Consider the following 288,358-nt stretch of genomic DNA (forward strand, 5'->3'; position numbering starts at 1 on the left):
TGAAGAAAAAAAACACACGTAAAAGTAATATATAGGAAACTTTATTTTAATTATACATACAGTATAAAAATAAATAATAATGATTTCTATTTCAAATAAATGCTGTTCTTTTAAACTTTCTATTCATCAAAGAATTCTCATGGTTTACACAAAATCAGCATATTGTAATGATTTCTAAAGGATCATGTGACACTGAAGACTTGAGTAAAGACTGCTGAAAAATCAGCTTTGCCATTATAGGAATACATTACATTTTACATAATATTAAAATATTAAACTTTGTAATAATGCCACAATATTACAGTTTTTTTATCAAATAAATGTATCCTGAGCATTTTTTCTAAATCATTGAAAAATCATTTAATTTCATTTGTTAATATTAGTATATAATATATATAAGTGAGCTGTTATTGCGAAATAACCCAACATGACCTTGACTGTACGTTATCCAGTTTTAAACAATGGTATAAACCAAATAAACGGGAATTAAATATTGAGACTTTCATTTATTTTATAATGTGAGAAATAAGTGACTGTGGAATGAAACAAGAGACACAATTTACACGGTTACGTAGCAAATCAATTTAGTGGTCATTATTCAAGTACATTTAACCACAAAAGGCCAATTTTACACACTCTATTTACTTGGGGCAAGAATTATCTCCACACACATTTCTCGCTCACAGTCTGGTACTTAGTGGAACTAAAATATTCAGTTACATGTTTAAATTTTCCTTTCGACTTGGTACCGAAGTACCAGTACTTTTGACATCCCTACTGGAGACTGATTAAAAAAAAGGTTGAGAGACGTGAATGACACCGAATGAAGGGGAAAGAGACAATGAGTGGATTTATATTTCGACCAATGTGGGAGGACTGGAGTAGAAAACGAGGGTGTGTGAAATGACACCAGAGGCAGAGAAAGATTCCTGTCAGAACTCAAAGCTGAACAGACACTCCTGACGGGTTTATCCACGCACCGCTGGGCCTGAATACAGCTCAACCAGCATCAGAAGATCCCGTCCCCACAGACACGCTACACGCAAACACACAGCCAATCCCACAGAAACATCATCTTGCACCACATATCACATTCAGTCTATATGTGCACTAACACGCTATGACAGGCTGGAAGCTTCTTCCTTTCCAAACAGAAGCTCGTAGTCAGGATGGGAAGTGAAATTAGTTCCACAACAGAAGCTAAATTATTTCCACTGTCTTGTGGCACTGAGAGGGAAGACAGCTTTTGAAGGATGACCATCAAACCTTTGATGAGGAAAAGGTGGGCCTAAATGTTTAATAATGTGACTACCACATTTCCACACTCACTGTGGCAAAAAAATAAATAATTAGTTTTGGGGCTGCACGAGATTTTCAATCAGCATAACAAAAGAAATTTCTGGAACAAATCACCTACCTTGCCTTTAATCTAAATAAAACCTTGGCTTGGAGCGATTCATTTGAAAGACGGCAATTGTTTTTGATTTTTAATTAAATAAATACTGTATATGCACAGCGTGTTAGTGAAGAACAGCTCTGTGATCAGTAGTAAATGCTACTTCGGCTCTGAAAGCACTGCGAGTTTGAATCACTTATAACGTTCATTTGAAAAAGCAAACATCTTCCTAAACTTTTAATATGAAGCATTTATAAACCTGTTGTCTAACAAAAGGCATTTAATAACGTTTACTCCAAACTCACTTCATAACGTCAGTCGAGTGTTTGAAATGACTTCCTTTTGTGAGCTGAAAAAAGCTGTCTCCAAAATGTCTCCAAAAAAACATCTCATCGTCCATTTTTTGTCTCATTGTCTTTTTTTTTTTTGTCCATTCAATGAAAGTCAATGAGGTCAGGTGTTGCTTTTGAAAATATCTAATTTTGTGTTCCGCAGAAGAAGGTCATAGGGGTTTGGAATGACATAAAGGGGAATAAAAAAATGTATATTTTTAGGGGGAAATATCCCTCTAAGATGGAAATAAACATGAAGGCATATGTGAAAATCAGTGAACAAAAAGGCAAAACAAAACACTATGTGATCACCCAAAAGAAAACTGGAGGTAGAAACAAATGGCACAGAAGTGAGAGGACTTTGAAAAAGCAGAAGTCCAGTGTTTAGTCAGCAAGTGAAAGAGATAACAAGTAAATGATCGATGTGTAGAGAAAGAAGAAGAGAAACATAGACACTTAATACATTTCCACGCAGCTGTGTGATGAGTCTACACCTCACGTCAACTGTCTTTACACACAACCACTACTGAAAAAAGGACTGAAAATATACCATGTTTTTTCCACTAATCACATCTGACAGAAAACCCTACATTACAGGCAGAAGACAACACACATGTGTACATGTGTTTCGAAGTTGGAGTTAAAGCTTGACCTAAGAAAGTATGAGTCTTGTGCACAAGCCAATTCTAGAAACGTTCAAGTGAAAGCATACTGCTGTCTTACCCAATCGGGAGGATACAGGTGGATCTTGAGCAGGTAGAATGATCCGATGTTCAATCGGAGAGAAGGGTCCAGCTGAAAGCACTGTGATGGGGATGAGTAAATCTCTCCTCCTGCTGTCTGAGGGGACGGCTCGTGATTCCCACTCTGTCTGTCCACGTCTGGGTCTGTCTGGCTCCAACTACCCTCACCATTCCCTGCCACATGCAAAGACAAAGAGCTTTACACTTCAGCAACGAGCTCCAAGCAGCTGCTGTGCTATATTACATTATATTGTACTGCTTGTCTGTATATTTGATCATGATTGGGACAACTGTTTTGACCAATCAACATCTAGAACTGAAACTGTGTTTTATAAATTAGCTTTAATTTGATACTTAATTTTAGAATTATATTAAATATGTAGATATTCATTTATATCTATCATTTATTAAAATAAATGTGTTCTGAAATCCTCTTGCAATGCTACTGTCACTCCTCTTGAATATGTAACCAAGGTAACAAGAGACTAGTTGAGAATGTACTTTAAATAGTTTCAGCCATATGATCCAGTGAGACTTTAGGTTTGGGACTAAAACCAGATTAAAACCATCCATCGAAAATAAAAAAAGATTAACTAAGAATGGAAGGGATGGATGGATGGATGGATGCTTTATTAATCCTAAAAGTTATTCAAGGCATCCAGCAGCTTATTCAACAAAAAGACACTAATACACACAATATAACAAATTTAATTGATAATAACAATCCATATATTTAGGGTGAGTACGTTTTTTTTTTTTAAAGAAATTATTACTTTTTCAGCAAGGATGCATTAAATTGATCAAAAGTGGCAGTAGAGACATACAAAAGATTTCTATTTCACATAAATACCGGTTTACCTTCTTTTCATAAAAGTATACTGAAAAAAGTATTAAAGTCTCACAAAAAATATTAAGCAGTACAACTGTTCTCAACATTAATAATAATAATAATAAATGTGTCTTGAGCACTAAATCAGCATATTATTATTATTTCTGAAGGATCATGTGAGACTGGAGTAAAGACTGCTGAAAATTTTACGTTGCCATCACTGGAATAAATTACATTTAAAAAAAATACTTATTTTAAAATAATAATAAATAATTATTACAATTACTGAAGGAGAAAAAAAAATACCGACCCAAACATTGCATATAATACATTCTATTTATTAAAGGTTCTATGTCACGCGTTGTTTAGGCCAAAACATTCATCTCCTCACTATCCGCTAGCAGCCTGTCCCCTGAACACATCATAAAAAAACACGGTCTCTGCAGACACCCCAGGCTCCACAAACGGCAACAAAAACAAACTGGGCTAACCCGCACCACGAAACATAACAAACTGTTCCAGCCAATAACCGACAAGAAGGATTTGGGGGTGGGGATTAAGGGGTTAGTGTGCGGATGAGGAGGAGGGAGGGTCTAGCTAACCTCCGTTTTTTTTTTGACAATACTTTAAACGTCAACAAGCGTGACGTCAGTGACGATTAGAGCACCTTTAAATTACGATACATTTATCCGATTTCATTCCAATAATACAGTTGTTCATCAGTAAGTGTACATTCCTCTAAGTAAAGCCATTTTTTTAGCCATGTTTTTTTCTTTTTCTTAAACTGGCTGACCTCCCTGTCCAGTTTAATGGTTCATTCCAGGGCTGAGCGGTATGAGGAAAAGCTGTTTAATCAGAATCACTCTCCGGGTCTCTGAAGCTCCTAGGGGAGACCGCATTCACAAAACAAACATTGGACACTATTTATAGATGCCTGTCGACATGGCAACCACTCTTTGTTTGTTTAAATCAGAAACTATTTCTCCTTTTTTCCCCTCAAATGTTTCGCTTCTTGCTTCAAAGCAGGCGCTGAGACTTAAGACACTCAGTTGTCTCATTTTGCTCTGGTATGTTTCTCCAAAACAAGAGGCAGGGTGGAGGGTATGCTCTGGCAGGACGATACGAATCCTTTTGTGCGTTTGTGTACAAGCCTGTGCTCTTAAATATTGCTGTGTCAAATCTATTACAAGTAAACCACAAGTTAATCTTGTTTAGACGCCATCACCTATGGCAACAAGGGCGGCAGATACAGTATTTACGTGTGTAAAGGAGTCACAAGCTGTTTACATCAGTCTAAACCAGATTGGTTAAAATTGTATTTGAAAAACTGCAGGTTAGTTTCACATCTGATTGAAAGAGCAACCCATTGAGTAAAACAAACCCTAGTGCGAGTTTTTTTGTACAGTACATTAAGGTCACAGATCTGGCAGAACATTCATTTAAATTAATTTTCTCCATAGAAAAATTGATTTTTAACATACACAATGTAAACCTTTCAAGACTCTAAATGACTTCTCACTCCTATAAAAGCATTGCAACTGACACAACAGTACCTGTACAATCTCAAACAACTTATGTGTTTTGTAATTTGCAATAACCTTCAATTATATTATGCATAATTAGTAGTTCACTCCCTCAATGATGTGGTACATGGTTTAGAACTCGTTATTAAAGCTTAATTTGAAATTCCTATGGAGAAAATGAATGGGGAAAATCATTCTTGATAAGGTAGGCAACCTCTGTTTTGCGATTATGATAACAAGTTTTGCTCTTTTTGTTGAGATCTTTACTAGAACCTTGAGTTCTGCTGCTACAACACTGAATAAAGGCTACATGCAAATTTTATGAATCAGACATGCATACAAACAGATATACGTAGACACACAATTATACTCACATATAAACCATGCCCCTTCCTTGTCTTAGTCAGCAGCGCTGAGTTTTGCTGACTGTTCAAAAAGGCAGGAAAGAATATTAACGTCTGTCTGATGCCCTGCCCACTGTCATTCAGACACCTCCTACCTCTTTCTTCATAGGGATTACATACATTACATTACAGAATACCTTGGCTTTATTAAGTTGCTATTCAGAGAACTATTTTAGTTAGTCATAATAATAGTACTAGTCTAACAGTTAGTCATCTGATACGTCAAAACCTAATCACATCTCAGTCAAAATAAGATATAGGCTTACTGGCACACTGGTAGTTAGGAAGTGACCAATATATCTATACATATCTATATATCTATCTATCTATATAAACACACACAAACAAACACACACACACAAACATGCAATAATAACATTATTAGGTACAAGTTAACATTCGTTGTTAATAATTATGCAATTGTAATAATGTATTATGAACAAATATGAATTAACAATAAAAAAATATATTTTTATTAAAAAAGCTTTAACCTAGTTAAATGCTATCTAGGATATCTAAATGCTAACATTAATCTTATACATTGTAAAAGAAAGTTATTTATTATTAGTTCATGATGCCTAATGCTTTATCTAATGTTAATGGGCTGAACCGTATACTTTAAACTTATTAATCTGCTTAACTAGCCAAACTTTACAGATTACAATAAGACCACTTTTGTGATATTTAGAATTAAATCACTTTTTTAAAGAGTTAAATGCAGCTTAGAAACCGTATGGCCATAAGCCTTGTGACACTGTAATATTACCTTACCGTAAATTTTTCTCTTCTCGTCAATAACAGTTTGTATTATTTTACATGTCAAACTGCATTTCTGCCTCTCTAGTATCTAACACTAAAAAAAAAGAGCATCTCCTCCTGCTTTCACAAAGAGCTTTCCCAGAATTCAGCAGCTGAGAATAGAGGCAGGCTGCTGTTTCCAGTAGCACCTCAATGCAGTACATGAGATCCACGGGGAGGAGTCGGATCAAGATCCAAGGGGTGGAGATGGGTAGGATTAGGGTTGGGTTTAGGGATATGGGGTGTGTTTAGGGATCAGGGGGCCGAGTTGGCTAGGTTTTTTTGTATGTAAGGTGGATTTCATGTTCCGCAGTGAGAACCATCTCGCCGTTTCTCTCATCTATCTGCCAGTTACAGAAGTGTAATGGGTAAATGGCAGCTGACCACAAACAGTCAAATTTATATCACTTGTATTTGTTCCTTTATGAAACAAGTCAAGAGATATTATTCACATGCTGCTAACAATGCTAAGTGATATGTCTTGATAGTCGACTGTGTTTTTGTTGGACTAACTAAACCAAAACACAGTCTTATTCTTTTTTTTTTTTTTTTTTTTTTTTTACAAACCCTGTTTTTAATATATAGCCTGTCTATCTACTAGAATATGTATTTTCATCTGCTGCGGATTGACACTTAAGTATACAACAGCATAAACTGCACTTCTGTCTCTCACAGCCCCATTGTTCACCCCAAAAAAAAAAATGCTACTGGGTTATTCCACATTACTCTGAAGTAGGAGAACATAATAACACAAAAAAGACAGCCAGACAGGAACTTTAATCTCCCACTAACAAAATGACCTTCACCACTCATATTTCTACCGATATGGTGTGTGAGAGAGTGTGTTCCTGTGGGCTTTCAGTCTTTAAAAAATTCATAATGTCATGAGTTCATCTGCCCATTCACATTAGCAGCTGTTTAGATTACTAAAGAAAAGGTTAAAAATGTCTTAAACTGAACTTTCCCTCTCTTTCACACACACGTTTGTTCCACTATAATAGTGAGGACATCTCATTGACTTTGATTGGTTTTAAATCAGTATTTTACATTTTCTATGGACTAACCCGACCCCTACCCTTAAACAGAAACCTCACAGAAACCCTTGGCAGAACGCTAGATTTAAATAGAAACATGATTGGGCCAATTTAAAAGCCTTTTTAAAGAGGACCTATTATGCTTTTTTACATTTTCAACTTTCTTTAGTGTGTAATGTTTCATGCTGTTTGAGCATGAAAAAGGTCTGCAAAGTTACAAAGCACAAAGTCACTCCAAAGGGAGTTATTCTCTATATCAGTGCGCACTGTTTCTGAATTCCCTGAAACACCTCCATATTAGTCTTGAGTTTTCTTCAGCGAGTTAACATCACAATTATATGAGTTGCATTAGTAGTGTGTTAAAACTCGTGGTTATGGTAAGGGACGTGACATTTCTGAAACGCACTTGAAGAGGTTGACCAATCAAAACACACTGGTCCAGCCGGCCAATCAGATCACATTGCACTTTTCGGAAGGAGGTGCTTCATAGGGACCGGAACTAAACAGAGCACTACAAACAGACTGTGAAGAGTAAAATATGTGCAGTCTGGCCCAATCATTGGTATGAATCGGCCTTTACTTCTTGTACCCTTTAGCATTAGTATTACCAATTATTATTGGATGTCTCGGATGTCCGCAACCCTATCAGCAAAGAACTGTTTGTCACTCACATCGCTGCACATTTGCATAAATGTTTTCTATGTCATGGCAAGCACTCGTCTGAAATCACCAAGTCTCATTGAAAATGATAGACTTCGGCTTTCTCTGTCGCTGCGAATCGCTGTCAATGTGAACGACCCTTTAGAAACTACTGAATGAAGCTCCTGGCACACACACGCTGGGCACAGAGGCAGTTACATAACCGTGAACACACACCCCTATCGGTCAGCTCAAAGTTCTTCTGCTCACTGCAGATGGCTGACCTCTGACCTGTCAGTGCGCAGCAGCCAGTCACGCAGCACACTGCTGACATGGAGAATGAAAACACACACTAACACTCCACCCAGAACAAGCTCCATGACAATGACTTACTAGTGAACTGCCAATGGACTCTTGCTTCACAGTAATAACACTGCGGCCCAAAGGGAGTATCTACAATCGAATCCTTAAAGGGACAATTAGAATTAAAGTTCTGTCATCATTTATTCACCCTCATGTCACTCGTATCACGTACTTTCTCCAATGGAACAATTAGATATTAGAAATAATATGTAAAATATTAGAAATTAGATATTTTGAAGAATGTGCTATTACATAAAATTACAATTAGCATGTAAATTAATTTGTTTGTGTGACCTATACCTTTAAGTCCAGACATGAGACTGAGCCTCTAGTCACTTAATGACATGAATGTTGATAATCTGGCAGTTTAGTATTTGCTGTTCTGAACTTGCGCAATGTGTGTGTCCATGAAGTGTAAACGCCATGTAGTTTTATTCAAGAGAACTTGGACTTGGTGATTTTTTTTACACTCAACAAAAATGGTTGAGAATCTCTTTTTAAACCAATCCACATTTTGATGGAAACTACAGGTTACAGAGGCATCGGTGATGAGGCCAAGACTGCAGATCCAAATGCATTATGAGACAAAGGGCCTAGGATTGGCTAAACCATCCCCACTGTCATCATATAAAGCATTTACCCCAGTATTTATATTTAAACAACATATTTGCACTAGGGATAGACTAGTCTATTTTCTTTTCAAAAGCACATCACAGTTATTAATCCTTTCCTTTCTACTGTAAATTTATAGTGTAATCAAAGTTAATGCACTGAACATGTGCATATAAAGCGACCGAGTCTCTTCAGAAAATTTGGACTAAACCACTTAATTCATATGAATTAGTTTTACAATCCCTTTATTAACTTTTTGAAGCGCCAAAGTTTGTTGCGTAGCTGTCTATGGAAGGGACAGAAATCTCTCAGATTTCAATAAAAATATCTTTTTTTGTGTTCTGAAGATGTGGGTTTGGAACGATATGGAGGTGTGTAATTAATGAATTAATTTGTATTTTTGGGTGAACTAACCCTTTAAGTACAGCCATTTCTTTGTAAATCGAGTAGTATTGCAATTAAAAATTGCTATAGTAGAGACAGAAAGAAAAAAAAAACACTTGATCCTCCATGAGCTTACACACACTTTGCCAACATCAACCTCTCCCACATACACACAAGACCGCATGCTCACACACACCAGGCCTCCGCTTCTCTAATTCACTTGCTATGTTGCTGCTGGTTTGTTTCACAACACTGTCACATCCAATGAGATTCTCTCTCTCTGTCCTGGCTTTCTGCCACGCAGTAAGAACGACACAGTAGAGACCCTCTCGCTGTCATTCAGAACAAACCCTCCCCTACATCAGCATTACTTATCAGCGTCTGGCCACTGTCAGCCAACGCACGGCCCAGTCAAACACACTGAGCTCTTTACTACAGAGTAATTCCATGGGCAAATCCACAGAGGGTATAATGCAGGGATTAGAGCTGCAAGGCATTACAATCCAAAACACACTCTTCAAACGCATCTCTATTCACCTGCCTTCACACTCTCACTCTCACTCTCTCTCTCTCTCTCTACGCTCTTTCAAAAATCACACATACTGCCCTAACAAAAACATACTCTGGTGGTGTTACCAGATGGTAATATTTTGACATATTCCATGACACTGAATGATAACCATATTCATATACTATTGTATTTGCATGGCACACAAAGGTGCTTCAAATAATTACATGCCAATTCCATCGCACCATCAAGTCCAGTAAATCAAGATGGTTGATTTATTGTAGTGCCATGTCCAAAACGAAAAACGAATCCTGTCAAAATGACAATGGTAAATGGCTAAAAAACAAACAAACAGACTAGCAGCCTACTACCATGGTACAGGTCCAAAATCAATGGTGGTATAAAAAATTCAGTATCATGATGGTAAATGTCAAACAAATCATGGTAACACCATGATAAAACAGTGGTGGTACCATGTCTCTAAAAAAACAAGGTAATATCATGGTGCATGTAAGAACAAGGTAATAGCACGGTACACGCACACACACACACACACACACACACACACACACACACACACACACACACACACACACACACACACACACACACACACACACACACACATATATATATATATATATATATATATATATCCTATTGTACATGATTTAAAAATATGGTACATGGTATGTCTATAAACAAGGTAAAACCACAGTCCATGTCTAAAAACAAGGTAATACAATAATACATGTAAAAAAACAAGGTAATATCGTAGTGCATAATGTAAAAGGGTACTATCATGGCACTTATCTAAAAAACAAGGTAATACCATAATGCATGTAAAAACAAGGTTATATCATAGTACAGAACATATCTAAAAAATAAGGAAATGCCATTTACATGTATAAAAAAACAAGGTAATACCATTGTACATGACAAAAAAAACTAGCAATAACATGGTGCATGTCTAAAAAACAAGGTAATATCATGGTGCATTTGTAAAAATTCAAGGTAATACCATAGTGCATGTCTAAAAAACAAGCTAATACCATGGTACATCTAAAAAAACAACAAGGTAATACCATGTTACAGTACATGTCAAAAATAATTCATTTTAGTTTTAATCCATTTAGATAAAATAGCCTACTCACCTAATAATGATGTGGATAGGTAACAACAACAAAAATGACAAAGTGAACGACAATGAGGGTGCCGCTGATGTTCGTTGACTGTAACTAGGCCGTTAATATTTGAACCATCGAAGCGCGAACGCATTTAAACAAACTGTTAGGTACTAACTAAAAAAATAACCCAATGACCCAACAAATTTTAAGATAACCCAACATATTGACCCAATATGCATAAACCAAAGGTTTGGTTAAAAAATAGGCCAATGTGTTTTTACAGTGTAGTATAGCACCATAACATGAAAATAATTATAGGACAGATTTTTAATGTCAGTGCAGCGCATATAGCTAATAATATGGAAAATGCCCCCAAAAGGTCTACATATATCATGGAACAGTACATGTTTATAAATCTGACATCCTACTTTTTTGTAAGTGCAAGCTGTCTCTACATTTCTGCATCTCTCTTCTCTGCCCTCTTTCGCAGAACATAAAGGATGAACACAAGCATGTGCTTTACGAAAGTGGGGGCCTCCTCATAGAGATCCGTGAAAACAGCACAAACAGAGCTGGAGTGAGAATGAAACACCACGACGAGCTCACTGATCCAGCAACGACAGTCAATCGCGTGACACCCCCGCCGCGCCTGTATGTGCGCACATGCGCTAGGCCAGGCAGACAGTCAGCGGGGACCTGCGGATTCAATCCAAACCAACACAAGATTTCATGACTCTGACAGCACAACCTTTCAGCCTTCCCATGCTCTCCTACAAACGGTTTGTTAACATTACAGCCTTGGAATGGCCAGATAAAAGGTCGCAAAACCTTTCAGAAAAACTTTTTCTGTCACTTTCAATGAAGACTCTTACATAACAGCTCCACAGAAGTTAGCAACCTCTCAGTGAAACCGTAGGAAACAAACAGTTTACTGCATACTGAACTGACCCTCAAAATACTCATTGACGATGGGATGTCACTTACAACACACGATATGACTAATTATGAAAACAAAACCCGTTTTACAAAGCGAAGCTGTTTTTCCAAGGAGATACCCAGTGACCCTGAGCATGCCGGTCATGTGACCCACCTTGTGATTTTTATCAGGAAGAGTAGGCTATTTGAGACCTGCGCGCCTGAGGTGAAAATGTTTGTTTGTTGTAAGATAGTTATTTTTATTTGTCTATATCAGGGTATCTGCAGAGCTTTTAAAATAAATTGTAAGGCTTTTTATGATCTTTAAACCCATTTAAGAAAAGGGAGCGTTATAATGATCAGTATGAAGTGTTTTTTTGTTTTGTTTTTGCATAGGTCTGAACAAAAACAACAGACGGGCTGAATGAAAATGCAAACTCACTCCCTGAGTCCCTGCCAGTAGGTGGTGCTTATGGAACAGCAGTAATAGCGGTTACCCCGGTAACACCTGTAAACAAAGCAGCTGCACCTATTAGAATGAGGTGAAGAGTCTGCAGGTATGATAAAAGCAACATCACACACAAATCACAATACACTATATCGCGATTCCTGTTTTACAGTGCCCAAATGTAAGACCTCTTGAAATGATCATTTAGACTTCTCTTATAACATTCAAGATACTTAAATTATGTTTTATCACAGTTAAGGCTATAAAAAGTCTTAAGACTTGACCCGTGGGGACCCTGCTATATGATCACAATTCTGTAAAACTAGAAAACTAGAGACAAAAAGTGTGTGTGTTTGTGTGTACAGCAGACACATCAGGGTCCCTCATTTCTTGTCTCTGCGGGTCTCTGTTTGCGATGACCCTGCTTATGTAATGAAGGATGCAGAGACACACACACTTACTCTAGAGAGCTTCTTGCTGCTGTTATTTAGCCCACACATGGTCTAAGGATGTCTGCTAAGATCTGAAGCCTTCTGGTGCCCGGCCTATTATTATTGTTATTCATTACTAAATAAATAAATAGCCTACAGTAGTTCGTAACCTTGAGGTTGAAACGATTTTTTTTTATATTTTTGAAAGAAATCTCTTATCCTCAACACGGCTGCATTTATTTGATCAGTAAAAAAACTCTTTTTGTTTTAAAATACATTTTAAAATGTAATTTATTCCTTTGATGGCAAAGCTGAATTTTCAGCATCTTCAATGTCACGTGATCCTTCAGAAATTATTCTAATATCAACTCTTGCATTGTCAATACAAGATATTGACCAAAAATGTATGCACTTCTTGATGGAAATACATCATAACATGTATTTTCATCAAGAGGTGCATCAATTTTTGGGCAAGATATTGCATTGACAATGCAAGAGTCCAGCACTCTGTAAAGTCTCCTCCAGCACATCCCAAAGACTTTCAATGAATTTAAGGTCTGGACTCAGAGTTGCAATTTCATGTGTAAAAATAATTCTTCATGCTCCCTCACAACAATTTTTTCACAATTTGAGCCTGATGAATCTTGACATTGTTATCCTGGAATATGGCCATGATGTGTCTTAGATTAGAAACATAATAATCACTGCAATAATGAACCAATCATAGACTCTTAAGCATTTGCCTGTTTTTAAATCCAGACAGCGACTTTTTTATGGCCGGGCAGTGTAGCCACAGTAGAATAAATTCACAACTCTGATGTTTTATTGGGAGAAAAAAAAACATATCTATGACCAATAATATATTTTGTCAATACAATCATCATGCGCAGTGGTAAAAAGTTAATTTTAGACCTTGTACATAACTCAATGAACTTTAACCTCGTGGTAATAAGACTCCTGAGAGGTACCAAGGATCAGGGGATCCCCCAGTTGAAGTTTCACCAATGACCCCACTAGTTTCCACACACCATATCGATTGCAGGCAGCTCATAACGTTCAGTTTCCGACCCACGCAATACGCTTACAGATTCAAATACAAGAACACAAGAGGCCCGAAATAGCTCTTCCCTGCATACGCTCACCCTCTATAAACCGCAGAGTACACACCCATTTCACACACAACATTACATAAAAGCGTGTAAAGGCATCTTACTCACACGCACACAAAAACACAAGGTGACACGCGCCCACACAAACATACATCTCCTTGACAGTCCATTCTGAAGATGAAAGACTGAAAGTGGGGCAGATGATGACAAGAAAAAATGAAAACGACTGCAGTGGTAGAAATAAAAAGCTACCTCCTCCCCCCATAAGCATTAATACACCAACACAGCTTCACTTCATTATACAGTCCCATTCAAATCCGCATCACCAGGGGGAACGGGCCAGTCAGCCCTGCAGAACCACAGAGAAGCACCGGGATAATTGATAAGTAATTGAGGAAAAGATCTGGGGTCTTTTAATTAACCATAAGAGAAGCGCTGCACAATTTTAAGTAATGGTTACCGAGAAGCCCTTAAGAAGAATTCCCAGATTAGACTGCAGTGCTTCATGTCTTTTCAACTGACCTATTTAATGGAAAAACTTCTTATCAGAAACAGAAATACTACCATCTGACCCCTTGTGATTATTTAACATGATTAAACTGCAGTGAGAAAACGAAATAAACCAAGCGAGAGTGTAGAGCTGTCATCTATGGAAACACAGAAATTAGTTGACTTTGATACAATACAGATTATTTTATGTTTGTGTGTAATAACAAAAATACATTATTAGTTATTAATTATAGTTTTTTTCAGCTTTTTGACAATAATAAAAATTATTATAAAACAAAATAAAAATGTACTTAAATTTTTTTACCCTATTATATTTATTCTATCTAATCTACAACGATTAGTTATTAATTATTGTTTTTAGCTTTGACACAATAATACAGTTGTATTAAAAAAATATGGCGTGTATTATAAATAATAAAATGATAATTATTATTAATTTCTTTATTTTTATTCCATCATATTTATGCAGTCGTATTGTAAGGAGTCCCTTTTTGTGGGGGAACGCAAAGTTTCTCGTGGGAACGCCAAACATTTTTGAGAAAACATTAGAATTGACAAATATTTTTTCATCCATCTCATTTTTTTTTCTATAGCCATGTCCCTTTAGGGGCTCTGTAGTTTTGATTCATGTTATTGTTCTTTTTTTAATTTATATTTATGCAAAATTGTTTTTCAGACAAAAGTGTTCCAAATGCATTAACAGTTGCCCAAAATACTAATTGTTTTAAAGTTTAAAAAAAAAGCTACTTTATCACTGTTGTTTCCTATTGAATAGACAGTGATGTTGAGTGCTATTCTTTGGACAACTATGGATAAATATATAGATTGATGATGGTTATTGAGGATAGAGATCTAAAGTTATGTGTGCCATGCAATGAAATGTTTTTTTTATCACACAAACAGTAAAAAAAATCCTCTTTACACAAAAAAAAATGAATACAGAATGCTTACTGAAGGGTTGATTTATCCTGGAATTGGAGTAACTATGGAAAGTTGGTGTAACAATGTGTAATTCCTTTACAATGTATTACAAAATCTGCCCTCAGGCTTAAGAGATTAAACATCACCACCGACGACAACAACAACAGCAAGTACACTGCTTTCTAAGCTAGAACAGGCAGGATTGTGAAATATTACTATTGATGGAACGATCACGAGCTACACTTGGCAAACAAGACTGTCAGAATTCAATGAAACCTGCTAATCTAGCAACTTCTGAGCAGTTAGAGCGAACTCTACGGCACATCATCTGCCAACGTTTTTCACAGAGGAAACTATTTGGAAACTGTTACGTTCCCTTGTCTTTGGACTTGAAAGTTTGAAGGCTCGATGGAGAATGGGAAAGAATGTCTTTGTGCTCAAAGTAGACTATCCTTGAAATTGCGAGTCTACCATATAATGTTTCTCCAAGGGTGGGTTCCTGTCAGAGAATGCTCAAAAAAAAACACTGCCTCCTCTCTGAAGTTGTTCAAAGCCCAAAAAATACAGTGCTATTCTGTGTTCCACAACACACCCCATATTTTACCCCGCTGTCTCTCTGTCACCGGCTGAGAGAAAACGCCAAAGCTCGGCTTGTGCTCCAACGTTGAGCTAACTAGTATGAACGTTGCTGAGAACACAGGCGACGTGAATCAAATCATTTCCCCAACAGGAAAAAGAAGAAGCCTCCAGCCCCTTTCTGGTATGCTTTTCCAGATGTAATCTCCAGAACAACACAAGCACGCTCAGCGGGATGGCCTTTTTCCCAACAATGACCCCCGCCACAGCAAACACTGACCTCTGAGAGTCACCTCCAGTCATATCAAGTTCATGGACACTCAAGGTCACATCATCTCATTCAGCGTCAACTAGAAACCTTTAATTGAATCACCATTGCGATGAACGTGCCAGACCGGCTTGGTTTAGGAGCATTTACCATGACATGCATGGCTGGTGCTACTAGTAACACCAGACCATCTTCATGCATTTATCAATTGCACATGCTGAAGGTTGAACTAAAAGGTTGGTAACTGGCTAGTGATGCACCAAAATTTCAGTAAAGATGAATTTTCAGTTTTCCTGCAGTGACGTTTAATTAGCACATGTCTCATGTAATTGTTCCATCAGTGTTTCAATTGCATAAAAACGTCAATCAAACAGCTTGTAAACAATATGTTACACACGTTACCTCAGGAAAGCCATTCAATGACCATAAGCATGTTAGTTAGCTAGAGAAAAAGCGAGGAGCATTTTGCTATATTACACGTATAACAAACTATTTTTCAGTTTTATTTTATTTAAAGTAATAAAAGTTGTTTTATGGTTTTAGTTCTAGCTAACTATAATAATCTGGTGCTGATTCCTTGCAGGCTTTGAACATGCCCCTATGGAAGCTTGTTTCCGCCATAGAATAAAAAATAAAAAAGGTAATTGCAACTTTTTATCTCACAAATCTGACTTTTTATCTGACTTTAGAATTGCATGATATAAACTCGCAATTCCGAATTTTTTTTAACTTACAATTGGACTTTATAACTCGCAATTATGAGCTTATATCTCGCAATTCTGAATTCTTTCTCCAATATAAAGTTGCAATTGCATGTTATAAAGTCAGAATTGCAAGATATAAACCAAAAAAAAGTCAGATTTAGATCTTGCAATTCGACTTTTAAACACGCAATTGCGACATTATATCACGCAATTCTGAATTATTTTCTCAGAATTGCAGGATGTTAACACGCAATTGTGAGATAAAAAGTTCAATATGTCCCACCCACAACTGAAGAAGAGAGATTTATAAAGTTATCTAGGACATGTTTTCTGTTATTAGATGATCTTTTCTCATGAAATGAATATCTGTCTGCATTCAGCCAGCTGAAGGAGAGAACTCGCCCTGTGCCCTTCCCTTCTCACCTCCAACTGTGAAGGGTAAATAAATAGCAATTCCAGACGTGACATGAAATGTTTAACAGAACCAGTGCCAAGGCTGTAGCATCTATTTTGCATACCACACCTCTCTCCCTTCAGACACAAACAAAAAGCCTTTTTGTTGTGGATATAATGTGTTTTGTTTCATGTATGGAGAAATTCTCTTTTTCTCTAAACCCATTGACTTCATTTACTACGCTCAATATGGATTTCTATGATTCCCTTAAAATGCATGCTGGAAAGAGCAGACCTCTTAAAACCTGCATTAAGAATCAAGCGTAGATCTGCAGATGTCACAGACAGCTAACATTTCAGGAACAAGACTCATAGGAGAACATCCTCATGCCGTGTACTACAGTGACCCCTTTTCCATGTGGTTTCTGAGATGGCGGTTTCGGTTAGGTAACCATCACAAGAGAACAGTAAACAAACAGATATCTGGACTTCCTGTGCAGTAGCTTATGGTAAATATTCTCAGTCACTGCTGACACCTGGGATACCGCTTTACACGGTGGCCTTCAGATTAACCTCGTTCATCTGTGTCAGGCCTCATCAGTCCACTGCCTGCTCATTCAACCTGCAAACCTCCCCATCCCAAAGCTGCTTCAGCACGCTGACAGCTGTTGACTGTGCAAGAGACAGCCTATTTAGCAAGAACCTTCACCTTATCATTAACAGGCTTTTTAGCTATGATATAAGCAACTAGATGTTTACATTTTCTCATAAGAATACTTTTTGTGTGCAAAAGTTGCTAAGCTGTTATGATTGCTAGCTGGTTGCTAACTGTCAAAAGAGCCCACCCTCAAGTTTCAATTATATTTTGGTCTGTAGGGTTTGTGTCCCCCCTCCCTTTCTAGAGATTTTAAAGTATGTACGCCATATCAGTCGAGATTAGAGATATTTTAATACATATGCATATTGGATATTCATTGGCCAGAATTGGATATTAAATTGTTCATGCTCATTTCCTCTATTTTACATTTAGATTACTTTTGCCGTCATCTTTCGCTCACTTAAAATTAATCTTTAAAAACACGAATAATTTAATAAAGTTAAATGGAAACTTTAGAAAATTTGAATTTCAGCATATGCAACATTTATTATTATATATTAAGATTTATATATTTATATAAAATAAATTATGTATATATATAATATTAGAGCATAAATAGAATATTTATTATGGCAAAAAAACAACGATTTAGTAAATAAATATCCATTTTTCATTCAGTATATTATATTGTTGCAACGCCTAAATTCACTTGTAGCATTTAACAATTTTATTTAACAAATAACTATTTCATTTATTTAGACAAGATATTAAACGTTTTGCTCACTCAGAAAATGAGTAACAGACCTCTCATCAATAAACCACATGATTTGAGGATAGCTAAAGTTTAGTTACTTAATATTCAGGCCTCTAACCTTAAGCATGAGCAATAGTAATAATGCCTATACTGATAAAATAAAAAGTATCACCAACAAGAATGTTAGCCAATTGAGGAAACAGACAGATTATCCTTTTATGATACAGCTAACAGTCATTAAACAAGACTTATGAGATCTGTGATCTCCTCCAAATGATTTGAGGGCTGTATAATGTTAATGAACACACTCAATTGTTCTCAGTGTGCCCACGTTGAGAATTAATGTTTTAAGTACCTCTAGCTGACTCAGACACATATTGTTGGAGGGATTGATGGAGAAAAAAAACAAAGCGGTAGAGATGCGAGAGGGAGGAATGCTTGTCTGGCTGACTCCTCTGAGAGTCTCTCTGGAAAGACTTTACGGGATTTAAACAAGGGGAGTGTCTCTCCCTCCAAAGTTGGCGCGTCTCCACCGCTCCAATGACATCACTTAAGAGGGGAAATGGGACGGAACTGGGATGGCCGTATGCTTGTTTTATCTCAGCATGGAGTATTTTGCTTTGCGTCAGCCTGGTTTTTCTCTGGTGCGTCTCCCCTTTGTCAAAACCACACTTTGTCTATTCAAGGCCAACGTTAACTTCAGGAAATTCCTTCAACGTACTGTAACTGCACTAAGTACAGCTTGTAGTGAAGTCCCTGCACCCTGCCCAAAAACTCTGAATTCTTTCCACAAAATTCACCAAGGTGAGTAGTTGCTAGGGACTTCACGTCACCTGAATAATACAGCATGCATACTAAGGAAAGACTCATGCCAAACATAACAGTGGTAAGGGTGGATTTCGGTATTCCACGGATTGTTTGTATCCACGCAGTTTTCCTGTTATTGAATTCCTCTCTCGGTGCATATCCTCCTTTGTGCTGGAAGTATTCAATCCTGATACCCGCTGTGAGACCCATGATGCTTGGCAGGTCTCACTACATCCCCCTCACCTGGTAAGGTGGAGACATGTTCCGGTATATTCCCACCTCTGTGGGCCAATCCTTTGTGACAGTTGCGATAGTCTTTTCTTCCTTATTGTGATGTATATCTGAGTGTAATGGCTTCTCGGACAAGAAAAATGTAGGGCGGGACTTGATTTTGTCCATCAGGAACTGATTGGATGGTTGTGGTTTGCTATTGCTGTGTTCTCGTGTGAGTGGCCGGTTGCCCCGTCATCGCGCCAGTAAACGCATCATCAGAGAAGAGATGTCGTCACAAGTGGGAGGACTTGACAAGAGCACATGAATTTTAAGAAATAATGATGTGCACGGAATAATCATTCATAATAAATATTGCCATATTCCATAAAAAAATAAGAATCGTCTATTTTGATATTATGTACTGTAAAAAAAGTTGCCAAATTATATTTTTAAGTACAATCAACTTGGATGTTTAAGTCATTTCAACATTTAAAAAAAAAGTAAAGCAATGAATAAACACAGTATGTTGTCATAGCTTATTGATCATATATTGTTTTTACAGCGTGGTGACTCAGAAAATACTTAGAACTTTTCAAGAACCGCACCTAGGAAGATTCATGTGAATTTCTTATTATTTTTCTTAACAAATTTAATGACTTCTGATTTTCATGAATTCATTCTCTATGGAATCCTTACCTTGTCTCATTCACTTTCTCTTCTGACAATCAAGCTGCCACTCCAGGGAAGTTTAATTTGTAAACCCGCCCTGTACTGCATGATATGTGAGGGCAGACAGAAGTATGCTTTGCGGTTGAAGAACATTGGTGGTCCTATTTATCTGCCTAGTTGCATCAGGAAGGATGGCATCTTGGCTCCAGGAAAATTGGTCTTCATTTGTGTGTTCTCTGCTTCAGGGCTCATAACATGCTGGTCAAATGGTTCCAGCTGCCCTTTTTTTATGAACTATATGCAAAACAGTCCAAAACAAGCTAAATTTATTGCTGCTTCAAAATGTAATACATATCAGATGGAAAGGAAGAAGCAGAGATGAGATATTCAGCCACATAATGCTCTATTATTTAGTCATTTTCATACTAAAATAATTACTAGTGACATGAAACATGAGACTGACGGTATGGAGCCTAAAAATAGGTGGGCAATTTTTCCCTACCAAGTTCATCATTACAAATAAGGCAATTCTAGTTCCAAACTACATAGTGAACGCCATTAAAAATGAATGAAGGCCAACTGCTGGGATAAAAAGGTTGAGAGACATGAATGTACACTAACACTGCACAGAGGTCTAGCTTTGTGCAGAACCTCTATAACAGACTGATGTATAATTCTTTTGCAATATATGATGAGAATGAGGCTTTTAGACTCATTTTCCTGTTATACTAAGAACCATCATCCTCTTGCACATTGATGAACTGCTGTGCATGACAGACAACTGAGAAACATTAAAGAGATAGTTCACCCATAAATGAAAGTTTCATCATTGACATCTTCAAAATTTCTTTATCACTTATTCACCTTTGTGTTGTTCCAAACCAGTATGACTTTAACGAAACACAGAACAATATTTTTAGCATGATGCTAAAGCTGCTTTTCCCCCCACTCAATGAAAGTAATGGTGACTATAGTTTAAAGGAAGATTTTTGGTCAATAAGGACATAACTTTCAATCTGTTCACCACACTCAGACTCAGATGACTTGCAAAATAGTGGAAGAGTTATTAATGATGCTTTTATGGTCCCTTTTTGTTTTTTCTAGCCAGCTCTTTGAGAAGTCAAATGTATAGTGATTTTCACAATTTATAGAAAATCGAGATGTTAACATTTATGATATCTTAATATGATATATCTTCACACAGCCAAGATTTGCTTAAATACATATTGCTTTACATAGAGCAAATCTCGGCTGTGTGATACTTTTGTGATCCCCATTCACTTTCATTTTATGGAAAAGATTAGCATGAACATTCTGCTAAACATTTACTTTTCTGTTCCACTGAAGAAATTTTCATTTTGGACTAAGCCTATCCCTTTAAGGAGGCTCCAAAAAAGGGTTCTGCTTAAGGATTTCACAAACAGGCCTTTTCCATGACAAGCTTAAAGAGGATTTTCAACGTGTTCTAAACCAGCTGCACATGAGCGTGAAGCTTTGCTGTTCTTTGTTGCTTTCATGGTGAAAGAGTGGCATCAATAGTGGCTCTACTGTCTGGATATGCCCAGAGGGAGCACCAAGCATACAGATATCCACACCAGAGGAGAATACCGGCCCATAGAGGGGTCATCGATCCCAACACTGACATAGAGCCGCTACACTCACGCTCTGCCATTCAGAACTTCAGCTATCGATTCCTTCGGAGCCCATCTTCACTACAGTATCTCAGATCAGCTGATGCTGCCTTGAAGTGCCTTCACATGCACCTGGTAAGCTGATACTTCCAAAGTAGGCAGCCGATCACAGAATTTAAGATGGAAACAAAATACAGAAGTAGACAAAACCAAACAACTAAACAGACCTGATAAGCTTGTACAAGTGGACAAGCATTAGTGAATACACCCTGCATCACTTTCACTCAGCCTTTGGTTTAGTTATGCATTATTAATGAAAAATAATAGATTCATTTACATAAAGCACCCACAATGTGTGAATCCTAAGCTTTATATTTGTTGATTAGAAGCTTGTCATACAAAATACATTAATTTTACTGATACACAGCACTAGAAACAGCAAAATTCACTTCAATCTAGAGCTGCATGATATATTGAAACAAAATCAATTTCGCAATATAGCTTAATGTGATTATCAAACCGCAAAGGCTTTGATTTATGGTGTTTCAGCGTCTCAGAGTGACTTGATTCATTTACTGTGAATCGAGCCACACTGAGACACTCCGTATCATGAGCTGTACACGTGTGAAGTTGACATAATGCCACACTTCACTCTGAAACCATCGGAGTATATATTTGTTTGCTGGGCCAACCACAAAAATTAAAACTTGATGGTGATGCAGAAATTAGGATGTAAATATTAGTTAGAGAGTGTATTATGAAATACCTTTTATTATATAATATTTTATGTTATATCACAATAGTATTATTGCAATATATTTTTATATTTTGTTTAATATTTTTATTTAATAAAAATCATATTTTATAGTCATATTGAATGGGTCAAAACAGTGGGAATGTGGAAACTCAAGTGGAAATATTTTTTTCAAACTCTTTTGTGCAACGTATGGTTATTGAAAAAGGTGGATCTAATAAAGAGTACATCAAAAAAAATTAAGTTTTCAACCTATCCAAATTGTTCAACCAAAAGGAAAAACTCTCACTCACAAACAGTCAGAGTAAAAAGTAATTTCAGCTTTTTAAAATTATTTTATTTTGTATGCAACACAATACCCCAATTATTCTAGAATAATTAATTATGTCTAAATAGACCTATTCAAGTCATCTGGTGAAAAATCTGTATTTTTTTTATTTGGCAATATAGCCTATATTGCAGGGGACAAAATCTATATTTTCCAATATCATGCAGCCCTACTTGAATCTATACTGCAGCGTTGCCTTACACCAACTTTGATGTTTAACAACCCGGGTATCACTTCGCTTGCCTTGATCTTTCATGTGCTTTTAACTCAAAATAACAATATTTCTGACTCGTTAAGGCCACACAAGTCTATTAAATGGGACTTTAAAGACTTAAAAATGACTCTTGACCATCCAGAAACCACATACACATAAGTTAATCTCCAAGCAGTAGAGCCTGGATATGAATTCTGAAGGCTTGCATGTGATTTATTCATGCAAGTGCTTTATTTTTAACTATGCTTCTAGATGGATGAAAAGATTAATTGATGAACCTGAAGCGCCACACTTTGACAAAAAGAAATACGATTTTTTTTTGAATTACATAACATCCACTGAACAATGAACAGTTTCAAGCATGTTTACGTTTATCCCATTGTTCAGCTGAAAAAGAAAAAGCTTCAATTCAGGCTATACATAAAGCCATCACAGGGAGTCTAGAGGAAGACGAGCAGCCCGCACGCTGACATCCACTCATTGGAGAAAGGAATGTTTTTCATCTCGATATCAAAAAAAGCTCTAGAGCGCTGTGGTACAAAAGCAGGTTGGGGATGTGTACTGTGCCCATGGAGGGAGAGCAAATGAATAGAGCTGAGAGATGAAAGAAAAGGGCTATAAAGGTCTGGAAACAGAATTGCTCAATCGATCCCATTCCCCTCCCATTCCTCGCCTCCTTCTCCTCACCTCACCTCTCTCCCTGCTGTGAGACTTTGACACAGTGAAAGGCCATTGAACTCCTGTAGACTCCGTTTACACAGGGTACTAGCATCTAATCACAAGCCTACAGAGATAAATACAGGTGTAAATGGGGTCCAAAATGTTTTGTGATCAAATCTCTCACGTCACATTTAGAGGTAGTCGAAAACGCACGTAACTACATGCCATTTATAGTGTAAACTCTAATCCATTTTGAGACGTCCATGAAGGGAAGCAGTGAAGGACCGCCTACTCACCTGTCAATCAACCACTGCTCTAAAACAAGGATTTTAAAGTCAACATGAATGGAAAATTCACGTTTTTGATCTTATTGTGAACAACTTGTTCATGCATGTTGCATTTTGTAAATAATTTTTTACTTCGCTCGTAATTTTTAAATCAAAATGTCATAAAAGGATCATTGGGCGAAATTACAGACTTTTCTCTGGTGACGTATACAAGACTTAATTATTTGTATGTCCCTCTCTTACAATATGATGATATGTCAGTAACATCATACCTCTTCATGATGCTTTGATCAAGTTGTCATAACACAAGCTAGCACCACAGAGGTTTGATGTTAATAATGTTATACCATAATTGAATATGGGTTCTGTATACATGTGTTTATCAATGATTTAATTTTGAGTGAATCGCTCCTAAAATATTCGTTTCCATTTACAAAATAGAAAGACTTAAACTTAAATGAAACAACGGGACTCCTTTTAGCTTGAAACTTTTGGACCCCATTGACTTTCATTGTATGAAAAGCTGAAACATTATTTAAATAATGTCTCGTCCTTTAGACATTAAACCGAGATCCTGGCTCTCTGAGGTCATTAAAAACCCCAGGATGTCCTGGGTTTAAAAAGAGTAGGGCTTAAAAAAAAGAGAAGGGGTTTAACCCCGGCAAAATCTCCCCATTGGCCTCTGTCCAATCCATCATGGCCTCCTCCTAAATCATCTCCAAATATACTGCTTGGCTTCATCACTCTGTCTCCTCTACACCAGTAAGCTGGTTGTGGTGGGCATTCTGCCACAATATGGCTGCCGTCACATCATCCAGGTGGATGCTGCACATTGGTGGTGGTTGAGAAGATTCCCCCTTTAATCCACAAGCACTTGCTAAGAAAAGCGCTATATAAATGTAACGAATTATAATTATTATTATAAATATCATTTTGGGGTTCTGTAGAATAAAGATAATAAGAATGAGTAAATTATTCCTTTAAAATAATGCAAAGCATTCTGCACAAACATAACGTGTGTGGTGAGATTAAAACTCAAAAGTATATATGGAACATGCTGCCAGGTGTATACAGCGAAAGATGGCCAATTTGAGATCAAATAACCAAGACAGATTTTAATACCAGATTCCATTAAGTATTAGATTTAAAGGGCAAGACAGTAGACTGTCCTCCTTCACATTTCAATCACAGAAAAGCAGCTAATAGGCAAGAAGGTTAGAGCTAAGAGTTTGCCTTTTATGCTGCAGAACAATCCCACCCAAGTCTTGAGTTCATGCATGCATACCTGTGAGGGAGTGTACTTTAAAAGCTTGCCTGGATAGGTCTAACTTGAAACTAATTTTCCAGCAAACCTGGTTGACTTAGGCTCCACCCCTCCGATGTGTAAACAAATTTCTTGTCCAGTTGGCTCTACTCGCCATTTGGCTAAATCTTTCCCTGTCAATCACAGTGGAATTATGTAAGTAGTGTCTGCAGGTGGAGGTGTGTCCCTCCATAGTTCACTGGCACTCGACTGTGACAAGTTAACCTTGCATGCATCTGTCACAAGCTCAACTGGGTTCATCAAACTCAACTCCATTGACACCGTAGTAGTTTGAACAGCGCAGCTACTAAGGAGAAATAAAAATGGCCACTTCATAAGAGGCAGGTGTGTGTGTAAAAACGAACAAATGAGCAGACGCACTAGTGCAATTGTGATTAGGCCATACTCTTAATTACTGCTCATTAGCATTTAAAAGTAAGTGGTACTGGGGCCATCAAAAAGAGATTTGCTTACTGAGTTATAGCACTGAGAAATTCACCACCGCACAAATCCCTCTGAAAAAACAAGCATTCACTGCATAATCAGAGCAGACAGCTTAGTCCCCAGGTTGCAAAGGGCAGCCCATACCGTTTGAAATGTATTACAACCACACAAAAAAGGGGAAACACTAATCCGCTCGCTCTCCGAAACAATAGGATTTTTATTAAAAGCGCTAGGATTTTTTAATCATCCAAGAGCCATGGAAATGTACACTAATAATAAACCAAGCATGTGACGGCAATACTCTGCAGAACACGGTGAAACTGCAGCACGGTGACCTTGCAAACAATCCGCCTTATTTATTTGAACATGCTGGTCTTTCAACAATCAACGCGAGAATTTTTCGCTCTGTAAATTTCATTTGTCATTATGGCTGTCTTCTTTTTTATTGCCTGTTTATGGCATGCAAATTCTAAAAGTGAATTAAATCTCTTCAAAAAACTGAATCAAAAGGAAGATGTTTTCTTTCTATTTAAACAGCCCTTTGGAAGTAACAATGTTTCCACACGGAATTCTTTGCTTAAATCTATAAGCTGTAAATCTGCACACAACTAAATCCAAAAATGTAAGCTACTGTATATACATTGCATAGAACAGAATAGAATAGATTAGAATATGCTGCATTTGTCCTATCAACAATGAACCATTGCATAATTAAGTCCATTCAAAAGCAAAAGCTCTACAGTACACATTGCATCATGCTATAGTATAGTATAGTATAGTATAGTATAGTATATAGTATAGTATATAGTATAGTATGTGTATTAACTGCTGTAAACCTGTGCACAATTATGTACAAATTAAATAGTTTAAAAAATAAATAATTAAAAATGACATTTATACATTCCAGTATAGTAAACACTATAAAGCTGTGTGAGGGCTATGTCTAAGAGTGTGTTGTCGTGTCTTCATTTGCTAGGCTCGGTAAATGTTTTTATATACAGTATGTATCATGTTTTATTATTTTGGGTTATAACTGAAGCACTTTAGGCAACAACGTTGCTATTAAATGTGCTATATTTAAATACATAAAAGTTGAAGTATACTGTATAGTTTAGAATACACAGTTCAGTGCAATAGTACATAGTATAAGCAACTGTCCCATGAGCCATAAACCTATGAGCCACAATCAGCTCAACTCAAAAGTCAAAACAATGTGTTAAAAAGTAGGCCTATAGTGCGGCATATCATAGTATCCTGCAGTAAAATGTAACATAACTGTCATATGACATGTGCAATAAATCGTTGCAAAGTAAACCTAATTCAAAATGGTTAAGGCTATATAGTTTGGTACAGTGTACAGTATGGAACTGTTTGTAAAATGCACAAACTCAAGGCTACATGTCGCATAGTATATAAACAGAACACAAAGTACAGTATATTAGTATGTGACATGATACTGGCCCTAAAGACCTACTTAAGGCTGCCTTAACCAACTGTTTACATAATAAGCGCTAAATTGCACCGTTTATTTAGTAAAGCAACAAATCCCGGCAATGCATTTCGTTCACAATGCATCCAGCGCCCCATCAGCCCTGCCAACACATGAAATATACACAGCAACAGCTCATTATATAACCAGCCGGGATGAACCGAGTGACATCACGACGGGATACACTCAATGGCTGCGTCTCCAAAGCTAGTAGGCTGCCTACCTAGACAGCAGTATTGGAGTCAATTCAGAACGCGCCAAACAAATCACACTGCGTTTTAGGAATCATACATTATGATGGCCGAAAACGACGCCTACTGGGTATTAAAACACAGCCAGTTTATATTTCTTTTTAAATAAGTGACAGTAAAACGGAAACAAATGTTGTCGCCTAGCCTAATATTGAGGGATATTATCAATTAAAAAGACACTTTCATAAACCGCGCCGCCGAGGGTTAAACAGTGCACAAGGGTTGAAATTGCAACTCTTACTAAAACTTCCGCGATTGTGTTTTCACATCAAAAGCCTTCCAGCAACAGTGTTGACTCAGCAGAAGTGCGCACGGATACGATGAGTGACAGTGTCTTTAAAAAGTACAGCTGACTGATCATTAATCCACCGATAACTTGATGGTTATAAGTATATCAGGAGCGATGAAAGAAGGCGGGGTGGCGCAGTTACTCCAGCCCCGGCGAGAGCGCTCCCTGCTCGGGCTTACAGCTCGCAAGTAACCGCCCCGCTTCCCGTGCGCTACTTCAAAGTAGTTATATAATTTTTAATCGAGATGACAAACAGCACATCTTGTACGTCTCGCCCAGTCGATCGCAGACAGGATGACAAAATAATTAGTGCAAATGTCACAGTAAATATTTACAAGGGTTTCTAAATAAACGTCACACTCTGTTCCCCCTGCGTCTTTTAGTTCCCAGCCATTTTTCCCAAGCAAACCCAAAGACAGTTTTGTGCTGGTAACATAAATGCACGGACTTACTGTACGGTCTAACGGGCAGGGAAGCGCGAGGCTCTCCGTGTTGCCAGGGCTCCTTGCGTTCTGGCGCACTACCGGTGGAATCGTCTCCCCTCCGCACATACAATGATGTCTGCTGCAGCCCGAGCTAATAGCACTATCGCTCCGTGCCCCCACCTCCAGTGAGTGAGTGAGTGAGTGAGTGTGTTTGACGGAGGGAGTGAGTGTGTGGAGGCGTGCGTAAGAGTGTGTGCGAATGTGTAATCCAAATATGGAGCAGTTGGCCGGCCCAGTTAAAGAAGGGGTGGGATGTTGTTCCATTAAAAAGTATAAGAACGACATAATGACGTTTGTGGCTCCGTAAACAAATCGTATTTTAGAATTAAAAAAAGTTGAAGGCTATGTTATTTAGTTTCTCTAATCTAAATGACAGAGCGGCGTTCAGCTACTATTTAGTAGGCTACAACAACACTGGAAATTTGTAGTAAATGTTCAATTCGCTCAGGACATGGAACGGGATATTGAAACGGAGTGGAGCTGAAGACGAGTGATTACAGAACGCTATAAGCCATGAATCTGTCACTCCGCTCCACTCATTTAAAGCGATCCAGACCGGCTTTTAGCCTGTACTTTACTAGGCAAACTAAGCTTGACTGTGTGGATTCTTTTGGAACTTTGCCAACGATAGTTCTTTGAAGAAATGTAAAAAATGAACTATTTCTGAAATGTAAGTTTCTCGCTTTTAATTCTTCTTTATATTACTTTTTAATGAAAGCAATATAACAAAAATATCAAAAATAGCAGCATGTCAGTAGTTACCTGTGGCAGCTGTGGCCTTGTAACTGAATTATATCTGCATGATTCCCAAACCAGTTCATCCCAAACCTGCAGCCGAATTCATCAAGAAAAGTTCAGAATTGATGGATTCAGTTCAGCCTTCAGAAATATCATGGCTGGATCCGATCACAACAAACAGTAATATGCTATCAGAATGTGCTACAGCTAAAGCTATTTTAAAATTAAATTTGGCATGAAATGTAAGTTGTGATATCCTTTTCTTCCCTATTGTGACGTATATCCGAGTTAAACAAGAAAACAAGAACAAATGTAGGGCGGGACTTGATTTTGTCTATCAGGAATTGATTGGATCGTCGGATCACCAGTAAACGCATCATCAGAGATAAGATGTTGCTGCAAGTGGGAGGGGAAGTTATTTTGATTAAAGATTAGGAGGGCACATTAATAATAATAACAAAATGAAATGCATGGATATTTCATGGTGAATATAAGGTTAGGGTTAGGCTTTAGTTTTGGGTAGGCAATCGTCACTGTGATTGACATGACCAATGAAATCTTTACAATCTGCTGTGGGGTGGGGTTTGTGCTTAACCTCTTTTTTTTGGGGGGGGGGGTCTATTATCCACTTATTTGAAACACGGAAGTAAGCTATTTCCTGTGAATATGCAAGACTTCCGATTCAGCAGCTATAGGTAAATACTTAGAAGAATAAGGAAGTGCAGTAATAAATTAAAATAATATGATAACAAATACCAGTTTACAACATCAAGAGACTAAATAACAGCAAAAATAACTGGAAGCAGCTGACACTGGAAGCCTTGTGCATGTTCAATTTAAAATGGCCGAACCTGTACTCGTGTAAACAGCCATATTAAACTCATTTTCTTTTCTGCTTGAGTAGAACATTCTGTTTCAACATGACATGTAGGATTATTGTGCATAGACATACCCGTTTAAGTAACAATGGTAGTCTATAAAATTTTCTTTGACTATTTACTCTTGCAATTTAAATCCCATTATGGAGGTGAATAGAATTAGACTAAATGTTAAACGCATGCACTCACACACTGACACATTGTGGTCAGTGTTTGGGAAGGGACTTTCCAGAAGAGTTTGCGCCTGTGTTTCTACGGCGACTATAACATAACCATCCACCACCCTGGAATACATCAGCATATCACACTATTATTTAAGAGTTTCAGTGCAGCATTTGGTCAAGAAGTTTTACATGTTCAAAACCTATATACAACATTTGAGAACATTGCCAGAACAACCAGATCTTTAAGAATTACAACAGTCCTCAACACTCCAAAAATACTCACTCAACACTCAAAAAGATTGAGATAGATAACTCAGACATATTTGTAAAAAAAAAAAAAAATATATATATATATATATATATATATTCTTTATTCTGTGAAACACAAAAGGTACATTTCTGAAGAATACGATGACTGCTCTTTTCAGTATAATGAAAATGAACTGGGTTTATCGATTCCTAAAATGACCAAAAAAAACAGTATTACAATAGTACAAAAATAAGTTTGTAAGAGGAACAGACTGAAGTTTAAGTGGTTATTTACTGATAATCATCTCCACTGAAGCACTGAAATGGACTGGAAAAATGGTGCATTATCACAAAATGACATTGGTACTTATGCATCTCGTCACCAAACATTACTGATGTAGTGTCTAATGAGCTACAGAGAGGTGAATAACTTAAACTTACAGTAAATTTGTTTGTCACACAAATATCCTTCAGAATACTTGCAATATAGTGTGCACGAGTCATATGAAGTGCATTCTGGGAGCCCCTTGTCACTTTTATTAATGAGTAAATAATGACATCTTTATTTGATGAAAATCTAAGTGGCAGAAAACTGTTAGTAAGATACTGGTGATCTCAAAGGCCCTGTCTCAAATGAATCCCTAAGCCGTCCTCCGAGTTCGCACTTTCGTGACGTAATGGCACTTTGGGCCCTATTTTAACAATCTAAGCGCATGGTCTAAAAGCACACGGCGCAAGCGCACTTAGGGCATGTCCAAATCCACTTTTGCTCATTTAACAACGGAAAAAATGGTCGGCGTATGGTCTAAAAGGGCAGTCCCTATTTTAATGGGTGTGTTTTGGGCGTAACGTGCAATAAACCAATCAGAGTCTCATCTCCAATTCCCTTTAAAAGTCATTTGCACTCGCGCCATGGCGGATTCACTATTTACAAATTGCGAACCGAAAAACTGAACGCTTCTCTAGCAAGGAAACGGATCTGCTCATGCACGAGGTTAAAACTGCCTATAGGCGCATATTACTAACGCGCTCTTTAAATAACAAAAAAAACATTGCGCCATTAACTTTAGACAAGCTCGCGAGCACCTTTCTGAAACCAAAAATGACAAACGGGACACCCTACGGCCTTTTGGAGTTAACATACACGTGCACATGGTGCCCTATAAGTCCACAAGACCATAAGTGCATGAAGTGTGCCATTTGGGACAGGCCCATAGACTGTTGCAAAGGATAAAAGTGAGTGTGAATGTGTATGTGTGCATGAGTGAGTGACAAGACCGCTCTCTGTGGATGGGCTATTGATCTTCTGTGAGGAGGGTACGTTTAGGCCTTTCCCTGTGGGCCTGCTGCTGTTTACACTCAGTGCCCTAATGATCAGAACACACAATCATACACCGCCTGCTAAAAAAACACATGCAGCATTATTCAATATGAAAATGAGGGATGCTGCAGCAGCATTTTAGCATTTCACTTTCTCTAAATACCGACTGACTGAGTTGTCTGTACCTGTTTTTCGCACCACACCCAAGCACTGAGACTATATGCCTGTCAAATCCACAGCACTCCTCCTTCTTCCCCTGGCATGTCAGATGTTCTTCTGTATATCAGCCACACACTTTATGCCAGTCTTCATTCCGCCTGCAAGCACAGTCACGCTCGGTAGGCATCTTTTCAAGTTGTATTCACTATGATGGCAGGACGTGTTGATTCCCATACCTTATTTCTGCTGTATTATTGCAGCCACAGATGTCTTGAAGTTGAATAGAGTTTGGGTTGTCTGAGGAAGAATGTGTGCAGATTATGGGAAATGGAAGAGGGTTATTTGTGAATGGGTTTCATCAAGACGTCTGCCCTCTACTGGTCACAGAAAGAGGTGTATTGTCATGCAAGGTCTATGAGATGAATGATTTCCTAACTGAAGCATTTAAAATATATATTGTGAAATGTGAGGGGTGGGTCAATGAGAAATAAAAGTGTTTTAACAAAGAAAAGGAATAATCTATTTAGTAGAAATGCACTCTTTGTATTCATGAAATTGCATTTCAATTAAAAAATATATTAAGGTAAAAAAGATCATGCACTATTAATTCATAAATATTAGGTTTTTGGGGAGTTGCACCACATTACTTTTTTCAAGTATTTAAATATTCATATTTTCTAAGAAATAATAATACGAGATTATACCAAATAATTTCTTTTCAAGAATATAATTATTTTAATTAGACTTTTTTTTCTTTCTTAAGATATCAGTTGTATCACTTTATTTTAAAATATTCCCCCAAAACATCACAATAAATATTAATTTGTAAATAAAGGTGTATTCAAGGTAGTTTATGAATGAATTGCATTTTTAATTAAATTAATTTTGGACAAAACAACATTGACCCAAAAGTAATGGCACACATTAACATAAACATGTCTTTAACAAAAACGGTACAGAATAAGTTCTATATTTTAATAACAAGTTCAATACTAAGTTTTTTTTTTTTTTTTACTAAACCAAAGTATGAAAATAGCAATTTCTCATTCTTTAGCAAGCAACGCTTGCTTAGCAAACATCAGTTATTACACATGATAATATATAAAAACAGTGATTGATGTATTTTTCATGATAATCCCTGCAATAATTTTCTCTGATGTATATTGAGAGAACTTTATATTAGAAGACGTTCCGCTTGAGCTTTTAGCAAATAGAAACTGCCCACACAGGTCTCTCTAAATTAGATTCATCCGCTTTACAAACTTGACAGGGAAAATGTTCCCTTATCAGCCCTCACTCTCTCTCTCTCTCTCTGAGCTCCTTATGAGTTTCCACTGTAATAATAATTTATTGAATGTGAGATTGTCTTGTTGTGATAGTGGATAATGCATCACTAAATCAAACCTCTTCTACATTTTTCACAGTGCTGCGCATAAATGCTTCAATGCTGGACTTCAGAGAACGTCTGAGTGGATGATCTCTGTACTTGTAGCTGTAGACATGAGAACAAAATACATGTGGGGGTGTTTGCTATTGCACACTCTTCTCTAGATTTATTTTACACTTAAATGAACTCAACAAATAAAGAGTGCTAAGGGATTTATCTTGAGCAATAATCTTACATCTACAGCCAGAACACTTTCTGCTCTGATCTTTAATATAAATGTTTGGTCTGCCTATATAAACAACTGTTATTTAAATCATACTAAAAAAACGGCTTAAGAGTCTTTAATGTATTCTACATATTAGTGTGAGGATTTAGTTGTGTGTTTATAGCTATATTGATACTGTATTATGACATATGTTTATGTTTGTAATAAATTTTCAAGTTCATTTTCATGTCATATGAAGGGTGGTCTACTCTACACATGCAGTTGTTATCGTGCATCGCGTAAATGGAAAAGTGGGATGTATTAGGCCTACTGTTTAGAAGTGATGGAGAAGAGAACTGCTGCAGAACCATCTGTTTAAAGTCTTTATTTGGGATTTTTCCTTTTTTATACCTAAATGTTTTATATAGATACGTTTTTTTATATTATGTATTTATGTATATGTTTCAAAAGCTTTTCTTTTTTAAAGAGGTCATATTATGCCCTTTTACATAGTGTTAATGTTGTTTTTGGGGTCTACAAGAATTCGTTTCCGTGTTTGAAATTTCCAAAAACATAATTTTTTGACATATTTTACATTGTTGCAGCACCTCATTTCCCAGTCTGTCTGGGGGTTTTTTCTGTCTCTATGAAGCCCATCCTGTTGAAAAGCGTAATGTGCTCTGATTGGTCAGCTGGACCAGTGTGTTGTGATTGGTCAACCACTTCAAGCGTGTAGAAGAAATGTCAGGCAACTTTTCAACACACTACTAATGCCCTCATTCAGTCATTCATCAATGAGATCGTCCGAGATCTTCTGAACCAGTATGTAATAGTTTACATTGACGATATTTTAATCTACTCAAAATCTGAAGATGAACATATCAACCATGTCAAAACAGTCCTTTCTCGTCTACTCACAAAGCGACTATACGTCAAGGCAGAGAAGTGTGAATTTCACGTCAGAGAAACTGCATTCCTGGGTTACAACATCGTCACCAAGGAGTTAAAATGGATGAATCCAAAATCCAACTTTTATCGGCGCTTTATCAGAAATTACAGTATGATTGCTTCCCCCTTGACATCACTCTTAAAAGGAAAACCTTCGAAACTAAAATGGACTGAAGAGGCCAACCAGGCATACAATACCTTGAACGAAAGGTTTACAACAGCCCCCACCTTGAAAACATCCTGATCCTGATCCTGATCTCCCGTTTGTGGTGGAGGTAGACGCTTCAGACTGTGGAGTTGGAGCTGTACTCTACCAACGTCACAGCCAACCTGGTAAACTATATCCATGCGCATTCTTCTCAAGAAAGTTAAGTGCAGCAGAAAGGAATTATGATGTGGGGAACAAAGAACTTTTGGCCATGAAAGCAGCCATCGAAGAGTGGAGACACTGGCTCGAAGGAGCAATCCATCCCTTTCAAGTAATAACCGACCACAAGAATCTAGAATACATCAAGAGTGCCAAACGACTCAACTCACGCCAAGCTCGCTGGTCTCTGATTTTCACACGGTTTCAGTTTACAGTAAAATATCGACCAGGCAGTAAGAATGCCTAGGCAGATGCCTTATCTAGGCGATATGATCTTCACACAGAAAACATCACACCAGAATGTATTCTCCAACCTTCTATTGTCATCGCCCCAGTCACCTGGGACATAATGGAGGAAATACAAAGGGAACGACTTCAAGAGCCTGCGCCTAATAACTGCCCCCCTGACAAACAGTATGTACCACATGATCTACGTCACAGAGTAACGCAATGGGTCCATTCTTCTGTCAGCTCTGGCCATCCGGGTATATCTCGCACTCTTCGACTACTAAGGAACTCATTTTGGTGGCCTTCGATGACCAAGGATGTCGCTACTTTTGTCAAAGCCTGCCAAGTCTGTGCCCAATCTAAAACCCCCAAAGAGTTACCTTCTGGTCTCCTCCAACCACTACCTATCCCTCACCGTCCTTGGTCCCATCTGTCCATTGAGTCACCTTTATTTCCTGTTTGGATTGTATTTCAGAAGAGTTTGTGTGTTTGCACATTGCGAAGTATTGCCAGTTCATCTGCCTTACCAAGCGTTACCTTTGTTCTCTGCCTTCTGGCCTTGTGTATGATTCTGCCTGTTTATCTGATTCACGCCCTTTGGATTACCCTTCTGTTCTGGTTGCCTGTTTTTTGGACTGATGACTGTTTTTGCCTGTTTCCTCATCTCTGCCTTTTGGATTACCCTTGTGTATGTCGCTAGATCGGACTGCTATTGTGATTTTGACCTATTGCCTGGCTTAACATTCCTTTCACTACAACCTGCTGCTAATAAACACCTTCAAATGGATTCTAATGCTGCCTCAGCCTCGTCTTTACAATTGTATACCTTTTTCATGCGAAAGTTGAAAATGTAAAAAAAAAAGCATAATAGTTCCTCCATGTGTGTCTGAGCAAACAATAGCACTTTTTGTTAGGATCTCAGATAAAACACAGATACATAATAAAACAGTTCTGTAATTATTTTTCACATTATTGTTTACAAATAACTCCTAAACTTTTAGTTTTTTGTGTATAACGTCTTTAGATGTGCTAGGGGTTTCAACAAAAATATGCGTTGGTTGCAATGATTTAAAATTGTGTTATGAGAAATATATATATAGGGACCTCAAGTAACACTATGTAATTTTTCAACCTTCATAATATATTTCCAAGACCCTTGTGATGGTAAATCGACTTACAATAGGTTAAATGACACGTCTGCCATAGCCTGACGTGGTCTGTATCGCTTTTACTGGCACTATGTAACTTCGGGTTTCGGGTAGTAACAGGAGCACAAAAAGAACTACAAAATTCGACTGCTTTACGGCATACATCATTTTTCTTCGTTTGTGATGTCTTTCATAAAATCATGCATCACCTTGTCTGTGGCCATTGTTGATTCCATAGCCAGTGCTGGATAAACAGCGAGCGTGCGCGTGCGACAGTAGGCTGCGGTAGGCTAAATTATTTACGACAGCGGTAATGGACAATTCCGCTTCCAACCTGTAGGGCGACTGCAGAGGAAAAGTTCCTTAGTGTTGCTTTAAAGAAACCGTTTATATGTTCAAATATAATTTATTCCTGTAATGTTAACGCTTCATTTTCAGCAGCTCCAGTCTTCAGTGTCACATGATCCTTCAGAAATCATTAAATATCAATATGTAACATTCCTTAGAGTGTGTGTGTGTGTGTGTGTGTGCGCGCGTGTGTTTTTTATTTTATTTTAAAGTCATAATTAACAAAGCAAAATGAATGGTTGGGAATCACTGCTTACTACAACTGATGTACAAGGTATTCAGTCACTGGTGACACGAGCAGGCAGGCACAGACAAAGCCGGGAATTCTCCAGCGCATATTTATCAGATGACAGTGTAGTGTAAACCTCAGCATGGCATGCTGTTTCACATTAGCATTTCACATCCCTATCATTCTCAGCATTCCAGCGTAGATCTGCACGCTTTGTCGTGGAACATACATTCAGTTATCTGGTGCTTTTTGCATGCCATGAATTTGAAGCTACACATGCCTCTGAAGCAGCAACAAGAAATAGTTCTCAGATTAGACATAAAGAGTGCTTTTATCATGCTATTAACCACACAATTTAATCAACATGTATGATAAAGAACCATGCTAATCTTTGTATGCCTATTGCGATCTTCAGAAAATTTAGCGTTAATTAGTGGTTGGAAAATCCATGAGAACATGCAGAGTCAGGGAGAAATCTTGCCCCTCTCCGTCACAGAGCCAGATAGAGCAAGCAAGCGACAACATCTGAATTATGCATAACCCAACAGATCAAAGGTAACTCATCTAACACTTATCACGCCACATTCAGCAACACAACGCGGGAATCACAGAGAGAAACCCAAGAGCTACAGACTATAAAACCCCCTTTGGAGCTCTCTCTCTCTCTCTCTCTCTCTCTCTCGTGCTCTTCAAATGGACGGTTAATGCCTGCAAAAGCAAATGTACATGGAAATGAGGCTGGGTGAGGAACCTTGCCATTCCAACAGTTTAGTCATTAGAGAGAAAACACTGATGGATCTATAGTTCCTGAAGCAGAAGTGATGTGTAGTTTACTTCTGACTTTAGAGCTTGAAGTTCAGTTGGACCATTTCTCATTATGTTGATTTGTTTACAGTACAATGCTGTTGCAATTTGAGTTCAACCCTATAAAACGTAGTGTATCTTAAATTCTGAATTTGGTCCAACCCTGCTGTGAGTGGTCCATGGGCTGAGGGTGAGACCATGTCCCATTAGGGGCTGTTTATTGACACCGTTTTAATAATGTAAAACTTTTTGTCCGTTCATCTACAGGACAACAGCATTTTGGAGTAGTCTGTACGCAAAAAAAGCAAAGGAAAAACGTTCTCGTTTTTAGTGGATCATTGTCGTGTAAATGCACTCTTAGTTTGCACAGGGATCCAGAAATATCAGTTAACATTATCCATTATGATAATAGGGCTCGGTGGTGAAATCATCTGTAAAGGAAAATCATTATAGAGGCAAATGATGTTACTGCATTTTTTAATGATGAATCATGTATCAGGGATCAGTTCTGATTTTATGCTAACTTTAATCTCAGACAGCTCAGTTATATGCTTGTGTTTGGAACAAGTGAAAGAGGCAGAAAAAGTGAGTAAAAAGCCGAAGGAGTGACAGAGAAAGCCATTGATTAAATATTGACATACTGTATAGAGAGCAGCCCTGACAATACATTAACCCCCTGTCACTTACTAGCTCACACACAAACATGCAACACGCAGTGACATTAGCATGCTATACAGCATGCAGAGTGTGTTCCTGTGAAAGAGGGGTCGATCTAGGGGTGGCTGAATTATGGATGAGAGAAACAGCAGCAGGCGGTGAACAAAATGGGAATCAGCTTTCTCAGTGGCTGCTGTAGACTGTGGTGGACCAGAGGTGGATGTGAGCCAATGGGGTCTATGAGCTTAACTGAGAGGGAACTGGTGGGAATTTCAAGGTATAAGCTGTACATGCATCAAATGGCACAAATGAGTTATAAATTCAGACTTGATGTGTCTGTAGATCAGTGGTTCTGATAAAGAACACTTCCAAGGGGGCTGCAAGATGAACCAGGGTTAACATGAGCATAAGCAAGCATATTTATATATATATATTATCAGGTAGAAATGTAGAAAGGTAATTTTAATTAATTGTTAATTAAAAAGTGTAAACCATGAAGAACATTTAGCTATTGGGATTATGGAATTTAATTATTTATAATTATTTTATTTTATTCTTCAAATGTATTGCCACTCCCAGTTTCTTTAACCCTTAAATGCATGCATGTGTCACCAATCATTATTACATATTTGGGTCTTTAGTGACCCGGATCTATTTTTAACACGGAATAATTTCTACCAGTTTTGATAATAAAAGACTCTCCTGATATTAGAGTAACAAATACAAAAGAATAAAATACAGCATATTTTGTTACATTTTGGAGCTTGGAAGGGTTCCCAGTACATTCAGCATCATGGCTCATATTCGCGATCTCAAACATATTCACAAAACTATAATTTTTTTCTTCAGCAGATCCACCATCAAGTGACTGTGACACTAATATTTGATAGCGTTCAGTACTTGGTAAATCGCTGAGCCATTTCAAGTTTTGCTGATGGTACTTCCTATTCTTTTGTTTTCTACCTGTGGTAACTATGAGTGAAATGTCACTTAATCATTGTGTATTAGACATTGCCACCTTGTGGAATAAAGGTGAATGGCACTTATTTAGTCATCAAAAATTCTATTATTGTTGTGCAGAAAAAAGTGTATACTGACACTGTTACACACCGTGGGTCATTAGCAACCCTACACAATTGTTACAAAAAATAAATGGGTTTTATATATATATAAAAGAAGGTTGATGTCTAACTTTAAAAAAATGAATGAGGAGGAGGGCAGTGAATGACATCCCGGGTCACTAAAAACCTGAGGTATGCATTTAAGGGTTAAATACAAAGTTTAAAGCAGAAGTATCAGAGATTTCTTGGGGGGGCTTTCAAATATTGTGTTTGACAATGGAGCCTCAAAGTGTTGGACATTTATGACAATGGAGTCATAAATGGTTGAGAACCACTACTGTAGATTACTATTGTGTTAAAAAAAACATTATTTTTCACATACTGTACATTATCGTAGTACCTCAAGTCCAAAACCACACTTGACCCATTTGACTTTCAGTAAAAAAGACTAAACAAACAAAAAACACTGACACTCATAACTTCTTTTGTGATCAGCGGAAGAAGAAAAAAAGAATACAGGTTTGGAATGAACTATCCTTTTAATACAAAGTACAAGCATTCTATTCTATCACCAATCTTTAGTACTAAACATCACTGTGGACAGGCGATATGTTTCTAGTGTGTAACTGCACAAAATAAATGCCAGTCACATTGATTTATCATGTCAAGGAAGATCTCAGTCATTGCTAGAACAAAGACAGACAAGCATCATCAGAAACTTAGCGTCGTCTTTTCAGATTTCTCTTTTTTTTCATGAGCTGATTGCTCATTAGCAGCGGATCTGCAGAGAGATGACGCTCTTTCAACGCAGTATTTTGACTAACTGACTGAGAGAACAAACTGTGAAAACGCGGGAGTCTATCTATCGCAGCATCACATTTTTTCACCTTAATCTTTCATTCCTATTAGTGATGGAATGGCACCTGATGACCTCAATCCATCCATTGATGTTAACATCACCGAAGCATGTACAGGTATGAGTGCGTAACTCCCTCGTGACTGCTGTTAGGTTTCTGGTTGTAACAACGAGGATACAGGATTTCTGTGCAGCAGACTTTATTAACAATAAACTTAAAGAGCCGCTCGGGAGACTAGGAACCAGGACAAAACAACCAGCATAACATTAACAACGACAGACACTGAACAGGACAAAACACCGGGCTTAAATACACAGAGCAAATGAGGGATGAACAAATGAACTAATAATGACGGTAACCATGGAAACTGAACAAAGGCGGGAAACTGAACAAAGCGACAGGTGAAACTCAGACATGAACAAAACAGGGAAACAGACCAAAAACAAACATAACCCTGACAACTGCAGAGTTTGCTGTGGAAAACAAGCAGTTTCATAATGACACAGTACAATTCAACAGATAATGGTCTCAGAAGATCTGACAGAAGAAGAGACAAATAGCACTTTTCTCTCTTCATGAGTACTTTTGCTGTTTTTAATGACTGGAACAACTTGTTTATATACATTAAAAGGTACACTATGTCATTTATTTTGTTCAAAATTTTACATAAGACAAAACATCATCAATCCTTCTTCCAAAATGTGTAGGCCTATATTTCTTCCCTTGATTCACTACGGTAAGCTTATTAAAAATGTTTTCGACCTGGCAGGATGGTTTTTCGCTGGAAATTGTGTGCATACCAACCTCACTCGCCCGTGTGTGTCTCATCAAATCCGTAAATCCAGAAAAAGTTGTGGCTACTTTGAGGTGTGTGTGGTGTGGCAGTGGCGTAGGTTAATTGTCACAAGGAGCGAGAAAGGTTGACACGGAGCAGCTAAATCTCGAACATCCAGGGAATAATCTGTTGTTTTTTTTATTTAAAGGTGAACAGAGGAGAGTCTGCTGGCAAAGAGAACGTGCAGAGCTGTAATAAAATCAGAATCAACATTGACTTGGCTTCTCGTAGATGGCGAGAACTGAGGGATTTGAAATGTTGTAAAAGTGATGCAGATATGGTGTTTTTATTACTCAACAGGTGAGTATAAGGTATTTTATTGAACAGATAAATTGCCATATATAGCTCTCTAACAGCATTTATTGTAAAGAATCATTTATTGTGCAGGGTCATATTCATCCGAACAGTCATGCAGAGCCAAAGCACAACCAAAATAATGTTCTTCCGCAAAATGGATGCGGTTTTGTTTTTTAACCACTAGTTACAAAGTGCACCTTTAAATTAGAGTTTCAAAATATATTTGAAATTCTAATACAGATAGGACCAAGATTACAAAATGTTATGGCATCTAACTAAGAAAAATTAATAAATTAACTGCATATGTCTGCTCTTCATTCTGCTTGAGCAAAATAGATTATGAGAAAAACTGCTCAAGATGGAGTGCTTATTTATTATTATTTAGAATTTTTATTAATTGTATATAAAACAATTATATATTTATATTTTTTTCATAATTTATAATGTAGTTAATTATTTATAATTTGGTATAAATTTTATTATGGATACACACACACACACACACACACACACACAAACGTGTATATATTATTTAATTTGTATCCATATATATTCTTTAATTTGTATAGAGGTTGGGAGAAGTGGAGAAATGTCATTAAATATTTAATTAAATATGTCCGTGTTCTCAGTAGGTCTTTTAATTCAGATGTGTCCATGCACTACTACACTAAACAACATATTTCAAAAGAAGCCTGGGGCATGTGAAACCTAGTGAATCAACATTGTCCAGCACACAACATACTGTAAGAGCAGCGTCTGATAAACAGTACAGATCAAGTGTCCCAGAGCTTTGGTGCTTCTGACGAGTTATGGAGCATTTTTCATGGCTGTTACAGTGTTCACTTTTCTTTAACTTATTTTTTTTGTTCCCTAGTTTCTAGGTCAAGGGCTCCCCCTATGGCAGACTGCCAGTTGTAGCCAAGTCTCACATAATTCAGCACAATAAATCAAGCCTCCTCTGAGTTTCTGCAGCCCTGCCCTAGCGACCTGAACTTGACACATAGTGCACACACTTTATTACTTGCAACAGCTAATAGATAAAGAATGTGTTTGTGTGTCTTTGTGTGTATTTAAAATGAATGTCTTTCTCCCTGCCCTCTGGCGATATACATAATATGAATGCTCACAGTCTGGTTGAGTAACTGGTTTAACCTACGGCTGGATTCTCTTCAGGGAGTTTGTGAGTGCTTATGTGAGATGTTTGTTGCACAATAGGTAAATAAATAAGAGGCAGATTGAATGTAGTGAGATAACATGGGCTGTTTGAAAAGGTGATTTTGAAAGTGGTTTTAAACAAACAATTTTACGCATATACACGAGGGTCCGCGTATAGTGGTGTGTGGCACAAATTTCATCACCAGAATCAGGGCCTTAGCTGGGGTATCGGGGGCCCGTGCAGGTTGTTGCTGTGGGCTCTCTTGAAATCACGTTTTGGTCACGCTCGGTTGACCAGTAGCCTACTGTACATGCACCATCTGATTTATGTAATGCGCATTGAATTTGTTTTTAACTAATGGCAACACTGTAGCGGCCGGTTGTTTCACAGTAGAAAACTAAAGTTTACACAACAATGATGTACTAAAAATGGAAAAGTTTTTCCTTTGTTTTCAGCATACAGGTGACAACGTTGTCAAAGCGAACCCTGTTCACATGGATCCATGAAAACACTTGATCACTTTGTAAATAAACACTACATGCCTAGATTAAACAATACGCATGCAACCTTTTCACAAATGCGCAATTTTGTAGTTTACACCAAGACGATAACAGTATCGTTTTCAAAAACTTGAAACCCGTTCTGAAAAGTTTGCGTTTTCAGGCCCCTAAAACGCTGTGGTCATGTAAATGAACGACCATAAAAAAAATCTTGTAGTTGAAAATGGTGTCGTGTAAACGGCCCTTAAAGAGACACAACAACACCAACAACAAACATACCGGAGACTGCAACAACAATAGAATTGACAAGTGCTTGAGTGAGGAGGTTTATTTTATTTTAAGACATTTTTATCGGTCACAACTTCTGGAGAGAAAAAAGCACAGACACTGTACAAAGACCGCCTGCATTCAAGCACTATTAAATAGAGTAGGCCATACTTTGAAAGGCTATGCGTTCGACTGAATCCATTCGCTTAAAATATGTACGACCCCAAATCAGAAAAAGTTGGGACATTTTGTAAAATGCAATAAAATCAAGAATCTGGGATTTGTTCATTCTATTTAACCTTTTATTAGCTGACAAAAGTACCAAGAAACGTTTTCCAAAGTTTTCCCTGACCAACATAATTATATTTTGTAAATATGAACAAATTTTGATTTTGGTTGCAACACATGGCTGCAACACACTCCAAAAAAGTTGGAACAGAGACCAAATAAAAGTGAAAAGATTACCCAGATTAGATTATCCAACTATTTTGAAACAGTCCACAATGAGCAGGTGAATTGGTAATAGTTGAGGGTATCGTGTTTGGGTGTAAAAGTGCTTCTCAGTCTTTTTAAGCAAAAGATGGGTCATGGCTCATCATTTTGTGCCAAATATCATGAGAGAATTGTCAAAAAAATAAAAAATCAAGATGACCAAGAAATCTTAGTCTGTGTAGGGTAAGGCAGTAGACCTCTGTTGAATGTGCGTGACCATTGAGCCCTCAGATGGCATTACACAAGATACCATCATGCTAATATCCGTTAAATACAGCCACATGTGCTCAGGAGTAATTTGGAAAACCGTTTTTACTGAACACAGTCTGACGCTGCATCAAGAAATGCTACTTGAATCTCTGTTACGCAAGGAGAAAGCTTTACATCAGTTCTATGTGGAGATGCCGGCGAGTTCTCGGGGCCTGAGCTCATCTCAGATGGTCTAGAAGACAGTTGACACGTGCGCTGTGGTCAGATGAGTCCATGTTTCAGCTTGCTTTTGGGAGAAAATGGACATCGAGTTCTCAGTCCCAAAGACAAAAGGGACCAACCAGACTTTCACCAGCGACAGGTGCAAAAGCAAACATCTGTCCTGGTATTGAGGTGCATCATTGTAAACGGTATGGGTAACTTGCATTATTGTGAAGGTACCATTGACATGGAGGCATGTATTTGGATTGTACAGAGACATAAACTGCCATCAAGATGACATCTTTCCTGGGAAGCAAGACAATGCCTGGCCTCATTCTACACATGCTAAAACTGAGTGGTTTCTAGACACTCTGCACCAGAGAAGGGATGTGCCTGCCTACCTTACTGCAGTCCAGATATGTCTCTTATGGAAAATGTATGACCCATCATGAAAAGGAGAATCAGGCAATGATGACCACAGACTGTTGAGCGGCTGTCTTGTATCAGACAAGATTGGGCAAATATTCCACTAGCAAAACTCCAACAATTAGTATCCTCAACTCCCAAATGATTAAAAAGTGTAATTAAAAGGAAAGGTGAAGTGACACAGTGGTAAACATGTCTCTGTCCCAACTTTTTTGGGGTGTTGCAGCCATCAAAATCAAAATTTGTTCATATTTACAAAATACAATTATGTTGGTCAGTGAAAACATTGGAAAACATTTCTTTGTACTTTTGTCAGCTAATAAAAGATTAAATAGAATGAACAGATCCCAGATTCTTGATTTTATTGCATTTTACAAAATGTCCCAACTTTTTCTGATTTGGGGTTGTAGTATAATTTTTTACTTAACTTTTTTTATTTTATTTACTTTAATGTACTATCTACCATTTAAAAGTTTGATTTAAAAAATATAAATGAATAGTTTTATTCAGCAAGGATGAATTCAATTGATCAAACGGGACAATAAAGATTTTTATAATGTTCTATTACAAATGCATTCTGTTTTTTTTTTTTTTTTTACATTTTATTCATTAAAAAATCCTGAATTTTTTTTATATAACCTACTGTATCACGGTTTCCCAAAAATATTAAGTAGCACAACTATTTTTAACACTGATAATGATTTAGAAAATTGTTTACTTGAGCACCAAATCAGCATATCAGAAGGACGGATTTCTGAAGTATAATGTGACACTGAAGACTGTAATGACTGCCATCATAGGAATAAAGGAAATTGTAATAGTATTTCACAATAATGCATTGTTTACTGTATTTTACCGAGAACAGAGAATAAGCTTGGAACCTACACTGAGCACAATGAAGGGATGTGAACTGACAGTCCTTTCAGAGGTCACACACAGACGTGCTCGCTCACACACACACACACACACACACACACACACACACACACACACACACACACACACACACACACACACACACACACACACACACACACACACACACACACACACACACACACACACACACACACACACACACACACACACACATCACTACTGCTCCCCTGAGAAGTTCAGTTAATGTGTCCGCAAATGCCATCTGAACAACTACAGATTCTTTCAAGCCCCCATCAGGCCTGTTCTCACCAGTTGCTTTCCATTCTTCCCCAGAGACTTCTGACATTCTGTTGTATACTTGCACCCAGTCAGCCATTCACCTCACACTCACCTTACACTCTCTCTCAAAACCCCCTCCCTCATCTCACCCTTCACTCTCGGGGCGAATAACAGCGTCTGCTGAATGATGCTCTGTGAGGAAAACAGTCCTCATTAAGCAAACCAAGCTGCTATCATTCCTGTCGCTGGGCTTTAAGACAAAGTAGAGGCTACGGTCCAACAAGCCCTCCTGTGGCTCTGTTGTGTGCTTCAGTTCAGTGTGATTTTTAATGTTTTCTTGTAATTCAGTTCTAGTCCTACACATCTACAACACTGGCATGACAGTTTCAGCGATTTAATCTCCAAAGACGTGACTCAAAGTGATTTCAAAGCTATACTAATCTAAATATGCCGAATGTAAGCCGTAGCATTTGTCATTACCCTGAATGAGCTTTGGAGCTCGCGTTAGAAAACAACACTGCCATGACTATTTTTAGTGGTGTGTAATCACCTCTGCTGAGCTACAGTGTGACATCTAGTGATTCTTGACATACAACAACAACAAAAAAGCTGTTTAAAACTTGATATAGAGATAATATGACTGAAGACTGTAGTGGCTCTTGAAAATTCAGCTTTGCCATTAAGACAAATGTGTGTGTGTGTGTGTGTGTGTGTGTGTGTGTGTGTGTGTGTGTGTGTGTGTGTGTGTGTGTGTGTGTGTGTGTGTGTGTGTGTGTGTGTGTGTGTGTGTGTGTGTGTGTGTGTGTGCATATATGTGATATGATAATGACGCTAAAATAAAATGACAGCACATAGGGCAAAGAAATGTATTAGTTTAATAAAATTTCATTCATTACTATACTAAATTATATTAATTTAAAATAAATTGATATAAGATATGTGTTGGGTCTATTCCCTGTATGTCAGAGTCAGAACAGGCTGTCAGGTACTACAGCATTTATTAGTGAAATATCTCGTCTTTTCCTGGTCAAATGTCCCTTTAACAGCAATGTGCCCAATTCACAGCACCACCATAAGAAAAATCTGTGTTGTGTGCAGTGCTATTATTGGTAACTGAACACCATTAAGGTGCAGTTTCTCTCATTACAGCTGAGAGCCATGAGTTACAACTGCATCCTTCAAATGACTTCTGCTGCAAGTATCAGAGCCAGGTTTATAGAGACAAGACAACACACCCACACAAACGCATACAGCCACACACAGATGGCTGGCCTCTGCTGCAGTGTATTATTTGTGTGATCCCTCACTCCATCTTTGCCGGGCTATTTTTAAAAACCCTAGCAGCGCGTGGCCATTCTTAAATGCATGCTGTCAGTCAGCAGGTTCACAGATTAGGCTGTTTTTCTACCATCTGTGACCATATCTTGTTTCACGTATCACAGTATCGTCTTGTACTGAAGGCTCCAGGCGTCAGGAACACAAGTTCGTGTTGTTGGGAGCGCTGTGGGCATGTCAGTAAGGTCGTAAAGCTGTGGGTTATCAAGCTCAAAACATATGGGTATTGATCATGGCTGTTGCATGCAGAAATGATGCAGAAAAAATGGCTGGTTTATGCACTCATACACAGTGGCAGGCATAGCTTTAAAAAGCCATAAAAAGTATGAGACTACACTGAAAATCTGAGATTCAAAATCTTATTAAAGGCACACTATGTAACTATTGGCCCTCTAGCAGTTAAAAAACAAAACTGCATGCAGTGAAGAACACAGTTTTGGTTGTGCTTCGGCTTCGCATGACTGTGCGAATGAATATGACCATTCACAATTGATATTGAACTCTGTTAGAGAGCTTCATACTGTATTGTAATATATCAGTTCAATAAAATATATTACTCACCTGTTGAGTAATAAAAAGAACGCCATCTCCACGTAGCTTTTACATTTCAAATCCCTCAGTTCTCGCTAACTCCGTAAAGCCAATGTTGATTCTGGTTTTATTGCAAGCTCTGTTGCATTCTCTTTTTGCAAGCAGACTCTCCTCTGTTCTGTTTTTTAACGGGTGATTCCTTGCTGGAGGTTCAAGATTTAACACACTCCCCCACAATCTTTTTCACTCGAACTAACACTCCCACACTCGGCGCCGTCACTAGAGGGGCGAAAGGTGGTGGCGATTTCAGCCGAAGTAGACCCACTGCAACAGGCCGCACCAGGGCCCCGGATACCATTTTCTACGTTTCTAGATTTGCGGATATGACGAGACACACACGGGCAAGTGATGTATACGCAGTTTCCAGCAAAATCCATCCTGACAGGTCTAAAATATAAACACTCATAATAGGCTTGCTTACCATAATGAATCAGGCTACAAAAACACATTTTGGAAGAAGGATAGATGGTGTATTGACTCATTATATACATTTTGAACAAAAGTTACATCGTGTCCCTTTAAATCTACAAATAAAGAGAAAGTTTATTAGTTTAAAAAATAAGTAAAAATGAATATTTTTCAATTCGGCATCTCTAGGTCACTAGTCAAATAAGCACATTTGTGACAGGCTAATTTGTTACATTATTTTTTTCAATTAAACTTTTCACTCAAAATGTTATGCACTTCATATAATTTGTAATTAATAAAATTGTATATAATACGAAAAATGCAAAACCGAAGCATTTTTACCGGAGGTATCAGACTTTTAGCTTTTGGATCCCACTACACACACACATGTTGGGTTTTCATGTTTTATGGGCTCATTCCATACATAAGGATTTGTATACTGTACATGCTGTGTATTCTATCCCCTAACCCTAAACCTATAGCCACAGAACACATTTAAATAAAACATAACAGTGTGGTTTATAAGCTTTTTACTCATGGGGACCAAGGGACATGGATTTTGGATATTGCCATTTCTGGGGGACATTTACCAGGACCACACACACACACACACATACACATACAAACACACACACTAAACACATACAATGTGTGACCACCAGACGGAGGTACTGAAGGTCAGCTGCAATAGTGTTGTGTATCTGAAGTGTGTCTCTTTAACCCCTGCTCCTACTGCTCATGATTATTTTGGAGGTATGAGCCACAGGCCTCTCGGCATAGAGTACATACTTTGTCTGGGTGAACTAGGTGTACTGCCTGCTGAGGCCCCATTGTAGGCACTTTTCCTGGGGTATTGCAGGAGAATCTATCTCTCTGAGCCTGGGTCGCCAGGGGCACATGCTACACTATTCGCATTTGTACACGTCGCCTGCCTGTCTGGCCCTGTCAGCAGCAGAACTAGGCCATTAGAGGTAAGCACTAAGCAGGTGCCTGATCTCAGCTAAAACAAGTTTTACAAAGCAGCACGTGTATTTTATGAATATAGATATAATAACCTTGCTGGAAAATCACCTTAAGTTGGTAGCTGGTCATTAGCTGGTCCAAACTGGTTATTAACTGGTCCAAGTCCATGAGTAATTATACCGTAGTTTGGATTTTTAGTTTCATTTTCATTTCTATTTATTTTCCATTTGTATAAATTTCCCCCAAAGAATTTCAGTTTATTTCATTTCTATTTTAGTTTTAATATTTGAGGGCTGCCAAAGTTAATGTACTAACTGGTATCATTTAATATAGTTTGATGGCATTCAATTTCTTAGCCATATCCAGTGATATTTTAGTACCATTGTTAATATTTTTTAATTCATTTTAATTTTAGTTGTGTTTTTTGTCATTTTTGTTTTTTATGTCTTTTAAGTTTTTTATTACGTCAAGCTTTATAATGATCTTGTGTTTTAGCTATTGTGTGGCATTTTCATTTTTACCATGTATCAAAAACTAAAACTAAAATTACATTTTTTTAAATAGTATAATTCAATTATTTAAAGATTAGTTAAATTGACTAATTAAATTAGTGAAAATAATTAAATTCATTAAGACCATCTTGGACCATCTAGAAACCAGCTACCTTGTTCCAACCATTTTACCATCTTATGTTGGTTTTTCCCAAAAGGAAAGTTCAGCAAGTGTTACACAGGTGGGGAGATTTTGAACAGCCTCTGCTGTTTAGTAATTCCCAGGGTCACTAAAGCCTTATTGAGGGTGTTATGTGCCTGGAAACATGGCCTGTGAGTCACCAGCGCTTGTCTTTTCCCACACAGAGAGCGCTGTGTTTGCGCAGAGAGACACAACCACGAGAAGTTGGGCTGCAGCCCATACTTTTATAGGGAGTGAAGGAGAGGCCAGCCAAGCCAGCAGAGAGGCTTGAGTGAGGGGCTCTAATGGCTGTGTAAACAAGATTATCGGTAGCTGAGCTTGTTCCAGTAATATGATACCAGTTACCACACACCCGCACACACATACAGATACTCAATGCAAGAGCTCATAGAGAGACATACATGCACTGTTTCAAATACACACAAAAGGCAATAGCAACAGGTCATGCTTGGTCAGACAAATGTAAATACACACTGAAATATCAGTCTGTTTTCTGTCTTGCACATATGCGTTTGAACCCATGACACACACCTCTCAGAGTCAGGTCACTGTCTACCATCTACGTGTCTCATCTAGCCGGTCTAGAGCAACAGGTGCCCTTAATGCGCTACATAAATATCACTGATGGTGAAAAACATGACACTTACATAAAGCACTGCATACACAACTGGAAATTTTTCATTGACAACCACCAGCAAACAAGTAGGCTAAATACAACCACAACAAAACTAAACAGATAGATAGATAGATAGATAGATAGATAGATAGATAGATAGATAGATAGATAGATAGATAGATAGATAGATAGATAGATAGATAGAATTCTAACTGACTAATCCTTTGAGCATATGTACATATTGTATTGCCTGAGAAATAGTGCACAGCTACAGCCTTACTACATATATTGTAGTCCTGTCATCAAGTGTTTAGTCCTTCCCCTAACTCTTTTTTTCCCTCTCTCACTCCCACGCTCTGTCTCCTTCACCTCTCTATGCTCCCTCCAGCAAGCCCAAGAGCTTTTAGTACTACACTTTACAGCTGATAGCACATATTGAGGCAGCACATTCCACATTATTACTACTTTAGATACTTGTGGCCCAGAAGACCTCTGATTGGTGCAGGAGCCTCTGACACTGGAGACGCAGACAGCCAATGAGGTTCCTGCTCCAGAGTGCCGTGAGGAAGGTAGTAAATCAATGGCATCTGGTGTACGGGGCAGTACTGACACACACAGTCACTGCAGACTGCTGAAAACACACAGTCGGGTGCCTATTCAGCTCTGAACTCTTTGGATTTAGTGGAGACTGTTCTGTCACTTTACACATTACACAACATGAAACATTTTTGACTATCCTGCTGTTCTTTTGTCTGTTTTATACTAAACTCAGCCTGACATGTGAAAAAAAAACATCTGTGAAGGAATGAAAGAATGCCAGACAGCCCTCAGGCTTATTTCAGTGGGCACCTTATGGTTATTGCTATGGGGCCTGACAGCTGAAGCCTTGGTTGTTATGGGCATACGCTTACTTATTTATTCAGACTATGTCAAACCATGAAACATTAGTAAATAGTTTTAACAAAGATCCACTGAGCCTTCATTCTTCCGCAGCAAGCCCCCTAATGCCTCACATCTCCTCTCAAAGACATTTCAAAGACTCTGGATCAGATACAATGGAAGACATCCACTAAGCTGAGGGAAAATTGGATCTGGTACTTGTGAAAAACTGTTATCAGTATGCAAAGAGAATGAATTGACCAGTGTGAGGATGCTGACTGATTTAATATGTAATTAAACGTTGCTTTCCATGATGCCATTCTTTTTTTATGGAATATTGCAGTATTTATTAAATGATTTATCTGTCCACAACATTATTTTTTTTATCCATATGCCTTTAACAAGCAGAGGTGGAGACAGTGACAGAGTACATTTACTTCCGTACTGTACTTAAGTACACAGTTTTTGAGTCTCTGTACTTTACTTGAGTATTATTTTTTCTGGAAACTTTTTACTTTAACTTCACTACATTTGAAAGACAAATATCATACTTTTTACTCGACTACATTTATGTCAAGGTCCTTGAGTAGAAAGTTGTAACGTCAGTCAGGGGACGATTTTGGTTGCAGGGGTTGCATTTTTTGGTTGCAAATGAAAGTCAGGTTAACGTCAGAACCCGACTGATGTTGGTTTCTGATGTCAGAACCAGATTTTCATTTTCAGCCACAATACAATGTCTGTCCAACATTGGAGATTAACGTCAATCTGACGTTGGATTCTGACATCAACCTGATTTTCATTTTCAACGTTGGGTTTGGTCTTTTAAATGCGAATTTTATCATTGTTTTGGAGCACAATAGCTTATAGATAACAGTAAGGCTAACATATTCATACTAAAAGCCAAAAAACTTTAAATAGGGCACTGTTTGAGGGAACAGCCATTTGGGTGTCTGAAACCATTGTGGAAATTATTGAGTGCACTTATTCAATCTCACATTCAATCCCACTACTGGAACTGTGTTCTAGAAATAAATTTGATATTGATATGAGAGTAGGCAGGCATAGTAATAGGAGTAATATTTGACCAGTAGTATCTGTACTTTCACTCAAGTACGGAAGTTGTGTACTTTGTCCACCTCTGTTAACAAGATAACTTCCCCTTCCTCTTGAATTGATGATGTTACTGATCACTACCTTATAACATGCATACTGCATACTGCTAATATTTGCCATTCCACAGCACCTAACCCAGGTAGAACAATTAATATACAAATAAATGTGAATGTGTGTGAACAATTATCCTTACCACTAATGATAGATCCACAAATAACCTGCCTGTTCTGCCTCAGCGGCTGAGTGTACCCATAAACACAAATTAACTTGATGAAATGACTAGCAGTGTGGGCACTATCTGCTGTAGCACATTAGAAACTGTTGCACCCATCAGATCAAAAAAGGTTAGAAAGAAAACTACTGCACCATGGTACATCAGTAAAACCCGTAACCTTAAACGAGAATGGAAACAAACTATTTTAGAAGTCTTAAGAGTCACGTGGAAAGACAGTATGTCCTGCTATAAAGAGGCTCTAAAAGCTGCCAGGGCCGAACATCTCCGCAAACTCATAGGAAATAGCCAAAACATTCAAAGCTTTTTATTTAGTACAGTGTCTCTTTCTCTGGACATGGATGGAGATCTAGAAGGATAAAAGGAGGAGTGATGACTGAAGGATGAGAGAGGACCAGGCCTGGGACGTTACATAGTGTTTTGTCTGTCTGTGCGGCAGTCGTACTTTCATTTTGTGTTTATTGAACGTTCGGTCGGTTCCCGCCTCTTGCTTCCCTGAGCTTTAAGCCTTGCAACAATATTGAAATCATTATGAACATAACTTAAAATAATTGCTTTACTGAGCTCATTGTTTCTGCCTAAAATGAATACATTATTTTTGCTAACTGCATGATTTGTATTATCTTCGAACTGTACAGTTCTAACATATGGACATTATTTTGACAGTCGACTTAAAAGATTATACTCTAAATTGTATGATAGAAACATGCATTTTCTGTAAAACTGCTTTGAAACAATGTGAATTGTGAAAAGCATTTTACAAATAAATTTGATATGAATTGAATTGCAGTGACATCTCTACTCTTCTCTGATGACATGTTTACTGGCGTGAGGGCGAGACAACCTGTCACTCACACATGACATCACAACAATAGCAAACCACAATGATCCAACCATCCAATTGATTCCTGATGGACAAAATCAAGACTTTTAACACAAAACTTGACTGTGTTTAAAACTGATTTGAATGTAAAAAAAATTCAAGTTGTTTTAACACTACTTTTGTTTTTGTCTTTTAATGAGAAAAATAATTCTTAAATAATAAATAACAATATATAAATGCCATTAAAACAACAGATCTCCAGAAGCAATGTAACATAATAAGCAATATTACACAAGACTTTTACTACACAAGAATTAAGTTGACTTTTTTTACATAACTATAATTTTTTTAGCGTAAAACATAAATCTTAATTTTGTGTAAAACAACTTGACAGCAAGTTTAGTTTATGGTACAATTCTCACAATTAACTAACTACTAACTATACATTTTTACTCAAACTCCTAATTACTGCTTATTAATAGTTAGTAAAGTAGTTGTTAAGTTTAGGTATGGGGTATAATGGATTAGGGGATGTAGAATATGGTCATGCAGAATAAGACATCAATACGTGCTTTATAAGTACTACTAAACAGCCAATATCCTAGTAATATGCTAAAAAGCAACTAGTTAACAGTGAGAACTTTACTCCCTAAACTAAAGTGTTACGAAAACGTCTTTATACGTTCAACGTAGTAGTAAAATATCTGTAGCCTATTCTACAGTACCAAACCATCTGAAGGGCGCCACCTGTTGGTCTTTTGAAATTCAACAATTAGTTCTCAATGTTAAACATATTAAAAGCTTTCTGAGGTTATAGATCAGAAATAAAAAAAACAAAAAAAAAACAATATGTTTGCTTTGTGAGGCCATTACATTGATTGGCATGTTTGGCTTCTTTCCAGAACAAAAGGGTGATCCTTTTAAACAAACAGCAATGTCTATCATGTATGCATGAGCAGATAATATGTTCCCTGTATATCTGTCAAGTGAGCTGACCTTAGTTATTGTCAGGCAGACTGTGCTAGGGCTGCCTGGGAGCTACAAATCTACCTCCAGTCACCATCTGTTCTCTACTGGCTGATTAGCATTATACTGCAGGTTAGTAGAAAAAAGGACATATTTCTGAAGTTTTACAAGGTTCTTGCAGACCCAGCTCCACTGAGGGGCCTTATGAGCTTTGCTTATCCTTGCAGCCCCTACCAGAACTGGTCCAAACCATGAAAACCTTTATCTTTGTGCTGGAGTCATGTTAGGGTTTTTGTAACATCATGAGGAAGAAGATAATCTATACATTCGGACTACACCCTTTAGCCTATACTTCAGGGTATATTGTAGGCTTTCCACTCTATATAGAGTACTTCAAGCATCAATTAGGTGGGGACACCTTTTGTAATGTAAACATGCAAATGTCATAAATCTATCACGGGATAACAGGTCTGCAAGCAAGCACTCTCTGATCTGTATGGGCAAATATAACAATACCACATTAGCAAGAAGATTATGTTTTTTTCAACTGCTGTAGGTAAATATTCAGACAAAACAGTTGATACAATATATGATATTAAAGTTCAGTAACGTTAAACAAGAAATTAATGTTGAGTAACTTACATTTTAGACACAATACTGCCAGTTACAGTTGGTCTATTTTGTTCCACCAACGAAAATACTTCCAAACAAATTCACAGCAGAGCCGTGGCACATCCGAGTTCCTCTATGAATGAATTAGTGTTTTGAACGAATAGGTTGAGTGAATGATTCAATGACTCGACAGCCAATCTATTCCTGAATGAATCATTGTTTTGAACAAATCTTTTTGAGTAAATAATTCAATGACTCACTTGTAAACATAACATTGAAATAATCACTTGTCGCCACCCACTGGCACTGACATTATGATTGAACCTAGAAGAGTCACCAAAAAATTGGCACCAAACAGACTAGCAAGTGATACAAAGGTAATAAATCAGTGTTTTTGGACTGTTATATCCAGAAAAAGCTGTTATATAAATAAAATATAATATAATATAATATAATATAATATAATATAATATAATATAATATAATATAATATAATATAATATAATTGGCTACTACAAAAATAAAACCTTTCAGTATGCTACAAATTACATCAGGAACTTTGTGTCAACACTGGATTTATGACCCTTGTAGAGCAGATAGTGTTGAATAAGCATCTTATGTAACTTCAGGCATTGTTAGAATCTGAATCTTAATGGATTCCTGCAGGGAATTTTCACTTAGCAGACTCCATGTCTAAACATCAGACAGAATATACAATCACTGCACTTCTCATTCTCCTGTTCTCCATTCACTTTGCATTTGGCCCACTCGAGATGCAATTATAGCTAAAAATCTTTACCTATTTTATTGTGTGGAGGACAACAACTGACGAGCCTCATCTCCCGAAACTTCACAGAATTCTCTGGTTCTCAGCGGGACCTCAGCGAAGCCTGACCCGTGCGTGACTATCACAGTGGAGCGGAGCCTCTGAAATTCTGCTGAAAATACTCTGCATAAGATGCTTGATTAGAATGCGAGTGAATATCAAATTTTTGTAACCCTGTTTAGAGCACCACATGTGCTTTTCTTGTGTAGGCTATGAGGAAAATACTGACTTTTGCCTACCCGGAAATCCAGAGTCACACTAAACAAGGTCACTCGGGTCAGACTTCACCACAGTGGTATCAGCATAGAGCAGTAGTGGTTATTCGTGCGCAGCGTGACTCTTGTTTGAAAGGCACTAATTCTCCTTCTGTCCCACTGTAGGAAACCAGATTAGACCACATCTTAACAACTCTGCCTTTCAGTTTCGGAAGGGGAGTACGGATCTGCAAGATGGGCTGCTTGTAATATATGGCTTTGGCTTCATTGGTGATTTCAGCTCTTAGAGTGATAAAAATGGCAGAGAGCTAGTGATGATTATGAATGCATAAGGATTAATGGAGGCTATTTAAAGACCCTCTACACAGAGGAGAGAAGACAGAGACACATTTTTCCCTTCTGAAAGGAAGTGGAAAATCCATGGATTATCCCCAAAATGACTATGCTGTGTAGTTCAATCTTCAGACTTGCTGTTATGCCATAGTTCTGACACAGGATGAAGCTTTTTACGCCACTGTGTTTGTTGTATTGATCAGTCATTAGTTGGATGGCAGTAACCGGTGGTGGTGAACCAGAATGAACCAACATAGATGGCAACATAGTGTCGGCCCAGATCCGGGCCACATCTGGTACGTGGATTCAATGCGTTCCAAATGTGTGCCGGATCTGGGCAGATACTATGTTGCTGTCTAGAATCCTGAAGAAAATGTATCACTGCTATGATGACGTATCTGTGGCCAAATAAAAGTAAAATGTATGCAATTACATTGGCTTGTTATTCCAGTAAGATAGCTAAAAAAGAATTTTTCATAAGACAAAAGATTTAGACCCATGATGACTTGTGAAATATGTAGACCGCTTTATACTTTGAAGGTCTGGTGTGCACTTTGGTGTCAATAACATTGATATTTAAACCATTCCTGTACTTTTTGCATCAGAAAAATAAATAAAAAAATAGGTCAGCTAAATGTAACCTGTTGTAAACAGTATTACTCTCCAAACAGGCCTCATTAAGTCGAGGCATTAATACTGCGCTATGCTTTCAGTGATGTGGATCGCTGTGGGATCAGCTCAGGAGAGATCCTTCCTGTCGACGGGGCTTGTTATTGTCACAAGCATCCTCACCAGCTCCTCTCACTGTGAAGTTCCCTAATTAGTCACCTCGTCTCTCCCGATTCACAGTGAGCAGCACACAATACACAAAACATAAAAAGAGTCATTTTAATGAGGCCGTGTTTTCAGGTCTACTAGAGATAAAAGTGCAAAGTGAATTTTGTTTCACAGGTAGTGGGTCAAATGCAAAAAGACTGAAAGCAAAAATAACTGAATAATAACAGTTAATGTCGGAATTAATTTGGATTTCTCGTTTCAACATGTTCAGAGTCCTTCCCATTTGTTTGTGTCTCGTCTGCGTTTTCCTTTTTCTCACAAAATGCGTGCGCTCAATACAGACAGAACACAATCAGATACAAAAATTACATGTCAACGATTTGTTAGAAATATTGATTAATAGGTCAATACAGTAGTCATTTCTTCTAGTGTTACTAACAAGGCCTACTTATCATTATAAAGAAAATTATCTAAAAAATCTGTTCAACGTTTGGGGTCACTAAGAATCTTTTTTATTTTTTAGAAATAAATACTTTTAATCATGCATTAAATTGATCGAAAGATGACATTAATTACATTTAGAATATTAAGAAAGTTTTCAGTTTCAAATAAATGCTGTTCTTTTGAGCTCACACAAAGAGTCCTGAAAAAGGATGTTTCCCATTTTCCACAAAAAATATTAAGCAGCAAACCTGTTTTCAACAATGATAATAATAATATCAGCATGTTAGAATGATTTCTGAACTTGAACATTTGAATTGTAGTGTATAATAATAAAACTCACCAGAGCCTTTGATGTTTTATTAATCATTAGGATATAATTACAGCTGAAGAATCACGGAAAACCAAAACAGACCTATGATTAGTAGCATTGGCCCAAAAACAAACTATTTATAAGATTCCTATGATGATGTGACTAGATTATCACTGAGAAATCAGCTTTTTAACATGCCATATGTTACAGGCAAGATTCAAATACGCATGGGAAACACCACTGGTTAAAGTCCAACACTTTAACAACTCAGATGATGCTTCATATGGCACAATATTATTAAACATAATATCTGTTTTCACGTTGGAAATCAAGACTAATGCAACTAATAATTTCAGCATACCATCCGTTCCAGGTTGGGCTGCACTGCGGTTCAGTGGCAAACAAACCTACCATATCAAGTTGTCTTGAGCCTGCCAATCAGTCCTCTCAGCAGGGTGAAGTACTATCCATGGGGACGGCTTTACCAGAATCCCGGATGAAGAGGATGTGGGAAGAGCCAGCAGCTGTGAACCCAGTGGCCTTGCCAAGCACCGCTGGCCAGCCAAACCAGATGTGCAACCCAGTAAAAAAATCATATTAGACATGACGGGCAGACATTGGTGGGGCTGTGGGTGAGTAAAGATATGTTGTCTCTGAAGCAAACTGGCAGACCACACAAAAAGAGAGCAAGACTCTCTAAAATTAAAACACTGAACACTATGCTCTCAATGACATTTAAGTAGCTTGAAAGTAAGAATAAAACAATATTAAGTTTTTATTTTTAACTGGAAATGTATGTATGTTGTGTGTGCCTATGAGGCATAGTTTCTATGTTAAATAATGCACTTAGGTTACATCCGAAATCGCATACTTCCCTATAGTAGGTGAAAAACAGAATGTGACAATAGAAGTATGTCCGAATTCACAGTACTACGTTCAACAGTACCCGGTAGACATATACTTCAAGCGAGATTCTGAAGGGTGCATATGATGAACACTTTTGTGTCGCAACTGACACATGGTTGGTCAAATGATTATGACAACATGGCTAATTTAGTACGTCCAGATTACATTCACTATAAACATTCATACTATATACAACTTACTTGTTTAGCGTCCGTGAAGTACCTGTAGCCTAATTACTTATTCAAAATAAGAACCTACTAAAGAGAGTATGCGATTTCAGATGCAGACTTGACTTTTAGCTGTGATGTGAACTCTGCTATTCTTTAATATTGAGAACGATTTTTAGAACTATATCTTTATAGTTATCTTTGGACTAACAAGGGTTTGGATGCAGTAAAAACTAACCACAGCAAACGTTTGTGATTAGTGGGGCTATTGAAAAGTGCTATACGCAGTTAGCGTGATTCATTTATTCTGTGAGTGTCCAATAATAAGGGGGTTTCCAGGAAAAGGTTAGTATTCATCATGTGATCTCAAAATGGCTGCCTCTATGAGACGATCTTCTCCATGTGAAATTAAACAACTTTTATTGGGTGATATTATACAGACATCTCATGTGAATGTACTTTAAACATTTAGCATTTCTCTTTTAAGAGGAAAAAAATCACTGAGAAACTTTTAAATGCCGTTAGTGCTTATAAAAGAAACTCCTGCTGCACTAGACTAAAAATTCAATAGCCTTATGTATTATCAGATGAACTTGTATGACACAAGTTTATCTGATAATGCATATTGAACAAACATCACAAGATGTTATAACTTGTATCATCTTGTGATGTTTGTTCAAAACCTTGCTTTATTAGACTTTGTACCTGTTTGTTTGTGCATGTTGATGTGCACATTTGTTCTAGCTAAGACAACCCGTGTGTCTGTTTTCTTCATTTGGTCCACAAGGTTTGGATTATGACGAATTACCCCTGGAACTCCAAAACCTCCAGAGAGACCAGAATGGGCAAACAGAAAGAAAAATCAAAACAAAAAGGGTTTATAGTTATGGATGAGAAGTATTTCACAGATCTGAATCATCAGTGAGTTTTACCAGAACAATGCAAATTACAGTATTTTGCATGATTGGCACGTGATCATTAGGAAACATTTTCTGCTTGTGAGAATGTGGACTGCAACTATTTATGGAATGTGACTGTGTAATTGAACAATGCCAAAGGACATTTGCTTTGAATTTCGAGGACTCACCACTATGATTGTCGAATTAGGGTTCCAGCTTGTGTTTATGAACAAATATCACCACCTAGTGGTTATCAAGAAGCACTGTTTTAATTCTCTACACTAGTAATCAATATCATCTTCATTCCTTAACCTTGTACTTATATGGTTAACTAAAACTTAAACCATTAAAAACCTATCCGTAACTTGAAATAAAATAAATGTTACCTGAAATAAAAATATAAAAGCTTAAACTTACTTTACTTTAGCTAGTTGCCAATGCAGCATATCTCATTTTCATTTAATTTTTCATTTTTAACTTGATGTACTAAAATAACTAAAACTGAAGTAAAAATTAATAAAAACTATGGATTTATTTTAAAAAAAACTAATTAAAAATACAACAAAATTACTAAAACTTCAAATTTCAAATAAAAAGGAAATGTAAGGATAGAATATAAAACATATATATAAATAAAAAACTATATTAGTATCTCAATGATACTGACATGAGAAAGATAATGTATCCCATAGAATATCGTCTTCAAGGATTTTAATGCATTTTTATATATGAACCATGCACAATGATAAATCAAAACAGCTGATGTGTTTGGCATGCCGAATACTGTAGGACAGATAATGTGAATTTCAAAATGTAATACTTAATTCTTTACATATTAAAGATCATAACAGTAGATGTGTTTGGCATGCCAAATACTGTAGGGCAGATAATGTGAATTTCAAAATGTAATACTTAATTCTTTACATATAAAAGATCATAACTGAAACACATGACAAACAAAACAGGTTTTTAAGAAACCCTGAGAAAAGTTGTGAGGCATATCAGCCACCGACTGAATTTACAACAGGAATGGAAAATTCCGGACAGTTGCATGCATGTGTGGAAGGACACAAGCTCAATTCCTTTGGTAAGATTAATAACAGATTCGTCCGGGCCATAAAGCTCGAATCTGGGGAGAAGTTATGAAAACCTTGTGGATTAAGCTGGTGTTTAGAGTAAAACATTCCACTCGGATGAAATTTCCAAGCATGTCTACATAAAACATTTGTCTTGAGCTTAATATCACTCATCAATCTTCAACATGAAAAACTGTTTGTTGCAAGATCAGTAACTTCTCTAAGAAAGCAGACATTTCTCAGTGTTGTAAACAATAGCTATGTGATCAGACTTTGATACAGGGATCATTAGTGCAAATCTGCAGTACATACTATTATGATATATTCAACTAAAATACTGAGAACATCTGTAAGCATTTGATGTTTGACAGGGGCCATTTTCACGTGACTTTGACACAAACAGACCTGTCATCTGGCTCTTCTCCTCCGAACCACGATGGTTCCAGCCACAACGTCATAAACAGTTCTGTTGTGTTGGAAAAAGAGTAGCGTGATAAAGATAGGAAACAGGAAGGCGATGGAGAAGTTTTTGTTTAAGGCCCGTACTGTGGACCTGTAAGATGAAAAAAAAAGTTATTAATGTATATTATTAATACTTCTATTGTATCAGTGTAGTTTGTCCGCCCATGCATTATAAATACACGCATAACTCACGCAGATAAGCTGACATTGGATGCCGGTACTACCAAAACCCGATTAGGCTGCACTAGGACTGTCGTGTCACATGTGACAACTCGAAGACCCAGCAAGAACTTTCCTGGAGTGGCACCTCCCGCTCCCCAAATACAGATGATCTGCAGATAAAGACAGAACACAGACTGAAGGAATGTGTGAGCTGTCGAAAACCACAAACTCATTCAAATCATTTCTAGACTACAGAGGCTTTGCACCAGATATTGTAACTAAGCGACAAGATAATAAGGATGGAATTAATTTCCATTTAACTTTCTGGAAAAACAAAGAAAAATGTAAATTAAAAATAGACTGAGAGACAAGGCTTGTAAAATGTAAGACAAATGATGGCAGAAGCTTGCGGAGACTCACTCACTTCATAGACGCACACTAGGACTCTGTATGCTAAAGCCACAACCATCATCTTCTGCAGGTCCTCCAATGATGTGGTCTCATCAATCTCTTCCACAATAAACTGCATCATGAATTTGGAAATATCTCTGTACAGAAGATCAAAGACATACGAACTGTCATTATACAACATATGTTGTTGGTTATTAAAGATGTCTCTTATGCTCACCAAGGCAGCATTTATTTTCTCATAGATACAGTAAAACAGCAATACTGTGAAATGCTATTACAATTTAAAACAACCTTTTTTTCTATTTTAATATATTTGAAAATATAATTTATTCCTGTGATGGGTGATGGCAAATCTGCATTTTCAGCAGCCGTTACACATTCTAATCATTCTATTATACTGATTTGGTGCACAAGAAACTTTATATCACTGTTTAAACTTCGATAAAAATGAGCTTAAAACTCCTTATGGGATTCTTTGATGAACAGAAAGTTCAAAGAACAGCATTTCACGAGTTCACACGTACATGAAATCAGATCTAGTAATTTATGCGTATTTGGCTTGCTGTCCGGGAAAGGTTCTCCGAGCTCGGAATATGGCCGAACCCAGAATACTCCCTGGGATAGAAAATCAGCCAAGAGCGAGGTGATGGGCTGGTGGAGGGATGCTGTGAAACTGTCATGGGACAGAGGTGAGGGAAGGCTATATTTATACCAGCTCCCTCTTGTGCTGATTGGTTGATTACCTGAACGTGCTCCTCCCGAACTTTGATACATAAAGAATCATTTATTTGAATAGGATTTTTCTGTAATGATGTAAATCAAGGGACAGTAAAGACATTAAATGCATCCTTGCTGAATAGAAATATAAATTTTTCTTTAAGAAATCTTACTGACACCAAACTAAAAGTAGTGCATATATATATATATATATATATATATATATATACATACATACATATATATAGTTGATGTACTACTATTTTAGAAATATAACTTAAATCTATAACTGTCCAGTGATCCACAAGGAAATCATTCTGACAGTAGTTAGTATTTTGAACAACTTCTCAACTCACTTCATTCCACTGAGATGCATGATCCACAACACTATGGTTGCCTTTACACAGAAGAGAAGGAAGAAATCTACAGTTTCAGCCAGAAATCTACGTAGAGGGGAGGGGATGGTGTACTCTCTACCTGAAAAAGAGGACAGAGGTACCTTAGGCAGGCATAAATGTATCAAATAATATGATTTTCACATGAAATTCAATTCACCTCAGTGTGCATTCTCAAGGCAATTTATTTCATTCTTCCAGTAACAGATAATATGTGACATGTCATGTGCACTAAGGTTGGTTCTGTGCATTTATGTTTCATTTATATGTGGTGTTAAGACTTTTGTATCCCACGTCATACACCTTAGTGAAAAGGTGGCAGAGAAGCGTCTACTACACAGCGTCTACTGGCTTTTAAGTGTCTACTACACAGACTGTTTAATGCTGCTCAGAGGTGGCATAAATGCATTTACAAAGCGATTTCAACTGCATACTTGGTTACTAGGGGTTGAGGTAGATCAGAGCAGGCATCATTTTTTATACAGCATTATGTCTTTACACTGAATTTTGAGTATGTACAGTGCAGTCTAACAGGGTTAGTTCACCCAAAAATGAAAATGATTCCCATAATTTACTTAGCCTAAGCCATCCTAGGTGTATATAAATTTCTTCTTTCAGCCAAACACAATCAGAGTTATATTAAAACATGTCCTGGCTCTTCCAAGTTGTATAATGGTAGTGAATAAAGCCTGAGTTTATGAAGCTCCAAAAAGCACATCCATCCATCGATAAAGTAATCCACACGGCTCCAGGGGGTTAATAAAGGCCGTGTGAAGCAATGCATTCTTGTAAGAAAAATATCCATATGTATATAAACTATAATAACTGGCTTCCGGTGACGGCCGTATGCGAGTCTAGTTCTGGCAGAAGAGTGACCTCTGACCCGACGCATGACGTAGGATGTAGAAGTAGCGTAAGCTTAGGTGAGAGTAGACGCCTCTCGCGGTTCAAACAAATAGGACTGGGCAACAAAATCAAGCTCTTCCAACATTTCTCTTTAAAATTTCTCATTTTAGACTTAATTCGTGACCGGTGTTTTGTTTTGCTCTATCCTCTGCGCTTCCACCTTTGTGAATACTTCATGAGTCGGGTCAGAGGTCACTCTTCTGCCAGAAATAGACTTGTGTACGGCTGTTACGGGAAGCCAGTGATTATAGTTTATAAAGTTATAAATATGGACAAAAATGCATCGCTTTGGTTCAGAAAGCCTTTATTAACCCCCTGGAGCTAATGGATTACTTTTATGATGGATGGATGGAGGTATAAATGGAGGTACCATTCACTCCAGTTATAAAGCATGGAAGAGCCAGGATATTAAACTCTGATTGTGTTTGGCTGAAAGATGCAAGTCATATACACCTAGGATGGCTTGAGGGTGAGTAAATGATGGGATAATTTTCATTGCTTGACCGTGTAAAACACATTTAATGTACTTCAAATAATATGGAAATTGGATATATAATTCTAAAAGTACATAGAGCTGGGGATTATGGAGATATACTAAAGGTAAATAAAATGTAAATAGTTAAATTCATCATTAACGTTTTATAAACACTTGTTAACGTAAGTTAACATGTGTTTACTGATGCAACTGATAACTCCGTCTCCGAGCATTGGATTGACAGCTACTGTACCTGCGGGCTGTGCTGGTCCTCTCTCAGCAGTGCTGGATGTGGCAGTGGCTGCTGGACGGCTGGACGGTGGGCTCGTCTGGTTATACCAGGCGGCGATGTCACCGGGTGTCGCGGCATATGCAGATGTGGAGCTGCCGGGTGCCAGGCAACCGAACTGAGGCGGAGGAAACAGCGGCGCGGACATCAACACCCAGCTCTGCCAGCTCGCATAGCCACAGTAATAGCGCCACATCCAGTGCTGCAGCTGCGCGCAGTATTCAGTCGTTGTCATGTTGTCACTGTTATCGGATTTCTGACCGTTTTTGGCCATTTCTTCCGCAATATCCGCTGTCATGTTGACTCCTTTTGTTAATCTTATTAAGACTTCCACTCTCTAAAGAGGCTAATCTGCTCATGCAGCGGCCATGACAACTGCTAATTCGAGCCGGAATATACCACTATGCTAATACATTTGTAACGTTAGTTGGTGTTTTTCGCTTCAACTGCCTAAGACAGTTTATATAGTTATAGTTATCATAGCAAGAAGACATGTCTGCTACAAAAGACACAAACACTACAAGTAACTCCAAATTAAACTGCACCAACTGTTTGTGCACCCCTGTGATATCTAATAGTGGTGCAGGCTGCAAAGACCAGATGTAAAGAAAGACAGTCACAGTAAATCAGACAGTCATGATTAATTTGAAATGATCGACATATTAATACGGTGGTTATATAATTTTACTGATTATTAAAATATATTTTCTTATATTTATAGTAAAATAATTATTAAGGCCTACGTTTATGCATTTGGCTGACGCTTGTAATGTAAATCGACTTAGGCTACATTGCAGTGAGTGAGTAAAGTTATAGGCGACTACATTTTATTAGTTCATGTATTCCTTGGGAATCGAACCCATGACCTTTGCATTGCTAGCACCATACTTTACTATTTAAGCTTCTGGAATTATGGTAAAATAATTAGTATAATTACACAATTAAATAATTATTTCCATAATTATGCTTGACAATTACATCCACCCAATTGTGCAACTTCCTTTTTTCTTATCTAACTTATATAACTATTTATATTTGTAAGTTTGGTGTTTTTAACACTTGCTATACTCATAATCTCTTGTAAATAAATGTTGCTAATTATTTTACAATGATAATCCATGCAGTGTGTTCTCATATTCATCTAGAATATATCGGCTAATGTTTTTATTTTTTTAAAATAATTAGTCACACTTAATGACCATTTAAAATGAATTAGTAAATAAAAAAACAGAGAATTAAAATGACAATTTCGTTTAATCACCACTAGGTGGCGACAATGTCATTCATATGATTTTGCAGTAATGAAAGTGAACTGGTCAATTCTCAATACATCTAAATTGAGTTCTGTATTATCAAATAGAGACCAAAATACATGTAATGACACAGATTCTCAAACTTAAAAGGGGGAGCGAGAAAGACAGAGGGGATGAATTGTAAACTCTACTTGTGAGCATTCCTAAATTGAGTTTCTGCAGTTAGCAAGATGTACTGACTCAATGAGATTACTTGTGCTTGTGTAGACATCCACATCAATGACGTCAAAGGGTCAAATGTAGACGGCTTCAAAAACTGTCCGCCGGTTTTGTCTCTGGACGCTTGTTGTGGTGGCCAGCTGTTAAAAGACCGGGATGTATTTATGTCTGTGTGTTGCTCTCATTCTCTGTTGGTAGTGTATTTGCTGAGTGGGCTGCCCTGGGCCTGTGAGTAAGGTCTGGCCGGCCTAGTGACTGTGCTGGTCCCTGAATGGAGGCCCCCAGGCGGAACAGAATCAGTCCATGTGAGGATGATAACCCCTGACAGGATGTGAGGTGACTTGCACAGAAATAATCAGGGGCAAATAAAAGCTGTGTCCAGCAAACGCTGACCTGCATGGAACCAGCCACCGGCTGAGGATTACGAGTGAGGTGTGTGAGCGTGTCTGTCTGCTGTCCATACACAGATAATCATAGTACCTGCACGGTTTCAAGCGAAGAACCACGATGGGTTAAAATATTCAAAATAAAATCACACAGTAAATGCAGAGGAGGACATTTTACACTGGAATTTATTGTGTTATAGCCTACGTGAACTTTGTTACTTGTGTCTCAAGAGTTGTAAAGAGCTGTGCAATGTCTGAGGCAATAAGTGACTCAAAACCTTTGCTAAGCTCTCTGTGTCATATGTTAACAGATGATCTGCACAATTAAAGGACATTTAAATGTTAAACACCTGTTTTCCTTAATCATTTCATGGTATATTCAAAGCATTTCTTAAAGAGACTATTGTCTGTTCACACCAAGGATGATAGCTATATTGATAACGATAAGGATATTGTTCTAAAAATCATTTTGAAATATAAAAAGAATAGCAGAGTCCACACCACAACTATAACAATAAGGGCACAGAGAAAGGATATCTTGGAAATCACTCAAAAAAAATTTTTCAAGTTGATGAAAAATAAAAAAAGAATGATAGCCAATCAGAAACCGCTAGACTTTAAAGAGCTCGAGCATTTTAAAGCGGCAGACGAAAAAACTTCATCGCGCTTATAATAAACAAAATCGTGCGTTTCTCTGGGCACTAATATATGTATCGTTATAGTTATCGTACTTGGTGTGAGCGGGACTTGTTACAGCCTGTAGCTCATACAAGTTAAGAGCTTTGCTGTCCTCACTCTCACCCAAATCAACTGGGGAATCAACTTTTCTGCTGGCAAGAACAGCACAAACCCTTCCCATCTGCTGCAGATTCAAAACTCGCCTCTTTTGATTAATAATAGGGGTAAAGAGAAACTCTGTTGTAGGCCTGTAATGTTACTCAGCAGATCATGTTTGCATTTGACTTAAAAATGTATTTTGGTTTAAATGAATGGTTGCTATTTATTTTTTGTTTATGTTTGGCTTGACCTTGAAAATGTGAATGATTTCAAAATGATTGCAAGCTGTAGCCTACAATTCCTTCATGCAGTCAGTGATTCATCTTTTTTTTTGCTGACTTAGTTTCTTATAAACTTATATCTCTGCAAAGTCTCAATGCTTGTGATTTAAATGCCCTTATTTCAGCGCTAATGTTAAGGGAGTTTAATAAGAAATTGGTGACAGTGCAGAAAATCATGTGATGTCTGCAGCACCCACACCGAGATTTAACCTCAGAGACGTGCATATTGTATTGTTACTTAATTCAAAAAGTATACTTTTTAAAATATTGTATAACGTTTTAATAGAGTAAATGCAATATTATAGCCTGGTAAACACTTTATTGTTAAATCTAGGTATGGGTAATGGATGCATATAAGCCTTTACAAGGTTTTTATTTAAAACTGCATGATAAATAAGGAATCAAAAATAACACTGGTCATGACATTCTTTGATATTTTAAGCCTATTTAATTTTAAATAGTCTAGTAGTGTGACAAATTATTTATTTACTTATTTTAGCTTTGTTTCCATGTATTTATTAATTTATTTTCTTGTTGTTGTTTTTTGTTCTGTTCTTTTTGTTTAAAAGTACAAAAAAAATATGCTTTTTGTTTTGTTTTTGTTACAAAAATTCTATTTAAAAGTATATCATGACATCTATATATCAACCAAAAAAAAAAAAGGAAAACAAAGCAAGTTCATTTACTGCTTCCGTATACGTCGGCTGCTTACGTATTTTGTTCCTTAACTGAGAACTAAGAGCACGCAAATCCCTTTTCATATGATTTGTAGCCATTATTTGACACATAGACCCCATTAAGTTAATTATGTCACATTTCAGAGGTGAGCACTAATGTGAGGGGCTTGGCGTCATGCGGTCAGAGCTCATATACCTCCCACCACCTGCCTTTCTGTGGCCCATTCAGAGTATCTCAGCCCTATATGTGTCCCTGTCTGTCTGATCACATGAGCCACTTCCCCCTCGGCTTTTCTAGATCAAAAGTTAGCCGTGGGAAAAGCCATAAAGCATTCCAGAACATCTGACATTTGAAAATGTTTGTTTGCTATAGGCTACTTGCAGCTGTGTGCAGACAAAGCCGAAGACAAGCAGCCATCACTTCAAAGTTGCTTTGTATTCCACATTTAGAGCACTGAGCAACAACGTAATGGGTTAAATTTATCATTCTTGAAATAGCATTGATCTGAAGGTATGACTATAGTGAAATATTGGTGAACCGGAGCTAAATTACACCAAATCCTGTTTGGTGTTTCAAATAAATCTCAATTCGTGATAATTCAAGGGTTAAATTCAAGTACAACCGTAAGTGTTTTGTTTACAAGCAGTAAGAAGAAAGGTCAGCGAATGACTTATAGCTTCCTTTTCCGCTGAGCTATCACAGACCCACGTTATCTCCCCCCTACAGCGTGTGGAAGTACGTGTTTGAAAGTAATTAAAGGGTGTTCACCGAGCTATTGTTCTCTAGACTCATGCTCTTAAAAATAAAAACACATAGATATATCTCTTTTTATATAAACTATACAGGCAAAGTATTATGATGCTCAAACGTCAATTTCCCTTGCTCCTCGCAACAGGAAAAAAGTACTTTTTCATTGCTTGACACGTATTGAAATTAATCAGCGGAAAACAAGGAGTTGACGTAACTTTGTTCATTCAGAACATAACAGACATTTCATTGACAGGATCATAAGGGTAAGAGAACCTGAGTGGATTGATAGGGTACTGCCCACAAATTGGGTACAAATTCAAAGCATTAAAGGCACAAATCATATTTTTGTTTGTTTTGTTTTTTGAGAACTACTGGATTTGTTCGATCAATTATACCTAACTTGCAATTAACATGGCTCTATAAAAAGTATATTGTTAGTAACACATTAAAGTCCCTTTTGATTTTGGCCTCTCCATCCTGCATCATATGAAAAAAAAAAACGATTTAATGAGGTGGCAATTTTGCATGACTTTGTACAATGCGACAATTTATACAGAAACATTTACAATTTTCAGAAAAACATAAGCATTAAGGTCCAGCCTTAACCCCACCCCTAAATCTAACTGTCAGGGTCATAACAGATTGTATGATAACATATCAGTTCACCTAAAATAGTTATGATTTGCCATGAGAGGTGGGTCTGCCCCACCTCAGAGGACCTTCTTGACTATGGCATATTCTGCTTACTTTACATTTACATTTATTTTATTGTATTTAATGTCATAATTATTTATTATGTTTATTTATTATATATATAATACTATTATTCTCATTATATAATTCTTATTATTATATAATATCATTATTATTCCCACATCAATTCTTTTAAAAATCCATAGAATTGTGGCAACCAGAACATAAGATCTTTTGGATTTCAATTTCAATTTCTCAAATTGTACGCAAATTTTATTGCTGACTTCATTTGTCAAGCTCAACCATTAATTTTTGGAAAACTTATCAAACAACTATTGTTCTTTGATTTATGACAAATATAGGCTAGTGTGTGACAATGATATATTTTTATAGTTAATTTTTCCATTCACGAAAAAAATTAAAGAGCAAAAAGTAAACACTTCATAGAATTGATAGTTTGACATACCTGACACTGACAGTCAACATTTTCTAAGAAACCCCTCTTTTCACTGAAAAAAAACAGCATTTTTAATTCTAAAGATTTTCTAAGGCCCGTTTGTGTAACATGCCATATTCACCGCCTTAGGATGGGTTATGGGAATGAGATTTAACTCCCACTTGCACATTCTCTTATCTGAGATACTATGTTCCTCAAACTATATCTAACAGGAATTCTAAACAGAATTCCAAAGATCTTCCCTTCATTATTTATCTGGTCCCAAATGGGAAGATTCACCGAGTTCCAAAAAATCGGGTATCAAGAACATGTAGTCCTCAAGCTTCCACATAGCATTAAAGACAGCTGATTTACAAGTGAAAGTTTGCATGCTGGACTGAAATTGGGACGGGGAAGTCTAATGGTTACTTTGATTGTGGATTCAGCATTCAATAGTTAAAAGTTTCAAGTTCACAGTTGTGTTCTGTTACCATTGTGTCCTTGAGAAACTCCTCTACATCTGTGACTGTTTTGACTGGCCCCTTTTTTTGATGTTGTACTATAGAGGCTCCATACTGAGCAGTTCTCTATGGGATTACAGATCACATGTCCTCTGTGAATCCAAAGGATGAGGAAGGAAATCAGCTAAAACACTCATTCATGGCTCATCCCACCTGTTTAAAGGGAGAGTTTGGACAGATTGGAGTGTTCTTAAACAAAGCTGACCTCATGTTTAGCAGTCTTGAGTAATTAATACAAAACCAAGAAATATTTTGCTTCAAGTCAAAAAGCAAATGCAAAAAAGGAGACAGAGTGTGTGGTAATATACAAATGTGGTATATAAAATGATCTGTTCGATTTAAAATATTGAATAACAGTAATGCATTAAAAGAAAAGTGAACAATTGTTTTTTTAAAATCCAGTTTGTTTGTTTATTTGTTTAATTTTTTTAATTATTTGGTTTGTTGGTTGCACTTTATTTTACAGTATGTGTACTTACGTGTACTTACAGTGTACTTACCTAAGAAAGTACTGGGTAAAATAAGGTAACTAAATGGATTAATCTTAGGTTTCAGGGTTAGTAGTTATAACCCAGTTATTGCAATTACTATAAGTATATGTACATAGGGAACAAAGTATATAGTATGTACATAGTTAGTTAGTTAGTTAGTTAGTTAGTCTATTTACTGAAACATGTCATATTGCAAAACTGCATTTTTTCATGGAACACAAAAGCAGATTTCACAAAGTGAATAACCATTAATTTTTATTTTTTGGAAGCACATTTCAGACATTGTGCAAAACAAAATATCTCATTTTGTGTTGCACAAAAACGTGTCGGTTACATATGGTAGGTACAAACGTAGGTCGTGACCGACCAAAAGGAATCTCGCTAGAGAGGCAATCTACTTTGAGTGAAACTAAAACAAGCCAATACACATTGGCGTGCAATCATTTGCATCAGCTGCGCGCCCTCGTTAGCACGGGTATAAATGAGCAGCTGTTGGATTGCACTTCAGTTTTCACTGAGGAGCCAACCTGATAAGCTGGCCGTCCCGGCGGGAGACAGCAGATGTGGCGACAGGACCTACATCTCCGTTCCCTCCTTCAGGGAACGAGGGTTACCATATGTAGCCGAGACGTTCCCTATCAGTCGGTCACTACAACGTAGGTCGTGACCGACCAATAGGAATCCCTACCAAAGCACCACAGCTGCTGAACCCCAACCAGCGCCCTGAGCAAGCCTTCTACCCCTTCTTGCCTGGAAGGACGATAGGAGGAGGCTTACACAGAGTGTACCCAACAATGTTGTTCCGTGATAACCCATACAGTGAGACATTGGATAACACTGGGGAAGCGTGCCCTTTCTGTTTAGGAAGGAGAACGCTGCGGAAGCCACTTATTCAAAGAGTTATGTGGAAAATAAATATGGACTAACCCGAAGGTTGTACTGCATACGAAATAATGGGTGACTTAGCCCAAGGGAAAGACACGGGCTTCCGATAGGAGCATCCGTGGAGAATATACACATATGGGATCAATGTAGGGTCACACATATGGAACCCAGCCCAGATCCGGCTATCAAGGATTCAGCGAATAAAGGCCTGGCATCGGACGCTCTGCCATGTCCAGGCCGAGGGGTTTTGGAGGACTCGACAGGTTTTTCACTCTGGAGCAATAAGGGTGCACTGTAGCGTGCAGTAAGCTGACAGAGCTGGGCCACTTGGTGCTTCTACCCGTTTAGGGTGAGAAGACGGGAGGAGACCGGCTCTACACGTAGGCTATAAAATCTAGCGAACGTGTTAGGTGTCGCCCAGCCCACAGCTCTACAGATATCTGTTAGCGAGGCGCCACAAGCCAGCGCCCAGGAGGATTCAATGCCTCTCGTGGTGTGTGCATGCAACCTGCAACGGCCTATGTCGAGGAAGAATCGAGGAATGAAAGTACGGGTCCTTCAGGTCGTTCATCGCTGCAAACTAATCTCGGGGACGGATGCATTCGAAAATGCGCCCCTGCATGAGCATTCTGAACGGTAGCTTGTGGAGGCTCTGATTCAAAACTCGCAGGTCCAAGATTGGTCGTAACCCACCGCCTTTCTTGGGTTCAATGAAGTAGGGACTGTAGTGCCCTGACCTCATATCGGCTGGAGGGACCGGCTCTATCACGTCCTTCGCCAGTAGGACTGCAATCTCCGCACACAAAACATGGGCATCGGCTGCTCTCACCGTAGTGGAGTGGATGGCCCGAAACTTGGGGGGACGCAGGGCGTAATGAATCGCATAGCCGAGCCTGATGGTCAGAATGAGCCAGCAAGACGGACTGGGGAGCGCTAACCAGGCTCTCAGAGACCGTACAAGCGGGACCAAAGGGGCCGTAGGCGTACCCGGAGTGGGGCAGCGAAGTGGAACACAGGGACACGGCTCGGGAGGCTCTCACTGGGAGGTGGACCATAGCGGGGTCTGTATGCAGCACTTACCTGGTTTCACAGGGCAGGAGGTACAGGAGGTGCAGGAGGCGGCTCGGTGGCATTCTCGGACCGCACTCTGCTGCCTGCTGGCGATAGAAGAGGCGGATGAGAGTGGGGAAGATCCTGTCCTCCCACTGCTCTCCGTGCCCTCTTCGGACCCAGAGACGAAGGGAACCGCTCCACTATTATAAATTTGGGTACCGCTGGTTTTGAGGCCAGCGGTGGAACAGAACATTTCTCCACCCGGCCCTCTTTCTGGGGAAGGAGCGGTGGGGTCACCGTCTCCTGTAGAGCAGTTCCATCCATCTCCGGGTCGCCCGTCCTGGGGCCTGGGGCCATTTGAGGAGCCACTGATTGTAGTGACACGACTGATAGGGAATAAACAAACACATACAGTAGCAAACAGAAAAATTAGTGCACTAATTTTTTTAGATTATATGTCTCATAATTACCATATTTGTTCATTTATTTTCGGACTGTAAGAAAAAGATTCCTTAAATTTACAGCCATATCTCAAGATTGTTAAAGCATGAGGTCAGCTGTGCACTCAAATCTTTCAGCCGCGTTTCTTGCAAGTATGGGTTCTCTTTGGCCACAGACGTCCCTCCTTCAGTGACCATTGCAGCTCTTTGTGTTCTGAGCTAGATTTGGAGTCCAACAGGCTAGTTGCATAGCAACAAGCTTCCCAGAAACCCCTGCTGATATAAGCCCTGACTCAACTGACACATAGCAACCCTGATTCCCACCAGGCAACTGCAGTGAACTCAAAACCCTTGTCACCAGCTATGTCGACAGATTGATTTGCAAATCAAAGCATTTTACAACATATCAGTTGTGAAGGGCCGAATTGACCAATTAAAACACAGAGGTCATGGTAGGCCTCAGGAAGATTAACATTGAAAAACTAGGGAATGTTACAAACATGCTAGAAATGCTAAATTACTATTTCGGATAAGCCTGCAGGTCTCTATTGGTTTTATAACCTTCGTGGTCGGTAAAAGAGGCTCTGTTGATGTGTCAATAACAGAGGAAGCTGTTTTATGGCAGTGTGAAGGACTGTATCCTTGGCCGATATGATTGTCCGTTCCAATGTAATGAAAGTGAGCGGAAGGGTGCGATCTCTCTCCTGCGGTGCAGCTTTCCAGATGTTACTCAAAGGATATGATTTCATTCCTGTAGTGTTATCTGCACAAGCAAAACAGTCTGCAGGTCAACACACGAAGACAGGACCCCTGTGAATCCGACACACAATACTGAGACATCCCGCAAGCGGTGCACACACCCATAATGCAATACACAGACGCTCACAAGATCTGATCCATGTAGTCAATAATGACCAGCTTACTGTACATAACCTACCTTGTTACATGGAGATTCACCCAATTACTCAAAGTTTTTAAAGTTTAAAGTTTAAATATATATTTTTTATAACTATACCTGTATATTATTGTAATGCATCCAAAATTAAACAAAATAGTCTATTAAAGTCGCCATGAAATGGACATTGGGACATTGCTATAGTCTTTTCTTCCCCATTGTGACGTATCTGAGTGAAATGGCTTCTCAAGCCAGAGAAATTGAAGGGCAGGGATTGTTTTTGTCCATCGGGAATATGTTGGATCTTTGGATTGTTGTGGTTTGCTATTGTTGTGATGTCTGAGTGACAGGTTGTTCCACCCTCGCGCCAGTAAACACGTCATCATCAGAAAAGAGATGTTGCTGCAATAGTCCTTATATAAAAATAAGAATTGTCCATTCTGATTTCATGGTGACTTTAAGGTGCATATGGTGCCGTTGCTCGGCAAAATTTTGCGGGTGAAATCCAGTGGTTCTAATAATCCACCATTTCTGGAGTTTTACATAAGTGAGAAATAGTTTACCACACTGATTCCGTTCACGTTCAAGTTAGTCAAGCGAAATCGCCGCCCTGAAAATTCGAAAGCTTCTTGAAAGGCACTTGCTACATTACTGCCAAAAGACATACACCTTTATAATGTACAAAACAATCGGATGAACATTGTAAAAACATTATAGTAATTTTAATTATGGGGACATTTCATTTTATATTTAACAATATTATTACAACATTATTTTCCTGTTATCTCTATAAAGCTGCTATGAAACAATCTGTATTCTAAAAAGCTCTATATAAATAAAGGTGACTTGACTTTACTTTAACACTGAAGTTTTCCAACGTCATTTTAACTACAATCAATAACTGAGACGCAAAATGGCAGCAGTTGCGTTGGTAACACTTTACAATAATAGTACATGAATAATCATGTACTAATACCTGAATTAATAATTACTTTACTATGAACTAATGATGAGTTAAGACATGTACTAATGAGGAACTAACCTTAACTATGACATGAGTCATATGAATTCCTGCATGTGCTTGTTAATTAATGCATTAATTAACATTTCAGGGTAAACTAAATCAAACATGCTCTAGATCAGAAGAAAGATGTACTAAAAGGGCACAATGTAAATTGGTCATAAATTTGACACCAGCAACTGTCACAAACATCAGTGAATGACACTAGATGTTCTGCAATGTTTACATTTAACCTTACTCATTGAACACACAATGATGCATTCATCATTAAAAACAATTTAATCTCATTCTGTTTTAAGTGATTCCACAGCTGCCATCAAGAGTGAAATACCTACACTAACATATTCATTAACAGATGCAATTTGCTAAATTAAAATCAGTGTTAGCACAGATGATGGTTATTTATGTGGTTATTTTATGGATTGGTTAACTGTCTTTATATCATAATGCAGTTGGATGTTAGTCAGTTAGGGTTCTCTTCTTTTGGGTCACAAAATGTGTCCATTTTCTAGAGCAAGTTTGATTTAGTTTACCCTGAAATGTTAATTAATGCATTAGTAAACAAGCATGTACTAATGTGTAGTTAAGATGGTGTATTCATGCAGGAATTCATATGACTCATGTCGTAGTTAAGGTTAGTTCCTCATTAGTACATGTCTTAACTCATCATTAGTTCATAGTAAAGAAATTATTAATTCAGGTATTAGTACATGATTATTCATTTGAAACAAGAGCATGCAAGCAAAGCTGCTTGAAGGAGAGCCTGCAAGATTAGAAGAAAAAAAGCGTAATGTAAGGAAAGAGACCTTTTTTTTGGATGTCAATGGAGGAGAGGCTTACTACACTGAATAAACTGCTTTTGTGGGAAAACAGCTTATCATTTAATGAATCGGCAGCCTATATCGGCTGATCTTCAAAATGTTTGCCTACTATAGGGTTATGGTTAGGATTAGGTTTGTTGTAGGGTAATTTGCATGTAATTATGCATAACTAATAGTTATTACTTTAGTAACACATGTGACGTGTAACAAGGACACTAAAAAAAATGTTTACCCATTGTTGTCTTTCCATTAAAAAAATCAATATTGCATATATGTCTAAGATTATAACTCTAACATACAACATGGGCAACAGCACTTTCCCTTAATCCTGTAACAACAAACATGAAACCTATTGCTTGTAATCTAACTTCTCTGAGCCTGGGCTCAGTTATGACAACAAACATCTTTTTATGAAGTAAATCATTCCATATGCTCAGCTCTTCTGATCTCAGCATGGCGATGAGAGGTGCATCAGGCCAAACCCAAATCAAATGAGGTAGGAATCATGTTAAAATTAGAGCTTGATAAAGTGTCTGAACAAATTAAATCTTCATACATTCAAAACACATTTCCAGTACCTTCCACCTTTTAAACTTTGTACAGGTTGGGTAATAGGAAAATGCATTGTTTTGATTGAATAGGCTGTACAGAGAGAGCTGGCTCATAACCCACCTGTTTCAGCTGTTTTTGCAGTCAATTACAATCAGTGTATCTCTACACTTTCCTGTCCTGGGAAAGTAGCCACTGGTGGAACATTCTCTGCTCTTTGTGTAGGTCAAAAGGAATGACTCTGGGGACTCGCAGTGTTCCAGTTTCATTACGCATGCTAAAACTATGTTCAAAAAGGGAAATGTTCGACTAAAAGGAGGAAAGAAATACATATCCTCTCTACCCTTGGACACAGTCCACTGTTACAGTAACTCTCTTGTTGTCTTCATCCAACTGAGGTGAAGGGGCAAAAAAGACATGGGAACGCAAGAACCATCTGGATCTACATAAGAACACTGTGGATAGTTTTGAAGATAAATCACATCAGTCCATTAGGACGGTAACTTTCATTTTTAGTGAAGAATATCTCAGACAGAAGCTATAAAAAATAGTAAATGACTTTATCACAAAGATTTGTATGTGGAAATAGTGTACATTATGAACACTCATAGATGACAGCCAGAAGCATTTTTACTGGAGCATAAGATTATAAAAATTAAATAGGCGAAATTTCAAATCACTAGCCCTTTTTATTCAGAAGTACAGTACAGTTAAATATCACTACCTTGTTTATTAATATCCAGATTTTTCCATATATGGGCAGAAACATGAACATCATGTCATGAAGCAAGACTCAACTGTGTAAAGCTAAAAGAGTGTTAACTTGTAAATTTTATGATGTTTTAAAATTGCATTACTCAATTTAATTTTAAATGCTGTGAGAAAATACATTCTTTGTTGCTCTTTAAAGGGATAGTTTACCCCAAAATTTTAATTTTGTCATCACTTACTCACCCTCAAATTGTTCCAAACCCGTGAGTTTCTTTCTTCTGTTGAACACAAAAGAATATATTTTGAAGAAGATTGGTAACCAGACAATTGATGGCACCCATTGACTAATATAGTAGGGAAAAAAACTACTACGGACATCCATGGCTACCGTCAACTGTCTGGTTACCAACATTCTATAAAATATTTTCTTTTGTAAAGAAAGAAACTCATACAGGTTTGGAACAACTTAAGGCTGAGTAAATGATGACAACATTTTCATTTTTGGGTGAACTATCCTTTTAAGGAGGGTTTGTCAATTTTAGATATTGAATAATGAATAATTAACTATTAAACACTTTAACACATTTTCTGAGATGTTAACCTATATGTAAGGGTTTCAAAAGATGGAAGACTAGAACAATAGGGCAGTTAAAGTTAAAGTAGCTAATTTAGGGATTTTTTTTTTGGGATATATGGATGTGAAATAGATAGGTAGTATTTGACAGTTCAAAAAAACCTCACTATATAATTAGTGAGATAATCCTTATAATTATATTAGATGATCCTTACAATATAATTGCATAATCCTTGATTCTCATGAGAAACATCTCTCACGCCTTGTATTATGCGAAATCTTTCAAAGTATGCTCAAAGGAGAAGTTTATTCCTTACTGTGAGTCAACGCTAAATCTCTGGCCTAGATTTTTCGAAAACGTTGACACATGCATTTTGACTAAGCCTATGTTAAAACCGCAGGGATCAACAAACCACACCTCAGCTGAAGGCAAATAAAAACAACTTTATTCAAAGCACCATAAAGTATGATAATAAAGGCATTTTAAATGGGTCAGCACGCATTTGCTTTGGTGTCAAAAATAACATGAGATTTTGAGTAGAGAAATAACGTTTCACTTTGGCTTTTTGCTCATTGAACTGAGCCTGGCATCTTCAAATCCAGATTGGATAACTTCATGCCTCCTTCACATATGTCCTTACAGCCACCACATCACCCATAGTGCATTTCTGCCAAAAGAAGATATGGTTATACATTTCTCAAAAGATTCAACTGAGAAAGTAAATGGGACATATGTACTCAAAGTCTATCTGAAACTGTTCTGGGGTGCGTTTCCCAAAAGCATCGTTGGCCAACTATGATCGCAATTTCCATTGAACTCTATGTAACGACGGAACTTGCGACCATAGTTGGCTTTGGGAAACGCACCCATGTACAATAGTTGTTAGGCATTACTACGTTAGGCTATTCTAGACTATTTCCATTTATATTGCACAACCCTATCATCTTTAAATATTGAACATCTGAGAAGGGTTACATTTTAAAATAACTTAGCTGTTAAAATAACTAATAGCTGTGGTTACTGGATAAGGATTTTAATCATTTTATAAAGATTGCACTCACAAAGAGCAAACTATAGCAGAATAAAACATTTTAGAATATTACAAATTATAAAATGGTATATTCAATACAGCAGCTTCCATGACCCTTTTAAAATTTCCTGATAGTTCCAGTTTTCTATGGGAACCTGGAATATTTATACATATAAGTTGCATAAAAATAAAATTACTTTTTAAATAAAAGTGAAATCCATAATTTCTTCAGATTTATTTTCAAATTGCAAATACTATTCTTTAAGTTTACAAAATGTATATATAAAAAGTGTAACAACATTTTTAAATGCGAGTTAGCAATTATCTTATAAGCATTATATAATGTAATACCATTTGTTAATGTTATGACCTTTTCTGTGACGTGTTTATAATAAATAAAAGAGCATTCTTACAGCTATTAATTTCCCATCCGTAACCTCCCTCTCTATCGTCGACTCTTTGCCATCCCAGGTCTGTTTCTGCACAAGTTTGCCGTTCTCAAGAGTAACGACAGTCTGCAGATGAAGAGAGAGAGAGGAGCCCGTTAACTTTCACAAGATAATTAATGTGGTTTAGATAACACAATATTTTGAGTTTCTGTATATTAAATCAATCTTCTTTGTTGTATTAACTAAAGAATTATAATTTCAATGCACTCAAAATTTTAAGGCAACCAGTTAAACCAACAATACTTTTTTACAACGTAGATAGCTTCAAACCACTGAAAATATTCCGACTATTCCATTACAAACCGTAGTCTTTCTATCATCTGCGGTGGTCTCCTCGAATGACTCATTCAGTTTAAATTTGACCTCAGTAGTTTTGAAGGTGCTCTGCGACTTCATGCATATGAGCCCTTGATCGTCCACACACACGATCAGGTTGGGTTTGGTCCGGTTCCCCACCTGACGTGTAGCGAAACCGACACCTGAAAAAGAAAACGTACCTCTCTCATTCACGAGACACCTTGACCATCAACAGAAAATTAATAATGCACGTCAAATGCACTGACAAATTTGGCCAAACTTTTCTTTTTGCATTTACCAAAATGGAGAGATTTGCAAAATAACTATAATAATGATTGCTTAATAAATTATTAAATGATGAAGAATAATACCTATAGCCTTCATGTACTCGTCAAAGTTATCGCTGGTGGTCATCTTCCATGTTCCCACGAATTTGTCAACCATTTTTCTGGATGATGATGTTCCCTGTCACTCAAATAGCTCAAAGCTCAGATTGGATCTGATGTGATCGAATGACTGCAGGGTTTTTGAACAGCTCCTCCAGCACGTGCATTATCAAACTAGCCAATCAGATCATCCGGCGTCATTGAGCGGAGTTCCTCAACCTCCCACCCTCAAACGCAACTCAGAACTGGGGAAGGGTTCGCATTTTTTTGGGACCACAAAAACGGTCTAGTAACATTCACTGGGTCAGAGGATAACAATCACAAAGATCATTCACATGGAAAGCCTGAATAGTTTTACAATTACGTGTTTTACCAACCTTTCCTGACTGAAAATATGACGTTCCCTCACTGTGCCTGACAAGGTCTCATTTGTTAACATTATAGGCCTACATCAGTTTACATGAGCAAATGAAAAACACTTCTATAGCATTTATTAATCTTAGTGTTAACCTCAATATTTACTGTTAGCCTACATATTAAGTTCATGATAACAGCCTAGTTAATGCACCCTGATCTAACATGAACGTTTTTATTAACTAACATTAACCAAGGTTAATACATGTTGTAAAAACGTATTGCTAATTGTTATTTAAGAATTGTGCATTACATAATTAGACCTTATTGTATGAAAAATGTTACCATTGTACTCTAACAACTACGTAATAACCTGCTTATTACAATACAGTTTTACTTTCAAATTTTTCAAGGCAACATTCTTTTCTAAGCATTCAAGAATAATTATTTCACAGACAAAAGCAAATTATGTCCCTGACATTATTTTCACATAAATAATAATTCGGATATAGAACGAGAAAACCAGACTCTACCAAATGAATGGCTATGAGACCTTCTACTATTCATATTTGGCTATGTTCAGAAGGGAAAAATTGACATACTATTTACTGTGCAGAATACACTTTATACTGCATACCTTTCTCTAATAGGAATGGTATGTAATAACAAACCTGTAAATCTCCTTTCATGATTTTAAAGGTTTTAGTAAATTATACCACACCAGAAATTCTTCAACACTAAATGTTGTGCATTATTTACCTGGATGTGATGTAAAAAATAACACACACATTTGTTTGGTCAAATCAGATTAAAATTTCCACAAAATGTTTTTTCAGAGTGGAACATTAGATGAGTAGAGACAGTTGTGTGCTAGATAATAGAGTCCTGTTGATATACAAAACTGTACAGGATAAAGTGACTTCAACTCACAAAGACATGACAGATACCAATTTTATTACACATCTACGCACATATAAATACATAACCTAGAATACACTACTTCTTGTCTCCTGCTTTAGCCTGAGGATCTTTAGCACTGCAGCGTGTCTGTAAGGCTGAGAGCATTTCTTCAGTGGTAAGTTTGGATCCCTTCATCACCAGCCTCTCTCCATCCACTGCAAAAGACCACAACTATGTTAACTGAATGCATATTTACAATATTGGAGTAACTCAGATGCACACTGAGGTCACTCACAGAATGTGATGTCAATCGTAGGCTCTGATCGGTCATGCTTTACTTCTGTGATAACTTCACAGTTCATATTTGTGGCTCTGACTTTTTCGGACCCGACCATCATGAGAAACTCTCTGCGGGAAGGAAAGGGACATAAGATATGCATGAGATGTTATGGAATGAAGTGGTTTTTGGGACTTGACAGTTATGCAGTGTGACTGACTTGTGAATTTATGAGGGTATAATTAAAAACATATTTAATTTCTGTAACAAACACTTGAGGACTGTGGGATATACCTAAAGTGGCTCTTGAAGTAAACAGCTCACACTAAATATGTCATCTATACAGAGTGGGCATTTTGTCATCAAGAACAGATTCATTTAGGGTAGTTCGTTTTGCAAAGCTTTTCCCAGATTTTGAGAATAATTTCATAGCAGCTGATTCTATTAACATAAGGACATTTGTCTGTAGAATCAACTGCCATGAAAAAAAGAAACAGAAATTTGGTATGAGGCTGGAAAGTAATGTACAAAGCATACGGAAATGTTACGTTCCGTGCCAGTATCCATTGTAGGGGAAATAGTAGGAAAATACTAGTTCGTTCGAACATAGCAGTAGTTCTAATAGTTCAAGCTCAAAACAGTTTGACAGCCTGCTGTAATTACTGCGTTTAGGCTGAGAGGGGCGCCAGAGATTTCACTGAGAGATTTGAAATTTAACATAATATAACACAACTCAAGTTCATGATCTATTCTAAATTCGGTATCATAAGCATGTTCATGTAACGACGTTTAATAATAAATTCGCGTATTATCGCAGATAATCGGCATATACTAGTCCACTTTGGTCCTCTAAAGTGAAATGTCGGGTAAAGAGCTGTACAAAAGTGGCGTCTTAAGAACGCTGAAATCAACTGTATATAAACTGAGAAACATACGGTGACATCTAAATAAATATAATTTAAATATAATTGGTATCATATGTTCCGTCCCTTTGACCGGGATGACAAAAAACAGCAGAGCTCGAGATGTCATTCTCATACACAAGATTGTACTGTAATAGACAGACCTGTTCTTTAACCTCTTTAACTTTGGCCAAGCTGATTTAAGGAAAATCGAGGCACGTACAGTATACGTACCTTGTGGAGCGAACATTAGTTTCAAAGGGGCAAAACTGTACAATAACTTTCTTAACCGCCTTTAACACTACAGCTCCCCTGGACGCCGCCATCTTTCTTTACATGACCTTTCACCTGCTGATGATGACGTAAGTACCCGGGCTCGCCAACATAAAAAATGAAAGCATCACATATTCTAAGTGAAATGCAACCTAGACTTAAAAATGTCATCTGTTTTACTTCATAAAAAATATAAAAATATAAATTAGGTTATTGATGTGTTTTTGTTATTAGGAACTTTTTTATTCATCAGACTAAAAGGAGTAACTCGAAACTCAATTTTGCTCATTTTCAAACAGCCTTTAAATGTTTATTTAGAATATATAAAGCTTTTAAAAATTCAAAAAGCCCAAAGAACTGTGTCTCTGTTGAATTAATTTAATATATTTTCATTTCTATTTTATTTTATTTTACTCAGCTGTTTTTATTTGACCTCTGTTTCAAATTGTAGGCTACTTGCAAAATGTAAAAATTGTGAAATGTCTCGAGAATATACATTTTTTTATTTGTAAAGTTCAATTAAAAATGCATTCGATTATATATTAAAAATATACAAATAAAATGTGTCCTTCATTTATTATTTAATTTAATTAAATTCTTATATTAGAATATTGTTTATAAAAAACATTTTATTGATAAAATATAATTTTGCCGTCAATATAACAGCTTATATGATCGGTACTTTTCTTCTAAGCAGCGGTGTCCTTTCCGTCAAATACATTAAATTGATTTAAATAATTTATCTAAAATTCTGGGATTCATTGAGAGTCTATACTGTGTACTGAAATAAAACAGTTGCAAATAAATACCGCCTGCTACCTCGTTTGTATTAGTAAAAAATATCAAATGTTTACAAAAATATTAACGTTATGATGAGTTTTTTTTTTCAGTGCAAAGCATGTTATTGACAAAACAGGAAGCACATCCAGTAGATGGCGCAAGTGGATAGTGTATTATTCTTAACTACCCCACGGTTTACCTTACAGAGCCTAATTTTATGTTGTTTATTGAGTTCATTTTTTAATAGTTTAATTTTGCAGTATCTTCCTTACACACCCGTCCATAATCTGTTGGATAGCCCTCGTATTTATTTAGTTTAAAATGCACTTTCAACAAGAAATCATGTTGATCATGTCATATTGTACCAAATAACCAGCCAAAACACTTTCCTTCTAATAGTATCAAGATGACTTTCATAACTTTCTCCATCCGTTTGCAATGATGTGTCACCAATAACTGCTTTTTACAGACCATACTCCCATTGTGACATTTTATAGAGTTCCTAAATTTGAGATGTTATAACAGAATTATGCAAGAGTTGAAATGGAGAATATGCCCTGTCCTTTTGAAATGATTTATAGGCAGTTTGAATACTTAAACAACCAAGCACATCAAAATTCGTGAAGTTATTTCTAGCAGATGAGGGGTCAGATGACAGTGTGGCGGGTTTGGTCACAAGTCAGTCTTAGTCTTATACTTTAATTAAGAAGTGAATGAGTTATATCATGCTGAAGAACATTTGAACATATTTCAGAAGTATAGACAGACATATAAGCCCTCAAGACATATTAATATGCTCATATATGCATTCAATTTTAACAGTAGCAATATTGTAACAAATGCAGATATATTTATAAAACTCTTTAAACAGAGATCATTTTGATACATATATTAATCAAACTCTTGCACAGGCATAACTCAGTATTAGGCCAATATAAAATGTATAGATTGAGCAGTTTCATGAACAATATCAATATTTGTGCCTCTGCCTTATTGTGACACTTCTGCTGCTAAATAAATGTGCTAGTCAGAAATGTGCTATATAAAGTTAAAGTTCAGTTTTTCACATAACAAATAAATGTTGTTTTGTGGAACTAACAGGTTGACTATTTCTCATGACGCCAAAAACGTTTCCCCTTACATATACAGCACATAAGTGTTCTCCTAAGGCCCGCTCTCATGTTTCTGGTGACCAGAGGGTTACTTTCCTGCAACTAAGTGCAAAGTTTGGTTACACATTAGAACTATACTTAGACACAAGCTTGAAGGCTGAACTTCCTATCAAGCCCTTTCTAAAAACAAGTTTCTCTTTGCCTTACTAAAACAATGACAATGAGTGCTCCGGCCACCATTACATCCAAAATAAAGAAAGCTATAAGCACCAAAGGCTGAACCCCCGGGAGGGGTTAACCTTTTATAATGCATGTTAAAAGTTATTTTAGTAATTGCTGTCATTGCCTTTTGTTCTAATTATAATTTTGGATGCTCCCCAGGAAGTCAGATAGCAAGCACTGGGTACTGTAAAAGAAGCACTGTAGGGTGGGACCTGATACTGAATTTGATGTCTTTCCATTAGTGACATTCAAGGTTCTTCCATGCTGATGGTATTGTTATGAAGTAAATCACTGTAGGATATTGTCATTGTATATTATATTGTGTATTGTATAATTAAATATTTGTGCGCGCACACACACGTAAAAATGTTATGACAACATATGTCTTTACATTGCTTTAACTCATTAAAATAAGCAATTTTTCAACTTTTTTAATAAGTTGTACAAAATGCAAATTTTTTTTAACTCAGTTGAATGTGAATTAAGTTGAAATGACTTAAATATCCGAGTTGCATACATACTTGCACGCACGCACACACACACACACACACACACACGCACGCACGCACGCACACACACACACACACGCACGCACAAACACACACACACACACACACACACACACACACACACACACACACACACACACACACACACACACACACACACACACACACACACACACATCACTGGATAAACTGAAGATACATTTTCTACTATTATTAATATTTTTATGATAAAATTCCCCTTAGCAATCATGTAGCTTCATATTCGTATTGAATTGTTCCAATATGACTAAACTAACTTACAGCAATATATATATATATATATATATATACACTCACCTCAAGGATTATTAGGAACACCTGTTCAATTTCTCATTAATGCAATTATCTCATCAACCAATCACATGGCAGTTGCTTCAATGCATTTAGGGGTGTGGTCCTGGTCGAGACAATCTCCTGAACTCCAAACTGAATGTCAGAATGGGAAAGAAAGGTGATTTGAGCAATTTTGAGCGTGGCATGGTTGTTGGTGCCAGACGGGCTGGTCTGAGTATTTCACAATCTGCTCAGCTATTGGGATTTTCACGCACAACCATTTCTAGGGTTTACAAAGAATAGTGTGAAAAAGGAAAAACATCCAGTATGCGGCAGTCCTGTGGGCGAAAATGCCTTGTTGATGCTAGAGGTCAGAGGAGAATGGGCCGACTGATTCAAGCTGATAGAAGAGCAACTTTGACTGAAATAACCACTCGTTACAACCGAGGTATGCAGCAAAGCATTTGTGAAGCCACAACACGCACAACCTTGAGGGGGAATGGGCTACAACAGCAGAAGACCCCACCGGGTACCACTCATCTCCACTACAAATAGGAAAAAGAGGCTACAATTTGCAAGAGCTCACCAAAATTGGACAGTTGAAGACTGGAAAAATGTTGCCTGGTCCTGATGAGTCTTGATTTCTGTTGAGACATTCATAGAGTCAGAATTTGGCGTAAACATAATGTGAACATGGATCCATCATGCCTTGTTACCACTGTGCAGGCTTGTGTAGGTAATGGTGTGGGGGATGTTTTCTTGGCATACTTTAGGCCCCTTAGTGCCAATTGGGCATCGTTTAAATGTCACGGCCTACCTGAGCATTGTTTCTGACCATGTCCATCCCTTTATGGCCACCATGTTCCCATCCTCTGATGGCTACTTCCAGGAGGATAATGCACCATGTCACAAAGCTCGAATCATTTCAAATTGGTTTCTTGACAATGAGTTCACTGTACTAAAATGGCCCCCACAGTCACCAGATCTCAACCCAATAGAGCATCGTTGGGATGTGGTGGAACGGGAGCTTCGTGTCCTGGATGTGCATCCCACAAATCTCCATCAACTGCAAGATGCTATCCTATCAATATGGGCCAACATTTCTAAAGAATGCTTTCAGCACCTTGTTGAATCAATGCCACGTAGAATTAAGGCAGTTCTGAAAGCGAAAGGGGGTCAAACACAGTATTAGTATGGTGTTCCTAATAATCCTTTAGGTGAGTGTATATAAAAGATAAGATAAGAAAACCTTTATTTGTCCCACAGTGGGAAAATGACGGTTTGCAACAGCAGAGACAGAACAGAGAAAAATAAGTGTACAAGTAGCATATATATATATATATATATATATATATATATATATATATATATATATATACACACACACACACATACACACACAATAAAACATATTTTAAAAATAATACAATATTAAGTTCAGCTAAATGTTTCATTGTCCCACCTGCACTGACATATGTGAAGTTAAGATGAAATGTATAAGCTTGGAATAATTTGTATATCAATAAAAAATATTTGAATTGACTTAAATTGATATGGCTTTCCAAAACGTCATAATAAAATGAAAATACTTTCATATGGAACTACACACATTATTAAAGGCCTCGCTTAAAATGCAGCACTCAATTACTTTTCCTCATGAGTAAACTGTCGTTACTAAACATAAACTGTCGTTACTTCTTTATTTTTCATTTTCACATCATCCACACCACCAGCTGAAAGCAGCCACCTGAACACACCCGCTTTGTTGCAGTGGCCACATGAGTCAGAACTACACCTCCCATGACACATTGCGCGGCAGGGATCTGTCACTCCACCCCTCTGCATCTGTGAAGTATAGCGGAGGATCGCAGGCACAGTCACAGCAGCACCGGACCGGTAATGGTGTTTGTGTGTGTCGGTGGCACACACCTCAGTGCGCACTGCAGCTCTCCAGCCTCACTGGCACTTTCCTCTGTTATCATCTGTAAATACAGCATGTTGTTTGAGTGCTGTCCTGAGCTCGCGGAACCTGCGTTGATCATATAAACTCGAGAACGGAGAAACAGCTGATCCACGGATGGTCGTCTGGGGTAAGTGGTCCTTTAATATCAGCCCACCCGAACACTACATGACTGGAAAAGTTGCACGGAGGGAGAAATACCTGTAATGAGAATGAGCCCGTTAAGACTGTGACTAGCCTACACACTGAACTTCTGTCGTATATTTTGCATGGCGTGCGTGAGAGAGGACAGACGGATACTGTATCCCAGTGCTCTTTATTTATACGACAGAATTCCCTGCATACCGATTGAGGGAAAAGTGGAATGAGTAAATCTGGATGATTAGGTGTCAAAGATTCTACGCATAACCTATCGACGGGAGTCATCTGTTGATTTCTTAGTTCTGCTCCTCTAGGCTATGAGAGAAATGGGATGTTTAAATACACTTAGCCTACATGTGATTTGCCTTAAACAATAAGTATTCCAACGTGAAAACAATCATCTCAAGACAGTGAGTTCTACACATTTATTGGATATGAGCAGACTTTCCACAATTAGGATTGGGTCTAAAAATTTACCAGTGGTGTAATTATCCAGTAAAAAGTAGCCTACTAAATACTTAATACACTTTCAACAAATGAGCATAAAAAATAAAAATATAAATAAATAAATATATATATATATATATTTTTTTAAGGAAATTAAACAATTTTTGTAATCTTCGTTGCTCCATTTGATGCAATCAAAATGAGCAATTTCACAAAAGACCAAAATATGTAATAAATTTTTTTTATCTTGACACCGACTAAAGCAGTAATAATACACGATTAAACCAAACTGCTAAATATCAACATTTCTTTTTTCAAATATTTTAGCTTTTTAATGAGTGTTCGTTTTACAATCTCTGGACAGGTACATTATGTTTTACTTTAAGCCCCACAATATGCAAAAAAAATAATAATCGAACACGTTAATTTTTCATCAGAAGTATTGACGTAATTTTAGATCCGGGCAAAACAAATAAGCATCACGTCACATTTATGGTTTTATGATTTGATCAAAAGGCAAATGAAGATAAGATGAAAAATAAAGTAAAAATAAAACGTCATACACATAATGCTTTTGAAACACTATTGAACATTCTACAACTCCTACAGCTTTATCTTAAACAAATAGACAGAACTTTTTTCCGCATGCTCATTTTATGGAGCCGATCTTAAACCTTAACATTTCCTGGTCAGAATAGGGCTAAGGGTAATGCCATTGGTTAGTGCACAAGTTGCATGATAAAGGCTAAATGCATATCACCCACAACTCATCATTACATAGATCTGCCGGATGGTTATCTGCAAGTCAGCAAAGTGTGTAAATATCTGTTCACTGTAAATGTACCCTCTCAGCACAAAATAAAGCCTATTGCGACATAAAACCAGACAACATAGCAGGTTTTAAAGTGGGATCACGATATAGGCTATTGTCTTAAATCCATTGGTTTTCCCACATCTAAGAAGCATCAAAACAGTTGGATTGAGGTCAAACACTCGGGACAGAAGCCCTGCCTCACATGTTTATTAGGCAGATAGGGTTTTTCTGGTTGGCAGAGCAGAGATTCAGGCTCCATTCCACTGCTGGCACTCTCGACTCTGCAGCAGTGCAGGTTTTACTCTGTGTCTGCACCTGTCCTTTACACTTGAGTTTCCCCTGACTGATTCTAGTATAGCAGATTCCAGATTTCATGCTTTGGTACAACAAAGCATTGTCAGAAATGATTTTTATTGTTGGAACTTCGGACTCTGTTCTGGCCTTGGAGCTGTTTCTCAAAACTGATGCAAATGAGCACCAGTGGAAGAAGGCTTTTGAATTCAGTATATGTCGGTTAGCACAGCTCTGGTTCTTTCATGGAGTTTTACTCATAAATGTCAAAAGAAAGGGTTGGAGTGAAAGAAAGTGAAGTTTCCTTCAAAGGGTTTGAATCTTAAATGGAACAGAACTAGTTTGAACTGTGAAGTCTGAAGCTGTTTTTGCTTTCGAGAAACGTCTGATTGGATGCATGGATATTTCTGGAATCTGTTCTATAGGGGGTGTGCTGTGGGACATAATGGGGATACCGTAATCTGGTATATAATCCTCAATGCATAAATGGATATTCTCTACATTATCATTGAACTTAATTGTGTTGTTGTTCAGCGCTTGTTGCTAAGATACACAGCAGCAGATGAAATGTGATGTTCAATGTGAGTAAACTGAATAAAACCAGATGTTCTGCTAATGATCATTAAAGAACAAACAACCAGGATGCAAAAATCTGAGCTGTTTTGATTCAGTAGGTGTAGAGAAGCTTGCAGGTACAGTGGGTCAGTGACCCAGGTATATCTGTAGTCAAGATAACAGGAAGCACTAGAATTCAGCTTTTCACACATGAAAGACTCAAGAAAACATTTGTTGAATTTCTCTCAAAATGACTGATCTTTTGTTGATTTATTCCTCTTAACACTGTTGGTTGAACTTGAGGACAGTTTGTTTAATGTGTCTGAAGTTAGACCTTGGAGTGTTTAATATTTTCAAATATTTTAGACAGAAAATCTGTCAATAATCATTGCAAATGTTTCGTAATACTAATGTTACTTTGACTAAACTGTACAGTGTACACACGTCTAAGCAAATGATAAAGGCCAATGATGGAAACCACCATTAGTTGAGACAGCTTCCTGATGATGATAATGTTTCTGAGAACAGAATATTAACAAGAGATCTTCTTCTTCGAGTCCGTTGCAATCTCAAATGTCGTTCTGCCAATATCTGGCGCAGATCACAGCTGATGTGGTCGGTTCAGCCAGGTCCTGGGCGCTGCACTGAGGGGCGTTTTTAAACTCCAGTAGATGGGGCATTGTCTGTACTGCACCGCAGCTACAGGTGTCGTCTGTCTGGTGGTTCCATGTTTTCATAAGTGCATTGCTCCTCCCCTGTTCCACTCGTAATCTGTTGAGGGTCTTCCAGGTTAGCCATGGGAGGTCGTGCCCGCTGGCGAGACATTCAGTCGGGGTGATTCCTCTCTCCATCCAGTCCAGGGCTCGAAGGTTTAGCTGGTTCCATTCATCTTTCCAAATGTTGGTCCTTGCAATTAACAAGAGATGAATTTATTCCTCGAGTTTCAAGATGTCCTTGATGAAATGGTTTGATGAAACAGTTTTGCATTCTCGATTACCCCACAGTAATGGGGTAACGCGAAGGACGAGTGTTCAAACTCTAAATAAAGAGTAGTACATTCATTATGTACGTCCCAATTCACGGACTTGCACACTTCTTTGCTGTTTTGTAAAATAAAGAGTACGAAAATCCCAAAAAGAAAAAGTGCACTTTAAAGGGTTCACCCAAAAATGAAAATTTTGTCATCATTTACTCGTTACGTCATGTCGTTCCAAACCCACTTTTGTTTATCTTCTGAACACATATTACGCTTTTAATGAAATCTGACAGATTTCTGTCCCTCCATAGACTGCTATGCAACTACCACATTAACGCTTCAAAAAGTTAATATAGAGATCGTAAAACTAATCCCTATGAATTGAGTGGTTTAGTCAAACTTTTCTGAAGAGACAAGATCGCTTTATATGATGAACAGATTGAATTTAGGCTTTTATTCAGATATAAACATTCATCAACTCACACATCAGTTGTAAATGCTCAAGCATGTTCGCTTGACTTGCAAGAACCAATGAGGTTCATTCTCGTGTTACACAGCACGTTTGAGCTTCCGCAAGAGGTTTTTTCGCAAGAGGTTCGGTTAAAGGTATAGCGGAGGATTTTCTTTTTCCGGGTGGGTAGCCTATACTAATGGTCCACCTAAGTGTCAATCATTCTGGTGATATGTTTACGTAAGGCCGTCTTACATGCTCGTCCCTATGAAGTGGCTTTCTGCGCATGCAAACTTTCAGGTGTATTATGTGTGATGAGTTACGGTTTCAGCCATTCCTGGGAAAATGGCTAAGGGTCGAAAGAGAAAAAATTTATACGAAGTGTATGATAAGAAGAGAAAGGCCGCAGAATATAGAAACAAGACCAGAGTGATTTTGGGTGAATATTTCACACGCTGGCGTGCGCTAAAAGCACAGGTTGGGCTTCCCACTGATGCCGCAGTCGCGAAGATTCTACTAGACAGGTAAAGTTTGTCATGCTATTTGGAGAAATCCATTTAAAATCACTGCTAGTAAAAGTTAATGTAAGCTATGATTAGCGATGCTAGCCCTGGCACAGGTCATGCACCGCGTAGACACGGTAAAAATCTCAATTTGTCTAAAGTAGTTTTACTTAGTTTTACGGAGTTAATTATTTTTTTAATTTGAAGTCAAAACTTGAAAAATCACAAAAATCACCCAACTGCAGAAAACTGCACAGCAAACTAAAAAATGTATTGAACATGTTGTGAAATGAAGGCATTAATAATTGACCCAAGACACATGTGAGATAAGTTATTGAGTTACTTTTTGATAAAGTCCTCTAATTGTCATTATGATGCTGTCTAGATGTAATACTCATTTGTTGGTCATGCTGTGTTCAAGACAGTAGCAAAAGTGATTTATTATTTAAATGTAAGGCCATTGCGATTCTTTTATGTGTAATATATAGTGACTTTGTATGATTTGACATGAGAAGAACTACAATATCTGCATGACACACGAGCATAAAACTCATTAATGACACATAAAATGTTAAATGATGGGAAGCTGCTGCAGTCAGTTGTTTCACTCCTGAATCACAAAATGAATGTTGGCAATTTCTCTTGCATGTTGTGTCGACAAAATGTAACGCTGGAATGTCGAATCTCCACTTTGATCTGTTTTTCTTTACGTAAAACTGTCATCCGACATGTTTGGCCGGTCTCAGACACAATAGGGCTTGGCTAATCTTGTCGCACTCAGTTATCGAACGAGGGGCCAGTTGCAATTTTCTCTGGATAACAGGGAGGTATGTTTGATTGTTGTTTTGTTGACTGCAGTCACTCGCTCCACGCGGTTCATATAGAAATTGTTTCCTGCTGAGGAAGTGTGTGACTCCTTCACGTAAAAACAGAGCAAATTTAATTAAACCAAATTATCAGAGTGGTGCTGGGAAATCAAAGGCTTCTTGAGAGCGTACATAATGTGCCACATCAAGCTCACCCTGTGTGTCATTTGCTTCTGTCCTCTATGGGTGGTCATGCTGCAGATAACTGGACTATTAGAGTAATGTGACATCCTATCATGACTTCAGTGAGCTACTACAAAGCCACAGACAATCATGGATTATATTATTTTGTTATGCTTAACATTTCACAGAGACAGTATAAACAAACAGGAGCCATGCAAGAGGTATAATTTTATTTTAGAAATAATAAAGGCATCATAATGGCATCAATTTGTAAGCCAACCTGGTCATTTATTTGGACATAGTTCCCTTGGGGAATTTATAATGGATTTTTAGGATGGTGGTTTCGGATTTATGAGTGAAATAAGATCTGTGGTTATTGTTACTGGAGGAGACTTTGTTCTTGCTTTATAAATTACACACAGTCATACCTCGAAGATGGTTTTAAAACCAAGTTGCTGACAGTTCTAAGTAGAATTTCAATGGTTTTCTGATTTATCAAGTATAGGATTTCACATTCTTATAGTAGCTGTAGTCCTTATGTAGAAAATAACATTTACCGTATGTATGGTCTAGGGCACACAATGATATCAAATTTAACTTTGAGGTATGGCTGTAATTTCTGTTGTACAGCAAAACAGGAAATGCTAATTGTCTTGGGTTTTAGGACTACAAACTGAACAGTTGAATTCTAAAAATGAATAGATTAATCATAGTCCAGTGTTTCCTGCACTGGTGAATCTGTGCCGCTCCTTCTTACAGCTAAATAAATGATGTAGTCAATGTGAGTATGCAGTCTGAAGTGCATAAAAAGTACTTCAGTACTTAAAAAAGAATTGCAAAAAAGCATACAGTGCAACAAATGTCTGAATCAAAACTCTTGTTCCTTTATTGTATCATTCAAAAAGGCTCATAAAGGCTCTGGGTTCTGGTTTGAATTACTCAAAAAAAATCCCATATTTGACTTGCTCACTGAGCTGTAAACTATTACCGTATCTTTAAATGAAGCAAGTTTTGTGTACTTGAGGTTTGTGAGATCTATATTCGTGTCATTATTGACTAGTTGTTCATATGACATCATTTAGTTAAAGATACACATTTGCATGTAGCGAAGGACCTAACCACTGATGCTCATGTAGTACTAGTGTTTATGGATTGTCATTCAATTATGTTCTTGCAACAACTGCTGTGAAAGGTTTTAAACGGTGTGTCTACCTTCATGTTTATGATTGATTTCATTGAGAGAGTTTTCAACTGAATGTTGGGTCTGTGGGGATGTCTGAAGAGCTGTAGACCGGGGTTTGTTTGGCATGCTGCCCGGGGGTTTAGATGGCACACGGAGGGTTTTCAGCCTCTCTGCTTCTAACCATTCAGCCACACAGAGAGCCAAACACTGCCGTCCAGTGCTGCTGCTGCCTGTTTGAGAACAGACTTTAGAGTGAAGCTGATCTGTTTATGAGAAATGAAAAATGATGGTGTATGTTTTTTCCCTCTTCTGCTTATGTTTTCATTTTAGGTGAAATGTCATACCATGTAGACACTGTGATGCAAAGATTACAGCGTCTGTCCTGCGGGATGTGGCTCATGACCGAGCCGTACAAATGCTCTTCTGTTTAGTCGTCTTCAGAAGAAAATGAAGGGAGGCATATTTACTCACTGGCTGCATTCAGACAATGTTTGTGTTGTTAAACAGAAATGTGTGAAGTCAGGTTTCTGATATGCTGCTGAAATAGCAAGAATGGGAATTAAAGAAAACTGCAATGACAAGCGATTTAAGCTCATTTACCGAGCAAGGTTTGTGACTAGGGTTACCAGGATCAGCAGAGAAAAATCTCTTTAGGAAAAATTAATTTTTCTCAGTTTTTTTTATACAACATATATATGCCATTTGAGAATTAAGTAAAATGCCTCGCACATACTCAGTAACACTCCTTTAAAGCAACACTAAGTACGATTTTTTACCTTAAAATAATGTTTCCAAAATCGTTTCAGTGGTTCATCAAGTCGTGACATGGTGAAATGCACTTATGCCTCAGCTTTGCGGTCCTTTATCTGATATATCCACGCTATGTAAGATTGCCAGGTTGGGTCGCGTTTCTGTAGTTGTATGAGACATAAAAAAACTACTAATTTGACTTGCTTTACGGCAAGCATTACAATTGCTCGTTTGTGATGTCGCAATACATCATACTTTCATAAAATCATGCATCATACTCTACCTTGTCTGTGGCCATTGTTGATTCCAAAGCCGGTGCTGGATAAACAGAGAGCATGTGCGTGCGTAGAGCTGCACGATTATGACAAAAATCATAATTGCCGATTATTCCCTTGAAATTGTAATTGCGATTATTAATTACGATGATCACAATTTACATTGAATATATATAGGCATATTATAATACATGTTTACACAAAAATTGTTAACACACACAAGTACTGTTCCCCTTTACTTAACATACACATATATTGTAAGAATGACTCATAGTAAAGACTAGAAAAACATTAGGACTATGCTAAAGCAATTAAATAGCAGTCCCAAACTATTTTTTGTTAATACAATGTTGATATGAGCCACCACAGTCATTTAATAATATAAAAAATAACACAAAGTGAAAATAAATTGGCATTTTTGAAAGGACAGTTACCATGGTAAATACACAATACTAACAAGAACTGTTAATGAAACAGCTCCTGGTGAATAGAATGAAAATCATACCTGCATGCAAATCCTTCTCAGCTAACACGTGATTTATTGGTATTTTACTTATATTTCGTGACTTAATAATTTGCATTGTAACGACGTTGCATGCACGTAGTTTCTTTTGCACTTTATACCGTGAAGCGATACACAGCGCGCGCTGCCGCATTTGCGTGTGCAATTGAAGAGTGCGCGCTACGAGCACAGTATAACGGCTGACAGGACATTAAAGTCCGTTTTTCTGAGGTGAAAGACTTTTTATTTCAGCGTACACTTACGTCACTGCCTGGTATATCATATTGTGCTGGGTTTTCTGAAGTAGGCTGGTCGTGATTCGACTCTCATAACATAATTATGCTCTAAACATGCACACGCAGAGTGGACTTTCTTTTGTAATCGCGGCTTTGAACGATTACGTAATCGTGGCATCCGTAATCGTAATCGCGATTAGAAATTCGATTGATTGTGGAGCCCTATGTGCGCGTGGAACAGTAGGCTGCGGTAGGCTAAATTATTTACGACAGCGGTAATGGACAATTCCGCTTCCAACCTGTAGGGCGACCGCAGAGGAAAGGTTACTTGGTGTTGCTTTGTGACCCAACAACAATCATGTTTTTTGGATAATCTCTGTAAAATTGCACTTAAAACATTCAGATCCTTTATAGACTTGCATTGCAGAAGAGATGCTGAGGTGGAATTGTTCAGTAACATTTTAAGGCGGGGCTCACAGTTAATGCTGCAAATTTTTCTGTGGATAGATGATTACATAATTTCATAATTTTGTAATGAGATGTGTTTAGGGTTGCAAAGGGCTGAAAATTTCCAGTAAATTTCCAGAAACTTTCCATGGGAAGTTAAGCAGGGGAGTTTAATATTCAAGTTTTATTATTTGAAATGTATTATTTGAACTACTTAATTGAAAATTTGGGGTAATAGATAAAAACTGTATCATATACATATATTAACATTTTGTTTTGTAATTAGCAGACATGCATGCAAACTAATTATATTTAAAAATGATATTTTTTAATTTGATTTATTTTAAATCTGGTTGTTTTAACCAAGATTATGCTGCAATATTTTTGTTCAACTTCCCATCAATTCCCATTCATTCCCATGGAAAGTTTCCAATTTTGAAAGTGAATGGAATATTCCAACCCTAGATGTGTTTGTAAACCTGTTGTCACAAACTTAAAAGGTCTTCCTGCAGTTTTCCACCAAAATAAATTTCTGAGGGTTCAACTCTTCCAAGAGAAAATATTAAGCATTGTAATAAGTTTTGACATAAGTAATAATTCATATAATTATGAAATTTTTTATTTTATTTTGACAGTGCAGTTGTATTACAATAGTAATATATTGTGCTCTGTTAGAATAATTATTATTAATATTATTATTATATAATCTCCCTCAGAGCTATCAGGCCTGAAGAATCTCAAACAGCAGGAAGTTTCAGTTGATAAGAAAATACTTTGACTGTGGTTCAATTTTTATGATCTTAATGTTGTGGCATTTCTTTCTCATTGGTATCGAAAAGGGTATTAAATAGATCATTTTTCATTGGATTGAAGTTAGAAATTCCAGTATAGTGACATCACTAGATGAATGTAAAACCAATTCAAATGTGATCAATAGTCAAGCTCCCTCAGATGTTTGAGAACAAGTTGCCAAATTAAGGGACAAACTGTGTTATGTATGATTTTTATACGGCACACAATTGTGTTCCTACGGACAGTTCTGTGTGGACGGCTGGCTAACCTATTTGCATGATTTCCGCTCAATTAATTTCTTTGTCCCAGTGGATGTAAACTTCCTGGGGAGACCATATCTGAAATGTTATATTGAAAAAACCTACATGCAGACTAGACTTTTCTTATTAAGTAACCCTCCCTATTCCCTTCCTTTCGGAAATGTGTTGTTATCAACATAGGGCATACTGTATTAATAATAGGCATCGAAAAACAATGGCTAGCTAATAGAGAGCTGCCCTAGCCACATCTGGGCCCAAACAACTTCAAAGAACTCTGTGTGCGTGTGCGTGCATGTGTGTGTGTGTGTGACTGGGCACTTCGCTTGGACATAGGATCAACAGTATCTTCGAGAACAGGAAATGCATGAGAATTTGGCAGTAGTGCTGTCTGCTGGGTGAATACCTTTTTGCTGGAATTGATCTGTAAACGTTGCAGTAGTTGTTTTGCATCTCTGAAATGACTTGCAGAAGTGAAACTAAAAGTATTCTCCTGTGGTTAGTGACGCTGTGAGATGTTTGTGTACATGTGTGATCAGGACACAATGAAAAAAATTTATTAATGTTAATTTTGTCACCTATTTTTAATTTAGTCTTAGTCTTGTGCCAAATGTCCTTGTTAGTTTTAGTCATATTTAGTCATTAACATATCTTTTTTTGTTAGTCAAGTTTTAGTAGACTAAAAGTCTCGTAATTTTAGTCTAGTTTTAGTCAAAACAAAACTCAATATATCTTAGTCAAGTTTTAGTCAAAACATTTTAGTCTTTCTTTAAATAAGTTATTTCTGAGATTATTTCTGATAACCATTTCAGTCAAATAGTGTTTCACACTTCTCAAATATTGGTTAAATGTCATAATTACCTGACAAAATACACTTATTGAATGATTTTTGTTGAATGCAACTTTGTTAAACGTGTCTGCATGGTTTTCTGATTTAAGAGACGCACACATGCATGTATAGGCTACACACCAGAGCATATGAGCAAAACGGAGCGGTGTGACGCTTAAATAAAAACTAAAACATACGTTTCATATTTATGTTTAATAATATAATGTTTTTTTTAAAAAATTCATCTGTTGATTATATGAAAAGGAACCGCATGAGATGAGCAGGATCATCAGATGCCCTTCATTTTAATCAACGTTTCATCAACAAATTGCCTGGATTAATAAATAAGCAAACACAATATAACCAGGACACGAAGGCGCTGGCGCGTGAACTGGAGCGCGTCTCATAAATGAACTGAAACTCAGCGTATAAGATACTTGCCTCATAGACCTGAGAAAGTGTATATATAGAAAGCTTGAAATGTCTACTTTTAAACAAAACAATTCAAAACGAACAGAAAATGTGCTTCTCTCTGCTTATAGGCTAATTCGTATGTATAACGTCAACGGGTGGATGAAGGTACTAAACAGCAAAGGTTTATTAAAGACACGAAACAGTGAGCGTGTGCTTAAAACAATAACCAGCCATGAAAGGAGTGAGAGGGGAACTTAAATACACAGATAATGACTAAGACAACAGGTGACGGTGATGATGGTGACGAGGAGCAGATGCAGGTGATGATGACAGAGGATTCTGGGAAGTGTAGTGAAGACACAGACGAAGAAGGCGGTGAATGTGACATAACTCCCCCCTCCCGCGCGACCCGAGCCGTACAAGACAGAACACTGGAGGGGGGGGGGGGGGTGGGCGGGCGGGCATCCTGGAGTCCGTGACGGAAAGGCAGACAGGGTGTAGCTGAACGGACTCCAGGATGGTCCAGGCGGCCAGGGCGGAGCAGGACGTGCAGGCGGCCAGGGCGTTACAGGACGAGGAGGCGGCCGTGCCGGTGAAGACCCTTCGGGCGGCCGTGACGGTGAAGACCCTTCGGGCGGCCGTGGCGGTGAAGACCCTTCGGGCGGCCGTGGCGGTGAAGACCCTAGGGGTGGCCGTGGCGATGAGGACCCCTCGGGTGGCCGTGGCGGTGAGGACCCCTCGGGTGGCCGTGGCGGTGAGGACCTTTTGAGTGACCACGGCGAGGGCCTACTGCCCCCCCCCCCCCCCCAAAAAAAAATACTTGGGGTGAGTGAGCCTTAAGACAATGTTCTGGGCTGGACGGAACCAGCGGTGAATGGGTCTCTGGGCTGGACGGAACCAGCGGTGAAAGGGTCTCTGGGCTGGCTGGAACCAGCGATGAAGAAGAGTCTGGGCTGGACGGCGCCAGTGGTGAATAAGTGTCTGGGCTGGACGGCGCCATCGGCGAAGAGGGCTTTGAGCTGGGCAGGACCAGCGGCGAAGAGGGCTCTGAGCTGGACGGAACCAGCGGCGAAGAGGGCTCTGTGCTGGACGGGACCAGCGGTGAAGGCTCTGTGCTGGACGGGACCAGCGGTGAAGGCTCTGTGCTGGACGGGACCAGCGGTGAAGGCTCTGTGCTAGATGGGACCAGCGGCGAAGAGGGCTCTGTGCTGGACGGGACCAGCGGCGAAGAGGGCTCTGTGCTGGACGGGACCAGCGGCGAAGAGGGCTCTGTGCTGGACGGGACCAGCGGTGAAGGCTCTGTGCTGGACGGGACCAGCGGTGAAGGCTCTGTGCTGGACGGGACCAGCGGTGAAGGCTCTGTGCTGGACGGGACCAGCGGTGAAGGCTCTGTGCTGGACGGGACCAGCGGTGAAGGCTCTGTGCTGGACGGGGCCAGCGGTGAAGGCTCTGTGCTGAAGGTGGCAGTAAGACCTGGGACTGAGGACCGGAGAAGGAAAGCTGATTTTAGTGCTAATCGCACGGATTTGAGCGCCGGATCCGCCATTTTTGGCCCCAGGTCCCTACTGTCAGAAACCAGCTTCCGGGCTCGGGGCAACACGGGAGTCTCAGGCTGAACAGCGGGGAAGCGAGGAACCCCTGGGGCTGGCTCTGCAATTTCTGGGTCGGCTGGTGTTACTGTGAGGGAAGAACCAAAAACCCAAAGAGCTCTGTCCATAAACTCAGCAAAAGGTCGATTTAAATCTTCGAGCAGCAGTATCTGGGCTAGTGGATCATCCACTCCTCTCCAGAAGACTTTAAGAACTCTTCCTCCCAGTAAACGTCCTGATGCAGATGCAGGTAAACTTCAACAAATTCCTCCAGATAACTCCCATTCTGATCAAACAGAAAAGCATCCATTGCGTCGTCCTCCATTATTTTTGGCTGATTATTCTGTAACGTCAACGGGTGGATGAAGACGAAGATCAGGCGAAGGTACTGAACAGCAAAGGTTTATTAAAGACACGAAACAGTGAGCGTGTGCTCAAAATAATAACCAGCCATGAAAGGAGTGAGAAGGGAACTTAAATACACAGATAATGACAAAGACAACAGGTGACGGTGATGAGGGTGATGAGGAGCAGGTGCAGGTGAAGATGACAGAGGATTCTGGGAAGTGTAGTGAAGACACAGACAAAGGCGGCGGTGAATGTGACCGTATTAAGTGTGCATTTCTCTCTATTCGCGCGTTCACTACTGCGAACGAAGAAGGAGAGTCAGCATCGTCAACTTTATCTTTGCAGCCGACACTGCAACATTGACAATTTATAACGAAAACGCTCATTATGGAGTAGCATTATCTCCCATATATACATATTTAAGTAATTAAATCAATATAAGTATGTGATTAGACTAATGGCTAAATGAACTACTACTAGTTGACTAGAAAAAAAACTTTAGTCGTGCACGGGCAGCCCTACTTATTTCATATATTTTCTAACCAGCACGTCACTGCGGGCGTTCTGAGCGAGCGGCGCGTAATGTTCAGAAATGCGCTCTCGCTCTGGAGGAAATATTACCACTCCGCTCACATGCTCTGGTGAGAGACAATGTGTGTCTTCTTCTGTTCTCTGAGAGTTGATTGACAGCCTTTAGATGCATTATTGGCATCGCCACTCTCTGGTTACATGAACGTGTCACCGCATCAGAACCCGAAAACATGGGGATTTTTTATAGACAACAATCGCACAACGTATTCGATATTCTAAAATAAAATCAACTAATGGAACATTCGAAAATTGTGACTCATCCCAAGTAACCGCTGAATATTCTGTTTGTAGACGAAAATGACGATTGTAGATGAAAATGAAGAGAGATTTTATCTTAGTTTTTATTTTATGCAAAACATTTTAGTCTCCTCTTTTTTCGTCAACAATAATGCATGTTAATTTAGTCTAGTCAGCGTTCTTGGACATGGTGCATTCTCGTCATCGTCTCGTCTTAGTCATGGATAAAAAGGTTGTTGACGTACATATTTAGTCTCGCCTCGTCGGACGAAATTAACTATAGAATAGAAGCAAACAAATTTGTCATGGTTAATTGCAGAAGATAGAGGTCATAAGTGTGGGGTCTATATCTATTTTTTTCTTGTACTCTTGTCATATAAACAGAGATAGCTCTGTTCTAAAAACCCAGTGCCTCACTGCATACTCTAGACAGCCTCATAACTGAAATACAACCTCATATGGGACTGATTTGGAAAGCTCTACACAGACAGAAGTTTCTGAACCAGAAATCACAAACATTGCTCCTCAACTATAGTGCTCACAGTTCATTACATTAGAATTTGGTTTTAGCATGTTGCTAAGCTAAAAGTACCTGAGGGTGTATGAACAAAAACGCACAATACTCTAGATGTCTGAATGGAAGTTCCGCCTTTTAGGATAATTTTCTACAATTTGAGGAAGTAGGAAAATAATAAATACTAATTTGAAATATGTTATATTGACAAACAGATCAGGTGACTTTGGTCTTTCCTCATTCAAGCAAACTAGTGTTCAAAAGTTTGATGTCAGTCATATAAAAAAAAATCATACTTTTATTCAACAAGGACGGATTAAATTGATCAAATAAAGACATTTATTATGTTTGAAATTTAATTTTCTATTCATAAAAGAATCCTGAAAAAATGCATCACGATTTCCACAAAAATATTAAACAGCACTATTTTTTTTAGAGGGTTTTTACAACAGAGCTATCTCTGTTTATATGACAAGAGTACAAGAAAAAAATAGATATAGACCCCACACTTATGACCTCTATCTTCTGCAATTAACCATGACAAATTTGTTTGCTTCTATTCTAGTGTTAATTTCGTCCGACGAGGCGAGACTAAATATGTACGTCAACGACCTTTTTTTCCATGACTAAGACGAGACGATGACGAGAATGCACCATGTCCAAGAACGCTGAATAGACTAAATTAACATGCATTATTGTTGACGAAAAAAGAGGAGACTAAAATGTTTTGCATAAAATAAAAACTAAGATAAAATCTCTCTTCATTTTCGTCTACAATCGTCATTTTCGTCTACAAACAGAATATTCAGCGGTTACTAGGGATGAGTCACAATTTTCGAATATTCCATTACTTGATTTTATTTTAGAATATCGAATACGTTGTGCGATTGTTGTCTATAAAAAATCCCCATGTTTTCGGGTTCTGATGCGGTGACACGTTCACGTAACCAGAGAGTGGCGATGCCAATAATGCATCTAAAAGCTGTCAATCAACTCTATTCAGCACTATTCATAACAAAAATAAATGTCTCTTGAGCAGCAAATTAATCAGCATATTAGAATGATTTCTGAAGGATCATGTGACACTGAAAACTGGAGGAATGATGCTGAAAATTTAGCTTTGACATCACAGGAATACATTCTGTTTTAAAATATATAAAAATAGAAAACAATGATTTAAAATTGTAATAATATTTCACATTACTCCTGCACAATTTTTTTCTTTATCTTTGATCAAATAAATGTAGTCTTTGTGAGCACAAGAGAACCCAAACTTTTAACGGTATAGTGTAGAAAAGATGTATACCTTAACTACATAGAAAATATCTGCCTGATAAGATGGTCACAGAGTGAACTGACTTGCCTTAGTAGGATTTTTACAATACAACAGTGAGCACAAATAAATATTTACACAAAAGTATTGGGTGACATGGTCCATTTTTTTTATTAGATGAGGCTTTTTATCAATTTTTTCCAGTATTGAATAAAAAATCTCTACATTGTATCAGGCCACCATTGCAATGCATTCTGGGATTGTCTTCTCCTCAAAGGATACATGCAATGCTGCTTTAGAATTTAGACCAAATGAGGCATAATTATGCTGCTTATTGATTGGTAACATGCCAATCATGCCTAAAACTTCTTGTAAGTTAAGCAATAAGAGTTCTTGTGAGTTGCCTGAATCCTTACCAGGATGAAACCGGACAGCCCAATAAAGTAATTTGCTCAAATGCTCCAGTAATATGAATAGGCCACATCATTGAATTTCCCTCATCTCTTTGCTTTCAGCAGTGTATGTCAAAGCAAATCAGTAAATGGAGCACAACAGCTTGGTAAAATGATGTGATTAGGGCCATTACCCATGTTATTCCATTTTTTTTTTTGCCACTGTGCCCATCTCTGGGGCTGTTTTCCGACAAAGCAAGTATACATTAAGTCTATTCAAAGAAAACAGCGGCTGGTGGCTTGCCAGGCCAAGACAATATGGAAATGTCTTTCACTCCGTCCCGGACAATAGCTTGGGACTCCATTGTGAATCAGGCTTTGGCATAAGAGACCCCTCTGAAAAACCATGTGACTGAAAGCATGCTGTCGTGCATTGGTTTTGGTACGAACTGAAGGAATGCTTTCTTAAATCGCTGTATTATTACGTTGTATGTTCCCAGTCCCACTTTTCAGTCTTGAGGTTTCTAGGAATGTGCACGTTTTGTGAGTGGGGGGATTCCCTCCAGGGAAAAGGGTCTTTCATTGTCAGTTTTTTTTTGTGTGTGTGTGTATGAGCGCTGATTAGTGTGACAACCATTGGTCTACAGACATTATTACGATGATAATGGCCCCCGTTTTTGATGCCTTCATAGTATCCGCTCACCAAAATAATTACCGGTCATGCTAAAGGAATAGTGCTGGGGATTATGCTAATTCATACCAATGTGATTATGTGAATGAGCTCTTCAATTAATCTCTCTCTCTCTCTCTCTCTCTCTCTCTCTCTCTCTCTCTCTCTCTCTCTCTCTCTCTCTCTCTCTCTCTCTCTCTCTCTCTCTCTCTCTCTCTCTCTCTCTCTCTCTCTCTCTCTCTCTCTCTCTCTCTCTCTCTCTGTCTCTGTGGGTCCTGCATGCTTGTATGGCAGGATAATCTGTCCAAATGATACCAGTGTTTGTCAGCAATTGCCTAAATGGAGCAGCCCTTTCTCATAGACACATATGGTCTGAAAGAGCTGCAGTTGCCTCCTTTTGAATTAATGCTGCATATTTCAGCAGACCACACTAGTTTAAGGCTCATTTTTGTGGTCTGTCTCCCTGTTATCTTTAATCAATGTGTCAGAACTGCTAAAAAAATTCAGTTTTTAGAGTTTCACTGCAGGAAATCTCCAGCACTGGCTCCACAGCTATTGGAATTCTCTATTTTAAGCTTGGAGATGATCATTTAGAAGTGAGAAAGCTTAATAAAGCCAAAGATATATGGTTAGGTAAAATTTGATCAGCGGTCTTTCAAAATTCAGTATTTTTGTCTTGTTTTCTAGTAAAAATAATAATAATTGAAACCTCCTCAAAAAAATATAAATTTACTTATAATTAAAATTATGTCACTGTAAAATAAAAGTTGCTGCCTTTCTTTTTTTAAGTAATTAAATTGGTATTTAATTGTAAGTAAGTAATCGGGATTTGGGGGTTTGGCCCCTGTCCAAAAAAAAAACCACCTGGCATGCCCCTCGAAACGGTTCTCGTTCGCGCTTGTTTACACTATAAAAGCTGTCGAAATACAATACTCTTTTTTACAAGAATTATCATTTTTTTTAAAGTTTTTTTTAGGATGGACAGTTGAAGAAACCTAACCTCGTTATACTATCATGTTTTTTTGTGTGGAAATATAAAACAAATGTTTTTTAAATATTTAACTTTATTATATTATTTAAGTTACCAATACCATTAGTGATATTTATTGCAGTGCTTTACAGGCTTTAGTGTGTTTACTTTTTTCATTGACAGAAGTGCTCAAATAAACACCGTATGTCCGCATGTTTGAGCAAACAAATGTCCACATGTTTGAGCCTCGTTTATTTTTTGATTTTTTGATTTCCCTCCGAAGCTTCGAATATTAAGTGTTGATTATACCGAAGCTTCGAAGCTCAAAAAATGGTATTCGGACCAGCCCTATACTAAAAACGTATGTTGTCGTAACTTATTGATCATGTATTTTATTGGATAATTAATATCACTAGATTTTGTTGTTTATTGCTTAAAACAAGCATTAAAGTTGAGCAGTTGTGCCTAGAGGTTAAATTGTATTGCGTTTTCGTGGCTCAAGAGACTTCCTGGAGTTTTTCATTTTGATTTAACTTTCAAATGTGAATCAACTTTGTCTCATATATTTCTCTTAAAATTCCTTGGGTGAAATAAAAATGGACACAAATTAAACATTCAGTGCACTATAAATATATTATATCGAAACAGAAAGTCTTTTCCCAGTTAAAATATCTACAAATTCTTAAAACAAGATCATTTTTAACTGTCAGAAAATGTGAATTACTGCACTGGCAGATTTGGTTACTTGTTTTATGAATAAGTTAAAAACAATTAAAGAAATTGCCAAAGCAATAAGATTAAATACACTTATTTTAAAGATTTTTTTTGCAATATGAAATCAATGTGGATACAGGGCCGGCCCGAGGCATAAGCGAACTAAGCGGCTGCTTGGAATCGAGTTTAAATTTTTTTTTTTTTTTAGATGACTTAAACAAGTGACATAAATGAATGAATGAATATGAATGAATAATTCAAGACAAGAAAATTCTGATTTCATGATCAATATACCTGCCAACAACTGCTGCTGTGTCTGCCAGCGTTTAAGTCATGCGCATAATCTAGTCACCTCGCGAGTGCATAGACAATTCGTGCGCAACTGCGCATAGTCACGGTATCGGTTTAAGTTGGAGAAAATAGCCGCAGGGGAACTTAACCTTCTTGGTGTAAGGTTAGCAGTTTGAATAAATAATAAACATAGCAGTTTGAACTCTTCTCCACTTTATTATACCACACATCAGATCACTAACTCCAAAAACCCGCGACACTCCAGTACCAAGTGCGCACAACCCCCCATTCCTATCTATGGCAAGCCCCGAGGGGAAAAATAGATTGCATACACACATACAACGAGCGCCAGTACATCATTACCGGTATTATAGTAACAGACTTTGTTGGATTCTCTCATGTACAATCCAACAAAGTCTGTTACAATAATAATAATAAAAAAGATTTTTAGGACAGTTACACTGTATTGAGACAGTAGAGAAATAATAATAATATTTTTTACAGTTTTCAACAATAATTGTCATTGTTGAACCTTTGTTCTTATTATGTTTCTGATTTCTCAGTTTTGTCATTATTTTTTGCAAATATTTTATTTTATATACGTTTTGAGACATTTTGTTTTAAGAAGTTTCAAAGAGTTAGAAAAAGAGTAAAGTAAAAGTTTCAACTTTTTTATTTAAGTAGGAATCTATTTTTTATTTAGTATTTTTTATTAATACATAACCTCACTGTATTCATTTATAATGTATCATTATTGCGTGACATTTGTGTCAATAATTGTCAAGCACAGGTGACTTCACGTAGTGGGAGGGGGCCCCCAAATCAAATTCTGCTTAGGGCCCCCAAAAGGCTCGGGCCGGCTCTGTGTGGATAGCATATATAGATGTGTCTCATTATCTCATACCATGACCATGCTTCATGCAAGCCAGTCAAGATCTTCCACACCAGACTCAGAAAACCTTTTACTAATGGGATCCTATGAAAGCACCACTTTAAAAGCAACTGAGTCCCGCAGAGGACTGAGGACTTTAGCAAACACTCATGGAGAACAGAAGAAAAAGCAGAAGAAACCCTGAGAACTGTTTGTTTGTCCTAATCTAATGAGATCTTCAAATCAGGATGTCCTGGGCCTTCTTGTAATCCTCCCTATGGGAAGTTTGATATTTGACAGTTAATTTAAAAGAAACATATAGAGGCAGAGAAAGGAAGAACGAGGGGAGGAAGAGGCGTGTGACTCAGGGCTTCTTTTGAATTTGTGGCAGCAAATGGAGAACAAATGGTGGTGGCAGGAAGAAATCAAGGGCAAGTAAAAAAAAGGAGCGGACTCTTGTGCTGAGGGTGATTCAGGATGTATGAAGGGGAAATCCCAACGATAATCACACAGCAGGAGATGACTGAGAGCGACCCGAGGGTTATTTAGTAAGAGACATGTTGTGAAATGAATCTTTAATACAAGAGTATTTTATCTTACGGCATTGGTAAGTTTTAAGCATAAACCAGTGGAAAAAAAAAACATTCTTTGAAAACTGTTCTTAATATTTAAAGGAATAGTTGTTTCAGACCTGTATGAATTTCTTTCTTCTGCTGAACACAAAGGAAGATATTTTGAAGATTGTCAGTAACTAAACAGTTGATGGACCCCATTGACTTCCATAGTTGGACCAAAAAAAAAAAACACAAACACATGCTTTTTTTTTTCTTTGGAAGAACATGATGGATTGGATTGTGCATAGTAAGACTAGGAATGCGTTAATTTTGATTTCATGTTGAATACAAGCATCCCTCAAATTTCAACAGATTCCTGCTGATGGGGCTGAAAGTGTTTCTCTTTCATTTGCCCCTCATTTTCAATCTCATCCCTCCAAATATGTGACGGGTCATTTGAGAGTGTCTCTTTTCATCGCCCCAGCTCCTTCTAGGCTTGATTCCAGTACTATAAGAACTTGTGGTTTGTAAGTGAAGAAAATGTATTTAAAGAACACAGGCAAGTAAATCTTTAGCTAACCTGTCTGCCATGGTTTCTGTGAGACCTGTAGAAGTCGTAAATGTCATTTTTCCATCACGACCCTCATTTGTCATTGGTAGGGACTGTGAGCTAACAGGACCCTAAATCACATGTATACATACAATAAAACACACACTCCCCCAAGACATCAAACTTCCACCCCAGCTGTTGCTGCCGTTTAGCCACCACTGAGCAGAAATAATTGCTACAGAATGTTCCGGAGAGTGACTTTGCGACCGAATCTCAGTGAGAGCCGAGAGGCCAGAGAGAGGCACAGAGCATCAAAACAGATGCTTCATGTTCCCTCTAAAACTGTGAATGAGCTTTTATGGTTTGGACTGGTGCTAAGATCTCTCACATTACACTTGCTTTGTCTCTTCACTTCACACTGCAGTTTTCCATCAGAAATATACTAAAGCCATTTCCCACCACATACTCAAGCGGCGTGGAAGCAAAACACCTGAGAAACTAACAGCAGGAACGCCTTGAGGTTTCACACTAATGATGTTTTGGGTTGGTAACTGAACTGCATCTTCATACAGAAATGTAATTAAATTTATAGAAATTTAAATAAAATGTATTTATTCAAAATTGATTATTTCCTTTAATAATTGCCAGAAAATTATAAAATTGTTAATCAAAAGTGAAGTTTTGTTAATCATGTTAATCATGGTGAATTATTACAAACTTGATAATAGTGAAATCTAATTTACACATAGAGGAGAGGCCCATTTACACCCAATTAATATTTAATCTACCTAAAAAGGAACCCAAACCCCATGGTGTAGCAACAAACTGCTTAACTCATCTTAATTCTGTCAGATATACTGAATAGAAACTGCATGTTTAACTTCCATGAAGGCTGACTGACATATTTTTCCACATAATGGGTGAGTAGTTACCTCCAGTATTTGCCCGCCAGTAATGCCGTTGATTCAACTTCGCTTGCTAAACATTATGCTGACAAATAGTTTCATAGTACATTTTCACTATATACTCTAAATTCAACCCCAAAGCCCCTGTATGCTTCTTGTCCGCAACACTGTTTTGCTTGGGCGGACTGTGTGAATACTGTTACCTTTCAATATGAGCGGTAAAATAAATATGCGTCGCTTCAAGGTGGCTCAGATGCTATAAAGTTTTCTTTTGCATTCGTTTTGAGAATATTTTAGTGTGATTCGTCGTCTGCTAATGTCTCACACTAACATGCTTGGTCAATTGTCTGTTTATTTATAGCTTTTTCTTCTGATCTCTCTAATTACTTAGCCTGTCTGTGCTGGGATTTAGGGAGGATGCAGCATTTTTTGGTGCCATGACCCAGACTTTCTGTATTAATACTGAGCAGTGGAGTGGACAGAGAGGTGCCTGACGTCTGCCAGATGTGCACTTAGAGTCTTCATTGGCCTTCAATCCCACAGTTAGCATTCCCGACAGTACTCGTCTCCCAGAAAAAGTGCCAAAGTTAGGCGGGAGGGAAATTTTGGTAATTTTTTTCCTAAATAAACTGTCATTTGAAATGTTATGTTATTGTAGGCTGGAAATGTTACATATTTTAGAATATTTGGTAAGCACTGTAAAGCGATCTTCTCTTTTTTGTGGCTAGAGGATAATTCCATATCCACTTTCGCATTTAAATGAGAAGACAAGTTTACATTGACATGAAAAGGGAAATATTTGTAACTATGATGTACGCGGGAATGATCAGGCCGCATGTGTTGATTTGGTCTCTCTGAAGTTTTCTTTTCGCCATCACTTGGGATAATGCTGGCAGCTGTGACAAATGTAAAGCTAAGGATTATGGGAGAATAATAAGAAATGAGCAGAGTTGCCCACCCATAGTGTGCTACATGTTTGTCTGATGTTGTGATTGGACACAGATCTGGATTCTTGAAATGGACTGTGGCCATACAGTATTTGTACTTCCACATGCCAACCACAATTATTGGAAACGGTAATCACTATAGGTAACACTTTATATTAAGGTGACATAGTTACATGTTACTACATGTACTTACTATAGTAATAACATAAATTATGCATAATTACAAGTAACTAACCCTAAATCAAAACCTAACCCTAGATGTACATGTAGTTAATTAATATTACTCATCTACTTATCTGAGTAAGTACAATTTTACTACATCACTTTTAAATAAAGTGTAACCACCTACATATACTACTGTTCAAAAGTCTGGGGTTGGTAAGATTTTGTAATGTTTATAAAAGAAGTATCTTATGGTTACCTGGGATGCAGTTATTTGATAAAGAAATACAGTAAAAACAGTAAAAAGGTAAAATATGTGTCACATGACCCTTCAGAAATCATTCTAATATGCTGGTTTGCTGCTCAAGAAACATATCTTATTATTATCAACGTTGAAATCGGTTTATTGTAACATTTTAGTGGATTCTCACCCGTCCAATTCACAGAGGTATGTTGTGTTGCAACATCCATTCAAGGCTCAGTCAAACTGTTTTACTTGAAGGTTAATTTACCGTGTAGTGTATATGAGAGATAAAGTGGCTGTCATATGAAACAGCCCGTCCCCTCTGAGGACAGGACAGACGTGAGCGAGAATTACATCGGCAGCTGGAGTCCATCACTAGTGATTATAGTATCACGGGTTTGATGCCCTGTGTCGTAACTCCATTAAAGGTCCTTCGTGTGCTGTCATCTTTACAAACCAACCACTCACGAGAGAGAGAAAGAGATGGACTGTCTGAACAGATACAAGATTTTAAAAAGAAAGGAACACATTAAAAAGAAGCTGTTCTTGTGAGCAGTAATTATTATGCTTTAATTTTTCAGATTCAGTAATTCAAATAACTTGTTGCCTCACATGGCTAAAACATTTACTGAAAAGGCAAAAACAAAACAAAAACATACAAATGATATTACAAATTGACGATGATTTTACTAAATATTTATAATATGTGCTGTGTATTTTTATGCAGTTTAAGTGTTTGCTTAGCAACATTATGTTAGCTTAGCAACATGCTATCATCCATCAAACTCTGTTGGAAAATGTTGTGATTGTGGAATCAGGGTGTTTCAAAGGTTGATTTTAGTTAGGGTATTCATACTGCATGAGAAGACAGCTGTCTATGAATTCATTAAGACAGCAAGGCAGCTTGCTAGGTTTTAAAATAGAGTCTTAGACTCTGGAATGTGAATAGAATAGAATGGAATGCAAACTCAGAGATGACATAGCTTAAATATTTGGAACTGTAAGTGTGGGGTTTAAAGTTAGCTGTTTTTTAGTGGATTTAATGTCAACTATACTATGGTTATTGTGTGCATGGTTTCTTACAGTAGATGCTTTATAGAGTAATATTGAAAGTTGAATTTTCAGCATCATTCCTCCAGTCTTCAGTGTCACAAGATCCTTCAGAAATCATTCTAATATGCTGATTTTGGATCTCAAGAAACATTTCTTCTTATTATCAATGTTTAAAACAGTTGTGCTGCTTAACTCTTTCCTTTATTGACGGAATTTTCCGCCATATGCAACACAACCCTTCACTGCCATTGAAATCCCGTTATATGGTGGGGGGCGCTATTACACATCTTCTGAATGAGTATAGAATCTCAGGATCAAAACACAGGCAGAGAAAAAGCAGAAACAAGCGATAGAAGCATTGTTTATGCACATGTAAAATAATGCAATCATCAAACATTAAACAGCGTATAAATCCAAACTGTGTAATGTTACCGAATGAAATGTTGACCCCGGAAGAGGTATAGGACTGTGCAAGTATGTTTTGATCATCGTTCTAAATCCGATCCAATTTCTTTTGATTAATTGCTCAGATATTTATGCAAAATATCTATTTTTTTTTTTTTGCATAAAATATTCTGTGGGCCATGAATGTTTTGTGAAAATTATCACATAGGATGGCGCTGACTGGCAACTTTTTTTTTAAAAAACGCTGGAAGGGAAAGAGTTAATATTTCTGTGGAAACAGTGATTCTTTTATTTTATTTCTTTGATGAATAGAAAGTTCCAAAGAACAGTATTTATTTGAAATAGAAATCTTTGGTAACATTATAAATGCTGTTACATTTGATCAATTTGATGCATCCTTGCTTAATAAAAGTATTCAAAAAAAAAAAAATCTTACTGACCCCAAACTTTTGAACGGTATATCTTTCAGACTCAGATCAGGGTGTGACTCAGTCTCTCCCTGCAGGAAAAAAGTCAATTTTCCCGCTTCTCAGATTTTTCACTTGAGAAAACAAATCCCTCACACCTTTCATTCTGAGAGAGTTTCAGAAGATATCTCTGCACTCTTATGTCAGCAACTGTCTCATTGTGTCTATTTTTATTTCTCCTAAGGGCTTTTAGTCTCTTGAGCAAAGATAGCAACTTCTGAGAAATAGCATTTTCATTTTTGTCTTTAAACAAAAATGCTAGACCACTTCCGAAAGGTCTAAAGACGACTTGCTCAGCAGAAGGGACTTTCGCTCTACCTTCCTCATTCTCTCTTTCTTCTCTCTCTCTCATTCTTTCTTGTTGTATACTCTCTCTCATCTTAAAGGAGCCCACATCAAAGTGCTCATTTATTGCTGGTTGGCAGGTGTTGGGTTTTTAGGACTGCATAATGATTTTCTGTCAAAAACAAACCTCACATGGTTCTGATTTGTGTGCTCATAAAGCAGAGGGGTGTACCTTTGGGGTGTACCTTTTTGTTAAATTAAAAGTCCTACAAGAAAAGAAGGTTAATACATTATTTTTGAAGTAAAAAACTTGCTTTTAAAGACTTTGTTTGCACTAATTGCGAATCTATAAAAATGTATTCACGCATGTACACGTCACAAATGTATGTACACCCAAATGGCCTGTTTGGTTCCTCAAAAAGTTTGTTTCAGGGAATGAATCAGAACTGTGACACTCCACTTCATACAATAGAGCATTGCTATAATGGATGATGAGGATTTGCCTTGTTTACTGTAACAGGCTCATAATCTCTAGTGAAAACAGTGAAAAGAAGCACTTTGAAATCCCTGATGACCTTACCAAGATTTTTTGTGTAATAGATACAGTTTTCTTTTGTCCAAGCATACTTGTTCTTTTGCTTATGATTGCATGGGACAATGTGAGAAATTGAAACTTTTCAAATGATCCGCAAAACAGTTTTTAACCACATAAGAAAATGGGAAGTTGTAGTTCTTTCTGTCTAACTGCAGCTCATGTTCTCAACATACCAGGTCACTTTTGTTTCTTTTTTTTTGGTGACAGTGTCTATAAGAGTTTGACCCGTTTGAGACCTCATTCATTCCTGCTCTGAGACACTGTCCTAATCTCTTATTGACCTAGAAAATTCATTGTCCTAAGCAGAATGTCAAGTACAAGTACAATGATACCATTCGTTCTCACAATCCAGATGTTTAGTGGAAAGCGGAAGCAGCAGGCTTGTGTACTTTTTTTTACCTCACTTGTACTAGTACTTGTTTCTGTGTTCAAGCAGATGCAACAGCATGTTAATCCACTACAGATTTGTGTTTAGCTCACATACATACATCTGAGATCATAAACCTCCAGTTCATCTTCCGAGGTCTCCACAGGGCCACATTCCTTTAATGCCATTGAAAACATCGATCCATATTCCTTTGTTATTCCTCTTGCCGGTGTATTTTTAGAGCTGGGTTCCTTCTATGCCGCTGAACATGTTTCCTGTGGCCTTGTGCTCTGTCAGGTTTATTTAAGGCCCTCTAGGCTCCTAGGGCCAAGGCCTGGGCCTTGAAAGAGTCCCTAGAAATACCTCCTGGTGGTGTGGCATTAGGACTGGATTTGCTCTCTTTTTAATTATGAGGGGCTGTACTCTGTTTACTACAAAGGCTCAAAGAGGAACTAATCCATCATCCTGTTTGTCAACTCCAGCGGGAGTCTCAAACAGCCTGATATGTGGAGAGGGACTTTGAAGAAATACGGTCCTGAGTATGTGTGCACCAGGCAATGGCATAAAGTCCTCTGTCACAGGCAGAAATACTGCATTTGCTCACAGAGGATTACAAATATTTCTTTTCTAGCATTTCAGGCAGTGTAGGAAAGAAATGCGATCTCTTCCTAATTCTTGAGTGCATGCGCTCTCAAAAGGAGAATGTACCCAAAAAGTACAGAAATTCCCACCAATTACAAAATGGTTATGTTATGTTATGTTAGTGATGTTATTATATGTTAGTTGTATGTTATGTTATGTTATGTTATGTTAGTTATATGTTATGTTAGTTATATGTTATGTTATATGTTATGTTAGTTATATGTTATTATATGTTACTTGTATAGTTGTATGTTATGTTAGTTATGTTATGTTAGTTGTACAGTTGTATGTTATGTTATGGTAAATGGTAAATGGACTGCATTTATATAGCGCTTTCACAGACCGAATGGCCACCAAAGCGCTTTACATAGTTGCCTCACATTCACCCATTCATACACACATTCATACACCGACGGGGGTGTCAGCCATGCAAGGCGCCACCCAGCTCGTCGGGAGCAGTTGGGATTAGGTGTCTTGCTCATGGACACCTCGACACTTGGTCAGGTGAAACCGGGGATTGAACCACCAACCTTTCGGTTTGTAGATAACCTACATGAACCACTGAGCCACTGCCGCCCATGTTATGTTATGTTAGTTATGTTATGTTAGTTATATGTTATGTTATGTTATGTTAGTTACATGTTATGTTAGTTATTTGTTATGTTATTTTGTATATATTATGTTAATTATTATATATAATGTTGGATTATGTTTTAAATATAATATTTATAAAAGGAAAAATATATTCTGTCTCTGAAAAGTTTTGGGTGAACTATCCCTTTATTTAGACATTTTGCACCATTTAAATATTATATTTATTTTTATGTTTATTTAAATTTTATATTAATATTTATAAAAGGTAAAATATATAGACTGTCTCTCCATCTGAAAAATATAAAATATAAAATATTTAAAGGGTGGGAAATGTGTAAATAAAGGATATTTTTATACCCAAAAGTACATATTATTCCTTTTATAATATAATATAATATAATATAACGAGAGGAACGATAGCCCAGGATTCGGATGGTTATTGTTTATACAGGATTGAGGTCAGGGCCCCACAGTGGATATAAGGTTTTCCAGCTTGTGAGGGAAAAAAAACATAATAGCCATTATAGAACCATTTTAACAGAATTATTAATGACCACCGTAGGTTTGAGGGAAATATGAAAAGCGAGCTGCCGGACAGTGCGCTGGGACTCGGGTGCTTCATCATATTTCATGGTAACGACGTGGGCTTTGAACGGCTGCTCAAATTACATCCTGATAGAGTGATCAGGCAGAAAGCCAGACAGACATGATGGGCAATATGTCAGCACTGAAGAAGTGTGTGTGTGTGTGTGTGTGTGTGTGTGTGTGTGTGTGTGTGTGTGTGTGTGTGTGTGTGTGTGTGTGTGTGTGTGTGTGTGTGTGTGTGTGTGTGTGTGTGTGTGTGTGTGTGTGTGTGTGTGTGTGTGTGTGTGTGTGTGTGTGTGTGTGTGTGTGTTTGCGTGTGCTTTACTTCTTCGGCTTTAAGTATCTAGGGAATTAATGCTCTGATAGGAGAAATTAAGGCAGTCAATTGAGATGTAATTGTTGCTAATGGAAGGTGGTTTTTCAAAACCTTTTAAGCCAGGTTTCAGTACAAACACTAAGAGAGATTCAGAATTCAATAGCCTATTATGATGTCATTGTAGTCACTTCAATTTTTAATTAAAAATATTCTATCTTAACCTGAATTTAGCTACATGCACATCTTTTGTTTGAATGAAATCATTCCGATTGATGAATCCGAACATGCTTTTTTCTTGAACGCTAAATAAAGTGATCGGGTTGATGTTTATATGTCACAAGCTTCAAATCGGAATTGAGCTAATGACATGTGGCACACTCCACGAATATGTTCATCTTGTCGAAATGACTGTAATTAATAGATGGCAACTCTACTGAGATTCTACTGAGAGCTGTTCACATCCTTGCATTCTTTGTTTCTATGGCAATGAGGAAGTGCAGCTTTATTATTGATGACTGCAAAACACTTTTAAAAACTATAAATTCACCTTGATGCTATTGCTAAAATATAAGAACAGACTGTTAAAAAAATTACACTTTGTAGCACCAGAAACGACTGGTAAACCCTCCCCTTCAGACAGTCATGCTTTCTGCTATAATCGACTGCTTTCAAATCTGTGGTGTTGACTACAGCCAACTAAGCTCCAAGTGTAAAACACATCTGCAGATACAGCTTCACAGGTTGATAATGTATTCTCCTGCTCAGACTGAGCTCTGTTGGCCAGGCAGTCGCTTTAATTGGTTCATTTCTATTCTGTTAGCATTAGCAGACATCTCAATCGACTCCGAATCACTCCGTATTATGGATTCAAACCCTTTTTTGGGAAAAAATTACTATATGTGTTAATCAAAATGAAAAATTTAATGGAGCTAATTACATGATATGCTAATTAATCAGTATTTGCTGAGGAAATCCCCTTAACCCTTTCACACGTACGATCACACCGGTGTGATCAGTCTTGGCTGGTCCCTGGAGCGTACGATCACACCAGTGAAAACACATCCACTTGCACATATTTGACAATCGGAATATCAGTGTTTCATGCTATAGCTAATACATTTGTGAATATTTTTAATATAAAATGACATAAAAGCAGATCATCATTCATTTAGCGCTGTGTTGTGGTTGCGCTGTGTCACGTGACAAGCAATGACGTGTCACAATGGAAACATTAAAGTGTCAAGTTCTAAATAACGGTCGCCTTGAAAAACTCACACTGGGGGGTCAGTTAGAATATTTTAAACTTACGTGTGAAAGGGTTAATGAAAATAGTTATAATACATTGTATTGTTGTGGTAGACCAGAAGAGGGCCCTCAGAAAAAAGTTCTATATAGAATCTTTAAAGGGACATTGTGTAGGAATTTCTCCCATCTAGCAGTGAAATTGTATTTTGCATTTTGCATTGCTTTTTCAAATGCGTGTTGCATCTACGGTACCTGTTATGTACCAAAAAGCTATGACAGGATGTCTTCTAATAGCACTTTCGTCGAGTTTTCTTTCGGGTGAATAAGGTTGTTATTTCAAACAAACTGCAACTTGACACAATCAACAAACGAATGTTACAGTATGAATAATAACAGTGCAATGCAGCCTTTTAAACTTGCCGGGGCAGTGACAAGCGCCTCTCACTGCTCTGCTCCTCCGTTTCTGTGCTTTTAGATACAAACGAATCTGCTAGCTCTGAACGAAAACGTGTTGTGGAAACGCGTTGGCCTAGTACTTTTTGACCCTCTCTGCTATTATAGTTTTTCAAGATTGCGGAGCAACATGGAAGCCTCCGTGGACCTACCCGTCACATGTGTATAAAGATAATAAATTCTTCGTTTATGAGGATCAGTCTGATAATTGGCAGAGATATTTGTACACCATTGAGGACATATTTATGAATAAAAATATTGATTTTAGATAATAAAATACCTAAAAAACTACACATAGTCCCTTTAAGGCGCTTCATATAGAACCTTAGGGGTTCCGATCATGGAATCATCTTATGGATTTAATTTAAATACATTTTGTTTTAATTCATTTTTTATTTGGATTCAATTTCCTGTATTAAACAGCCTGTAAACATACTTTATCACTATATTTTTTTTTAAATAACCCATTAAACAGGTATTATGCAATCATTTAAGACATTTCTGCTTGTATAGAACCTTTTTGGCCTAGGGTTCTATATTGAAACCCAGTGAACCTTTTTTACCTTTTTGAGTGCACAGTTCCTAAAAAAAAAAAAAATTCTGTCATAATTTATTTTTCATGCCATTCCAGACCTTTCATTCTTCTGCAGAACACAAACACTATATAATGTTTAGATCCCCGCCCCGCCCCCCCAATAGTTTTGTCCATACAATGAAAGTTAATGGGGTACAAAAACAACAAAGACAAAAACAAAGTCATTCAGGTTTGTAACAATATGAGTAAATGATGATAGAGTTTAAATCTTTTGGTTAATTGTACTAAATTAATGTGTTATGATGACAGCCATACAAATAACACTTACTAAATACAAACTACAATTTCTTAAATCAGATGTTACGAAAAAAAATAGCATGTTTGATAAAGTCTTGTATATTGCATATACAGTATGATACCAACCAGGCTATGTTGGTGCATTTCCACCATTATAACCTTCATTGTCATTCAAATGACCCTTCATTTCACGCTGAGGTTGTACAGCTTCCATATTTCCCATCTTTAAAGGCTGATATTGCTTGATGACACATATTGTGTAAGCAGAGAATGTGATGAGATATAGAGAGAAAGAGACATCCTAACAAAAGCAATATGGATTCATACCCTGTGGTGGCTCTGCTGATAAATGGTGTGTTGGAAAGGTCAGTGTAATCGCCAGGAGAGCTATGTGCTAAACCTCCCGTCTACACACACACACACACATACATACACACACACAAACACGCAACAGACACACACTTGTTTGACCAGCACCCCCACTCCATGTGTACTAAATCAAATAAATCAGACGGAGGAGGGGTGATAGTGTTATGAGGAGCTTCCCATCCCCTACCTTCAAATAAATCACATGGAGGTGCAGCCCAATTCTGCAGACACCCGCTCTCCTCGCATTTCAACCACAAGGAAGGGTAGAGGGGCGAAAGCATTTTTTCAGTTACTTTGATGACTTGATGGTCAAATATTATTCATTATGAATCCTTGGTATGAAAAAATTTTGAACCTTTGATTTTAAGGACCTCCAAATAGGCCTACAACAATTTGTTGGCCTATTTAGTGTTGTAATAGTATAATGATATTATGAAGACAAATAATTTGTCTTTTTTATTTTAAATATTAATATGCTATCTGGAAAATATTTACTTTCTATTAAGTTAACATTTTCTTTTAAGCTAATAGTGGATTTCCCCCCAAAAAATATTATTATTATTTATTTTCAGTTCAAGTCAAAGGTCGAATATAGTGTCATACATCTAGTTAGCTCTGAATTACAGTGCCAAGAAAACCAACTCCCTAAAAAGATAAACAAGCATTTAGAACATGTGCATGTTGCAAGATTTAAGAGATAAACACTTATTTTAGAGTAAAGGTTTAAGAAAGGTGTACACACACACACACACACACACACACACACACACACACACACACACACACACACACACACACACACACACACACACACACACACACACACACACATACTGTATGTGTGTATATATATATATATACACACACCATGTATACGTGTGTGTGTATATATATATATATATATATATATATACACACACCATGTATACGTGTGTGTGTGTATATATATATATATATATATATATATATATATACAGTATCGATGTATATACTATTCAATGTATCTTTAGAATAATTGATCACTGAAAGAATTGTTATTAATTGTAAGCTACTCCTATAAGGGTAAGTTGTTGGACAGTTTCACATCTCACTTTCAACATGAAATTAGACAAGTCATCAGTTGTGGTGAATAAGTGCATGTTAAAAGGATGGGGTGGGGTTTCATTTAGGCGTTTTCATATAGCTTTTAATAAACCCATTTGCCGTTGCTGAACTTAAGAGCCCTTATTAAGAAATATGATACTCCCATGTCATGTGTCCAGTGCATTCCTTATTTCCTGCATTAAAAGCTCATTGCAAGAGCTTCTCTGAAAGGCTGAGATGTGTATAAACTGGACTGGTGATTGGGCGTGGTTGCGCTCGGTTCAGAGTTTTTAATATGTGACTAATATGATGATGATGGGATATTCACAGGGAGGAAGCTCTGATGCTCTGTATTGTGATTAATCCCTTGAAAGGTGGTACACTTGTACCTTCCCTGCAGACCAGACGGAGAGCAGGGCAGGAGTTATTCTCATACTGTGTGCTAATCCCTTTATCTGCACAGTGATGCCTCTCACCGAAGCTCCAGTGTCAGGCAGCAAAGTTATCGGCATCTCTATCAATCAAAGTTATATGGGTTCTCATTGAGAGGCATGTTCAGCCTGTTAATCTAATTCTAATGTCTCACCAAGACAACCCTTTCTCCTCCTCCCTCTTCTCTCTCTTTCTCTGTCTATTTCAATTTAGTGTGCTTTATTGGCATGAAAAAAAATTATTTGTATAGTTTTAGAAAATACAATTAAAAATAACATTTTAGAAATTATTTTCAAATATTTATTGTAAAAGTTGAACTTGAAAAGAAGTTGAAAAATAAGACCAAATCGGACAATATTCGTATAATATTTGCATAATAGAGACAGATCACTCTGTCTCTTCAAATTTGTTGCTCGCAACATCAGGATTCAATTCTTATGGAGAACATGTATACCAATATACTGTAAGTCGCTTTGGATCAGTTGTACCCCTCACAAAATTGAAGACCCCCTGTTTAATGCTGTTTATATGTCTATGTGGTGTTTTTAATGTGCTTTAAGACAAACCATGTGCAAATTCATCAATGCTGTGTATTTTCCTCTTAAAACTGCAGTGAACCAAAGACAGTCTTAAAAACGCGGTTTGAAATCGCCGTTGTTCTCGGTCACAAAAATGTTGTAACCAATCCCGTCAACGTGTGGGCAGGCTTTAGCATATCTTTAACTATGCTCTGAAGCAGGGGAGCCTCAAGAGAAGTCAGGCCATCCTGGTATGATTTTCATTTCTGGTATGAAAATTGTGTACATTTAGCAATATAGTATATTACAATGTTATGATGAACTATGTGTCTTTCTCTACTGACTAAGTTGTTCAAAGCTTTTTTTAAGGATATTGATTGAAGGCAGACTGATATGGTGAACGGGAACATGGTTTGTGTAACATTAGCAACACATTATTAGCTATTTGCTTAACGTAGTCAAACAAACAGCTAATCATATTAAATACTGTTATGTGTCTGACGTTGTAGAGAGCGATACATTGAACCCATTACCATTCTTACATCGACTTGTAGACGACCCTGTATAATTCACTCTTCCACTTTTTATGAATCAGTTTCTGGTTCAAACATATACTGTATGGCTGAATTAAACCAGTATTTTCACTTGACATTGTGCAGTGTTTACTACAGTAAAGTTGAGCAACGGTTATCAGGTAGTAGCTAGTAAATGAATATTTTGTAAATCTTGCTTTGATAAAGTGGTAGTTTGGCAGACATTTTGCAGGCATGTTTACTTGAAGTCTCACTACAAGTGTGGGGAAATACACTTGACTGAGTTCTGACAGTCAAACACACATTTACAGTAGGGTGGGCCTCTTTTTGGCTGCCGTTGTCAACACAGTTCAGTGGTTCTGATCTGGTCTAAATGTGTTAAGGAATGAGATAAAGGTCAAGAATAATCTGGGAGACTCCCTGTAACATGTCACTGTTCATCTGTCAGCGCAGAATGTGCTTAGCATTTTAAAATGATGCAGTCTCTCTGCCAAATCTTTGCATCTATCCACAGCACAGTGATCATTTTCTTGCTCAGCTTGATTAGCACCTGAGCATTATCTCCACCACAATGGCAGGGAAATTTGATTTCTCTTTGTTTGCGCTGAATACAGAGAAGATGAATTCAATAAGAATGAATTGCGCCCACTGATAGCGTCATTTATTTGCTCATGCTTTAGTGTCCAGTTCACTAAAGGAATTTGCAAATCGGGTAACGTGCAAACAAGCCTACAAAATCTGTACTGAACTCAATTTGTACGGACAGTTTGTGCAAAAATAGGACAATTTGCCCTAGAGTGCTTTGCTTTCAGCTGATTTCTCTCTCTCTCCTCTAAATAAGCAGTGTCAAATTCATTTACTTGAACTGGCACAGCCTACTTTTTTTCTCCAGTGTTTACTAAAGTGTGAGAGAGAAAGCGGAAAAGTGAGTGGAATAGGTTTACACAATCTGATTTGGACCGACAGACAAGTGAACCAAGGCTTTGCTCGTTTAATTTGTTCAAAAGAGGGGATACTGGGAAAAGAGGCTAGATCAGAGAGGAAAACAGAAAAAGAAAAGGGAGTCTGTACCTATTGGTCAAATACCCAATACCAAATCCCAAATACGTGATCACATGCACCCCTCACCCACCCTCACAAATACCTTGCCATCCTTTGCTGCATTTTTAACCACTTTCAGGTGGTTAAAACACTGTTTTTATTAGGTTTAGTCTTTTTTTTGCTGTGGTTGAACTTAAGGGTGTTTTGTGTTTAAATAATCTTCACAACTTCTAGTGGAACATTAACACTTAGTCTAAGTTGTTCATTACAAAATAAACGTCATGCCTGGTTTAATAGTTATACAGTTTAGCATTTAATTCTATTTAAAAAGATTCATAGGTTAATGTTAATCTAGGTAATGCATCTTGTTTTTCTTGCTTTAGCTTGTGCACTATTGCTTACACTTGACACTTGGCAATGTGTACTGTAAATATTGTGGCTCTTATGATAAATTGGCAACATCGTTCCTCATTTGTATTGTGCTAAACCCTTGTGTAAAAGAAGTATATTTAATTTGATTGAATGCACACTTGTAGTGTGATTTAAAATGTAAGTAATTTAATAAGCTGTACTTGTATATAATATGTAGCCTATATATTATGTAGCTAATATAATATTAATGAGATAAAAGGTCACTTAAGACTACTTAAGTCTACTTGTCTAACATCCCAAAAATGTACCAAACTGTAATGGGCAACATCGTGTCTATGACGAGAAAAAAACAGGTATGCTTGAGCATTCTGTCCTTTTTAGGCTCGCATCTTGTGACATCATGTCCTGTTTTTTTTTTTTTTACATGTCTTTGGTTTGTGTTGGGTTCATATTTCATCTGATCTGCAGAGTTTGTTTGGAAGCAGACCGAGACCCATCTTTTCAGTGGTTTCGATCCGCTTGTTTGGTTCGCACCAGGGTTCGGATGGTAGCGTTTACACTTATTCAAATGAACCGCACTAACAGAGCAATCACACCAGGGTTCGTTTTAATTGAACTAAACATGCCAAGTGTGAACCAAGCGATAACCTTCCAATCTCTCTCTTGAATCCAACACGGAAGTGACTTAAACTGTCAATAAAGAGTCAATCCCATAGAACCCCCTTGTTAAAATGCCCAACTTTACAGCGGAAAATAATATGTTTTCAGCCTGGTACAAAAAGTGGTTTTGGTCTATATTGCTAATTTTGTCCTTCATGACAACTGTTAGGGGGGGTGAATGTTTTTATAACTCATCCGTTATATTAAGCCTTAAAGTTCTGCATAATTAAGGGCGTGGCAACTTGAGTGACAGGTGGATTGCCGCTGCTGTAACTACTAGCTGTTTGTCAGCTATCTGTTAGCCGTCACGTCACCTAAGCTAATCCCGCCTCTTTGCCCATTTCGATTTTCCAGGAGTGACACGCTGCCAAAATGGCGACGGCCAGTTCCGCCCACTTTGGGCTTCAAAAATGCTCATCAGAAACCTAGGGGTGACGTTACGGACACTGCGTCCATGTTTTTTTACAGTCTATAGTGTGAACACACCCTAAATGTATTTTTCTATTTTGGTCCTAACCAAGAGACCCAAACTACAAGTGTGAACACACCCTTAAACCAGTTAAAACCAACAAACCTGCCAATGATGCATCTCTGTATGTGGTTACTGAGTTTAGATTTGAGGGAGGTCAAAGCAGGCTCATGGTACGTGCAGTAGGAAATGACAGTGTCTCTGGAGACGGGCTTTAATGGTACATCAGTCTTTCTGTGGGAGAACAGAGAGGCACAGCTGTTGCATACACACTCCAACACACTGCACGGGAAGCTGAAACTGTGGTTTCATAACTCATTGGCTTTTCGAGAGGAACGTGTCCTCTTTAAACATCTGTCACATTTCAGAGAAGGACGACAATCCAAACACACACTTTTAACCTATCTGTGAAATGTAATAGTGTTCAGCAAACAGTCACTTCCTCTGATCTGTGTTTTATAGTCTATCTGTGGTGATGGAGCAATTCTAGGCCGTCTGACCTTCGCGCAGATTGTTATTAGCCAGGTCATTAGTACATGCCATTGTAAGTTCTCTTTATATGCAGACCATCAGGGTATCGATTTCCATGCCAGCTGATTAACCCATGGGATGAGTGTGGTTGCCATAGAGACACAATGTCCGTTGATCAAATGTGGACATTTTAATTGGAAGGGCCCTCTGGCTCGCGCTCAACTACGAGCTCGCTGATTGGATAGTCGGTTGCTGTAAGGCACAGATGACAAACCATTGACCCAAGGAAATTGCTTCCTGTTCATCTGCCCCTAAGACTGGTCTTAATGAAACCTTACACAGTTCATTAGCTGTCTGTAAAGGGTATTATTTCATCATCCTTGACTCATAGGAATATGTGAATACAGTGAGGACCAGATTTATTCTTCAAAACAGCCTGTCCTCTTCGCTCATCCCTCTGTTTTTACCCAGAGACGTGGCCTTGTTGCATCCAGACTCAAGATGGCCAGTGTTCTCTCCTTCTCTCACTGTGAATTGGCCTCAGTCTGGTGATGAGGAGGGGGTTGGGCGAACAACTGTGTCCTGACTGTTGTCATATTAGTCATTTTGTGAAACTGAGGATGTTGCAGTATTGTTGCACATAAGCTGCAGTGTTGCGTATAAAAAAGAGCTGTGTTGGGTCTTAAAGGGTTAGCTAAGCCAAAATGTAACATAGTGTGATCATTTACTAACCCCTCATGCCATTCCAGACCTGTTTTATTTTTTATTTAAATTTTCTGTTCAGTTATAACGAATAGGTGACCGGAGCTTTCAAGCTTCAAAAAGGATACAAAAGTAGTCTAAAATACCGTTCAAAAGATTGGGGTCAAAATGCTCATAAAGATTGCATTTATTTGATAAAAAATACAATTGATATATTTTAAAATGTCATTTAAATTATGTTTTAAAGTAACACAATGTAGTTTTTTGCTCTCGGGGTCCCCCTACAGTTGTGAAACAGTATTGTCTTCTACTGCGGTCGTAAAATCTGTCATGGTTACACCAGGGGATACACGTGCATTTGTTGACAAGCCGATACCGTCTTGAGTTCTCGCGAGTTCTCACGTCTTGGGCAGACTGCCAGCGTTGTGTGTGAAATGTCTTCATCCCAGGTACATATATTTCAGCATGTCATATGAATATCATTTCATGGGTTTTATTTTTTTTCAAATGCCAAAACATCGCGTAGCTCACGTTTACAAGCCAGTGTCATTATAGTAGCCTATTGTCTACTGTTTTACATAATGGATATGATAATTCAATTCAATGTTTGTGTGGTAGGTAATAGCCATATATCGTCAAGATTATAATACCAAGCTACCGTAGATGAATCTGTAAATTTGAAAAATCGATTTGCATTATAGCCTGAGGCAAGACACTTTCACCAGAAAAAGAAATAAACAAACATGATTATCATGAAGATAAATGGAGGACCAGATAGATTCCGTAACATGGCCAGGCAGACAACAAATTCGAAAAAATAGAGATAGTATGCGAGCAATATATTTACTAGTCCAACAGCATGACGGCCAGGTCAGCATCGGTCGGGCACCCCTCCTTCTCCTCCAGCTCACGCCAGCGAACGAACTCTGGACCTGAATATTGATCCTCGTCCGGCCTTTTATTTTGTCACTCTCCCTTTTTCTCTTTCTAGTCTCCTCCGACAAAACCTTTGCCTTCTTCGTTTTAGTTGCTGCTTCGTCCATGACAACAACATACAGACGGCAAACAAACGCTAGTTGGGCTCTCACGTCAGAGTCTGAGGAAGTGGGGAAGTGAGGTATGCCGTAAAGCAGTCGAATTTTGTAGTTCTTTTTGCGCTCAGGTTACTACCTGAATCCCGAAGTTACGTAGTGCCAGTAAAAGCGGTACGGACACTGTCAGGCTATGACAGACGTGTCATTCAACCTATTGTAAGTCGATGTACCATCTCAAGGGTCTTGGAAATATATTATGAAGGTTCAAAAACTACATAGTGTTGCTTTAAATTACATTTATTGAATAGAAACAGTGTTTATTTGGAATATAAATCTTTTGTACCATATATGTCTTTACTGTCACTTTTGAGCAATTTAATGCGTCCTTGCTGAATAAAAGTGTTAATCTCAATGCATTCTTATTAAATAAAAGCGTTAATCATTGAGACTCGATTTGTGAACTGGATCATGCAATTCGTTGAAAAGATTTTATTCAAAAGAACTTGCGACTACTTTCATAAATTCATGATCTTGGGCAAATGTCAAGATTTTCAGTGAACAGTGCTGTTCCTTACGTAAAGCTATCGCATGACTTCAGATGAAAAACTTGGAATGTATTTCACGTTTTGGAGCATTTTGACAACTTCATTCCTCATTCACCTTTATTATATTGAAATAAAGGCTAGAATATAAAACAATTCACCTTATGTGTTCCAAAAAAAGCCATATGGGTCTGGAACGACATAAAGGTGAGTAAAGATGACACAATTCTTGATTTTGTATGAACTCTTCTTCCTTTAAATCACTTAAAAGTGCCCTGAAGCAGACTGAGCTTCCTGTCACAACGAATGCAATGTAACGACAGATGACATGCACCCCCGTGTCCAGCAGAGAGCCAGAATGCAACATATGTCGAATGTATCATTCTCCTCTAACATGGCCAGAGAGAAGCTGTGAAACCGTTGGTGCTTTATAAGCTAATAGCCTCTTGATCAACACCTATGGAAACTGTATTATTCCCACCACCTCCTGCTGCAAATATTTCGTCATTTTAGGCTACACAGAATGCAGACGATTTCCATTAGGGGTTACAAATGCTGCAATATTCTTTTTTTAGAGCGAGCTCCTTCCTCTGCTGGAGATGAGTTATTATCAAAGCTTCTGTCAGCAGAAAAACTTATAATAACAGAGCACCCACAAAATTCCTTATTGCATTACTCCTGCTCCAGTACAATTATTTATTCAAGAGCTGCCGCTGGCGTTCGCATGAGAATCTTTTACCGGATGCGTTCTCAGCAGCAATCCAGCTGTGCTTTTACACAAAATCCAGCCCTCTCTGTGACCCCTGGGGAGGAAAGTCTTTGCCGTATGGTTGTCTGTAACTATAAAGTAACTATATCTGAAGGCAGGGACAGTATGGTATTTGTCACACTTTTTTTCCTATTCTGACCCTTGGCGGCCAGATACTGCGTATTTATGGTCACAGATACACGGGATCTTATTTGATGATAATAAAGGCTCTAGAAAGAGGTAGTTCTTAAACATGATCTGGATCTTAAAGATACTTATTCCACCAATTCTTAAGTCTTAGACCACAGTTGCTCACCTCTATCTGGGACTACAGCCTTTCTAAACACATTCCCCCATTAAATGGCTTTTCCAGTACCTTATTTTAAATGGCATGAAACACACAATCCTAACATTGCATGCAAAGAACTTTTCAGTCTAACATTTCAGTGAGAATGGGCCCCGTGTTTCATAAGCTATAGTTGTTTATTACTGGTGCTTGATTTTGGTATTTTATTTAGAGGGTTATATATTTGAATGATCGATGATGGACAATGAAATGGGAACCAAAATACCATAGACAAATATTGTTAAGACTTTGGGATGGGTACTTTGGACTTGGGCTTGTAAGCAACAACCAAAAAGCAGCACAAAAATGACTTTTAAAATCTGAACAGATTTGAAAATACTAGGCATCATTCACTTGCCGAGTTTTTAAAGATACAGTGGAAAAACCGGGCATCATACACTAAATGACTGAGGATCACACATTAACAGATTTTCAAGTCATTACAACAGAACAAACTCATGTCTTGTTGCTTTTAGACTGTGTTCTATAATCGGCTCAAAATACCAAACATGATTGATAATCCTCCGACTGGATGGAATCAAACTTTGAAGCTAAAAACCATCATACGCATCACTATTTTCTGTGAAATCCGCTACTTTCGCCAAACTAGTGTTATGACTGTATATCAGGGGGAAATCTGGGCAACAGTCATGTAGTGCATTCCAGCCTTTACGACCACATAACATGCTAAAAACCACTCAGAACACTTTAGCAAGTGCATAGCAACATTAAGACAATCACAGTACTGTGGCAGTAGCAAAATCTTGTTTTATGGTTTCCATGTATCTTCATCTCAATGTTATACTCCCTGATATGGCATTAAATAGATTCATTAGAGCATATTATTGCAAACTATCTTCAGATCATGGTTGCTATAGTTACACTGGAGCGTGTTTATGAGGATCAAGAAAAGGTTCTTGGTGCATGTTCTTCATGTTCTCGCATGCATTTAAGCCGATGTGTGATATGTGCTCATGCTGTGAGACTCTTCGTACTCATGCTGTGAGACTCATAAGTGCTCAATGATCCATATACTTCAATAGACCCTTATTGCAGAATTTATCATTGCATACAAGAGTGACTTCGTCTTGCTATTTTTTTGTTCCATAATAAGATGCTTTATGTAGCAGATTGTGATTTATGGTCAGTCATTTCTAAGTTTGACTATGAGTATCTGATCATTCAGGATTTCACACGTAAAGATGTTCTGCACAATGTGTTCCCTAGTGAAAACAAACCTATACCAAAATGTATTTAAAAATATATATTAGTATTTATTTTTCACTAGGGTCTTCTGGTAATACAGTATATGCAAAGATCCCTTCCTGAATCTATTCGTCTTTTCTCTCTGTTTCCCTGCAGGCAACAATCACTGGAGCCAAACAAATATTCAGGTAGGACCCGTTTGCCTTTTTTTTTTTGGTAGTGAGAACTGTGCAAGGCTTGGTTTTTAATGTGATCATGTTTTTACAGCTTTTGGGGAAATGTTTTTTTTTTCTTCTCCAAATGTATTTTACGTATGCGAGGTTTTTGTGGTAATTTTATTTTAAAAAGATGTTACGAATGTTGTCTTCGGATATCCTCTTTTTTTGAGGATACAGCACAGACACACACAGAAGGCCTAGAGCAAGTATTGATTATTTCTTAAATAAATAAGAGAAAATTCATTATAAAACAATCAAATAATAAATAACATTTATTATTATTAATTTTATTATCACCACCAGGGATAAAGATCAAGGTTTCCCAAGCTGAGGTTCGCAGTATGTGAGTTGATGAAAAGCTTATAATTAATTAAATTAAATAAAAAAGTAAAATTAAAATAAATAGAAGCTCAATTTAAATAAACACAATTACAATTAAAAACACTTACTAAAAAGATTAAATATTTTAGTTGTTTACCTGAATGCAATGTGGCAATTAGCTAGCATCAGAGAACCATGAACATGGTCATGTGTTGTTATATTATTTAAATTTGAATATGTTATAGGTCATTTTTTTTAAATTATTATTATATTTCATTCAAATGAAACCTACACTACTGAAACTAATGCTCAGGAGATGTTGTGCACTGTTTAACAGTCATTATTTTCGAATTAGTTTAAGAATCAGTTACAATGTAAATGCCTACGCTTCAGTCACATTTGCATATTTTCTCGAGTTGCACAATTGGCTTTTTCATCTCATACAAACCTACAGTACTTTTTCTGGTATGCATTAACTATTCATTTTACGAGTAGGATGATTGTATTAGCGTTTTGTTTTTGAAAGTCAAAAGACTGAATAATTCCAACATTAAAAACTTTGCATCTGTTCAGAATGAATGCCAACTTTATGCTCTTCGTGAATATGGGTGGCTTTCCATTCTTCTGTTTCTAATCGGAGAGGTTGAGCGAGTGGAGAGGAAAGACTCACCCCTCGGAGAACCAGCTGAGCTGTCCATCTCCTCTCACACAAAAGATCAGAAACGCTGCCCGGGCCTCAGTGTCCGCTGGGATGCCAGCCATTTGATTGTTATCTGTCTATTCAGCTTGTGGAGGTGGGGCCCACCATCACACATCATCCTGGACCAGGGCTCTGTTTAATCTGGCTTGGCTTTTTGGACTACTGTCAAATAAAACTAGCCTTCATGTATAGGTTACTAAGTGAAAAATCCAAGAGGCGTTTGTTCTGGAGGAGCCGAGTTCACTGCAGTACCACATGACAGGATTGTGCATCTGCACTAGTCTGCCCCCTTGTGGATGTTGATTTGCAAAGCTCATGTAGACAAAGAGTTCTACCTCAGTGAGGGATGATGGCAAGTTTCTTCCATGACGTCATTTGAATCTGCGATTATCTATCAAGTTATTTCACTTATTTCACTTACATATATCAACCATCTTACTCAGGATCCGGAGCAAAAATGTTTCTGATTTATAATCAGGTTTCAGATTTTCTTATTAAGCTGATTTGGCCTGCTGATTCAATCAAGTGCAAAGGTCTTTTGGTAAACCTTGAAACTGTTTTTATTCTTCTCTCCTCCCCCATTCTTTCTCTCTGGCTCTATCCATTTTTTGTGTCCAGCCTCTGCAGTGAGGTGCATTTGGTCGATGAAGGCGACTCATCATTGTGATGTATAATGGCTCCTGCTCTGAGTGCTATGTTGGGGTCAGGGGCCGTGGGGTCAGAGGTCGCGGGGGCTGTGTGGCTGGCTAAAGGGGAGCTGGCACTTGTAGGCACACTCACGGGACTCACGGCTCTCCTGCTGCTCTCTGTCGTCCTGCTGCTGTGTGCGAGCTGCCAGGGGTGAGTAACATTCTTTGAATGTCTTTAAAAAAATGTTTTTTTCATGAATATTGTATTGTTGTTCTGAACCTATAGACCATTTGGGCGCAGATGTCACAGTTACATCCAGGGCCATCGCTAGCAGGTAGAAAGGCGGTGACGTAAACCACAGGGCCCACACAACCTACACAGGGGCCCCGGATACCTCAGCTATGGCCCTGGTTACGTCACTGCAGTTGCACGCACATTGCGGTGGCAGAAAAATTGGGGGAAAACAGGGAGATCCACGGAATAACAGGAAAAAACGACCTGTTGTTCCTTAGGATGTCAGAATCGGAATAAAAAAAAGATGGTCTTCATTTTTACAGAATACCGTTGTCGAAGACGCTCCCTTTAGCATGTTTAACACAAACGTTTATGGTTGCAAGCCATTAAATGAATAGACTGGACTGATGAAACCTGCATTGATTACCCTACTATTAAAGCATGAATTTGTTGTAAACAATAGATCTACGTAATATTCACATGTGCAGTTAATAGGGGGCATAATCTATTACAGTTAAATCATATTTAAACCTATAACATTTTAAATAGATTAAAAAAAATTAAACCTATAACATTTTTATCTCACAATTCTCAATTCGGACTTAATAACTTGCAATTGCGAGTTTATATAGCAATTCTGAGAAAAGAAGTCAGAATTGCAGGATATAAACTTGATATTCTGAGGGGAAAAAGGCAGAATATCGAGTTTAAATCTAACAATTCAGATTTTTCTTGAAATAACCTTTATTTATTATTTTGTTCCATGGCTTCCATAGACTGCTACTGCAGAACTGTAATTTTCTGCCACCAGGTAGGCTCTGCCCACAAAACACCCAAAGGGTCTATAGAACAGGCTGATATATGATACAATTTCGTGATAAATGAGCAAAATCACATGGAATCTGCCCCTTCAGAAAGTTCCAGAGTTCCAAAGAATTGGAATGCCATCAATCACAAAATTCAACACATCTCCTCACCCCTATAATACATATTTTGTCTAATGTAATTATGCTTTCTAATTTTATTTTTTTCAGCTACTAACATGAGAGTCATGCACTCATATCCACTGAACACATTTGAACTAATCTGACCATAAATTCATTCTGGAGGATTCCACTGATTCTGTTCCCCAAATCAGCATGGAAAATGTTAACACAAAGTGTATTTGGACCTGCAAATGAGTTGTGCAAAATTATGCAAATTAACTCTTATTTTACACAATATTTACTGAAAGTTCACTAAATCCTTTGAAAACAAAAGGTGCACTTTGAATACAAACTGTTACTGTTAAAAAGGTAGTAAAATTAGTCATAATTAATTATTAAAAAAAAAAAAAATATATATATATATATATATATATATATATATATATGTATGTATGTATGTATGTATATATGTGTGTGTGTGTGTGTGTGTGTGTGTGTGTTATAATTATTATAATATATACATTATAAAATATTAATAAAAATATTTTTGGATGTTTGGATTTGGATTTTAAGTATTATATCAAAAAAGTAAAATAAAAAAAGGGAAAATAAATAATAATAAAAAATTGTCCTGGCTCATAAAACAGTTTGTCACTAATATTTTGTAGCCCTATATGTCATGGATTTATGTTAAATCCATGCATTTCTTGACAAGATCAGTCTAAACGATGATGATATTATTTATTATTAATAAATATTTTAATATAATAATAAAATATTTTCCTATTAAATATTTTCCTATTTCATTTTAACATAAAACCAGCAGTAAACTCCCAGTGGTGGTTTCCCTTGCAACAGATAAAGCTTAATCCTTGATTCGGTACTATATTAAATGTGATTTTAAATGCTTTGTTGTCTAAAACAAGGCTTAGTTTGCTTGGAATATGATGTTGAAGGATTCAGAGTACATAGCCAAACCTACAGATTTAATCAAAATTTCTCAGTAATGCTCTCCATCTGACTCCACAGGCAGAAAAAAGGGGGGCCGCCAGGAGACCATGAAAACCTGATGAATGGGGTAAGCATGCGCTACCACCATCCTTTTCATCTAAGAGATTTCAGCCTGTGCTGCCTCACTGCGGCTCAAACAGAGCCATACAATGTCCCTGTTTTTAATTTCAAAAGGCGTTTGCAATTACACAGTCCCGAGATTACGTGAACCATCTTTAGAGTGTTTGAGTCATGAGAATGTGTGACCGCTGTGCTTGAGGGCCTGGTAAAGTCGGGAGAACGGAGAGGAGAATGGACGGTCATTGTGAGGCCCTGGTTTTGTGGGAGGAAAGCATGAAGCAGACAGATTAACATTTTTGTTTGACCGCAGGGAGATGAGAAACTTCATGCATGAGTCGCCTTTATCTCTGGCTCTGCTGCGTCTGACTGGGTGTCTTGTGTGAAATTATCATCTGAGGAAAGAGTTCAAGAGTTCAGGAGATGTTTAGCAATCAGAAGATTAGTGCGACCTACTGAGGGCATAACTGACTGCTAAAACACACACACACACACACACACACACACACACACACACACACACACACACACACACACACACACACACACACACACACACACACACACACACACACACACACACACACACACACACACACATAACACATAAACAGCTGTATAGGCAATATCTGTGGGATTGTGGTATGGCTTGTTGACTGACTGAAGGCTTCTGAAGCACACACTTGGATCATGGGGCCACTTCACAGCCAGATGTTGATTTTATGTTTATTATAATGTTCATCAGGTTGTGTTTACCTCAACTTTATCATTAACTGATACATTTGCATGCTGTGCACTAGAGTAACAGAACCATGAAAGCTGTAAAAATGTCAAAACTTTGTGGCCTTTATGCAAATGATTAATGACAGCCATTGGTTATGCACACAGTACAACAGAAACTAGTGTATATCAGGGGTTTGCAACTTTTTTTAGTCATTTTGAATTTCGCAGGTGCAATTAGATGATTTGAAAATTATGTTCTTAACCCTCCTGTTATGTGTATATTTCATCAATGTTTTTGTGTGGGATCAAAACTCCCCCAGGCATCACCGATTGGGTAAAACATTTTGCAGGCTCTGTAAAACTCTGTAGCAAGATGTGCATTTTTATGAATTCTTCTAATAAATGCAATTAGCATATTTTTCAGAGATGCCGAAGTTGCTTTGGGGCTTATTTGACCCAAGCCATTACAGGAGGAATAACAACACATTTTACTACTTAGTAGTCAGTTTAATTGTTGTTGACTCTGACAAGAACTTGAACAAATCATTTGGGCACTGGGTTGTAGTTGTGAAAAAGAGGTGGGCGAACTATAAAACTCAATGGGCATCCTGCCACGCATTGGAAAAGAGATAAACCAACACTTGCAGCAACCAAAGCATGTACTGTAGTCTTTTAGATACTTTGTATGTCAAAAGCTGAGTGCAAACAATTTTACAGCCTCAAACAGAAATTGCAAAAGAAATTACATTTTTGTTTTGTTTTAATCAAGACAGTTAAATAATGTTTTCGTTTTACAAATGTTCCAAGGATTAGAAATGGTAAATATAAACTGCCATTCAAAAGTTTGGGGTCAGTTTTTTTAAAAGATTAATTATTAATTTTACTTAGCAAGGGTAAATTTAATTGATCGAAAGTAACGGCAAAAACTTCTATATCGTTACAAAAGATTTCTGTTTCAAATAAATTATATTCTTTTTAATGATATTGGGGGGGAAAGTATCACAGTTTTCACAAAAATATTAAGGAGCACAATCAGTTGTCACCAGCTTTTCCATCACAGGAATAAATTACACACTCAAAAAAAGATGTATGCATTTCTATTAACAGTAAAATTCCATCAAATTGAATTGAAAAATCCTTAAATATTATTCATATTAAGAATTTTAAATGAGCAAAAAACAAAAACAAAAAAAAAACGGAGCTTAATAAAACATTTTGTATAAATCCTAATGGAACAAGGGAATGGACCATTTCGTATATGTGATTCGTATTCATAAAATTGAATGTATATATATATATATATATATATATATATATATATATATATATGAAAAAAAATTTAAACTTAAGTTTAAGATTCACACAAAATGTTTTATTAAGCTCTAGTTTTTTATTCAAAATTTTGAATTCGTAATATGAATCATATGTAAGGATTGGTGGAATTTTACTGTTAATTGAAATTCGTAAATTTTGAAAAAAGATTTAAAAATGTTTTTTAAAGAGCGTTTTTAAATACAGTATATTCAAATATAAAAGATTATTTTAAATTGTAATAATATTTCACAGTATTACTGTTTTTACTGTATTTTTGATCAGTTACATGCATCCCTGGTGAGCAAAAGAGACCGCTCTAAAGAACAACAAAGTCTTACTGCCCCTTAACCTTTAATCAAACAAATGCCATTGAATTATTTGTAATTAATTTATTTTAAGTTAAATCTGAGCAGTTCATAGTTTAATCTAAACTGTAAAAACTAAATTTTTAATAAACATTGCACCTAGTTCAACATTGAAGTTGAAATGATATTTTACTCTCAAGAGGGGCTACGGGTGGTCAGATATGATCGTCGTCAATAAATAACTTTTTTTTAAAATAAAAAAGTTAACTGCTTTGGAATCAACAAATGGGGTTGTGGCCTCAAGGTTGAGATCCTCTGTATAATATAAAGTGAGTATTAACGATTGTGAAATGCTTAAGCAATTGCCTGACATTATCTCTCAGTTAACACTGTAAACCTCTTTAGTTTTGATGGATATCCGAAGGCTAACCTTTGCATGATAATGTACGTCTTGCCTGTCGATATATTGAGGAAGGCTTCATTTAAATGGCGGTGTCTGTCACAGCCTGACAGGTTAAATGGGGTCTTTGTCTTGCTGTGACGATCTGAGTGGCTCTTAGCTTTAACCTTCTGTATCTGAAGGACTTCATTGCCCTGGCAACAGGCATTTTCAATAGGCTGCCACTAGGTGGTCCCACAGTGCTACTGCATGGTGTTTTTGCTATGGGTTAAAAGAAGAAAACAAAGAGCTCAATCCAAGTGTCTTTGTCTCTTTATAGCAGGGGTTTTCAAATTTTTTGGTCCATGACCCAATTTTACAATTTAAATCCTTGCACCCCTACCAGTTTCACAGAGTTAAGCTATGTACGTTGACGTTTCATACGCGACAAATTACGTTACACAGATATAACACATTTTACATTCAGGCAATAGCATTAGAAATGATTCTGTGACTACAACAAATAATTAAAATCTGAACCCATGTGCATCTGTGACAATCCTGATTTTGCATGCTGTCTGAATAGTGATTGCATCAGTGAATACTGTTTAGTTCACAAGTATTGCATGGTAACATTTATATCCTGTTTTTCTGCAGGTGTCAGAAAAGGAAACATGTAGTCAGTCAATAGAAAGTCAAGGAACTGACTTGGCAGTCAGCAGCTCTCATAATGGGCCTCTTACAAGTGGTACAGGTAACAGCTCTCAATGAACGTCTCACTGACTGTAACCAGGGTTCCTACACATTTTACATTTTGAAATTCCATACTTTTCCAGACTCAAATTTCCAGACCTCCTTCCAAACGATTCTTAGACCATATTTAACGTTTTTCATTGTTTTCTCAAAGTTACCTAAAAAAAGAAGAAACCTAAAAAGCTTTATAACCTGCATATTATGTACCTCTGACGCATGACTTTGATACTGCAAATGTGGTTTGATGTTGCACGATCACCAAATAGCAAAGAACAGTCTGATTTACAGTAGATGATCGTTTGCTTCTTTATCTGTTGCTTGTTTGAGTGGCACACGCACATTCGTTTAGTGAAGTTCAAAAGAGACTTGTTTACGGTAAAGAATTCATTCATTAAGTCAGTCATATTCGACAATAAAACAATCACTAAACCTTTACCATGAAAACACTCTACTTGTAGGGTTGTGTATTGACAACAATTTCACAATTTGATTTAGATTCTCAAGCATGCGATTCAATTCAACACCGATTTCAATCAAGTTCCATTCGACATCGATTAATTGCGCTATGTATCAGGTACAGTGCATGGCAAATTTTGTTTTCCAAAAAGTGGTTTGCCAAAGTTACTAGCCAAAGTTATAGCGTTTTCACCCCCCCAGTAGAAAACTACCATATAGATATTTTAAATATTATCTCATAATTTGGCATCAGATATATTAGGCTGCTGTCACTTTAAGACCTCACGCACGGATCCATTATACTGTTACATTTGCGTTTTCTTTCTCAACTGTTTATGTACACTTACAACATAACTGACTGTGTTTACTCACCAAGACCAGCATTTTGACATTTATTTTGAGTGTATTTGACTGTTTAAGCACAAAGAGCAGCAATAAAGAACTCAATTTAGTACTGAGAGGCGGCTTTATGTGTATTTGGGGTGTGTGAGCATAAAATCTGAGGGAACGAGTTAAAACACGCAATCCCGAGTTAAACGAGTTAAACACGCAATCCCACGCCGAAATTCAAGCTCTGTAACAACAACAATATTCATCTGGAGCAAATGAAGCGAGTAAGTGAGGAAGGCGGGGTTTGTGTGTAACTCCCTGTCAGAGAGAGAGAGAGAGAGAGAGAGAGAGAGAGAGAGAGAGAGAGAGAGAGAGAGAGAGAGAGAGAGAGAGAGAGAGAGAGAGAGAGAGAGAGAAATCTATATTTTTGACAACACTAGATTGCACTTAGTTTATTATTTCAGATTACTTTTTTAAAGACTGCAATTGAAAAATTTATATATATATATATTATATATAAAATTCAACCGGCCAAAGTGGCTAGTAGGAGTGACTGCGTTTCACACCACTGCTGAAATCCACCAGCATTTGGCGGGTTGGCGGATGTTAATGTCAAGCCCTGGTTATAATAACTTTTTAATGGCATAATTATGTTTCTACTCACTTTTTGAAATATAAACATTTAAATAGTGTCCGTCATAAAAAACAGATTTATTTAAACATACATTAAATATTAAATAACATGTTAAGTAAAAACACAATAAAAATGCAATATAGTGCATATATTCAGCAAAATGCTCCTCTCTAGAGTTAATTTTTCTAACTGCCTATCAAGTTTATGGTCATTGAATGGCTTTTCTGAGGTAAATATAACATTACGTGGCATATTATCTACAACAGGGGTGCCCAATCCCATTCCAGGAGATCCTACCTACATAAAGATTTCAGATCCAATCCAACACTTCTGTCTTTAATTATCAAGTTCTCCTGTCTGAAGATCTTAATTAGCTGCTTCAGTTGTGTCTGATCAGGATTAAAGCTGAACTTTGCAGGAAGGTAGATCTCCAGGAACCGGATTGGGCACCCCTGGTTCACAAGCTGTTTTATCCATACTTTTCCAGACCTGGAAATTACTCAAATCAAATTCCATACTTTTCCAAACTGCGTAGGAACCCTGTGTAACAGATATTCACACTCTTTCCCCTTACCTTTTTCCTCAGTACTCACGGACACTATGGACACAAGTCCCCAGCCTTCAGAAGACATGCTGTCCAGCCAATCAGAGATCAGATCCTCTAAGTATCACCAGGATCGTGAATTACCCAGCATTCCACCCACCGATAACCTCAAAGAAGCTGTGGTCAATGCTCAAGTTGCCTCAGGAGAGGGCACATATGAGGTGGTGAAGGACTGTGCCTCCCGTGATGTCAGTGTCGAGGACTGTCTGTACGAGACCGTGAAAGAGCTCAAGGACATTGGCCTACCCAATGGTACACAAAGCCCAGAGGAACCGCCTGCGCCTCTTCTCAACGGCCACTCAAGCCCTGCTACACCAGACCACACCATGCTGCCCAATGGTGTCGAGTACGCCTCCGTCAACCTCAGCAAGAAGAGCCGCTACAGCACTGACCTGGAGGCCAGGCGCTCTGCCACCATTGTGACGTACGCAGATCCTGAGGAAGAAAAACCACCTCCAATACCAAATAAAGTACTGGATGAGAATGACAACCAGCAGATTCCAAATGGACAGGTGAGACTATCAAACTGTTTTTCTTATAAAAGTACCATTGTTGTCCTGTAGAGTTCATTCTAACAAAAAAGTAACAAAAAGTTAAATGCATGCATCCACATTACTGCAATGCATAACGTACCTGCACCTGTTTTGCTTGGCAGAAACTGTACTGGTACTAGATTTACCGTTATTGAAACTGTGTACTACCAATAGTTCAAGAATGTTATCAACCAAGCGGCAACCTTCCGGTCTCTCTCTTGAAGACTAACACGGAAGTGACTTAAACTGCAATTTATCGACTGGCCGCTAGAGACATAGTTCCATACAGTTTTTTTACAGTCTATGGCATCAGTTACTCTCCTGCATTAATCACTTCCTTTAGCTGGAGATTTTCTTTCTCACTCAGGAATGATGCAACCCTTCACACGTATAACATGAGAACAAAGAAGAATATTCTCAGAAACAGACCAAAAAGGACTGCACTGACATTCTCTAGTGCAAGCTTAACTTAGAGACCACAAGAGAACAATAGAGAACAGGGTTTTTCAGTTTAATTACAATCTTTCAGGGTATGTGCTCTGGTTGACGGTGAAATGCGTCCATGCGCCTGTAGCATACAAATGAACCCATCTGTAGAGGCGAGCAGAGAGGCTGCTGTTGTGCCCGCAGTCAATGTCTGCACACGGCGTAAGCATCCACTACATCCACACGCTACTGTCGCCAGTCGAGGACGCTCCGCACCTCTTTTGTTCATCACTCCCTCATGCTCTCTGGCTCTGTCAGTCTCTCTCTTTTGCTCTCTCTCTCTCCTTTTGTTGTTCTCATTTCATGTTTTTTTTTGCCCTGTATTTCTGCTTCCTTTATACTTGCACAATATCAATTGTAAGTCTTTTCCACCAAAAATGGTGCTAGTTGGTGGTTCTCATGAGCTAATGGTGCTCATGCTTGGTCAGTGATCTGGAAAACTCTATGGTCAAAACTGGCCCTCGCTTCCACTGACTTGAGCTGAGCTACATTATTACTTCTTTTGTTTATGTATGCATTATGAGTCTTTGTTTGCAATATTTGAGAACATACTTTAGCATAAAAAATGCTTGGAGTCAGAATTTATAATGAATAAAACTCCAATCAAGCAATCAGTTCTCACATTTGATTTTTGTAAACAAAATAATTTTAGTCAGAATGTCGTATTGAGAAATAAAGTGTCAGATGCAACGTGGCTTATATAGGAACGGGAAGTTCACCAACTGAACCAGTCCTAACAGTGAGCAATCAAGTTTTGCTTTGCATCAGACTTGCCATAAGTGAGTTGTTCCTGATTCGAAATCAGCAGATTGAAGGGGCCAGGGCCAATGCAGAGCCAATTTTTCCCAACCTTTCTGCAGCAGAAATGTGTGTAATGGTTCCAGATTGGCCACTGGATCTGGCACTGGTACTCTGGCAGTGGAAACGGGCTTTAGTGAATCTGTAGATGTCAGATGGTGAGTCACTTACCTGAACCATTTGTGGTAGTGTCCTCTCCAGTACTCAGTAAAATAAGTGGTTTACTCTATTATCCTCTTGATCATTTCGAGAAACTGTTTGTACCCTTCTCCTACTACACTGTGGGTTTAAACTTGACCCCTTTCATTCCATATCCCATTCGCCGTGACTTGATGTAGACATGTAATGGGGCAGCAGTGATTTGTCTTATCGCTCGCATGTTTGTGCTAACATATGCGTATAGGGATCAGAGTGTTCCAGCTGTCCACTGCCTGACAGCTCACCCTCATGATGAATGAGACGGCAGAGCATGTGTTTACAGGTACATCAATCTGTGTTTGAAAAGAAAATCGGTCAGTTAAAGCTGGGATGCCCAAACTGACAAGTGCATGCTGTAACACATGTATGCACATCGGACACGTTGCCTCATTAGTTTACTGTGTGGACTGTATGCTTGGTTATTTGAGCGAGCACGCAAGCCTGGCTTGAGCGGAGCGCCATGTGTGGCATTATGCATTGGTGTCACAGTCACTATGCTAGCGTGATGGACTGAGAGCAGCTGTCTTTGATAAACTGTTATTTCAGCACATCAACACTCAGAAGTCTCCTGTTGAAGGGAAGGACTTTTATTGTTAGTGCTGTTGCCTGTCAAAGGATGTGTGGGCACATGCTGACATTTGCGTGAAAGAAAATAATAATGGACACCATTGAGTGCACATGCCGTTGCCTCATGCCTGGGCTGTACTGTCAGCATCCTGTCACACTCAGGGTATCTTTCAATGTGAACTTCACATGGTGTTCGGCCACATGGTGTTCATTCTCAAGGGCACTACAAACGGAGATCAATAGGGAAGTTACCCACAAGTCATTGCATATCACTTCGGTACAAAATGTTGCTGAGATTTGATCCACCTCAGGTGTCTACGCAGGTGTTTGTGGATATAGTCCCTTTCAAGGAAAGCCAGTTCACTCGGCAGCCATATTTGCAATGCCTCCAGGCAGCTATTTCGGTCAAGCAAGTCTAACTCCAATCTGCCTGAATAAGGAAGTACTGAAACTGCTTGCTAAACTTCAAATCGGCAACAAAATCTGACATGAACAGTCCCATAAATGTTTTCTTAAAAGCGAATATTTTATTATTATTATTTATTTTTATTTTTTTGTAAATACATCTTAATTTGATATTCATTCATGTGTGATGACGTTACAGTGCTTTTAAACGCTGCTGATGATTATTCATTTCTTATATGAGCAAATCAATGGAAGAGGCACTTTAATTAATATAGAGGGCTGGACAGAGACAAAGGCATGAGTGAATTAGCAAATAAGCTTTATTGTAAGAGACATTTGTTAGTTGTGATGAGGTCAGGGGGGTCTTTGCGGAGCTACTTGGATGGGCTATTAAATGAATTGCTTTGCTAATTATCAAAGCACATCTGGCTAGCTCCTGATGCTCATTTTGCATGATCATAATCAAAGCAAAACATACTTCAGGTTAACTGGGTGAGGTGGCTTCATCAAAACAGGCTTGAAATGTTGGTGCTAAAATTGCTTAGGATTAATCTTGGAGGGGTTATAGCAAAAATTCCCCACTTAACTGTTGTCTCTCTGTCAGTGAGGTGACTGAGACAGGGATTGATATTCTTCTCCAACAGCCAAGGTGTCCGTTATTGACCTACTGTAGGATTTACTTTGTTAATTAATGACTCAGTTATTGATTCCTTTTGTAAATATACAACCGCTCTTGATTGGAGAGGAACTGTACATTTGATTTCAATCAGTAACTCTTAAGTAATGAATGAGTGGCTTAGTTTTTGCATCAATCAGTCCTTGACACTAGCATGTGTCAGTTGAAGTGAGCTATTTGCTGTGCGTTTAAATTGAGTTAGTTATGTTTTTAACTAATGGTCTCGTTTCAATCATTGTCCTACAGTTACACTCTCCGGTGATGACTCCAGAGCTTCAAGACAATGTGTCTCCGGACAGTGAGGTAATGTCTATCAACATCTCAAAGCCTTGTAAAGATCAACTTGAAGCCTTTGTAGGTTTTACCAACAATTAATAATATTTGCATTTTAAAATCGCCCTGAACCTTTAAGAAGCCTGTGGAGTAAAGATGTCTCATTCGTGTTACATTTCAATTTTCAGTTATCAGACATGTACTCCAAGAATACTGTAAAGGAAACAGAGAATGACTACAGCTGCATCGGAGAGATCAAGGGAATGGTGCCGGAGTCGACTTCCAGTGATCTCTATGCCACAGTTGGGGATGATTACCCAATGGCTCTTGGCTCCCAGCCTCCGGAGGGGCTCACAGAGAATGCAGACCCTGCGTACGAGACCATCAAGATCTCCAAAGCGGCTGAAGAGGCTCATCAGGGCAATGGCATCAGGGAACCTGACTACGAGAGCGTGGGGGAACTGGGTCTGAACAGGGACATCTCCCGTCTCTGACCACGCATTTAAGGGACAGTGGGCAATGAGAACTCACTTCTCTGAGGTTTAGAAGTAGAATTTGGGGTGGTATAATGAGAATAATGCACTTAACCTTTCCGGATTTAATGTTTTTCAGTGTAGTCTTTTATTCCATTGTTTTTGAACATTATTAATGAAAGGGTTCATTCAGACCTGTGACCCAGCATAGGAAATGAAACACTCTAGAGTCGCTCAGAAGAGAGTTTGTTATGCTATTCATGTGAATAACTGGGTACCACAAACCCGAGATGCCCCTAGAAGCTGTGTTCATTGGCATCATGACATGACATACTTGTCATCACCACTTTTTGCCATGGCCAATTTTGTCCCCACCACTTTCTGAAATAGCTTGCAATAGGGAGTGTACAGAGGTGGCATCTCCAGTTGTTAAGCGGGAATTTTCAGTGCATTTGTGTGTTGTTATAATAATGTCCCTGAAAGCAAGGATAGCAATGTTCTCTCCAGCACACACGCCTGCTCAGAAATGAGTATATGTGCTCTAATCTATCATTTTTCCATTGCTCGTTCCTGTTCTAGTGAAATCACAAAACAAACTGCAAATAATTTTGTTCCCACTCCTGATATCCACTGATGTAAAGCTGTAATTATGGGTAGAGTTCCATTAGAGCGGATTAGAACCCCAAACCCCTCATATAGAAAGAAATAATTTTTGCTAGACCAAAGATTCAGGGTTCATATGTAGGAATATACAGTGAGAATGACTGCTGCATCAAGAACTTAGCAACAATGTGTGACAAATGTATTAGTTTAAATTATTTCAATGCACTTATAATGGTAATGACTTTTAAGATTTGACTCAAAAATACGCTACTACACACTTGATCAGTAAATTACAGACTACTTATTAGAACAGTAAATTATTTGCATATCCTAATTAATATTCAGAAGCTAAGCTTTCACTATTTTGTGACATAACGTCACATCTGTGTAACCCCCTTCCCACATGTCCCCACCACTTTTCAAAGCAAAGTCACACCAGTGGCTGTCTTATTAGAAATATTTTATTCATTGTGTAGTAGTAGTTTCCATGCTTTTAAACAGTGCTCCTGCTGTAAGCTGCACTCTGCCTGCCCGTTATCACGTGATACTAGTTGAGCAACTGAGGGGTTGTGTCCTTATATAACCCCAAAATGAGAACCAATCAGATACAGTCAACAGCAGACCTCTCAGCTCAGTCCATTAAGGAAGTACACTCATAATCATAAAAACGAAACGCTCCAGCCATTCTGAATAAGTAGTACGCAAGTGACGTTTACGTAACAAATATCAAAATATAAAAAAAGAACATTTAAATGTAGCCATCATTCTGAGCCACTTAACATGTTTTATAATTAATGTGTCAACTGACAGGCTCAGGTGAGGAAGTGATCTTCAAGGTACGCAAAGTTAAGCACTCATTTATGAGTGTACTAAAAGGGTATTAATAAAAAGTTGACCATTATCTATTGCTGGTTTTCAGTTGTTCACTAATTGCCATTTGTGATGTAATTGAGCTATGTTGCATCAATATGTATGTGTGATTATTTTTTTTATTGACGCAGCTGTATTGCTTAAGTATATCAGATACATTATATATTTCAGATATTGTTCGGTTTTTACATGTAATAGGTACGCAACATTTCAAAAGGCTGAAAAGCACAGCAGGAAAGAGACATCATGGTACTGCCACACTGCAGCTTTGCCTGGCAGCTTAGTGAATGTACTTTATGATCAGGTATGCATTTAGCTGCTTTTACATTCATGTAGCAGTATAATCAAAAAGCATAGCGTGTCCAGACACCGCATGGGACAACTTCCCACCAAGAGACACTTGTAAATATTCAAATGACTATTTTGATCTGTTAAATTATATCGGTTTAAGCATGCTTCTGTAATAATTGGCAACAGCTCTCAAATGACAGCATGAGGACATTTTATAGTTTGTTTGTATTGAGTCAGTGGAATACATGCTGTTAGATGCATTTTTAATTCAAGAAAATTTAAAGACTGTCAAGGTGTATTAACATTAAAAAGGCTAATAGCAGGAATATGTATTATCTTTGGAATTCTTATATTTTAATGTGAGGTTTAAATAAGGACTGGATTGAGTCCAATGTTGTCCGTGTTTGCTTGTAATGGTACGTTGTGTAGGTACAGGTTCCATATTGAGAAGATCTTTGTTATAGTTAATATCATGGTGAAACTTTGTATGTTTTGTTTCTCCCTCTAACCAAATTCTGTGTATTTAGTTGTAAATAAGAATGAATTTTGCATTTGTTTATTTCATCATAATCTTCTTAAACAATATAGTCATGCTGGACTAATATAATGTGTGTGCATGTGTTTGTTTATCCACATCAACTGATTTATATAAACATTAACATAATTTGTCCTTAATAGTGCTATATTTACATGCAATCCTAGTAAGACAAGGACATTTATATTGCATTAGAGTGCAAAAACACAGTATAATCTGTTGATATATAATCTGTTGATACATCCTACTAAATTCTCAAGTGTAGAAAAACAACCTGCAATAAGGCAGTTTTATTATCATGTCGATGCACTGGTATTAGGGGACTTTAAGAACATATTTCACTGCACAGCCTGCTATTGATTGAATCTGTAGTCAGAGCAACATTCATTTTCAATGCAAGTACTTATAAGGGAGCGGTGGCAAACAAGGGCAGTGAATAGATTTTTTATTTTCACTTCATAAGGATAAATTGTTCCTTAAAAGCTTAAATCTTTTCAGCCATTCCACTGTGGGTTATCATGCCCACAAGCACACAGTAATTATATACACTGAGAAATGATCAATGTCATACCATCAATTCAGAACTCACACTGACAAGCATGTACAATAATGTACATGTTTGTCTTTAACGGGCCACAAAGGTAAAAATGGCCAATTAAGGCAATATATTGCACAAAAGAGGGTGGATTACTTCTGAAATGTAATCGGTACAAATTGCACAACTAAATCTGTAATAATGTAAGAATATTTGAGATGGCATTGTATATTCCTTCTATTATTTCCTTAAACTACGCCGTTATCAAGAACGGTAAGAGACTTACATATAGTTTCTTACCCCATGTTTTAAATTAAAATATAAAAAATCTTTATTACTGCAAGTTTAAATTTTTTTGTCATGTTCTGATAATGTATAGTTTGAATGCTCTGTAAGTCACGTTGAATAAAAATGGCAAATGCATAAATGGCATAAAAGTAAAATGTAAACATTTAGAATAAACTATTCAATTATAGCCTTTTGAACTGCAAATAAAAGGATTGAGGCATAGTGGTAATCTCATGTGTCTGAAGGAAATTTATGTCAGTATATGTTCAAATGAGAACCGAGACAGGTCTCTCTTTATTGTAAGTAGTGCTAGTATAGTAGGCCTACCTGTTTGGGATATGCCATTAATTTCAGTGTAAACACATCGATTTAAGTTTGTGACAGATAGTATTACATTGATATTACATTTTAAGGGAGTATACTGAATTTAGTCTGGAAGTCATTCCCTGTTTCCGAATTTCCTCAAAAAACATTATAAAGATTAGTGTGTCACTTATCAAATGTCATTACATTTTATTTAGGAATGTATTAGGGGGAGATTATTAACATTCTGTGATCATCTATCCTTTACCAAGTGAATGGTGACAGAGGCTCTTATTCTGTCATCTAATTTTGTGTTCAATGGAAGAAAATAATTCATACAGATTTGTAACAACATGAGAATGACTAACTGACGATAATCCTCATTTTTGGGTGACCTATCCCTTTAAGACGTCAAAAATAGAAATATGTCCACAGCGTTTCCTTCCTCAGCATGACAAATCTTTTAAATATTTGCATTTTTGTTTTGGTATGTGGCAAGTGTGACTGAGTCTGCATTAACAGTCATTGTACTGTACTGACTACTGATGACAGGTCACAACATTGAGGACCCTCAGGAATCCTCACCGCCTGTCAATCATTCTCGCCGCGTCACACACCCTCACATTACACTCATAACCCGATTTTGACAGGTAATTATCATCATTATTATTAATGTTATGTACACTCACCAACCTACCTAAATAATTACTTCTCAGAAGCTCATAGTGAAGACAGGTCGCAAACAGAAAGATGGACTCTCATCTCTCCATCCCTGCGTTATTGTTGTAATTGCAGCCGTTGCTTGTATTTGGAGGGAAACTGCAGAAGAAAGCGAGCGCGAGCGAGTGGAGGCGTGTGTGCCGTGAGCCAATGAGAACGCACACTGGCTGCGCGAGCGCACATGTTTACAGGCGACATTCCGCCGGTACAGCCAGTGGCTCTTGAAAACCCGGATGGATTTTATGGAATGGAGTCTTTCTCACATGAAACCGGGTTTACGCTAATCTAGGGGGTACAAACTGGCTGTTAAAACAGCACAGTCGACACTGGTGACGTTTATTAATATTGTAATATTAATTAGATTTCTGTTCTGCCGCTCTTCGGCGATTTATGACATAAATGCTCGTGGTGTGTATTGTGAAAAATACATCGTGTTTGTCGAGTCAAAATGGGTGCTCCGCTCCATGTTTTACCACAACCCGCCAGCTTTAAGGGAACGGCAAGCAAAACAAACAGGTCGACAGAAGAAAGATATATCGGTTGCCGGTAGGTTGTTCGGTCGGTCGGACGGACGGACGGAGAGGTTATTTAGCGTAGCTCATTTGCATATTCTAACGGTTTATCGGTTCGTTGTCTCAAACATGCGCGCTCACGCCGGTGAAATATGTGGATGCGGTCCAGATCTGTGGTGATGTTGTCGTATTATTCGCACATACGGCCCATGATGACGGTCGGTCCGTTCATGTTTTGTCAACGTGACATTTCTTTTTTTTAAAGCGGCATCGCTGTGCAACGATCGAAGTACTTATATTTGCGCATTTCATTGATATATCAACTATGCATACGCGGCGGCTGGTGAAGCGCTCGGTCATTGGGAGCCGCGTGTACGCGCCGAGTTTAACGGGAGACGTGGCTCCGCTCACGGGAGTGATCCAGGCTGTCAAACAAGACAACAGAGATGCTTCAACCGGCCATCGGCGCAACGTGTACACGGTGCTCATGCAAGACGGGAGCTTGAAAGAATACTCAGAGGAAGAGATCGCACAGATGACTGCGAAAGCACCACTGAAGTCGAGCTTGAAGGTGTGTGTGTGTGTGTGTGGTCAGCTGGTCTTGTTGTTGTTGTTGTGCTGCTTGTCGCACACAGTATTCTCTACAGTGCATTGAGAGATTGCTTGATGATCCAAATAATGTGTGAGAGTGGATATTGCAGTAATCATGCTGAGGACGAAGCGACGTATTAAAATTACTAGGTCATTGGTCCCTCAAATTAAACATTTAGGGGCCAATTACGTTTTAGCTTACCAAATTATAGAATTGCTCGATAGATTCAGAAGCGCACGGTGTCCATGCTCACAATCCATTACATGAAACTTTTTTTTATTATGGAAAATTCTGGCCTCATTTTTAGATGGGAATAGTTGTAAATGACTAGGCTACATATTGAAGTAGAGTGAATTGAAAATGCAATTTCATATTGATATAGCTCGAGTTCATAACTTATAGCTTACTTTTTCACCTTTACTATGAATGAAACTACGCAATTGTTAGTTATTAAAACGGGACTAAACTATTTAAAACGATTTAAAACTAAAACGATGCTGTTAGTGATTTAGACTGTATTTGTGCAATATAAATATTTTGTGAGAATATTTGGAGAAAAATCTCTCATTTTACAGTCTTACCCAAGTTCTCCGTTCAGCACGAATCCATCTTACAAGAGGATCTCAGTCCACAATTAACTTGTTTTTGTTTTGTTTTTATTTCTTTATTAATCTAGTACAATATAACTCGACTGTGCAAACATATATTTCGATTCAGGATACATGTTGTCTGTCATATGAACAATCAGCTGAAGTCTAACGAACCTAAAACCTGAGTAGCCGTGATTGGTTTATTTTCAATCGAAAATAAACGAAAAAATGACTCGCAAGTTCAGTGAGGGAGTCATTTGTGAACTCAATGACGGCTCCGAATGATTCTCTGAATGATTCAAATCGAGTGAGCTCAGCGCATGTAAACGCTTGTTATTGAATCTTTTGGACGCATTTATCAAAGAACATTCATAAGAGTCATTTTGTTCGCGAACAGACATCTCGCGCTGTTGTGAATATACCGCAACAGATAGATGCAAAATAGCGGTGCTGGAAACACAGACTAAATATGTATGCCCAATGAATCACGAGATGAAATCTGACGAAATGAAAACCCCTGTGGTAAACAAACGCAAAGTTTTGCCGACTGACAATTTTCTAAATGATTGTCGTAAAATAGTGTTGTTTTGTTGCATTTGTGGTCGTTTTAGTCGCAGTCTGTGGCTGTATGGGGCCTGTGTAAGCCACTGATGATCTGACTTCAGTGGGTGGAGAACAGTGGCAAACAAACACGCTCTGCAGGATTCATTCATTCACGCGCCAGCAGAAGCATCTTTTGGCGCGCGCGTACATCTCTCCGCTGAAACCGCCTTAGTGATTCTTTTTGAGTGTTTTCGACATTAATTGCTTTAACAGTAATCGCGTTTTTGTAAATATGTCATTTGATATTTAGTTAATGCTTTAGATCATGTTCATTTTATTCACTGAACTCTTGTGTGATTGCACACAAGGCTGAGTCGCTTGCACGTAATTGCAAAATACAAAGGGTTTTTTATAATGACCTAATTGCAGTCATCAAGTTAAACAGCCCGAGGTGCCATATCAAAACAAAGAGGTTAGAAAGTTCTTCTATTTCATTCTCTTTTAATCAGAGCTGTAAGACTGTAAGGTTAATAACATCTGGAAAATAATTGAAGTAAATTAAAATAAATGTAATAACTGAAATATGCGTGCAATCAAATTTTATTTGGATGCTGCTGTATGTAATGGGTTGCATGTGTTTGTTTTTGGCAAGTAAGCTACACCAAATGTTTGTGTGACGTACATCTGCACTCCCAAACAGACATCCATTTAATTTGCAATCAGAGATAATAAAGTGCCACTTTTCAAATGTAACACAAGCAAGTATTATATACAAGACATGGTGACATTTTCTCTGGTGACGCATGATGGGGAAAATGTTAAGATGTAAGCAATGCAAGCAGGGAGGGATGTGAAACTATAAGGTGGGGGCTAATGGTCCCGGAGCAGCTGCTCCGTAACGGTGCAAAACGGAGCTCTACAGAGGTCATGCTCATAGAATCTGGGGCTTTGGCAAGGCGCCTGGATTCCCAAATGAGAGACATTTGGCTTGGGGGAATGCCACTTGTTGACTGGTATAGTAAGACACAAGGAGGGGCTTCACGTTAAGTGTGTAACAGTATGGCATTTCCAGACAAAGGCGGGCTGGATTGTTTTCGTTCCCTTGTTGTTTCCACTGCCTAATATCAAAATGTAATTAACCCACACAGGCTGTCTACCAGTCTTAACTCTTTAATGCACCAAGGCTTTGTTGCTGGTTTACACTTCATTCACATTAAAAGGGTTGAGGTTTTGGATGATGGAACCTTGTTACAGGGGCAGAAAAGCAGTAGATGTGTTTGTTATTGGTTTATAAAGAGCGGCATAGTTATTTTTGGCAGTAGATATTTCAAACCTTGAGTGCAGCATCTCGCACGTGAACGTAGTGTTTATTTTCCTCATGAATATTCAAATATAAATAAATAAAGAATTTGTAGATAATTAATTTCGAGTGCTCATCTGTGTGCATCCCGCTCTCAAATCTAATTAATTCTCTTATTAGATCAGGCGAGATCTGTTTAAATTGATTAAAACCCTTAACTCTTTAGCGAAAACAAGAACTTATTTGAATAGTTTGACTGGCATATGAATTGTGACCCATATTTGATCATTTTGGAGGCTGTGCTCCACATGATGTGAGAAAGCTGTGGCCATTAAAAGGCACAAAGCAAGGGTGTGTGTTTTGAGAGAGAAAGACAGAACTTAATAGTGTGTGAAATTTAAATTTGAACTTGTCAACTGTGCATTTTTGATTTGACGCTTGAAAGTCTTGCACACCATGATGCCACTTTAACAAATCTGTTCATCTCCTGAAAATACGGCAAAACCCGGCATTCATCTTCTACATGGAATAGCATTATGTTGTGTGTGTTTACTCCATCAGGGATGTGTTGTGGTATCGACCCTTCATTTGTTGTGTGTATTGTAACTGAATTTTTGACAAATCATGTAACAAAAATCTATTTTTTATAGTCTCCCATTGATGTCTATGGGTGAATTATTTTTTTGTGGTGGTGTGTGTGTGTGTGAGCTGCCAGTTCACTTTGATGTATTTGTGTTCTGTTTTTTGGCTGATTTAGTTTTTTTATATTTGACAAAATGCCTTAAATCCCCCCAACACTGTACAAATGTAGAGTAAAAACATTAATACAGTGAGTGACATTTCATTTGTTTAAAAAAAGTACATTATTTTGTTACAAAATCACATTGTATTGTCTGGGATCTCGGGAGACCCCGGACATGTATAACACATTTTTTTTTTCAGTTAATGTACAACCAGATATCATTCCAATTTATTTTATTGTTTGTATTGTTAGCAAGTGTCACAACATCTAGTCTCATGTCATTTAGATGAAGGGAATTTTTATTTTATTTCAGCAAACATCATTTGGGGTCAATAAGACCCCTAATAGCGCATAAGGGCTAGAATTATGGCTAATAGAGATAAGCTGATAATTATTTTCATGCTACAGCTGATAATAGAATTGTAATATCTGCCATTTATCAATAATTTAGTTTGTCTAAAATAAAAGAAAACAAAAATACATATTTAAATCCCAAATTGAAAATGAATTTACACAGCAGCATTACAGTTGGAATATTTTATATTTAATTTGAACTACATACTGTATTTAACATTGTTATTCAATTATTAGCATTTTTAATGATTAAGTGAGCATTAGATAACAGCACGATGTAAATCTAAGGGCTATTATATTCACAATTACCTAGCTAATTTTATATTCAATAATATCCAGTAAATAAATAATAAAATCTTGTTGTGCATCCCAAGTTTTTCTCCTAAAGCTATTATATGAAGATTTGGAATATTGTACCATAGTTCATGTTTGTGAACATTTTATGGTGCATCTGTATTCTTTTTTTGAAGCTTAAAAGCTCCAGTCCTAATTCACTGTTTTTGCATAGAATCGAGCAGCCAGCTAATTCTTCAAAGTTTCTCCCTTTGTGTTCTACAGAAGAAAGAAACCCATTTTGCTTTGGAACGACTATGACATGAGCGTGAGTAAATGATGACAAATGGTAAATAAATAAAATTGTTATTAATTCAATAGGGTTTATTAAGATAACCACACTTCACTAGTGATGAAATGGGTATTGACGCAGATAATCCATTTTATTTTTAACTCCCAGATGCTCAAAGCTCAGCATGATAGGCGTTTACCCTCTCTTCAGTCAACTAATCATGTTCCGGTGAGATAATGATCCGTATTGCACGCCGTTCACTGTTAGATCATTCTCTCCGCTGGTGCATGCGGTGATGTGCGTTGTCTTGGCCCCTGTTTGTCCTCTCTGTAGCTTGAGGTTTAGTCCCGCAGCTTTAGTCACAATAAATAGAAAAGTCTACGGCAGCTGAGCAGATGAGACGTGCAAGAAGAAAAGCTGCTCGTCTTTGCATTAGTGTGGTCACGGATGGTGGCTTGTTGTGCTAAGGGGGAAATGGTAGAGAGAGGGGGATTTCTTTTTCTTTTTTTCAGCAGCGCAAAGATCTTCTAAAACAAACAAGCCTGCAGATCAATGAATATGATTGGTGAGGTGTTTGTATGGACCGATGTATAAATTACAAACAGTTTAAATACAGCCTAATGCACTGTGATCGCAAGCAAACAAGCCTCACATTTGGGGTCTAGCCTAAAGCATTAACGGCCCCTTTAGGAGTAAATAGGGCTTCATTGACAGGAGGCTCGTGGAGAGACTGTTAAGACTGAAAAAAACTCGAATATTTTTCCCTCTGCAGAGCACCTGTAACGGTGGCCAACGGGACGGGCCCACGCAGGGCCAGAATGGAGGTGTGCCGAGAGGAGAGGCGCCCTCCCTCAGCCCGGAGAGCATAGAGGAGCCACGGGTGCTGGAGCACAAGCGAACAGGCCGGGCGCTGGAGCCGGAGAAGGATCACACCCGCTCCATTTCTCTGCTGGAACAGAAACGCAAGGTGGTTTCTTCCAGCATCGACGTACCACAAGCCAGGTAAGGCTGCAGGATGAGCACCCCCTACTGGCACTGATGAAAACTGAAGGAATTATGAATGGCATTGTTTACTCAATTTGTTGCTTAAGCGTTGTATGCACTGAATAACAAGAGCTGGGGTCTTACATAAACGTGGCGTATGCACAATACGGGGCTGGAAACGTGCTTACGCCACTTCCCAAGCAAAGCAAAGGTTGTGATCTATTAAAAACAAATTTGGCGGGGGAATGTGCGCACCTGTAAGTAAACTCTGATTCATGCGTACGCACATTTTGTAGACAAAGCATTTTGGCGACACCAGTGGTGAGCTGAGGGACTGAAGGCAGATGACGGAAAACCACTTTAAATCTTAATTCGAGTCCCATTCATAAATACAGTGCATGTTTACAATAAGGGTTTGAATAAATTTATGCCATTCTCATTAATCAAGGTAAGCACTTAAATTACATGAAATAATTTCCGAGAAGTTACAAAATTTTTATATTCTAATAAATCGAAATATTTGTAGTGGATGCGATGCTTTTGAACACTTTTTTTTACCTGTGGCATGCTGTGTTTTAATGTTTTAACTACAACGATTGCTTGGCGCATGGTAATAGCAGAACTCATGGTCTGAGAAAATATTTCTGCGCAAATAATGATCAATAATGCACAATAAGGGCTTTTTCCATTAAAAATATAAAGCAATTAAAAATACTATTTGGCCATTGGAAAAGATTGAGAAAAACTTTCTCTGAAATGTATTTGATTTATTTATTCAAAAACAAGGAAAGGATAGGCTACGAAATGATTTTTAGCAATATAATGTGACGGGAAATACTCATCTCTCAGATTTCCCGAATGTCTTGTAACGTTAAAGATGGTAATACGTGGATGAATATGCATATGCAAGTGATATGCAGATGAGGATATGCATTATAAAACTGATTCGGGGAGACGGGGTGAAGATGCATGTACGCACAATCTTCCGCTGACTGGGTTTTATTAATTGTTTATTAAACAAACACAGTTTGTTTTAGCATGGCAACACCATGGTATTCTTTGCAGTACTGGAAAATACTGTAGTAAATACACTATCATTCAGTAAGATTTTAATGTTTTTTTTGTTGTTTTTTTAGAAGTGTCTTTAACCAGTGGTGCATTTATTTGTTAAAAATACAGTACAAACCGGAATATTACAATAGTACAAAAGTTTAATATTTTAAAATATTTTCATATGTAATGTATTCCTATGATGCAAAGCTGAATTGTCAGCATCATTACTCCAGTCTTCAGTGTCACATGATCCTTCAGAAATCATTCTAATATTCTTATTTGCTGCTCAATAAACATTTCTGATTATCAGTGTTTTTCTTTTGTGATTTTGTTTTTGCAGGATTTTGTCATGAATGGAAAGTTCAAAAGTACAGCATTTATTTAAAACACAACTGTTGTAACATTATAAATGTCTTTACTTTCACTTTTGCTTAATTTAATGTGTTCTTGCTGAATAAAAGTATTCATTTCTCAAAGAAAAAGAAAATTACTGACTCCACTGACTGCTATTACTATAGTATGGTACCTTCACAGTATATGTCTTTGTCCTTTAAAGGAGTCATATCGAAAGAGCCTTTTTGGAGCTTGATCATATAAATGTTTTATTTATAAAGAGGTGGACATTTTAAGCTATGAAACTTGCAGGATGTTTTAATGGTACAAAGACCTCTTATATATCAAAAGATCAATGCAAATTAGTTTTCTCTTGTCATGACCCCTTTAATTTTATGATTTACTGTTATACATTCACTAAATAAAGTGAAGTGTGTATGATAGTTATATTTATTTAGCACTCTAAGTGAATTGCAGACCATCGCTATATTGATACAAGCTTGTTTGTGGTTTGTGAATCTTGTGGTCTGAATGCTTTACAGCATTTGTACTTTCTTTTCTGACACCTCTAGCATGCAGCAAGTTGTAGAACTACAAAAACATAGTTAACGGCTCTTGCCTTTTGTTTGTCACATGCAATTTGTAAATATCAAAAATCAATTCACTTACAACTTTGTGTGAATCACAACATAAAACATCTGCCGTCTGATAGCTCTATTACTACACTCAGACCTGATATTGACTTATTTGTTGATGAATTATTGATGATCTAGATCAATTTACGTTCTATTCATCCATTCAGAAAAAAAAAATATCTCTGAGCACTGAATTAATTTTATGGCAGACAAAAATGTTTATTATTTCTATCTGCGTTAATTGGCCTTGCATGTTTGATTCGCTATAGGTTGACTACTGATATCTCTGGGTGTTATATTGATCGCCTTTGTGGTGCTCCATTTATGAAGCTCATTATTTTTAATGCTTATAGAAAACTGCGATTACTCCTCCATGTGCAACATGGTGATGTAGTTTGTTTTGCTACGTCTCCATCCTGACAGATACTATTCAGTTGTGCTGTGGTCATATACAAATAGTTTTCTGAACAGATTATGTATAAAACATGAGATATTTACTATAATAAATTAGAAGTTAAAAATAGCTATTATTTCACTATCAGTATCGATAATAATGACATTTTCCCAGTTATCTGAAAATATTAAATTGGCCATGAATATAGCATGGGTTTCCCCATGCTGCCTTGCGCGCAGCACGATTTTATTTACACTGCTAGGCAGCCTGGATTCCATAGACCAGATTTTCACCTCAGCGAGGGGACCAATCACAGAACGGGGAGGGACCAGCAAGACGATGACGACGTCTATGCGACACACCGAAGCAGTTTGTTTATACCTATGGATCCAACATGGCAGCAGACGCGAAGTTACCTTTCAATGCAGCTTATAGTCAATAGACGCTGAACGTCATCGTGTAAGTTACTCATAAATCTCTGAGCCATCGTCTTCTTCCTCGTCTAATTTCTGTCGCTCTACATACGTCATCTGGTATAATTGCTACTTACAGGCGCATTTGATAGACATTTGTAGCACCCAATAAACGGCTCTGGGCATTCGTAAACCACGCCTCAAATACGAGAAAATGAACGTGGTTCCCAGACCCACGTCTCAATGAGACTAGGTCTGATGTTAGCCAGGCAACCATGAATATAGATTACTGTTAAAAAGTTTTGGGTCTGTAGCTTTTTCCCCCTTTTTTTTGTTGAAAGAAATGAACACTTATTAGATTTCTATTTAAAAAAAATGCTGTTCTTTTGAACTTTCTATTCGTCAAAGGATCCTGAAAAAATCACGGTTTCCACAAAAATATTAGGCAGCAAAACTGTTTTGAACATATATGATGATAATAAGAAATGTTTCTTGAGCAGCAAATCAGCATGTTAGAATGATTTCTGAAGGATCATGTAACACTATATGTAACGCAATATTAATGTTTTTACTGTTTTTTTTTTTTTTTATCAAATAAATGCAGCCTTGGTGAGCAGAGACTTCTTTCAAAAATATTAAAGAATCTTATTGAAGCTTCTGAATGATAGTGTCGCTATCATGGACCTCTAAACTGAGCAATTCATCATCACCATATCTTGGCTAAAATCGAACCAATTTTTAGATTTGCGTGCTTGAATTGATTCAGTCTTGCGTGTAACCATGTTTGCCCATATATTTTCGTTTCTTTTGGACAACAACAAACCTCAAAGCGTGTGTATGTTAAGCTCAGCGGTCTATAAGTCACGACTTTGGGCAAGAAGCAGCCACACTTTGAAATATCTCAAAATAATTGCCTTTTTGTTGGCAGGGCTGGTCAGTTTAGACAAACAGGAAAAGTTCTGGATAGATTTTTCATTTTTTTTCATTTCTTAGCCCCAAGATAGTTGATCGATCCCTTAAGCCAAAGTAACGTGAGGATTAGCTTCACTATGTTATTGTGTAAAGTGTCAAAATCAATATATAGAGCCTTGCAACAAATGATTTTATTGCGCGCTTTAGAAGATCATTAGATCCCATGGCCCAAGAGTGTATTGTATGAAATCATGTGAGCACCAAGCACTTAAGTTGATGAACACAGAAAGGGGCCCTTTGACAAAAGAAAAATATCAGATATTGGTTCACCAGCTTCCTTAAAATTCGGTAAGCCTAGTGGTTATGGTTGTGATTACTCTGAAATTGTGACTCATTGCTTTGAAACAGTCATTGGCTCTACCTAAATGGGAACGGGTGACATGGGAAGGGAATGGAGCATTTAAGACTAAATCGTTGTGAGGAAGGTGATCTGAGCACATACTGTATGTTATTAGAGACCAGGCTACACGCTCTTGAAGTTGTGATTGCAAATAGCAGTGACCTAGATGCAGTAACTCAGTTTAATATCACATGGGCTGGAATTCATAAGTAGCCACTTGGTTTCTTTTCAATCAGCGTTCAGTGGAGAGTGTGGTGGAGTTTGTTTGGTGAACTGCAGGTCTAGGGGGGGCGAATGGAGCCACACGTTTCCCATCTCACGTCAGCTGTTTTATGTTTGTTATTGGATACCGAATAGCTTAGTTCATCATATTTGTTTACAGAATTACAACACAAGCATTATGTCTTGTATTAGTTGATCGAACATGATTATTGACCTCCCTAACCTCCGCCCCAGCTGCTTTGCTAAAAGAGAGGTTTGTTAGAGGATTGAACGCTGGAATGTGGAAACCATTTTTGGTTTATTTTTTCACTAGTGTACAACAAGAATCTACAGCAGCTTTGTTGTTGTTTTTCTATAGCAGGAAATGACCTATTTGAACAAGAGCAGTCATACTGTAAAGTTGCAGGCCTGACAAATAGCCTTCACTAGACTAATTGCAAGCAGGAAATGAATGATGGTGTGTGTGTGTGTGTGTGTGTGTTCAGAATTGTGTAAAATCAACATTAGCCACTTTAAAAGAATAGTTAGACTTAAAAAAGTTTTTGTAGTCTAAAATTTGGGCATTATTTACTCACCCTTAAAATGATGAACCAAAACAATATGACTTTTTAACTTCTATGAAGAAGAAAATGAATTTTTAAAGAAGGTCCTGCCCACTCGTTTCTACTGGTAATTCTCCGAAATGAAAGTTCTGGACAAACTGGGCTGAAAAACCAAAACAGAAAATAATTATTTTAAATCAAACTTTGTTTGGATTTCAAATTAATTCAAAATAATTTTCCAAATTGATTACACAACATTTAAAATATTGATAATATTTTTAAAAATATTGCACAACTCTGTAGATGTTTTTCAGTGGCTGAAATTTTGGCGCATTCTTTAAAAAAAAAAAAAAGTAGGATCTACATTAAAAAAAAGAAAGAATGGGAATTGGTTCTGTCAAGAAAAATTATGGAAATTTAAGTTGTTAATTTGAGTTGCCCCCCCAGTACCCTCAACTCTCAACTGCCAAATTATGATCTTCAGTCAGAAGAGATCTGAGAACCCGAATGGCATCATTTGCAGCATTTGTGTAGTTTATATGACTTTTCGTTTAAGAGCATCAGCGGAGAGGAAGATTATTAGTGAATGCGACTTAAATTTTGCCTCACTTAGTTGTCTCTGCATAATAAACAAAGTTTAGAGTGTTATAACATATACATGCATCTTTAAACCATTAAAAGAAGAGATTTGTGATCCTGAATCATTATTTATGGGTCCTGAATTATAGCTCATTCACCTGTGGGAGACCGAGACTGTAGCAGAGACAGTGGTCAGAAAACTACATGGGAGGATTCTCCACATGAACTCATTGCTCTGAGAGCTCAGTCCCCTGAGTCCATCAAAATAAGCCTTTGCATTACAGTGGTAAACCTACGGAAATAGATGCAACCAAATTACTAGGTTCCCTACAAACTCTCATGCAGCCATATTGCTTGAAATATGGAACCTTTGTTGATGTTTTTTTCTTTGTTTTAACATCAAGCTTTTTCCTCCCCCCCCCCCCCCCCCCCCCCCCCCCTGTTGATGTTGATCCAGTGTCCGTATGTGCTGTGTCAAAGTGCTGGGTGAATAAACTGGGAATGGGACTGCTCTGGTTAAACAGTATGCTTTCTCAGAACAGCTTTAGTGGCTGCCAAGGAAAACAAGTTCCTTCAGTAAGCGGGTGGTGGTTGGGCTGCAACTTTAGAGAGCATGTGATTACCATCTGAAAAGCGCCTCTCTTTGCAAAAGCTGGAGTTCTACGATGCTGGATTCTTTCCAGCACTCTCACAGCAAACAACACAGTGCCTGGTGTTGATCCTGTGTCTTATCAGACTGGACACTGCATGTTTTTCCCTTTTTTCAGACTTCACGAGGATTGAAATAGTTTTGAAATAGTTCCTATATCTGATTGGCTCGACATGCAGCAAGATGACTACACAATCCAAATGCACATTTGGTTAAACTTAGTAGCTGTTGGTCAGTGACTAAGACACTTTTTAAGCTAAAAAAAAATTGTGCAAAAGTGGTGCAACTGTTTCCCCCTTAGTGATTTGCTTAAACCATTAAAAATACATTATTGTTGTGTTTTCTGTTTAGAAATGAAAGAGTTAGGTGGTAAATTAATGGTAAATTGCATGCAAAATATGATGGTTGAATGTAGATGACTATAAAATCAGTCATCTGGAAGTTGTGTTTAAAAAGGGCATCCGTGAATAGTTTCTCTTTCATTGCTAAATTGCAAGATCGCAATATTGCAAGCAATAAGGGTCTTTTCCATTAGAAGCTTGCATGTTGCGGCCACCTGTGATGGTTTGGAATGAAATGTGATGGAATTTTTATGCAAATTAGTGGTTTAATCAAAAAGCCCTTATTATCAGTGAGGGGGAGTGGCCAAGAATGGATTATGTATTTCTCAGTAATAATACAGGTTAGGTTGTCCTCACTAGCTGATTGAAGTTACCAACAAGAAGGGCTCATATATTTGCCGAAACTCGATACCAAACATACCAGATCAGAAATGGCTTCCCATTAACATCCAACCTCCCTAAAGATGCCTGTCTGAAGAGAGTCATTTGTTTAAAAGATCAAAGTATGATTCCATCAGCCTTTCTAGTTACGATAATGTGTGTGCAAGTGTAATACGCTGCGTTCAGTTCTGAAAAATGTGATGTGTTGAGAGCTTTAAAAGGACAGGTCTATTTACATTTATTAATGTTGTAAATAAGGAAGTATCGCCTCGTTTTATGCGTTAAACACTTCTATACTGCAGTCATGGGAGTAGGAACAAATGTTCCAGCTGTGTACTCTGACAGTCATGTCACTGTAAATCACAATGTAAATCATTCAGCGGTGGAGGGACTACTTTAAATGTAATTGCTGCATAGCTTTTCATTGCATGCCGCCAATTTGAAGGTGTGTTAAGAGTGCGTGTGGAATTCTCAGCAGTATGATCAAGAAAAAAATATTACATCAATACTGGGATTATATGCAGCGCTTTGTTTGAATCATTGTTGGAGGGTTGTTGGGTTGTCTCATTATTTTAAGAGGCTGCAACTTCGATGAGTGTGAAAGGATGATTTGATTGCATGTGTGAAATGATATGTTATGTGCTGTAGCAATAATCAATAGGACTAATATCACGGTTTTAATTTTTTTTGAAAGTCAAATGGACTGTAATTTAGTGTTCTCTGTCAGAGTTTCAGAAACAACGATTCATAATGACATTAGGGGGGTTTGTGAGATTTCAATAGAAATGTCGAAGAAGATCTAATAATGTTTTAGAATAAGGTCCCATTAGATAAATTATAAATGTTAAAAAAGTTAAATGTAAAAAATAAATGTAAATTGCATTAAGATTGAGCAATACATTTATTACAGTGATTATTAATCTTTCTAACATTAGTTAATAAAAATACAACTGTTCATGTTAGGTTTATTAAATGATATTAATACAACTTTTGATTTTAATAATAAATACATTTATTAAAATTAACATTAACTATTAATTAATAAATGCTTTAGAAGTATTTGTCATTGTTTGCCTAAAAAGTATTTATATAAAATAATATATCATTTTAGTTACAATTCTTATTATGAAATATTTAAACTAAACTAACAATAAACCCTAATGTATAAGTAATTAAATATAAAATCTGAAGTACATGTATTGAGAAAATATTTATACCATGAAGATATATATATATAATTAATTTTATTTATTAAAAGTTTAATATTAGATAAAATCACAGTTCATTCCAAATAAATAATTTAAGCCATAGGAGTTCACCTGACAAAAATGGTTGGTTACAGATTCAAGTCTGGATATAATTTTCTCTGTTGATCTGTTTCACAAAGGTAATTGTAGCCTATTTTATGTGTGTCTCCTCTTGTGGCTACTGAGAGGGACTAATCAGTTTGAGTTGTAGTTTGGGGCAAAGATTGTCTGGCATGGGGGCATCATGCTGTTGAGTTACTCAAGTGTGTCCTATTAAAATAAACCTGCGTAAAATTTTCTGCATTTCTAATTATACCTTTCAGTTTTGATAGTATAGTTAGTAACATAAATTATCGATCTCTGTCGAGCTGAAAGACTTTATTAATTAAAATGGAGATGTACTAATTAAGCTCTCAGCATGGGGGTGTCACTCACCAATTGTGGCTGAGAAATGAAAATGAAGGGAGACTGTAGGCTAGACATGTGACAGTAGGAAAGAGTAATGGGCAGGCGAACCACTATTAAAATGCATAACTGTCTGTATCCCAGTTCAATGTGTGGACATGGGGTGACTTCCTGGAAGAGCAGGAACATTGTGGCTCTGTGGTGTTTTCAAAACATTGCTCTGTTTAAGAGGTCTGACATTTCACTGTATGGCTCAATGGCATGAATTTGAGCCAGACGGGACTTCCTGTTTGTCTAAATAATGTGTGACAGGGCCACAACAGATCTTGGGGATCACCTTTAAATCTAAACATTTAGGCTAATAGGTTATTTAAGATTAAATTGACAAGATTTACTGTTATTGTTAATTAAAACTAAAACTATTAAAAATCATTTTCGTTAATTAAACTGAAGCAGAAATAAAATATAATATGACATAAAAATATAAATATAAATATTAGATTAAAAAACGTAAACCCTAAACTACAGTTAGAAATGTTGCCTTGGCAACTAACTGAAATAAGTTGAAGAACTGTAAGTACTAAAACCCTATAAGTTTAATAGAAATATATAAAACAAACACAAATAAAAAGGACAAAAGCACATAAAATTAAAACTTAATCGAAAATTGATATTAAATATTAATTTGAAAATGAATGTGACAAATGAATGTGTCATAATTTAAATTAAAAAAAAAAAAATATATATATATATATATGATTATATTGGCCTCTAAGATTTGATTTTAAAACTATCCAGTTATAAATGGTGTATATTGTACTATTCCTGCAATATATATATATATATGCACATATACACACACAGTATAAGGGATGGGAATGAATTGCTATTCCTCTGAGGGAGGAAACAAAAAAACAGTTTATGATTAATGTGATTATAAAGGTTTTTTGCTAAATCTATATCTCTCTCCCACAGGTTTAGGGCTTATAAAGCCAAGATTACTAGGCTTAAACCAAAACAACACTTTATAGATTAGATGTTATGATTTTATGACGCTGTAATACAGCTTCCTAATTCCCATACTTGCATTTTTTACTTGCATTTTTTATATGGAAGGTCTTTACTGACCACAGACATTTTAGTAGACTAACCACTTTAAAGTTCAAGTTGAGGTTAGCTCATACTATTTTTGGTCTCTTGCTGATCTTTCAGCAGTTCGGTACACTATGTTTAAAGAATGTCTTCTGAAACACCGTATGTATTACATGTTGCAGAGCCTTTACTCTGAGATTTTGTTATATTGCTCAAGGGATGGAGTATCATTGTGATCGCTAGCTCTCAGCTCCATCATTCAGACCCAGTAACCTCATATTATGCCTGTTGCACAGAGGCACTGCAACTTTCCCTTTGGTCTGTGAAACTAATATTACCTTTTTTTTTGTGTTGGTTAGTTTAGTTATCTGCATATGAATCTAGAGACGCAACTTCTCAGAGAACATGAATACAATAACTGTTGACTGTCAGAAGGCTAAAACTCTCTCCACAAAGCATCTCCAAATTCATCCTCTCCACCGCTACTGCAGTCATCGAAGCAGCACTTTTAAACAAATTATTCAGCTTCAACAATACATTTCAAGACAATTACTGTCAGACTCTTCCTGTTATATGCATAATTCAGGGTTCTCAAATTTTGAGGACTTTGATACTGCAGTTTTCACATTTAGATTTTTATCCACTGGTACTCTGATACTCTGAATCTGATTGTTTTTAAATATGAATGACAGTAGTTGATACCATTTCCAGTGAAATTTAGTCTGAATTCGTAATCAGTGTTGGGTAAGTTACTCTAAAACGTAATTGATCGCTAGCTACTAATTACATATTCAACAGTGTAATTAGACTACTGTACTAATTACTCTCTCTAAAAAGTATTGGATTACTTACACAAATTACTTTCTAAATCCCATCTCAACCTAGATCACTTGACCAATACGAGGATAGACATGAAACTGCTCTTTTAATTCTTTAATAATATAAAATTGCTTAAAGCTACAATATGTAATTTTTTTCGCCGCTAGGGGTCGCTAACCTCTTACAATAACAAAGGCGTAGGTTGATGACGCATAAGGGGAATTATGGAACTTGTCGTCATGCTGATGGATCTAATAATGTTTATGGATGAGTGAATGCATAGATGTTTTTAACATGACTGTGGTATGAAGCAGGGCGCGATTGCTAATGAGAGACAGATATCAGCGTCAAACGCGAGTCCCACGGATACAAAGGACTTTTCATTCTACCGAACTACCCGCAAGTATGGAATTAATACTCACACAGGTCAGTTTATTAGACGAATTAAACTTGTGAGGTAACGCACCGGTGTTTCACTATACACTATCACACTAAACTGCATTTGAGTGTGTTGAAATTGTCTGTATGAGACTAGCAATAAGCTAGATCAACATTAGAATAACATACTGATCATATTCCAACATTTCATCATGTTGAGCTATATACCATTGATTAGCTTTATGTACATTTGCTCACCTGTCTAATAAAGTACATGCAAGAGTCGTGTCTCTGTCAAGTCGAAGTTTGTCACGGACGCAGAGCTCTCGGCACCTCGAAAACGCCACGCTGATATTGATCCTCGTTTTGGTTCTCCTTTTGTCCCAAAGTCTGCTTGCCATGGTCCATAATGTTTGAACGAAACAACAACAGCGTAAGCATACGTCTATGTGCCGATAGACGTAACGCAGTTGTCCACGTCTGTCGCCATGGTTACTATGGCAGTACGGGCGGAAACAAGGGATAACGGAATTTCTCTGAAATTAAAATTCTTTGGGAACTTTTGGGATATTGTAAGTACACAACTGCAGGAAATATATCACACTGTGCAAGTGATTTTTGATATTTTATTACAAAAATCTGACATATTGTAGCTTTAAATTATTCCTGAACTGACCAAATTATTAAAAGGAATAGTTCACCCAAAAATGTAAATTGATTTGATCATTTACCCTCAAGCCATCCTAGGTGTATATGACTTTGTGTATATGAGTTGCATTCATTAATATTCAGACACTTCCCTGCTTTGTAATGGCTTTGAATAGCATTCAAGTTTTTGAAGTGCATACATCCTTCAAAAAGCGCATCCATCCATCATAAAAGTAAACCATACGACTCAGTGAATAAATGAATTCTGAAGCGAAGCGATGAGTCCATATTATCCATATTTTAAACTTTATAAACTATAACCACTGGCTTCCGGCAACAGCCGTACGAGAGGGATCGAGTCCTGGCGGAAGGGTGACCTCTGACCTGACGTATGAATCCACTCACATTTTTCTTAAAAACTTCCCGTTTTAGAAAACTTCTCGCTTCTCTCACCTAAGTTTACGCTACAACTACGTCCTACATCATACTTCAGGTCAGACGTCACCTGTAGCTTTCAGTTATCGAAGTGAATTAATCCACTCCAAGTTGTCATGTAATTATTCAAGTAAACAATTAGTAAAATGGAACAATGAAATAAATTTAGAACAATGAGTATCTCTTTTTCTTGACAAATTGTAGTTTAGTGAATGATATAATAGACAAAAGTGGGTTTATTAAGCTGTTTTTATCATATTTTTTATTATTATTTATCATTTTTTATACTTTATTTTTTAAATTTTAGCATTGACTTGGTGCCAAAGTACTTTTGATGTTATTAAAACAATGCTTAGCAAACAATACTTCAATACGAGCGAAATAATTTGATCCCAAGCTCTTCTGAAGAGCTGCTATTGCTGATCTTCACATCTTGTGCTCTGAGGAGCATGTGGAGAACGGCTCAGATCCTTTTTCATCTGAGTTCCTTTTTTTCTCCCCTCAACGCCTCCTTCGAGAAACACGTGGGTCGTGTTGTGTTTTTCTTCCCAGTCTCCTCTGAAAGCCTGTGTGCTGGAGTAAACAATAAGGCGGTCCTGTGAGGGGCAGCAGCAGCGGGTCTGCAGCATCTGTGGGAGCGACAGCGCTCCTCTTACGGGCGCTGAACTTTGCTCCGTTTGGAAGAACGCCGATCGGTCCTGCCAAACCTGAGAGGCTGCTCCTCTCTGCGCTCGGGGGCTTGTGTGCATTTTGAAGTCTCTTGTGTAACTCGAGGAACTGTGAAAGCGAGGGGCTAGAGCTTTGGCACTACCTCACAGCACGTAGTGACAGGAAACACTGCACTAATGACTCGGCAAACCCCCCCCTCTCCATTTTCATTCTTTGTCTTAGTCGTTCTTTACACATACACTGTTACTTGCTGCTTCACAGCTGTCTGCCTATTAGGAATCTGCAAAACAACATATAAAAAATCAACTTGTCGTGGAGTTGTACATCATATACGTGTGTGTGCAGTTGCTTTTTGGTTATCAGCTAAAAAAGCTATTCTCAAAAAATATATAATGTCTGTACAATGCCTTTCTAATATTTTATTAAAATTTTATTTTATTTTGAAATAATAAAATAATAGCTATTAAATAAAAAGAATAAAACAGTGCGAACAGCAAAGAAACATTTAAATTTTTTGTTATTTATATAAGAGTTATTTTTTGATTATCAGCACAATATGCAATTAAATATATAATAATATATACTGTATAATGGCTTAAAATGCCTGTATAATTCTAAAAAGACATTTTTAAAGGCAAATTTTATTTATAATTAATTAAAAAAAAAATGTCAGTGTGTTAGTAGTCATTTAACATATTATATATATATATATATATATTAGTTGTTTTTTGGTTATCAGCACAATATGCAATTAAATATATAATAATATATACTGTATAATGCCTTTCTAAAAAGACATTTTTAAAGACAAATTTATTTTATTTATAATTAATTAATAAGAATTTTAAAGAAAAATTTTCAGTGTGTTAATAGTCATTTAACTTATTATATATATATATATATATATATATATATTAGTTGTTTTTTGGTTATCAGCACAATATGCAATCTATAATATTATATACCGTGCAGTTGTTTTCTAAAAAGACAAGTTGATTTTCTTTCTAATTAACAAAATAATCAAATAAATAAATGTGTTTGTAGTGAAAAAACAGCAATATTTAATTTATGATGCTTATTTTGTAAATAATTGCAACATATTTTCATGGAGATGTCGTTATTGTTAGTTTTGTAACAAAAGTTCAGCACTATTTTACATTTGAGTGGGAAGTTTTTATTCTTATAATTGAATTTTTTGATAATCTATCATCTGATTAATTGGTTATTGACCAATTGCAACATTTTAGATATTGGTATTTGCAAAATCTACTATTGGTCGATCTAGCCTGAATGTTAACTCAGTAATCATTCAGAAAACCCAATCTCTATTTGGCTGAACTATTTCTTTAAAGTGCTGTAGCTACAAAAAATATCATGGAAAAAGAAACTAGATAAACTTTGACTCTCTTTCTTGTTGTATTTTCCAGATTTATGCTGAATATTTACACGAAAGCAAGCACTGGCGTGAAAATCCCCCGTAATGTGATTCACCGCTGATGAAATGAGGCTGAAGCCCTCTTGAGACCCCTGTGGCTAACTTAACCCCCCTTTCAGCAGCTTGCTGTCATTCCTTTCGAGGGTAGAGCGCTATGTGACGGTCATAAATACAGCAGTGGCCCTCCCACAGCCACTTAAAAACAACCAGAGCTCTGTCCCATTTCTCCCTCTTTTCTTCCTTCACTCTCAGGTGCTGACTGGCAGAGACCCCTCTCCATCTCACTATCACTATCTTTCTCTCTTACCTTCTCTTTTCCGTTTGTACCCTGGCTCTCTCGCTCCCTTGCTCTCCCCCTTTGTCTCTGTGGCTGGTGTTTTTCTGCGGCGTAAGAGAGCTGCTCGTCCACCACTGTGCAGGGGATTGAGCTACGCCTTCTCTGGCTTTCACATTTACATAAGGAACAGTAGCCTGGCGCCAGGTCTACCTTAAACAGGGCATCTGCAGCTGTTTATCAAGTGTGCGTGCACAGAATCAACATACCTCGACGGAAACAAAGGAAAAATTGTTTACATGCTGTAACTTACAGTATAACTTGTTTGCTGTTTAGGAGATGCACCTATTTCAATTATGTGCTAAATCACAATGTGACTGCATATGCATAAATAAAAAAATAAAAATGTGCATGTACAGAGCAAAATATTTTTACATTTTGTGAATGTAAATGAAGGTGTTCCTGTGCAGTTTCTAAGGTCTTCTGAATGTTTTTAGGGATGCACTATAATTTACAGTAAACTCAAAACATTTAACAACACTGTTAAATGGAATCTTTAAAAAAGTGCTCCCTTAATGACTGAAGCTGTCAATCACTTCAGTTGCATCGCGCAAACGCTGTGCTCAATGCTGTAAATCGCATTGTGATAAGAAACTTTTGACGTTGTTTGGACTACAGAACGTGAACACAAATAAGTGTTTTAAGTTTCTTAAAAGCATCAAAGCACAGATTAAGAGCCTGTTGCAGAATACGTTGTTGCAGTTAAAAACGCGACAAATGTCGGGGGGGGTTTGGGGGACGCAGGCTTTTGAGATGCGTTTTTTAAAAACGTTATACTTTTTAATTTGATTGCCACGTTTTTAGAACGCCATGTCCTGAACAGGTCAAACACGTCTAGTGCATTTACATAGAAAAACATTGCAACAGTAGCGCAATGGTAAAATGCATTCTGTGTGAACCGGCCCAAACGGTCTGCAAAATATTGCGTTAATCGGTTCCAACCAAGGCAGGAAAAGCAACAAACCTTTTTCATCACCTGAAAAGGCACCGTCCCAATGAAATCACAGAGATTACAAAAGTGCAAATCCCCGTGATTTGTTTTATTTTTTATTTATTTTTATATTTATTTTTTTAGACAAAATGGAATAGAATTATAATACCAGCCAATTATCGGTTATTGGATGAAAAAGTTGACTATTCTGGTCTTTCTATATTGCTCAAGACCCTCTCATTGCATGTCTGAGTTCTTTTTTTTTTAGTAATTGGAATAAAGCTGAAAAAAAATACATTAAAAAATACATATTAGATGTAAAAAAACAAAAATTAGAAATGTTGCCTTGGCAACTAACTGAAATAAGTCTAGAGGTAAATAAAATAAAGCTAAATAGAAATATCTTTCACAAAAACTAATAAAAATGCTAAAAGCATGTAACAGTTACTAAAAACAACAACTAAATAACACTACCACAAGGCGATATCATTCATGAGTTACATGAATTATGTAAAATTAACACTTATTGCTAGGGGTTTGTTCAAATCCCTAATCTTACTGTAAATATGAGCAATAGTAACATTGATGGTGCCTTAGCATTCACCACTTTATATACTTTAAAGGAGTAATTCACTTCAAAATGAAAATTCTGTCTTCATTTACTCACCCTCAAGTTCAAACCTGTATAAGTTTCTTTCTTTTTGCTGAACACAAAAGAAGATATTTTGAAGATTGTCGGTAACCAAACAGTTAATTGACCCCTTTGACTTCCATAGTATTTTTTTACTACTATGGAATTCAATGGGGTCCATCAACTATCTGGTTACCGACATTCTTCAAAATATCGTCCTTTGTTTTTCAGCAAAAGAAAGAAATGAATACAGATTTGAACTTGAGGGTGAGTAAATCATGACAGAATTTTCGTTTTGAAGTAAACTATTCCTTTAAGCACACCCTTCTATTGAATATGTTGTGTGTGTATTGTTGTTCTACAGCTTGTCCAGCTCTCTCCATGCATTATGTTGATAAACAGATCACACATTAATGGAAGCAGTGTTCCTTTGAGCTTCTTACCACAGTCAACTTCTCACTCTTAATTATGCACCTGGCATTTTTATTACACCCTTTAGGCAGCTCGTCGAGGAATTAAAGCGGTGGAAACCACAACAAATCCCCTAATAAGTGTCCATAACACGCTCGCAAGTGACAGGGTCTTTGTCCCGGCCTGAGGCAGTTAGGACATGATGTTCAGGGGAAGACGTCTACCCCCACCACACACGAGCTTTCTTACCCATCAGCCCCATCTCATGAAGTATGGAGTTTTATGAGGCACTCCAATACCCCCACACTGTGTAATTTGGAGCGTCTCAGTCGTAGTGATGGCTCCCTGGGGGAGATGGGTGATCCGGGTGATGCTGGCGGGGGGATGGAGGGGGTCACGTGTCTGCGTGAGGGATTGTGGGCATGGGAATCTATGAGAGAAAGGGACACTTTGGCTTTGACATTGAAGCATAGACTTTAAAAGGTACATCATTACCCATAAATCAAAGTTTTGTTGGCAGTCTGCTTCCGTTCTGTTGTTTAGTTAATGTGGAGGGAACAAGGAATGTCTCTCACGGGACGAAGCACAGGTGCTTTGTGGGCATGCACTCAATAAGAATCACATTGTCACTAGTGAATTCCAGTGTGACATTTGTACTATTGACCTCAGCTTTGTGCGTATCACTATTGTTACCACAGACAGATGCCTTCCTCTGGGGAAGTTCCTACTTATGAGTTTAGAAGTTGTTCAGATGATATGTTAGATATAAGTGATTTTGGTCATAACACAATTACACATTTTAGGCAATATAGATATATTTCTTTTTGATATTTCACAGTTTTTTTTGTTTTCTTTTGCTGGTCAGTAGATCTTAACTTGCCCTGACAACATTTTCACTGGCCCCAAAACAAAAGAATGATCCATATTTAATTTTATCAGCACTACCATTCAAAAGTTTGGGGTCAGTAAGATTTTTTTAAAAAAATTAATATATATTTTTTTATAAAAAGGATAGTTCCAGTCCCTTAGTTGTTCTAAATTCACTGAACACACAGCTTCTTTAGGCTTATTGCTTTAATTTAGCAAGGATGTGTTAAATTGATTAAAAGTGGCAGTAAAGACATATATAATAATACAAAAGATTTCGTAATTAAGTAATTAAGTAAGTAATTTTCTCACCAGGACACCCTAGGTCGCAGGTCGATGATCGACTTTGTGGTCGTTTCATCTGACCTGCGGCCGTATGTCTTGGACACTCGGGTGAAGAGAGGAGCGGAGCTGTCAACTGATCACCACCTGGTGGTGAGTTGGATACGATGGCGGGGTAGGAGGCTGGACAGACTCGGCAGACCCAAGCGTACTGTAAGGGTTTGCTGGGAACGTTTGACCGAGTCTCCTGTCAGAGAGATCTTCAACTCCCACCTCCGGCAGAGCCACGACCGGATCCTGAGGGAGGCTGGAGATATTGAGTCTGAGTGGACCATGTTCTCCGCCTCCATTGTCGAAGCGGCTGCTCGGAGCTGTGGCCGTAAGGTCTCCGGTGCCTGTCGAGGCGGCAATCCCCGAACCCGGTGGTGGACACCGGAAGTAAAGGATGCCGTCAAGCTGAAGAAGGAGTCCTATCGGGCCTGGTTGGCTTGTGGGACTCCTGAGGCAGCTGACAGGTACCGGCAGGCCAAGCGGACTGCAACCCGGGTGGTTGTGAAGGCAAAAACTCGGGCCTGGGAGGAGTTCGGTGAGGCCATGGAGAAGGACTATCGGCTGGCCTCGAAGAGATTCTGGCAAACTGTCCGGCGCCTCAGGAGAGGGAAACAATGCCCTACCAACGCTGTTTACAGTGGAGTTGGGCAGCTGTTGACCTCAACTGGGGATGTCGTCGGACGGTGGAAGGAATACTTCGAGGATCTCCTCAATCCCGCCGTCACGTCTTCTATTGAGGAAGCAGAGGCTGAGGGCTCAGAGGTGGACTCGTCCATCACCCTAGCTGAGGTCACCGAGGTAGTCAAGAAACTCCTCGGTGGCAAGGCACCGGGGGTGGATGAGATCCGCCCTGAGTACCTCAAGTCTCTGGATGTTGTGGGGCTGTCTTGGCTGACACGCCTCTGCAGCATCGCGTGGCGGTCGGGGACAGTGCCTCTGGGACAGACCGGGGTGGTGGTCCCTCTTTTTAAGAAGGGGGGCCGGAGGGTGTGTTCCAACTACAGGGGGATCACACTTCTCAGCCTCCCTGGGAAAGTCTATGCCAGGGTACTGGAGAGGAGAATACGGCCGATAGTGGAACCTCGGATTCAGGAGGAACAGTGCGGTTTTCGTCCAGGCCGTGGAACACTGGACCAGCTCTATACTCTCTACAGGGTGCTGGAGGGTTCATGGGAGTTTGCCCAACCAGTCCACATGTGCTTTGTGGATTTGGAGAAGGCATTCGACTGTGTCCCTCGCGGCGGCCTGTGGAGGGTGCTCCGTGAGTATGGGGTCCGGGGTCCTTTGCTAAGGGCTGTCCGATCCCTGTATGACCGAAGCAGGAGCTTGGTTCGCATTGCCGGTAGTAAGTCAGACTTCTTCCCGGTGCATGTTGGATTCCGGCAGGGATGCCCTTTGTCGCCGGTTCTGTTCATAGTTTTTATGGACAGAATTTCTAGGTGCAGCCAGGGGCCGGAGGGTGTCAGGTTTGGGGACCACACGATTTTGTCTCTGCTTTTTGCGGATGATGTTGTCGTGTTGGCCCCTTCACACCAGGACCTTCAGCATGCACTGGGACGGTTTGCAGCCGAGTGTGAAGCGGCTGGAATGAAAATCAGCACCTCCAAATCCGAGGCCATGGTCCTCAGTCGGAAAAGGGTGGCTTGCTCACTTCAGGTTGGTGGAGAGATCCTTCCTCAAGTGGAGGAGTTTAAGTATCTTGGGGTTTTGTTCACGAGTGAGGGAAGGATGGAACGGGAGATTGACAGACGGATCGGTGCAGCTTCTGCAGTAATGCGGTCGATGTACCGGTCGGTTGTGGTGAAGAAGGAGCTGAGCCGTAAGGCAAAGCTCTCGATTTACCGGTCAATCTACGTTCCTACTCTCACCTATGGTCATGAGCTTTGGGTCATGACCGAAAGGACAAGATCCCGGATACAGGCGGCCGAAATGAGCTTTCTCCGCAGGGTGGCTGGCCGATCCCTTAGAGATAGGGTGAGAAGCTCGTCCCTCGGGAGGAGCTCAGAGTAGAGCCGCTGCTCTTCCACATCGAGAGGGGTCAGCTGAGGTGGCTCGGGCATCTGTTCCGGATGCCTCCTGGACGCCTTCCCGGGAGGTGTTCCGGGCACGTCCCACTGGGAGGAGACCCCGGGGAAGACCTAGGACCCGTTGGAGAGACTATGTCTCCCGGTTGGCCTGGGAACGCCTCGGTGTCCCCCCGGAAGAGCTGGAGGAAGTGTCCAGGGAGAGGGAAGTCTGGGCTTCTCTGCTCAGACTGCTGCCCCCGCGACCCGACCCCGGATAAGCGGAGGAAGATGGATTGATGGATGGACAAAAGATTTCGAAAAAGAAATAAGTTTCCACATAAATATTAAGCAGTTATAAAAATATTAACTGTCTTTAATATTGATAATATTAACTGTCGAAATGTTTCTTGAGCAGAAAATCAGCATATTAGAATGATTTCTGAATGATCATGTGACACTGAAGGCTGGAGTAATGATGCTGAAAATTTCGGATTTGCTATCAGGAATAATTAACATTTGAAAATATATTAAAATAGAAAAGTAATTTTAGTTTGTAATAATAGTTCAAAATTTTACAGTTTTTACTGTATTTTTGATCAAATAAATGGAGCCTTTATAAGCATTTCTTTCAAACTAGTATTTTTATATTAGCTGTATAGATACTACTTTTATTTATTACTTACACTAACTTTTTTTTTACCACATTTGTTTTTTTGTTTTGTTTTTTCTTCACAAAAATAGCTTAAATGTAACTCGTACATTTATAAACATTCTTTTGCTTGAAACCGTTGACATGCGATGCAAATCTTTGCTGTCTGGTTTGTAGTTTTTAACACCTGATGCATCTAACACTGTAACAAGTACATTTCTACAAAACCTTATCTATGTTAGCCAGCTAGATAAGGTTATCTTAGTGGAAAATCAACAGAATTTGCACTATAGTGCTGTAACTGTTTAGTAAATTTGGTGAAAAAAATCTTGTTTTTTTTTGTAAATCTGCTTTAAAAATAATTCTGTATGCATTGTGAATGGTGCTATACATTACAAATAAAATGTACTTATTATTAAGAATTCCAATTAGCATTCCACAATGATTCAGAAAGTAACCTTAAAGGGAAAGTTCACCCAAAAATACAAATTCTGTCATTTACTCACCCTCATGTCAATCCAAACCACTATGACTTTTCTTTCTTGAAGAACAAAGATATATATTTTAAAGAATGTTTCATCTGTTTAAAACAACATTAAACCCCTTTGACTTCTATAACATGGTGTGGAAAGCGTAAGTTTCGAGTTGGTTGATGCGACATTGAAGTGTCCCATATCATTAATTTGATCATTCCGACATTACTTGAAGACAACATGTGAATCTGGCAGGTAGCCAGCAGGAACACACTGGCATTGATGTGAGTTCAGTATTCAGGGAATAGAACAGGACCAAGTGTGATCAGCAGTCATTGTTGCCGCTGTAGACTTTATAAAGACTCCTTTTCCACGTGGTTGCCTCTTCCTTTCACTATCACCTCGCTCTTTTTCCTGACAAAAGGGGCGGCTAAATGAATGGCTTGCAGCAGCAACAAGCTCTGTATTCCCATCGCTCATTAGGTCAGACAGAAACATCAATTCTCCGAGTCCATCAAAGCAGTTGCTATGCCCGCTGAACGGCCTGGCTCTTGAACATCCCAGCGCTGGCTTTGTGAATGCAGTTCAGGTACTCTATCATGGCACATCTCTGGGGGAGATGACGCAAAGTCTACGGTTGGTCTTTTGCCGGTTCATTTTGTGGGTCATATCTTTGTGTGAACTATACTGTGGGATGTAGACTGAAATGTAGGGCGCCAATGCCACATCTCATTGATGCACACTACCATATTTCACATTCGTGTCTCCTGAGGTGGGACAATGTTTGAGGTTTGAAGTATTTAGGTTAATATTCATCACTGATTCCCAACCTGGAATAACTAAGCTAGTTCCAGGGGGTACTTGGAACAATTTAGCTTTTGATTTGTTTAACCAATAAAACGGGAAAATTATTTGATTAATACAAGTAATCGTGAATTGTGACCCATATTTTTAATTATTACATTTGTACAAGGGAATATTATTAGGACTGATGCGATTACTACATAATCTCCTAATCACCATTATTTGATCTAACCTCTTTTATAATTGCATGATTAATGTGTGAACTCCTCTAGTGTGTGCAGTGGACCAGCACTCATTTAAAAGTTTTTGCTTTATTTTACTAATTTATATATCTATATAAATATATATGCTTTTTTTTTTTGCATAATAGCAAATATTTTTGGCCATTACAGGCTAGACCATCTTTAAATGACATATGAACATTTATTTATTTTAATTATCATTGCTTTCATTTATGATATTCTAATATTCATAATGAAACAATAATATTTGTAAATATTTATAAATAGTAGCTTTTTTGTAAATATTTTTGGACATTACAGGTCAGACCATCTTTAAATGATGTATGAAAATTGATTTATGACAAAGGGTTTTGTTGTTTTAATTATTTGTTGATAATAATGTTCATAATAAAAACAATAGTAACTCTAAATGTTTTGATAACATAGCATACTAGCAAATATTGATCATATTTGTCATCAATATATAATCATATTTTTTGATATATTGATATATTGAATATTTTCATATTTCAAATGTAATTCATGTCATTCTACCTCTATGCACTATTTGTTTACAAAGGAAATAAAACATTATTGGATTGAATTCTAGGTCTAAAGTGAAAAAAAGAGAAGTTTTAAAATGAACAAAACAGACAATTACATCATTCAAAAAAATTATTTAAATTACATTTTATCATCAGTCAAAGTTTCATGATTGTGACAGCCATAAATGATAATGCAAAATGATATTCAATAAAAACTGATATAAACGGTCCAGAACAAAGATTGCAATTGCACCTGCAATTGCAACCTGTCCATTTTTCTTCGACATGCTTGTGAGAAGCTTGTCATATCAAGCATACTTGTCATATTTTTTTACCCAACAGCATGAATGACTGGGATTTTTCTTCTTTCTTTCAAGTACTAGACTCTACAATGGCACTGTGTGACGGTGTCAGATAGAGCCTTGTTTTCTCTTTTTCTTTACAAACACGATCTGGTCCTACTAGTAAAAAAGAACACCTTCCTGGTGTCGATGTTAACCCTTAATACCACAGCTCTTACACAGCCCATGTTTAGCAGGAATGTGGAAACCTCCCTCTTTGTGAGTGTGTTTACCCTCCTCACATTGAGGAACGCTCATGAACACTGCGGAGAACTGTAAAAACCCGATGGGTGGGGGCAGGTATAAATGCCGTACGAGTGGCCAGTGTAGCCGAAACGCAGCACTGTATTTTGTCTGTTCTCTGTTTGCAGATTAGCAAGTAAACAAGGCTGTCCAGTATTAAGGGAAATCGTTGTTTGACTCCAGCTTTGCTTCTGGCCGTGGGCCAGGTTTCACAGGCACAATGTTTATCCATAATACAGGGAGCTGGGCCGTGTGTGTGTGAGGTAAGAGGAGGCTGGCTTTGGGCCGGTGCCAACCACTGTGATTTCTGGACCGCCTTGAGCATCCCTGTGTTGACCGATAGTACCCCCCTCGGGCTCCAGAGACCGGCGCAGCCCACACATTCAACGTATCCTGTGCGAGCGCTTAGCCTACGGGCGTGAGGAGAGCGCTTCTGGAGCCAGGGTGGAGGGGGCGAGATGAAACGAGCGTGGCATTGAGAACAAAGAACGTGCGTGTGTTTGTGCCCTGTGTCAACGACATGCTCGACCTTTAATGATACAAAGTAATAGATGATGAATGGATTAATCTTTTCTTTAATCAAATTAAAAAAGAGAGAATAAGTGTATTTATGTCAGGTTGCCAAGGTTAATGTCTCTCGCTCCAGGGCGCTTTGCAAGTTTTCCTTCCAAAGAGACAGAAAGGGGGGAGATTTCCAGAACGGTTGGGTGGTAGAGCGTGCAGTAGATTCAGTCATTATCAAAACTGAAAACAGTAAAAACGTAAAACTTTTTATGCGTTTTGGCCATTTATTTACATGACAACAGCATTTTGGGTGCCTGAAAACGCAAACTTTTGAAAACGGGTTTCAAAGTGCAAGTTTTTGAAAACGGTCTCCATGTAAACAACAAAAACGCGAATCTCTGAAGACAATGACGTCATGCACATGCGTATTATGTGCTTAGTCTATAGTGTTTCATCACAATCTAATGGCCTGGCAGCAGAATACAGCGTGTTTATTAGTTTTCGCGGATCCGTGTAATTGGGGATCGTTTTGACAATGGTGTCGTCTGTACACGGAAAACTCAAAGGAAAAACTTCAGTTTTTAGCATATCATTGTCGTGTAAACGTACCCTTAGAAAGACACTGTCTGAAGTGACCAACCATTTAGTTTTTTTTATGTGCTGTTTAGAAGCGGCATATCGGTAACGTAAATCCAGTGATTATTTCCGCATACAGAGGTCCATGGATGTTTCATCTAAAGCTGAGACTTTGCTTTGTTAGGGTCTGGACCATACCAGATTATAATTTAGAGATTTGACATTACTTTCAGTGTCATTCCAGGTCAAATCAACCAAATTTCAGAAACTACCCTGCTCAATTTTATTTGAACTGCCATACAATATATGCAGTACAGTCATACCAACCAGAGCTGCACTGTAATGATACTGCACAGGAAATTGATAGATATCAGCCCATATATGCCTCCGCTGTTTTATCTTTTAAAGGTATATGATGTTGATTGGATCTGCACACGGCCGTGGAAAAACGCGGAAGGCTCGGTCCATGACCGTATCTGATTAGTATCTAACAGTCAGAGGTCACAGTCACAATGCTACATGTTTATAGCAGGTTAAAGTTTTATAATGCCTCAATGTCTCTCATGCATATTTGTCCCATGTCGTATGCAGATTTTTACGTGGATGGCAGTGATAACAGAACATAGGAGCTTAGGCCGGGAGGCTTGAGGTGTCTGATTTATTGCCCGTTATTTAGAAGGAAATGAGCGTCATACACTAGTGACTGTAATAAACGATGGACGGCCCAGCTCGAACAACTTCAAAGGCATCTCTCTGCTCCCTCCTGTTCTAGCTCAAAACCGAACAGGAAGGGGATGGCTGCAGGGGAGGAGCTAAGTGCTCTGGTTTTTCGGGGAATTCCCCTGATTTCCCCAGTGCTATTTCAGAGTTATCAGTGTCTACTGACACTGAAATGCTCTCTGAATTCTGAAGGGAGTGCAATTTGTTTTCGATCATTTTGGTATGTTGAAGTAGCACTGTTATTTTGTCAAAGATTTTTTGTGCCACTGTTGCAAGGAAAAATGGCTTGAATGAGTCCAGAGTGATTAAATGCAGGAAGACTGATATTGGCTTAGGAAACTGACTGTAATCCAATCAGTTGTTATTATATCCTCCTAAACCACCGTTATTTTTGAAACTGGAAACATGTTTCCAGTTTTCTGCCACTGTCGGCATAGGCCTCCTCAATGGACTAATTAAACACAAAGGTCCAGATGTCTGAAGGTATGTTGGATAGCCTTTCTCCAGCCACCCACTCTATCATTTGTCTTACGAGTTTGGGCGGCTACAAAAGTTGGCACATCTGTCCATTGAATCGCAACAGATGTCTGCAGACTGCCTCCCCCTCCTGGCTGGTGGCCATCTCACACATTTACTCCCATGACCAAAAAAAGCCATTGTCGTTTGTCTTCCTGCAAATGATGAAAGCCACTGGAAGAAATACCGCATATTAATGACTCTTAAATCTGGGTAATTCATACCCAAGCTCATTTCTACAACATGGTAATTAATTTATATCTGCCTGATTGAAAATGAGCAGAAAGAGCATGAGGAAACCAAATACGTCAAAGTAAGCCAGTGAGAGTAAGTCAACATCAGATACAGCCAGGTAAAAGGTGCCTCATAAAGGTGAAAAACAGGAATTGACCCTTCGCTAAGCCCCTCGCTCCCTAGTTACTGTTGCTACGCCTGTCAAGCTTTCGCGCCTGGCACGTCTATTACAGTGTGTATGCATCGGTGTCAGACATTCCCAATGAGATAATTGGTAATTTTTGGCGAACATGTGAAATATCTGAGAGAGCAAGACAAATGGGACTGCAGTATGCGTTCAAGGGATATATCCACGACATAATATGCAACCGATTAGCAAATAATTTCATAAAAATGTAAGCTAAAGCCTATAGTCCCAGTGCAAGCAGCAGCCGTCTCATACGCTGACCATTCAAACGGCAAACACACAAATTGAGGAACAGCTATGTTCGTGCACAGCAGGGTAAGTGAAATGTGAAAATAATCTAATAATTATAAATCAAAGTTTATCCATAAATTTTGTGGAATAACACTAACGGGAGAGCCGCGATCGGATTGGGTTAAAGTTAGTCAGGGGTAGTAGGCCGTCGATTAACAAAATGCTGAAATATATTTTAAAGTATGTCAGTGAGCCTCCGTCTTGTCTTTAATTGTCTTATTATACGTTAAAATATATGCATTATGAACAAAGAACCGTCATTATTTCCAACTTCCAAGCAATAGGTGATTTTGTTAATCCTGTCAACATTTAGATTTGAATGGGGTCTCCCACACTGCTTGATCCACGCACATCCTTTCTCTACTTGGCTTTTAGATTTTCGGGAAGGAAAAAAATTCCACTCCCCCGTCCAACCTTTTAGGATACCGGGCATCAGATTTGCACAATCCATACGCACAACGCCTCGGCATGTTTCCCTCGCACGAAAGCTTGCCAGACCTCCCGCGCCTAGTTACGGTTGTTAAGACACGATTGGCCAGTGGCGGTATTCGGGCGTGGCTTAGCGAAGGGTCAATTGCACTCTTAGAATATATATTTTAAAATCTTTTTATTCATTGATTTCCAGTGTCACAGATAGTCATATACTGACTGCTGCTAATCTGAGTTCTAAATTAATATTATTATTACTGGTAAAGTTACCGGGTACCGGACATTTTCTCACCGGTTCCCAACTCCCAACATGCACACGCACACACATCTGTGCAACTCTCATTGTACTGTAGCCTATGTCAGCGTTGCATTATTTATATTTACTCGCACATCAAAACGTAGTCAGAGAAGGGCCTCGTCTTCTTTCCGAACGCATGAAAGTTCCGAAACAGCAGTTGCATCCTCTCAAACGGCGCTGCTTTCATGGACGTCAGTGCCTTGACCGCAGATCGTGTGTAGGTGGCTTTTTGATGACTCGTGGTCCTTAACTGCTTCTAATTTTAAGTTTTTAGTCCCTATTACAAAAGGATTTGACTTTGCTTTTTCTGAGCCATACACACGACAGTCACTGCAGTACATTTGTTCAGTACTACTGTCATAAATCAGCCACTCACAAACCTTGCCGTTGTTTGCCAACTGTCCACTTTGTATTAAAACGTCTTTTTTTTTACTTTTCTTTGACTAATCCTCATGTTTTTGTTGGTTGTTAGTTTCAGCTGGCAGCAAAATTTTTAGCTAAAATCCAACAAAATGGTGGACTTTGTTGAAATGTAAGAGAACAACAGTTGCAAAAAAAACCTAAAGAATCACTCAATTCTCATTGGCTACCTGCCAATGTGGCAGTAGATTGACAGTGTTACCCGTCATTTGCAAAATTCACCCGCATTTGACGTGTGGTCGGGTGTTAATTTCAGGCCCTGGATACAGCACAGGCTCAGTTCACAGCAGAGCGCCTGTTTGTCTGTTCTTTTTCTCTATTTGAGAACCGTAACTCCCATAATGTGTTTTTCCAGCTTCATGGTTGAAGATATTCTAGTGATAATGGGATGGGCTATGATTAGGGATGTGCAAAATTACATCTTTTCATAATCTACTTGTTGTGTCGATCACTCTGCTGTGCATAATAGCACCAAATTAGTGGAAAACACAATATATTGACCCGCACCCTGTTTTCTACCATGCACGTTTGTGGTGACGTAAGATAAACACCAGTGTTCGATAGAATCAAGTTGAGTCGGGAGCCGGGAACGATCGCGCTCGGATTTGGAACGCAGCGATGTGAAAGCTCCCTTAGTCTCCCAACATATACTGTATGTGTTTTACAGCTGAATGTGTTGCTCACCTTCTCTTTTAATTACTGTTCATAAATGTGTGGCTTGCTTCACTCCCATGGCTTGATAAGGACACTAATGACTCATGTGATTTGGGACTTCAGAGATCATTTTTTGTTCAAGTGTGGCAATATATCACATGCTAATTACACAGGATCTAATGCGTTTCTTTAAATTTACAATATTCCATTGGATGTGAGATATTAAAGCTCTTAATTAGCAGTCATCCAGGGCACCAGCGTGGCATTATCTGGAAAGCTCCATCACTCCCAGTGTGCTCTCCCAAGGTGACCAGGAAGTAGCCGTAATGGTGTGGTCCTGGGAAAAGCAGCATCGATGGCACCCTACCGTGATTTATCCGAAAGCCGTAATGACATCATTCTCGCCGCACGAGAAACATAAATTAGGCCTATCACTAATGGAGGTCCCGGGCTTCTTTGTCAGCCAGAGGTCTCTCTCTCTCTCTCTCTCTCTCTCTCTCTCATATGAGATTTCATGCTGTGCCTTTGGCAGGGCAGCTCAGGTTTTTCCCAAGAGAGAATGTGCTCCTGTGAGCTGACAGGTGAGAAGATTTATTACTCCATCCACACGTCAACGCATTCATTGTCCGTCCTTCAATCACAGGCATGAAATACTCATCTGAGATTTTACAGATGTCCTTTGCTATATAAAAACAAATGACGTCTTTCACGCAGCCCTTTTTTGTTGTTTGAAGACCTGTAAACGGCGCAAGATCAGCTGGTCTGTTCCCAAAGTAGAAACGGGGTGTTGTGTTGAGATATCATCATTCGCCATCATGCTATCGTAAAGAGACATGTTACACTGCATCTGTGAGTGATGAGAGTCATCTGTCAGGACAGATGTTCCTGTTCTGTGCATCATAGGAACGCTGTGCAGTGCAGCTTTGGAGATCCCAGATCAATGAACGCAGCAGCTGGCGTGGAAGCTCGGAGCAACATGTATGTACTAGCATTTTAGGGGGGTCTGTAATACCTAACTATTAAGGCCCGAATATACTCAAGGCAAAGTCCTTTTTATTCACATAAGAGGTAGCGGCCGGTATACTGTTGGTGAACATCCCAATGTTTAGAAGAATATGTAAATACATGCTGCACACATTCCTCTCAATATCAAAATGAACACTCAACAAAAAGGACAGCAGTGAGAAAACGGCAGTTATGAGAAGCATAATGATCAAAGCGATGTGGATTTGTTTGCACTAGCTCTCCAGTCAAGTCACGTCACATTTATTTATATAGCACTTGCACAATAGATCGCTTTAAAGCAAGTATTCACTGTCGCTTTCAATTATAATTACATCTCAAATAAATGTTGTTTAGGGCTGATTTTGTTCGAAATTATGTGACATAAGTTTGTTCTTCAATTTCTCTTGGAATATTGTCTCGCTTGTATTGTCCCACCCTCAAGAGTAGGGGTGGGATAAAATATCGATAGGGTGATATACATCGTTGTCCTTCTCCGTGCGAAATAAGAATCAATACGCTGGCGCCAAATATATATATATATATATTTTTATTAATAAAATAAGGCGCTCTAAATAAATTTCCCTGCTCCAAGCATCCCTAGTTCATGGCTCCTCGAGGTGGCACTCAACACACGAATGAGTGAAACGTGAACATAAGTTAACTAGCCTAAAAAAAAACGTTTTTAATGGGATGGCGGACAGCAGTGTGAGTAAAATAATAAGATGCCCCATGCCCCAAAGTCTGGACGCACTTCGGCTTTTATACCATTGATGGGACAAACATGGTGTGAATAGATATCTTTGACGCTCTTCACCAAGCACTTACACAGATACACACGGGAGCGTTTGAAAGCAGGAGTCTATCAGTGGATATATTAGGGATCCGCTGATAGACGCCTGCTTTCAAATGCTCACGTGTGCACCTGTGTAAGTACTCTGTGAAGAGCGTCAAAGATGTCTATTTACAACATGTTTTGGAAGCGTTGATCATTGTAGCCAATCAGAGAAAATTTTAAAATACCCAAGTCGGTACCATTGACAACACTATTCCCAGGTTTATTTTAAGGAAGCTGCTAAACTGGTTACCAGGTTTAAATAAAAGAGGTTGGTAGATTTTAAAATGTATCCAGGTTTATAAAACTAGTCGATAAGGAGTTATATGTGTCAGTTTACACACAAAGAAAAGTTAAAGCTTTTAAAAAGTATAAGCATTAATTGTTTAATTTACTTAAAATGTTCAATTTAATTTACAGACTGAAAAAAAATTTGTGCTGTTATCTAAACAGTTTGGACTTGAATAAAGAGAGAAAACCTGCACTTAACCTTTTCACCGGCATTTTGTTTTCATAGTTAGATATCGTGATGTATCATTATAGGATTGTCTAGTAATATATCTATTGTCTAGTGATATTCCCATAAGAGATGTTGATGCGAGAGGGAGGGGAAGTTAATGTTTTTGAATAAAGATTGCGAGGGCACATTTAAGAAAATACAGATGTACACAGATAAATAATTTATTATGAACAATGCAATATTCCTTAAAAATAAAAATCGGCGTTTTTGATTTCATCGTGAGTTTAAGTAATTTTTCTTGTTCTTACAGGAAATCCGAGGAGGAGGTGGACATGGACAAAGTGACGGCTGCCATGGTGTTGACCAGCCTGTCCACTAGTCCTCTGGTGCGGAGCCCTCCTGTAAAAGTTAGCGGTAAGTAACATTAGATCACAACTACACAGTGATCTCAGTCCTCATGAAGTCATTTTCACACTGCCTGCTATGAGCTGGAGAAACGACTTGCTTTTCACTCAGCTATTTCCTGTTTTCACTGTCACATGCTCATGAAAAAGTGTCACATGAGATGGTATTGCATAAGTTCAGCCATCATGAGACTAGCTTTTGCTGTCTTAAAGCTGTCATCTACTAATCACATAAAGAGGCCATATTCTACACTTCTGTAGCATTCATTTTATTCCCTGAAGTCCTATTTAATGTTAGTAAAGGTTTCTTGCACCAAAACTATCATAAATTAGTTATAATTCTATAAATTCTGATCTTTCACCTTTGATACGGTACCTTGAAGTGCTCTACATTTATTAGTTTATTGCTTGAAAATGTTTTGTTCTTGCAATGCAATGCAATGCAAACAAACAAAAAAATTATATATATATATATATATATATATATATATACGTGTATATATATATATATATATATATATATATATATATATACTTAATATACGTCTACATATCACCTTTTGTGCTGACATGCCATAACAAATTATGACTTCTATATGTAAATGACCTGTTATGATTGGCTAACCTCTTTGCATATGATATGCTGGGGTGGGTACAAAAAACAATAACAATATTTTATTTTAAGTTATTTTACCTCTCAATACTGTATCAATATTTTCACAAAATGTTTGTTTATTTTTCACATAAATATTATTTGGGGGAAAAAGAGACTTGGAATAAGCTAACAATATATTTACACAAAGAATGAAAAAGTGCTAGAAAAACAAGTAAAATATCACAAAAAATATATGACAGATCACAGTTTCAAAAATATTATACAGTAAATATAGCAATTTCCTGCTGATTCCCATTCGGAAACAGTGTTATTTTCATTTCTTTTTCTTTTCTTTACTGTACTATTATAGTATTTTATTTTTCAGTTTTCATTTAAATTTTAAAGTTTGATTTAATTTTATTTTCATTTGTTTTAGTTCATGTCGATTTTTAGTAATTTTAATACGTCAAAATATTTTTTTTCTGTTAGTTGTCAAGGCAACATTTCTAATTTTAAAGTTTTTAGTCTATTATTTTTATTTTATTTAAGTTAACAAAAACTATTTTAGCAACACTGCTCACAATGATAAGTTAATAAATCATGTGTTAATATGTAAACATGGCTGGTCATTTGCTATAGTGCTCAGTTCTGGAAAACAATCATGTTTTCTTTGCTTTACCCAGGGCAGAAAGTCATATGTTGACAGTAGACTTAAATTATATGGATTTCTAGTGAAATAACTGTTCATTTAGTTCACCACTAACAATGCGCTATCACTTTAATTCTGCACGTGCAGCAGAGCAAAAATAGACTGTGTAGAAACGATTACTGCATCTGCACCGCTGCTGCTCCTGGAACACATTGCTGGACTCCATTCATGTGCAGTGTGAATGCTCTAACCTGTTAACATGAGCACTGAAACAAATATGTACCTCGTGCTCACAGCAAACGGATCATGTGGGAAATGGGCATTAAAGTGGCTGCATGATGTAAAACGACATCTTACCTCACATTTAGAAAAACAAGGCAACATATTGGATCGCACTCATCTCATCGTGGAGGTGGGAAAACAAAGTTCTGTATGACCCGCAAGATTTAAATGCAAAATAAAAGTGTCAACCCGTAAATAGTGAGTTTTATTCAAAGTGCTCCTATTCTGCTATTTTAACGGTTCCTAATTTTGTTTTGGGGGTTTGTTCGAAGATTCTTCCGTCTCTCTAAACCCCTACTTTCCGCGAGCCTACTCTGCTCTGATTGGTCAGACGACCCAGTCTTTTGTGATCGGTCTACTTCTTACAGGGCGTGTTGGAATCAAATTGACTATTACCATATCTGAAATTCAGCTCTGTAGGCTTCCTTAGCACTTGATACACAGTGAAACAAACGGTAACAAAGGCGTCAGCTTTACCTCTGTAAATCCTGTTTAATCATCCGGATGTCCTTCTGCTGTCGCCTACGCTGTGGTCTTCTTGTAGCTCTTCTCCCCTTCTTCACATTAGCCTTCATTAGTTTCACCTCCGCTTGTGGTTTTAACACCTTACCTTCATCTCAGTGTACCCTCTCGTTAACCTTTGTGGTTGGTTACAAACATTAAAGGTGCTCTAAGCGATTTTGGGTGACGTCACTTCTCGTTGACGTTCAAAGTATTGTCAAGCAAAACGGAGGCTAGCTAGACCCTGCCTCCTCCTCATCCGCGCACTAACCCCCCAAACCCCACCCCACAAATCCTTCTTGTCGGTTATGTGATGGTACAGTTTGTTATGTTTCGTGGTGGGGGTTAGCCTAGTTTGTTTTTGTTGCCGTTTGTGGAGCCTGGGGTGTCTGCAGAGACCAGACCGTGTTTATTTACAGTGTGTTCAGGGCACAGGCAGCTAGCGGATAGTTAGGAGATGTTTGCTGTATGTGACAAAAAACGTTTGGCCTAATAAATGTGTGACATCGCTTAGAACTCCTTTAAGTTCAAGGAACTTAATTTTCACACCTTTTGCTCTACATGATAAACAAAGGAAGCCAAATGTATCTGTTTACACCCTACATATCACTGTTTTAGGTACTCAATAGCATTCAAGCATTTTTATATATTTAAGCATATATGGCATTACCTTAAAAGCAAGCAAAATAATATTTCTTGGAAACGGGTAAATAGCAATGTCAATATCCAACAGGAAGCAAGATTGGAATTTCTGACTACTCGTTTCGGCAGTTCAGAATAGTTCTTTCTTTTAGGAGACAATAACTTTGTTTGTTTTGCACTTTGATCTTTAAATCTTTGCAGACATTGTACATTTGCCAACAGCTACATTACATTACTCACTGCATTAAAGGTAAATTTCGAAAAAGCACAATAGGGACACTTTATATTGTGGGACACAATATAGACACTTGATAATGATATTACCTTTTAACGTAAGAGAGGTACCATATGTTTATTGTATGTGTATGTGCCATTTTGCCATATGTAAATCTATATGGTAAATATATAGTACCGGTCAAAAGTTTGGACACATTACTATTTTGAATGTTTTTGGAAGAGGTCTCCTATGCTAAAAAATAATTGTTTTATCAGCAATTACTCCAGTCACATTATCTTTCAGAAATCATTCTAATATGCTGTTTTGTTACTCAGTTATTATCAATGTTGGAAACAGTTGTGCTGCTTAATATTTTTCTGGAAAATGTGATACTTTGTTCTGGATTCATTGATGAATAAAAAGTAAAACAGAATAGCATTTACTCAAATAGAAATATTTTCTAACAAAATAAATCTTTACTATAACTTTTAATCAATTTAACCCATCCTTGCTAATAAAAGTATTAATTTCTTTCAAAAAAGAAAGAAAGAAAATGGTGACCCCAAACTTTTAAACTTATATTGTATATTGTTACAAAAGATTTATATTTGAAAGCACAATGACCTCATAAATACTGCAAATGGAATGAAAATGGGCGCAAGAGCTTTATGAAGATGTGTTCTAACTTTTGAAGGCCTTTAATGGAGTACTATAATTGTGGCTTTAATGTAATATAAACTTACATAAACTAGCATGACATTAATGTCTTTACACTCCTCATTACACTTAATTGAAAGTTTAGTGTATTTTAAAGCAGTATATATGTAGGGATGATGGTTATTATTACTTTACACAGACTTAATGTGTCTTTATAGCCCTCACTGAGTTCCATTCTTTCCATACAGAGGGTCTAAATGGCTCCTGGAAGGATGGAGGTTTCACTCCATCAAGCTACAGCAGCAGTGGATACTGGAGCTGGAGCGCGCCCAGTGACCAGTCCAACCCATCCACGCCATCCCCGCCCCTGTCCGCTGACAGCTTCAAACCCTTTCGGATGCCCAGCCACAACGGCCCGACAGACGACAACATCGATGAGCATGACGGCAACAGCTTGCTGTTCGACGAACCCATCCCCCGCAAACGCAAGGTGAGCCACTGTCATCTCACCTTCACTTATGGAGATCTGATCAGACGTAACTTAGTTAAACGCTACTATAGGAAGAATGGATAAAGGAAGATAATAGATTTACAATGAGCGGCACAAAAATCCGCAGCCACCCTGCCGCCCGTGTCCCTGGCACGGTTTGTGATCCTTGAAGTGAAAGTCAAATGCAATTTAGAATGAGACAAAGACCCTTATGTGAGTGCTGAATACTTCATGTTTATGCTAGAGATCGATTTGCATATTCATCGGCACCAAAAAAAATAAGTGCCAGTATTATAGTTTTATTTTTAATTATGGCTGGTGTAAATGGCGTTAAAATAAGGATAAAGAAAGTTAGCGGTGGTTACAGTGTATTCATTTAAACTGCTTTATTTATTTTTTTATGATTAACGCGAATAGGCAATTTTGGAGACTGGAAATTTTTTGACATGCAGCATATTGATTTTTTAAAAGTTATGGGTGTCTACAAAATCTAGCATCAGTCAACCACTAGTTAATGCCATTATGCCTTGTTTTTTTTAGGGATGTTAGTTAATGTATGTGATTCAAGTGGAATATAAATGGTTAGGGGAACATTCCAACATGGTAAATTACAAAAATATTAATAAAAAAAAAACTATCTGCCCAAAACATATTTCAAGACAATGATGAATGGAAAAAGCCCTGATCAAAGAACTAACGCAAAAAAACATGATTTCTACATTGTGTTCAGTGCATTTCCCTATGTATTTCAATGCAGATTCAGAAATATGCAATTTGACATGAATAAATAATGATTATATTATTTTATATGATTAACAGACCTTGTACTTTGTATTTTACTCCTGCATGTGACATGACTCCTGAATTTAGAGGAAGGCGTGTAAAAGGGATTTATATCTGGACTCAAACTAGCATTGCAGACAGATTATTTGAGAAGTCGTGGGTACATATTTATTTACTTTTAATAACACACTGTCCTCTCTGGGATGTGGCTCATTTGGAGGGGCCATTACTAGACATGATGATGCTGTGTAGAGAAGCAATTTACTTGTCTTTACGAAGATAAGTTACCAATGCACACAGGCACCAATATACTTTATCTTCCAGTTAAGCAGACTCATGTCAGGTGCATCACAGATCCTGTCAGTCTTCCCTCATTTGTGGGAATGAATGGACCTCCTTTATCTGAGTTATTGTCTCTCTAGCTCGGGATTCCAGGACAACAGCAATGCCAGTGTTTGTCAGTGCCTTGTTTTCATTATCACTACTATTATCTTTGCATTTCATGCCATGGACATAAATATATAACATTTTTGTTACATTTTGTATTATAAGAACTTTTATTTATTCATTTTATTTCAGCTACTTGCCAAAGAAACATTTGTCATTTTCATTAAGTTTAACTTTAGGTACTAAAATAACTCAAATTAAAACTAAAATAAAAATGAATTTAACTAAATCGACATATTACAAAAAAAAACTCAGAAATCTAATATTATATAAAATAAAATAAATTCTTAAACATATATACATGCATGTGTGTATTTATAAATGCAATATAATTCTCATATATTATGTAAACACAAACTTTTATTTTGGATGTGATTAATCGTTTCACAGCCCTACGAGAGAGGAGCTGTAATAATGTAAAATATGTACAAAATTAATTGTGCGTTTTTTGAACAATCAAGCTTGAAAACATATTCTAGTACAACCCAAAAAACAAAATCAAGACTTCGTAAAAGGCCATAGTAGGACCCCTTTAAAAAAACTGTGGTAGTACTATTATACAGAGTATACTAATATTTATCATATTCATGTACAGTGGTACTTACAACCTTTACAAAAATTACTTTGATCGTACTATGGTACATTAATGGTATCATGCGATAATATTATGGTACTCTTCATGATGTTTAGATACTTAAAAAAAAAAAGGAATACATTTTCAAAAAGTGCCATGGTACTGTTTGGCACTTTTTGTGTGCTGATATAGGTGGTGATTCTCCAAAGTATTTTAGTGAATATTATGTGCATAAAACATGGTAATACCGTAGAACTTTCATAAATACTGTGTTGCTGAGTGATTACCATATTTATGGCATTTTCACACTCAATGCTACCTAAAATAATACCCTGGAACTACCATGGTACATTACCTTGGTCCATGACCTATAAACCTTGGTAGTACCACCATGGTACATTTAAAGTAATGATTTCACACCAATTCCTAGGAATATATCTCATTAATAATGCTGTTGATGAAGAAGTTAAATTCCTTTTGGATTATTTTCTAGGAATTGCTGTTCTAGGAATCACGAGCTGCCTCCAAACACATCAATCAGTCATTTCTCAGTGTCCTTCCTGGCAGCAGCTTCTAAAGAGTCTTTCCTAAAAGAAGAAAAATGGCCAAGCTTTCTTCTTTGACCTTCAGCTGCCTTCTATAGAGTTGACTTCGACACGAGGACACCAGCCGGTTTCAACTGTTGTTAATTAGTGGCTGGTTTATAGCACTGGGAATTGCGGCGCTGTTGTCATCTAGGGACATGGTGAACCGATTATGTGGGAATGAGCTGCTTTGTTTGCCAGACCAACACAATGGCCATCTAGAGAAAATTAAATTAGCGTCATGACAATGGTAAACAAACTACCGCACGCCACCCGACGTAAAAGCATATGTCGAGAGATCGAAGTATTAAGACTTTCATTTTCACTTACGCTCACTTTTGCTTTCAACTCGGTTGCAGTTTTGACACAGGAGCCGCAGCTCTCAAATGACAATTGTGTAATTAGTGCAGACACATTGTGTGAAAAATGACATGAGCTTAGAAAGACTGCGCTATAATGTCACTCTCAATGCCGACCAATTACCAGCCTCGGAATAGAGCAAGCGAGACATCTAAGGTGGGCGTCCTGCTGAGGCTCTGGGTTCTGCTCTCACCCCTTGAATCCCCCCCCCCCCCCTGTGTCATTCTTTTGTGAGCATCTGAATGCTGGGTACAAGAGGTCTGTCAATTGATGTTGATTAGTGTACTCACTGTGCACCTGTGTCCTTGACAGAACTCCATGAAGGTGATGTTCAAGTGTCTGTGGAAGAACTGCGGAAAGGTCTTGAGCACAGCCGCCGGGATCCAGAGGCACATTCGAACAGTCCACCTAGGGTAAGCCACCTGTGGTATCACAAATTGTGTCGTATTCAATAACCACCCACAATACATTTTAAACAGGTGATAAATGTGCTGAAATAGCACTGCGTCATATTTAAATTAAGTCATTGTCATTTTTCTTCTGCGCAAACACGCCTCATTTTATGTCAGTTAGGCTTGTTATAGATTGTGCCTTTAACGGTAATACAAATTGTTAATGGGAGGTGTGTTTGGTACATTACCATTCTAAAGTTTGGGGTCAGTGAGATTTTTAATGTTAAGTTTTGATCAAAAGTGACAGTTGAAGACATTTACAATAATTTCAAATAATTTTTTCAAATAAGTGCTATTCGTCAAAGAATCCTGAACATATTTTTAAGTTTCCACAAAAATATGAATCAGCACAAGTGTTTTGAACATTGATAATATGAAATGTTTCTTGAACACCAAATCAGCATATTAGAATGATTTCTGAAGGATCATGTGCCTGAAGACTGGAGTAATGGCTGCTGAAAATTCATCTTTGCCATTACAGGAAGAAATTACATTTGAAAATATATTAAACTAGAAAACTTATTTTCAGTTGTAATAATATTTTACAATATTACGGTTTTTAATGTATTTTTAATCGAATATATGCAATCATCATTGAGCATAAGAGACTCTTTTTTTTTTTTTTTAAGTCTGAAATTTTCATTTGCGTTTTCTCGTGTTAGACATACTAAAAATTCGTCATGTACAGAAAACTTGCACACTGAGTCTGATGCGTATTAATTAATCCCTTGCGGAAAAAATGTGAAAAACAATACAAAATGGAGTCTTCAAGTTTTATTCTTTTTTGCACCCGTAGCAAGCATTTTGTGAGGTGTTTTGACAGTTGAGAGCCTCTGAATGACAAATACGTAAAAACATACGAGAATTTCGGACTCAAGGTTACTTAGATTTTCTGTGTTTTTCGCTGTTGCAAGCATTCAAGGATGATTTTTTTTGTCCTCTCTTTTCTTAAAAAGAGAAAAATAAAGAGGAAATATTGGGTCCATCCAATCCTGAGATTGCGTATGAAAGGAAGGAGAGTTCTAGGGCTGGTCCGAATACCATTTTTTGAGCTTCGAAGCTTCGGTAGTAATGAACATCGAATATTCGAAGCTTCGGCGAGAGGGGGCTGAACATATTCTTTTCACTAATAAAGGCAGGAATCTCTGTGTTGGTCTGTCTTTTTGCATTTTGATTATTTCGAGAACCGTTCATCCAACCGACTTCACAAGGGAGTGCAGTGTTGCATTTGGTGCAATATAGATGGACACGCGAGACGCGACACATTCAGAATTAATAAACTTTTAGTCAGCTACAGAACAGCGCGAGCGGGAAGCAGCGCACCTCACGCGGGCAGGGTTTATATGCTCCGAGAACGGACACTCCACTATGATATAAAACGCACACACACAGGTCTGTTAAATTAAGCAATACTTTTAAGGTAGTCTAATATTTTTCTGACTAACAAATTACTGACACAGTAAAGGGTAGATTTAAATAAAGAAAAACGAAATTTAAATAAAGAAAAAAATTAATTTAAATAAGGAAAAACGAAATTTAAATAAAGAAAAAAATAAATTTAAATAAAGAAAAACGAAACTTAAATAAAGAAAAACGAAACTTAAATAAAGAAAAACGAAATTTAAATAAAGAAAAATGAAACTTAAATAAAGAAAAAACGAAATTTAAATAAAGAAAAATGAAACTTAAATAAAGAAAAAACAAAATTTAAATAAAGAAAAAACGAAATTTAAATAAAGAAAAATGAAACTTAAATAAAGAAAAAACTAAATTTAAATAAAGAAAAACGAAATTAAGTTAAATTAAAAACGAGATTAATTTAGATTGATAATAACGGGTTAAAGGCTAATACATTTTGTTTCTATTATTCTATTTTCCACAATGTCAAAGCAACGCAGCTTAACCCACAACACAAGCTCAGGCATGCACTTCGGTCCATACAAACTCCGCTGTTCTGCGCTCTAGCCAGAGAATACTCCCGTTGCAGTTAGGCGTCGGTTCTATTTCTAGCATGCACGCATTTTCCGCGTGGCTCGAGCCGCGCCTGAGACGCGTGTTTCACACAGGCAGTGTGCAAACTCCAACCTGTTAACATGGGAGCTGAAATAAAAACGTACATGCCACACAGCTGAGACGCTCACGCCATGCAGCCAGTGTGTCGCCGGCCTTATTCAAGCGCGAGTGAGAACCGTTTCGCGGGGGATCCCAGGTGTGCAAAAAAAAATTTGATATTTTCGAAAAAATATTCGAATGTCAAATTTTCAAATCGAATACCAACCCACCGAACGAATATTCGAATATTCTGGTCCAGCCCTAGAGTGTTCCACCTCCTTAACAAGGAGCTGCGGAATTATCCCAAGCTATTCATAATTTACTTCAGGATGTCAGTGGCCCAGTTTGATGCATTGTTAGCGATACTGGAGCCACATACTAAAAACAAGACCACCAATTTATTTGAACCAATTGATCCTGAACAGTTCTAGATTTTGGCGTTCACATTTACGGTGGCTTTGAATTGTCAAAACACTTCTCAAAATGCTTGCTACAGATGCGTAAAACACAGAAAATCTAAATAACCTTGAGTCTGAAATTCTCGCATGTGTTTTTTCATATTCGTCATTCAGTGGCTCTCAATTGTCAAACTCAAAATGCTTTTTTAATGATTTATTTATGTCATATTTATTTTTTAACGTGCTAAATTTTCGGACGAGAATTTTGGTCTCAGTGTGCAAAGACCTTCACTGACCCCAGTCATTATAATGGTAGTGTACATGTGTAAAATAAGTCCAGCGCATTCCGTGCATTTCCCTGTGTATCCACCCTGATCATTTTATAATTAAGGAAAGAAACAAACCCAGTATATCATCAAAGCATACAAAAAAAATCTTTGAATGTCTAAGTTTTAACATTTTTTACTAAAAAACTTTTCATGTCATTTTTAAAATGTTTCATGTCGATTTAGGCAGAAACCCATTCACATTTTTATGCTGTTACACTTTCTCTTGGCTGATATTCATCACAGTGATCCCTGGATAGCATATAGTGAGAGATGAGAGACAACAGGCTGCTCCTGGTTCAATGTCAAAACACGAGACTAATTCCAGCAGGATTATCACCCACGCTTACACTATTACTGCGGGGCACAAAGTAATGACGGCAAGGGCCAGATGATTGTGAAGGAAGGTTTATGTTTCTCTCTGGTGAAGTCTGATTAAACCACACAAGCGTCAGTACTTCTGGGAGATAGCGTCAGTACTGCTGGGAGATATCGGGAGGATTTCTGAGAAAATCTCATTTTCAGAAGTATGGTTCAATGGAAGGACATGAGAAACGGACAGTCTTATGCATCAAGTAACTGTTGAAACGGTTGAAAGTATTGTACGATATACCATAGCATACTATACTATACTACATCATACCATACTGTAGAACACTACACTATAATATACTATATCATGCTGTAACACAGAAGGCTACACTATACCTTTACTATACTATCCTTTTTAAATAAATACTTTTAAAGATGTATTAATTAGAATTTTATTGTAACTGTATTGTCCTAGTATTGTAATTGCATTGTAACAAAATGTCTTTACTCTCACTTTAGATCAGTTTCAAATAAATGCTGTATTTTAACTTTCATCAAAAAATCTTGAAAAAAATGAAGTATCACAAGTTTCCACAACATTAATCACCACAACAGTTTTCAACGTTGATGATACTAAGGAATGTTTTTTAGGCACCAAATCAGCATATTAGAATTATTTCTGAAGGACCATGAGGCATTTTACTATTGATTTCATATTACAGATTGCATTACATTGTAATGTACAACACTACACAAAAAAATACCATACCATATAATACAATGTAATTGATCATAGTTTGTCTGTATGGACGGTTCGGCACGCATGGAATTCGTGGATTTAGTTGTGCAGTTTATCCATCTTAGAGTGAAGGTTTATAATTGACTTGTGTAAGTCTTGCCAATTTAAACATTTAATCGATTTTACCATTTAAGTACAAGAAGAGGTGAAAGAGAACTTAATTCGGTACTTGCGCACTGTTTTCTGTGCACACTCACTCTCAAAGCGCGCACAGAGAGCCACATTTCAGACAGCGTGCAAACACAGAATTTAGTCCTCTTTCGTGTCTCCTTGTGCTTGAACGGACAAATACACAGACGTAATGATCTCAAAATACCCGTCTCGGCATGTATACTTGTAAACACAGTCAGTTATTTCTTAAGTGAACATAAACAGTTGAGAAAGAAATCAGATGTAAATCATTATATTGGATTTGTGCATTAGGTCTTAAAGTGACCGCTGCCTATAAATACCCTCAGATGTCTGTCATTAATGTTAATCAAACAACAAAACGCAACTTTAAATATTATAATCTAAATTTAATTTGTACAGTGAACACTATGGAGTTACTTTACACTTAATTATTAAATTTCTGTACTGTTAGACCTTACTTTGGTAACATTTTATTTTAAGGTGACGTAGTTACACGTAACTACATGTACTTACTATAGTAATAACAGTAAATTATGCATAAAGTAACTAACCCTAAAGCAAACCATAACCCTGTCTCAGTTAAACTTAAAATAGGGGGACCTAGGAATGTTATACAGCCCCTTTCAAACATTTTAAATCTTTCACTTACCTTCTCCCTTTCTGAGGTTGAGGAAGGGTTACTAGAGAGGGGACTTTTTTATATCCCTACACCGTCTGGGGTGGACGGGAGGGAACTTCGCAGGGATCTCCACTTATACCATAGGAAGCTGAAACTCTTGGACCATTTTGCTTATGTCATGGACTTCTCTCATGAGCCGTTTGTCAATCCTTCTTCTTGGGAGCCTGAATGGGATTCGGTATCAGAACCCATTAAACAGCTAATCAGGCAAGATAGACGTGCTCTCGAGAGAATTTGTTTCCATGGGGAGAGGAGTAGTAATCTGTCAGTGGAGGAAAGAAAGGCCCTTAATCGTTTAAGATCCAACTATGATATCATAATAAAACCTGCGGATAAGGGTTCGAAAATTGTGATAATGGATAAAAGTCTATATATGATCGAAGCTCACAGACAATTAAGCAATACCACACATTACTTACTTTTGACTGGTTCTCTCCAGTTGGAGACCCAGAAGATGATTCGGGAAATTGTCAGCGATCTGTATGAAAAGAAGAGAATACAGCTAAACAGAAATATTATCTCTTCGGGGAAGATCCTCCACAGCCCAGGAAATTTTATCTTTTACCTAAGATCCATAAGTCTCCGGAAACTTGGACGATTCCGAACCAGGTCCCTCCGGGACGACCGATTGTATCAGACTGTGGTAGTGAATCATACAGAATTGCGGCTTTTATCGATTCTTTTCTGAACCCTTTATCGCAAAAACATGACAGTTATGTCAAGGACACCTTTGACTTTGTAGCTAAGATTAAACGGGTAATAGTGCCACCTGGCGGGATGCTTTTCACCATTGACATTGATTCGCTCTATACCAATATAGATACCTGTTTGGGCTTAGAGGCAGTCCGGGAGATCCTTGCGAAGTATCCCGACCCTTCCAGACCGGATGAGGCTCTCCTCACCTTATTGGAACTGGGTCTTACTAGAAATGACTTCCAATTCGATTCCAAACAGTATCTCCAAGTTTCTGGTACAGCAATGGGGAAGAAATTCGCCCCTGCGTATGCTAATATATATATGGCAAATTGGGAGACAACGGTCTTCTCTAAATGCCATAGATTATCCAGTGTGTATATACGATATTTGGACGATATTTTTGGTGTTTGGAACCATTCGGAGAGGGAATTTTTGGATTTTATCACGATTCTGAACCAACATCATGCCTCGATCTCAGTCAAATGTAATTTACAACGGGAGAAGATCGAGTTTCTGGATACCGAAGTGTATATGATTAGGGGAGACAGTGGGGAGGGCACTCTGGGAACGAGGGTCCATTTTAAACCTACCGACACCCACACACTGTTGCATAAGACCAGTTATCACCCCAAACACACCTACAAGGGAATTGTGAAATCACGATTAATGAGATACAATAGAATTTGCACAGTAGCGGAGGATGTTAGGTTAGCAACTCAGACCCTCTTCCAAGCCCTTAGACATCGGGGCTACAGTAGAACCTTCCTCAGAGCCATAAAGGTGGAAGTACAACAACTGTGCCAACAAGGTTTGAAATTTGGAGGAGAAAACCGTGAGGACCATCTGGTCCCCTTCATCTCGACCTTTTCCTCTGCCTCCCTAGCATTAAATGCTAAGTTAAAAACTAATTTCCAGAAAATACAGGATCGTTGGGAACCACTTACCTCTTTTAAAAGTATAGCAGCTTTCAGACGAAACAAAAATTTGAAAGATTTACTGGTACATTCCTCCTTGGGTGGTAGACCTATGAAAGACAAATACAGTGGGTTTTTTAAACGCACCAATTTTATTGAAAATAAATTTACTCACCTGAGTGCACCGCTCTTGCAGACTCTGGGGTTACAGTCATCCAACCTGGTCTACTGCATCGAGTGTAAAGCCTGTAACAGATTATATGTTGGTCAAACCAAAAATACTCTGTTGGAAAGACTAAAACAACATCTGCGCTCGATCAATGGGACCGGGAGGGGGACTCACCTGTATGAGCATTTTAGAACGCACGGGAGCACTAACTTGTCCATCATGGGGATGGAAGCGGGATCCTGGTGGTCTGATAAACAGAGATGGATGAGGGAGAGACAGTGGATCAAAAAACTCAATACGGTGTATCCCCACGGTCTCAATCAAGTATAGTAGGTTTGAACCTTAAGTGGGGCTAGTTATTCATTTATTGATTTTCCGGGTAGAGGGAGATACACCATCTTTGATTTAGTTGATGAGTGATAGAAACTTATATATATATATATTATATTTAGATTCGAAATGTTGATGGTGTATTCCCGCATGAATTAACCCAGGAATCAACTTCCCCATACTGGATATATACATTTGTGTATATATATATATATATTTTTTTTTTTTGTGTGCTATACTTGCCTTCTCCAACCTGGATCAGATAGGTTCTATCGTGAATCGCCAGATTCTGCGGTGACCATGAGAAACCTTTTTCCTTTTTTTTTTAAAAAAAACGAAAGATAGTGTTAAAATTAATACACATATAAAGGTGAAATGACATACAATTCTTACCCAAGATGAAAACCTGAAAGAAGGGAAAAAGGAAAAAGGGAAAATGAGCATTGAAGAGGGGACCGATAAAACCGTTCCATCGGTTTAACGGACAATTAGCGGTTAACTATCAAGGACAATGTGCGAGCCCGTGCTTTTCGGCTCTCTTAAGGGAGCTGGAGTTTCTTCTTTCCCCTAATCTATAGTAACATGTAGTTAATTAATATGACTCTGTACAATGAAGTGTAACCCTTACTTTTATTTGTAACTTTGATCTATTGTATTTGTGTATTTGTTCTTATTTTATTGGTATCAAAAAAGTACTTAAGTTACGTAAAGTATATAGTACAAATGTTTACTACTATAGTTTCAAAATGACAGGTTTTGCTTAACTACTATATGCTCAGATTCAGAGTAAAAATGTTTATATCAAATGTAAAAATGAATTGATATTAAATCAGGCAATTAAAAAACCTTAAAGCCATTTTTACAGCTTCAGTGTGGAAGTACTGTGATTTGCCTTTATAGGGCTTTACAGTATGACAATAAATTATAGTGCTGTATAGTATAGTATAGTACCTTTAAAGCAGTTATATTAGTGGTGCGCATTAGAAATGTTACATGAAAGCAAGTCATAGTGTTGATATAACTTTTAAATGATCTCAATGTCTCTCTTCAGGAGGAATTGTGACTCAGAGTGTAGTGACGGTGAGGAGGATTTCTACTACACTGAGATTAAGCTGAACACAGACTCTGTGGCGGACGGTTTGAGCAGTCTGTCTCCTGTGTCCCCGTCTGTTCTGTCTACCCCGCCGGGTTTGGACCAGAGACAGCCGGATGGCACTAACGGGGCGAAGAATGAGAACAGCACCACCACCCCTCTCAGTCGATCCGCTCCAAGCGCACTCTACCTAGTGCACACAGACCACGCCTACCAGGTACAGCCCATCCAATCACAAGCGGTTTACGCACATTTACATAACATTACATCACTTGAGAGATCCACTCTGATGCTCTCAGTACACAACCTCTAGACAGAAGTAATATGAATATGACCTTGTAGTTCTATGCAATTACAGAAAGAAAGAAAAACATTTATTTTCAGATGACAGCCTCGATATGATTGAAGTATTAACAGGCCAAGCTGTGCATAAAGACACCACTCAATTTAAATATGGAGGATGATAAGGTCACAACACATGAGGAGAATTATCATGAAGACACGTTTCTCTTGATCACATACACGGCTGTTCAAAAGTTTAGGGTCGGTAGCATTTTTTTATGTTTTTGAAAGAAGTCTCTTATGCTCACCAAGGCTTCATTTATTGGATAAAAAAATACAGTTTTGTTGTGAAATATATAGTGACATTGTTCTATTTTAATATATTCTATTATATAATTTATTCCTGTTATGGTGAAGCTGAAATTTCAGAAGCCATTACTCCAGTCTTCAGTGTCACATGATCCTTCATAATACGTGTCGACGTAATCGATTGCGCTCTGTTTATGTTCATACCTAATTCCTTGTCATGTTTCACACAAAACAAACTCTTGAGCAGATGTTAAGCGCTAATATGGCAGTGCCACTTAATACGGTAGATTTCATACAGCGTTTTGTTTTTTTAGGAGCTTGACAACCCCATCCTAGAACCTAACTGACACCAGCACATTTTCAGGACTCACAACTGCACTTTTGACAATCCAGGATGGGATTTGAGAAAAACTATACTAAACACTGAAACTGAAAACCAAAGCACAAAACAAAATAATAAAAAACGTTGTATAATGATAACATTGTTAAACAATGAATGTAATCATACATCTGCTGAACTTTTACATAGCTTAAATGACCAATAATAGGGTGACCAATAAAGGAAAGCCCACTGCTTGAATGCTAGATGTTATCACATTATATACATGCAGCCGAGTCATAATCCCGGGCCCGTAGAGACTCTATATCAGTGTGACTGTCACCCCACAGGCCACAGCCCCTGTTACCATCCCCTCCACCAGCTCCACTGGCTTCACCCCCTCCAGCAGCAGTTTCAGTATCTCCTGGCAGTCCCCACCTGTCACTTTCACTGGCACCTCTGTGAGTAAACACACACTCGCACACACACACACTCCTGTGCCCATCACACACATGCACACACTGAACTCCAGTGTGCCTTGCGTTAGACTGTCCCCTTATACACATCGATTGTCTCTCATAACCACCCACTGATCTACCACAGTTTGGCCCTTCATTTGATTGCACATTTGAATTACCTGACATCACTGTCAGACACATCTATGAGATGTGAGTCAGTCTGACAAAAATCTCATCACTGATAGATAACCAAATACCAAAACTCTCACTAAACAAGCTAAACAGACACCATTTTATGCTGAGTGTTTCTGTAATTACACTGAGGTTTTTATGACAGGAAATCGATGAATGATGCGTTTGGCCGTGTGAATGATTTGATCTCTCTCTCTCTCTCTATCTCTCTCTAACTCTCTCTCTCTCTCTCTCTCTCTCTCTCTCTCTCTCTCTCTCTCTCTCTCTCTCTCTCTCTCTCTCTCTCTCTAACTCTCTCTCTCTCTAACTCTCTCTCTCTCTCTCTCTCTCTCTCTCTAACTCTCTCTCTCTCTCTCTCTCTCTCTCTCTCTCTCTCTCTCTCTCTCTCTCTCCTCCCTCTCTCTCTCTCTCTCTCTCTCTCTCTCTCTCACTGCATGCAGGCCTCTCCCACTCACAGCCGGACGCAGGGCTTCGGGGAGCAGCGCTCTCAGACCATCGCAGTGCTCTCGTCTCCCCCGAGAGCTGCAGGCTCACTCAGGTACAGTCTTAAATAACCTTCTGTTCATTAAGAGCCTTACACCTGAAGATTTCATACAGCGTTTTGTTTTGACATTGAAAATCTGATTTATTCTGTATTATATATAATATAATATTATATTATTATATATACTATTTGACAGTTACTCAGGGTTTGAAAATTTAGGAGCACATTATAAAAACTTTAGGTAAGATATTCAAGGAGACATTCTCAAACAAGATTATATACAGTATATTAGACATGCCACAATCATTGCTGATTTAAAAAATGATTGAAAAACTTGTTGTCCCCCTAACAGGTTTAATAACTTTTCCTTAAAACAACAAAAAACTGAACATCTAAATACAATAAAACAATACACAAAAAATGTATAAGGTAAACAAATGTTTGAAACAGATTAAAGTGCAAAAGAATTATAAAGAACATAGGTTTGTAAATTGTTTTTAAAGTCCCCCTGTAGTCAATAACTTTATCCTTTAAAACGCATCTTTGATCACCAAAATGACATTTAAAAGTTTTTTCCTTGAAAATTTCCGATTCATGACTTAAGATGGCTTGAATGTAACTCTACCCCGTTGCCTCATTTAGCACACGCGGTTCTATGAATATGCAAATTAGCCCCGTCTCCACTCCCTCGCACCAGCTCAGAGATCCACTCGTTGATGATCACGCGTTGACATGTGTCACACCAGTAATTTTAAACCGCGCTTTTGAGACCGTCTTTGGTTCTCTGCAGTTTTAAGGAGAAAAAACTGTGCTTTGTTGTTTTTAAAGCATATTAAAACACCACATATAAACAACATTCAAATCTTGATTTTCACCAGAGGGGGACTTTAAAGTTGAAGTTTATATTGGAAGTTTAATAATCGCATTAGGATGTATCACTGTTTTCCATGCACAAATTGACCTCTTAAAATGATAATGAAGACGTTTGTTATACCATTTAAGACATTTTATTTGCACTCATGCTCCTAAATACGTTTTGCAGTTCACATGCATCTAATTTTAGTTAATAATCATAAGCTTAAGATGAACTTGCATGATTAAAATTTGGAGCTCAAGGCAGGGACACAATTTTTTTAAAAATTTGTTGACCAATTTTTGTGAAACTGTTTTTGTGTTTTGTTATGTGCTGTGCAGTAGGAAGTCACGAAGTGAGGGGAAGAAGTGTCGTAAGGTGTACGGCATGGAAAACAGAGACATGTGGTGCACAGCCTGCCGCTGGAAGAAAGCCTGCCAGAGATTTGTGGACTGAAACAGCTGATGGCTGAGACGGGAAAACAGGGTGGGCTTCCTTTTGCATGCATAGCATAATGAAAAACGTCCCTTCTCTTTGTTACTGACCACAGACCCACCCTGCCTCACCTTAAACCCATGTGGACTTCAGAGGTCAAACCCTTATGCATTTCCTCCAAAACCAACGGACGCACTCTCAATCGTGAAGATTCACTACTCTCCCTCAAGGCGAGCTGCTTTATACCGCAAAAAAAGAGAAAGAAAAAAAAAGACTTGTGATCCATCTCTTTTTGTTTGTGTTTGATAGACTCCTTAAAAACATTCTTGTCAGTTCTCAAAGGACCAGTTAAGGCAAGACCAGCCTCTGTCCAAGCTCTTTTTAAAAGAGAAGAAAGCTCTCTTTCAGAATGTGTGAGAGTGCTATAAAACAGAACCGGAGAAACTGTTTCTTTTTCCACAGATACTTTTTCGCATTTCTGCTGCCTGTTTTACTAAAGGTTGAGGGTTGGACAGCCAGAAAACCCTGTCTTCTTAAGAATGTACCACCACTGGGGTTAGTTTTGGGATGTTGACTGAACAACTATCTTGAATTCAATGCAAAACAAAGAAAAATAAAAAAGCGAGGACTTTCAGCTCCCCCTTTCAGCCGTGCTGTCACAAGCAATTGCACCTACAAAGGACGGATTTTATATCTCTGGTTTTATATTTGCGTTTACCAATAGGACATTTCTTTCAGGGATGCGATCAGTAAAAGCAAAACCAGCACTTAGATTTAACAGCAGAGAACTCAGTGCTTTTTCTCACAGGAATATCTTCTTGCTACCAAAAAGGGTTTTACGTGCCATTTTCTTTCTTTCTTTTTCCCTCTTGTGTAACTTCAACTGAATGAAGTACAAAGACTGCAATCATGAAAATCCGACAGCACAGACTTGCATCAAAGTTAGCAGTGGCAAGAACCAGCCATTCAGGCAACCTCTCCTTCCGACTCCAGACTCCATCAGCAGGAATGAACTGCATTCATATTAGAGCCATAAATGAGCTCGCGGTGGTTTTACACCACTGTCTTTTGCCTACATGACTGAGTAAAGAGGATGAAAACTCTGCAAAGTGGTTAATTTTACCTCTGAAAGGTGTAGAGCACTTTTCCTCTCACCTTTTTCCTGATCTCACAGGTTCAAGTAGGAAGTAATAAAAATTACAAATGCCACATCTACTCCAGCACAGGAGCTCATGCTGGAAGCACTCCGATGTGATGGTGTTATTCCTCTGTAATTGGTACAGTATCGTGTAACACGGCAGAATGCTGGTTGCAGGAGGACGGACGTCTTTTCACGATGGGCTTCTTTGCAAAAGATGACCAGGATAGAATGAAAGTTGTTTGTTGAGTTCCACATAATGTCGACACTTAGTTTGGCTTTCAAGGAATACGGTAATCTTAATCTGGCACTGTTTTGGGGGCTCTGATACAGTCTAACATGATATAATCTACATAACATCAACACAAGCTAGTTAACTCATCATATGCATGCAAACAGTATTTATTGTGTTCAGCACAATTGTCTGTTTATGTTTTGTTCATCACATGGTTACCCTCTTACTTACTGTCGATATGTGTGTAAAGATAAGGTATACAGTATTCAATTCTCCGAAACGAAATGTTTTACGCACAGAGTAATAGTTGGTTTTATTGGTACAACATGGAGTAAGGCTTTGTTCACACTGCACATAAATCCAATTTGGTTTCAAATCCAATTTCAAGTTGGCCCGATTTGTTAATTGGTTAATTTAGGAATGATCAGGAGGACGACAAGAGACTCACAAACATCTTAAAGTATGGTAGACTACTTGGAAAAGCTACTTGAAATCTGATTTGTTTGTTGAGATGCATTCAATCTGATTTCACACCTTTAGTTTCTACAAAACTAAAAATATTCAATGGATTTTTGCTGCTTATCTGAATAAAGCCATAGACTAGGCTAATAAAATAACATTTTGAATGTGAATCTATAATTAAAAACAATATGCATTTAAATATTTAAATGGCATCTCCAAAACAAAAACACTTTAAAACGGCCATTGGTTTAATGGGCTTTGAGTCTTGTTTATAGAGTTCATGTTTATCAAACAAGATATACGGTCTCTGATCTATAATTTTCCTATTTTTCCCCACGTTCCGTTGACACGATTCAACAGATCTTACATGAAAACGGTCTCAAGGTTCTTGCGTCTTTTTCCGTATGACTGGAGGCAACCTGTTTGTGAATCCACACACCAGCACCCAAAGGCTCTAGCACTTCAATTCGACTCCAATACCCATCAAAACACTTTGTGATCTTATGCCAGTGATGAAGACGAGTTTTAATAATTAATAGCTGCATATTTTGGCCCCTCGGCTGGTGTGAGGAACATCTCAAAAGGCTTCTGCTTGTCCCTCCATTCCCTTCCTGGTGCTATAATAGACCAAAGGGTCTGCGAGATCACATGGGTGTTTTACGTTAGAGGGCAAGTTGATTTCAACTGTTTACACTCATTATAAACTTGGGGAAACTCTTTTCATCACGTTTCCTACAAATGAGATTGAAGTCATTTTTAAGAGTAGGTTTTGGTAATATATTTCAAAATGCTCTTGCCTCGGATAAGCTGTTGTGTGAAGTTATTGTAGGTAACATCACGGTGCGTTTGATTTCTAATGATGTTTCACACACCTGTCACCATGGTGCTTCGGCTACGTTTTTGTTAGCTAGCAACGGCGCATTACTCGTGTTCAGCATGGGTGCTAGTTTTCTTCTGCATTGGCCTTTGTTTTGTTGTACAGCATGAAATTTAACAAAAAAAACGGTGCATATCAAGCTGTAACGAGTAGGTGGTGTTTTCACTATTTTCTTTCTGTTTTACGGCCAACTTTGTTCACAAGTTAAACAGTATATAATGTACCTACATTAATGCATATATAAGCTACCTGGTAAACAGTATTTAGGACACTGCTCATGAATACCTACTTGGGTCCATGTCTAATAGTAATGCAGTACCAAGCTTTTATTGTTCAGATCCAGCGGGACACCGAGGTGTTCGCTGTCTTTAACCTATAAGTAGTCTTTTCTGGTTCTGTGTTAACACACATTATAAGAAATAACCAAGGTAACTAATAATACTGTTATATTACTCAAAATGTGTAAATGTTCTGATGTTAAGCTACTTTAACACACCAGGGAACAGAACAAGATGCTTTCTGTTCTGAACTTTCACCAGGTCCAGAGTTTAACATGCTAGCTAGCCATTTCTAAAGAGTCTCGCCGTCTCTTTTCCCGCACATCAAAAATGGGATGTTAATCGGATACCCATATGGAGTTTGTTGGTATTAGTGTTGAATCTGTGCAGATGTTTAGGGTGGTTGTATCCTATGTCAGACTGACCCAATCTGACAGTCTTTGCGTAGACTGAATTGTTTGTGTAACTCCAAACCGCCACTCAGCTACAGCCAGATGGCAGATGGGCCACTCAGTAGTCTACTTACATAACTTGCATGTTTGTGTCGAACCACAAACAGCAAGAAAGAGTACAGGCTGTAGATAGTGCCGAGAAGGGAAATAAAAGGTAGTCGAACGGAACATTCCAGACTGCACATTTTTTTATTATGAAACGGTCATCAAGATAGAACTTGCTCTCTCTTTGAGGGCTTATAATCTTAGCTATCATTGGACATCATTTGCATTCTGCAGTGCATAGTACCGGTCAAATAGATGCTGGGTCCCCGTGGTGCATGATCAGGTCATGTCTATCCTAGTTCAGAGGGCCTGAGAGATTTTGTTTTTATTTTCTGTGAAGGGGGACAGTCTCTTTGACTGCTTTCAGGAATGTATTTGTATGAGGATATATAGGAGTCTGACTGTGCCTTGGTGAGGTCTGATATTGTGCGTGGAGATGCACAGAAAAGCAAAGGAATGTTTCTGGTGTCGGCTTGTCTGAGTTCATCATTTTGTCTGGATTTAAACTTGTGGGAGTTGAGGCCCCCTTTTTTTTTTTTTTTACTGATTTAAGGACTAGATCTTGCTTTTTTTCCCCCTGCTCAAAGTGTTTTTTGATGCATTTGAAGCTTGGGGTGGGGGTGTCTTTTCCTTGTTGTGCTTTGTAAAACGATTTTTGCTACAATATTGTAGTTGTTTCTGTCTTGTTGTTTTCATCTCCGGTTTAGGAAACGCAGCGGGAAACATTTAATCAACATTTCAAGCAGAGGTTTGTTGAATACGGCTGCGTTTTAAAAACCGGGGGGATGTTTTTCTTACAAGATGCTTAAACAGTGAGATCATCCATTATTGTCAGAGACTAAAACTCCAGTCTAACAGATAGGACCATGCCCAGAAGATCTTAGGGTTATGCATCACAAGTTTGGTCGGGTCTTTCCAAGTAGGCCTGCACTATTTGGGCAACATTTTGTAATTTATATATCAATATGACATGACTTCATTTAAATAAATAAAAAATCAAGTATTTAAGAAAAATTATATAATTATGTTATTTTACAGCCCAGACAGCAACATAGTGTCGGCTCAGATTATGCCCACATCTGGGCCGTGGGGAATCCATTACCCCTTTTCCACCAACAAGAACCGGGTGCTGGTTCAGAGCCAGAGCCAAAGCTGGTTCAGAGTGGGTTCGACTGACGAGCTTAATAAGAACCGATTTGCCTTTCCACCGGCTAGAGAGCCACAACAGAGCCAAATCTTACGTCACTGTATACGTCTCATGTTGCCCAGCAACGCTAGTGCGGTAGCGCCAAACAGTACGCCAGGCTTGTTCGAGATGCATCGGCTTCTCGCAGATCGATCTCCGCATGACATCAAAGCGCTGCGATAGCGATCTAAAAGCACAAGGAGTCGTATGTTCTCCAAACACTCCCGCAGCTCCGATCGGTCCGCGCCGCTCCGATGCATCTCGAACAAGCCATCAACAATAACGGACGTTGCAATACTATGGATGCTCATGGGTTTACAAAATACATCGGAGTCCAACGCGTTTGTGCAGCTCGCCGTAACTTACATAGACGGATATTTATAATCGAGCTGCTATTAGCTCGACTAGCTGCTATTTAAAAATGGCGGTCACAAGTTTCTATTCGTCTTGTTGGTCACGGTAACCCCGCCCCCAGCCCCTGACGCAAGTGGTTCTTACTTGGCTCTGTTCTAGACCAGCAATTATTTGGTGCTACTTAAGAACCACTTTTCCTGGTTCGGAGCTGGTGCTTTGCGTGTGGAAAACCAAAGAACCGAATTGAAACTAGGCTCTGGCTCCGAACCAGCACCAGCTCTGGCTTGGTGGAAAAGGGGTACATGTGTACCAGATGTGGGCCGGATCTGGGCCGACACTATGTTTCTGTCTGGGAGTACTATATTTCTTATTTCTTAATTTTAAAGTGTTAAACCATAAAGTTTTTATTTGAGCAGAAAGCTCTTTTGTAGACAACAGCCATTTTTGAGAAAACAATTGGCGCATGTTGCGGAGCTGCTTGCATGTAAACAAACACAGTGCAGCGCTTCCCTATGAAACACGCAGGACATTTATTTAGAAAGAAAAACAATAACCCATCCAAAAAAGGACTGCATGGGAAGTAGGCTAAGCACTCTGAATGGATTATCTCACTGCTGACCATTGTCAATCAAGAACCATGTTAACCTCAAGAACTCAAAGACTGTCGCACTGGATTTTTACACTTTTTCAAGTATTTACTTATCTAACTGTATTTTGTAATACTGCATGTGCATGCTGAAGAAAACAAACACAAAAATTATATGATCGGAATTTATGAATGTGTTGTTTGTGATGTTTTATCTGTAAAAACAGGCACAGGGCAGGCAGGCTGCTGCTACTATAGGAATTACTTGCAAAAACCACTTCCTGAAAATGTATTCATTTTCATCATGCGATTTCACCACTTTTTAAGAGTCACACGATTTCATGGTATGTTCTACCACAAAGGGCTTCTCCCATCCATATTCCTTAAAGGGACAGTTCCCTTCAAATGTCTCTTCAAATATGATTTTCTTTTTTCTGTGAAACACAAAGGAATGTTTTGAATGTTCAGTCTCATAACCAAATGCAACAGGTCATGTTTGAATAATTATGCAGATGTGTAATTAAGATTTTTATCCTTTTTTTTTTTTTTTTTTTTTACAAATTCATTTGACTTCAGAATACGTATACAGCTCAAAAGACGTTGGGTACTTTTGTTGTTGTTTTTGTAAGGGGAAAAAAGCCACGTGAACATTCTTCAAAACATCATCTTTTGTGCTCCACACGAGAAAATTAAACAGAACGATTTGGAACAACTTAAAAAAAATGTATATTGAGATTTTTTGGTGAACTATCCCTTTAAGAGAGAATGCTCCAAACTGATTGGCTGAAGCGATGATACAAACTGCCACATTCTTCAGTATTTCCACTGCGAAAGCCAAATATGTGTGGCTTCTTTTTAGACCTCTTCTATACTTAGTGCCATGTGCTCACATGCTCACACTAGTAAATGGACTGCCGTAAAAACCAACAGATGCTGACAATAAAATAACAAGCTTAGTAAAATAACCGCCATAGTAGAGCCTATAAAAACAAACGCCTGATGGATACTACAAAAGCACAGAAGACCAGTTCATCTCAAGGACCAATGTAGTCAGCCCAAACTGTGCTTTTTTATTTTTTATTCAAACATTCTGTCCCATTGTCTGTTCTTTTGACATTCCTGATTTTACTAGTATTGTTTGATGTTAAGGAGGGGCGTCTTACCCCCTATGCACATGATGGAAGTCTTCTGTGTAAAGAGAAAAAGGGAAAACTCAGGATGTCATCATCTTTGCATGCCACTGCTAGCAGGAAAAAAATATGCAGCAGTTGAGTTGTAAAGCCATAAAGGAAAAGAGGTGTGCTTGGGTGATCCATGCCATTTACCAAAATTATTGTTTTGACCAGTAAGCAATGTCTAGACTATATTCAATAACTGTGTATTATCCATTATTGCACATATATGTATATTGAAGCTGTTCATTGAAGAAGGTACTTGATGTCTCTATGCCAATGTGATTTATAAAGTAATTGATGGGGGACATATTTTATTGTAGATGCAATAGCTATGAATGTAGCTATGAATAAACGGATGGTTTATTTATATGCTTATAAAATAAAATTATGTTATCTAGGTGAGGGACACCCATGAAATTGGTGGGTTTTCAAAAAATGAATTCAACTTGATTTGTACTATATTATTCATATAACTTTGTGACATTAACACTAATGAACTGAGGATTACAGGTTGAAATTGTTACTAACGTTCAAAAATCAAGAAACCCAAAGATTATCTCTCAAATTTGACATGATATAACAGTTAAGAGCAAGTAAACTGTATAAATGTCACTTAAATTTTACGTAAAATTAAGAACCAATAAGGGCCGGGGTCCGTCTTGTGCATGACACGACAGCGGCGCTCAAGTTAAAATACGTTCAAATTTTAAAAACCTTGTTTTTTTATTTTACTTCACTGACCTGTGTTTCGTGTTTTCAACCGTAAATCTAACCGCGTTCTGTGTAAATGCCCCCTAATGTGTACAATTTAAGTTTTATTACTCCACCCTCATTGCCAGGTCACATGCAGAACGAGTTTTTCCATTCCACTGCACTACTTTTCCTTTTTTTTTCTTAACGTAAACATGCGCAAGACATGTTTTTTAAACATAGCCTTATGCTCTGCCTCTGACACAGCATTTTAAAAAGCGGTGCTCAAGTTAAAATAATTCAAACTTAAACCAACACAAATACGGCCCATTGACCTGTGTAGCTAGGCTACTATATTCGTAAATGGTAAAAAAAATAAAATAAAATAAAAAAATCGAGTGTTAAGGGACGGTTCACACAAAACGCATTTTTGCTGTTAAAAAAGCGCGAGACAAAAAAGCGGCACGGGCTAAAAATGCAGGGGTTTTCAAAGTTGAATTCATTTTAACTTGAGCGCCACCATTTAAGAATGCTGTGTCATGACACGCTGCAAAAGACGCGAACGCAACGGTTAAAGACTTCTGTCTAGCGCGTGTTTATTAAAAAACATAGGAAAAGTAGCACTGTGGAGTGGAAAAAACAGTTCTGTGTGAACGACCCCTTCAAATGTGAATCCGATGTGAAATCCGAGCAGGGAAATGTTGGTCTTATTCGAAATTACAGATTGCATTGATTGATTTAGATGACTGCATTTCACCAGAGAAATTTTGCCAAGGCCTACAGCACCTTTAAAGTCCATAAAACAATAAATGGGTTGTTGCGTTTAAAGGACCACGCCGGCTTTTTGGGACTTTAGCTTATTCATTGTATCCCCCGGAGTTAGATAAGTCCATACATACCCTTTTCATCTCCGTGCGTCGCATTACTTTTCATTACGCCAATATTTTCCAATTTATATGTTGGGATTTGTATAGTCACAGTGTGTACAAATAACAAGGTCATATGAGACACAGGCATCTTTTAACCGTATACATATTGGGAACTATATTCTCAGAAGGCGAAGCACTACTTGGGCGGAGTGATTAACGCAACACTCCGAGCGAACTCTGCTCCTCACCAACGGGCTTCTCAGGTGCTGCGAGCAAATCACTTTTGCCTCCTGAGAATATAGTTCCCAGTATGTATACGGTTAAAATATGCCTGTGTCTCATATGACCTTGTTATTTGTAGCTACACACTGTGACTATACAAATGACAACACATAAAAAGGAAAATTTTGGCGTTGTTTTGTCACTTATTGGGAGCAGTATGCTAGCTGAAGCCATTTACTTCCAGTCTTTGTGCTAAGCTAGGCTAGCGGTGGGTGTCAGACAGAGTTATGGGACGCACGGAGATGAAAAGGGTATGTATGGACTTATCTAACTATGGGAGATACGGTGAATAAGCTAAAGTCCCCAAAAGTCGGCGTGTTTCTTTAAGCGCAGCGGAAATAAAAACAATGCAGCGTCTTGGGACGTGGTGTAAAGGTCAATTAAAGGCGTAGCGAATATTTAAATCAAATGGAAAAAACAATTGAAAGGCATCGCCCTTCATCTTTTAAAAGCGTTATTCTATTGGCTATTCCTCAATGTTGCGTCTCGTGTTTTGGACTGCAAAACCGCATCCTGTGTGAACGTCCCTTATTATCTGACTTATTAGAGTGTGAAAACGTTGTTGGTGATGTAGATGTCGCCTGATGGGATGATACAAATGAGTGGCTCATCTCAACATTAATAATTACTGTCACTAGTGACAATAACACTTGGTCTGGGTTTAATGCAGACGTCATATTCCAGGTCAAGCGAGCGTCGCAGTGACGTTTCGCGCCGCCGCTTGTTCAGGCTTACGCGTAATTCCAGCGGGGGTTTGACATCACGGGCTCCTCTTTAACACACTCCCTAAAGCTTTTCATCTCTGTAAACACATAATGCAGTGCAGAAAAAATTGAGGCGTAGGTTCCAAAGGTTCAGAGGCTTTTCTTAATGATGACGATTGCTGCTGAAGGCTGTTAGGCAACAATTAATTCTAATGGAATGAAAAAAAAATGTAGCCCAATTTGTTAAACGGAGTCAAGTTTCAGCAGAAACGAGGGCCTTAATTAGAGGATATTTTTAAGGCTTCATGCCACTATTTTGTCATTGTGAGTCTCTAGTCTGTGTTCACTCGATACAATTATGCAATTTAATGCTTTAGTGCACAGGTTCGTGCAGCAAAACCTGACAAATATAACTCGTAAAAGACGGAAATAAATTATTTTTTATTCCGCTCGCATTTACGCGCACTAGTCTCCTCCGTGGTTACAAGACTATAGATGGAACTAATGATATTTAATTATCTGGAGTTGATCAAATATCGCAATACATTAACTGAAAGCACTTGCTATATGTAGGCCTACAATGTCTTACAATGTTTATCTAAATGCATCGTTTTGTTTTGTTTCCTTTCCCCAAAGTTGAATAGATTTTCATCTCCCTCCCGAGGGAGAAAACACTTGGTGACTGTTATTATCTCACTTGCTGGCTGTACTAGTTTTTACTCTGAGCTGTGTAAATAAACTGCCATTGTAATTGTGCTACGGTGACAATGTTCTGGTGCTCGTCAGTGCCGCTGTTGTTGTTTTCTTTTGTGTAAAGACCTTTCGAAGGTGCCTGTGTTCATATGAGCTCCTGGTTATTGGTCATGAAAAAATAAAAACGATGTTTTTTTCCGGCAGCTGTTTACTATACGATGTCTACTGGTGTGTATTTTATTAATCTAAATATAACATGGCCTAATGTGCTTATTTCAGAAACTGGGTTTGATTATAATAGGTTGCAGACTGAATTGTTACTTAATTAGCAGCCTTCGGTCAGAAAAAAATTGCACACAAAGCTTTCAAGTTTTTGAGTGTTTGCAGACCCCATTGTAGACGACTAATTAATATAGCCTCTAGGATATGTATGAATGAAATTAATATAACTATTTCGAAATACTGACTGGGAAAATGTTTGAGATTAATAGCCTATTAGATTTCTTCCATGTAATAATGCGGAAAGATGTCGATTTAGTTTGTGAATAGATAAAGACACGACCTGCGTGAGCTCAGTTGCATTCATGTGGACTGTAGACCAGGCCAGTGAAGGGCTTGAAAATAAAACATACTGTTTTAGAGACTTTTTACAGTGTATAGGCCTATTCAAAGATAAAATGACAAAAATGTAACATCTGAATTTTAATTTAGTTGCGAGCTGTCAATTATAAATGTTACATACAGTACAGCGTTAATTTATAGAAAATCTTAATCTTAAAAATTAATACATTTACCCGTTAAAAAATGCCGGATGGATGATCTTTTGACATCACCTTGAGAAAGTAAACATGATGGTGCCATCTAGTGTTCTGTAGCTGTAGTACAGCTGCATTGAGTTGCTGGCTTGCTGCAACATTTCAAAGAATGACTGCTGAACAAAGACAGTGTGTGATGTGCTTTATTATGCATCGGACATAAGGAACAAGGAACAAATGCTTATTCTAGTCTTTCAGGGTGCTAATTATAAATGAACAACAGCAAATTCAAATACAACTGTTACCCAAAACAAAAGCCAATTAGCGACATTCAGTGAAAAGCAACATTCATATTCAAAAGACGATGTGAGGAAAGAGGAAACATACAACACCTGAGCTACAGTATGACATCAGTGAGGCAGAAGGGGGATACAATCAAACATTTTTGGTCGCACTGGAGATTTCCACCCTCCATCTAGTAAGTCGCAACACAAAACACACAAACATTGTTTTAAACAGATTACTGTCGACTATTTTTCCTATTAGTGTTTTATATAAATATATATATATAGGATATCACCATCAGATCTAGACTGATAGATCAAAAACTTAAACCTCTGTATTCCTATATATATATATATCTATATATCTTGCAACAGCATAGCAGCAAGCATAAAACATTTGCTTGTCTCTATATCAAAGCAAAATGCAAGAAATATAAAAGTACACTCAAATTAAGAGCTAATGATATTAATGCATCTGCTTTGAACGCAACAACCAGTTAAGTACCACATGCAGAAGCCCCTGCACCTTACTATAATCATACATTTTACTAAATATCTACAAACAAACGATATCAATAAAAAATATACCTTTATTTAACCTATAACATCAACTTAATTTGTAGTTTAAGAATTTGACAGCAGGCATTAGTGTAAGTGGATCCATTAACTATACTAGAATAAATGCTTGGAAATATTATGTAGATGCGCTGGATCAAAAGCTAATCATTTTATATCGACACTGGTTTAAAACAACAGGGAAGAGGTGTCATATAGTCTAGGAGACTATGATATCTATCCCTCTCATAGTATGTCCTGTCCTCTGGGAAGAAAAAAAAAACTACAGCAATTGTCCAATTACAAAGCCATCCGAAACACCCTCAAAGTGAGATTAAAGGGATAGTATAACTAAAAAGGAAAATTCTGTCATTTACTCAACTTCAAGTTGTTCCAAACCTGTATGATATATAAGATATATTGTGATCAGCAGAAAGATATGGAACAACTTAAAGGGGGAGTAAATTATTTTAATTTCTATTCTAACTATCCCTTTAAATCAGCTCATCTTTAGCAACAAAAGGCACTGGGGTCTCAGTGGTGCGACCATCCTAACGCTACGAAAATAAAGTCAAAAAGCACGCAAGTATGATCATTTTATGACACCAACTCTCTAAAACTAGAATCCAAAGTAAAGAAAAATACTAATGATATATTGTAACGGCACTACCATTTGATCATATTTTGTATTAAAGTAATACACATACTTACTATGCAAAATCTTTTAAAGTACACACTTGGAGACGTAACTCATGTTCTGCATTTTTGGCATTTGTTTTAAAAAGGAAAAATAACTATACACACAGACAATGGAATTTGGTCAATTTGGTTGGTGATTTTAAGTAGTTGGATGTGTTACAGAAAATGTACACAAATAAGGAAAATCAAATTCAATTATATTTTTCAATTTTTTATGACGACTTCAGGAGATTTTCTTCAAAAGGGGACCTTTGAAGGACAGCCTGAACATACATCCCGACACATCCGCTCCAGTGTAGGACTACCACGTCCTGTCTGTAGATGAACCAGACTCCAGTAGACAAAAAAATGGCCACAACGCAAAGCTCACTGTAACTATGCTGTGAAGTAGCAGGAGGAGAACAGGAGGTAACAAGAGAGGAGCGTTTGAGGCTGGATCCTCAGTGCGGTTGTTGATCTGGTGGAAACGTTCCCTCTGGCTGTTTAACCACAGGCTCTCCGTCAAGTGTGGAGTCTGAAACCTCTTCAATATCGCCGGTTGATGGTGTCGGGCTCATCTTAGTCTGCAAAGTCAGAAATGAGACTGGGATTTTCCACATTTTCAACTCGCATACACAGTGTTGATATTATCCTTCACCTTTAAGGTTTCCACTTTCTCCTCTAATGACTTGAAGGTGGTTGTGTTCCTGCAGGAGACGGGATAATGATGTAAAACAGACTGAATCTTCACACTTTACAATCATAATGGAAAAGAAGTACATCAAATGTTTTGCAGCCTTTAATCCACTATGGCTGTGCTCTAAATCCTAAAGAGCTGCATTTGTAGGCAACAGTTTTATGTATCAGACACAATCCTGAGGTCTTTTCAAACAGTAGGAGACGAAATTATATTTTATAAGATTCAATCTGGCCACAATCTGAGCTAACAGCAAATACTTCATATAGGATAAGGAGTCCATTATTTTAGGTTAATATTAATATAACTAATTGGCATGTTCATGGTTCTAGTTGTTGGCTAATGGTCACATAACATGCAGGAGAACAGCTCAAATATTTCCTTTTTAAGTGCGTTTTTTTTTTTAATTATTCATTTACAATATAGGGCTGCATTAATACATAATATTGCTTTTATATTATTATTTTTTTAACTAATTATAAAACATGGATGGATAAAAATGAATGCTGAAATTAATTTGTAAGAATACAATTGTACTATAAAATAAAAAAGGGATATTTGTAACGCAAAATCATTTTATTTTACACTAGTTACAATCCTAATGTCTTTAATTCTTTACTTTCAAATGTTGAACCTTTGAGCTTTTATTTTGAAAAACTGAAGGGAGACCTTTAAATGTGGGTTTAGTTGACAACAGGTTTAGAAATGTTTCTTGTTACAAAGTTGGTTACATTTATGTCCACGAAAATGTTGGAAATTATGCATATGTAAAAAGGTAAAGTGGAAAATAAAAGCTTATGTGTAAACATGTAGAAATGGAATTTGTGTGTAGAAGCATTCACTGTGTAATAAAACATGCAGAATATCTGACTAAATTGCAGTCTTTTGCTATTTCAACTTTATTTCAATTTTGTGCCACTATTTAATTTATTTTAATTCAAGATTGAATTAATTGTTAGCTTTTCATCAACTCACAACCCTAGTTTGGAAATTGAAAACTATAATCCAAGATGGCAAACAGACAAATATTGATTATAAATGCATTTTATTCGGTACTGAAAAAATAGAAAATATTTCTATTAAACTAATAATGCTTTATTTTCTATGCCAAACTTATTTTAATAGAATTAGCTTAGCAACATGCTGAAAGTGAGATTATTACAATGAACCGTGGGTGTTTATGAATATCTTGTGTGGTTCAACAACCTACAAAATATTAAATAAACAAACATGAAATATTTTAGATGTATTCATTTTAAAATGTGAACAGAAAGAGAGCACAATGTGAAACGTTAGACACAAAACTAGCACAGTCATGAAGGAAATTCGGTTGCCAGGTCAATAGAATGCAACCGTCGTGTTCCGGAAGTAAAAACTCCATTCGATTTCTCTCTAGGGAAATGTATTTTTAATGATAACTTATAAACCTTCAAAGACCGCCTTACTGTGAGCTGCGAGGTTGATAATCAATAGTATTTGCTTCTCTTGAAGCCGTTAGCCTGCATTATTTCAACTAAGTTTTAAAATGATCTTCTTTAACAACTAAATTAATGCTGAAAAACTACATTACCCATAATGCTGTACAGAAAATTTCACCAGTGTAAAACAAGCAAAATGCACCAAATGATCTTGTTAGCTCCGCCCACTCCCATGAAGCACCACAAATTACGTAATCGAGTCGGTCTCTCTACGCTCTCTAAATAATTATATTTGAATATATGTGCATATTTTGCAATAAACTTAAAATATATTGCTTTTATACAAGTAGTTTTATATTTCTTCATTGTAGTTCTTTCTATCACTAGAGTCATTAAATACATTTTGTAACAACTTTGAAATACTTTTTTGCTTCAAATCAAAGTTTGTAGTGTTGTGATTCACCTTGTAGCTGGTTGGCTTGATTTATGGCTTATAACTCTTTAACAAAGACTTTTTAAAACATCTCTATCGGAGAAATGAATGAAAAAAATGACTTCCTGAATTAGCGCTGCTTAAAAAGTTGGCGGGCACTGTTGCACTCTGTTATATAATTAAACGTCATTATAAAACAATGTCTAACCACAGAATGCCACAACTAACCAATCAGAATCAGGTATTCCTGTGAAATACAGAGGATTATGTTGGTCTGTCAGAACTGTTCCTTACCTCATCACTGGCATGCTAGCCGAGTGCTGTATGGAGCGTATACTATCCGTCAGCAGCAAAGAAGAGCAAATAGGAGTTAGCTAAAGCTGGGAGTGTTAGACGCATTACAAGAAGGGAAATAAAGTCATGCACCTACACATGTCCATGAGTTCATAATCAGCATGAAAAAACACCTCAGCCCTTCATGCTGCATGAAATTGAGTAAGAGTGTAATGCTTTAATCCATGAGGGGTTTAAGGTTTATTATCGCTATCATTGACTCGGATTCACACCACAGCTGGGACGCCCAGTTTGGATGAACAGGGTGTGTGGGAGAATTAGCAGGGAATAAACAGGGTTTAAACATGTCTGCATCACTGTCAGGGGGGATGATTTGTTTAGCAGAGCGACAGCTAGAAGAGCGATAGGTTCGTGTGGGATATGAGCACATACACTAGGAAGAATGCTGAGAAACAATGAGAGATGATGCTGCCTTTTAGACAGAAAGCAGGAGAAGTCTTTGCATAAGACTGATGGGAAATTATCGTATTGACTTCTATTCATTCATTCTTTGATGTCAAGATCAATTTAAAAAGCATAATCCTTTCTTTTTTTAGTTACAGGAATAGTTCACTTAAAAGTGAAAATTGTCATTATTTACTCCAAACTTGACTGTTTTTCTTTTGCTGAACACAAAAGAAGATATTTTGAAAAAATGATCTTATGGACCTAGTGAATTTCATTGTATGGAGAAAAACAGTTCTTCAAAACGTATCCTTTTGTGTTCAGCGGAAGAAAAACAGTCATATGGGATGATGTAAATGATACATTTATACATTAAAGGGTTAGTTCACCCAAAAATGACAACCAAAAATTCTGTAATCATTTAGGCAAGGCAAGTTTATTTTATATAGCAAATTTTCATACACTATGGTAATTTACTCACCCTCATGTCGTTCCAAACCCATTACACTTATTTTTCCATCTTCAAAAACAAAGATATTTTTAAGAAATCTGAAAGATTTCTGTCCCTCCATTGACAGTCTAAGCAACTACCACTTTGATGCCACGAAAAGTTCATAAATAGATGATGAACAGAGTGGTTCAGTCCAAAGTTTCTGAAGAGACACGATCACTTTATATGATGAACAGACTGAAATTAGACTTTTTTTCACATATAAACATTCATTAACGCACACATCAGTTATGATAAACGGAAGCTCAAGCATGCTTGCTTGACGTGCGAGAACCAATGAGGTTCATTCTTGAATGTAATGCAGCACGTTTGAGCTTTCCGCAAGAACCAATGAGGTTTGTTTTTACGTATCGTGCAAGTACGGTTGAGGTTTATGTCCGCTGATCCGTTTATATGTGAATAAAAGCCTAAATTCAATCTGTTCATATAAAGCAATCATCCCTCTTTAGAACATTTAGGATAAACCACTTGATCCATATAGATTCAGTTTACGATCTCTTTATGTGTGGACTGTCAATCTCTCAGATTTAATTAAAAATATTTGTGTTTCGAAGATGAACCAAAGTCTAACAGGTTTGGAACGACATGAGGGTGAGTAATTGACGACAAGTTTTTTTATTTTTAGGTGAACTAACCCTTTGAAGTAAAGGTTTGAGAAGAAAAAGTATGCATGCAATGTTGAAACATGCCGGGGAATGAAATGGTAGACTAACACTACCTCCAAGTGCATGCCACACTATAAAACCATTCATCACACTACGGAGAGGTGTAGCAGCCAAAATAACCGGCTTTTGTTTGAAGCCTCTGTAAACAGTCTTACCCAAAAGAATTGGAAAATGACTGTAATCTGTAAATGGCAGAGGTGTCATTAGCGAAAACATTTAACAATGTTGCCAGCGTTGCAGCAAGAGTGTCGTAAGACGGTGAAATTGAGCCTATGTCAATTCCTTTGACTTCAGTGTATGATGTGGGTGTCTATGGTTAATGGTTTTATTCTACCTCAGGTTTGGTAATTCCACTGTATGTGGGTGCAAAATTCGGTCCTTTGCCATTTTGTCCAGTAGTGTTATGCTAAAGGCCCATGTATGTATAAGTGGTTATCACAATGGCTACGTTCACACAGAAGCAGACTGAATACTGTCTGTAAAATCCAATAATTGAATTCAAGTCTCAATTGTCTAATGCCTGTAAACCCACTGACAGATAAATAAAGCACATATTAAGATGTTCAATTGCGTCCTTAAAGAGAAAGGAAGCTCAGTTTACCATATTTGATGAGCTACATGTATGAGTATTGATCAATGTTTATATTTGAATAAAAGTATCAAGGTTTTGGTTACATGGACTTTCAATATATATTATTGGGGGGGGGCCTATCCCTTTAAAGATTTAATTTTGTGAAATTTTTGAAAACTCCTACAACTCATCCTCTGGTCAAAAACTCCACCCAGCTTTTAACAGGAGTTTTGTCTCATTCTCTGACCACATAACCTCCCCAAATTGCACTTGTGACTAGTCACCTTCCCTTTTTCTCATAAAATAACTCAGTGTGAACTTAGAACTCCAAACAGGAGTGATAAACATTATCTGATGCTGTGTGAACGTATCAAAAGTGATTTAGTACAGACATTATTAGTAGTTATTAGTGAGTATTCATTCATTTGTTACTAGGTCAAAAGGGTACAAGGGATAGTTAAATCAAAGGATCATAACTTGGACAAGGACTTCAATTTCCGTTCTCACCTTACGTCCTCCAGCTTTCTGGTAATGGCTGAGCCCACGCTGGAGAACGCTGTCGTTGCCTTATGACCCACTTGGGACAGGGTCTCTGAGGTCTTCTTATACCTGTCCAGCACAAATGGGGAGGGCAGATATGTAGAGAAAATGTTACCAACAGCACAAAATAACCGTAAAACACCAGATCATGTCATTCTAACAGCTGGAGCGAGCTAGTAAACTCATAATGTTCACAACTGTACTTCTTTAATGTAATTCAGTCAAATAGCAAGTGTGAATGCACAGCAGAAGCATTGACAGATGGAGCCGCTCCGCAGCAGCAGTACGAGAGGCGGCGGGCGGCACGCAGATGCCTGAGGCAAGTGAGGGCACGTACGCAGTGGAGGTGGTGACTTCCTGCCAGCCTTTGCTCAGGTTCTGCTTTAACTCATTGAGTGGAGTGATGCCTAGCTTCCGCTTGATCTCCGCCACCTGCTTCTCCTTGGCTGCCAGCACCTGAGAAAGAGTCTGGATCTCATCTTCCACCTGTAGGGAAACAGGACAGAAGAATTAATCTGACATGGAAAATATGGTTAAAATAAAAATACGGTAAAACTCCAAAAAATTCATATCACTGATATAGCTTATCTATTAGAGACTGGTCCAGCTACAAGATGTAACATGCAGCATATGTCAAAATAGTGAAGAGAGTGGGCATTGCATAATGAGTTTAGCCTTGAGAATCAACCGCACTTAATCTCAGGCAGTGAATGGCAGCAGAGATGTTGTTGAGACAGGCTCTCAACAACATCTGAATGTTTAATGATGTCGACCTTTGCTAGTTCACTGAAGAGATCGGCTTGCTCTTCCTCAGTTAGGGCTGTGCAGGGTGAACAGGGCACTGCATCCACTGCATCTTCGCCTACTTCTGGGATGAAGTCTGGCCTCTGGGTCCCTACAAAAATAAAAAAAACATGCACTATCAAATATTTAAAAATTGTTGGCCTTAGAAAAGGCTGCAGGTTTTAATCCCACAAAGGGCAATGGAGTGGTGACATTTATTCACACTGTAAATAAAAAAGTAAAAAGTTATAATTACCAAAATAAAGTTGCAGTTACAAGAAAGTCACACTGTGAGATAAAATTACAATTACAACCGTAGTCCCAATTATGAGAAATAAAAATCACACTGAGATATAGCTCCAATTGCATCACAATTACGAGAAAGTCATACTGTGATATTTAGTTACAATCATGAGAAAAAGTCACTTTACAAGAAATAAAACCACACTATGAGATTTAAAATTATATCTATGAGAAAAGTCGCATTTACAGGAAATAAAATTACACACTGAGGTATAGGTCCAATTATGTTGCAATTACGAGAAAGTCATAATGTGATATTTCGTTACAATAATGAGAAAGTCACAGTACAGGAAATAAAATGACACTGTGATATGTGAATTTACAATTCCGAGAAAAAAGTCAATTACAAGAAATAAAGTCTCATTGTATTTATTATTTTTTTCATTTATATTTTGAATTAAGTTACATTGTGATTGGCAAACACCTTTGTACTTTTGTATTCTAATGCACAAATGGGTTTTCTTATGGTAAAACAATTAGAGGTTCCGAAAACAATTCAACTGGTTCTCTGTGATATGAATTTTAGCATCAAGTAAGTTTCAGTTCACTTCAAGTTGAACTGTCTGAGTGTCCTGAAGTCCTGTTAGCTCAGTCGTGAGTGGTAGGAAGATTCTGGTTCTGAGTCAGACATCAGACCAGGAGGCGAAAGAAAAACATAAAGGAAGATGAGGAGGGCAGAGAGAAGTCAAGTGCCAAAGAACTTTAAAACTTTATAAGGTGCTTGTCACCCGATGGACACCCACCCAAGGGCTCACACATGTCTGGAAGATGTACTTTGATGCCTCCACTGACAGCCCATGCAATGGAAATACAAAATAAATAATAAAACTCCTGGATGACTCTATTCAGTGGGCTTATAACTAGAAAGAAAGGCCAAAAATTCAACACTGTCAATCAAACTGACAAAAATATGACAGCCCTGAATGAATAGATCTGTACTACACTGTATAGTACACTGTAATGTTATCAGCTGAAGTTCTTGTTCTCATTTAGTTAAATCAGTATTTTTGTACTTTGTTAAACACTGATCCCAGAGCTTTAAAAGAATCAGTATTTTCTGTGTTAGCCGACCAAAAAAACAACAACAATGCATTAAAAATGTAAATAATAATAATCAAAGTTTGCTCATGTCCATTTGATGGACCTAATTTTATTCCTAAAGGTCAAATCAGAGATTCAGGTCTCGGGTTGCAGTTGGGAGGTTTGAAATGTGTTTTGAGGAAGAAACTGCATTTAAAGTTGCATCACATGAGGAAGGTGTGCAACTCATTTGTAAGCAGCTTGTTCGGTATTTCTGGAAAAACTGGTAGGCTGACCTCCCACTTTAACTTACCAAAAGGTATAAAAAGAAGCGAGGAGCTTGTCTGACATAGAAATATACATACACACATATATACATATCTATACACACATATATATGCACACACACACACACACACACACACACACACACACACACACATATATATATATATATATATATATATATATATATATATATATATATGCGAGAATGTTTAAAGTGTCTTGACAAGATTTTTGCGACTTGATGTGAGCATGAAAGTATTCTTAACCATACTTTGATAATGCAAATAATATAATTCAATTATTAACAATGCAAAAGTTATTGAAATGCACTGAACTATGATTATATGAACGGGTTACTTTCTTACTAATATAAACAGGATGAATTAAATACAGATCATACAAGTTTTGGCATAGTGGGAGGGTGAACGTTCCTAAATTAGTAGCAGTAATTTTCAGTTTGAATAAATTAAAGTCTTTTCCCACCTCCTATGTTCACTTTCACAATGTCTATTAAATACACCATAATCTCTCAAAACACAATTCTTTTGAAACTACATCTGCTGACTGTTATAGTGTCATAGTACGCTCTGAGTTACACACTAGCGCACTGGCACTGGTGTCACGTTCATTCATCATGGGAAAGAAATATTGACACTGTCATCCAAGTTCAACGGTAGATTTGAAACAGTTGAGTGGTTTACAGGAGGACTCACATGACATCACTTGCACAGTAATTATGACTATAACCAATGGCTGAACTTCATACTGAACTTGAGCAGGGATGAGCACTGTCTGAAAGCATGTTTCATCATAGAGTTTTTTGCAGCATAAACATGTTTAATGCAAACAACAATTGTGGCTCATTCCTCCAAAGGAATTCTATGCAAAAAACCCAGAGACGAATGTACTACCCATTATACACACTTTCACACACACACTCTTTTTCATGCTAGATCATATCAGTTTAACGTTCTAGATCTTAACTTCTATTATCTTTATGGAATCTGTTTTTAAATGTTAGAAATAACTTTTGTAAAGACGTGACAACTTGGCTTAAAAAATTGCCTCATTACCTTGTAGTGGTGGGAAAAACTAGCCTAGATTTAAAAAAAAAAAATCACTGAGGACATTAAAAAGAAAAAAATTCAATTACTTACAATCCCCAAGACGAGCTGTAATGAAAGAGTTTCAGATTTGTTCAGAAATCCCTGATTTCATCACCAGCTTTACCGTCACAATTCCCGTTTAATACATTTGTGGTTCAACATTAACATCTGTCCTCAAGAATCGATTTCTCCACATGTGGATTTCCAGATATCAAATAACAAGATTACGAAAGGCTGGCGTCTAACGAATCACCATATAAAAGAAGTATGTCCAACGCTGATGTGCCATGATGGTTCACAGGCTTGATCAATGACCTCGGTATAATGAGATTGAGGGCCCTGTGTAAACACACTTGTAATTTGTTAACCAAGCTCACTGCTCTTCCATTTAGCGATTAAAATCTTAACTGCATTATAGGAACACTGTTGGCCACGGAATAATTTATAGATACAGTTTTACTGTACCGACCAGTTAAGCGTTTGTCATTTGAGTATGTGCCAGTCCTGTTAATTTAATCAATGTTTGTTAAAGGGCCCTGCACTGCGGTTCTGTTTCTTTAAAAGGGCCATATCATGTGGAAGGCAATTTTAATTTTTTAATAAAAGGGTTCGGTGTAATATGATTACATACAGGGACATTACCACAGTAACATCATTTACCAGTCCATAATTGCGTTTTTCTTTTATTTAATTGTGAATGCTATTTTCTAATTTACATTTAGATTACCTTTGCCGTCATTGAACAATCACTTAAAGTAAAACGTTAAATACACTAATAATTAAAAACTATTAAGTGTAATGTTAACTGTAACAAATCCCATAATGAATATCGATTTTTCACACTGTAACTGTACATTATAATGTTGTGATGCATAAATTCACTTTATATACATAAATGCATGCTCAAATAATTTAGTTTTTAGTGCTGAAACTCATTTAGACAAAACAGAATATAATTGTAATATTGGCCATTTATCTGTTATCTGCCCTAATATGAAAAAAATACAGATTTTGAATATCTGTGCATCACTAGAAAACATTATTTATTTTAAAAACTCAAAACTTCCTCCTTGGTGCAAAAAGAACATTTATTGAAACTAACCTGCAAAATCAAATCTGCACATGAATGTTCACATTTACACATCAGTGAAGCTTAATGAGTGATCAGAAACATGACACACCCAGTCTCGGTGAGGTAATAAGGAGAAAGATAGATACCATTAATCTTAAGGGTTATTTCACCCAAAAATGAAAATTCTGTCATTAATTACTCACCCTTCATGTCGTCCCAAACCTATAATACCTTTGTTTATATCTTCAGAACACAAATTAAGATATTTTTGATGAAATCCGAAAGCTTCAAATCAAACATTTGACGGATAGCCCCAAAAGACAGAAACACAATTACCACTTTCAAGGCCCAGAATGGTAGTAAAGAGTCCATTTGACTACAGTGATTTAACCTTAAATGTTATGAAGCGACGAGAATACTTTTTTGTGCGCAAAAAAATAATGACTATAATAAAAAATAACAGCTTTATTCAACAATTTCTTCTCTTCCGTGTCAGTCTCTGACGCTGCTCACGTGAGCACAACGCGTGTGATGCTGATTCAGGAGCCAGCCAATAGAGCTGGCATTCTGACGTAGAACCCAGAAATGCTTCACTGTGTTTACAACCTTAACACGTCAGAGACTGACACAAAAGAGAAGAAATTTTTGAATAAACTCACACAAAAAAATATTCTCATTGCCTCATAACCACTGAGCCACTGTAGTCACATGGACTATTTTAACTATATATTTATACATTTCTGGGCCTTGAAAGTGGTAATTGCATTTCTGTCTATGGGGGATCAGAAAGCGCTAGGATTTCATCAAAAATATCTTCCATTTGTGTCTTCAGGTGTCTTAAAGGTTTGGAACGACATGAGGATGAGTAATTAATGACAGAATTTTAAGTTTTGGGTGAACTAACCCTTTAAGCAACCAGAAAAACTGACTATTATGTCTAAGCAAGTTCGCCAGTCAAGTTCGACAGTGCCGTTCCTGGATGTGTGTAGCACCTACAGCTCTGCATATCCTCATACAGGACCCCAATGATAAAAAGGAGGAACTGGTTTTGGAACTTGGAAACAAGTTCCCTGACTTATTCAGTCTGATATTTCCTTATCTAAAGGGGATGTAAATAGCATATCAAAATTCAAAATTCAAACAAGTTTCTTTTTATTTTTTACTCTAACAACAGCCAAAGAGATATAAAATGGCATGAAAAACTAAATATGACTACAATGCGTTTCAAGCACAAACAAATTACAACCACTATCAGTGGATCTAAGGGAAGAAACAATAAATAATAAAAAATAATAGAGTGAATGGCTAGTATAGATGGCACTTCCTCAGACTGCAATGATAAACTCCCGGTGTTTGGGAGTTATTCTGCAACCGGACAGCCCACATGAACAGCATCTGCTTCTGATGGCTGAGCTTCTCCAAAACATCAGCAATTGACAGGAAGAGGGCTCTTACGTACTTTTAATAACATTCTTTGCCTTTTTCTCCGTAACACTGCTTGTCTCTCACTGTTCCACTGACAAACACCAGTCCACACCTAAACACACATCCACTCAGCACCTGAACAAACACAGTTACCTCTGAGCGATGGTATGGGTGAGCCAGGGGGAGTGAAACTCTCTTTGGGTGACAGGTAGAGGTAGCTAGTGTTCAATCCCTGCTCAAAGTTGAACGGAGACGTGTACTCCTCGACAGGTTCCTCCATGCTGCTCATGAACAGGAAGCTCCCTGGACACTAAGTGATTGCGTGTGACTGAGCGTGTTAGGATCACTGTGCCGATTGTCCAATTTAGTAGCAACGATTGCGAGTATAAGTGTGTGTTGTGGATCCTGCAGCGCTAGCAGGGAAGCCGCAGGCTCACATGATGTCCAGCACAAGACGACGACGGCAGCACGTTAATAAGTTACTTCTCCAGAGCAATCTATTTCCGTCACGAGCTGACACTCCCAGCTGTAATCTTAACTGTTTTACAGGGATTGTTGACAATCCTGTAAAAATGCCAGATTCTCAAGGTCTGAAAAAAGCAATCGCCATAGTCTTCAGCTTTCTCATGCTCAGCCCCCTCCATTTATCCACATCCACGTGAAATGAAGATCCATTTGTCCCCTGGTCACATGACACTGGGGCAAGCCCACGAAAGGAGGCTGTAATCTGTGGTGGCCCAGATTACAGCCCTAATCCATCACAAAGGGCCTCCGCACCGCTTCAGACACACACCAGCTGCACAAACCATTACACACTGAAATGGATTCAGCCAAGCGCAGTGGATTCAACCTTTATGGTTGTAACCTTGTGAGTCTATACTGCAAACATATTCCATCCATGCTGCATTATATTGAGGAATGCAGATTTTATAGGTCTTATGAAACTGTGGAAGATCATTATTAATATTATCAAAACATAACCGCAAAGCATGCATATATATATATATATATATATATATATATATATATATATATATATATATATATATATATATATATATATATATATATATATATATATATATATATATATATATATATATATGCGTGTGTGTGTGTGTGTCTTTAGCCCTATTCGGACAGGAGTAGTATAACATAGAGAGGTGGGGTAAAGTAATAATTACCAGAGCTTCTCTGTGATTTTAGTCCCGTCCGAATGTGCCATCTCAGTAATCATTACGGACAATGTCAGTAAAGATTACGGCAACTTTTACCTTAAGTAAAAAGGTCTGGAAAAATGACCTATACTTATCCCATGCGAATAGACCTGCTGTAAATATGTAAATAAATATTTCATCATTTCCTGTTTAAAAGTAGTTTTCCGCGTTTTTTCAAGTATGGAGACGCCTGATAAATATAGGTTATGTGTTTGCGCCATAGACTGTAAAAAATATGGACAAAGCATCTGTGACGTCACCCATAGACTTTCTGAAGAACAGTTTTGAGGCCGTTTATGGGGGGGATGGGCGGCGCCATCTTGGAAAATCTTTTCAGAAAGGATACAGAGGTGGTATGATGTGTTGTGTCAGATCATGGCCGAGACGTCAAATTTCAAGAATTCCACTCGGCGCAGCCCATTATCAGCTGTCAATCACGCTGTCAAACAAAGTTAACCACACCCTTATTTGTCATACATTTTATATCTAAATACGATCTAAACTAACGAGTTAGAAAAAAATTCACCCCCCTCACAGTTGTCAGGCACTCGGAACCTATCGAAAAATACAATAAAACTCCATGGGACCAACTTGTAAAAACATGAATTTATGTTGTGAAAACGGACATTTTAACATGGGGGTATATGGACATTTGCTCCCTTTTGGGACCTGCCCCTAGCGGATTTTCTATGTATTGCAGTTTTTCGTAATTCCAGGTAGGCTTCATTTTTCAGATTAGAATGTTGCCGCTTGGTTTGCGCACGTGATATCAGGAAGCAACGTAATAAGCACATGATGACAGGAGGGTGACGGCGAGTTGTAAAGCCCTGTTCACACCGCCAGCGACACGCGGCGACAAAGCGACACGATCCCATTCATTTCAATGTAGCGCTGGTGACTTCCGGCAACACGAGCGACAGTGACCGTTGGCGACAGAATGTGGGCATGTCAAGTGATGCGAGACACGCAAAAAAAGCTCAGAAATTTCAACTTTATGCAAATAAGAAGCGATTTTCTTGAGCGACAACCAACAGGTCTCAGTGAGTTTAATTCATACATTTATAGTTTGAGTGTTGTAATTTTATGATGGAAGTTTAGCACTGCTGCAGTTCATTTTACAGTTTCCCCTGCATTATGTTGACTATTAGGGACAAGAAAATTGATTATGTCAAATTCGAATGAAGTTTCATTAATTTATGACAGTATGAGTGAATTTACTTTGTTGATTGATCAATCGTTAATCTAGTAAATTTATTTAATCCACTGAACACTGCTTTGCTAGCAAACAACACTCTCCCAACAGCATACAGTAACTTTTAATTCTTTTAAGGCTAGTCAAATTAAAATGATGTAGTTGTATATCACTTGTGATGGTATTTTGTATAGATATAATATGGCCAGACGAGCAGTCTACCAATAACATTATAGCGACGACAGCACTACGAACGCACACAAGCGACTCGGGGTACAGAGACTAGCGACATACAGCGACAAAGTCGCTGGCGGTGTGAACGGGGCTTAAATCGAGTTACCCCTGTGTTACATCCTGTGATAAAATTACATTACTCCATCTACCCTTGTAAAGTTAATCCCGTCCGAATAGTGTTTTTGTGTAATGTCAGAGTGAATATATATAGATATGTATATTATATATATAAAAAATTGATGCAAAAATGTTTACTGTTGTTGTAAATATTGTAATATTTATTGGCATTGCCAGAATTTCACTATCAGCACATGCCTACAAAGAATGTAAACACTTTCTACATGGCCCTGTTTGTTTAAACAGCTTGATATAGCAACACCTCCTCAACCAATAATCCCAATCTGGGACAGGACCAAATCTAATGCTGATTTAGCTACTGAAGTTAAACTCAGATGTGGTTAAATGAACTCGCACAAAATCACAATACAAAATAGTAAAATAAAAAGCATGCTCAAATCATCGCAATATTCATAATATTGCCAACAAAATCATTGGAATTCCATTTGGTGCCACTGCCACTACTGGTGCGGAAACACCTGACACAAGCACAACGCTGTTTTCACTGAGGAGCTGGAATTACATAGATGCCAGACTGCAGTTGCTTTCTTACGTGAAACAGGTCTGCTCTCCCCAGTAGAGATCAGCAAGAACAGTCAAATACACAAAGAATCAGGTTATAAAAAGAGTCAACACACATGTGCACATGTCAATTAACACCCTAACTACATTCACCTCGCACGTCTAGGACAGCAGAACCTTGACGCCTCTGCACTACTTTGTGCAGGTTAGTACCCGGATATTTGCCTTTCACCAAAGTCTTTGTTGGCTTCCATCCAGACTAAATTGCACAACAAAAGCCTGCAGATGTTCAAATAGAGACTTGAATGCAATCTGCAACCATCGAAAAATTTTATTTAAGTTCCTTAGCATGCCAAATAATTTTCACACGAACCTAATACAATACATTTTCATTAACACTTCAGCACATGTTGGCAAGTTCAGACAAAGCCTTTTTTCATGTGCTTTACAGGGGCCTGGTGCATTGTGGGAGAGTTTCAGATCATGTGACAAACCCCAACCTTCATATTAGGAGGACCTGTCTATGACAGCGTAAAACAAACAGCGGAAATAGAACAGAGATATTCAATGAAAGAAGGTGCTTGACTTCCCATTTTTTTTAAAACGGACGAGAAGTATTGTTTAAAAGAGGAAATAAGCAATAATCACACTTTTGTTTTGACTAAACTCTGTTAAACAACACAAATTTAACTAGATACATGCCGACTTCTGCCTCTGGCCCAGTAACATATCCATAACCCCACATGGAGTGGCAGTGATCTGTACAATGGCAATAATAAGATGGACATGGAATCCCATGACTTCACATAAAGCTGGAAAATCCTATCAATGGGCTCGTGCCACTTCAACATCAGGAACCCTTCTGAACTGGCTCTCGTATGACTCGCATTTAAACTCAGAGAGCACAAGAATATAAACACCCCAGTGAAGAAACAAAGAAGACATTTGAAGCACCTAATAAACCGCAGCTTCTAATCAATTACTGGGTTATTCCAAGCACATTGCATCCCGTGATTGGGACAAACGAGAATCATGGGACAGACAGAGTGCGACTCTAGCAGCCTGGACAGACATAGGGGAATAAGAGGCGGGATATGGAAAAGGTTTAGCAGCCTATATGGTGGTAGAAAAGGGCAACTTTATTTCTTCAAAGGGTGTAAGAATTGTCAAAAGCATGACTAATGGGAAAATGGAGAAAATTTTCGATTAACACGCTACTGACATGGTATTTAAGAAGCATTGTTTTCTACCAACGCTACTGAAAACACACAATCTTAAGGTTGGCTGTTCAAAAGTGTCTGTTCACATGACTGAAAGAGGATCAGTTCAGATGGTTGGAGGGTCACAGCGAGGCCTTAACTTTCTCCCCTCAGTGCAATGTTAGTCCACACCTTTATTAGGCCAAAACTCTCAGTCATGTGAAAAATACAATAAATAAGACAAATGACATTTAAAATAAGGACAAAACTGTTATTCAGTTTGTCATGAAAAAAAAGATCTTGCTGATTTAATTATCTAAATCGGTTGGAAACGGTGAGAAAGCGGTTCTACTGCTACAATCAAACTATAAGTGAAAGGTGATAAAAGGGACCTGCGAGCCATTCACACAGACGCTTCAGAAAGATATTGCATAATCGGATAACAGTCTATCAGTGAAATAAATGTGTGTTATTTCAGTAAAGAATTGTATGATAAGTGAGTTTTTTTTGTAATATTACAACCACAACACAACACTTTTACAATTAATGTATATGATATAAATATATTCCATTGGTACGGCGGTCTTAAAGAGTAAGAGCCAATATTTAGGCCCACAGATGCTCAGAAAAACATAGGCCACTGTTCTGTGGGATTTTGAATAGAAGGTCCAAAGAGCAGCATCTATTTGAAATTGCATTGTTTAAAAAAAAAATCAATGTAAAAGTCTCTATTGTTACTTTTGATCAATCGAAAAAATAATCAATGTAAAAGTCTCTATTGTTATTTTTGATCAATTGAAAAAAAAAATCTTACTTTGAACAGTAGTGTAATGCATCTGTACACGCACAGACCAAGACAGAGAAAAGAATGACAAATATGTAGCTATAAGCCTTAGAGAACAATGAGAATATTTGGAGCAATATCTGAAATATCTTTCAAAACACGGAAATAATCCAACTCAAGCAATCACAAATCTAATATTCTGCAAGAGTTCTGATGTTTTCAGTGAACTGACATCAAAGAGATGGAGAGGTAACAGCGTAACTGTTTTAACATGCAGACTGGATGGAGTTAAAAACTGCAGCACACCAACAAACACCAGGATGGAAATTTCCACCAATGAGATCAAAGGAATTCTCTGCTAGCTTTTGGCAATCAAGTCAACTTTCAACCTTGAGTTGCTGAATACTCCACCGAACGGATTCAGGCAAAATCTGCAATTCATAACAGAACAAATGCAACAACACTGGCTATAGAATATTTCATTGCAGCTTCCTCATTCCTCCCTATAGTTCTGTTAGTCTTACATCTTTTTTATTTTCTTATGTTGCCATGACAGCAAAAGGAGAACAGTTTGCAGATCTACTAACTAGCAACTGGTGACTGCAGAGGCAAACTATGAATTAAAAACATATTCTGATTTTGACAGCGTTAGATCAATGTCCTAATCCACAGGATTACCCATAGCGTGGGTGAAAGGTCTTCCATTGATGACTCACTCTTTGATAAAACAATGCTAAATCACTCTGCAAATCATAGACACATTAACTAACTTGAGTTCTTGGCACTTGAAGATTCATAAGATGACATGGGTCTAGAGTAATCTCATAAGGTCAGTATACCTAAGGTAAACAAACAAACATCTCAGGCTTTGTCAAGCACTTTGCTTGTCACATTGCAAAACGGCCCATGGGCACCAGCTGCAAAAAAAGACATGGGCACGCAGAAAAAAGGAATGAGCAGATGGCTGCCCTGCGTGAGAGAGATGAGGGGAGGGGAACAGAAGATTCAGACAGGAAGGCTCTGGCTCCCGGGGAGGCAGCTCACCGACACACTGCAGTCCAGGAGGGATGAGAGAGAACAGGCTGAGTGGGGCGGAGACCAGGTGACCGGGATGAAGACAAGATGGTCAGGAGGTCAGAAAGGACTATGAAAACAAAGCACGATGTGACCTTTAGTGACGTCTATTATTCCAAATGTAAACGACTATCTGCAAGGCTGTTGTTAAACAAGGGCAATGTCTTGAATCTGTTTTTTGCCCAAGTTTATTGACTTGTGGTGATCCTCATATGAACAAGATTTGAGAAACATTTGGGTTTGTATTTAGCATTATATGGCCTGAGAAGCTCGGAAAGGCTCAGGCATCTCCACGACCCTACAGAGGAAAAGCTGTACAGAGATTAGATAGCTATATTATATTACATATTTTCAGAGTTATATATATTTAAGGTAAGGCAGCAAAAATGTTGCATTTATAATAATAAGTATCAATGCTGATCAAAAACAGGATCATAAATAGTTAAATTGGAAAAACACCGTCTTTCTCCAAAATTGTATGTACTTGCATATTTAGACTATATTTGTTTTACATTGTTTTCAGTAAAATATTACATCAAAACAGAGGTCATTCCGACATCTAGTCTAGGACTACACTAAATATCAAAGACTAGACTAAGCAAGTCTAAATCAAAAGAATGTAGGCCAATGCATTTCTTGCCAGATGATAACCTCAACACCAGGCAATTTAAGAACACTTTAAGTTGGAAAAATAGCACACGGCAAAAAAACAATGTCATCTTAGCCGACTATTTACGCAATGATGCAGTGGCCAAACAGGAACCCAAGTTAGCCAGCTCATATCAGAAGGAACAGACCACCACATTGCCAAAAAAAACGTACTTTATAATGATCAGGTATATGATGCACACACACAATATGATCCTGCTAATGATCTGACCTTAACCATCATAACATAAGTTCTCATTTCTACAGTAGCATATGAATGACATCACATAAAGGGAATAAGAAACATGAGATGACAAAGAAGAGGAAGAAAGCTATCAAAATAGTGATACCATAAAATGTATTGTATGTTTTTTTTTTTTACTTCCCTGGTAATATTGTTATAACTTAAAATAGAAAGATGGTTGATCTGCAAGACATTCACATACTAACTCAATTAACGGAATTGGCACGATAGAAGATTGGAAATAGGCTAATAATACAGAGATGAAAAGAAAAGAGAAGGTTCATCAGTAGCAGCTTATTTACAGCAGGTGTTTAAAGCTACCATATGTTTCAATGATGCTGCAAGCAAGTTAAGCCCACGCAAGTTAAATACATAGTCAAAAACAACCTCATTTACACAAATAAATCAAGTTTTGCAGTTGGAGGGTGGGAGACTATGGTTCTGGTAGTTCCATAATAAGTTTTAACAGTATTTATAAAAACACAGTTAATTATCAGAAACGAACTATTGAAAATGTGCACAAATGCTATAACCCGAGTAAATTCCTGGTAAATATGCATCCTGACTGACTGTCACATTACCCATAATCATCAAAATTAAACAACCACTATTCCATTACCAGCTGTTGGCTGTGCTAATAAACAAGCTAGCTAACTTCTGAAAGTTGAGTTTTGTGGCATTTCTAATCTGTGCCAACATGTCATGTCACGTTCTCAAAAGAATGAATCTACCTTGATCGGCTTCCTCCATCCTGTCTTTGCGGATTCTTTATGTTGTGAATTGGTCTGATCCTTGCGGTCCCGCTTTCACACTTCAATCTTGCAAATTTGAGCTCAAAGCTGCCACTGCATTCTAGGCTGCTGCTGCTGCGCGAGGTGGGGTGGGGTCGTGTGACGTCATGACGCACAGTACAGGACGTAGAGATGTAAACAGACAGAGACGGGCACGAGGCCCCACCTGGCGCGCCCACTGACGACCAAATATACGATCATTTATTCTAAATTATCTGTTATTATGTTAATTACATGACCTTAAATAAACTAGATATGACCTATATGTGAAATAACCATTTTTATATTTCATATTTATGGCAATTCACTATAAAATATTGCCTTATTTAGAAATTATACTTCTCCTCCATGCAGGTTAAAAGAAATATTGGTCTGTTGACATAAATAATAAATAATGTGATCTACGTATAATTACAATAATAACTAGAATTTATTACAAATAGTTTTAAATAAACAAATTTGCATAGTAAAATAAGAATAACTATAGGCATGGCAATTGCTATTACATTGTTTTATGTAGTCTTGTAGTGTAGTCTTTTATCTTTATGAAAAAGAGAAAGGAAGAGAAGAACATTTCATTTAAATTAACGGGGAAACCATTCGTTTTATTAACCAGGCCATATTAATTTTATATATTTTAGTTAGTGAATAACACGCATTTTAACCTTTCTAGTTTCGACATGATAGCGATTGTCAGCAGAGGAGATAAGTCCTTCATGTTCACAGGTGGGCTCTATCTGTTTTCCCTAGAAAAATACTTTCCCAATGAAACTATTTTCCCTTTAATCCAGAGGAAACAGTACGTGGCGTTATTGCTGGTTTATAAATCGTTTAATCATGCTGTAGGCTACTGTAGGAAATTACGCCACCCACTGGGTGACAGGATTTAATAGCCTAATCCTACAGTATATTTTTTACTATATGTTTGTTTGTTTGTTTGTTTGTTTTTTAATGTTTTTTGAACCCCCACATCATAATGCCCATACAAAATATACGACTACTAATGTATATTGCTTTAAAACTGTAATATATGTAATATACTGTAATAACCTATAATATTACATCATTAATTGTAAGAACATCTCCGTTTCTATCCATTTTGTCAAAATAATATTAATAGGCTAGTTTTTACTAAAACATGTGTTGCAACTCATATGTCCTTCATCAGTAGACTTAGGCTATAAATTTAAAGTGATTGAAAAAGTGCAATGAACTTCGCTAGATGTGTAGGCTACCTTGGATCACTTTGATTTATGCTACTTAAAAGGCACATTTTAATTAATGTAAGCAGCAGCGTAATGACGCTTTTTATTTAGCCAATAGGGTTGTTGTTGTTTTTTTTTACCGTGTAGAACTATAGTAAAAAAAATATTTATGTGAACGTGTTACAACAAATTAAATGCATTTCGATAAAACACCGTAATGGCCGTAAATCAATTGATTTAAAGAGATTGAACTATTTTCCTTTAAATCAAGCTCACTAAGATAATGTAGTATTTGACAAAACGGTGTTGTTAAAGTTTCATTAAAATGTATCAAAAGAATGTATCAAAAACTAAATTTACAACGATGTCTCAAGATATTGATATCGAAAACCCTATCAGTCCATCCCCGTCACCACCTGGAAAATACACCTATATGCACCCGCTCATAATAACGCCAACCAGCCCACCTGTCCCGATCATCACGACTCGTGCTACAAACATGGTGCGACTTCTTAAATGTCAAGCACAGCGGAGGGCGTTAAAAGGGATACAATGACTTATTGGTTCGAGGCTTGTAGCTCTATAGATGAAAAAGCATGCGGAAAATGGGTGCAGTCATTGACACAAAAGACCCCTGGCTGTTCGTCGTCACCCCCATCTTCCTTTAACACGAACCCCCCCTCCTCCTCCTCTCTCTGACCGAGATGCATTGTGGGGGAAGTCGTTGCCATTCGACCTCTGCGGGGCCTGCGCGGACGCAGACAGAACCCTGAAATTCATTATGCCTTTAAAACCCCTATTTATTTCCGCATAACCTACATACTCTCACCAGGAGGCCGGAGCGCAGGAAAACGGCTCATTTCATGCGGAATACTTTATTTAAGAGAGCTGCGATCGGAGTTTTGTTTTGTTGAGAAAGTGTAGATTGTAATTTATTTCAAGAAAATGTCCGGAGAGCGAAGCCGCAGGTCGCTGGCTTTCCGAGGAGGTGGATTAGCCGTCACCGGTGCCAGTGCCGTCGGAGGAGGCAGCAACGGTAACAGCTGTGAGGCCCCGGCTTGTCAAGACCGACATTTGAACGGGAATAGGCCGGATCAAGAGGACGACAGGGATTTAGGGGCGAAAGGACCATCGCTGGGGAAAGTCGAGGGCGGGGGGTCCGTCAGCGACAGCACGGAGCCGGAGGAGGACGAGGACCCGGAAGGGGGCAGTTGTACAGCGGGGAAAAATAATGACAAAGGCGCTTTAAACAGCGTAATGGTGAAAACCGAGGGCTGTAAGTGGGCGACCGGTAACGGCGTAAAACGGGAGGACGGTAGCACGGGAGAGGCGGAGGAAACGGCCACTAGAAAGCCGCTGCTGGAGATGAGACCCCAGACGCTGCTGTTGCAGAAACACTCGCTCTTCCAGGACTCCTGGCTGCAAGAGTTTCCCTGGCTCAAATTCAGCCAGGAAACAGGACTGATGTCTTGCTCCTGGTGCCATAACATCGCCACCAAAAACAGCGACGAGCTGGTAAAAGGCAGTCGGAATTACAAGCGGGCCTTGCTGCTGAGACATCACCTGTCCTCGGAGCACGGCAGGAATGACCCGACCAGACAGGTACGTCTACACTGCGATATAATGGGGACGGGGATACTCGGATAGGCGACGAAGCCGAGCTGGGCTGTGCTATTCGTTCTTTACTTAACGAATGCTAATGTTTTTCCGTGTCTTTTTGAAGCGGGAATGCTGCTTTCGAAGCTGTTTAGCGAGCTAACAGGTCTGTTAGCAGTAGACTCAGGTCGGAGGTAGCAGGTTAGCATGTACGAGCTAACTGGATCAGCGCTGTCAGTTAGTGAGATGAGCTGAAAGACTCACTACTAGGTGATTTAATTCGGTATTTGTACCGTCATTTGAAGCCTTATAGAAACTGGACCGATAATCCCACTTCTATATGCTCAAATTTTCTATTTAGATGATTGTGTGGAATGTAATGTCAGATATCCCTTATTAAATAGACTAAAAGAGATTGTGGTTCAAAATGTTGTCCTCGTTTGCTTCACCGTTTCCTGCATTGCACTGTAATTATCAACCCTGGTTGTCATGGTAACTAACCTGATTGCCACAGAGGTCACACAATGGAAAGGGCCTGACCCTGCTACCTTTGGGGAGCCGCACCCCTTCCCAGCCCCCTCGCTGTAAAAAGTGACCTCTGGCACATCTCACCCTCCCCTTTTAGTGCACCTAAATTAGAGGCATTGTGTTAGGTGACTCCCCAAGATCCATAGATAGTGTGTGTCACTTGCTACATTGGGCTGGAGTGAATTATGTCATCTGTAACGACATGCAGGCCACTGCAATGAACAGAATAAGATAAGGGTTGAATAAATCATATCAGCATCTGAGAACCACTTTTGTAAGTATAATGCACTGTAATAGTGAAATATAATTCGTATTTGATCTGGATGCATTGTATATTCCCAATCATGTCATTTACGATAAATTGGTATTGATCAATATTTTTTATGCATTTCATTTCCTGTCTATTATCAAGTCACAAAATGACTGTTGCCATCCAGAAAGATGCTGTGTTCTTGGTTTTGTAGTAGAATCCCTTAGGATTGTGCTGTATGATAATGTCCAGTCAGTCTAATCAGTGTGACACAAAGTGTTTCACTAACTCAATTTATACCCCCTACTAATTAGGAAGGAAAGGAGAGATTACTGCCGCCTCCCTAGCAACAGAGGGGTTAAGACTCTACAGCAGATCTGAACCCTGTTACGCTTTCCTGTTTGTTCACTTTCAAGTGACCCCTGACAGTCAACCTTTTTTACAATACTTTTTTTGTTGTTTCTGCGTAATATATGGAGTAAATGTGGTACTACATTTATTACACTGAAGTACAGTGTATACATAAAGCTGCAATTTTATATTTAGTTGTTTGTACATAGGCCTATTTAATTTAAAATTCTGGGACATTCTCAGACTTGCAACCTGTTTGCGTTTTGACCTCAATGTGCACTGGTACGATTTGCGACTCTAAACTATGCAAAAAGCTGGTAACACTTCTGTGTTTAATTGTGTTGCGTTCTGAACGCTACTCAAGCAAGACGCATTGGCGTAGCTTGCTAAAAAGCAAAAGAGGAAGAGTTTGCATAATAACTGAACTGCAAAAATATTTTACAACGCCCACATAACATCTGAGCTGCATCAGTGGTCCATTATCGTCTGTCAGCGCTCGTCAAAGTCAAAATGATTGAAATGGTCAATCAAATAAAAAAAGGCGGGGTTTAACGTTCAACAAAAGCCGAACGATGAAGTATTTATTAACAGTCAAAAAGTGTGTAAGAAGTAGCTGAACATTTAATATTTGACAACTGTTTCATGATATAGGAAAATGACCTATATATCCTTATCCAGGGATGTTTTGTCATTTTTAATTAAAAGTATATATGTGATTCATAATGCAATGACTGTTTGAGGTTGTGGGACAGTCATTTAGCCTATTAAAGTCAGAAAGTCAGCAAATTTCTACTCTATTGTGACGTATATCTGAGTGAAACGGCCCAAACAAGAAAGAATGAAGGACGGGACTTAATTTTGTCCATCGGGAATTGATCGTGTCATTGGATCGTTGTGGTTTGCTGTCGCTGTGATGTCATGTGAGTGACAGGTTGTCCCGCCTTGTGCGAGTAAACGCGTCATCAGAGAAGAGATGTCGCTGCAAAAGGGAGTGGGAGTTATTTTGATTAAAGAATAAAGATTATGAAGGCACATAAAATAAATAATTTTATTTTAATTTTCTGACTTGCACACATAAATCATTCATAATAAATACTCCAATATCCCATAAAAAACAAGAATTGCCCATATTGATATATATATGTATAGGCCTATATATTATTGATTTGCAGATAGTTCAAATGCATTTCTTTACCATACATTTTTTGTACTTTTATTGGGTGGGCTGTATGACGATATATCATAGTTTGCTATAAAGTATATTTTATATAGTATAAAAATATATCCGCCTAGCACAGGAATGCTTCCCTAAAAAGTTATTTTCAGGGCTCCAGGCAAAAATAAATAAATTAAGGAGCCATTGGCTCCAATAAAGTGAACAAATAGGCGCCAAATAATTTTTAGTGCCACAAAACAATAAACATGTTTTAATTATGTCATGTGTTGTGACGTCTGCCCTCCTTTTACAGCATCAGCATTTTCATCCATCTTGTGGAACTAAGATTCACTTGAAGTAGAAACTGAATTGCTTTTCCAACTTGAGAGCTACATATGGCGCTTTTCCACTGCATGGTACGGTTCGGTACGGCACGCTTTGGCGCTCTTCCACTGCATGGTACGGTACGGTTTGGTACGGCGCGCTTTGGCACTTTTCCACTGCATGGTACGGTACGGCTCGGCACGGCTCACTTGTGCCGCTTTTCCACTGCATGGTACGGTACGGCTCGCTTCGGCTCGCTTTAAATGGTACCACCTCTGTTGAGGTTCCAAGCGTACCGTACCGATACTAAAATGTGACTTGGAATCACTGTAGATCACTGATTGGTCTCCTTATAATGCATTCTATAAAGTTGTTGTATGTCTTACACACACCCCAATCTATTTTACAATATTTTTATGTTCATTCATTCATTGACACATCTCCGTCATTTTCTATCTCTCCTAGCTGGCACAGCCGTCAGTGTTGTTGCTCGATAGAGAAGCCTGATATTTTTCGCTTTTAAATGTTTCTGACGCTGAAAGCTGATCCTCGCTGTGCCCATGCATATGTTGGCGCTATAACTCTGAGGTTTTTTTCCACATGCAACTTTTCTGCACGTCCTCTCATTTTATTATATCAACACAACAAAAGATGTGATGGGCTGCTCTTCACAGAACATGCAGGTATAAAGGCACAAAATGTTTAATCGTACCCTGTACATTTATATTATCGCGAATGGCGATCTCAACAAAAATACTTGCAAATTAATATTTTTGGTCGCAAATGCGACTGTATTAGTCGCAGTCTGGAGCCCTGTATTTTACAGAGATTGATAAAGAAACATTTGATAATGTATACTAATATCTCAGATATACAGTAGTCAACATTTGAAGTGGATCAAAACCTTTCATCAAAGTTATTCATGAATTTTGAACAATACCTGTACTTATCTTAGGACAACTTTGATTAACTTTTTTGATCCACTTCAAATGCTGACTACTGTATATCTTAAATATTAGTATATATTATCAAATGTCTCTTCATCAATCTCTGTAAAATACACATATATATATATATATATATATACACACACACACTTGTGATTTTGTAATTGAAATCATAGGAAATAAAGAGTATGATAGCATACATGGAGGTCACAAGATTGTGGATGAATAGTATCTGTCTTAAAGTAGACTAATTGGGCAAAACATTAGGATGTCTGCTGTCCGGGGAAAGAAAGGCTGTTCTGATAGGCCACATCCTCCAATAGCCAATTTCATAATTGTGATCTATTATGTTCTTCAGTGCAGTGTCTGTCTGTCATAATGGGCTAAATTTCTTCACTGGTCCATATCAAACTCCCGTAATTCAATTACCTCTAAAGAAGGGTATCTGGGTTGCCTCACTCTTCAGTCTGGACTTCGCCCTCAAAGTAGTTGGCTCCTCTTCCCGTTATTAGTGAGCTCCAGTGAAGACGAGGGTCTCCGCCCCTGTACTGTCTGCCGCTGTGATATATGTGTGTATTGGGAGGCTTGTTGTGTTGTTGGTGCTTGTGGTTGTGCTGGTGGGGGAGAATTCCCAGGAATTTTGTATCGATGAGCCCTGCTCTTTGTTGGGAGGCCCAGATCCTGGCATTCCCCTCCCACACCTTGGGTCAAGCACACTGCTGTATTGTTCATGCATCTGGATGAGGGGACCAGGCGCTGGCCTCAGGGGCTGGGATGGCTCAGGAAGACTATGCGCAAGGAAAACAAAACCGCCGTCCCTGTTGTCTGAGGCACAATGTCCCCCTAACGTGCCACTTGTGTAGTGTATTCTCACTGTGGCCCTGGAAGGTGATAAAGGCACTGCTCGCTGTAGCTGAAGGCTATGTGTTTAAATTTTGGGGAGCTATTGTTGGTTTACGGTGAATGGAACATGTTGGAAGTGTACAATGGAATAATGGGTGTTGGCAACTCGTTGCCTGAAGAGCTTTAGACGGCTGTCTGTTCAACTGTAGCACAGGAGAACGACAGCGGTATTGGTAGTGGTTGTATAATGTTCCCGTTTCACATCAAAATGAAAGTCTGGGGTGGGAAACCAGAGAGAGAAACCACAGCGAGTTTCGTATTCGACATGTTTAATCAGAAAAGAACCAGTTTCCTTTTTTGTTTGTTTTTGATGTGTCTCATTCAGATTTATTTTCTTTGATATATATATATATATATATATATATATATATATATATATATATATATATATATATATATATATATACACACACACCATTTAGTAAGAGAGTTTAGGGTTGGTAAGAATTTTTTTAAATGTTTTTGAAAGAAGTCTCTTATCCTCACCAAGGCTGCATTTATTTGATTAAAAATATTGTGAAATATTATTACAAATAAAAACAACAGTTTTCTGTTTAAATATGTTTTAAAATTTGATGTATTCCTGTGAATGGTAAAGCTGAATTTTCAACAGCCACCGTGATACGTGATAGGATTCTTTAATAAATATAAAGTTCATAAGAACAACATTTGTGTGAAAGAAATCTTTTGTAACCTTATAAATGTATTATTGCTCTCACTTTTGATCAATTTAATGCATCCTTGCTGAATAAAAGTATTAATTTCTTTCAAAAAGAAAACATCTTACTGATCCTAGATTTTTTAACAGTAGTACTATGAAAGGCAAACATCTTAGGGTTTCTCGTAATATATCCAGGCAATTGTGAGCGTAAAAAAATAGTCTGAGAAACACAATTAGCATCAACTGTATGAGATCAGAATTTTGGTATTTATAGATATTGTAAAAGTAATGTGTTTTCCTTCATTGTACAGTTTGCTAAATTTAATGGCGTACAAAAGTGGAACGCAAACGACCCAGTAGCAAAACTGTAGACAATAACAATAACAAACATTCAATTAAGAAAAAGACCATGTCGAATTTCAAACTGTTACCACAGACTCATTTTGACTGATTTTAATGGGGGGAATCCTCAGAAAGCATCTGTTCTCTTGTAGTGCGTTTACACGTGGCACATCTGGAGAAAGGATGAACTGTGTGTGAGCGTATGAGAGAAAGAAATGGAGGTTAATTCTGGAGTAGTATGTCCTGACACCCACTCTTGACTGCCACCTCATCTGTCCTCTTACCATAGCTTGGCTTGGCGCACAGTCAGGCTCTCTCTGGATAGACAGAGGCGAACAATAGTGGGGACATTGTGACACCACAAACGAACGTTCATTCTCGTCTAGCACCCCCCTTCCTCCTCCTCATTCTTCAAACCTGCTTTCCACCAGACCCCTCTGAACTCAACAGTGCTGCCATTTAGACTATTTTCTTAATTTTAAAGAAATAGTTTACAGAAAAATGATAATTCTCTCATCATTCACTCATTAAAATCATTTACTTACCCTCATGTCCAAATTCCAAACCCATATTTGTCAGTGTAGCCCAAAAAGAGAAGAACTGAAGAATTGCCTTTTTGCATACAGTTCTCAATCAGGCCTGCCATGTCCCCTTTATCAAAAAAACACACAAAAAGCTGTTTTCAAACAGGTTTTCTAAATCTGCCATTGTTTGGTCTAACAGATATTACCGTCCCACACCATTGGTTGAGCCTGTGTTGCTGGTCAGGATTCTCAAACAAACAGAGATGTAATGAAATCAACTCTGAGATGCAGTATTTGCACAAAAAAACTACAAGCTTTAAATTTCAATCTGCTCCTCACACACAACTATAATATGACTTCAGAAGACTTGGAATACAGTGCAGTAATATGGACTACTTTTTATGATGGGGTTTTTTTTGTTGGCCTTTTGGCAGCTTGACCGCTCTTGATCACTAGACACTAATACAGTACAGAAGTTTGGTTCAGTAACAATTATAATAATTCAACCATTACACATTTATGTTACAAAAATGTCAATTTCAAATAAATGGACATTTCTATTTATGAGAGAATCCTTAAAAAAAATGCATCACAGATTCCACCGAGACATTAAGCAGCACAATTGTTTTCAAGGAATAAATAGCATTTTAATTGTGATATTTAACAGTATTGCTGTTTTTCTGTATTGGAACAAATACATGCAGCATTGGTATAAGACCATAAAAAAAAAGAAAACATTAAAAAAAAATCTTACCGACCACATTTCATTTAATTATATTGCAAAGAAAAGAGCAGTGTGAAAATACTTTGAAAAATGATATTTTGTGTTGAAATGAATCATACAGTAGAACATGAGAGGGAGTTAATGACAGAATTTTATTCCAGCTCTGATTTTGTAATTCCAGTTGTGTTTAGTTGTGTTCCAGTGTGCTAGGGAATTGTAAGTGTTTTCTTCACAAAGCTTCAGTGTAGCACTAAGCAGTAGTGAACAATGAGCCTGGAGGAAAAGACTGGCTTTGTGTGGAGAAATGGGGTTGCTCTCTCCCTCTCGCTCTCTGACTACTGGTTGGGCTTGCTGTTCCTGGATCAGGCTACAGTAATAACCCCATCTACCAGGACAAGCCCAGCCGTGTGGAGGAGGGGCTTGGAAGGCCTCCGCCCTGAGAAATAGATTTAATCTGAATTACTCCAGCAAAAAAAAAAAAAACAGCTGTGTTGTAGGAGGGGAAAATGTAGGGTGATATACATTTCAGCATGGATTAGGACATCTGGTTTGCAGTCCAGAAATATATTGTGTAGATTCACTCCTATTGGTAGGTACCAGCCGGTTCTCTCTCTTTCTTTCTCTCTCTCTTAATTGTGAGAGCAGATGATGGAGATTGATGGTGGGATGGGATGGTGGGATGGGATAATGGCCAAATATTTCTCATCTTAAAGCGCATTAACAAGGGCACAGAGCGTGCATCCTGTAAGCGGGGGTTTTACCAGTGCTATAGTTCCCACAGTATTGCAGCTTTCCAGCCTGTTAAACCAGTTTTATTGTCGGAGTTGTCATTGTACACCTGCCCTCCACCTTGTGTTTACACTGTAGACTAATGCTGATTGTCATTTTTGTTTGTTGTCTCTCCACTAGGAGATGGAAAGGCCTGAGGACGTGGAGAGCCCAGAGGTGGAGGACTACAGGAACAAGCCCAACGAGAACTCATACTGCTATCAGCTTCTGCAGGAGCTGGACAAGCAACGCAAGAGCGGCATCCTCTGTGACGTCAACATTATGGTGGGCGGCCAGATGTTCAGGGCACACAAGAACATCCTGGTCGCCGGGAGCCGCTACTTCAAGACCCTCTACTGCCTGACGAAGAGCGAGAGCTGTGACCAAACTACGATCACGAACCTGGATGTGGCGGCCGTGCAGGGCTTTTCCGTCATCCTGGACTTCCTGTACTCAGGCAACCTCTTTCTCACCAGCCAGAATGCCATCGAGGTGATGTCCGTGGCGAGTTACCTCCAGATGACCGAGGTGGTCCAGTCCTGTCGCGCCTTCATCAAAGATGCCCTCAACATAAGCATCAAGCAGGAAGCCCCTGACTCCGTGGTGGTCGACTACAACAAACGCCGGACGGTGGCGAAAGACTGCCAGGGTGGCGACAAGAAGCCCAGCAACTTCTGGGCCACCAGCATCCTGTCCAAGCTGTCCATCAAGGCCAGTGGACACGTGAAGGATGAACCCAGCGACGTGGAGGTGTCCGGGGGAGAAGGTTGCGCATTGGGAAGCTCCAGTTGGGGAGGAGAGAACTCGTCTGAGTCCACGGAGATGGAGCCACAGGTTCCGGGGCCGGTGTTCATCTGGAACGGTCCAGATCCAAGCACTGGGGTGACCATTAAGAGGGAGGAGCGTCCTGAGCCGGGCAGCAGAAAACGGAAAAAACAGGCCGCCAAGCGCTTTGTCTACAACATCCCACCTGAGCCGGAAGAGGGTTTCGACGAGGGTATGTTCATCCAACCATCTGCCTCCTACACCAGAGAGGACTTCTCTTACATCTCAGAGAATGCTGGTACGTTACCCATCACGCCTTTTTCTCCTGTTCAGGCACCTCAATGGCTCTTCAAGCCAAGTCAAATTCAAATCGTCAGTCACAACTAATTTATGTGTGATTAATAAAAACACACCCAGCAAGTTTACATGAAAAAAAATTTTGTTTCCTTGTTTGCTGGAAATGTCTAGGTCTTGAGGTCTTTCAGATCAAGGGAGTTTGGTTATTTGAATAATGTTGCCGCCCTATTGTGTAGACTCATCAGCACACTTCAGTGCTGTCATTAGGATTGTCATGTATGACAATAGTGTTTTTGACACCTCTCTCACACTCAGACAAAGGCCCGTATGCATTTCTGTAAAGCCTTTGGTAATGGTATAATCAGTGTTTATTAATGGCTGAATACACAGCCTTGAGGAAGAGCTCATGCCTTTTTCCAAATAGCATGTTATCATACTACTAGAATTTGATATGTAGAGTACATACTGTGCAAATCCTCAAAATGCAGATGGTTTATGATCTACTATTTCAACAACTTTCCAAACAAAGTTGATTAGTAAAATGGGTTGTATCTGGGGATGCGGTTAGATCTTAGGTGGTTTACATCAATTTGAATATGGTTTTGGTCTAACATTTTGTGTACTCCATTTAAAAAAGCATTTCATATACAGTATGCAATTTTGTAGTGGGCATTATACAAAAACTGTATACTACTAAGACAAAAAAAGTTAACTGGTATTGCTATGATTGGGAGAAAGTGTAACAAGCAGCACTATGGTGGAATAAGACCTGCCTATCGCCAATTGGTAAAGTTGTTTCATCGCTGCTGCCAAGCTCCGGTTCCCATAGAAACAGTCAGTGTCCTGAAACAGTGAAACAGTCAGAAACCCATGCTTAAGACTGGCCAATCAACCTGAAATGTACACACTTTTTATGCTATTTGAGCATAGTAAACTTTTATTGCTAATTTAAAATGTTATTTAAATGTGAGTTTGGCAAGCACTTTGTTTTTCAGTGTTTTCCATTCAAGTAGATGGTAGTTGGTCTTGAGTGATATCACTGTCAGGGACTTTGGCCTGATGCAGTAGATTACTAGTAGTAGAAACAGACCTTGAATCAACCTCTTTTGGTTTTACTGTGCATTATGTTAAATAATATTATTCATAATTTATCAAGAATGTACTGTCTCTGAAATGACTTTATTTCTTCTGAACTCAACAAGGCTGCTTACGTTTTAACCAATGGCTGTTGGCAATGTTTAAGACATTTACTTCATTTGACCTCAAACTCTGGTATAAAATTTCACGTTCCAAAAAATTCCCATCGTACATTTTTTTCTTGTTATATATCCTGTTTCAGCTCACTCACTATAGCTGTTGATTTTTTCTTGGTGTTGTAAGTAATTGTAAAGGGGTGTTTTAAGAATTCCTGCTAATTCCAGAGTTCCTTATGTTCAAAACATAAGCTTGATATATTGTCACATCGTTTCTTTTGAGTCAGGAATACCTCTTGTAATTCTAAAGCACATTCTTACACACTCCTCAACCTTCAGCTATGGCAGGCAGTCTGCCAAGGTCTCACATTATGTTTGCTTCTCCTCAGGCCCTGTGTAGCTCAGGGCCACAAGACCATCTTCCCTTTTTAATTAGAGTGGCCAGTTCGTTTTCTTCTGCCCTTATTAAGGGAGTCGACCCTCCCTCCACCTCATACCACAAAAACCTTCGTAATCTCCAGTCTGATGAGCTGTCATGCTTCAAACTCTCTGCCCCCATTAAGCAGAGCAGCGTGTGGTATAGTATCATGTCTTAAGTGACGCGGTTCTGAGGAGAGGCTTTCTCTCCCCGTCGTCGATTCCTCTAATGCAGGATAATGAAGTAAAGCGGAGGAAACGTTACCCTCAGGCTTCCTAAACACTCTCAAATGCACTTAGCTCGTATTCCTGAGCGCACTTTAATGTGCAGAGCGGACGGCTCACACCTGAAAGGCATGTGTGTGTGTGTGTGTCGGTGTGTTTGCCTACACATGCCTACGTATGCTTACGTACTCGACTGTGTACTTGCGTCCATGTTGACTACTCACTTCCTTTTTCACACATGTGTTTCACACATTTTTCTTGTGAGGGGTATGTTGCTTATTGCTTAATGCCTTTCAATATATATATATATATATATATATATATATATAGATTTAGCTATATATATTGGCTGTAGCTTTGTTATTTATTTACAATTATAGTATTAATTAATATTTTGAATTAGCTTTAATTATTATTATTATTATTATTATATAAAAAAAATTTTATTAGTTTTTTCAAAATCTAAATCGGTTAACTAAAAAACGAGTTTTAAAAGTTTTAGTTAACAATAATAACACTGGTATCATGTAGCATTTTCACTTTTGGTGTGGACAGGCAATTTACTGTTTTTGGAAAAAAAACCCGGTCTGTTCTCTCTCACACATCACACAACAGGATCAGTCACCATAAATGCTTGAGTCCTTTCCAAACAGGAAGGTTGAATTGTTGATTTGCGGTAGTGACAAACATACACACGCACTACCCCCGATTCCCTCTTCTGAGATGCAGCGCTGCCAGGGGCCGTCCCGCCCTAATCCTGCTAATGCAGCCCAACTATCTCTGCCATTCCAAATATTGACCCAGGCAGAATGAACCGACTGCAGAGGTACTTACAATGGGATCTGATGGCTTTGGCCCGCCAGCCTGCTAATCCACAGTGTGTAAGATGATCGACTGTTAGGGCTTCACAAATTTATTTACACATCATATCGCCTTCACACACCCACACAGACACACATTTACAGTTGCTGCCTTACGCAAAGTTGTGATCTTTACAAATAGCCACATATAGTGAACAGTTAAGGCTGGAAAGGACAGGAACATCAAAAAGCCTCTCCAAAATGTTGCAAGCCCAAACATCAGTACTCAAAGCGGGGTATTGTTTCTACAAATGTGGTTATTTAGTTAATGCTAATGCACTTGCGTACTTGCATTATATTTATATACTTTTCTGAAAACAACAATGTGTAGTTACTAGCTAGAAGCGTTTGCATTCATGTCATTGCGTAATTGAGTATATTTTGGGCCTTTTTGAGCCTGTTGGTGTTTCCTTAGGGGGTTGGGATCAGTCTTGGCAAATAAAGGGTGGGGTCGGTTGAAACCTTGAGCCCATTTACCACCAATCTCTAAGTTGTAGGTCTCATCCAGCATACTGTAAGATTCCCAGCAAGGAGAGTGGCCATTTTCACAATCTTTGAGCAGTCTCATGACTCAGGCCTGGCCATTGAGATTCCAGGTTAATCGTTAACCATTTTAAGTACCGACAAGCCCATAGTAACAGATTGAACTTTAATTTTGAGCCTGCCGACACAAATGAACAGCACAGCTGCTGCCGGGCCTCCTTCAGTCCGCAAGGTGGTGTTTAGAGCCTCGATTGAATTCCCAGGTGATCTGGCTCTTATCACCCCCTTGACAACCTGCTTGACGACCCTTTTGTTTTGCTCATTTTGGCTCAAACAAAGCTGGATCCCACCCCCCCAAATACCACGTTGTACAGACAGCTCTAGTCTAATTGTCACGAGGCAGCGCTCCCAAGAGAACTTGAGTGTTGGGATGAGTATTTTCAGCAGCAAAATGCAGAGATTGCTATTCCGACAGTCAGACTTTTTAGGCATGTTAGTTTTGAGGAAAGGAATGGTGACCAGAAGGAATGAGCTTTTGCTTGTTTATCAGTAGAAAATCGCATTAGACTAATATAGTTACGGCCTCTGGCATGAGGTTTCCATAGCAACTGGCACACTTTCACAGTGTGTTTTTATTCGTTTTTTTCTTTGCCAGGGTGACGCAGACACGCAGACACATCACTTACATGCACTAATTTTCTCTCTCAGTCACATAAAGCCACTTTTTCCATGTCGAAACTGACAATTAAGAGCTGAAAATGCGAACGAAGACAATTGTGTCTCTGACAAGACAACCTACATCCGCTGCCAAATCTCATGCTGAATTGTCTAGATCTCAGAAACCGGTGTTAAAAGTGCTGAGAATCTGTTTGTTTGTGTGGTTTCTCCTAGGTGAAGCGCCTGAAAATGCCCTTAATAAGCTGAAGTGTCCCCACTGTAACTACATTGCCAAGCACCGGCGAACACTAAAGAGGCACCTGATCATCCACTCGGGCGTGCGTTCTTTCAGCTGTGACATCTGCGGAAAGCTGTTCACTCGCAGAGAACACGTCAAGAGACATTCCCTGGTAAGACAGAAACATCAAGTCTTATATGTGGGTAAATCTCACGGAAACATTTCACCCTAACATCTAAAGAACGATTCTTTTGATGAAAAACAAAGCCTGTTTTTAAAACCACAACAAATTTGTGCATTGTGACTCAATTTTCTTGACAGTTGAGCATATTTTTCCGACACAGACAGTAATGATACCAACAAATTAGATACCAGTGAAAATTCACAGTTCTCTATTTCCATTTCAATACCACTGCTAAAACTACTAGCCTAACTAATATAAATTTAAAACATGATTAAATACAAGTAAACAGTCATAATCTGTTGAAGCAAATAATCAAATTAGAAGCAAAAGCTAAAATAATACAGTATAACAAAGATACAAATGAAATAAACAGTGCTTTTCATGTTTTTCTGTTAGGTCTGAGAGTAGTTTCCACATACAGAAATCTAATAAAATAACACTGCAGTCTTACTGTATAAATTAAACATCCTTTTTAATGAATCCTTATTAAAGTTACAAAAGTTATTCAGTCAAGAGTAGTGAGTGTTTTTTTTTCTTCTTCTTTGTTGTTTGATTAACATTAAAAACATAGACAGCAGGACTATTAGGCTGCTGTCACTTTAAGACCTAATGCACGGATGACGGATCCAATATATTGACACTGTACAGATGCGTTTACTATGTCACTTAAGACATAACTGACTGTTTACTTGGATACTCTCTATTTTTTTTTACATAATTTTGCGTGAATTTGTCCATGTGTGTGTGTGTGTGTATATATATACATACATATATATATATATATATATATATATATATATATATATATATATTAAATAATGATAAAAGAAATTATGAACACATGCAAAAACAAGAGAGAGCCAACTTAATATTAATAACTGATTGCGTTGTTGTCAGTATATGCTTTTTCCTGTGTGCTTTTTCCTTTTTTTCTGTTTTTGCATGGTAAAATAAAACCTGCAGCAGTAGTTTGCCCTTTTTTTTGCCAAAAAATGTTGTCAGATAAATGCCCTAATCAAGTTTAGAGTTTTTTCTTTTTTTTCTTCCCTCATATTGAAAATATTTTCGTCATATTTTGATGGTTTAATCGAACTTATATATGTGTGCGTGAATATGTGTATGTACTCTATATGTACACACACACACATTGGGGACTGGAAATGTTTAATTGTTATGTTAATGTCCCATGCAGAAAAAAATATTTGACATGACAGACATTTTGTGAAATCAGTTTGTCAGTTTGTGGGTGAATTTCACAAAAACTATCAAGTTTTTGTGAAATTCACCCACAAACGGATTTTACTCAGTCTCAAAATACTCAACAATAAAATATCTTGCTTCACTGACTAATATTCCTGTTCATGACATTCATTTGCAGGTCCACAAAAAGGATAAGAAATACAAGTGTATGGTATGCAAGAAGATCTTCATGCTGGCGGCCAGCGTGGGGATACGGCACGGTTCCCGCCGCTATGGCGTGTGTGTGGAGTGTGCAGACTCCCACCAAGGCACGCAGGAGGGTCTGGAGGGCATGCAGGACCTGGAATTCGCACGCGACGAAGACTTTGATGAGGCTGTGGAGGGAGACGAGGACATGGAGGCGGAAGAGGGGGAGTCCAATGAGATTGACCAATCCAACTGCGAGGGTGATGCGGGTGCCATCCCCGAGAAGGACTAATTTAGACATAACCTGGTAGAGAAACAAATCAAATGCAAAGAAAAAATAGCTGGGAAACAATCAACAATTCCAAAGTGCTATCTAACCTCTGTTGCACGTCAAGTTATGTCAAAGAGATATATAGCTTTGTTAGAGAGGGACTCCAATATTTAAAGATTGTCTATGTGTCAGAGTCTGGGCCGTGTGCCTGTCAGAGAAAGAGGTATAATGATATATAACGAAAAAAATCAGGTTTTTCTGTGATGTACTTTTTCTTTTGTAGGGGATGAGGGTGTACAGCGTTTTTGAGTTTTAACAGGCCAATCATATTAAAAGAAATATTAATTATTTAATTTATGAAGAAAGATATTATGGTCTTATGAAATTATAGAATTAGATTTTCTCTTTTTTTAATGTACATCTGCTTATTTTCTGTTCATAAATGCGCTTCCTGACAGACCTGATCATATATTGCTCAGAGGAGGATCTCGACATGGAGCATTATAGAAATTCCGCCTACAGGAAGATTTTTTTTGTGTGTGTGTGCGTGTATGTGCGTTTTCTTTCTAGTTAAATGTTGTCATGAAATTTTTATGAAATATATATATATATATATATAAATATATATATATTTTCCTTTTCCCTGCACAAATCTTGGAACCAAAAATCTGTTTTGTGACTCTAATTGACCACAGCCATATTTATGATTAAATTATATAGGGCTGTTAGATCGTGCCAAGCAGAACGCACACCAAGATTTTTTGCAGGACGCAAAAACTACTGAAAATGCTGAGAGAACGTAAAGCAGAGAAATATAAGAAAGAGAAGAAAGAAAAAAAAACAGAAAAAGAGAAATTTATAACCTATAAGGGGAATATATTATTGCTAGCTTTATTTGAATCACAGCATCACAGTAACACTTTATAAAGCATTTTGACATTCACTTAAAGCTTGAATTTTGCCAAATGATGGAAACGTTTGGTGCTGTAACGCTTTTGTTTTTATTCTTATTTTTAAATACTGGACCTACAAGCTGTATATGATGTTAATAATCGTAAAGCCTACTCAACTCAGTTATACTAATCAGCTTTGTATTTTACACTGTTGTGCTAAGGAGCCTATCAGGTATGCTTTTCTGTTTTTAACGTCTTTTCTATTAAATGCACATGCACATGCATACATACATACACACACATACATACCATTTGTTGTTGTTAAAACTACTGGCAGTACTTGTATAGATGGAACGACCTGATGTTCTTGAGTTGGTTAGTGGTACTGAGCTTACTTTAAATCACTTGAACGACCTGTGTACCGTTTTTGAAGAATGCAGATGGAAAGAGGTGGTTTGCAATAGACTCCCAAACTTTGTTTTGGTCCCCCTTAACATTTGCGATCATTTCGGTTTCGTTTTATTTGGACTTTGTCATGTGTCTGCTGAGTGGAAAACACTTTGCTTGTGCCGACGTAGAGCGGAAGGTCTATGAAAACGCATAGACGGGCACTTACTGTTCTACGTTCTATAATTTCTTATTTCCCCAAAGCCGGTCTGGATGGAAATAAATTGAAACTGTTGTGTTTTATTCCATGCAGAGCTTTTCTTTTTCTTTTTCTTTTGACATTTCATTATTTAATGCTATATGTGTATTGACTCCAAAATGCAATCAAGACTGTTAATTTTTATTGTCCTACCAAAATCGTTGTTTAATTGTTAAAGAAAATGTATAAGAAATCCAGGTAAATATTTAGTGTAGATCCTTGCTTGTGTATGTTGTCAAATTTAAATGTTTTTATTCTAAAATCAATCATTCACTTTACCCTTAGATGCATATATTGTTTTATTTGTCCTTTCTTTTGAGGTTATTTTGTTTTTGTTCATCCATTGTGTTTTTTTATTTCGCTTTATGCACATATTTTTTAAGAATTATTGTTTGTGGGTTAAATCCTAGGAGCAGGAGTTTCTGTTCATATGCAGTGGATATATTGAAGTGCTATACTGATACAGAAATCGTCTATCTTTCCCTTTACTCGAGATGAAAATTGTATTTTAAAAGCTGTATAGAAGATCCTGTTTGTATTACTTACCTTCAGATCACTGTGGGAGGGATATTATATAGATATTTAATTATTATTTGAATTAAATGATGGCAACACTGCTGCAGTTAACTGGTTTAAAACCTCAGCCTGGCTTTCACTGTTCTCACTGACCTTCTCTCTTTTTTCACATGCACGTTCACCATCATGTCAGTTTATACTTTTTCTTGTTTTGTCTGTGTATCTGTTCAAATCACATTAATATACTCCTTAGACTTTATGCTGTATATGGAGATAACAGACAAAAAAGGAAAAAAAAAACACTACAGATGAAGGTTTTTTTCAGCTGTATTTTATAAAAGCTGTTTCAAAGATGTATTTTTCAACTCTCTTACAGTGATGCAAATGGGGCCAATGCCTCACCTCAAACACAAATCAAATCAGGTTATTCTTTTTATGTTTTTTCAAGAGTTTAAATGAATACGTTTCCCTTCTCTTTCAATTGTACTACTGTTCCTCTATTATAAATTTTAAAATAAAACTTTGATATTTCTTTGTGCTGTACTGTCTTATTGCATCAATTAAAGGAAGTTGTGAGGGTGCCCAAGGGTCATATCTTGTCATTTTATTTTCTGTATTTATCAGCGTTGACAAATTTAACAGGATCAGGTGGATATGCGCATTTCTAATGCAGTTTTGTTGGATGTTATGCCGTTCAGCCTTGTTAAATGAACCGAAAACGCTCCTGAAATATTTTGAAATAAAAGCTCAAATCCACAATATTTAGTAGCCTACAGTGGCATTCCATGTTACATGTAGGTTACAGTACAAATCTTTGGATTTTTTTTTTTTTTTTTACATAAGCACAATTGTATGCCTATTACATTATTTGTATTTAATGTAATATGTATTTTTCCTGCACTTTGGCTCTCTAATCTCAACATCCTCTAAACGCACATGCACCAAACTTTCAAAGTTTCTCAATTATCTTATGAAAGACGTTGCGGAATGATTTGTTTATATTATATTTACTTCCTTATTTATTAAACAAATGTTATAACGGCATAACCCCCCAAATATTGAGTGTTTATGAAGGGCCCAGGATGTTCCTCTTTAGGATTGAACAGGGCTGATGAGACGTGTATGTGATTTCATACTCTCCTCGTGCTGTTATTACTTCTGTATCGCACTGCACTGCCACCTCGTGGCCATTCCCCGATATCGTACTTTACAGTAAATTTATTTTTCAGGGTTTGACGCTTTATTTATTAACTTACTTAGTTAATTTAGGATATTCGGTGGACAAAAAGCCCAGACAATATGAGCTGTGTAAAATTATAAGTGATCTATGAGCTTTATACGGCTTTTTACAGAGTATGCCATTGAACACACGGTAAGTCTATTCCTCACAGCCTCGCTTTCATACTATGGCGCTGCTCTGACCATAACTAATTACAGTTAGTTATGGTCCAGTAGAAGGGTAGTAGTGTCAGTTGTTACGGCAGTTTCACATTCAGTGTTTTTTCGCCGCTAAAAACACATAAAACGCTTGATTTACTGAGATACTGTAAGTCTACGGTTACTTCAATTTATTTAACTATGTTTGCTTGAATTTTGGTAGCTGTAGCTTTAAATAAGTCGTCAAAACTGTATGATGACAACTGATATGACTATCGAAAGTTTGAAGTTTCATACATTCCCTTATAGACCCGCTTCTGTCCAGTGTCCACTAGATGGCAGACAATTACTTTCGATCTCGTCGTCGTCTATCAGGAAGTCCGAGGTTGACTCTATTGATGATTTTCTCTTGATCAAAATTCTGACAGTATCACCCAGTAGCCTACTTCTAGAACCACCTTTCCTCAAAACTTAATGCAGATCAAAATAGCCTATATATTCAAAACTTCATACAGATCAAAATATATAGTCAACTAAAATCATGTATCGCCTATGTCCTGTTGAAAGAGGCGTAGGCGAATCTTGTCAGCACAGTTGTCTATATTCTAACTATATTCATATTTGACTTGCTACAAGGTGCTAAATCACACAGTTGAGTTTTATAGTTTTGAAAATGTTACCTATGGTTTCTCTAACAACCGATTAAGATGATTCTGATTGGCCCTAAATTGTTTTTTCAAGTTGTTTTTGTAACCTTTTCACCGTTGTGTTCAGTGTTATACTTAGTACATTCAGTTGAAGACTATATATTCATATTTTCTTCATTTGAAGGGTAAATAGGTTGTGCGGCCTAAAATCCAATAGTTTTTAAATATGTGTAAATGTGTTTGTTTGGCCAAGTTCATTCATCTGAGGGAATGTTTGTGTATATGCCTGTGTGTTTGTTTATGCACGGTGTGAGTGCGAGAGAGAGAGAGAGAGAGAGAGAGAGAGAGAGAGAGAGAGAGAGAGAGAGAGAGAGAGAGAGAGAGAGAGAGAGAGAGAGAGAGAGTGTGTGTGTGTGTGTGTGTGTGTGTGTGTGTGCTGTTCAAACATGCCCCTGGGCAGCCACACACTGGCTCATTCTGCTGGCTGTGTGAGAATGGATGGCTGCTTTTGTGTGGGTGTCTGTCAGTGCTGTTGTGTGAAGCTGGCCCCATTGTGCCCGACCACTGTCCCTTATTGACACAGGACCTTCTTTTTGCCTGTTCCCATGCTCCGACCCTCTGGCTTGGCCCATCAGCGCCTGAAACCGGATCCACTCAGCAGCATTGCGTTCTCTCTCTCTCTCTCTCTCTCTCTCTCTCTCTCTCTCTCTCTCTCTCTCTCTCTCTCTCTCTCTCTCTCTCTCTCTCTCTCTCTCTCTCTCTCTCTCTCTCTCTTTCTCTCTATCTCCTGGTGCTATTGTCTGCTGTCGTATTTCATTCTAAAGTGTGGTTGGGCAAATTAAAGAGCAGCAGGTAATGGTACGGTCATAGCTGCAGTTGTTGACGATGGCCTGTGGCGGTCGTTTATTGAGGCCAAGAGTGAATGCTTGTGGTTGGTTTCCCTCTCTTTTGTGTCTCCTGTTGCATGCGGTTGTGTCCTCTGTGACGGCATAGTTTCACAAGAGCCGATGAGGTCAGATAGAGGACGGGGCTGAGATTGAGGCAGTTTTGAAGGTATGTGAGGAGATTATTGCCCTGGACCTCCCATGCCGAACGAGGCAGGTGGGATGGATCGCAGGTGTTAACTTGAAGAACAATCTCAGCTGCGACTCTTAGGCTCATGGGTGCTGGGATTTTTGTGACTTCAGGTGTTATTCGCATTGCGCTATGCATAGTCCTTATGTCAAAATAATAATAATATACATTTTGGAGGTTCACTGCTTCCAGTAGTGTCGCTCTTAAATTACTCATGGTTAGAATTACCTGTTAGGATAAGTCAGGTAACCTTGAGTAAAAATGTTAGGCCTATATTTTTACCTGATCTAAACTTTAGTTTTGTTGGTGTTACTTAATGTATTTAGGTTGGTTTAGTGAAATTAAATCATATTTTGACTTGAAGAACATCTGTTAATTTAGATAAAAGCACAAAAAACATAAAGCATGTTTTTTTAAGGTTAACATTTTCTTCAGTTGAAAATATACTAAATAAAATGTATCTAAAGTTAATATAATAGAATTTTATATGATTAAATATGACTGAATCAACTTATATTAGCTTACACCAATCAAAGTAATTTTAAGGGTCAGAAATATGACTTAATAAAAAAATTGTGATTCATTTTCAATCTATTAATCATTGGTTATATTGGGATTTATGCAATCTTAATATAGATTGTTTGAATGTTATAGTTTGCCCACCATATTTTTCTCTGACTCCCCCATATATATAATTATTAGACTTATAATTAAACTGCCTGGTGTATACTTTAATCAGTAATAAGCAATTTAGAAATTATGAGATATACTATGTCATAAATAAGTCAACTATGAGATCAAAAGTAGAAATTATGAGATAAAAGTCTAAATTATGACAACATTTAAAAAAGACAAAAAGTTATAATTACTGTAAAAATCAGTCTTATGTCATGATTATGTCCTATAATCATGACTTAGTACAACATATTGACTATTATGTGGCAGAAATAAGCTTCCATATCACTATCTTTTCCATGTGACTCATGAGGAATCAAGAAAGCTGCTATGTTAAATTTCTCTTCCATGGACTATGCTGCTTTTGTGAGAATAGATGAGAGAGATCTGTCTGTTATAGATTCGTTTGGGAGGAATTTCTTGGCCTGTGTCACAAAAGCCGCTTCGGTTCACACGCTGGAAGGATGTTCAGTATTGTGAATCACGGGGGTCAGTTTTGAAGAGCCAGTCGCTCCGCTGCCCTGGCACGCTGGGGGCATTTGCATGTGAAAAAGGAGGAAATAAAGTTGTCAAGTTCGCTCAGTCCACACCGCCCCCCCCCCCCCCCCCCCACCCCTTTATTCCAGCCCTGTTTTCCCTACTCAACATGAAGTCAAGCACAGGAGTGATGTCTGACACTTCACACACACTTCAGATGACTCTTGTCCCTGCATTCATCACATAAACACATATATGTAGACACAAATCAGTCCAGTGCCCACATATAAGACTGTTTGATGCCAAATTTGACTCCCAAATATGACAATATATGTGTGTGAGTTTGTACCATATTATCGGGGAAATAATGTTGACAGGTTTTTAACCCACCATAGTGTACTGTTATGTGTAAACCTGAAGAGAAACATTAAAGGGATACAAATTTTGTTATCATTTACTCACCCTCAAGTTGTTCCAAACCTGTATGAGTTTCTTTCTTCTGTTGAACACAAAAGAAGATATTTAAAAGAATGTTGGTAACCAGGGAGTGGACGGTAGCCATTGACTTACATAGTATTTATTTTTTTCCTACTATGAAAGTCAATGGCTACTGGCAACTGCTTGATTACCAACATTCTTTTAAATATCTTCTTTTGTGTTCAACAAAAGAAAGAAACTCATAAAGGTTTGGTAAAACTTGAGGGTGAGTAAATGATGACAAAGTGTTAATTTTTGGGTGAACTATCCCTTTAAACTATAGCTGTCAAAAGAAAAAATAATTGTTATTAATCTCATAGATATGGACGAGTCTTAAGAAAGCAAGATGCAATATTTATAATAAATACATATGAACTTATTTTATTTTAATATAAATAAACTATTTTGATAATAATAAACAATTAAATAATTAAAAATAAGAATAACCAACTACACACACACATAAACAGTATGTGTAGTTATTTATTTTATGTTGTCATATTATATATAATATGTATTATTGTTGTTTATATGTAATATGCATATTGTCAGGAATCAATCAGATTCATTCCCATCCACCACTCAAAGATCACTCTCCCCGGAATACTAACCACTCACACCTGTGCACCATCAATTACCTCATCACCCAGCTCTACAAAACACCCATGCACACTTCAGTCTTTGTCAAGCCTCCAACAGGAATAGACCATAACCCTCTGTCTCCTGAAGTCTCCAAGTCAACCTGAAAACCACCACGTAACGTATACTCACCTTTGAAATACTCACCTTTGTATCCTTGTCCCGCTGTTCCCAGAAGTCCTGCCTGGTCCCATGTTCCCCGAGTCCTGGAGATTTGTCTGAGTGTCCCACGTTCCCGCCGAGATCTCCGTGTTCGCTACTGTATCTGAAATAGAAAAGGAGACGTATCAATGAACAGTGTCTGCTCACGCCAAGCTAACTAAAGGAGGATCTGCTCACCTGGAATCCGCTCTGCACGTAGTGATCATCACCGCACCTTCACCTGAACCTTGCCTATTCACCTTGTCACTTGAATCATTGTAAATAAACTCACGTTTGAATTCACTTACCTCCGCCTCTGTGCCTGTATCCTGACAGAAGGCTTGACCTACAAAGGAAAAGAAACAGCGCGATGGAGTCTACCCGCCATGGTGATAATCCTGTACAACCTACAACCGCTGTTGTGAATTCCAGTCAGCCGACGCTCAGTACTTCCGCAGGCCCCACTTCTTCTATGGTTTGCTTCGCGAACCCAGCATCACGTCCAGCGCCATTCTCCGGTCGGGCGGAGGATTGCAACGGGTTCCTGCTTCAGTGTTCGCTCGCTTTGGAACAGCAGACCCAATTGTACCCCACAGAAAGATCGAAGATTGCTTTTATAATCCAACAGTTATCCGGGGCTGCTTTAAGATGGGCTGAAACATTGTGGTTACAGGAATCCACTGTTACCTCGTCGGTACAGGAATTCGTAGACCATTTTAAAGAAGTTTTCGGGCGACCAGTTGATGATTCCTCCACCAGCGACAAACTACTGCAACTGCATCAGGGCAGAAAATCGGTTTCTGAGTATTCATTGGAGTTTCGCACTCTAGCCTCCGCAAGTGGGTGGAACGAGAAGGCGCTCATCTCTGTCTACCGACGTGGTTTGAATCCTGCTCTCCGTCTTCAAATGGCAATATATGATGACAGCCTGGGTGTGGAAAAGTTTATCCAGCAAGCTCTCCGCGTGCACCAACGATCTCAGGGCTGCTATCTCGAAACTCAACGACCCACTAGTACCTCTCAGTACACCGCGGAAGGTCCATCCGAAGCAGGTGGAGAAAGGATGCAAGTGGATACTCACCGACTGTCTCCAGCGGAACGTGCCCGACGTCGAGAGCTAAGATTATGTCTGTATTGCGGAATGGGAGGACATTTTCGTCAGTCATGTCCAACTCGACCCCCCAGAATGCTTGTGAGTTCTGTCTTTACGACCGATTCGGTGTCACCCCCATTAACGATATCAGTGATCCTAAAATCCACGACTTTTCATGTTTCTGCCACAGCCATTGTGGACTCCGGGTCGGCAGGAAACTTCATTTCCGGACAGCTCTGTCAAAAACTCCAGCTCGAGAAGTCAGCCACCACCAGACCGTACTCCATCCATGCAGTGATGGGTGAAACCATAAATCAGGGGTATGTCACATCTCAGATCAAACCTGTCATCCTCGGTGTCGAAGACACACACCATGAATTATTTGAACCTTTCATATTAGAGAACAGTCAGACTGATATAATCCTTGGCCGCCCATGGCTTAGATGACATCAACCGAATATCAACTGGAAATCTGGTAAAATACTGACTTGGGGTTGTAAATGTGCGTCCAGGACCGCCGAACTCGCGATCACGCCCATCGTTAACATACCCGGCAACATTCCAGTGAACTCAACCTCCGTTGAAAGCCCCACAGAAAGCCTGTCAGTGTCCATCCCTACCTGTTACTCTCTGTTTGCAGATGTGTTCAATCCTGTCGAGGCTGCCAAATTACCACCTGACCGAGCCTGGGATTGTGCCATCGATCTCGTTCCAGGAGAGCCCATCCCTAAGGGACGAATCTACTCCCTGTCTATCCCCGAACAAAGAGCCATGCAACAGTACATTGAAGAAGCCTTGAAACAGGGTTATATCCGCTCCTCCACATCACCTGCTGCTGCCAGTTTTTTCTTTGTCCCTAAGAAGGATGGCGGACTACATCCGTGTATCGACTATAGAACCCTGAATCGGATAACCGTGAAGTTCAGCTATCCACTCCCGCTGGTTCCTTCCTCTCTGGAACAACTTCGAGAGGCTAAGGTATTCACCAAACTGGATTTGAGAAGCGCATATAACCTCATCCGAATTCGAGAAGGCGACGAATGGAAGACCGCGTTCATCACCCCAGCAGGCCATTACGAATATTTGGTTATGCAATATGGTCTGGTAAACGCTCCTTCCATCTTCCAAAGCTTCATGGATGAAGTCTTCTGAGATTACCTGAATCGGTTCGTAATAATCTACATTGACGACATTCTAATCTATTCCAAGGATCCAGTGGAACATCAACGACAAGTCTCCCTAGTACTCCAACGGCTACGTGAATTCTCCCTGTTCCTTAAGGCAGAGAAATGTTCCTTCCACCAAACCTCAGTCGAGTTCCTCGGTTATCAACTCAGTGAAAAAGGAGTAGAGATGGACGATCGCAAGACCAAGGCGATAGCTTCCTGGCCAACCCCACAGACTGTTAAAGAATTGCAAAGGTTCCTTGGATTTGCCAATTTTTACCGGAGGTTCATTCACCAGTACAGCCTGTTAACTGCCCCTCTGAGATCTCTCCTCAAAGGAAAGCCCAAAACACTGCTCTGGACCAGTGAGGCCGATCACGCATTCCAGTCTCTAAAGACAGCGTTCACCACAGCTCCTCTACTCCGACATCCTAATCCTGAGGAAATGTTCATTGTTGAAGTTGATGCCTCCACTACTGGGGTAGGAGCTGTGTTATCCCAGTACTCCAACTCGTCCCCCAAACCTATGCCATGTGCGTTCTTCTCTCACAAGTTATCGCCTGCTGAGGTAAACTATGATATCGGCAATCGTGGAACTCCTGGCGGTAAAGCTTGCTCTTGAAGAATGGCGACACTGGTTAGAGGGCGCCAAACACCCATTCCTGGTTCTCACTGACCACAAGAATCTCCAGTACTTAAAGGAAGCAAAGCGACTCAATCCACGCCAGGCCAGATGGGCACTCTTCTTTACTCGATTCCATTTCCAGATCTCCTATCGCCCTGGTTCAAAGAACGTCCGAGCGGATGCTCTGTCTCGTCTCCATGCCCCCGAAACTCACCACGAAGAACCCGAGAATATCTTGCCAGAAAGGATGTTTGTCAATCCCATTCAGTGGAATTTAAACGAGCAACTGATGGAGTTGTCCCGACACCAGCCCAGTCCTCCAGAGTGCCCAACCGGAAAGATTTACGTACCCGATGAATTTCGCATGTCACTAATCTCCTCAGCACACTCATCCGTTGGGACGGGTCACCCTGGAATAACCAAGACCTGCTCCACCCTCCAGACCCGCTACTGGTGGCCCAACATGCTCCGCGATGTCAAGACCTTCATCCAAGGATGCATCCTGTGCGCTATGAATAAGAATCCCCGTCACTTACCCGCTGGAAAGCTCATGCCCCTACCTGTTCCACAAAGACCCTGGTCACACATTGGGGTTGATTTTGTGACTGACCTTACACCCTCAGAGGAAAACACCTGTATCCTGGTGGCCATTGATCGCTTTTCTAAAGCGTGCAAATTGATTCCCCTGAAGAACTTACCCACAGCATTTGTAACCGCAGAACTGTTAATGGAACATGTCTTCCGGAATTTCGGCCTTCCAGAGGACATTGTGTCAGACAGGGGGCCACAATTCATCTCAAAGGTGTGGCGAGCCTTCTTTGCATTAATGAACGTAACCGTAAGTCTAACTTCAGGGTATCACCCACAGGCGAATGGGCAGGCGGAACGTAAAATCCAGGATGTCAGCCGTTTCCTCCGTACCTTCTGCCATGCCAACCAGCATCTCTGGAGCCGCTATCTCGTATGGGCAGAGTATGCTCAAAATTCCCTTCGACAAACCTCCACCAACTTAACCCCGTTCCAATGCATTCTGGGTTACCAACCCCCACTGTTCCCGTGGTCCGGGGAGTCCTCAGAAGTCCCTGCAGTCAACGCCTGGTTCCGGAACAGTGAGAGGGTATGGAACCAAGCTCACTATCACCTCCAACAAGCCATAAACCGCCACAGTCACTTCGCAGACGCTCATCGTCGCAACGCCCCCGAATACCAACCTGGCCAACTGGTTTGGCTTTCGACCAAGGATATCCGGCTGAGACTACCTTGTCGCAAACTAAGTCCAAGATACATCGGTCCATTTCCCATAACGAGGCAAATTAATCCAGTTACCTACCAGCTCCGTCTGCCAAACCATTATCGCATCCACCCCTCATTCCATGTCTCCCTTCTGAAGCCCCATCACTCACCTGTTCCAGTTCCCTCTACTGATCTGGCGCAAGATGAGAATCCTCCGGTACTCCCCATTGAAGCAGAATCCATCTTCGCTGTAAGAAGGATCCTGGACTCCCGACGTCGGGGTGGTCAACTCGAGTACCTGGTTGACTGGGAGAATTATGGACCAGAGGAGAGGTGTTGGGTACCTCGTAAGGACGTCCTCGATCCCATGCTACTCACTGACTTCCATGAACAACATCCTGAAAAACCTTCTCCTCGACCTCAAGGTAGACCTCCGCCACGTCGGGATCCTGGGTCCGCTGGCGCGGACGCTGGAGGAGGGGGTAGTGTCAGGAATCAATCAGATTCATTCCCATCCACCACTCATAGATCACTCTCCCCGGAATACTAACCACTCACACCTGTGCACCATCAATTACCTCATCACCCAGCTCTACAAAACACCCATGCACACTTCAGTCTTTGTCAAGCCTCCAACAGGAATAGACCATAACCCTCTGTCTCCTGAAGTCTCCAAGTCAACCTGAAAACCACCACGTAATGTATACTCACCTTTGAAATACTCACCTTTGTATCCTTGTCCCGCTGTTCCCAGAAGTCCTGCCTGGTCCCATGTTCCCCGAGTCCTGGAGATTCGTCTGAGTGTCCCACGTTCCCGCCGAGATCTCCGTGTCCGCTACTGTATCTGAAATAGAAAAGGAGACGTATCAATGAACAGTGTCTGCTCACGCCAAGCTAACTAAAGGAGGATCTGCTCACCTGGAATCCGCTCTGCACGTAGTGATCGTCACCGCACCTTCCCCCGAACCTTGCCTATTCACCTTGTCACTTGAATCATTGTAAATAAATTCACGTTTGAATTCACTTACCTCCGCCTCTGTGCCTGTATCCTGACACATATGTATAATGTAGGATAATTAAATTTATTAAATAATAATAATAATTTAATATATATTTATTTAATATACAATTATGTATTGACTATGTATTGTATATTATATATGTATATTGTAATATAATTAAATAATGTGTGTGTGAGTGCAATTTTTTTTTATCCTGAAATATGGCATCTATATGTTGCAATATGGTTGCTAGGTAGCTCTAAAAGGTTGCCAGGGTGTGTTTACACAGTTACCATGTGATATTTACAGACTGTTTCCCAACCGAAACAAACGAGCCAACCCCCATCTCTATATGATGTTCTGATGCAGAGATATAGGTCTTGCTAAACGGTTGCTAGGGTACTCTGTTTAGTTGCTAGGGAGGGGCTTGAGAGCTGTCAATGATAAATGAATGATATAAACCAACCCCCATGCCCCTGTAACATTCAGAATGGAAGATATCCCTCTATGGATTTTGGTTTCTAAGGTGTTCGACAATGGTTGCTAGGGAGGGGCTAGGAAGTGTTGAGGTGATTCATAATTGGCTGTTTGCTCCCCAGAGTCAAACAAGACCACCCTTTTGTTTCTATGACACTTCTATCCAAAGATATCCCTTTGACCTCTTTCAATGGAAGTCTATGGAACTTGTTGCTAAGGTGCTCTAAATGGTTGCTAAATGAGCCTGCCCTCTTGTCTCTATGACACTGTGATCCAGAGCTATGTTCAATACAAAATCCCAATGCAATTTACCATAGTAGGGGAAACGCATGCATTTCATGGGCCGTCCTACACTATAGTAAATCAATGGGGAAAATTTGGGTAGCTCCTGCCCCCCAGGGGTGCAACTTTAACCCCATTGTGAGGTATGTTCTTACAGAGCCTGTCAGCCTCTTCAAATGTGGCAAATTACACAATTCTGCGAAATCCTCGCTCGGAGCTACAACTCGTCAAAGTTTGTCTATGGGATTTTTCGGCCGCTTTTTCACCCCTGGGGCGAACACCGTACCCCCGATCGCTTATAAAAGTTATAGCACACCATTCCTCAATAATCCGCACGATTTCACGCCTCATTTGTGGGTCTGTGACAAAAGCTACGGGAGGAGTATCGCGTCAAACTTTTGGCGGAATAAAAACCGCAATAGTAATAGTTGGGGCTTTGCCTTTGGCAAGCACCCACTAACAAACCGCAATAGTGAGCAATGGGGAAAATTTGGGCAGCTCCTGCCCCCAGGGGTGAAACTTTTACCCCATTGTGAGGTATTTTCTTACAGACACTGCCAGCCTCTTCAAATGTGGTAAACCGCATGTTTCTCCGAAATCCTCGCTCGGAGCTATGAATCGTCAAAGTTTGTCGCAATGTTAAGTCTATGGGATTTTTCGGCAGCTTTTTCGCCCCTGGGGTGAACATCGTACCCCCGATCACTTATAAAAGTCATAGCACACCATTCCCGAATAATCCGCACGATTTGATGCATCATTCGTGGGTCTGTGACAAAAGCTGCGAAAGGAATTGCGCGTCAAACTTTTGGTGGAATAATAAAAAGGAATAGTAATAGTTGGGGCTTTGCCTTTGGCAAGCACCCACTAATTACATACAATTATATACACTTACATATATATATATATATATATATATACACATTATATTATTTACATTTTGTATGAATATTTGCGAGGACCTTCTAACATAAGGTCCCTTGTGGCCCCCGGACCCCAATTTAAAAAAAACCTGAAATAAGAAACCAGGAATTAATGGTGCGTCCAACTCTATGTACATGTTTTGATAACATAAGCACACATATGCAAAATTATAAATGTGTCTTCAGTTGGTAGATGTGTGCCATACAGGTGTGTTTACGTCTACAGCCGTGCACGTTAATAAGAGTGCGTGCAACAATCCGTCAGAGTGTGTTTGTGTACATAGCACAACTGCGTATGTGAGCGCTCAACCATGTGTGCACACGTGTGTGAGTGTACGTGTGTGTGTGCCTGACGAGGTGCTGGTTCCCACAGCTCTGATCTAATTCGGCTGTAACCCAATCTCCGTGTGAGCGTCGCTCGGCCAGCGCTCTCCCTCCCATCGGCGCTGCATTTGTGTGTGTTTGTATGTGTGTGTGTGGCAGCCACTTCCCCTGTTAGTCCCCCAGGCCCCTCGGCGCAGCGGCTCGCCCGGATTGGTTTACTATGTCAACTCTGGGAGCCGGCAGCAGCAGCCGCGCTCACATGCCCATATGCATCCTGTGCGCACACCATCCTGACACCTTATACCTGACATTCAGCAACTGCAGGAACGAGGGAACAGCAGAAGGGAGGAGAGAAGCTGGGAGGCGCGGTGGGTGGGGGGCGTCGGGTTTCGTGACATTTTGCCTGCCGGGAACATCGGGAGGAGAGAGAGGAGACGAGAGAGTGCATGTGCATGTGTGTGTCGGTGGAGGTTCACAGACAGAGAAGAAACAAAAACAGATGTGGAGGAGTGTGGGAGAGTGTATGTGTGTTTGTTAGTGTGTGTGTGTGTGTGTGTGTGTGTGTGTGTGTGTGTGTGTGTGTGTGTGTGTGTGTGTGTGTGTGTGTGTGTGTGTGTGTGTGTGTGTGTGTGTGTGTGTGTGTGTGTGTGTGTAACAAAGGCCTGCTTCACTGAGTTGAATAACAGGAGTCCTTGAAAGAATGCTTGTTATGGGCCCCCGGGCCTGTTGGGGACGGGTGGATGCTGGTGTTGGTGGAGGGGTTTGGTTTGGTGTGCTTGTTGTTGTTGAGCATGCATATGAGCAGTGGAGGATTGTTTTCATAGCAGCTCTGCTAATAAGAAGTACAAAACTTGTCAGTTTGATATACGCATTCATACTGATCTTATGCGAATAGTTCACATGGTTGTGCCAAACCTGAATCACTTGCTTTCTTCCATTGAACCAAAAAAGGAGAAAGTATGAAGAATGTCCAAGCTGCTCACGTCCATGTAGTTGAAGTGTTCTCAAGCTCCAAGATCTCCATAAATGCAGCATAGTATCATAGGTTAAGTTAATACAAACATACACACTTTCATTGGAAAGAGATCAACTTTTTCCTTAGTCCAGGCTGAGTTTTTAAAACCTTCTGATGCCAAGGACCCCTCACCGTATGCAAGGGACCCACAACCAGTCAATAGTTTGGGGTCAGGGTTTTTTGTTATCTTTTTTATCTCGGTTTCCACAAAAATATTAAGCAGCACAACTGTTTTCAACATTAATGATAATAAGAAATGTTTCTCAAGCATCAAACCAGCATATTAGAATGATTTCTGAAGGATCGTGTGACTGAATACTGGAGCTTTGCATCACAGGAATAAATTACATTTGAAAATATATTAAATTAGAAAATTGTTATTTTAAATTCACAATATTACTGTTTTTACCTTTGTCAAATAAATGTAACCTTGGGGATTTTAAGAAACTTCTTTCAAAAACATTAAAACGTCATATAAGCCCCAAACTATGGTAGTGTGTCTATAGAACAATTTATATTTTTTTAAAGAAAAATATTGAGTTAATTGTTAATGTTTGTCACTGTAGTAAAGTTAAAGCAAATTAATAAAATACTTACTGTACTAAGATAATTATTAGATTCTTTTATGGAAAATGTATAATAAAATAAAGCTAAAAAAACTCCTGATTTAGTGTTTCATGAAAGAAAGTCCTGTTCATCACACAGGACTATTGAAGCTTTATGAAATGAATCTATTTCGAGTACTAATGGTTCATAGTGAAACATACACATTTACAGCGACTTGTTTAAATCATAGATCAAAAAACAGCTATAATAGTTTTGGAAAGACATGAAGATGAGCAAATGATGACAGAATTTGCTTTTTTGATAAACAAACCCCTTAATATATGACTTGATGCAAAAGACACACGGGTTTCCTAAGATTGGTTTTATATATTGCTGCTGGCCAGTAACTGTTACAGAATGTGATCTGTGTTAAATCACTGCCATCAGCGTCTCATCTAGAGTAAAGGCTCAGTTACACACTGCTCACAGATCTGTCAGTCAGACATCTGTGGATCCTGTGCTCTGTCAGGGCTTGTCTGTTTCACTTTACCTTAGGACACACACACACACACACGTCTTCTATTGCCAGTCACACGTCTTACGACTCACCTCAAATTCTTAACACACACACTCGTTCGTTCCCCCAGCCCCATGATAAACAAACTCTCTCGCACATAAACACACACACACCATCCCCAGCCCCCTCAAAATAAACATTGGGTATTCACCATCACCACCTACCATGTCAAACAAACAACACACAGTTACGCTTCTCTCACGGTCCTCCACCTCCCCATCATTCATCAAGTCTGAGAACATTGAGAACACTGAGAACACTTTTACATTGACATCCGCCATCATAAACAATCAGAAGGCCCCTCAATAATTTTATGGTTTGTTTTGTTTTGACAGCTTTCATTTCATTTGAACATTGTTAAGTGTGCACTGTGTGTTTATTTGTGTTGTGCAGATTCAAAATAACTCAACGTTGCTCTTTGAGTGTTGAGAATAGGGGACATCAAAATATTAAATATTGATGTACCACATCAGGCAAAATGTTGGTCTTCCCCATGCTGCCAAAACAGCACTGACCCGTCGAGGCCTGGACTCTACAAGAGCCCTGAAGGTGTCCTGTGGTTTCGGGACTTTAGCAGCAGATCCTTCAAGTTCTGTAGGTTGCGAGGTGGGGTCGCCGTGGATTGAACTTATTGGTCCAGCACATTCCACAGATGCTCAATTGGATTGAGATCTGGAAAATTTGGAGACCAGGGCAAGACCTTGTTCTTTTCATCATGTTCCCCAAACCATTGCTGAACAATATGTGCAGGGTGCATTATCTGTCACGGTATACAAGTTCATTGCTTCCTTCTCGTCTCGTGTTTATGTTGTTGTATGAAAGCACGTGTGTAGTGGGCGTGAATGAGTGTCATTCCTTGATCCGCTCCAGCTGATCGTCATCACATCACCAGCTGCAGCCGATCTCATCTCACCATATATTCTCACAGTTCTCTCATCTCCTTTGTCAGATCGTTGGATGTTGTCTCTCCGTGTGGTGTTCCTGTTGGATTCGTTGGATGTTTGTCTCTCCGTGTGGTGTTCCTGTTGGATTCGTCGTCGTCTCTTCGTTGGATTGTCGTTTGGGTTTCCACTGCACTTCACGGGTTCGTCTTCGACCATCGAGGTCCCTGCGTCATCAGTCCACACCCGTGTCCCTGTCTAGCTTTTCACTGTTCAATAAAGAACTGAGTTTGACCTGCGATTGCTTCCGTCCTGTTTTTGACAACCATGACAGAACGATCTGACCGTGCTATGGAAGCAGCAGGTTCGCCGACCTCGTTGGAGGAATTCCTTCAGCACAGCGCGAGAAGAATGGATTCTCAGGAGAGGAATCTAGGGGACACGGGTCGTGCGGTACAAGCTTTGGTGACGCAGGTGTCCGAGCTCACCCAGCAGATCCAACTACTTCGTGCTCCCGCTGCGCCACCCACACCAGCTGTTCCCCCCACACCACCAGAGATCGCTACGACATCAGAGCCACGCCTACCTGTTCCGGAATCATACGCTGGTGAGTCTGCTTACTGCAGAGCATTCCTGACACGTTGTGCCATGCATTTTGCACTGCAACCGAGAACTTTCAATAATGAGCCAGCCAAGGTGGCATTTGTCATTACTTTGTTGACCGGAAAGGCGGCGTTATGGGGGACAGCGGTGTGGGAAAATCAAGACCCTTGCTGTGCCTCGTTCCAGGCACTCTCCTCAGAGATGAGACGGGTGTTCGAGAGAGGCTGCCAGGGTGTTGGCCGACCTCTGTCAGGGTGACAGGTCGGTCTCGGACTATTCGATCGAGTTCCGCACCCTGGCGGCCGAAAGCCAGTGGAACGAGGCGGCGCAGTGGGACATGTTCCTGCATGGGTTGGCTGACCGCGTCCAGAGGGAGATCTACGCCCTGGACCTCCCCACGACGCTGAATGGACTCGTCGAGCTCGCTCTGAGGGTGGACGCTCGCATCACCAGAGTCGGGGGAAGAACACCGTCCATTTGGTCTCCAGCTGGAGCAGAGGGTCAACGGTCCAGTGGCAGGGACGTGGTCAGCCCAGTCTTCGATCACGAACCCATGCAGGTGGGTCGAGCTCGGCTTTCCCGGGAGGAGAGGGAAAGGCGGAGGTCCCAGGGCCTCTGCCTATACTGTGGAGGTTCGGGACACTTTGCCTACAACTGCCCGGTAAAAGGCCAAGCCCGATAGTAAGTATGAGGCTACTATCGGGTGGGATCTCCGCCGAGAAGACCTCATCCACATCTACCCTCCTTCCGGTAAGACTGAGATGGTCAATTCACCAGCACGACTGTCAAGCACTTCTGGACTCCGGGGCTGAGGGTAATTTTATGGACAGTACTTTTGCACATAGACTTCAGATTCCCCTTAAACCACTCACACAGAGGATTGCAGTACACGCATTAAATGGTCAAGAACTTCCCATCATCTCTCTCATCACCGAAAACATCACACTCATCACCTCAGGCAATCACTCAGAAACTATTTTTTTTAATATACTGGATTCCCCCCTGGCACCTGTAGTTCTTGGACACCCCTGGCTCATTCATCACAACCCTCGTGTGGACTGGCAGCAAAGAGCTATTCTGGAGTGGAGCAAGGAATGTCATAAGTCTTGTCTGATGTCTGCTTGTCCGTCTGTGCCTGTTTTTGTGTTACAGGAGGAGGCAGGGGACTTGTCTAACGTGCCCGAGGAGTACCACGATCTGAAGGAAGTGTTCAGTAAGTCTCGGGCTGCTTCTCTTCCTCCGCATCGTCCCTATGACTGTGCCATAGATTTACTGCCAGGTAAGTCTCCGCCTAAGGGCAAGTTATATTCGCTTTCCAATCCGGAGAGGGAGGCTATGGAGAAATATATTTCTGATTCTCTGGCAACCAGTTTCATCCGTCCTTCCTCTTCTCCGGCGGGGGCGGGGTTCTTTTTTGTGGGAAAAAAGGACGGGTCTCTGCGACCTTGTATTGACTACCGGGGGCTGAATAACATCACGGTAAAGAATACTTATCCTTTGCCGTTAATGTCTTCAGCCTTCGAGAGGTTGCAGGGAGCGTCCGTTTTCACGAAATTGGACTTGCGTAACGCTTATCATCTGGTTCGCATTAGGGAGGGGGATGAATGGAAGACTGCCTTTAACACCCCCAGGGGGCACTTTGAATACTTGGTCATGCCTTTCGGGCTGTCCAACTCCCCAGCAGTCTTCCAGGCACTGGTCAATGACGTGTTGCGAGACATGATAGATCAGTTCATATATGTTTACCTGGATGACATATTGATATTTTCCTCGTCTCTCCAGGAACATGTGCAACACGTTCGACGAGTGCTTCAGAGGTTGCTAGAGAATGGGCTTTTTGTCAAGGCGGAGAAATGCGATTTTCATGCACAGTCTGTTCCTTTTCTAGGATACATCATTTCGTCTGAGGGAATGCGTGTGGACCCTGAGAAGGTTAAGGCTGTGGTAGAGTGGCCAAGTCCAGATTCCCGTAAGGCCCTGCAGAGGTTTCTGGGGTTCGCCAACTTCTATCGGCGTTTCATTCGCAACTTCAGCCAACTAGCCGCACCTCTGACTGCCTTGACCTCCCCCAGAACTCCGTTCAGGTGGTCAGATACAGCCGAGGCTGTGTTTGCCAAACTCAAGAGCCGCTTTGTTTCAGCTCCCATCCTCGTTGCCCCTGATTCTTCACGTCAGTTCGTGGTGGAGGTCGACGCATCAGAGGTGGGGGTAGGAGCAGTCCTGTCCCAGCGTTCGCCCGCAGACGATAAGATGCATCCTTGCGCGTTTTTTTCTCATCGTTTATCCCCAGCCGAACGCAATTACGACATTGGTAACAGGGAGTTGTTGGCAGTCAAGTTAGCGTTGGAGGAATGGCGTCATTGGTTAGAAGGTGCGGGGGTTCCTTTTATCGTCTGGACCGATCACAAGAATCTAGAGTACATCAGAACCGCCAAAAGATTGAACTCCAGGCAGGCTCGGTGGGCACTTTTTTTCGGTCGTTTTGATTTTTCTCTCTCGTACCGCCCGGGTTCTAAGAACATCAAACCCGACTCTTTATCTCGCATTTTTGATCGTTCCGAACGCCCGTCTACTCCCGAGTGCATTTTACCGGAAACCCTATTTGTTTCCACACTCGTATGGGAGATCGAATCGAAGGTCAAGACGGCCTTAGAAGGGGTAATGCCTCCGCCCGGTTGCCCACCGAATCGCTTATTTGTGCCGGAGGGATTACGGTCCGACGTTATACAGTGGGGTCATTGCTCCAACGTGGCTTGTCATCCAGGAGTTAATCGTACTAAGTTTTTAGTCAAGCAACGATTTTGGTGGCCACTTATGGCTCGTGACATCCACAGTTTTGTTTTGGCTTGCTCGGTCTGTGCCACTGGTAAGACTTCCAATCGTCCGCCTGATGGGCTCCTTCAACCGCTGCCTGTCCCTTCGAGACCCTGGTCCCATATCGCTCTAGATTTTGTCACCGCCCTCCCGCCCTCCCAGGGCAACACAGTCGTTTTGACTGTGGTGGACCGGTTCTCGAAGGCGGCTCATTTCATTCCCTTACCCAAATTACCCTCAGCTAAGGAGACAGCGTTGACAGTCATTGACCACGTCTTTCGCTTACATGGCCTCCCGATGGACGTGGTCTCTGACAGAGGACCCCAGTTTGTGTCCAAATTTTGGCAAGAATTTTGTAAGTTACTGGGGGCGACGGTTAGTCTGTCCTCAGGGTTCCACCCCCAGAGCAATGGTCAGACCGAGAGAGCCAACCAAGATCTGGAAAGGGTGTTGCGATGTTTGGTTTCTAAGAATCCTTCCTCTTGGAGTCAACAGATTTCCATGGTGGAGTACGCCCACAATACGTTACCAGTGTCGGCTACGGGCCTATCTCCGTTTGAGTGTAGTTTAGGTTACCAGCCACCTATTTTTCCTAGTCTGGAATCCGAGGTCGCGGTCCCCTCCGCTCACGCCTTAATCCAGAGGTGTCACCGCACTTGGACTAGAGCCCGTGAGGCTCTACTCCAAGTGGGGGCGCGCACCAAGGCTAAGGCCGATCGCCACCGGTCAAAGCCTCCCGTATACGTCGTTGGTCAAAAAGTGTGGCTTTCAACTAAGAACATTCCTCTCCGATCCGTCTCTAATAAGCTTGCCCCCAAATTCATTGGCCCGTTCACTGTCACCAAGATCATTAGTCCGGTGACAGTCCGCCTTAGTTTACCTCCAGCGTACAGGAGGGTTCACCCCGTTTTCCATGTTTCAAAAATCAAGCCCGTGTTTCATGCTCGCATTAATCCGCCAGTCCCGGTTCCCCCCCCGCCGCGTCTCGTAGATGGGGAGACCACCTATTCGGTAAATCGCATTCTGGATTCTAGACGGAGGGGACGTGGATTTCAGTACTTGGTGGACTGGGAAGGTTACGGTCCGGAGGAGAGAAGTTGGGTTCCGGCTAGAAACATCTTGGATCACTCTCTGATCGATGATTTCAATCGACAGGTAAGGGAGTCTGGGAACGCCAGGAGGCGTTCCTAGGAGAGGGGGTACTGTCACGGTATACAAGTTCATTGCTTCCTTCTCGTCTCGTGTTTATGTTGTTGTATGAAAGCACGTGTGTAGTGGGCGTGAATGAGTGTCATTCCTTGATCCGCTCCAGCTGATCGTCATCACATCACCAGCTGCAGCCGATCTCATCTCACCATATATTCTCACAGTTCTCTCATCTCCTTTGTCAGATCGTTGGATGTTGTCTCTCCGTGTGGTGTTCCTGTTGGATTCGTTGGATGTTTGTCTCTCCGTGTGGTGTTCCTGTTGGATTCGTCGTCGTCTCTTCGTTGGATTGTCGTTTGGGTTTCCACTGCACTTCACGGGTTCGTCTTCGACCATCGAGGTCCCTGCGTCATCAGTCCACACCCGTGTCCCTGTCTAGCTTTTCACTGTTCAATAAAGAACTGAGTTTGACCTGCGATTGCTTCCGTCCTGTTTTTGACAACCATGACATTATCCTGCTCAAAGAGGCCACTTCCACCAGGGAACACCATTGTCATGAAGGGGTGTACCTGGTCTACAACAATGTTTGGCACGTTTCAAATTTATGTCCACATGAATGGCCGGACCCAGGGTTTTCCAGCAGAACATTGCCTAGACTAGAGTATCCTGTCGTCAGTTTGGGGTTTGTCCCTCCTTTGACCACTGTTTGCAAATTCTTACCATGCTGACCCGAAACAACACACAAGCCTTGCTGTTTCAGAGCCTTGCCATAACAATTTGGCCAATATGTAAATCAGTCATTTCATCGGCCTACACTAAAAAGGAATTGGTGTATTGCTGTTGTAATTACGGTAATAACGAGATTACGACCTTTGAAAAGTTTTCACGTCCTTGTATAAATTGTAATTGCAACTTGTATACTGGGAATTCTCTGAGAACTCTGACGTTTTGTCATTGAAATGCATAATTTCGAAACCAAGGACGTGAACATCTCTGTCACATGTTTTTATCTCGTAATTACCGTAATTACGATAAGCTGTCACGTGTGGGTTGCGGCAAATTTGAGATGATCAGGACATAATTGCTGGCACTCTGGGCAAAACAGGAACCGAACAAGCAGTAAAGATGCAATGTGAATGGACAATGAACTGAACAAACACAGGGTTTCAATACCATGGCAAACTAATCAACGAAATGAACAACAGGTGAAAATCATAATTAAATCAAAGATAAACCATGGCAATGAATACAAACATAGGAAACATAGCTAAAACAAGTGCAAAGCCCACCCAGATCAAACACAAGAACAGAACCCATCTTGCCGCATTACTAAAATATTTTTAATTTAGAAATTGTTAAGAAATTTTACTAATAATTACACTGAAGCTGAACACATTGAATTAAACATGACATTTTAAAGCAGAAAGACTGAAATAGTATTAAAATAATCTTTGTTTTATTTACAACTTTTAAAAATAGTTTTACAGTGTTGAAAAAAGGTTTAGGTGCATTTACACCTCGTAATTATGGGATTCCAACTCCTCGTAGAAGTCATTGTATAATGGGAATTTTCTGAGAGCTCCAACTTGTCACCGCTGTAACACCTGACCTCTGCAGATTCATTCAGGGGTTGATAGTGTTGCCATAGAAATGAATAATTCCCAGTCCGAGGTCGTGAACAGCTCTGGGTAGAACATCTATGTGGCGAGCAGGACGGAGGAGCGGAAGCATAAAAGGAGGAGCGACAACAGTGGAGATCGAGAGAGCAACAGGACTGGACTTATGTTCTTATGGGAACTGGCGAAAATTCCAAAGATTTTAATAAAATAAATAAACAAATGCAAAAAACGAAACTAAAAGACAGCAGCCACTCACAGACAACTGCTGTCACAAATAATAAAACAAAACATCAAATAAAATAGTCCAGGCCTAGTCCTCTCTTGATCTCCAATGTCGGCGCTCCTCCTTTTATGCTTCCGTTCCTCCATGAGAGATACGAGACCGGTGCGTCGTGCAGGTGTCACGCGACGCTCATCAGTAATCACGGCACCGGCCTCGCGCCGTCCTTCACTGGCCCTCGACCTCGTCCTGCTCGCCACAGTCACATGTTGTCATCTCCAAATTACAGTAACTACGACATGGCATGAATGCAGCAGTAATTCTACACTCTAAAAAATTTAGATGTTTAAATTTTAAACCCAACGGATGGGGTTGTCCATATTTGACCCAAAAATGGGTTGTGTACATAATGGAGATCCGCCATGTTGAGATCACATAACCAGCCGAATACTACTCAATTTATATCTGGAAAAGCCCTTATTATAAGACTTAATATTGCTTAATATTATTGTGGAAACCGCACTACACTTTTCAGGATTCTTTGATGAACAGAAAGTTCAAAAGCAGAGAAGTTATTTGAAATGGAAATCTTTTGTGAAATTATAAAAGTCTTTACTGTTACTTTTAATCAATTCAATCAGTCCTTGTCCTTGTCCTTGCTGAATAAAAGTATTAATTTCATTCCAAAGTTACTCATTTACATAAGATACTAATGTTTGTGCATTTGTCTATGTGTGTGTGTGAGCATAAGTATTTATATGTGTGATTATGGGTGGGTGAGTGGCATCAATGTCACATGCCTTGAGGGAGTCTCAGATAAATTGAAACCAGTGGTGAAATCAAACCCTGCAGTTCCTCTTCGGCCCTCCGCATGCTGACACATGAACACACATCTCTCTCCCTGTCTGTCTGTCCACCCTTGTCCCCTTTTCTTTGAATCTGTCTAGTTTGCCAATTCGACTGGGTTTGTGTCACCGGCCTGTTGCTATTGAAAGCCCCCCTAAGGTCCAGTTCAGCTGCACAATGGCCTCAGCGCTCGCCACGTCCCCTCTCCTTGTGTGCAGAGTGACACATGACATCACTCGGAGGGCCCTGAACCCTCACAGGGCCATTCAGAGCCCTGGGTTTGATGCTGAGCCTCACATGAGCTCCAGACCAGCATCTGAATGGGCGGAAAAGTCTAAAAGACATCAAGACTTCTCACCTCTCACTGCTTGAAGGCTGATGGGTCTTGAAAACAATGATAGAAAATGTTTCAGAAAACTGACTGATATTATTACAGCGCTCTCTAGAGTACTTGAGTCTGATTGGTCAATTTCAGCATTCAAATATCTTTTAATATTATTAAATATTAACCCCCCCCCCCCCCCCCCATGTCAAGTTGTTAGAAATGGTCTCTTTACATTCATGTTGGTTTCATATGGATTTTGAGAAACTTGAATGCCAAATGAACAAGGACAGGAGTTCATTGGGAATTGATTGGATCATTGAATGGTTGTGGTTTGCTATTGCTGTGATGTCATGTGAGTGGCAGGTTGTCAAGCCAGTACACACATCATCAGAGAAGAGAAGCGATGTCTCTGCAAGAGAAGGGGGAAGTTATTTTAATTAAAGATTACATGAATTTAAAAAAAATATATCATAGTGACTTTAATCATTATTTTCAAAAACATGTTTAACATGTTATTGAGGTAAAAAAAAAAGGTTTATTATAAATATCAAATATCACTAATATGGATAATTCTGATAAATCTCATAATAAGGATATAAAAATATTCAGTTTTGGAGGAGTCATTCTTTGAGATTTCACAACCTGTAGGCAACTATCCTTGCCATGTCATAAAAATATATTATATATCATCTATATTGTATATATAAAAAATGTATATTTAATGACCTTAACACAGTCATGATGGTGTGTGGAGATCCTCTCTATCATTTCCTGTTCCTATTTTTTTTTAATGTTTTATGTTTCTACATGATTGTGATTTGTCAAACAGAAGTTTTTAATTAGCAGTGAAGTGAAAATGTATATTTAAAATTTGTATTAATTTAAAAATGTATTTTAAAAACGTATAAATACATTGTTTTAATGAGTTTTGAGTCTTTATTATAATATCAGGGTGATACAGTCAGTTTTTACTTCATGCCTAAAATATCAAAATAAATTCAGAAATTATGAATAGCATTTTAATGTACTTTAAAATAAATTAGTAGCCTACATGACAAAAAAAGAGCACAATGTCATTGCTTTTATTTATTTTTTATTTTTTTACATTTGATGGCAGGATGACACTGTGTAGTGAGTTATGAATTATGCATAAAGTGGGAACATGGTACAATCATGACAATGTGACTTTTATGAGTCACAATCACCCACTATATTAGATGTTATATGTTATAAAGTAAATTCAGGTAAAGACGTTGGGTGATGAGGTTTAGCTGGTTTTCTCACAGAGTAGGAGAAAAGAAACATAACTAATGGTCTGTCACAAATGTATCAGAGAGAAAGGTCCTTGTTCCAGGGGCACCGGCTCTTTTCCCAGTAGCTCCTCTGTGCCAGCTGTCTTGGCCGAAGAGCTCTCCGGCTTTCCCAAGCTCTAGCCTGTGGGAAAATCCACACTGGCCAATAATTGATTCCGCCCTGCCAGCTCCATTAGCGCTCAACACGGTCAAGCGGCCAGTGATCTACAGACAGCCCTGAACGAGCGAATGAACACACACTCCCCTATCCATCCCTCCCTCGTCCCCCTTCTCTCTTTTTAATTTATCCAGTTCCTCCATTACTGTCTCTCTCTCTCTCTCTCTCTCTCTCTCTCTCTCTCTCTCTCTCTCTCTCTCTCTCTCTCTCTCTCTCTCTCTCTCTCTCTTGTGCTTTGGTGCGAGTGCACGTCTTGTAAATTTGACCTTCAGCACAATTAGTGCCTGTGTGTGACCACCTGTTTGCAGGCCTGGCCACCTGACCGTCAATGTTCAGGCCCATTCATTTGCAGCAGGCCTGCTCACGCCAGCCCAGTGTTCACGCACACAGACACACACACGCCGTTAACACTTGCACAACCCGACACTCAAATCCAAGGCACACACAAGAAGGATCAGATGTACTGCACACCATAAACACCCTTACACTGCCCTCAGCTATTAATAACTAGCTAGTACCCACCAACAAAATGTATGCAAATTTAAACATACATTTACCCAGCTACACACACACACACACACACACACACACATACAAGCACACACACACACACACACACACACACACACACACACACACACACACACACACACACACACACACACACACACACACACACACACACACACACACACACACATATATATATATATATACATACACATAATACTAGGTTTCAATGTCCTGTGGGGAATTTCCATATAATGATTTTATACTGCATATACTGTATATTGTATAACCCTAAACACAACCATCACAGAAAACTTTCTGCATTATTACATTTAAAAAAACAGTTCTCTCATGGGGACCCCCAAAAAAAGTCCACACAAGGTAAAAAACTTCTGGTATTACTATCTATGTGTGGACACAACGTAGGGCTTACCACACACACACACACACACACACACACACACACACACACACACACACACACACACACACACAACACACACACACACACACACACACACACACACACACACACACACACACACACACACACACACACACACACACACACACACACACACATATATATATATATACATACACATAATACTATACAATAATTTGTAATTAAAAAGAGGTTTTGTTGGATATTGCTCACTTCTCCTTACAGTTTTGTGACCTGACTATAACTGTGTAAACCAACACGCACACATGTTTATCTAACTATCTAAATGGGGATATGCCGCAGACAACTACAGTTTTTAAATAAAGCTAATTATAAAAGCTATGCAGGAACCCCTTTAGTCTGGAGTAGGCAGACTTTTGATTATCTGGATAAATTCTGGTCCACAACACTCAAAAAATACACTTAAAAAAGAAGGGATCGTCTGAAAGATATGTAAAGCAACCCACCACACTTTCTTCTATGTGACATTTAGGGGTGAGTAAATTGGAAATCATAAATAAAAAAAACACGCAGTATATACAGTCATTCTAGTTTACTGACTGAAAGTTTCTCCGTGGTTTTATGCTTTGGACTTCATAAACATTGGCAAACCAAACAATAGTTTTTGTTGCGGCATACAGTATAAGGTTATTAACATGACTTTGTGTTGTTGTTTCACTGATGAAAACCCTGTACAGCCTGACTTCTGTATTTCACAGAAGTTAGCCAATCAGTTTGCAAATGACTGTCTCAACTTAATCATGCTAAATTTGCCTGCAATATGCATCAGATAGTCCATAAACAGTTCATGGGTGTGCGATGAGAATAACCCTAACCCAAACTATGAACTACTATTCCCTTTTTGGATGTCGCCAAAGTAGGTTACATAGACACAAACACAAAGATACATCCTCACACACATCCAGCTCAGCTTATCTGTCTCCTCACCACACCCTTTTATCGGACAGATCGTTTTCTAGTATTCGGTCTGGCTCCCATTCAGTCCGTGCGTTCCCCACAGAGCACCAATTTCATCCCATCACAATCATTCCAGCCTTTCATTTACATCAAAGAGGGACGCTCCATGCTCCTTCACTCTCATCTGCCTTTCCGTTTGCTATTTTCATTCCTCGTGGCGCTCTTTTGGTGGAGTTCGGTGTAGGGCATCCTCACGCTATTTCAGTTTTGACTTCTTACTGATAACTACAGCAACGCAATTACAAAGGAAAACTTCAGTTAATTAAATAGAATACTGTTATTGATAATAGATTGATTAATTATGAAAAATTACTCCAATCATCCAAAAATGAAAATGTACTCATCCTAATTCATTTTGTTGCAAACCTGCATGACCATCTTTCTTCTATGCAACATAAAAAAAATATATTTTGAAGAATGCGCTATTCGCTCATTTCCATGAAATAACTATGAGAGGGAATGGCGCTTTAAGGAAGAAAGATTAAAAAGCAGCATAAGTATCCTAAAATATCATAGCAGATGACCAGTGATGGGAATAATGGTGTTATAAATAAACAACGTTTCTTTTTTCAGTAACGAGTAATCAAACGAATTACTGTTTCCCCCGTTACAATGCCGTTACCATTACTGACAATAAAATGTGTAGTTAATATACAGTAATTGAGCTCACTGAAGCGGTTTTCATCTGAGTACGCTCTCTCTCAGCCATAGGACCTGCAAAGTATTTTCTCTGGTGTGGGTGTGTGTGTGTGTGTGTGTGTGTGTGTGTGTGTGTGTGTGTGTGTGTGTGTGTGTGTGTGTGTGTGTGTGTGTGTGTGTGTGTGTGTGTGTGTGTGTGTGTGTGTGTGTGTGTGTGTGTGTGTGTGTGTGTGTGTGTGTGTGTGTGTGTGTGTGTGTGTGTGTGTGTGTGTGTGTGTGTGTGTGTGTGTGTGTGTGTGTGTGTGTGTGTGTGTGTGTGTGTGTGTGTGTGTGTGTGTTTATGAGGAGCCGCACTTGACAAAAGCGAAGTGATTTTGAATTTTAAATTTTATAATATTAATTTGCACTACAAGGAGTGTATGTATATTTTTGATTATTATTTATTTATTTTGGGTACATTTCTTAAGAAGCATAATTTATTTTTAGACTTATTTGTTGGCCGGTTGTGGTCTGTGCAATAAATGATAAAAGTTCTAAACCATCTATTGTGTTTTATTGTTCCACTATAATAGTAATAATACTATTTACAATATTATTTCGAATTTAAAAGGTGTCTCTCACATTGTCCCACAGCAACATTAAAATAGTGTAGATTAGTGTACAATGTTTTATAATAATAATTTATTCTATTTAGTGTCCATTTCATTAATTTAACATATTTAATATTGGGGGTATCAAAAGTTATTTGACATAGGCCTATTTATTAAATTTTTTAAGTAATAGTTACTTTCCCTGGTAATTAGTTACTTTTATAATGATGTAACTTACTAACTCAGTCACTATTTGTGAGAAGTAACTAGTAACTATAACTAATTACTTTTTTTAACATGCCCAACACTGCATATTACTGAATGAGCTAAACTCGAAAACGAGTGATTTCAGAATGAATCATTATTCCTTTTTTGATAAACAATGAAATGATCATTGAACAGATCTGAAATCTGAAATGCAGATCACATCCTTACTAAGTAATTCTTCCAATAAATTCAGTATTTTCTCTGTTTAAGGTTAAGACTGATCAGGATTAGAGTGTAAAGAAAGGGGTGGAGGCGAGCGCCCTATCTCTGACCAGGCCTGTGTGTTTGACCCAGTGCTGACAGCAGTGTAATTGGGGTAATTAAACCCCTTTAATCCATGCACCCCACTTCCCCCCGTCAGGCTTGAATGTGCCCCCATTTGTTTGCTATGAAATATTAACTGGAGTCAGCTGTGCACACGAGAGAGTGGTGGGCCCTCCCAGCTTCGGCACTCCCCAGGCCACATGTCTGATGAAAGGTACGGCTCTGCCCTTTACCAATTAGGACACAATGTCAGGTCTCTGTGTGTCTCTCACTGCCTGTGCATCTGTGTGTCTCATCTGATCAATGAAGGAGAGAAAACAAGTAGCGTGAGGAGGAAGGAGGGAGATGAAGAGGTCAGAGGATGAGGGTCAGCTAATTCTTGCTCTGAACACTTGCCATGCTCACTCATTTTGACTAATTCCTTTAATACAGACTTTTTTTTAAAGGAATCTGTCAGATTGTATACTTTGAATTTAATTTATTTGGTCAATCATGCACAGTAACCAAATATTATTTCATTGGTGGTGTACATTTTAATTGTGTCCTCAAAACAAAATATTTATATATATATATATATATATATATATAGAGAGAGAGAGAGAGAGAGAGAGAGAGAGAGAGAGAGAGAGAGAGAGATAGAGAAAGAGAGAGAGAGAGAGAGAGAGACAGAGAGACATAAATAAAATATTTTTATTATATTTAAATAAATATTTTTGTATGTTACATATTTTAATTTTGTTTAGTGCTTTGTAATTTCTTTAAAATTCAATTGAAATGTCAAAAAAAGGACATCTTGCCCCATATAATGGGACAACTAGCCCCAACAGGTGGAAATGTTCAACGTTATATACAAAAAAAAATTTTGTAGTGTAAGGTGTGTTTATTTATGTCTATCTTTGGAAAATATTACTATGACTAACCCCACTCTCCCCTATAATAAATTCATATAAATATATATATATATATATATATATATATATATATATATATATATATATATATATATATATATATATATATATATATATATATATATATATATATATATATATATATATCAGTATATGTAATAATAAATGAATATATAATATTAATATAATAATTATTAAATGTAATAATGTGATATTAATAATAATATAATAATTAATAAACAAATATTTAATTAGGACATACTTAAATCAAATTTAACCTGACTTCAGATAATGCTTTCTAACACTATTAACAGACACAACTGATTTAGCCTGTAAATGTATCTTTTTCGTTCTTTGCTTAGGGGTAAAACGTTCAAAATACATGACCAGCGATATACTAGGTATACGATATACGCGGTTAGCAAGTATTCTCTCGCTTTCTCTCAATAACAAAATAAACACAACAAAATTGAGAAAACAACAAGTATTTTTTAAATAAAGCATAAGAAAAGCATCTGATCATAGCAATGCGGATATGTTTGCATGAGCTCTGCAATTCGGCATTCTAGTGAAGTTACGTCACGTTTATTTATAATCAAGCAGCTTTACTGTATTAAACATGAAAAACAGTGTCAGTGTCTCATTTAATCAGAAGTACAACTTCATTTTCTACTATAAAGCTCCTCTCTTCATGTTTTACCTGCGTATGTCTGAACGCGACAGACTGAACAGGAGAAATGAACTGGAAAAGATTTCGTGAAAGAAGGCGGAGCCTCCGCACAAACCCACCTATTACGTAATCGCCACAGAACAATGGTAGTACAATGGTGTTTACCAGCCGTAGCAAGCTTTTCCAGAAAGTTAGCTTTGGCAAGCTGTTTCAAACTCCCAAAACGAACTCCAAACGAACTTGTTTTCGCCTGACATTGTTCGAAATGACGTCACAGAAGTTCGTTCTTCGATTTCGCTTGTATATCAGGGCCTTTATTTGCCAGGTCTACGTGATTTACATTGGTAATGATTTTTGTTACAGTAACTTTCCGTGTGTGTGTGTGTGAAGTGAGAAGTGTGTTTGTCTCTGTTAGCAGCTGAGAGTGCAGTCTTTTTGCCCGTGTGTGTGCAGTGCCACAGCGGGGCTCAGACAGTGCAGAGGGCACACAGCCGGTAACAAACTCCACACACTGCTGTCAGCCCTGTGACATGGGAACCACCAGGCCTGCGCTCAATCACGTCTCAAACCGCCCATCGCTTGCGGAGGTCCCAGATACCACGAATTCCTCCGACCCCAGCCGCTGTGAGAACCACACGGGGAAAAAAACGAGACCAGAATAGCCAATATGTCTCAGGACGTATACAGCTACACGCTATATGAATGCAGTACGGCCAGTCCTTCATGTTTGTACAGTGGGCCCATACACAGTTATCACTAATGAGTTCTCTCGATGGCTCTCTGACATTTCTGTGCAGCTTTATTGCGCTCGTTCTCATGCAGAAGGTCGCAGAGATAATGTCTTACAGTGAAGCTGCCGCGTTGTTGACGTGAAGTGTGTGTTTCTCAGGAGAGCCCCACGGCTGGGACGAGGGGTGGCCGAACAGCTGAGTGAAACACTTTCCCATGTCGTCAGGGGTCATGGGATCAGCCCGCAGGCCGTGCGGCAGTTGCTTTGTCCACACAAGGATGGCCTGTTTGTGACTGCCAAAACTACGCAGAGGGAGTGAGAAACACAGAGCAAAAGAGAGAGAGAGAGAAAAAAAGAGAAAGATAGAGTCTGCATATGCATAGAGACATAAGAGGTTGTTTTTTTATCAGAAAATATTTGTTTCCTTTTATTATATGAAGATCACTTTAAAACAGCCTTGAAAACATTTTGCTACTTTTAACTTTTAATACCTTAAGCTTGATTTGATGGTTTGCCCTTGGAATTTTTACACACACACACACACACGCACACACACAAACACACACACACACACACACACACACACACACACACACACACACACACACACACACACACACACACACACACACACACACACACACACACACACACACACACAAAAGTATAATTGTATGGATAATGGATGGATCACAGATAGATTTATAAGTATATATAATAATATAATAAAATAATAATTATAATATTTAATTTTTTTAACGATTTCAATGTTTATTTTGTTTTTACAAAAACTACAACTATTCCTCATGCAGATGTCATCTGTGGTGACCAACAATTTCTCCCCATAAACATATTTACTTTTATTGTGTATCATGTTAAAGCTTTTCAAGCTTTTTTTTCAAAAATATTTATGCAAAAGGAGTGAACATACTATTTAACTGTGTTTAGAACAAATAAAATGCTGGTTATTGCGAATCGAGAAAAAAGTTTTGAACACAATTTCCACCACCATCATTCCATGTGGTGGAAACCCCTCTAACCAATTCTTGATGGATAAAAAAAATGTTTTGTTGTTGCTGAATATCCTGTTTCACTCATAAATATGTCAGATTACAGTAAAATGGGTTGCGACAGCCATTTCATCTTGACTTTAAATCTTTGTAAATCTGACCTTCCTCATTTCCACTGTTACCTGAGCTGACACTGCTTCTGGCAAGCTGAAGGTTATTTACACTAAACCCAAACTTCATGAGAACAATACTGTTCAAAGTTTCGGGACCCAACATCAGCCCACTCTGTAATTCATCTATTATTTCTCTCCTTTCCTCTTTAAAAAAAAAAAACAGAGCCTGTCTGTAATTGTCATCTCCTCTTAGGTGATATATCTAGTTCAGTCATGAAACTCTAGAGGGCGCAGGCTGATAGATCCTTTACATGCAATTACCGCATAGCACAAGCTCAGTGGCCTCTGCTGGTCCTGCAGCCAATGAGATTCCTTGCTTTTTATTTAAATAGTCTGGTTCAGTGTTTGCTGTAAGCTAGTCCTGTAGCGTGCCATCAGAGATCCTCTGAAAACCTCCACCTCCCCCAGCTCCACCTGCCAAAATCTACTACAGGATGTATGTGTCTATTGATGCAGCAGCAGCATATCTTACAGGCTAACAGCAGTGTGTCTGTGTACCTATTACCTATAAAAGCAAGTCCATACTTGCTCTGCAGCAGCAGAAATAATCAACAGCAGTAGCAGCGTAGCAGATCTAGTCCGTGCAACAAAGTTCAGCAAATGATTTTGCTAAACACAACACAACAAGACAAAGGCATCAGCTGACACGACATTAAAAATTGACCATAGTAAGAAGTAAAAACATTAAAAAGTACTATAGTAAAAAGTAAAAAAGTAAGCCTGTATAAAACACAAACTAACACATTCTCACCTGTGAAACGTTATCCCTTTTCTTTGGGAATTTAAATCCTGTCAGTTTCAGCGGCAATGTTGTGGCAACATTAATTCTTACTGTGAGTGACGACACGCTAACTGTTCCAAGATGGCGGGTGCGCAGACGTGTCCGGTATGATTCAAACTGTTGCTTGTTTTAAGCCTAAAGGTGAGGTCACATTAAAGAAATTTTGAGGGCAAAAAAAGGTTCATTGTGTATTGTCAATAGTGTAGCGATGTATGAAGCACATCTCACACAGAAGTCACTTTAAAGCCAAACAGCTTTCTGTTGCTCAATGAGGCAAATCTAAGTGAACGACTTAACTGATTGCGAAATCGTGCATGGGACAAACTTTTGCCTATACGTAAAACTGATTCACCTTATTTTTAACGTAAGAGCAGGTGAGGCCATTTGTAACTTGAATATGCAAGGCTTCCTGTGTCATCCGCTTCCAGTTACCTTAGCTGTACAAAAACAGTCCGTTATGCTGCTTGATAATATTTGTAGTACTTTAATTTATTATCATAATAATAAAAGCATTGGTTCCTTTTAAAATGTACTGCACTATGTTACACGTCTAGTTATTTACCTATAGCAGCTAATGAAAAGGATTTCTCACACGTTCTAGCTTACTTCCGCGTTGCAAAATAAGGTGGATTGAAATGACTGAATTCGTGAAAATTCACAGAACAGCGGTAAATATGACCACAACTTTAGACTGAACTGCCTTCTACACTGAAAGGGCTGTGTGGTAAGTAGAGAGCAGTTAACTCCAGCATTTAACATGAGCTCTTTGAAGGAGATCAATGCTGCGTTTTAGATGGGGCCCTGTCCTTTACTGTGGCCCCTCTGCGTGTGTGGTGTGGTTAAGGCCTGAGAGTGATGGAAAACAACAAGAATCTCCATGCTATTTCCAATCAACTTTCTGTCTTCATTCTGTATGTCTGTTTCTTTTTACCCACATTCTTTCTCACTGGTGGTTAGGGTGTGGTCAGGGGGATCAGAGCCCCTCTTTTCTGTCACCTGCCAGCGTGTCTGGCCCAGTGAGGAACAGCTTGGTTATTCTTAGCTTTTGCAGCTTTGTCGTTGGTCCACAATTTAAAACCACTTCTCTTTTTTTTTTAATCCAAGTTTTCACAAGGATGTTTTTTAAAACCTCACCCACATCAAGAAAACTGTCCGAATTTCCACTTTGTGCTCAGCATGCCATTATTGGTTCTTGCCAGTGAAGGTTCTTGCAGTCAAAGTTGACATTCCTGTCTATAAGTAGAATGTTCAATTTTAAATAGTGAGATATTAAGAGGACATCAGTTGCCAGGGAGAGGAGAAGTTCTAGAAAAACACAGGTCGCCTTGACATAGATGTAGCCCTCTTAGAGGAATTGTTGGCTATGTATTCTTCTCATTCAGAGCTACTTTACTGCAAACAATGACTCAAAGGTTTATGTGTCAGGCATTACGAACCATTGTATGGAGTGAATGAGTCTGTTCCTAGTCTGGCACTCACGCGGTCTGATGCAATGGGAGAGGCAGGTTCTGTCAGGCAGGTCCGGACCTCCCGGCGCCTGGCCCGTCACACGGCCCGGGGGAAAACGGTCAACTTGGCTTTGACCGTAAAACTGAGTTCTAAGGAGAATAGAAGCACAGGTTTGAACATCCATGTTTCTCTCACCGTCAATAACAATTTATGAACCCGTTAGTGGTGCTGGCTAAGAACTTATTGTATAAATATTTTAAAACCACTAAGTATTAATATAATGTGCTGTTTCTTTTCTACTGTAAACAATCAGATTTTTGCCTGTGATACAACAATATGGGCAAATGATCCCATAGACTGAAAGAGGGAGAGGAGCCCTAGAGACCAGAATGTATTGGACTTTGTTCAGACAATCAGCAATAACCAAGTTTTTTGGTATTTCTAACTCAAATCTTCTTAATTTGTGAAATGTGAAAAGCAAAAGACCACACACTATCCAACACCCCCTCATGCAACTATTTTATGTTTTAGTAAATTTGCGGGTAATTCATATGAATATGTTCTCATTTGACCTGCTTACATCACTGACAGTTATTTTTTTTCTCAAAAAAATTGCATGTTTTCATTTGTATCACATGGTACAAATTCATACAAAACAATTTTAAAATTACATCTGTTGCAAATCCAGTATCTACAAATCCAATTCATTTATGGATTCACATTTGAATGTAAAGTAAGTTGAATTAAAATTAATTGAAATTTCACTAATATAATTATTTTTTAACTTCGTAAAGCAAACTTTGAATGTTGACTTGACAAAGCCTTGTTTGAACGTTGAAAAGTGCAAAAGTTAATTTTAAATTCCTCTATGTTTTTTCATGTATTTTATTTCATGTCTTTTTTTTATTTTGATATGCCTTTCATTTAAAAAAAGCCTTTGCTCTATCCTCTGCGCAACCACGTTCGTCAATACGTCATGCGTCGGGTCAGAGGTCAAGACCCGCGTACAACTGTAACGGAAGCCAGTGATTATAGTTTATAAATTGATTATATATTTTTCTTACAAATACACATCACTTCTCTACAGAACCCCCTGGAACCGTATGGATTACTTTTATGTTGGATGGATGTGCTTTTTTTGGGCTTCAAAATCTAGGGTACCATTCGCTCCCATTATAAAGCTTTGAGGAGCCAGATTGTGTTTGGCAGACAGAAGAAAGTCATACTGTATACACCTAGCATGGCTTGAGGGTGAGTGAATTATGGAATAATTTTCATTTTTG

At 38.4% G+C, this 288,358-nt stretch overlaps 8 protein-coding genes and 1 long non-coding RNA gene across 23 annotated transcripts in view; 4 read left to right on the plus strand and 5 right to left on the minus strand.

The window, feature by feature from the left end:
* atxn1a (ataxin 1a) overlaps positions 1–28,340 on the minus strand; it is a 102,115-nt gene extending 73,775 nt beyond the window's left edge. Inside the window, exons 1-2 of one of the 3 annotated variants that reach the window (XM_077196270.1) lie at positions 28,111–28,340; positions 2,452–2,645 (exon numbers count right to left, since the gene is read on the minus strand). The gene's annotated coding sequence lies outside the window, so the exon portion shown is untranslated. Of the gene's footprint in view, positions 1–2,451; positions 2,646–5,197; positions 5,405–28,110 lie in introns of those variants that run through there. The other 2 variants (XM_077196271.1, XM_077196272.1) reach the window with 2 other exon arrangements.
* A 225-nt stretch (positions 28,341–28,565) lies between these two features.
* On the plus strand, positions 28,566–33,344 carry LOC143702632 (uncharacterized). Its single transcript, XR_013190479.1, has 3 exons — positions 28,566–28,813; positions 31,733–31,831; positions 33,077–33,344. It is a non-coding gene; the product is annotated as an uncharacterized LOC143702632 (long non-coding RNA).
* A 26,893-nt stretch (positions 33,345–60,237) lies between these two features.
* Positions 60,238–65,042, minus strand: fam8a1a (family with sequence similarity 8 member A1a). Its single transcript, XM_077196280.1, has 5 exons — positions 64,399–65,042; positions 62,726–62,846; positions 61,666–61,789; positions 61,272–61,411; positions 60,238–61,170 (listed from the first exon to the last, which is right to left on the minus strand). Exons 1-5 carry the CDS (start codon positions 64,730–64,732, stop codon positions 61,026–61,028), a joined length of 864 nt encoding a protein of 287 aa, XP_077052395.1. The 5' UTR covers positions 64,733–65,042; the 3' UTR covers positions 60,238–61,025.
* A 13,250-nt stretch (positions 65,043–78,292) lies between these two features.
* Positions 78,293–80,168, minus strand: fabp4a (fatty acid binding protein 4a). The gene is made up of 4 exons (XM_077196281.1): positions 80,017–80,168; positions 79,652–79,827; positions 79,313–79,414; positions 78,293–78,536 (listed from the first exon to the last, which is right to left on the minus strand). The coding sequence occupies exons 1-4, from the start codon at positions 80,087–80,089 to the stop codon at positions 78,483–78,485; spliced, it is 405 nt and encodes a 134-aa protein (XP_077052396.1). The 5' UTR covers positions 80,090–80,168; the 3' UTR covers positions 78,293–78,482.
* Positions 80,169–81,318: 1,150 nt separating this feature from the next.
* Positions 81,319–82,808, minus strand: mrpl53 (mitochondrial ribosomal protein L53). Its single transcript, XM_077196685.1, has 3 exons — positions 82,699–82,808; positions 81,581–81,693; positions 81,319–81,500 (listed from the first exon to the last, which is right to left on the minus strand). Exons 1-3 carry the CDS (start codon positions 82,788–82,790, stop codon positions 81,382–81,384), a joined length of 324 nt encoding a protein of 107 aa, XP_077052800.1. The 5' UTR covers positions 82,791–82,808; the 3' UTR covers positions 81,319–81,381.
* Positions 82,809–87,505: 4,697 nt separating this feature from the next.
* On the plus strand, positions 87,506–145,043 carry pag1 (phosphoprotein membrane anchor with glycosphingolipid microdomains 1). Its single transcript, XM_077196282.1, has 8 exons — positions 87,506–87,762; positions 128,828–128,859; positions 130,529–130,750; positions 132,730–132,778; positions 136,147–136,243; positions 138,249–138,778; positions 142,176–142,232; positions 142,391–145,043. The coding sequence occupies exons 3-8, from the start codon at positions 130,584–130,586 to the stop codon at positions 142,694–142,696; spliced, it is 1,206 nt and encodes a 401-aa protein (XP_077052397.1). The 5' UTR covers positions 87,506–87,762; positions 128,828–128,859; positions 130,529–130,583; the 3' UTR covers positions 142,697–145,043.
* Positions 145,044–147,294: 2,251 nt separating this feature from the next.
* On the plus strand, positions 147,295–201,817 carry znf704 (zinc finger protein 704). Of its 2 annotated transcripts, XM_077196283.1 has the most exons (9): positions 147,295–147,903; positions 152,791–153,020; positions 183,210–183,313; positions 187,095–187,336; positions 190,397–190,497; positions 198,395–198,653; positions 199,697–199,807; positions 200,437–200,534; positions 201,675–201,817. In XM_077196283.1, the coding sequence occupies exons 1-9, from the start codon at positions 147,658–147,660 to the stop codon at positions 201,787–201,789; spliced, it is 1,506 nt and encodes a 501-aa protein (XP_077052398.1). In that variant the 5' UTR covers positions 147,295–147,657; the 3' UTR covers positions 201,790–201,817. The 2 variants fall into 2 exon arrangements, with proteins under 2 accessions (XP_077052398.1, XP_077052399.1); XM_077196284.1 differs by lacking the exon at positions 199,697–199,807.
* A 10,921-nt stretch (positions 201,818–212,738) lies between these two features.
* tpd52 (tumor protein D52) lies at positions 212,739–233,969 on the minus strand. Of its 12 annotated transcripts, none has more exons than XM_077196328.1 (8): positions 233,599–233,969; positions 220,413–220,534; positions 219,977–220,125; positions 219,607–219,708; positions 218,684–218,710; positions 216,909–216,950; positions 214,725–214,773; positions 212,739–214,650 (listed from the first exon to the last, which is right to left on the minus strand). In XM_077196328.1, the coding sequence occupies exons 1-8, from the start codon at positions 233,615–233,617 to the stop codon at positions 214,528–214,530; spliced, it is 633 nt and encodes a 210-aa protein (XP_077052443.1). In that variant the 5' UTR covers positions 233,618–233,969; the 3' UTR covers positions 212,739–214,527. The 12 variants fall into 12 exon arrangements, with proteins under 12 accessions (XP_077052443.1, XP_077052444.1, XP_077052439.1 ...); XM_077196329.1 differs by having other exon boundaries at positions 212,739–214,644; positions 233,599–233,743; XM_077196324.1 differs by lacking the exon at positions 233,599–233,969 and adding an exon at positions 225,790–226,464.
* Positions 233,970–235,430: 1,461 nt separating this feature from the next.
* zbtb10 (zinc finger and BTB domain containing 10) lies at positions 235,431–251,252 on the plus strand. The gene is made up of 4 exons (XM_077196348.1): positions 235,431–236,465; positions 244,079–245,000; positions 249,069–249,244; positions 250,635–251,252. Exons 1-4 carry the CDS (start codon positions 235,809–235,811, stop codon positions 250,932–250,934), a joined length of 2,055 nt encoding a protein of 684 aa, XP_077052463.1. The 5' UTR covers positions 235,431–235,808; the 3' UTR covers positions 250,935–251,252.
* The last annotated feature ends 37,106 nt before the right edge of the window (positions 251,253–288,358 follow it).

This window comes from Siphateles boraxobius, unplaced genomic scaffold (assembly GCF_051911475.1).
Source record: "Siphateles boraxobius isolate OS27281-9 unplaced genomic scaffold, OSU_SipBor_1 35, whole genome shotgun sequence".
NCBI classification, from domain to species: domain Eukaryota; kingdom Metazoa; phylum Chordata; class Actinopteri; order Cypriniformes; family Leuciscidae; genus Siphateles; species Siphateles boraxobius.

Excerpts from the sequence above, each read along its gene's own strand:
- fam8a1a (XM_077196280.1), bottom strand. The coding sequence starts at position 64,732 with ATGACAGCGGATATTGCGGAAGAAATGGCCAAAAACGGTCAGAAATCC. Across the intron at positions 62,847-64,398 it reads AGGACCAGCACAGCCCGCAG|GTAGAGAGTACACCATCCCC; the intron begins GTACAGTAGCTG and ends CCTCTTTTTCAG. Across the intron at positions 61,171-61,271 it reads TCCAATGTCAGCTTATCTGC|GTCCACAGTACGGGCCTTAA; the intron begins GTGAGTTATGCG and ends TTCATCTTACAG.
- fabp4a (XM_077196281.1), bottom strand. The coding sequence starts at position 80,089 with ATGGTTGACAAATTCGTGGGAACATGGAAGATGACCACCAGCGATAAC. Across the intron at positions 79,415-79,651 it reads CAGATGATAGAAAGACTACG|ACTGTCGTTACTCTTGAGAA; the intron begins GTTTGTAATGGA and ends CTTCATCTGCAG. Across the intron at positions 78,537-79,312 it reads CGGATGGGAAATTAATAGCT|AAATGCACTATGGGTGATGT; the intron begins GTAAGAATGCTC and ends TTCTTTTGGCAG.
- mrpl53 (XM_077196685.1), bottom strand. The coding sequence starts at position 82,790 with ATGGCGGCGTCCAGGGGAGCTGTAGTGTTAAAGGCGGTTAAGAAAGTT. Across the intron at positions 81,694-82,698 it reads ACTAATGTTCGCTCCACAAG|AGAGTTTCTCATGATGGTCG; the intron begins GTACGTATACTG and ends TCCTTCCCGCAG. Across the intron at positions 81,501-81,580 it reads TACGATTGACATCACATTCT|TGGATGGAGAGAGGCTGGTG; the intron begins GTGAGTGACCTC and ends GGTCTTTTGCAG.
- pag1 (XM_077196282.1), top strand. The coding sequence starts at position 130,584 with ATGGCTCCTGCTCTGAGTGCTATGTTGGGGTCAGGGGCCGTGGGGTCA. Across the intron at positions 136,244-138,248 it reads GCCTCTTACAAGTGGTACAG|TACTCACGGACACTATGGAC; the intron begins GTAACAGCTCTC and ends CTTTTTCCTCAG. Across the intron at positions 138,779-142,175 it reads AGCAGATTCCAAATGGACAG|TTACACTCTCCGGTGATGAC; the intron begins GTGAGACTATCA and ends ATTGTCCTACAG.
- znf704 (XM_077196283.1), top strand. The coding sequence starts at position 147,658 with ATGCATACGCGGCGGCTGGTGAAGCGCTCGGTCATTGGGAGCCGCGTG. Across the intron at positions 199,808-200,436 it reads TCACTTTCACTGGCACCTCT|GCCTCTCCCACTCACAGCCG; the intron begins GTGAGTAAACAC and ends CACTGCATGCAG. Across the intron at positions 200,535-201,674 it reads AGAGCTGCAGGCTCACTCAG|TAGGAAGTCACGAAGTGAGG; the intron begins GTACAGTCTTAA and ends TGTGCTGTGCAG.
- tpd52 (XM_077196324.1), bottom strand. The coding sequence starts at position 225,925 with ATGAGCAGCATGGAGGAACCTGTCGAGGAGTACACGTCTCCGTTCAAC. Across the intron at positions 220,126-220,412 it reads TCTTCAGTGAACTAGCAAAG|GTGGAAGATGAGATCCAGAC; the intron begins GTCGACATCATT and ends GTTTCCCTACAG. Across the intron at positions 219,709-219,976 it reads GAAGTCACCACCTCCACTGC|GTATAAGAAGACCTCAGAGA; the intron begins GTACGTGCCCTC and ends TGTGCTGGACAG.
- zbtb10 (XM_077196348.1), top strand. The coding sequence starts at position 235,809 with ATGTCCGGAGAGCGAAGCCGCAGGTCGCTGGCTTTCCGAGGAGGTGGA. Across the intron at positions 245,001-249,068 it reads TTACATCTCAGAGAATGCTG|GTGAAGCGCCTGAAAATGCC; the intron begins GTACGTTACCCA and ends GGTTTCTCCTAG. Across the intron at positions 249,245-250,634 it reads ACGTCAAGAGACATTCCCTG|GTCCACAAAAAGGATAAGAA; the intron begins GTAAGACAGAAA and ends ATTCATTTGCAG.